At 50.8% G+C, this 269,832-nt stretch overlaps 28 protein-coding genes across 65 annotated transcripts in view; 20 read left to right on the top strand and 8 right to left on the bottom strand.

Annotated features, from left to right (window-relative positions):
• slc7a5 (solute carrier family 7 member 5) overlaps window positions 1-3,488 on the bottom strand; it is a 14,100-nt gene extending 10,612 nt beyond the window's left edge. The window contains exons 1-2 of the mRNA XM_053884932.1: window positions 2,864-3,488; window positions 1,082-1,207 (exon numbers count right to left, since the gene is read on the bottom strand). Of these exons, the coding sequence (XP_053740907.1) occupies window positions 1,082-1,207; window positions 2,864-3,386 (649 nt within the window). The 5' untranslated portion in view covers window positions 3,387-3,488. The remainder of the gene's footprint in view (window positions 1-1,081; window positions 1,208-2,863) is intronic.
• Window positions 3,489-5,594: 2,106 nt separating this feature from the next.
• On the bottom strand, window positions 5,595-19,370 carry ca5a (carbonic anhydrase Va). 3 transcript variants are annotated; one of them, XM_053885130.1, is made up of 9 exons: window positions 18,935-19,370; window positions 14,584-14,781; window positions 13,224-13,342; window positions 12,126-12,221; window positions 11,731-11,793; window positions 10,892-11,050; window positions 6,985-9,330; window positions 6,276-6,381; window positions 5,600-6,215 (listed from the first exon to the last, which is right to left on the bottom strand). In XM_053885130.1, the coding sequence occupies exons 1-7, from the start codon at window positions 19,074-19,076 to the stop codon at window positions 9,160-9,162; spliced, it is 948 nt and encodes a 315-aa protein (XP_053741105.1). In that variant the 5' UTR covers window positions 19,077-19,370; the 3' UTR covers window positions 5,600-6,215; window positions 6,276-6,381; window positions 6,985-9,159. The 3 variants fall into 3 exon arrangements, with proteins under 3 accessions (XP_053741106.1, XP_053741104.1, XP_053741105.1); XM_053885131.1 differs by lacking the exon at window positions 18,935-19,370 and adding an exon at window positions 14,855-15,006 and having other exon boundaries at window positions 5,595-6,215; window positions 6,276-9,330; XM_053885129.1 differs by having other exon boundaries at window positions 5,596-6,215; window positions 6,276-9,330.
• Window positions 19,371-19,790: 420 nt separating this feature from the next.
• Window positions 19,791-25,944, bottom strand: uba2 (ubiquitin-like modifier activating enzyme 2). Its single transcript, XM_053885126.1, has 17 exons — window positions 25,732-25,944; window positions 24,751-24,834; window positions 24,610-24,680; window positions 24,472-24,536; window positions 24,299-24,399; window positions 23,795-23,916; window positions 23,417-23,484; window positions 22,466-22,587; window positions 22,292-22,391; window positions 22,071-22,222; window positions 21,919-22,012; window positions 21,737-21,849; window positions 21,350-21,505; window positions 21,183-21,279; window positions 20,974-21,079; window positions 20,764-20,906; window positions 19,791-20,611 (listed from the first exon to the last, which is right to left on the bottom strand). The coding sequence occupies exons 1-17, from the start codon at window positions 25,867-25,869 to the stop codon at window positions 20,415-20,417; spliced, it is 1,929 nt and encodes a 642-aa protein (XP_053741101.1). The 5' UTR covers window positions 25,870-25,944; the 3' UTR covers window positions 19,791-20,414.
• Window positions 25,945-26,453: 509 nt separating this feature from the next.
• lcat (lecithin-cholesterol acyltransferase) lies at window positions 26,454-30,933 on the top strand. The gene is made up of 7 exons (XM_053885127.1): window positions 26,454-26,630; window positions 27,683-27,839; window positions 27,896-28,011; window positions 28,086-28,181; window positions 28,594-28,818; window positions 28,886-29,081; window positions 30,302-30,933. The coding sequence occupies exons 1-7, from the start codon at window positions 26,483-26,485 to the stop codon at window positions 30,660-30,662; spliced, it is 1,299 nt and encodes a 432-aa protein (XP_053741102.1). The 5' UTR covers window positions 26,454-26,482; the 3' UTR covers window positions 30,663-30,933.
• Window positions 30,934-32,410: 1,477 nt separating this feature from the next.
• pla2g15 (phospholipase A2, group XV) lies at window positions 32,411-37,836 on the top strand. Its single transcript, XM_053885019.1, has 7 exons — window positions 32,411-32,863; window positions 34,399-34,555; window positions 35,039-35,157; window positions 35,248-35,346; window positions 35,692-35,916; window positions 35,981-36,093; window positions 36,542-37,836. Exons 1-7 carry the CDS (start codon window positions 32,716-32,718, stop codon window positions 36,941-36,943), a joined length of 1,263 nt encoding a protein of 420 aa, XP_053740994.1. The 5' UTR covers window positions 32,411-32,715; the 3' UTR covers window positions 36,944-37,836.
• A 16-nt stretch (window positions 37,837-37,852) lies between these two features.
• Window positions 37,853-40,963, bottom strand: usb1 (U6 snRNA biogenesis 1). Its single transcript, XM_053885018.1, has 7 exons — window positions 39,547-40,963; window positions 39,205-39,344; window positions 38,957-39,140; window positions 38,696-38,749; window positions 38,521-38,626; window positions 38,220-38,300; window positions 37,853-38,131 (listed from the first exon to the last, which is right to left on the bottom strand). Exons 1-7 carry the CDS (start codon window positions 39,669-39,671, stop codon window positions 38,024-38,026), a joined length of 798 nt encoding a protein of 265 aa, XP_053740993.1. The 5' UTR covers window positions 39,672-40,963; the 3' UTR covers window positions 37,853-38,023.
• znf319b (zinc finger protein 319b) lies at window positions 40,620-47,064 on the top strand. The gene is made up of 3 exons (XM_053885014.1): window positions 40,620-40,646; window positions 41,688-41,807; window positions 42,546-47,064. Exons 2-3 carry the CDS (start codon window positions 41,803-41,805, stop codon window positions 44,392-44,394), a joined length of 1,854 nt encoding a protein of 617 aa, XP_053740989.1. The 5' UTR covers window positions 40,620-40,646; window positions 41,688-41,802; the 3' UTR covers window positions 44,395-47,064.
• A 38-nt stretch (window positions 47,065-47,102) lies between these two features.
• Window positions 47,103-56,183, top strand: csnk2a2b (casein kinase 2, alpha prime polypeptide b). Its single transcript, XM_053885015.1, has 13 exons — window positions 47,103-47,259; window positions 47,521-48,356; window positions 48,882-48,993; window positions 49,682-49,783; window positions 50,173-50,223; window positions 50,900-50,959; window positions 51,052-51,135; window positions 52,537-52,647; window positions 52,726-52,827; window positions 55,027-55,127; window positions 55,192-55,340; window positions 55,430-55,513; window positions 55,599-56,183. Exons 2-12 carry the CDS (start codon window positions 48,253-48,255, stop codon window positions 55,504-55,506), a joined length of 1,053 nt encoding a protein of 350 aa, XP_053740990.1. The 5' UTR covers window positions 47,103-47,259; window positions 47,521-48,252; the 3' UTR covers window positions 55,507-55,513; window positions 55,599-56,183.
• A 7,885-nt stretch (window positions 56,184-64,068) lies between these two features.
• On the top strand, window positions 64,069-85,283 carry fa2h (fatty acid 2-hydroxylase). The gene is made up of 7 exons (XM_053884618.1): window positions 64,069-64,452; window positions 81,327-81,446; window positions 83,152-83,294; window positions 83,373-83,473; window positions 83,536-83,708; window positions 84,808-85,060; window positions 85,138-85,283. The coding sequence occupies exons 1-7, from the start codon at window positions 64,171-64,173 to the stop codon at window positions 85,203-85,205; spliced, it is 1,140 nt and encodes a 379-aa protein (XP_053740593.1). The 5' UTR covers window positions 64,069-64,170; the 3' UTR covers window positions 85,206-85,283.
• A 1,415-nt stretch (window positions 85,284-86,698) lies between these two features.
• ano10b (anoctamin 10b) lies at window positions 86,699-101,661 on the top strand. 8 transcript variants are annotated; one of them, XM_053884609.1, is made up of 18 exons: window positions 86,699-86,845; window positions 86,992-87,204; window positions 93,309-93,345; window positions 93,447-93,498; window positions 94,348-94,562; window positions 94,621-94,794; window positions 94,870-95,007; window positions 95,886-96,002; window positions 96,215-96,331; window positions 96,393-97,217; window positions 97,274-97,329; window positions 97,396-97,470; window positions 97,863-98,027; window positions 98,114-98,305; window positions 98,368-98,379; window positions 98,443-98,505; window positions 98,718-98,834; window positions 98,899-101,661. In XM_053884609.1, exons 2-18 carry the CDS (start codon window positions 87,046-87,048, stop codon window positions 98,914-98,916), a joined length of 2,532 nt encoding a protein of 843 aa, XP_053740584.1. In that variant the 5' UTR covers window positions 86,699-86,845; window positions 86,992-87,045; the 3' UTR covers window positions 98,917-101,661. The 8 variants fall into 8 exon arrangements, with proteins under 8 accessions (XP_053740584.1, XP_053740591.1, XP_053740585.1 ...); XM_053884616.1 differs by having other exon boundaries at window positions 96,393-96,731; window positions 97,035-97,217; window positions 98,368-98,505; window positions 98,899-101,656; XM_053884610.1 differs by lacking the exon at window positions 98,368-98,379.
• Window positions 100,033-112,093, bottom strand: snrkb (SNF related kinase b). The gene is made up of 5 exons (XM_053884617.1): window positions 111,924-112,093; window positions 109,893-110,225; window positions 109,431-109,825; window positions 104,270-104,411; window positions 100,033-103,139 (listed from the first exon to the last, which is right to left on the bottom strand). Exons 2-5 carry the CDS (start codon window positions 110,126-110,128, stop codon window positions 102,317-102,319), a joined length of 1,596 nt encoding a protein of 531 aa, XP_053740592.1. The 5' UTR covers window positions 110,129-110,225; window positions 111,924-112,093; the 3' UTR covers window positions 100,033-102,316.
• A 1,712-nt stretch (window positions 112,094-113,805) lies between these two features.
• On the top strand, window positions 113,806-122,770 carry si:dkey-30c15.10 (uncharacterized protein LOC559353 homolog). Of its 4 annotated transcripts, none has more exons than XM_053885515.1 (24): window positions 113,806-113,929; window positions 114,320-114,412; window positions 114,487-114,654; window positions 114,941-115,024; window positions 115,346-115,524; window positions 115,606-115,698; window positions 116,210-116,288; window positions 116,417-117,418; window positions 117,829-118,160; window positions 118,226-118,320; window positions 118,503-118,632; window positions 118,703-118,838; window positions 118,931-119,110; window positions 119,207-119,333; window positions 119,411-119,459; window positions 119,704-119,757; window positions 119,833-119,865; window positions 119,939-119,960; window positions 120,038-120,144; window positions 120,550-120,603; window positions 120,868-120,954; window positions 121,130-121,237; window positions 121,399-121,532; window positions 121,891-122,756. In XM_053885515.1, the coding sequence occupies exons 2-24, from the start codon at window positions 114,325-114,327 to the stop codon at window positions 122,039-122,041; spliced, it is 3,492 nt and encodes a 1,163-aa protein (XP_053741490.1). In that variant the 5' UTR covers window positions 113,806-113,929; window positions 114,320-114,324; the 3' UTR covers window positions 122,042-122,756. The 4 variants fall into 4 exon arrangements, with proteins under 4 accessions (XP_053741490.1, XP_053741489.1, XP_053741493.1 ...); XM_053885514.1 differs by having other exon boundaries at window positions 116,207-116,288; XM_053885518.1 differs by lacking the exon at window positions 116,417-117,418 and having other exon boundaries at window positions 121,891-122,770.
• Window positions 122,771-123,250: 480 nt separating this feature from the next.
• Window positions 123,251-132,627, top strand: exoc3l1 (exocyst complex component 3-like 1). Of its 12 annotated transcripts, none has more exons than XM_053885434.1 (18): window positions 123,251-123,494; window positions 123,975-124,066; window positions 124,160-124,304; window positions 126,064-126,189; window positions 127,323-127,498; window positions 127,555-127,774; window positions 128,290-128,502; window positions 129,481-129,680; window positions 129,752-129,970; window positions 130,035-130,105; window positions 130,227-130,344; window positions 130,406-130,531; window positions 130,586-130,686; window positions 130,753-130,869; window positions 130,941-131,211; window positions 131,274-131,429; window positions 131,561-131,694; window positions 131,798-132,627. In XM_053885434.1, the coding sequence occupies exons 4-18, from the start codon at window positions 126,147-126,149 to the stop codon at window positions 131,982-131,984; spliced, it is 2,352 nt and encodes a 783-aa protein (XP_053741409.1). In that variant the 5' UTR covers window positions 123,251-123,494; window positions 123,975-124,066; window positions 124,160-124,304; window positions 126,064-126,146; the 3' UTR covers window positions 131,985-132,627. The 12 variants fall into 12 exon arrangements, 11 of the variants coding, with proteins under 11 accessions (XP_053741409.1, XP_053741408.1, XP_053741410.1 ...); XM_053885433.1 differs by having other exon boundaries at window positions 124,132-124,304; XM_053885435.1 differs by having other exon boundaries at window positions 123,251-123,861.
• Window positions 132,628-132,680: 53 nt separating this feature from the next.
• Window positions 132,681-136,878, top strand: prmt7 (protein arginine methyltransferase 7). 2 transcript variants are annotated; one of them, XM_053885436.1, is made up of 16 exons: window positions 132,681-132,890; window positions 133,072-133,108; window positions 133,765-133,914; window positions 134,010-134,118; window positions 134,462-134,574; window positions 134,662-134,891; window positions 134,957-135,137; window positions 135,215-135,342; window positions 135,434-135,563; window positions 135,638-135,721; window positions 135,783-135,830; window positions 135,887-135,976; window positions 136,030-136,191; window positions 136,252-136,326; window positions 136,391-136,648; window positions 136,720-136,878. In XM_053885436.1, the coding sequence occupies exons 1-16, from the start codon at window positions 132,796-132,798 to the stop codon at window positions 136,876-136,878; spliced, it is 2,049 nt and encodes a 682-aa protein (XP_053741411.1). In that variant the 5' UTR covers window positions 132,681-132,795. The 2 variants fall into 2 exon arrangements, with proteins under 2 accessions (XP_053741411.1, XP_053741412.1); XM_053885437.1 differs by lacking the exon at window positions 133,072-133,108 and having other exon boundaries at window positions 132,757-132,890.
• A 600-nt stretch (window positions 136,879-137,478) lies between these two features.
• Window positions 137,479-139,606, bottom strand: ciapin1 (cytokine induced apoptosis inhibitor 1). 3 transcript variants are annotated; one of them, XM_053885439.1, is made up of 9 exons: window positions 139,535-139,606; window positions 138,913-139,084; window positions 138,702-138,845; window positions 138,560-138,639; window positions 138,307-138,478; window positions 138,173-138,249; window positions 137,994-138,112; window positions 137,839-137,920; window positions 137,479-137,741 (listed from the first exon to the last, which is right to left on the bottom strand). In XM_053885439.1, exons 2-9 carry the CDS (start codon window positions 139,067-139,069, stop codon window positions 137,631-137,633), a joined length of 942 nt encoding a protein of 313 aa, XP_053741414.1. In that variant the 5' UTR covers window positions 139,070-139,084; window positions 139,535-139,606; the 3' UTR covers window positions 137,479-137,630. The 3 variants fall into 3 exon arrangements, with proteins under 3 accessions (XP_053741414.1, XP_053741416.1, XP_053741415.1); XM_053885441.1 differs by having other exon boundaries at window positions 138,173-138,246; XM_053885440.1 differs by having other exon boundaries at window positions 139,490-139,583.
• coq9 (coenzyme Q9 homolog (S. cerevisiae)) lies at window positions 138,961-143,935 on the top strand. Its single transcript, XM_053885438.1, has 10 exons — window positions 138,961-139,101; window positions 140,999-141,190; window positions 141,915-142,095; window positions 142,166-142,301; window positions 142,362-142,504; window positions 142,574-142,658; window positions 142,714-142,818; window positions 143,272-143,427; window positions 143,503-143,556; window positions 143,631-143,935. Exons 2-10 carry the CDS (start codon window positions 141,133-141,135, stop codon window positions 143,664-143,666), a joined length of 954 nt encoding a protein of 317 aa, XP_053741413.1. The 5' UTR covers window positions 138,961-139,101; window positions 140,999-141,132; the 3' UTR covers window positions 143,667-143,935.
• Window positions 143,936-144,329: 394 nt separating this feature from the next.
• polr2c (RNA polymerase II subunit C) lies at window positions 144,330-147,840 on the top strand. Its single transcript, XM_053885668.1, has 9 exons — window positions 144,330-144,500; window positions 144,778-144,827; window positions 144,890-144,958; window positions 145,026-145,078; window positions 145,144-145,272; window positions 146,229-146,277; window positions 146,342-146,510; window positions 147,468-147,542; window positions 147,605-147,840. The coding sequence occupies exons 1-9, from the start codon at window positions 144,415-144,417 to the stop codon at window positions 147,747-147,749; spliced, it is 825 nt and encodes a 274-aa protein (XP_053741643.1). The 5' UTR covers window positions 144,330-144,414; the 3' UTR covers window positions 147,750-147,840.
• A 1,173-nt stretch (window positions 147,841-149,013) lies between these two features.
• On the top strand, window positions 149,014-182,594 carry wwp2 (WW domain containing E3 ubiquitin protein ligase 2). Of its 3 annotated transcripts, none has more exons than XM_053884780.1 (24): window positions 149,014-149,077; window positions 151,567-151,648; window positions 152,940-153,096; window positions 153,185-153,306; window positions 153,942-154,082; window positions 159,542-159,620; window positions 160,727-160,890; window positions 161,320-161,551; window positions 164,383-164,472; window positions 169,105-169,279; window positions 174,831-174,885; window positions 175,689-175,770; window positions 176,594-176,722; window positions 178,041-178,119; window positions 178,198-178,269; window positions 178,367-178,455; window positions 179,352-179,511; window positions 180,531-180,664; window positions 180,737-180,877; window positions 180,938-181,058; window positions 181,129-181,233; window positions 181,464-181,560; window positions 181,625-181,697; window positions 182,029-182,594. In XM_053884780.1, the coding sequence occupies exons 2-24, from the start codon at window positions 151,579-151,581 to the stop codon at window positions 182,126-182,128; spliced, it is 2,667 nt and encodes an 888-aa protein (XP_053740755.1). In that variant the 5' UTR covers window positions 149,014-149,077; window positions 151,567-151,578; the 3' UTR covers window positions 182,129-182,594. The 3 variants fall into 3 exon arrangements, with proteins under 3 accessions (XP_053740755.1, XP_053740757.1, XP_053740756.1); XM_053884781.1 differs by lacking the exon at window positions 149,014-149,077 and adding an exon at window positions 149,190-149,864; XM_053884782.1 differs by lacking the exon at window positions 176,594-176,722.
• Window positions 182,595-187,166: 4,572 nt separating this feature from the next.
• adat1 (adenosine deaminase tRNA specific 1) lies at window positions 187,167-194,286 on the top strand. Of its 3 annotated transcripts, none has more exons than XM_053886044.1 (10): window positions 187,167-187,436; window positions 187,536-187,604; window positions 187,677-187,731; window positions 187,803-187,933; window positions 188,417-188,891; window positions 188,973-189,118; window positions 189,197-189,296; window positions 189,360-189,446; window positions 190,628-190,765; window positions 192,467-194,286. In XM_053886044.1, the coding sequence occupies exons 1-9, from the start codon at window positions 187,286-187,288 to the stop codon at window positions 190,758-190,760; spliced, it is 1,347 nt and encodes a 448-aa protein (XP_053742019.1). In that variant the 5' UTR covers window positions 187,167-187,285; the 3' UTR covers window positions 190,761-190,765; window positions 192,467-194,286. The 3 variants fall into 3 exon arrangements, with proteins under 3 accessions (XP_053742019.1, XP_053742018.1, XP_053742020.1); XM_053886043.1 differs by having other exon boundaries at window positions 191,311-194,286; XM_053886045.1 differs by having other exon boundaries at window positions 189,175-189,296; window positions 191,311-194,286.
• Window positions 191,946-195,130, bottom strand: gabarapl2 (GABA(A) receptor-associated protein like 2). Of its 2 annotated transcripts, none has more exons than XM_053886047.1 (4): window positions 194,931-195,130; window positions 194,383-194,438; window positions 193,599-193,771; window positions 191,946-192,394 (listed from the first exon to the last, which is right to left on the bottom strand). In XM_053886047.1, the coding sequence occupies exons 1-4, from the start codon at window positions 194,962-194,964 to the stop codon at window positions 192,298-192,300; spliced, it is 360 nt and encodes a 119-aa protein (XP_053742022.1). In that variant the 5' UTR covers window positions 194,965-195,130; the 3' UTR covers window positions 191,946-192,297. The 2 variants fall into 2 exon arrangements, with proteins under 2 accessions (XP_053742022.1, XP_053742024.1); XM_053886049.1 differs by lacking the exon at window positions 194,931-195,130 and adding an exon at window positions 194,568-194,669.
• Window positions 195,131-196,077: 947 nt separating this feature from the next.
• tmem231 (transmembrane protein 231) lies at window positions 196,078-200,214 on the top strand. Its single transcript, XM_053886046.1, has 7 exons — window positions 196,078-196,591; window positions 197,076-197,242; window positions 197,322-197,450; window positions 197,579-197,722; window positions 198,713-198,794; window positions 199,692-199,797; window positions 199,880-200,214. Exons 1-7 carry the CDS (start codon window positions 196,453-196,455, stop codon window positions 200,040-200,042), a joined length of 930 nt encoding a protein of 309 aa, XP_053742021.1. The 5' UTR covers window positions 196,078-196,452; the 3' UTR covers window positions 200,043-200,214.
• Window positions 200,215-201,915: 1,701 nt separating this feature from the next.
• On the top strand, window positions 201,916-206,817 carry chst6 (carbohydrate sulfotransferase 6). Its single transcript, XM_053885958.1, has 2 exons — window positions 201,916-202,133; window positions 203,885-206,817. Exon 2 carries the CDS (start codon window positions 203,904-203,906, stop codon window positions 205,098-205,100), a length of 1,197 nt encoding a protein of 398 aa, XP_053741933.1. The 5' UTR covers window positions 201,916-202,133; window positions 203,885-203,903; the 3' UTR covers window positions 205,101-206,817.
• A 605-nt stretch (window positions 206,818-207,422) lies between these two features.
• spire2 (spire-type actin nucleation factor 2) lies at window positions 207,423-224,855 on the top strand. Its single transcript, XM_053886300.1, has 16 exons — window positions 207,423-207,459; window positions 208,422-208,818; window positions 213,102-213,145; window positions 213,214-213,606; window positions 214,302-214,376; window positions 214,439-214,603; window positions 214,664-214,750; window positions 214,820-214,937; window positions 215,791-215,963; window positions 216,073-216,265; window positions 217,700-217,818; window positions 218,884-219,021; window positions 219,091-219,158; window positions 220,085-220,112; window positions 220,440-220,537; window positions 223,324-224,855. Exons 2-16 carry the CDS (start codon window positions 208,524-208,526, stop codon window positions 223,559-223,561), a joined length of 2,232 nt encoding a protein of 743 aa, XP_053742275.1. The 5' UTR covers window positions 207,423-207,459; window positions 208,422-208,523; the 3' UTR covers window positions 223,562-224,855.
• A 1,079-nt stretch (window positions 224,856-225,934) lies between these two features.
• On the top strand, window positions 225,935-240,641 carry sntb2 (syntrophin, beta 2). Its single transcript, XM_053886220.1, has 7 exons — window positions 225,935-226,835; window positions 234,311-234,524; window positions 235,337-235,541; window positions 235,837-235,979; window positions 236,172-236,368; window positions 237,604-237,794; window positions 238,063-240,641. The coding sequence occupies exons 1-7, from the start codon at window positions 226,145-226,147 to the stop codon at window positions 238,153-238,155; spliced, it is 1,734 nt and encodes a 577-aa protein (XP_053742195.1). The 5' UTR covers window positions 225,935-226,144; the 3' UTR covers window positions 238,156-240,641.
• A 1,177-nt stretch (window positions 240,642-241,818) lies between these two features.
• vps4a (vacuolar protein sorting 4 homolog A) lies at window positions 241,819-252,880 on the top strand. 3 transcript variants are annotated; one of them, XM_053885327.1, is made up of 12 exons: window positions 241,819-241,966; window positions 242,214-242,392; window positions 243,626-243,737; window positions 243,809-243,953; window positions 244,249-244,310; window positions 244,526-244,645; window positions 245,200-245,356; window positions 245,436-245,584; window positions 245,946-246,027; window positions 246,093-246,312; window positions 246,384-246,524; window positions 246,933-252,879. In XM_053885327.1, the coding sequence occupies exons 2-12, from the start codon at window positions 242,372-242,374 to the stop codon at window positions 247,032-247,034; spliced, it is 1,311 nt and encodes a 436-aa protein (XP_053741302.1). In that variant the 5' UTR covers window positions 241,819-241,966; window positions 242,214-242,371; the 3' UTR covers window positions 247,035-252,879. The 3 variants fall into 3 exon arrangements, with proteins under 3 accessions (XP_053741302.1, XP_053741304.1, XP_053741303.1); XM_053885329.1 differs by having other exon boundaries at window positions 241,863-241,966; window positions 242,309-242,392; window positions 246,933-252,880; XM_053885328.1 differs by having other exon boundaries at window positions 241,870-241,966; window positions 242,235-242,392.
• cdk10 (cyclin-dependent kinase 10) lies at window positions 248,729-253,938 on the bottom strand. Of its 5 annotated transcripts, none has more exons than XM_053885333.1 (15): window positions 253,779-253,938; window positions 252,935-253,205; window positions 252,157-252,251; window positions 251,821-251,893; window positions 251,687-251,758; window positions 251,515-251,617; window positions 251,375-251,456; window positions 251,232-251,299; window positions 251,089-251,141; window positions 250,204-250,273; window positions 249,959-250,018; window positions 249,776-249,899; window positions 249,550-249,689; window positions 249,368-249,420; window positions 248,729-249,274 (listed from the first exon to the last, which is right to left on the bottom strand). In XM_053885333.1, the coding sequence occupies exons 3-15, from the start codon at window positions 252,241-252,243 to the stop codon at window positions 249,180-249,182; spliced, it is 1,080 nt and encodes a 359-aa protein (XP_053741308.1). In that variant the 5' UTR covers window positions 252,244-252,251; window positions 252,935-253,205; window positions 253,779-253,938; the 3' UTR covers window positions 248,729-249,179. The 5 variants fall into 5 exon arrangements, with proteins under 5 accessions (XP_053741308.1, XP_053741306.1, XP_053741307.1 ...); XM_053885331.1 differs by having other exon boundaries at window positions 252,976-253,205; XM_053885332.1 differs by having other exon boundaries at window positions 252,976-253,199; window positions 253,779-253,900.
• A 1,012-nt stretch (window positions 253,939-254,950) lies between these two features.
• On the top strand, window positions 254,951-259,620 carry chmp1a (charged multivesicular body protein 1A). The gene is made up of 7 exons (XM_053886251.1): window positions 254,951-255,092; window positions 256,835-256,854; window positions 256,942-257,019; window positions 258,082-258,228; window positions 258,301-258,429; window positions 258,489-258,685; window positions 258,803-259,620. The coding sequence occupies exons 1-7, from the start codon at window positions 255,086-255,088 to the stop codon at window positions 258,822-258,824; spliced, it is 600 nt and encodes a 199-aa protein (XP_053742226.1). The 5' UTR covers window positions 254,951-255,085; the 3' UTR covers window positions 258,825-259,620.
• A 2,158-nt stretch (window positions 259,621-261,778) lies between these two features.
• Window positions 261,779-264,200, top strand: slc10a3 (solute carrier family 10 member 3). Its single transcript, XM_053886250.1, has one exon. It carries the CDS (start codon window positions 262,230-262,232, stop codon window positions 263,625-263,627), a length of 1,398 nt encoding a protein of 465 aa, XP_053742225.1. The 5' UTR covers window positions 261,779-262,229; the 3' UTR covers window positions 263,628-264,200.
• Window positions 264,201-269,832: the final 5,632 nt, after the last annotated feature.

Raw genomic sequence — 269,832 nt, 5'->3', positions numbered from 1 at the left:
CAGCAGCGCTTCCAAGCCGCCAGTGTCGCACTCACCGCAAGATGATGGCGGTAAACTAATATGGCGACCGCGATGGCCAAAATACGGTTGCGAAAGGTTTGAGAATCTGCGCATTTGGGTCATTTTCGGCAAAAGTATCAGATGGAAACACAATTGAATGTAAACCAGTGAGATGACGCTAGGAGTTGGGCATCATACAGGCACTGCTAATACATTTAGGGCGTCCTGCTGAGGCATCAGGGCGCCCTCTAGCTAACACAGCTGGGAGTGGAGGCTCCAGTCCTGCGGAGGGTAACCCGGTAAACACCCGAGGCGACGCGTCTCACACACACTCCAGCGAGTGAGGAGTGACTAAGCTGAGACCAAGCTGGTGAGTCAGACTTGGGTGGAGCTACAACACTCTCTGCTCCACTCAGCCAGGGAGGGAGGTCTGCGGGGGATCGTAACCACTTCCTGCTCCCAGGTCATGTGACCGTCTGTTGCATCACTCCAGTCCAGAGAACTGGCCACAGAGAGCTGCACGCTCCACTTCCGGCTGCACAAGCTGATGGGACGCTTGTCAGACCCATTCAAATGCCGCCTATTTAAAGTGCGCAGCCCCTCCATGAGGGCATGTCCAGCCCTGGTGGGAGCCGAGAGCTTCTCCAGGTAGGTCTGGTTCACATGTGAGGGAAGAATGGTGGAGAAAGAGCTGAGCCAGAGGGCACCTCTCACCTGTGGTCCCCAGCTTAGGAGTGACCCAGAGAAGCAGAGTCTCTCGGAGAGAGAGAAGCTCAGTCCTCCAGGAGAGACTCAGATGAGAGGAGGCCAGACCCGCAACACCTGGAGGAAGTTGGGTCTCTCTACCTCAGCAGCTGCCCCCGTGACCTCAGAGAGTTATGCACATTTATACAAGCCTCTTTTGATGTGGAACATCAATTCATGAGTGAAGAGCGCGGTCACATGGTGTGGAGGGTTAGGGAGGGAGGGAGGGGGGAGGTGCAGTAACATGACCAAATATAGCTTCAATCTTCCCGGCTGTTACAATAGATGGGCTCGGCAGGAAGGGTGGGGTGGGTTGTAGGGGGGGACACCACGGTACCTTGGCCGATCCTGACAAAGCCGATGACGATGATGAGCCCGAGCGCCAGCAGTTTGGCCGCAGCGAAGAAGTCCTGCACCCTGGTGGCGGCCTTCACGCTGTAGCAGTTGATGAAGGTCAGCAGCACTGGAAGCAGCAGAGGAGAGGTCAGTGAGCGGCGCTCAGCCCCGGGAGCACAGGAATGCTGGGGCCCGGTCCACAGCATTCACTGGAGCAGCAGGGGCCTTCAAAGCGCCTAAATCAGGTCGAGGCTCCGGGAGAGAGAGAGAGAGACGCGTCGGCACAATGGGGCTCTGTGTACAGGCAGCGACACAAAAGAGGCAGCGGCCGCACAGTGGAGGGTGTGAGAGCGTCCGCGCGCACACACACTCACGCTAAACACAACACACACACCCTTCCAGAGTCGGGAAACAGACGGAAACTTGCCGACGCATGTGAGCTGACACACCGTCCCACTGGAGGATGACTGTCACACACACCTGTTGGTATCACTATCTCTGTGGGGACCTCACCTGGCCATCACCCTTTCCCCCTAAACTCACCTGGACCAGGGCCATGGACCAAACTGGGACCCAGTTTTTCTGAAGTTTGAACCCTCAAAACCTAATGAGGACCGGACAAAATGTCCTCACGAGAATATTAATACCTGAAGACGCAGAACTGAGGCGGGAAGTCTTTGTCAGGCGCCTCCGGACTGGGCTCTAAAAAACTCCACTAATGTTGAGATGTTTCGTGGAACAAAGGACTGGGCTGCTTCATGACGTTTATAAGCAGATAACTGAACGGAGGTTTATTCTCTCTGGCTGTATTCAGGAAGAGTCTGTTCTTAGTAATTCACACCTTGAAGATAACAAGTTAAGAGGATAAGAAGCTTTGGTTCACCTGCAGGTGTGTTTCACACAAACTAACTGGAGATTCATCTGAACAAACATTTTACAGCACTACTCAGCGTTAGTAACGTGCGTTGCAGCAATAATGAGGAGCACTCGCGGGTCACCGACACACACCTCTGAAGCCACTGCTCCACACTCAACCTGTCCCAGGAATATAGAGGTGAGTCAGTCCTGCCGTTAAACCCGAGACGAAAGACGAGGTCACACTTGACATAATGCATCAGACACCATAATGCATTCATACGGTTTCAATGAAGATGTAATGACTGGTCATAATCATGTCCGGCAGACCAGGTTCCATGTCACTTGATCTTCACTCCAACGACACAGAAGAATATCATTAGAAATAAGACGAGCATTTCTGCACCTTATATCGCCTTGTAAATGCGATATAACGTCTCATGGATGGAGTAGCTGTGCGTTAAGTAACAAACAGATATAAGTTCCCCTTATAAAACATATCAATGATATAAAATATATAGAAACTAAACCCGTGTCGTGGGTGGAGGTCGGGCGGCAGAGCGCGACTTCGTGGGTCAGAGACGGACTTGTCTGGCTGCTTTAGACCTTAAATCGGGAGCATGGGTGAGAGCAGACCCGCTCCCTCTGCGGGGTGAGTGCAGGTGTCAGGTGCACACTAAACCACTAAGCGAACTGCCGGTCCGTGTGAGTGTTCACGGCATGTTGGCCGGGAATAAAGCGTATCGTTGAGAGTGACTCGGCGCGCAAACAAACAAGTCACGGCTCGTGTCTAAAGTGCCGGTGAGCTGGCGGAAAACTGGCTGAATAATTCACGCGCAACCCGCGCTGACCGTCGGCGGCGCGTGCAGCGAGTCCCGGGCGCCGTTCGCTCGCGGCGCCGCCAGCGATGCGGCTGAGGGATACTCACGGATGCAGAGGCAGGCCACCAGCTTGGTGGCGTCCGCCGGCACCGCGCACTCCGGGAAGACGGGCTTCAGCAGGTAGGTGGCGAAGACGTAGGCCACGATGTACTGCGAGGAGGGCCGGATGATGAGCAGCTCGATCCACAGCTTGAGGAAGGCGGGCAGCGAGCCGTACACCTCCAGGATGTAGGCGTAGTCGCCGCCGGACTTGGTGATGGTGGTGCCCAGCTCCGCGTAGCACAGCGCGCCCACCGTGGAGAAGACGCCGCACACCGCCCACACCACCAGCGACGCGCCCACCGAGCCCGCCTCCTTCACCACGCCGGTGGGCGCCACGAAGATGCCGGAGCCGATGATGGTGCCCACGATGATGGCCACGCCGTTGGTGAGCGTGATGGTGCGCTTGAGCGCCACCGACTCGCCGGCGCCCGCCTTGTCGTCCGGGGCGCGCGGGGACAGCATCACCTCCGTGACCTGCGGGTCTTCCTCCTTGTGGGAGTTGGAGTTTCTCTTGATGAGCCCCGACATGGCTGCGTGAGTCGCGCTCTCTCGGTTCCTCTGCCACGAGGAGTCTGAGAGCGGCGCCTCACAAAGACGCGGTGATGGTGGCGCGCGGTCCCTCCTCCTTCGTCGGGACTTCCCCGCCCCGCCGCGCCCCCTGGCGGCCGCACGGGGCGCTGCGGACACGTGACCGGTGACGACACAGATGATGAAACGTTCCGTCTGCGAGCAGAACTGGCGGCACTAACGCCACCGGCGCCCGGAAGCCGCTATATTAGGACCGTCTGTCCTTTTTTGTAAAAACATTTCATCAAAAGAGAAGAAATCCCAGAGTGTTAGCTCTCGCCCTACACACCTCTGTGGCGTCTCCAGCCCCATGTTCCACTTCACGACAGAGGACTGTGCTGTCTCTCAGTGACACAACTGAGACCAGCGATGTCACTGAGAGACAGCAAAGACGATCACGGTCACTTCTGATGAGCCACCCCCTCACCTCCCCCCTCCTCCTCTTTCTCTTGAGATCATGGAGCAGGACGTGCTCACTCAGTTCAGGAGGCTGAACCTTCGGAAGGCTGCGGGTCCAGACAGAGTTTCCCCTGCCATCCTGAAGCACTGTGCTGCTGAGCTGGCTCCAGTCTTCACGGACATCTTCAGTGCTTCCCTGGTGTCCTGTCATGTTCACTATCATTCCTGTTAGGACTGAGTGACTACAGACTGGTGGCATGAAGTCCTTCGAGCGCCTGCTTCTCTCTCACCTGAAATCTATCACTGCTTCTCACCTGGACTCATTGCAGTTTGCCTACAGAGCCAACAGATCTGTGGACCATGCAGTGAACCAGGCCCTTCATTTCGTTCTGGAGCGTCTGGACTGCCCGGGAACTTATGCCAGGATCCTGTTTGTAGACTTTGCTCTGCCTTTAACACGATTCTCCCAGCTCTGCTTGAAGACAAGCTTGGCCAGCTGGACGTGCCTGACTCCCTCTGCAGATGGATGACAGACTTCCTGACCAGCCGGAGTCAGCGTGTACGGCTGGGGACGACTGTCTCCGACACTCGGACCCTCGACATCGGGTCTCCTCAGGGCTGTGTTCTCTCTCCATGGCTCTTCTCCCTGTACACCAACTGCTGCACCTCCAGCCACGAGTCCGTGAAGCTGATCAAGTTTGTGGATGACACCACCATCATGGGGCTCATCTCAGATGGAGATGAGTCGGCTTACAGGAGGGAGGTGGAGCGGCTGGTGTCCTGGTGCAGCCACAGCAACCTGGAGCTCAACACCCAGAAGACAGTGGAGATGGTCATGGACTTCAGGAGAGAATCACAGTGTCCACAATCACATCTGTCCCCTCTCATGTTGGCTGGTTCACCCATTCCTACTGTAGACTCCTTCTGCTTCCTAGGAACCACCATCACTGAGGACCTCAGATGGGAGCCAACCATCAGGTCCCTCATCAGGAAGGCCCAGCAGAGAATGTTCTTTCTGAGGCAGCTACGAAAACTACGACTGCCGACGAAGTTGCTGGTGGAGTTCTACACCGCCATCATCCAGTCCATCCTCACCTCCTCCATCACTGTCTGGTACAACAGCGCCACCCTCAGGGACAAGAGCAGACTGCAGCGCATGCTGAGAAGGTGAACGTGAGCCTGCCGCCTCTTCAGGACCTGTATGTCTCCAGAACCCAGAGACGTGCAGGTGGGATCAGAGCCGACCCTTCTCACCCTGGACATGGACTGTTTCTCCCTCTTCCCTCTGGCAGCACTTTATTCCAAAACACTTTCCTAGTTGGTGGGATCCCCACAGACCATGGCAATACATTTGATTCTGATTCTGATTCAGAGTGTGCGAGGCCCATCGTCGCCCAACTCTGAGGTGAACACCTCACTCACACACACGTCTGACACAAGGGCCATGACTGAGAAGGAGCCCCGAAGCTGGTGGGTTTGACTGGAGCGATGGGGACCTGGAGCGGGACGCTGAGGGAGGCAGGATGACGGGTCACGGGTTCAGATCCAGATCCAGACGCAGAGCAGACTAATCCGGCCGGGATTATCCGGGATGGTCCAGGGGGACCTCGCAGACCCCCTGCAGACAACAGAGAGACTCCTCAGCTGCATAGCTGCCCCCGTGACCTTTGACCCAGAGCAGAGAGACTTAGACCATATCAATAATAAAATTGAGAGTTTTTAATGGAATTAACTGTATTATTAGGATCAATTTAAATATGTTAAGTCTGTTCGCACCTTTACTGAAATAATGACATAAATATTACACTTTTTTGTTTACTACACAATGTTTTTAAATAAAAAATATGGCGGTACAAAATGATCAAATCTGAGAGATGAAATTCATTCGTTCACGGTGCCTTTGTTTTGACCTGGCATTGCTCCACGCTATGTTTCAGTTGGGGGAGAAGCTCGGTGGTCTGTGCGGGTGAAGGAGCACTGGCAGCTGGGGATCATGTGCTTGAGAGGCGAGCGGCTGTGTTGATGGACACGTTGGTCACTGCCTCACTGGACCTGCTGTCTGTGCTGCTGGGATGTGTGGGTGTCAATGGGAGGAGCCACAGGTGGGACCAGGAAGTTCCCAGGTAACAGACAGGAGTCCGGCATGGACTCTGTGATCAGTAGCGGATCCTCAGTACCAGATCTGACCCTCATCATCCGGCAAACAGATCCACTGTGGATGCAGCCCACTGTTCACATGGCATGTGGCCTGGATCCGGAACAGATCCCGGAGTAGATCCAGCCCCCAACAGGGTCTGGTCGGTCGAGTGTTCCGGCTCAAACCCCAGGTGAATCCTGAGGGTCCCAGCACCTTCTTCTACTGCCCAGACTGGCTCATATCTGCAGCGGGAACTTGGAAGGACAAACGTCAGTTAGTTCTTCTTGAATCAGGAGGAGGTCTTGGTCTCTCACCTGTGTCAGGTCCGGGCCAGGACATGATCTAAACCGGGAGCCACTGGGGGCCCCGGTGATGGCCCATCTGCAGGGAGTTGAAGGCCCCGGGGTCGGCGTGGAGCCGCTGCAGAAGCACAGGTGAGAACACAGAGGGTTCAAAGCTCAGGGGCCCTGCCACACAATCGGGGGAAGCACGAGGACCCCGAACACAATCCTCGTCTCCGGTCTGATTTGGGCGGGGACCCGCGTCCCGCCCAGCTGTGGCAACAGGCAGAGTAAATAAGCGGGCCCCTGGGGCCCCCTGCCGTCTGGGCGGGGGCCACCAAACATCCCCTCAGAGTCGGGGGCTTCAAAGCAGGCCGAGGGTTCCTGTCTCCAGTTTAGAGGATCTTTCCACAACAATGGGCCTTCTCAGAAACCACTTCTATCAAACCCATGTTTCCTCGCCGCGTGCGCCCGCTCCTCCATCGTCCCCCCACCGCCCCCGCGGGCCCTCAGCTCAACACAACAGAGAGGAATGATCTGAATTTTCAGATGAGGCTAGATGGACTTCACATCTTCCACACCCTCGTGATGGAGTCGTCCTGTGACTCTCGTGAGTTTCCCTCATGAACAAGTGACTGGTTCACGAGTGAGGGGAGGATGGAGGTGTCAGACCTGAGCCAGGAGGCAGAGCTCTCCTCTGCCTGCTGGGTTCCGCCACCGTCAGTTCTCTGGATCGTCTGACCTCTGACAGGAGTGAGGACGGGACCACCATCATCATCATCTTCATGGCTTCGGTCTGTGATGGAACCCTGGGCCCACGTGAGAGCTCCAGCTCCAGCTCAAGCCCAGAGGAGGAAGCGCTTCCTGGACGCACAGCTGGAGGCGACAGAAGGAGCCAGCGAGGTGCATGCTGGGAGGAGCCTCAGTGGAGCCCCCGCAGGTCAGGAATGCCAGCGACTCTCTGAGCAAACAAACGGCTGCACTGAAGAGGCAGAAACACTTGCAACAGATGAAAATCACTTTCCACCAACAAAGATACTCAGAGTGAAGGACAGACGGGTGGAAACAGCCACAGCCCGTGACGTCACGTCCCAGGCAGGACCTTCTCATGCAACCGTCAGGTGGCGCCCCCTGCCGGCGGACCAGCGACGCCCAGTCTCACACACACACACACACACACACACACACACACACACACACACACACACACACACACACACACACACACACACACACACACACACATACACACACACACACACACACACACACACACACGGAATCAGATAAACACGAGAAAGAAACTTGGATCGCAGGAAACACCTCTCCGGACGCTCGACAGCATTTCTCTCATGTATGTACAGGAGAAGAATGTGTTTTAACTGTAATTCATTTTTAATGAAAGTATATGTCACAGTTAAAATAATTTGGATATATATAAAATAAAATAAAATAAAATAAAACTTGAAAAGTGAACAGGAAGTCAAAAACACTATGACACAGAAAAACAATATCATTTTATAGAGGAAAATATCAGGCGTTTTAAATCATACTAACTCAGAGGGGGGAAAAAAAAAAAAAAAAAAAAAAAAAAAAAAAAGTTATTTTTAGTTCCCACACAACCACTGTCCATGTGAACAAGAAGTCAAGTGATGCGATGGTCACACACATCTGCTGAACTGTCATGTGATCAGGACGTGTTGGTGGAGACTGAAACAAACGTTCATTCATTCAAAAAATATGAATCCATTTTTATTTTAATTCCATTTCGATGGAAGGGAATTGCACAAAATACATTTGATTTTTCAGTTTTATTTCTCAGAAAATTAAAAGGCGACTTTTGTTTTTCCCGACAAATAATCCATTTTTCAGCGATTTTTGCAGAAAAACTTGCAGAGACTAAAACTGCTTCGCTTCCTCTGAAGATTAAAAACATTGACATAGCTTTCAAAAACACCTGGCGAACAAACACGAAGGCAGACGACGAACATCAGCAGTCCCAGATGAAGGCAGAGATGAGTCACTACTTTTCTTTTGCAGCATTCATTCCGCTCTGAGCTGAATATTTTATCTGACTTCCAGAGACTCGCCAGTCACATGACACCCCAGATTCCAATTCCATTTGGTGTCTAAGAGTTGAAAGTGACTTGACTGATTCATCATTCATTTGTCTTTATATACTGTATATATATATATTATACTGTATATATTGTGGATATATTTCTTAATGGACCCATTATCTGTACATCATATTTAGTCACGAATTAAGATGCATATTTTCTCTTCCTATATTTCATGCTTTATAACATTCACCCCGTCACTCGCGGCGTGCACGAGCACTCCCAACACCCTTTCATCAGCACAACCCACTTTGTGTCATGTCACCTCACAGGGAAAAGGTCAAGCAGAGAAAATACTGTGTGTGTGAGAACTGTGGAATTTCCCATGATTCCATCCATATATCCGGTCTAAACTCTCTCCTCTTCTTGAACCTGCTCGTGTTGATTCTCTGGATTTTGCCTCGCAGAAGTGGAGCTGAGATCTTCCTAAGAAGCGGCGCGCTGTAACCCCAGGCGTCTCGTGGACAGACGCAAACAGCAGCAACAAAAAGGTCAGGAATGAAGAGCATCATGTGATAAGAGCCTAAATGAGCTTCCTCGCGCGTCTGAAGGCACCTGCTGGCAGGAGGATGGGACTTGCAGACAGAAGGCAGTTGTGCTAAGTTGGACGGTGAAGACAGTAACATTCTGCAGTAACAGTGGACGATGTAAACAATCTGATCAACGCTCAGCAGATTTCAAAGTGACGCGGTTGAATCTCTGGGCAACAGATCGGCAGTAGAATAGAAACTCGTAAAAAGGAGGATGAAAGTGAAGATGTTTGACAGAGGCGCCTCCTGAGGGTGTGTGTTACTGTCTCAGTGGGCGTGCTGGCCCTCCTCGGTGGACGGCGCCTCCTGCAGGAAGGGTGAGAAGGAGGAGCGGACGGTGCGGCCTCGCAGCGGCTGCTGGACTCTGAAGTTGTTGACCATGCTCTTCTGCACCTCCTCCTCCGCCGCCGTGAACAGGAGGCTCCGGAAGACGGCCAGCTGAGGAGGAAGATCAGAGACACGGCAGCTGAGCTCCGGTGCGACGCAGGATTAACCAGCCCCTCCAGCAGATGGCGATGTTGCCATCCCAACTGTGAACACAATTCCAGCCAAGCCCAACTCCACTGAGTCTCCTTTAGCCCCGCCCTCTCCGCGGTATGTGCAGCATCATATGCCCTCGCTCCTTGTTGAGATGACGTCATGTGCGACGGCAACCGCTCACATTTACCCAGGAATATTGCCACCGAGGGTCGTTATTCAGACGTGAAGGATCCTGAATCCTTAATGTCCAAATTCCCACGATGGAAATGCAGAACAGAGGAAGTCAAAAGCAGAACTGACTAGTCCCGAACACTATAACAAAGATGGCCGACCTCCAGATCCATCTCTCTCCCCCGTCCGTCAGGCTCCGCCCTCGTGAGGAGCTCTGGAACACGTACATGCTCCGCACTCACCAAACACCGTCATGAAAAAGATGGACTTATTATATCATCAGTTATTATTTAGCATCTAAATGTATTTATTTAGAATTCATTGCAGCCTGGAAAACTGCCCAAAACTGACACAATTTTTTGAAAACAAAACACTCCTGATTTCCTGTCATGTTGCTCCAGATTTTTTAAAGATCTGCAGCAAAATCCGGCCTTTTTGGCCACAACTATCAATAAAAGAGCGAAATCCTGGTTAATGGAAACTGCTTTATGATAGAATGAGATTTTTAAAGTAAAAACTAACCCAAATAAAGCAGTTGAGTAGAAGAAGATGAGATGAAAAGTTGGAGAAAGAAAGTCAAAGATCAAATATGAACCCTGAAAGAGGAAGTCTAAAGAAGGAAACGTGATCTCTAGAGTGGGAGACAAACCGTTCAAATATGAGATTAATAAAACAAAACAAAAAGGAGTTCGGTCGTGGAAAAAGCGGTCAAAAGGATGATTGACATTTCAAATGAGGAGCAGGAGAAACCAAAACCAGAGTGGACTTTAAAAAAAAAAAAAAAGGAAAGTCAGAGAGGAGAAATTGGGAGGTGAGAGGAAAGGAGAAATTCCAAAGCCAGATGAAAATGAAAAATGTAGTGGAGAGAGATCAGTGAGATGGACAGTCAAAGTGGGAGGAGACACTTGGAACAGTGAGGACGATGCTCCCAGAATGAGCCGCCAAGTTTAGAGCGGGAGATAAAAGCAGGAAGCAGAAGAGAAGAGTCAGACATTGAGACAAATGATGAAACAATGAGATGAAAAGCAAATGAAATATGAGACACCAAGTGCCAAAGGGGATACAAAAAGTGACAGATGAAAGTCAAAAGTTGTGTTTGAGCAAATGAAAGACCAAGCGAGGGAGAGTTCTAATGTGAAAGAGAGAGACTATTAAATGACAAGCCAAAGGTGGATGAGGAAAGTAGACAGAAATGTAAAAGTGGCACAACAAAATCAGTCAAACTTGTTTCGGAATGGAGTCACGAGTCAGAAGTCGACAAGAATCGTTGTGAGATCTGGGTCATAAATGAAGTCGAAAAACGAGAAGTTCGCTGCTCTCTCGCGACCCCTGCTGAACTGGGACCAACCTGGTCGTGGCTGACTTCGATGTGCTGCTTCATGACGATCCAGCTGACCGACTCGGTCAGAGGGGGGGTGGTCAGGGAGCCGTGGTAGGTCCAGTAGTCGTCGATGTTGCTGGGCAGCAGACAGGCCGGGTCGAACCTGGTGAACTCCACCAAGCTGCCCTGAGGGAGGAGCACCAGCCGCAGGGTCAGATTATCTCCAGCTGATAGGGTTTATCGTCCGTGGCTTTATGGCTCTAATGGACAAATAACGGACTCGTTGCTGATAAGCCTGAATCATTCTCTCACTGTTTCAAACAGACAACGCTAACTTCAACTTCAGTGTGTCTACAGTGAGGTGTCATCGTCCCATGATCCCTTGCAGTTTGCTTGAAAAAGTCGCCATTTTAAGTAGATGTTCAGACTTCACCTGCTCTGGACATAAGGAGAGTCTCCTGACAACAGAAGCATCACAACTTGCAGACTCATGTAGTAGCACCGCAGAGCCGGTAGAGGGAGGCAGAGCTTTAGGAGTTTCCACACACGAGTGTGACCCACTTAAACACGACATTCAACCCTAAAGGACCTCACGTGTGTGTGTGTGTGTGTGTGTGTGTGTGTGTGTGTGTGTGTGTGTGTGTGTGTGTGTGTGTGTGTGTGTGTGTGTGTGTGTGTACAAGGTTAAGCCTCAATTTGAGGGTTCAAACTTCAAAACAGCTGGGTTTCCGTTTGGTCCAAAGTCCCGGTTCAGGTGAGCCATGTGTTTTGGATGGTTAGGTTTAGGGGGAGAGGCTGGGGAAAGGGTGATGGCCAGGAGAGATCCTCACAGAGACAGAGTGACAAACACTTGTGTGTGTACGTACCTTGTGTCTGATGGCAGGCAGCGCGTCCACCAGCTTCTGCAGCCCCTCGTGTCGCTTCCCGACCTACAGAGATTAACAGTAATCTGGACTGTCAACACTCGTAACGTAAACAAAGCTAGAGTGTGAGAGTCTGTGTGTGTGTGTGTGAGAGGATCAACGTTGCTCTACACACAGTGTGCGTTCAGAGGTGTGCAGGGGAGCTTTTGGGTCCATTCATGTGATGCAACACGAACACTTCTTGTGTAGGCACTGCACTGGGTCTATGTGCAGCACTTTGTTACTGTCTACAATAGTTATGATGTCGAAGTGTTTAGATGAGTGCAGGTGTGTGTTTGCCTAAGGCACTGGTGAGCGACCGAGTTCCTCCTGGGGACAGTTATCGAGACGTGCGTTACCTTGAGGAAGACTCCGATCACAGCCAGGCCGTTCTCCTCCATCACTGCTTCCTCGAACAGATTGTATTTCTCAGAGTTCCAGTGAACCAGGTGAAGCTGTGAACACACACCACAACAGTGTCACACCTCGGTGTGTATCAGCCTCTCACTCCCCTGAGGTCTCCTGCACTTCAGTTCCTCCTGTCATGCAGCACAAGACACAGTAATGCAGATGCGATCAGTGAGGATGCTGCGTGACCAGCTGCAGTTCAGGCTCAAGTTGAGCTTGGTTGCAGCGTGTGACACTTTTGAAAACCAAATCTCTCTGCTCAGATTTCTTCATCACTTGTTCCCCCGAGAACAAAGTCAAACTGTAGGCCCCGCGGCCCCCCAGGTCAAACACATGTCAGATGTTCATTCTCCGTTCATCGCTTTCCCAGTGATGGCACTCAGATGCTATGAGTATTTATTTCTGGCTGATGGGCCACGTTTCCCTCACGTTCCTGTGTTTGAGTGACGTGGGGAAAGGAAGAGGACCGGCACCTGTTCCAGACGGCTGAACCACAGCGCGAGGCCGACTGATCCAACTTCCTGTTCTCCCTGTGCCACCGCGGAGGGCCCCAAGTTGCCTGCAGCAGGGTCAGCTTTTATCAGTTTTAATCTCACCCATAACTAGGTCCCCTACAGTCATGTTTAAATCATGACCTGTTCCATCATAAAAAGGAGACTCTTAAAGAGACAATAAGACACACAACTCGGACTGTATTTGGAAACTCAACCACCTGCGTGGCTGACTGTCTCAGAGCACCTGGGTTCAGGGGCCGAGCCCACCTGCTCGCACCAGATCTCCATGACTGGATTCATCTCATTGTTTCTTGACAGTTTGCGAGTTCAGGAAGTATAGTTTTTTAACTCTCCTGCTTCCTGATGAATGAACGCTGATTCACCCTGGCACCACGTCACGAGTGCATTCAAGGCTTCAGGCCTCTGATGCACCTGGGCTTAGGAGCCTTCTCACCTTTGACCTGACTGACACAAGAGCTAACAGTAAGGCTTGTTACACACCCGCAGGGGTCTTCTCATTATTATGGGATGGAAGGCTTCCACTCAGGCTCGTACCTCTGCAGGAAACAGCTGCCGGTCCACCGTGTGCTCTGACCCCCAGGCGTTGGTCTCGCCCCAGTGGAAGTGGAACTGGCACAGTCTGAACCGGTCCTGGAGCGGCCCACCTTTCAGCGCTGCGGCACACAGCAAGAGATGAGTTCAAAGCATGAGGCGTCCGCTCGGGGGACTGGGACAAAGGAGGATCTATGTGGAGGAACGGGTGGACCAGGAAGAACCTTTGGAAAAACCTGAGCATGAAGGGATTGTCAACTTTGATCCCGGTATTTGATGATTGAAGGGGGGAAGAAAAGACAAAGGTCAAGACTGGACATCTGACTTCAGCTGGACTGACACAGCTGAGGAGGAAGTGCTGTTCCAGTTCCAGTCCATTTACAGGGCCACATCAGCAACGCTCCATACTGTCAGGTCATGTGAGTCACATGACTGTCAGATGGAAGCTTGCCTCCAGCCGCCCTCAGTAGAGCATTGATGACTGACTCGGTGCCGCTGGCTCTTTAAGAGGAAGTTAATCCTCTTGTGTGGAGGCGAGCGCTCACTCCCCCACTGAGACTTGACTCCAGTCTGCTTGGTAGTGGAGCGTCACATGCTCGCTGGGGTGAGTGTACACACCGGACCATTATAAGATCCGGACCTACACACCGAAGGACACCCGTCACTGTCTCACACTCATCGGTCTGAGACTCAGTGTAGTGCAGCTCATTTTTAATGGAGGTTATCAACAAATGGTGCTACGGAGCAGTGAGACCGTTAATTCTTTCAGTCACAGCTGCGGCCGGGGAAAGGGTTGGCTAGCATGACTCCTACACACCTGCCTTGTTTCTTCAGACTTTCCAGTCTAAAATGCCCTGAACACAGCAACATGTAATGGTGTTTACAGTGATGTTCCCCAGGATATTCGGTGCAACTTTCTTACCTCTGAGACCTTGGCTCTCCTTTGACTTTGGGGAAAAAACTGACAACCAATGTTTTTCCGCAGCGGTTGTGGTGAACGAACACGGCACTTAATAACAGCATGTTTGCACCATGATCAGAGTTTTTCCCCCTCCCAGCGCCACTGTCGTTCAGTTGTTCAAATGTCACTCTGGTTAACAGTCATATTTGTTCTCCGTATTCAGCTACTAGCGTTGACATGGTAATGACTACACGCAAGAAACGCACCTGACATTGAACACATATCAGAAATGAGAAGAGAATGAGGTTGTAACTAGGATGAAGCGAGGGCGAGTCGTCATGGCAACAGTCACTGGGCGGATGCACAAGTGAGGACGCCGTGCGAGACGGTCCACTTCATTAGAACACGGCTTTCTTTTAAACCCCAAAGAGACTGAAACTGGAAGGAGGAGGTGAGACTCACTGGACTTGTCGCTGGTGTCGTCATACTCCACCAAGAAGGAGTAACCGTTGTTCCAGATCTGCTGGCAGGTGTTGGGGTCGTAGTCTGTGACCAGAGGCTTCAGCTGAGAGTCAAACACGCTTTTGCGGACCACGATGTCGATGGGAGACTGGCGTTCTCCTCCAGGCACGGCGAGCGGCTGCTGCCACATGGGATGTACTGCAGCAGGGAGGAGGAGAGAAGAGGCAGAGGTGAGGTCAGTCCGGGTCCAAGTCACGGCGCCACCACCTACGTTTCATGCTGAGCTCAGCGCTGTCCAGCGTCGGACACAAACAATCCATCTCAGACCACGGATGAAAAATGAAAGAGCAACTTCCTTCTGCTCCGCCAAGCGACTGACTTAAAGGAAATCACACCTAAAAGAGAAGTGGGCCGGCCCAGCAGAAAGTGACACGCGGAATGTCCTGGCACACCCCCAGCTCTCCTCCACAGGCGGGAATCAGACCAGAACCTCGGGGAGGTCAAGCCGCCGCCTCGCGCCAGCGTCGCTCCAGGAGCAAGACTTGCAATTACAGCAGCATCCTGCGCCAGACTGGCTCCGTCTCCAGGTCTCGCTCCAGGTAACTGACTTCAGAGGCCCGGTTGATCTCGTGCTCCTGAACTTTGATCCACAGACGGCGTGATGGCTGAAACGTGCTCGTCGGCGGAACAAAAGCGGCTTGTTTTCATCGGAGCTTTGGGTTTCCACTGAGCCAAGCAGAACAGGTCCGACTGGGAACTGACCTCCATCCACGCGGGACTCCAGCGACTCCTCCTGGGGGAGTTTTCCGCCTGACTCTCTCATTGCTCAGATACCAAACAACTGTGACAGAGCTTCCTCTACCCAACTCAGCCAACCCTCTGAGGCACGGGGCCGCTAGGAATCATTTAGATTAATATTCTGCTCTGTGCTCACACCCCATAATGACTATTGCTTCCTAAATCTGCAGATTTAACAAGTGTGTACTTTGCTTTCGCAGCGAGAGACTCAAACAATTCTGGGTCAATCCGAGTTAATGAGTCAGACCTTCCGATTTAATGCAACTTTTCCATCTGGCTAATTTTGATCTGCAGCGCATCGACAGTGGCAAAGTTTCCAACTACATTAAAGGCTTCCGAATCAGCACGTCACCCAAAAACACAATAGAACAATGATGGAATAAACAAATGTCTCTTCATGTCAACACCACCAAATCAAAGACCGAGTCAAGACCGAGACTTTCAGTCTAAGACTGGGATCAAACTGAACACAGAACACATTAGCCCATTTACTTTTGTAATCCAAACACACCGGCAGAACACCACCGAACCCTGAAGGTTTGATAGAAATGTGTTCGTCCATATAAGAGTGACTCTGTTGACCAAAGGACAGATGAAGACCCCTGATACATGGTTGGCGGTGGATTGTTACCGGCCTAGATCATGAACGGGTCCGAGCTGGGCCTAGATGACTGGATCGGGTGACCTAATATGCAGGCAACATATGTTGCAACATGGTACAGTGCATTGCAGAGGGCAGTACTGTTCAAAACAAAACAAAACAAAAATCGCTGCAGTTGTGATCCACATAAAAATCCAGAATGTGGCATGGCAGAGAGTGAGACAAGACCAAGTCTAAATGCAGTCAATCGCGAGACAAATGCTCAGAACAGATCTGTCTCGAGTACTGCGACACAGGGTCATGACCTCCGTCAGAACAGACTGAAGAATAGGGCTGTGTATTGGTAGGTATATCTTGCGATACGATACGTATCCTGACAGAAGAGTGGTGATATGATAGAATGCAATATGTCGCCATACTGTAAGTTTAGCAATATATTGTAATAAGAACCATCATTTTAAGGGGGAAAATCAGATATTGAAGTACAATATAATAATATATTCAAATCATAAATATAATTTGCATGAAAATGAGTTTATTGTTATGACGTCAATGGAGTTACACTTTCAGTTACACTTCACAGTCCATAATGGGAATGAATTACTCAAAAATCACTCAACAAAATATCCAAGAGTATACTTATTAAATATTGATATAAACAAATGAAAATAAAGACAATATCAAGTATTGTGATATTGCATCAAAAATATCGGTTCAGTATCGCAGGAATCGTGTCAATGTTTTCTTACACCCCTACTGACGAAACCAGTCGATGAACCCAAGGAGGAGGAGAACCACAAATACTGTAAGACTTGGTCATAATGTTTTGGCTAGTCACGTCGAAAATCACCGCTGAACGGCAATATCAAAATGTGACCTCACTTCGTCATCAACACAGACAGAACTTCCTGGAAAATTCCAGTGAGAACAGAGAAGCGTTTTCTGAGCCACAACACCTGAAGCGATGACTCAGCGATAGCTCAGGAGATGAGTGGTGTAACCAGACATCACCGCTGTGGAGATAAGACTATCCAGAGATAAGACTGAGTCAGCACAAGAGGGTCACTGTACAATTCCTCTGGTGGATCGGCATCAGGGCTGAGGGAGAGCATGGAGCCAGAGACTTGGAGAAATGATCGGATGGGGGGAAAAACTCATTGTTGCCACCTAGTGAACTAAACTGACTCAGCACTTTTCATCTTTCCAGAGCAGACTGTGTCAGGAGGACCGTGAGCAGCAGTGCAGAGGAGGTCTACGGAGAGACGCCACTCTGAGCAGACTCGAAGACTCCCTTCACGTGGCTGCTCCTCTGTCTCTCACTGATGATTATGAAGGAGTCAAAAACACTTGGATGCAGGCCGGAACAGAAGAAGACCAGTGAAAGGTCAGAGTGTCTGACCTTCAACAACCGATGTGGTTTAAGAAGAGCACGTGTGCGGCGGGTGACTGCGCAGGTGAACTGGACGAGCCTGTTGTTGCTGGGTGCGGCTGCTGAACCAACATTCCACAGTCTGAAGGCGGAGTGACACGGAGGACGCATCCACAGTCAGAGGTGGAGACGCCACACAGATTTAACAAGTCAGTGATCGATGAGACCAGATGACTCGGCTCATGACAAAGTGACCAGTAGACTGTTGAACAACGAGTTATCAGTTCATGATAAATCAAACAAGTAACAAGGAATTAATCAAGAGGTTTTCGGGTAAGTTTTTGAAACTACTTCATCTGTTACATTATGACCAGTCTGTTCAAGTCCACAACTATCCTTCAACACTGAGCTGACCACCACAGTTCTCAGTCAGGCTGAAGACCAGATCATTCCTCAGTATCATGGCTTCTTGTCCACAGACCTCAAAGGGACTGAGGAGGTGAAGAAAGAGCTGAGCCAGAAGGCAAAGTTCTCTACTGACCGCTGGGTTTCTCCTCTCACCTGCGATCACCAGCTTTGGAGTAACCAAAGGAACAAGAGTTTACCTGTCTGGACTCTCTGAGAGAGAGGAGCTCAGTCATCCAGGAGAGACTCAGAGTAGACGCCTTAGTTGGCTCTACTCTGAGTCTCTCCTGGATGACTGAGCTCCTTGTGAGCAACTTGTGAGGTGCACAACTCCAGATGCTGAGCGTCACCAAACTACGATTCCCTGTGTGTTTACCCTGCACATGCCTCAACGAAATTTGGACTCCTGGGACCATGCTGGCTCAGTGCAACACATACATCAGTCATATTTTCATGAAGCAGAAACACCATGAAGGTGCTCCCGCCAAGTCACTTGCTTTCAAGGCTCCCGACTTGAACTGTGACGTGGACCGTAGCCGAGAAGCGAGTCAGGAAATTTTGTTTCACTGATGCGAGTTTAAACATCAGCTTCGACCATGGGAAGGAAATAAGCATGACTCATCTACAGCCAGAAGGTCCGACCCTTCAGGTATCTGGGCTGTACACAGGACCTTCCGGTCGTTTTGTGATGATGGTGTTTCTCTCTGGACTTTCCATTTCAAAACATGAGATTCCATGATGCCTCTCGTGTTTGCCTTGTGATCACGCAGGATTACAGCTTGGTGAACCAACTCGATCGGAGGTGGGATAGAACAAGACTATCAGGGCGCTGTTTACTCCCGGGTCATGGCGATCAACGTTCCAGATCACGTGAACTCAAGTTTTATAATACAAACAAGTCGCACCTCACTATACGTCGCAAGACAAGTAAAGCTTTGGGGACAAAAAGTGACTTGAAGTCACGAAAATACGGCAGTTATTATGACTGTTGAGGAGGCTTCAAAGGAGAGGTGTCGGTGAGTGGCTCTCCTGCGACTGACCCGCAGGTGTGTGGGTGACCAGAGATGGACCGCACACCTGTCCAGCGGGTCTCTGGCTCCCGCTCCCAGTCACGGAGAAATGAATGAACTTCTGAATGAGGCCGGATTAGAGCCCGCTGACATGCACGCGCTACTTACTCCGGGACAGCACATATTTGCTGGAGCAGGCGGACAGGTTGCACCTCCGGACCGCGGTGACTCGGTGCGTCCCAGCGGGTTTGACGAGCTGCCGGTGGAGCTGGGCTGCCAGGGGTCTCAGCACGGACGCCAGGGTCACCATATCGATGGAGCCTACGGTAAACGAGATGAACTTCCACTCTGTTTAGCTCGCTAAGCTAAAGATACATGGGTTAGCTGAAGCTAAAGTTAGCTGGCAGCACTTGAAGGCACCGCTGGCGTGCCCGGGCTCTTCCTCCTCTGGCCACAGGAGGCGGAGAAACCCGGGGTATCTGGTTACACCACGTCACAAAAAGACGCCAGAAACCCGGTCTCACCGGGGAAAGGCCGCTGACGTGAGTGCACCTGAAGGCTCGAGGACACCTCTGCGACTGAGGTGTTTGTTTTGCAGATGGTCGGGGAGGGGCCACGCAGCCGACCAATCACGAAGCACTTCACGATCGGTTCTCGATGACGTCACGTACCCATTCTCTGGGTGTCGCCAAAATCCTGAAAAATATTGAGGTGACAGCAGAAGAAAACTGTTCAATCTACTTAATTGTAGCTTATGGCGGCATTTAATTTCTGTTTAAGTCTTTTTTACGTAAACAATAGTATGCAACTGCACGGCACAAGTGATATTGTAGACGTTTATAATCACAAAAATAAACTCCTACAGTAACTTTCAGTTCAATTTTTTTTGCCTCTAGATTTCAAAGAAACGCATCACCATCCGGCACTCTGCCGCAGCTCCGCTCCACTCGAGTCTCCTTCCTCAACCTGTTGATTGAAATGTTGAATACAAATGTGATTAGAAAAGGAGAAACAGGAACCCGCTTTATTTCCATTTATTATCTTCACTACATTGGTCCAAAGGTCTCAAATGTTAGATGCGTTTGAAATGACGTTACAGATGAGTGAGGTGTCGGTCTACATCTGAGGTTCTTTTCCCATCACTGCTTTTGGACCTAAATCAGCCTGTTTACATTCAAACACCACAGAGCCAGTCAGTAAATTGTGCTTCACTTCAGATCAGCCTGTAGAACAAAGCTTCACACAGCGATGAAGAGATGCAACCGTAACGGAGCGTGGCAGAACTGATCCTAACCACCTGAGGGCGCAGAAGTCTCGTAGTCCGTACCCCCGCAACAGCATTATGGACGACACCGGACCCCCACCCACCATTGGACCTGTGAACAGAACCCCTCCACTGACATAACTTGACAAATAGATTTATAAAAAATACAAAAGCACTAGATTTGACATCATGAAAAGCACTTTATAGAGACCAGAAATAATAATAAAAAAAGCTGAACAGGGTCTTTGTGTCAGATCTATTTACAGCAAAACGAGCAGAAGCGGAGGGTACCGAGAAAACTAGCCTGTGGGGGAAACAGTTCTTCATTCTAGAGGTTTTACTGAAGTCGACTGTCCGTTTTCAGGGGAACAGGGGTGAGGGGGGTTAGTCCAGCGCTATGATGTCATCATCATCGTTGTCAGCTGCTGCGTCTGATTGTTCTACACGAGGACGTTTGACGGTTTCCACACCATCTGCTTCCGAGTGCTTCCTCTTGGTGCCGCTGGTCGCCACCGCAGAGCTGGACGCTTCTCCGTTCTCCTCGTCAGAGTCCACAATCATGATGTCGTCGTCCGTCGGAGCTGAAGGATGGCGAGAGATCACGAATCACGGACGGCATGATGACCCACACACACCAAGCCAAGAGGGCACTGAGCCAGCACAGTAGCGACTGTGGCAGCCTGAGTGGGCGCTGCCCTAACACACACACATTCAGTAATGACAGCAGACAGACCTTTGGCAGAGGTAGATGGCTGGGCGGAGTCCTTGTTTCCATTGGTGATGTTGTTGGCTTCTTCCTGGTTGCTCTGAGGAGGCGGGGCTTTGTCTGGGGCTTCACCGACCACCTCAAACTCCACGTCCCTCTCCAGGTCCTCACTGTCCCCACAGAGCCGGGAAATCAGATCAGCCATCCTTCAACACCCTGAGAGAGGCGGTGACCTACGTGTGCAGGACGTTGATGAGGAGCGTGTAGTCCTGGAGGAAGTCATCCGCCTGCAGTTGGCTGCCGTTGCGGATGCCAAAGTCCGACAGGAATTTACTGTTGTTGGCTGTTGAGTAGACATGAAGGATAGTCGAGTCACACTCCAGGTTATGAGAATCACAAACACAGCCAACAGCACAGGTAGGATCCTGATTTGGACTTGATCTCACCTTCTGTCTCTCCTTCCTCTGAGGAGATGAGGATGGTTCCTTTCCCATCCTCTATCTGAACATCTGGAGCCACCATTCCGAACCTCTCTTTCAGGATCTGGACAGACAAAATATCAGCTGGAGTGGGCCCTAAAACGTGGCCGTTCAGCTGGAGGAAAAGGCCTCACCCGGTCCTGCAGACAGAGGACAGTGGTTTTGTCCACGTTGACCTTGACGGTAACTTCTGGCTTGCTGGCGCAGACAAAGCAGTTGGCGCTGGGCGGGTCCAGAACGCAAGGTATCAATAGCTTCTTCCTCAGATTTGGACATTTGTTGAGGAAAATCTAAACACAAGGAGACAAATCAGTCAAAAACAGCCAAGAGCACTTGAGGAGGCCACAGCTCTTCCAGGCAAAAGTTTTGGGTTCCTTTGAAGCTGGTGTTAACACACAGGAGGATCAGGACTCCTCCTCCATCTGACTTACTAAACTTTTCAAACTTCTATTTCACAAATCTGCAGGCTTTTCAGCGAGTACCATGACCCGTTTTTTTTTAGCAGGAGAAAGTGTACTCACAGTGCGGCACGACTCCACCTCCCCTGAGAGGATCTTCAGGCCCTCCAGCACGATGAGTCCGGCGATGACGGCGTTGGTCGTGGCGATAGCCGGGATGATGTTTCCAGCCATTGCTGAGAGCACACAGACCATGAACATCTGACATCTCACAGCCACTTTTCGCACCCAAATGAGGAACTCACACTTCACATCAAAGCGACTCTTCATATTCATGCTGAAGATGTGCATGCGCAGGTTTGCTGCCGCCGTGACAAAGTCCATGGCTGGAGGGTCGTCCTGGAAGTGTTGAGGGTCAGGTGCGCGCAGAGTTCAAAAGGAAACGTCTCAGACTCACCTTGTCCCACACCAGCTCAGCCCCGTCCCCCTTGGCCTGCAGCAGGGAGCGAAGGGTCTCCACGCTTCTCTGGAAGAGCTGGCAGAGTCCCCACACGCTGAGAACCTGCTGGTCCTTCAGACCAGACACTGGGGCCACTTCTTGGGGACATGCTGGGGGCGAACAAACATTCACACTCAACAGCTCAACGAAACCATGAAGGCGAGGGTGAAACACCCTACCAGCGCTCTCCAGCTGGTGCCAGTCCAGCGGCGTCGGAGCTTTCCTCTTCTTCCACAGCTTGTCCATCGTCAGCAGGTACATGATGTCGTCCTTGAAAAGCTGTGAAGCCAAAGCAAGGCTTCACTTAAGATCAACTCCTTTCCACAAAAGTTTTATCTTCTGAAGATGCAAACCTTGTTAAAAAGTTTGACCGGGTCGTACCCGGTGGACCGAGCCCACTCTTTGGTGGAGACACGCTTGATGTCGCCGTCCTTTTCTGAGGCAGTGGCCCGTGCTGCCGTGTCTTCTGGGTTCCCTATGGAAATGATTACAACTTCAACATGCTTCAAATAATCTACTGGAATACCTGCCCCTCTCTTTGGGCCCTCCCCAGCCAAGGCTGGCAGTTTAGCCGCCTATGACTTTCCCAGCATGGGCCGGTGTTCCACTGGTTTAGCTAACATATAGAGGAGTGCGACAAGTAGGGCTGTGACAGTATGAAAATTTCATGTCACGGTACTAGCAGTATGTTGAAGTACTTCAATAGGCTGAAAACATTTAACTGTTTTTTTTTTATTAAATCATTTAATATTCAAGTGTTTACACAGAGTCTTTTACCTGCTTCAATATACAGCACAGCTGGTTGAGCTGGAACGTAAACATGTCTGAGTGCAGGTGTCTGCATTTGAAATGGTTTGCATCACTGTTGAGGATGAGGAAGCAGCTCGGAGAATCAGTGGGTCTGATGCTCCCCGAGACGTCATGACATGACGCTGGTTCTGTCATCGTTTCAGCAGCCGTGCGTGATGTTTACACCCAAGTACAGACCGCTGTAGCACAGCTGAGTCCAGAACATCAGAGTAGTCTCTTTTGTGGTCTGTCAACATGTGCAATTTGGGGCTCCAACTGACTGCAAGACTGAAACATCTCAAAATCTATTAACTTATTGACATACTAGTTATGGCTTTATAAGGCAATGAGAAATATCTCAGAGATGAACACGGTTGTATAAAAAGGAAAGGGTGATCCATGTGTCAAGGGCTTCACCAAGGTTAGCCATTTTCACATCCCGCCACACCATCACCGAACGAGGTGCAGGAGGTTCTACAGAAGCTGTCCACACCAGTGACACTCGACGGACTTACATGCAGCTTCTGGATCAGCTGTGTCCGGTGATACTTCTTGATCTGCATCTTCTTCTCCGAAAAGCTGACTGACGGGAAAGGAAAAAGTCTGATTTATTATCTGTTACATGGTTGACTGACAAGGCCTCAGGGGCAGCAGGTGTGTTATGAGACAGTCCCAAGACTCACTCACACCTACAGACATGCAACAGCCATCATCAATGTCTGTTTCTGGCACACAGGGGGAACATACAGAGAACATGCAGCAAACATAGAGCAGCCAGGTTTGACCCAAACAAGCCTCAAGCAGGGAACAAACCCAGAACATCCTTGGTGGGAGGCAGAGACCAACAACTACCCCACATAAGGTTCCACCATCAACAACTCCCTGGGACTTACTTGAAGAGGTATTTGGCCCAGACAATGCAGTGGATGGGCTCTGACGGTGTGTTTCTAATGGTGCATCCTGGGAAGGTCTTCTGGGTGGGCTTTGGTTGGCACTCGTAGCATTCGGTCAATCCCTGGTCCGACACAACAACAGGCTGTGATTAAGGAGGCGAAACACTGACCACAGCGGCAGCCATCTTTGACTCTCCAGGGGGTTACGTTAGTGTGTTGTGAGACACTGATAACCTTGATGGAAATTCAATTCAAATAAGAGATAAATTCATATTGGCAGCAGTTTTGACGACTTTTTTTGAGTAGCTGTGTTATAAATAATCTATGGTGCATTTGGATTTTTCCACTTATTTTTAATACGTTTGATCACATGACATTATTCTGAAGGCATGGCAACTCTTTCTCCATCATTCAAAAAGAAAAAAGTGTCCTTTGAGGTGCAGAGTACATGCAGTGCAATAGAGATCCTTTATTACATGAGATGTCTTTGGGGAAAACACCTACCTTCTTGATGACAGTGACCTGCCCCAGGTACCCTGCCGTGCCGCTCTCTATCAGAGGAATGTCTGCCGCCAAACACATGCGGTTCACGTGATTCCGTGCAGCTGCAGAGACAAACAGAGTGAGGTTCAAATCAGATGAGTGTGTTGCTCTTTTCAGTTACAGTAGCAGAATACCTCTGTTGTCCAGGGCGTTCATTACCAGCATGAACTGCCTGAAAAACTCCACGTTGTAGTCAGGACTGGTGAAGAAGACAAAAGGAAGGTTAAAAATCCACTGACGAACAACAAAGATGAGAATGGAGAGGCACTGACTTCATGATGCTGTCGTGGTAGGCCGTGATGTTCGCAGTGGGGCAGAAGGTTAAGGCACTCTCCTTAGCCACCTGACCGGGGCGGAGAGGCAATTACATTTAGCCAAATGTTCAGTCGTGGTGGCGAATAAAACAAGCGTACCTGTGCTTTGGACTTCCCGACATGCTTCTTCTGAAAAAGGAACTGGCGGTTGAGGTTGCTGACGTCAATTGTGTCCAAGTCGATCTGCAAAATGGAACTGATTGAGCAGGTTGTCCTGTCAACTATTTAAAACTTAGTTGCAGAGCTTATTCTCTGAGATCTTAACAACGGATATGGATGAGTGTTTACACAAGCAGCAACAAACTGATCGTACTCTGAGTCTAAATCAGACAGATTTCCAGTTAGTGAAGATGATGCCTGTTTACACACTGCGGCTGACTCTCCGATGTGACGACACCCACAGAGTTGACTCACAAACACAACCCACATTCACTTTTCAAACATTTGTCACATCGTGTCCTCAGCCTTGAGAAATTCGCTGTGAAAATCATACGCTCAAAACCAGACCCGAGTAGGAAAGGAGTTTTCCCGCCTTGGTTTATAACAACTATCACCACGCTTTGTGCATAGAAAAGTCAAATATTTAACGCTACAATCATGTCTCCGTGTTCATCAACAGGTGCGTCTCATATTCCGACGTGTCGTTACCAAAGAGCGTGTCAAGTCGTCACAGTTTGCAGCCTGACAGACATTAACGTCACTCCGTCTCCATAAGGAATGACCTGCTCTGGTCACACTACTCCGTAAACAGTGAGCCTTCACCGGAGGTGTCACCATCCAGACCGGTCAGGTGGGGTTCCAGTGTACGTGACGCCGAACCGATCCAGTTATCACCGAGCTACGCTCGAGCGATTGGTTATCCGCAGCTGATGGCGCCAAAAGAACCTACACCGGACGCAGGCTTTAGCAGCGACTTTGGACCACAAGTGTGAAGCGGGCATGTAGTAGGGGTGGAAGTGTGTGTGGTGCGGTGGTTTGGAGCCCCGTGGAGCTCCCCCAGCAGCAGCTCTTGCTGGGTTTGCGTGCATGGCGCAGCACAAAGGCTTAGCATACTAGCCGGCTAGCACCCAGACCACTCACCACTTCGATGTTTTTGAAGCCGGTGAGAACCAGGTTCTTCAGCAGCTCGCAACCGATGCCACCGGCTCCCACCACCAGGACTTTGCATGTCGAAAGCGAGTCCGCTAGCTCTTTTCGTAGCGATCCAACGAGCACCATGTCGACCGGGGAGAGACACAACAAGCCTGCTGTAGCACCGGGGGCTAGCGGCTAGCTGCCAGCGTCTTCTTCCAGCACACTGCGCATGCCCGACCCCGCCCCACTGCGATTGCCGGCTTCTTCTTCTAATGATATTTGTCGGGCATCACAGCGCCCCCAGAATGCATCTAACGGGATCTCGTTGGGTGAATGTAACCAGGCTAACTTTTTATGAGAGTGCGTCAAAGTGTCAATGTATATGTGTTACTAATGTTATTTCTGTAATAATATCAAATAATTGTGAGTTTGAAAAATACACCTACACACAATAAATCTGTTAACGCTCGTCACTTCCTGAATCGCAAGGCTTGCGCTCTGCTGTGCGTGTTTTGGCCCAGCCTCCGACCTCCACCTCTCCTCACCTCCCGCTGACCCCTGGGGGCCACAACACAAGATCAGCCCCGTTCCCCCGTCGCCACCTCACTGGCGGGTGCAATAAGCAGAGTCTTTCAGCAGGGGGCGCTGTCTGCAGTCTGGAGCTCTGACCCCAGACTGGCCTCTCGGCACTCCTCCCCGGTCCACGGTCCCCCTGCAGAGCAGATCAACCCGTGGAACCCAGCTGGACGAACCAAACATGGGCTCCAAGGTGCACGCGTGTTCGGTCCTGCTGCTCCTGCTCGTGAGCTTCCATCACTCCGCGCCCTGGCTGCTCGATGTCATCTTCCCTCGTGACGCCAAGAGTCAAGTCTCGACCAACAGCAGCACTCCTCCGCTCATCATCGGTGCGTAACCAACACGGATCCGCGCGCGCGGTCAGAGATATGCGCCTGGTTAAACGGATAATACGTCTGTCGTTTATGATGATAAGAAATTCCTGAAGTGAGTCAGGAACAACTAGAAGTGTTCCAGCCCGTATTTCTGCTGAGACAGTTACAGAACATTTCACAAGTTTAAAACTCAACAATGATTTTAAATGAGAAGTGAATTGGTGAGCCATTCATTTATCGTGTTATTATTATTATTATTTAGCATTTGCCCATTCGCTTTTGAGACGCTTTCAGAGAGATTAAAAAAAATACTGACATCTCTAAATACACATTTTAACATTTGAAGTTATAATTTGTGGAAAAGGATATGATTTGAAGACTGAAATAAATGTAATATTTACCCACTGTATTTTGAAGTTTGTTTTGTTTGTGTTGTGGTCAGAAGAGCATTTTGTTGGAATGAGAATCAACTGAAGTCAATATAACATCCTGACTCATGTTCATCCAAACACTTAACTTAGGCCTGTTATTCACCAGCTGTGCTTCCTAACCTTCCTCTACAGTTTCCTTCGTCGCGCGGCAGTTGCGATGTGATGTCAGAGGAGGCTCGATTTGGGGTTCACTGGAAAAGTTGCCTCATGTTTTCCATCCTTTTTAGTGGCGAGCTCCATCTGAGCAGCGTTTCTGCGGGCGCAGGTCAACGAACTCTGCTCATCTGACCCTGGATGGTGTGTTTGCCTGCAGAGTGGTGTTGCGTGTTGAGCTGATAAGCTGTGAGTGAGTCAGTGATGAGTGAAGAAGAGCCACATCAGGCCGCGGAATCAATCCTGCTCTCATATTGACCCTCTCACATCACGTGCGCCGGGGCCAGCTCACACTTATATTATCCAGGCTGTCATCACATTGTTTAGGTCCATGTTAAAGTTTGAAATCCAGGCAGATCCGAAGGGCCTCAGCGATCTGTGCCGGGCCCGTGTGTAAGACATGTGCACTCTGGCTGAGGAGCATCTTGGGATTCAGTCAAGCCAAAAGATCTCGCTGCTGATCATTTCTCGGTGTGGGTTCAGTTCCAGGGAACTTGGGGAACCGTCTGGAAGCAAAGCTGGACAAACCCAAACTGGTCCACTGGATGTGCTACAAGAAGACCTCGCACTGGTTCCCCCTGTGGATCGACTTCAACATGCTGATGCCCATCGGGCTGGACTGCTGGATCGACAACATCAGGTAACCAAGGCTGCACGCTCTGCTCCTTCCAGCTCTGACCCCACTTTCATCGGCAGACTGGTCTACAACCGCACGACTCGGCGCTCCTCCAACTCACCCGGTGTGGAGGTGCGGGTCCCTGGGTTTGGACAGACGTACCCCATTGAGTTTCTGGACTTTAACAATCTGGCAGGTCAGATGAATGCGGTGCAAGTCCCTCAAGTTTGATCATCTGTTTCCACGCTAACGTGACTGAACGGTTGTCAGGTTATTTTCACACAATGGTGCAGCACCTGGTCAACATCGGATACGTCCGGAACGCCACGATTCGAGGAGCGCCGTACGACTGGAGGTACACGCCCAGTAAGTGGACAGTGTTGCACTCTGACCATAATGTACTGTACAATATCATGCCACACCACGCCTCGCCAAGCCACGACAAGCCAAGCTACACCATTCCATGCCATGCCATGACACGCCACGCTACATCATGCCACACCACGGCAAGCCACATCATGCCGCACCGCACCGTACATGCCATGCCACGGCAAGGCACATCATGCCACGCCACGCCACGCCACACCATGCCACACCACGGCAAGCCACATCATGCCGCACCGCACCGTACATGCCATGCCACATCATGCCATGCCATGCCACACCACGGCAAGGCACATCATGCCACGCCACACCATGCCACGCCACATCATGACATGCCACGCCAAGCCACATCATGCCGCACCATTGACAAAGACAAATGTCCTCCATCCAACAGATGAGAACCAGGAATATCTAGCGAAGCTCCGGGGTTTGGTGGAGGAGATGTACGACCAGTACCAGGAGCCAGTTTACCTGATGGGCCACAGCATGGGCTGCCACTACGTCCTCTACTTCCTCAATCACCAAACCAAGTCCTGGAAGGAGAAGTACATCCGGGGCTTTATCTCTCTGGGGGCGCCATGGGGTGGCGCTGTGAAGCCCCTGCGCGTCATGGCTTCAGGTATCAGCAGCGCGTTCGCTCTCAGGCTCCGGTCGAAAAGGTCACCTGCTGGACTCTGGTGTCGCAGGTGAAAACGACGGCATCCCCATGATCTCCAACATCAAGATCCGCGAGGAGCAGAGGATGACCACCACCAACCCCTGGATGCTGCCCTCTGAGGAGGCCTGGCCCAAAGACCACGCCTTCATCTCCACACCCAGCTTCAACTACACCAACCAGGACTACAAACGCTTCTTCACTGACATCAACTTTGAGGATGGATGGTAACAAGCATGCTTCTCTCCTCACCTCTTGATTCTGAATCTACCCCAACCATCACTACAAATCTTACTCGTATTAGTACTTCTACCCCCCGACGACTAATTACTGTTACTTTTGTTACTACTGTTCCTTCTTCTGTTGCTGCCATTATTTCCCCAACTGTTCATCAAGTTCTTAATGCTACTTCTTCAACTACTCTCTCGTAATACTTCACTGAGCAATACTTATTCTTCCACTGGTAACTACTACTTCTACCAATATTACATCAAGCACCACGACCTTTTCTACTTATAATGCTACTACAAAACCTGGCCACTGTCATTATTTTTTATCTCTGGCTGTAAAGCCTCCGCTTCCCTAAAAATAGGATCAGTAACATTACACCCCACTACTATTACGACTATGTGTACTTCACCTACTCCTGCTGCCGCACAACACCCCTCCCTTAAATATTTCTACCACTGCACTACTAATAGTCAAATCACTATTTTTTAAAATAAAAATACTACACCTACACTGACTTCAACTACTTCTACTTCCACCCGGCTACTACAAAAGTACTTTTACTGCTGCTTCCTCAGGTTGCAATTTGCAGCCACCCCCTTCTACTGTAGCTAGTACTACTCACTCTACGACTACGGTATTTGTATGTTACTTTTCCTCAAGGATGCGGTGGGTTATCCTTCAATCATAACTCACGGTTAGTGATTCCGCTCAGTTTCAGAAGTGACCCTGAATAGCTTTGTTTTGAAAGTGAAACAGGAAGTTAGCTGGGCGGCACACGTCATTGCAGTGGTGTTAGTACAATATCTTACCGGAAACGTTATGCAACAGTGCAAGGTAACTGTTGGTGAACCGACAATAGCAAGATGATGACTTTCTTGCTCAGCAACCGGTTCTGTGAAGTGAGAACCTCCCTAGGCCTGGAGTAGTCTTGAACAGAGAGCTCGAAGAAGTGAGTTGAGAGTTGTGTAGCCTCAACCCTGCTGAGAGTTGTGTAGTCCACCACTCCGTCATCAAATTCTGCCCGAGTGAAAACGTTTTCCTCTCGCAAGTGTCTCCCTCCTGGAGGGTTTCTGAGGAGCTCCTAGATGAACCAGAAGTTGTCCTCATGTTGGGACAACCCAACTAAAATGTTTGTGTTCCATGAATCGAAAAACAACTTGAAGCAGTGAAAACAATGGGGACCAACAGTGAGACGTGACTGCTCTTGTGGTTCCAGGCACATGTGGGAGGACACCAAGAACCTCACCAGTTACCTTCCCCCTCCCGGAGTTGAGACGTGGTGCATGTACGGCGTGGGACTACCAACCCCGGTGACCTACATTTACGATGAGAACTTTCCCAACTCCGACCCGACAGGCTACGTTTATGCCGACGGGGACGACACGGTGGACAGCCTGAGCATGAGTCTGTGCAAACGCTGGGTGAACAAGCAGACCCCGCCCGTCCACGTGACTGAGTTCAAGGGCTTGACCCACCTAGACATTGTGTTCCACGAGCAGGTGCTAGACCTGGTCCAGGCCATTCTGGAAGGCCGGAGCAACACCTCCGAGGTGGTGGAGGTCAGATCGCAGCAGTGAGGTGTCTGAGGCGGCTGCCGTGTTTATGTGCAGGCGCAGCAGGTAACCCTGACCCCTCACACTGGGAAAACAAGACCCCCTCATCTAGACTAAAGGTTGCTGGCAAGCAAGAGTCTGCTGGCTGTCACTTTGGACTTTATTTTATTTGATGGTATTTATAATCTCAAACATGGTGTTTTGAACCACTGTGATTTCTTTCAAAACCACTGAATCAAAAACGGAAGTGTAAACAAGAAGTGTGAATAAAATGTTAACCGCGAGCCGGTGCTTGTTCTCATGCCATTCTTCTGTGTCATGCATGATGTACACGGCACTAGTTACAGTTCACAACATGGTAATAAACTGTAGTGAGGTCCACCGTGCTGGACACGACTGCAGGGTGTACTGTTCACCAGCATACTATGCTACTCTACCAGATATTTGTGCTGCGCTAAGCAATACACATAAAAACAAAGTATATTGTATAACATGCTCAAGTATCTCTGCTGCTCCAGACATTACACTACACTGATGGACCTCTTTGATACGACAATAGACTACACAGTTCAGCACGATACTAGGCAAGAAAATACTACTTCATGACCTCTTAAATTGACATCATTAATTGCAGAAAGTTGCGAGTGGATTTTACATGGAGCCATGGTCCAGCATCTCCTCTGACCTACATCATCAGGCAAACAGCCACAGCATTGATTTAATGATTTGGTAAAAAAAAACAAAAACGCACAATCAGTGACCTCATTATTTAGGTAGAGATAATGTGGATGAGCTCACTGTAAAATGGAATAAAAAGGGCAGGCAAACCTGCAACCTCAGGTGCTTCAGGGGTGTGCTCTGTGTTCCACAGAGAAGTGGAACGACTTCACGACTTCACATGTTGTACTGCATAAATCAAATTTTGGCTGCCATTAGGATGAAAGGGATCTCAAAAGGTCGTGATAGCGCAATAACATTACTTGGCGAGTTTGAGTTTCACACAAATGTTTTAAAAGTCTTCTTGTGTGGCCGAGTTTGACTCCTCTGACACCTCTCTCTCTCTCTCTTTATAACATGCTCAAGTATCTATATCTATATACATATATATAGATATAGATATATAAAATGTACGTTACATCACAGCTGTTGTTGTCGATATATATGTATATATATATATATTAGTGCTGTAATTTTCGATTAATTAATTACGCCGCAATTTAACGCGTTAAAAAATGTCAACGGTTCTTCATTTTGCCTCATTTAAAAACATTTTTGGGAACAGCTTTATTTTATTTATCTCTCACTGTATTGCTGTATTTGTTCCACATTTTTGAGAACAGCTTTATTTTATTTATCTCTCACTGTATTGCTGTATTGGTTCCACATTTTTGAACCATGCACCTGGCCTCACTGGTTTGCAGAGGTGCTTGACCTTCACTTTTGGATTTCATTTATGAAGCACAGTCAGCAATATAAAAAATGGATTTCAAATCTTCTCTTCATACTGTATTCAATTGATTAGTCATGCACTACAATTTTTTAATATCCTAGAACTCAAATTCTTTATCAGGAGACCTTTAGCAGCTATGACATAAAAATGCACAAAATCCTGTAATTAATTTGATTATTTTTTTAATCGACTGACAGCACTAATATTATATAATATATAAAACTTTACGTTACATCACAGCTGTTGTTGTCGATCAAAGGAAACGCGCTGGATCAAGGTCGATTGGATATTATAAATGTGTGTAAAGACAGATAATGTTCGCAATCGAATCAAGATCGTAAACTCAGGCTCCCAAGACACTCTTCAATTTTAATTAATATTAGTTCAGGCCAATCGATTAGATCGGGGCTCGTTAGCCTATGTCTTGCTGTGTTTACCTCTTGAATCGATTGCTCTTTGATCCACACACCTACCTGTAATCGGCTGCTGACTCGTGATCTGGTTCTCATCTTCCTGTTCGTCGGTCAAACCTGTCAGGAGTGTTTGAGGAAGCTGGGGAAGTCCACGACACTTGGAGCCGAACCGACGAGCCAAAGATGCAGGAGAGGCGATGAGCCGGCAGTAGCCATGTCGAGCTCGACGAGGATCAGCAGCTTCTCTTCGCTGGTTCTGCTACAGCTGCTGCTGCTGCTGGGCGGCCAGAGTGCGGGGCTTCCCCTGGATCGATGCCCCGGACACAAGAGCTGCTCGCCCCCGAGACCCCCGGTCGTCCTCAGTGAGTGCACTGTTCTGCTCTTATCGGTTGCGAAGTTAAACTAACACAGAGCGGCTCTTACACAACGAGCCGCCGATGGCGCGTCACAGAACTCCGTTTAAAAATCCCACAAAACTTTCTTTTACTTTCTTGTCCTCGCAAAACCCGTCTTTCTTCCAAAAACGTTGTGTTCGAAAAGTAACTGGTGCTTTGTCGCATAATTCGGCTGTGATGTGTTGTTCTGATGTGTTTTCACTTTATAGTAAATTCAACTTTTGTGAGTGTTTTTTTGTTTTGCTGTGAGATCACGAGCTGGTTGTGTTTAATGTCAACGGAATCACGGTGTGTTGCTCTTCAGAAAGAGTTTTCAGTGAGTTTTTGTGCGAGTGTGTTGTGTTTTTTTCCTCAGAAACCTCCATCTGGGATTTGAGTTTCTGCCTCACACACTGGAGCTTTCTTTCCAGCTGTGTCACATGACAGTTTGGCAGCGAAGCCAACCACCATCTTCTGGTTCGTCTCTTCCTCATTGCGCTCTGTAGTCACATGACCTCACCTGTGTGGCGCCTTCAGCTGCCTGGCTTCGGAGGCTCATCACACCCCCGGGCGCGTTGGCTTCCCGCTCCTCTCCGCGCCGACATGAATTCTCAGACCTGATTCTTAATCTTCCTGGGGTTATCAGCTCAGATAGGTTTGTGTTTGGGAGTTGACACGCGCATTGATTGACATTTCCTCGTCTAAATTGTCAAGATGTTTGAGTCTCTTGTGTGTGTGTGTGGTTGCTTCAGACCTGACGAAGGTGAACTCACTTCCTCTACTGTAACGTGATTATTGCACCCAAACCCAGGGGAAGTTCCAAAAACAGGCTTCACCATTCCACTGCGGCACTTGAGGGAAGTGACCGGGGGAGATTGGAAACAAGTTGGTGCCATAGATGAGTGAGATTTTCATTCTGAAAAAGTTGAGGCAAGTCGATCTGTGTTGGTGGTTAGAGCTGAGCCAGAGGGCTTTTCAAACTTGCACGGAGTCAGGAAAAGGAGGTGACTTGGACCAGGTTTTGGTGAGTCGAGCATGATGACTCAAGAGCTGAGCTGGAGCACTGCCTCACCACGACAAGAGCGAGGCCGTTTGATGCGCCACAGCAGTGTTTTGAAAAAGAGCTGAGCCAGAGAGCAGCCCCAGACTGTTCTCGATGGTTGTTTTGAAGAAGAGCTGCTTAGAAATGGATCATTTTGACAAAAGCAGTGGCACCAGACGACGCTTTATTCTCTCCATATTTCCCATCGAAAGCTGTGTTTTGAAAAAGAGCTGAGTCAGAGGGCAGCTGGAGACTGTTCTCTGCGGTTTTGAAGAAGAGCTGCTTAGAAATGGATAATTTTGACAAAAGCAGTGGCGCCAGGCGACGCTTTATTCCTTCTATATTTCCCCCAAAATAGTTCAAACAGATCAGGGCCGAGTCCCCCGCGTGGCCAGGCTCCTCACGGTCTTGAATGACTGTGTGGCGTTTGAAGGTGATAAAGTGTCATGACCAAACTCAGACCTGCCTCCGCTCCCTGCAGTTCCGGGCGACCTGGGGAACCAGCTGGAGGCTAAGTTGGATAAGCCCAGCGTGGTCCACTACATCTGCTACAAGAAGACCGACTCCTTCTTCACGCTGTGGCTCAACCTGGAGCTCCTGGTTCCTGTGGCCATCGACTGCTGGATCGACAACATCCGGTGAGTCCAGCTCACGCAGTCATGACGGAGTTCGCGTGATGGGCCTCGGTTGGTATCGTTTCCCTAAACTTTGCTTTCAGTTTTGCTCGTTCGATTGAGAGTTCTCTTCCAAGAACTTCCCTGAAATCACGGAGTGGAATCTTGAGTCTGCTCAGAGGCTCGGTGTGACCTCTCCTGAGGGGTTACTAAAGGTCGGACTGTTCGATTGTTTTGGAGGGAAAGAGAGCGCGGTGCAAACTCCAAAAGATTTGTCCCTCAAGTCTGCAGAGAGACAGGTCGTCTTATCAGGCCAAACAGAACTTTGGCTGGTCCACTGATCAACACCTCCGTGACAGGAAGCAGAGTCAGCGCTTGAAAAACAAGTGACCTGGTGAACCAGTCCTGGTCGTCTTCTCGTCCGACCTCTTCAGAGTCATAGCAGTGTGAGATGGAGCGAGAGACAGAGAGAGAGAGACTGACTGCTGTGTGTGTGTGTGTGTGCAGGTTGATCTACAACAGAACCACACACACCACCTCCTCCCCTCCTGGTGTCAACATCAGGGTCCCGGGTTTCGGGGACACCAGTTCCATCGAGTATCTGGATCCCAGTGGCCGAAGTGTGGGTGAGTGTCCTCGCACGGAGACTCACACCGTCGTGTGACTTTAGTCCCGGCCCCTTTAAGAATGACTGACAGCTGGCTGTGGTCCCGCAGGTATGTATTTCTTCAGCATCGTCCAGGCGCTAGTGGAGTGGGGCTACACCAGAGGTGACGACGTCAGAGGAGCGCCGTACGACTGGAGGAAGGCTCCAAGTGAGGACACACACGTTTGTCTCTATCCTTGTGAGGACCTCTCCTGGCCATGCCCCCTCCCCCGGAACACATGACTCACCTGTTTGAACCCTCAAATTGAGACTTGAGACCAGCCAAATGGTCCTCACAAGGGTAGTGCTTTGTCAAGAATTGGTCCCCACAGACTAGTATAAACAATCCCACGCATACATGTTTCTGTTTCTGAACCAAACTTAGTTATTTTGTCTCCATCCTCAAGTTATGAGACTTGAGACCTGGTGGGGAGCAGCAAAAATGTATCAAACAATGTGAAATATAAGTATAACAAGTTTAGCAAAACAAGTTGACATGCACCTGTCTCCGCAGACGAGAACAAGGAGTACTTCCTGGCGCTGCAGCGGATGATCGAGGAGATGGCAGCGAAGGCGGGCGGGCCGGTGGTTCTGATCGCTCACAGCATGGGCAACATGTACACGCTCTACTTCCTCAACCACCAGCCGCAGGCCTGGAAGGACAAGTACATCAAGTCCTTCATCTCTCTGGGCCCCCCCTGGGCCGGCGTGGCCAAGACCCTGAGGGTCATCGCCTCCGGTAAGACGCTGGCCGGAGGCCGGGCAGCCAGGCAGACGCCTCTCACCTCCCTTCCTGTCCACAGGAGACAACAACCGCATCCCTGTCATCAGCCCGCTGAAGATCCGGGGACAGCAGCGCTCAGCTGTGTCCACGTCCTGGCTGTTCCCATACGCTCACACCTGGCCCCACGACAAGGTGTGTGAGTGTGTGTGAGTGTGTGTGAGTGTGTGTGAGTGTGTGTGTGAGTGTGTGTGAGTGTGTGTGTGTGTGTGTGCGTGCGTGCGTGCGTGCGTGCGTGCGTGCGTGTGAGTGAGAGTGTGAGTGTCTGTGTCTGTGTGTGTGTGTGAGTGAGAGCGTGAGTGAGAGTGTGTGTGTGTGTGTGTGTGTGTGTGTGTGTGTGTGTGTGTGTGTGTGTGTGTGTGTGTGTGTGTGTGTGTGTGTGTGTGTGTGTGTGTGTGTGTGTGTGTGTGTGTGTGTGTGAGAGCGTGTGTGAGAGCGTGTGTGAGAGCGTGTGTGAGAGCGTGTGTGAGAGTGTGTGTGTGTGTGTGAGTGAGAGTGTGTGTGTGTGTGTGTGTGTGAGTGAGAGTGTGAGTGTGTGTGTGAGTGATTAAAACCTCCAACTTGTCCGCCCCCCTCCCCCCAGGTTCTGGTGCAGACGCCCAAGGCCAACTACACGGTGCTGGATTACAAGCGCTTTTACTCGGACGTGGGCTTTGAGGACGGCTGGATGATGCGGCAGGACACGGAGCCGCTGGTGTCGGAGCTGACGGCGCCGGGCGTGCCGCTCCACTGCCTGTACGGCACCGGCATCCCCACCTCTGACTCCTTCCAGTACTCCGACAAGTTCCCGGACGTGGAGCCCACCGTCATCTGGGGCGACGGCGACGGCACGGTGAACCTGCGCAGCGCCATCCAGTGCAAGCGCTGGGTGTCGCAGCAGAAGCAGCCGGTGGTTCTGAAAGAGCTGCCGGGGAACGAGCACGTGAACATGCTGCTGAACTTCACCACCGTGGCCTACATCAAGACGGTGGTCTTCTCTCCGTGACGCTGCGGCTGAGACAGCGCTCGGTCACATGACCGCGCCTGTGGATCGCTGCGTCCGAGGCGTCCTCGCTGATCAAATCCACGTTTTAAAATGATTTTAACTGCAGTAGCGAAGTCATTCGTGCTGTGACTCCTTTTTATCCCCGTACTTCCACGCGTTTGTTTAAATTTTCCTACAAGTATTGAAAGCTGTTTTTGATTTGAGCTCTGCAGTTCAACACGAAGGCTACACACTGTGATGCCACAGGAAAAGGCGCTGGCTTTAGTGAGACAAACTCTGGTTTGGTTTCTTAGGAAAAGAACAACTGAGATGCTTTCAGACAAAGACAAAAAAAAGTTGTGTATTTAATTCCAGTTAATTGTGATTCCCTTTTTATTGGAGCCATTTTTCCTTCCATTGTGTCTTTCTTGGACTGAGAAGAGTACAGAGCAAAACCTTCCATTTTGGCTGAGAAGTCACACCTTCCTGATGCTGATCTGTGGTCTCCATGTTGATCTCGGTCACGTGATCGGGGCTGCTCAACTGCCAAAGCCAGTCGTCTGGATCGCCAGTGTTAGCGTGGACCTCTGGAGCTTTACCTGCCGCGTGTTTATTTTAATGATCTCAGGACGGTTTCCTTGTCACAAGTTCTGAACTTACGGGAGGCCAACTCATCATCTCCAGCACATCATCCACAAGTGTTCGATCCAGATGTTCTCGATGTGAAGAGTAACTTATTTTTTCATGTGTTTCTCTCATGCAAGTGCCTCGAGCTGCCTGTGCGTTTACACTTGCCGTCAGTCGATGTTTAGTCTCATGTGCCAACCGCACTGCCGGGACCACCTTGTGACTCCTCAGATGTTCTTGCTAATCTGTTGCCTTCTGTGAGTAAAATATTCACAAATTTCCAACAACTGTGTTTCTCTTCCCTCTGTTCCCTTCATTTTATTTTATTGACAGTTTGTCATGTACAGTTTTGTTGCTCTGCTGACGCCACCAGAGTGAAGATCTGCGTCTGCTCCCTTCGGTTCCCAGCAGCGACAGCCAGCAAGGCTCCAGTCACAAGCACAAGCTAAAAATACTCCACTGTATGAAGGTAACTCAGCGCTGGAGAGAGAACCGGAAGGTCTTGTTCCCGCTTCGACAGCGCAGCTCCCCACAGTCCAGCCTCATCAGATACGCTCCGTCCTCGTGCTGGTCGAACACGCTCTGAGCAGAAGAGTCACAGATGAAGAGCGTCTCGTTCGCACGAGCGTCTCGTTCGCACGAGCGTCTCGTTCGCTGCGTTTTGATTTACCTGCAAACGATGAAGACACTTCTTGAGCTGCAGCGTCTCGTCCCCCACGCACCAGGCCAGACTCACATGGAAGGATGGGTCCTGGAGGTGGAGAAGAGCAACCCATTGAGAGGATGTTCTACCCTTCAACATAAAGCAGGAATCACATCCATGACCCTTTCCCTGGTATCTGTCCAGAGCCAATCATCTGCCTGCCTGATCCCACCTCTGACACCCTCCTGGTCGTCTCATCGTCACCTTGCTCAGGATTTCAGAGCTTCAGTCCAGTTGATTCGTCAGACCTGAAACACTTCTCACTTACACTGTAGAACGTCTCCAGGTGAAACTCTGCCATGGTTGTGTCCACCACTTGAACCAGGTCCAACAGCTGAGCGTGCCCAGTCACCACCTCCATCCCCAAAAATGTCCTGTGGGAGTCATTGAAGAACCTAATGGTCAATACACTGAGCATCACAGAGGGCAGGCTTGGAGTCTACCTGGTCTTCTCAGCATTACAGTACACCTTCAGTCGTCCAGCTGAACATGCAAACCTGAAGGAGAACACAGGTTAACTAACCCTCTTAATGCTTGGAGGACATTGAAACTGCTACATGTAAGAGCAAACTGACACCTAGCTCTGCAGATGTTAGAGCAGAGCTGACCAGGAGGAAGAGCTTCAAAATGTTACTGAAGCCCAGAAGCCTTGGAAGATGTGACGTGTATTTCATGTGAAGAGGAACACTGGAGCGACAACTGACCTCCTGCAGCGAGCCAGCCGCACCTTCAGGCTCTGGGTGAAGGGTTGGATCCAGTGATGCTTCAGCACCACCGTCTGAGAGAGACTGAGGTGAAACTCCTCCTGCTGGGTCAAAGACACTCCAGCGGCTGACGCGGCAGACAGAAGCTCCTCCAGCAACTCATCAAAGTCTTCGTCGGGGAGGTCTGAGGGAGACAGACACGGAGTCAATATCATGGAGACCGTGAGGCACCCTGTGTGGGGACCTACATGGCAGGTAGATGTAGGTGGCCCAGTTCCCTCTTTCATGTTTGAAGGAGCGGATTCTCCCTCCGTGAAGGGAGCTGTCTTCAGTCTGAGGGTCCACTTCCTCTGGAAACATCGACAGAAGGCATCCAGGCAGAGGCAGCCTGCAGGGAACACGTTACGTGCAGTGTAACGTCTGCACATGTGATACTACAAAAACTGCACCAATTCTAGTTTGAGGACGAATGTCGTGTAATTGGAAATGATCCTACTGTCCTGAGTTTTCAGCAATTGTCAAGAATAAATCAAATATGTTCACTGTGTTAGCGACAACCCAACAAAACGTAACGTTTGCGATTCACCAACTTTGTTTCGGCGGTTTCCTTCAGTTTCATCTTCTTCGCCGGAGCTCCATTCTCACGCTCTTTTCTTGTCGCGTCACACTCCTCCTCAGAGCTGCTGCTGTATCCCACCAGCATTGTTGACAGCATGGGTTATATTTGACGAGACCACTCGATCATGTTTTTGTCAACGTTACCGCTGATTTCCGACGCATTACTGGCGGCAGGGAGCCAGTTGCCCAGCGCGTCCGGTGTAAACATCCGTCTGTAGCGGGCATTTATGTCCGACTGGAACACACTTCATCAAACAAAGGTTCCACCAAGATACATTTTACTAAGGTTGACTTAGAAATCGAAAATAATTCCTTTAAAATCACCACGAGCATTCGTAAAGACGTAATCATAATCTCGACCGTTTATATATCTTGAATGTTTATTGCACCAAAGATAACACCTAGTCTGAGGAACCCGGCAATAAAGCTCTTCTGATTCTGGTGGTTTTTCCTGAGATTCCATCTTGAAAGGAAATATCTAAGCACAAGAAATGTGATACCGGAGCATGGTGATGTAAACTACAACATAAGTTGGAGAATAATTACTCATTTATATGCTGAGACCATTTTTAGCAACATCATTAAAAAAATCGATTTTTATTGCCGTAATTGTTTTTGTCAATATTGAAATTATAACGGTTCGTTCTTTAATAGATGACCTGTTTTTGTTGAATGCAGAAAGAAAACTGAATGAGTGGAATCCTCCATGATCCAGGGCCATCCACCGGAGCGTGCGCTTGTTTTGGGAGCAGGCGAGCGAGTCCAAGCCCTATTCATGTTCCCGGGTGCAGGCAGCGGCTCACACGCTAGCTGTCAGCTAACCGTCAAAATCAAAACAAAATGCTCCGATCTCTTCCCGTCCACTGATCGGAACACAAACCAGCCGAACTCTGGGACATTTGCGCATCACTTCATGCTGCAAACTGCTGCTTCTGCCTCATGCAATGTCCAAGGACTCGCAGTTTTCCTGCCCGCGGAGCCTCCGCGCTGGAACAAGGGAGCAGCAGCGTCCAGCCTCGCGGCTGTGAGGCGGAGGAACGGCAGCCTGGCGCCCGCTCTCCTGCAGCCTGAGGTTCGTAACCGTGCTGTCGACACGCAGGGCGCATCTCGGGTCACATCTGTGGTGCTGAAAGCAGACCAGTGTGGGCCCCCGTTTCTCCGGGAGATGCTATGCTAGCTCGCTTGGATTTGAATGGTTTTACCGCCGAGAGCGCGATCGACTCCCGCTCTGGTCGAGTCGTGCGTCAAACAACTTAGCAAGTGTTTCATCGTTTAAATGCAGGATCGACGTGGTGACATCACAATAGAGTTGACGGCTGTCCGTTTAGAAAGGGCTCGTAGGGTTTCGATTTGTGAAGATGCTCGTTTGATTGGTCATGTCTGATCCACTGTCGCTCCGCGGGACTCGATGTGAATTCAGACTTTCAATCGTTGACTGACTTTACTGGGTCACGTGGCTGGAGTTTGTTGAGGAAACTCGGCTGATATGTGAGGGACACCCTGCACTAAGGGTTTTTTTTAATTCCCATAGAGTGTTTTTTTTTTAAATATCCATTTCAATTAAACAGGTATCTTCCAGTACACGAGTGGTTCCAGGATACATTGTAATATTTGTAAATAAAGTTTACTTCATTTATGAAGCATTATGATAAATGATAGTAAAGCATTGTCAGAAATCAGACAGTGCAGCGCAATAAAACAAGTTAATTACCAACTCAATCCAGTGACAGTTATATTTCACAAAAACAAAAGCTCCAGTGTTCAGAAAGAAAACGCTGTTAAACACAAAAGCAGCAAGTGTTAATGTAAAAAAAATGCGTAAATACAAAATTGCACGGTCAATATTATGATATTTGAGCGTATCACGCTCCTATCACATAGCAAAGTGCCTGCAGTTACTCTACTGTGGTCAGAGGTTTTTGCTTGGGACTGATGTGGTCAGGTGTTGAGAGACCAGCTGACATGAAGGATTTGATCCCAACTGTTGGTCCATACAAGGCTGTGTTCGTTTCTGCTGATAACTTCAATAGTTTCCAATGAGTTCATTGTCACAAATGTTTGGGGTTTTTGGGATCATGATGTAATCTAAAAGCGTTTGTGTTTTTATTTCAAGTCTTTTATCGGCCTGGAGTCACGCAGCAAGTGACAGCAGTGGATCCTCCAAGACTCGCCTCCTTCCTGTCCTCTCACTCTGCGTCATTCTCCTCCAGCAAGTCTCACCGTCCAGGATGGAGTGAGTATACCAATAACTATAAACAAGCCAGGTCTTTCACTTTTAAACAACGTTTAAATAAGAATACGAACGACAAAGTGTTTTCAACAACTTGAACTTGATCGTCGTAGTGTTCCTGGAGAAAAGTCACATTGAAACTCAACGCTTTTACATAAAAAGCTGACTGAGCAGATGGATTCTTCTGGTAGGAGTTGACTGTTAAGAAGAAGACTGGAGCATCATAGAACTGATAGGATCACGTGACTTCATCTGAGAGAACGCAGTCGATCGTATCCACACAAGTTCTGCGTCGGCGTCACTGTTCCTCTCGAGTGTGTTATTACTGTACGGTCGGCCATAGCTGTTCAGCTTATTGTCAATATAAACAGACTGTCTTCAGCTTCTCTGTCATTATGGTGAGAACACGAGAAACACGTGTCCACTCTCTCCTGCCTCTGGTGGCTCGGAGTTCAGTCAGTGAGCAGCGTCTCTCAGCCATTGATTGGTTTGCGCCCGTGCTAAGATGAGCGCGCCAGCTCCATGTGTGTGCGAGTGTGTGTGTCTTTCCGACTGCTGTTGGAGCGTCACAGTGCCTCCACAGTCCTGGCACGTGTTCTACTCTGTCTCTAAACAGCTTTGTTTTTTTTTTTAAACTGGCACAGAAAATGATGTGACACGAGAATGTGCGTGTCAGTGTGGCTGTCGCCTGAATGGCATCACTGTGTTCTGAATAGTGACGCTCTCTTCCACCTCTGACAGTTGGGCTTCTCCTCCTACCAAGCTGAACCCCTACGCCCGGGCCAGGATGTCGGAGGTGTGGCAGCAGCAGCACGTCCCTCAGTCCCAGGTGGTCCACACCCTCCCGCCTGGTGCCGAGAACTCGCTGAGCTGTGCCGTGTATGGGATCGTGCTGCCGCAGGAGGGGGCCTCTCTGCAGCAGCAGAACCAGAACCAGCAGCAGAACCAACACCCGGGACACAGCCAGCAGCACGGCGGGGGCCAGCACACGCAGCAGCACCCGGCCCAGGCCCAGCAGGCCACGCTGCAGGCCGACGGCGAGGCGGGCCACAAGTGCGACACCTGCGGCCACGACATCTCCCACCTGGCCAACCCGCACGAACACCGCTGCATGGCCAGCCACGAGCGCTCCTTCCAGTGCACCCAGTGCCTGAAGATCTTCCACCAGGCCACCGACCTGCTGGAGCACCAGTGTGTGCAGGTGGAGCAGAAGCCGTTCGTGTGCGGCGTCTGCAAGATGGGCTTCTCGCTGCTGACCTCTCTGGCTCAGCACCACTCCTCCCACAACAGCAGCAACCCCATGAAGTGCTCCATCTGCGAGAAGACCTACCGGCCCGGCTCCTCGGGCAACCTGACGCCCAACTCTTCGGCGGCGCAGCAGCCCGGTGGCGGTGACGCGGCGGTGGCCGGCAGCTCCTCCATCCTGCCCTTCCCCTCGGCCCGGGACCGGCCCTACAAGTGCTCCGTCTGCCAGAAGGGCTTCAAGCACCTCTCGGAGCTCACCCGGCACGAGCGGGTGCACACGGGCGAGAAGCCCTTCAAGTGCGACACGTGCGACAAGGCCTTCAGCCAGTCCTCGCACCTGCAGCACCACCAGCGGACGCACAGCAACGAGCGGCCCTTCAAGTGCGCCGTGTGCGAGAAGAGCTTCAAGCACCGCTCGCACCTGGTGCGCCACATGTACGTGCACTCGGGCGAGCACCTCTTCAAGTGCAACTTGTGCGAGCTCCACTTCAAGGAGTCGTCGGAGCTGCTGCACCACCCGTGCCACCCGCAGGGCTCCAGGCCCTTCCGCTGCGCCACCTGCGGCAAGGGCTTCAAGCGCCCGTCCGACCTGCGCCAGCACGAGCGCGCCCACTCGGAGGAGCGGCCCTTCCACTGCGACGAGTGCCAGATGAGCTTCCGCCAGCAGTTGGCGCTGATCCGTCACCGCCGCACGCACAAGGACGCGGCCGATCGGCCCTTCAAGTGCAACCTGTGCGACAAAGGCTTCATGCAGCCCTCGCACCTGCTCTACCACCAGCACGTCCACGGCATGGACAACCTCTTCAAGTGCGCCTCGTGCCAGAAGGAGTTCAGCCAGTCGGGCGAGCTGCTGCGGCACAAGTGCGGCGAGTCGCCCAACCCCTCCCCCGACAAGCCCTACAAGTGCGACGTGTGCGGGAAGGGCTACAAGAAGAGCTCCACGCTGCAGCGCCACCAGAACGCTCACTGCCAGGACAAGCCGCTCAAGTGCTCACTGTGCGACCGCCGCTTCCTGTCCTCCGCCGACTTCGTCCAGCACCGCTGCGACCCGTCGCGGGAGAAGCCGCTCAAGTGTCCGGACTGCGAGAAGCGCTTCAAGTACTCCTCGGACCTGAACCGGCACCGGCGCGTGCACACGGGCGAGAAGCCCTACGAGTGTCAGCACTGCAGCAAGGGCTTCAAGCAGCGCGAGCACCTGCTCAAGCACCAGAGCACGCACTCCCGCGAGGGCCAGTTCAAGTGCGTGTGGTGCGGCGAGCGCTTCAGTGACTTGGGCTCGCTGGAGGACCACACGCTCCAGCACACGGGCGAGGGGGCCGGATACTCGGTGTCGCAGTGCATCTAGAACCTCGAGGGTCCTCCAGTGTTGTTGTTTACCTCAGAGCGGCGGCCGGGTGGTCCGCGTGTCCAGAAAGGTCGCTCCGTTTGCACTGCAAAGATTGTGTTTAGAATCTTCATTCCTGTTCCTGACTCAAGTCCTTCACACACAAAACGAGGAACGTCTTGTCCGTAGCAAAACCAGGGGACCACGTGGCCCCCGCGGTCCGACATGACCCTCCAAGAGACCGTTTCATTTGACTATTGTAAGCGAGACACGAACCTCCCTCTTGGACCAGCATTTAAACTTGTCTCTAGATCGTTCCTCTGATCTCATCTGGAGGCTTCTGGAGGTCACCACGACCTAAACTAAAGCCCACCATTACCCCGGGTCCCCGAGCCAGGTGACTGTTGAGGTGGCGTGGACCTCCATTCATGGTCGACCCCTGGTGCTGCTGTTCTGGCCTTCACCAGGTGGTCAGTGTTTACAGTCCGGTTGTCCCGACATGGTCCACCTCCACCTCCTCAGTCGGTCCAAACCATCTAGTCCTGGTACCAGGGCCTTGCACACTCCAGTTGGAACCAGCGACCTCCCTCCGCCCGTGTGACCTTGTGAGTGTCTTTATCCTCCTCGCTCAACTTTCGTCACACCTCAGTTTTGCTTGTGTGTGAGTGTGACTTCAGTCAACCTGAGATGTTTTTCAAAACTGAGCCGAGGGCGACGGACGTCCTCACCGCTCCACCTGTCTGACTGTATCTGCCTTCTTGAAATGCCATGAGATTCCAGATGTGTTCCTGTCCGCTCTAGTCTTTTCATGTTTGCACTTGTTTGTGAAAGGATACTGTCCGTTTCTCGCTGCTGAGTCGGCAGAATCTCAGAGACCTGAGCTGGAAGCTGTTGGTTTAGAACGCGGCTGTAGAGCAATTGTTGTTGTTGTTGGGTTCTTTGGTCTTTGGTTCATCTGGGGACTTGGAGAGACGCACACGCTCCGTCACTGTTCTGTGACAAGGTTGGGGTCCAGTCAAACTAGATCCATCCATCGTTGAAGCTACGGCACCTGCTGTCCCTGTTGAAGCTCAAGTTAGGGCCCTTTCATACTACGGGTTCTGTCTGGAGACAAATCTCTTTCGGCTCAGAAGTCCGAGATGTGAACACAAGCAAGTCGGGTTTTGGTCACAGACCTGATCCAGGCAGTGAAGGCTCTGATGGCTGTCTGGGCGCACAACATGGTTCAAGAACAACTTCTCCCAGAACGCTGGGGAACAGGAGCGCAGCGCAGCGGTCCGGGACTGGAGATGTGTGCGGGGGTTTGATACCTCAGGTGTTTTCTCCTCTTTTAGGCTGATAAACACCTGATGTTATTGACAGACAGATTTGCTTCAGTGAATAACGCTGCGCTCTACAGTTGGTGTCACTACAGTCACTGCATGTGACAGTGAGGAGGAAAGACGCTGGTTATCCCCAAGTTACTGAAGATCACCAGACGTCTGGATCTGGACTTCTCTGACTGAAACCGTCTCCATCCACAGTCATCTCTCTCACTGTGGTCAAGGTGTTGTGAGAGCAGCGTGGATCAGTCGAGTCGCTCCGTATTACGCAGCTTGTTTCCACTATTTCCTTGTAATACAAACACGACAAGACTCTCCCACGTTTAGTTTTGGCTGTGAAACGCCACATTCTGTTCCAGCCGTGGCTCAACTCTGAGGAGAGGACAACTCATAATGTCAAGAGGTGACAGAGAAATAAGGAGGTCAAGCCGATGGTGGTAAACAGGTTGTTGCACGGCTGATGACGACTTCCTTGAGACCTGCTTCGTCGCGGGTCACGAACAAGGTATTTCGCGCAGAGCCCATCGGACCCGCCCGAGACAGAACCCGCAGTGTGAAAAGCCCCCAAGAGCCAGTCATTCTCCCCGACACCCATGGATGCAATAATTGTCTCCCGCTGAGGCTTCCAGTTTGAGTGCCGTGGTTTTTTCTCAAAGTCTCCAGAAAATCCCAACAGACCGACACGTCCTCTTCATGGGTCCTTGTGTGTCATGCCATGGATGAGAAGTCAAGTTGGAAGATTCTCGATGATGTGGTTGGTCTTCCCTGTTCTCTTGAAGCTTGGTCATCACAACTTTAGTGTCTCCCCCTTGTTGAAACCAAACACTGACTCGGCCAACGATGGTCCCCGTCTGACGTGAATTGATGATAAACCTGGACATGTTTTGAATTGACGGAGGCGGAGCAAGGCGTTCCTTTCTCCAGTCCAGTTCACCGTCTGCAGACGACACAAACGCCTCAGGAACTACGACATGCTTTTGTTCTCCAGCAGTCTGCCACCTGAGTTCATTCTCGAGTCCCTCCGGGTGTTTGGTGCCGACAGAGGTGTGAGAGCAACTCAAGCCAAAGAATCACCAAACTGATGTGGTCCAACCGCTGTGGTTGGGAGGGTGAGGAGTCTGCGCGACCTCTGCTCAGCCCTGCTGTCTCCGTGTGTGCATGCTCGCTGGGCTCTGTCCGAGGAAGCCGCCCTCCTCGCAGGCCCCACTCTGGTTTCAGTCGTACTGTGATTCATGTGCGTTTTGTAAAAAACAAAAAAAAGTTTGTGGCAAAGTGGAGATTGACGGTGAGGTTGTCTGTTTGGATGTAGCATTCAGATATACACTCCGCTCTAATAAAACTTTTTTCATTTAAAATATTCTGTTAATTCACTTTCTACCTTTGTTCCAGGCGTCTACATGTCTCACCCACAAACCAATGGCTCAGGATTCAAGACGCTTGCTTTTAATCATAGCAATATAGGCGCCTTTCACCGTACAAAACACACGTGAGAACAGCAGAACACGTTGAAACCGAAGTGGCAGTCAAGAGAAGAAAAGCAGCAGATGGGTTACCCTTGAAAAGGGTAAGTGTGTCAGCTAGGTTGATGAGTTCCAGAGACACAACTTTGATATTGTGGTTTTTATTCCTAGGAACATCTCAGAAATTGATCTTTTAAAATTAGTTTTGCAAATGTTCCTAAGAATTTTAACTCTTACTTTGCTCATTTATTTCTCTCCAAACGTGACTTACTTTTTTATATTCCTTAGTATAAACTATAAATACAGACATTCCAGCTGCTTACATTCTACGCGACCGTTTTTTTGTTGTTGTTGTTGTTGTCCAGAACATCGAGTAAAGGCGAAGGTTCTTGCAGAGGCGCTCAGACGTGCGGGTGCTTCTCAGGTCCTGGTCGGCAGATGGCGCTGTCTCGCCACCGCTTCACCCCGGCACTCGGCTTCTTTCACATCCGGGAGACTCGTGCGCCTCTTCAGTCCGATCCGCTCCCCTTCCCTGCCCTCTCGACCGGGGAGGTCCGTGGCTGCGGAAGAAAGCGCCCCCCCGAACTCGGCGTCAGGTACCGGTCCGCCGCCGCGCCGCTGTCCCGCTCCCCTCCCCGCACCGGCCGCTCATGACGCGGGCACCGCCGCTGGAGGTGCGGGCGCCGAGGGCTCCCAGTCAGTGCGACATCCCCGCTCTCCGGTAGCATCGCCGGCTAACGTTAGCTAACAACAGCCGGAGCCCCGCTGCGGTTGATGGATTGGTAGCTCGGCTCGGAACCACCGAGGGATTAAAGCCCCCCTTCCTGGAGTTCTGATCTGCCGCCCCCCGTGTGGCCTTCCGCGGGTCCTCCCTACCTCAACACCCCGATGCCTGCCCCGCCTGGACCCTGACCCGGACGCTGCTGCCTCTCGACACCCCCTCTCCTCGTCTCCAAGTGTGGGTGCAGGAGGAAGCGTCGCCGGCTTCTGGTCCACTTCTCACTCCCACACGTCCTGCTGCTTCCCTCGCCAGCTCGCTCCGGAACCTCGGTCCACCTCGGCGAGTCCCGCTCCGCTTCCGAGCCTCGGGTCTCGCCATGCCGGGTCCGGTGGCCGGCAGCAAGTCCCGTGTGTACGCAGACGTCAACACCCTGAAGAGCCGGGAGTACTGGGACTACGAGGCCCACGTGCCCAACTGGAAGTAGGTCCTTGTTCTGTTCCGGTCTTCCTGACTCTGGTGATGTGGTTGTTCATCCGTCTGGGACTCAGACGAGAGCTTCTTTGTCTCCAGTGTCAGGGTAAAGGTCACTTCTACTTCCTCCTGTGGAGGCTGGAGTTTGGGCGACTCCACAGGTTAGATCGGGATTTTCGGCACTCGAAAGGCTGTAGTCATCTCAGTTGTGGAGCTTCACACCCCAGTGGTCTCCCTGAGACGGAGGAGAAAGAGGAGTTGGCATGACCCAGATCTTTCCCGTCCAGTTTCGAAGCCAAACATCGGTGCATGTGGGATTCCAGTTTGGCTGAATGGGACTATGGGGGAGTCCTCAACATGTGGGCTTATGTTGAGGACTGTGAAGGTTCAGGTTTGAGTCTGGGCCAGTCACGCAGCAGGCAGAGCGTCACCTGTGTGTGTCGGGTCCAGTCCGGAGCCAAACCGTCCCGACTTACTTGATGACCGGTCTCCTTCTGTCAGTCCCACACACTCTGTCTCGATCTGTCTCCATAGCAACCAGGAGGACTACCAACTGGTCCGGAAGCTGGGCCGAGGGAAGTACAGCGAGGTGTTCGAGGCCATCAACATCACCAACAATGAGAAGGTGGTGGTGAAGATCCTGAAGGTGAGCTGCTCCATGTTCCTCCATCAGCTCGGCGTGACTGCGTGCGGCGTCATGTGACCTGCAGGTGTGATAGGGAGAGCTTGCTGTCCAGGTTAGATTGTCCCGGCCGGTGTGACCCGAGCGATGGGCGTCTCAGAAGAAAACATTTGGGCCACTCACGTGATCACTCAGTGGCCTAGAAAGTTTTTTCATCGCTGTGTGTTGTGTCTCATGTCGCACACAAAGTGCATTTTGTGATGCGTTTAGGTGCAACGAGATGGTTTCTGGGCACTTTGCCTGGTGACCAGTGACGTCTGGATCTCATGTGAGCCAAGAGGCTGTAGCCGTGTGAGGCTGAGGGATAGTGAGGTGAAGGAAGGCGTCAGCAGGATGAAGCCCCGCTGCTGCCACTGACATCACTGGTCAGACTCTCGACTCTTCAGTGGCGCTGAGCTGATCCAGAGGTGCTCTGAGGAGCTGTGGTGGAGCCGCGTCTGTAGCGCTCGCCGTGGTTTTCCTCGCTACAATAACCGGCGGCTGGCGGCGCTGCGGAATAGTGGCTGTCGGGTGATTGACGCGCGGCTGCTGAAGCAGGCAGAGCGAGTCGAGGCCCGCACAGCAGCATCAGCAGATCGGGACGGGAGCACGTGTGGAATTCCTGATGAGACCCTGTCTTGTGATCTCTCTCTCTCTCTCTCTTCCCCGACAGCCGGTCAAGAAGAAGAAGATCAAACGTGAGATCAAGATTCTGGAGAACCTGCGAGGCGGAACCAACATCATCCGCCTGGTGGACACGGTCAAGGATCCGGTGGTAGGTCCGGGAAGTACTGATGAGTCCGAACATTATGACCACCTGCCAGTCTTAAGTGGGAGGTTGCAGGTTCAAAACCTCTCCTGGAACCTTCAGCAAGTGCTCCAGTCTGATCCAGAGCTGAGTCAGAACCAATGGAGACCAGTCCATCCCTTCTGAAAAGCTTTGTTACAACATGTGAAACTGGTTTCAAACCATCGACAGAAAGGTCTGAATAATCAGAGCTGAGGGTCCAAACTACTGAGATTTGTGGGGGAGAGGAGGCGACGCGGGCTGGTCATAATGATTTGGATAATCAACCTGAGGGGTTTCATTGATTCTCCTGTCTGTGCGGCTGATGATTCCTAACACTCGCGCTGTCTCTCTGTCGCTCCCTGGTGGCGGGGCAGTCCAGAACCCCGGCGCTGGTCTTCGAGTGCATCAACAACACAGACTTCAAGGTAAAGATGGCCGCGCGTTCACGTGTTTGTTTGATTTGATTTTGTGAAACATGACCCCCAGATTCCTAAGCTGAACACACTGAAATATAGACATCAATGTAAAAAAAACAGGCAACCGACTACGTCAGATAAATAAAATGTACAATTAAAAAACACATGAATAAATGAACAAAATAATTGAAAAAATAGAACACATTTTTATCGTCACACGGTGCTCGAGCTTCATGGCAGAAACCTAGTGGTCGATGGTTGAAAACCTCAGGTCAGCCTTTGGAAAAGAGTAGGTGCAGAAGTTGGAATAATGGAGGGGAAAGCTATCAAGAATGAATACAGAAATGACCCAAAAATAAATGATGGGAGGCGGGAGGGAAAACGTCGGGTGGAAGAAACAAAAAATGTCTGCAGAAACAGTGCGGCAGAGCAGGGGAGCGAAACATGGACCTGTGATGAGAGAAAGAAAAAAGAAGGCAGCGGCAGGAGAATCAGACTTAAGGACCAGGAAAAGAGGATCATCGATGAGCCACAGGCTGATCCTCGGGGAGATACTGTTTCAGAAAACTGTGGACAGAATAAAAGGCTGGGGAGTAAAATCTGTGAAATGAGATTTTCGAGATGATGAAGCCGAGCGAGCGTGGTGGGACCCGCCTCTCTCCTCACCGCCGTCTGGTCTCTGCAGGAACTGTACCAGAAGTTGACCGACTACGACATCCGCTTCTACATGTACGAGCTGCTGAAGGTGAGGCTGGCGCCCCCGGCGCTGCTGCGTGGTGTGGGCTCTCTCTTCCCCAGACTCATGGCTCCTGTGTGTGTGTGTTGTGTGTGTGTCAGGCCCTGGACTACTGTCACAGCATGGGCATCATGCACCGTGACGTCAAGCCTCACAACGTGATGATCGACCACCAGTTGAGAAAGGTTGGTGAACTCGTCTTGTGGCGCTCGCTCGAGCGTCTGTGGGAGCGACGGCTTCCTCCGAGCATGTGTGAACCGCGTGGGAGGACCGCGCTAAAAATACCAGCCGTGGAGTTTGGTGTGTGAATGCGTGGGAGCCTCTCATCTGTCGGAGCTCTCTCTCTCTCTCTCTCTCTCTCTGGCTGATGCTGAACCGCACAGGTTCTGATCTGCAGAAGTCAGCCTTGAGAATCTGACCAATGAGATGGGATGAGTGGGTCACATGACTCAGTCTTCACCTGACTGTGACCCAGACATCGAGGCTCACCTCGACCTTCGTCTGTGCCGAACAGCCGCTGGCCAAACAGAGGGAAGAAAAGCACCAATCGTGGCGTTCATTTGATCCTTTCTTTGTTGACCATGCTGTCAAGTATTTACCACGGCCGGTTCCGACCGTCGTCGTCGTCGTGGTGACGCTGCAGCGCCGAGTGCGATCCGAAGTTGCATGCAGTGTTGAGGTTTTCAGTTCTTTTCAAGTGTTGGAGAGCGAGAATAGTACTGCAGTTTGCAATGAGTGTTCAACCAAACTATCTGTTTACATTAGCAGCCTGTGATATGATGGGAAGCTGAGTAATGTTTTTTCATTATTATTAGCTGAAAAGCAAAGTCAGGAACATGAAAAATGTCAATCATCTAAACATTGACTTTCTTAGGCAGACGTGAGTGTAAATATGTTCTTGACTATTTATGCTAAAAATCGGAATCACATTGGATAGTTGGTATTCATCGGCTAAGAATTTGATTTTTTTGAAAATGTATTCATTGTTGGCCTCAGATTTTCTATTTGGTGCATCTCTGCTCTTTATAATATTGTATTTTACCTCATGCTTTTGATTTAACTTCCTGTTCTGAGCATCATATTGAAATGTCTGGTTTTCAATAAATGGGATCAAGGTTATTTATTAATTTTACTCTTGTTAGAAACGATATTCGTTACATGTTATTTGGATGTAAATTTAGGTATGTTAAGTATTTCGTTGATTTTGTTGAAGTATCCATATGTTTTTACTAAAAAATTGCCATCAAAACAATCTAAAAACGTTTTAGATTGTTTTGATGGCAATTCAGGGTGTTTTGTTTTTGATACCCGCTGGTGATCTATAAGCTTTTCCGTTTAGTTTCCTCTGTAATGGTTATGGTGATTATTAAATAGACTAGTTTCCTCCTCTAACTACGCGCCCGGGCTTCAGGCCGTTCAAACAGGAGAAACACGTGACTTCGTGAATGATGTCGTTCTGATAGGCTCCAGAGGGGGGCGCCACACTCTCGCAAACACAGCCGCTGACTCCCGGTCGTGGTGCAGCCCGCTGCTGTTAGATCTGGGTCTCACGCCGCGGCTTCTGAGTGTGTTTGTGGTTCCTGCAGCTGCGCCTCATCGACTGGGGTCTGGCGGAGTTCTACCATCCCTCCCAGGAGTACAACGTCAGGGTGGCGTCGCGGTACTTCAAGGGCCCGGAACTCCTGGTAGACTATCAGGTGAGAAGCAGAGGAGGGAGGGAGGGAGGGGGGAGGCGCGGGTCCTGGAGGTGACCCAGCTAAAGCTGTGCTCCACAGATGTACGACTACAGTCTGGACATGTGGAGTCTGGGCTGCATGCTGGCCAGCATGATCTTCCAGAAGGAGCCCTTCTTCCACGGCCAGGACAACTACGACCAGGTCAGACCTCCTGCAGATCCAGAGCCAGGTCCCCCCTGGGGTTTGAATCGCGGGCTGTGCTGGGGCAGCCCGGAGGTCCTCTCTGGACCAGTGTGCTCAGAGGCACGCTGGTCGCATGTGCAGGACATGAGGGAAGACTGGACTCACCGCTCGGTCCTGGGGTCTGTAGCTGAGACTCGGTGTCACTTGACAGGTTACTGCTGTTGAGTCTGGTGTATCGCTGAGTCATGCAAAATGCACATGAGTGACAGTCACTGACGTCATTCAGATCAGATCGTGCAGTGAGATGACGCGACTCGGACTTGAGATGAAGCCACTGATTCAAGACGAGCGCTGTGACCAATCAGAGGCCAGATTTAAAGTGACGTGTGCAGAGAGGGAAAATGCATTGACCTGAGGCAGTGAAACGGAAGAGAAGCCGATCGTAGCAGTTGCTAACATCGCAACTCAGCCAGCCGGTCCGCCACACTGACTCCTATTAGCCCCGCCCCCAGCGCGCTGAGCTGCTTTTTTACCGTGACTTGAGAGACGGGAGGAGGGAGGAGCCTGTAGAGGCCGCAGTGTGCAGGCGCTGTTAGCACAGACGGCTAACATGCTAGCATGTAGCTTCTGTGGCGACCAACTGGCAGACGACACCAAGCCCAACCACGACGTGATGTTTTGAGGCTGCGTCCCATTTCTCCCCCTAACACTGGGCTCTGCGCCTCACGTGTCAGTGTAGCGTGTCCCACTCGCCGTTCACCACTTGAAATGATCCGATCAAACCCAGGGAGCTCCGGAGCTGACTTGAAACCAAGTGGGAATATGAAGTGTGGAGAGATGTCCAGGAGACCACAGGACTTGATTTCAAACAATGTTGGACAGGACAAGAGGGACCTGTTAGTAGCCAGGACCACTCTTCCCTGTGTTGACTTTCTCTGGTGTCACACGTCAGCGAGCCAAATGCTCCACCGTGTCCCACAACATGAACAATACAACGTGGATGTTCAACAGTAGGTTTGGATTTCTCCTGAACAAACAGTGGGCTAGCATCCAGGCTAACATTAGCATCCTCATACCTCTGACACGCCTGTCACCACAACATAGGCAACAAGTGAGATGATCAGCACTGATGCAAGAGGTTGCAGAAACGTTGTCTCCAACACTGGATATGCTGGAAACAAAACACAGCACGGCAGCCAATGACACGCTGTCGTTACGCATGACATCATCAAGTGTCATCTTCACAGTGGAGGCAGCTTCACAGTGGAGGCAGCTTCACAGTGGAGGGAGCTTCACAGTGGAGGGAGCTTCACAGTGGAGGGAGCTTCACAGTGGAGGGAGCTTCACAGTGGAGGGAGCTTCACAGTGGAGGGAGCTTCATAGTGGAGGGAGCTTCACAGTGGAGGCAGCTTCACAGTGGAGGGAGCTTCACAGTGGAGGGAGCTTCACAGTGGAGGGAGCTTCACAGTGGAGGGAGCTTCATAGTGGAGGGAGCTTCACAGTGGAGGAGCTTCATAGAGGAGGAGCTTCACAGTGGAGGGAGCTTCATAGTGGAGGAGCTTCATAGTGGAGAGAGCTTCATAGTGGAGGGAGCTTCACAGTGGAGGGAGCTTCACAGTGGAGGCAGCTTCACAGTGGAGGCAGCTTCACAGTGGAGGGAGCTTCACAGTGGAGGCAGCTTCACAGTGGAGGGAGCTTCACAGTGGAGGCAGCTTCACAGTGGAGGGAGCTTCACAGTGGAGGGAGCTTCATAGTGGAGGCAGCTTCACAGTGGAGGCAGCTTCACAGTGGAGGGAGCTTCACAGTGGAGGGAGCTTCATAGTGGAGGGAGCTTCACAGTGGAGGGAGCTTCACAGTGGAGGGAGCTTCATAGTGGAGGGAGCTTCACAGTGGAGGGAGCTTCACAGTGGAGGCAGCTTCACAGTGGAGGAGCTTTATAGAGGAGGGAGCTTCACAGTGGAGGGAGCTTCACAGTGGAGGGAGCTTCACAGTGGAGGCAGCTTCACAGTGGAGGCAGCTTCACAGTGGAGGCAGCTTCACAGTGGAGGGCGCTCAGAACCAAGTGCTCGTGTTACGTTGAGGAGTGGGACGCAGCCTTAGGTTGCTCACTCCCGTCGTGGCTCCTTCGGTGTTGGACCGGTCGAACAGTTCTGCTGCGTCCACAGCTCCAGACTCTGTGTCTGTGTTCCACCTTCTCACTTCCTCTTCCTCCTCCAGCTGGTACGAATCGCCAAAGTCCTGGGCACAGACGAGCTGTTCGGGTACCTGAGGAAATACCACATCGAGCTGGACCCGCGCTTCAAAGACCTGCTGGGCCAGTAAGTCCAGCAGAAGCTGCCGCCGCCATCTTGCCAGCCGCCTCTGATCCCTGCTGTGTCTCAGGCAGAGCAGGAAGCGCTGGGAACAGTTCGTGCAGACGGAGAACCAGCACCTGGTCAGTCCCGAGGCTCTGGACCTGCTGGACAAGCTGCTGCGCTACGACCACCAGCAGAGGCTGACGGCCACTGAGGCCATGGAGCACCCGTACTTCTGTGAGCCACCACGCACATCACACACACATCACTAACACGCACACGCGCTCTGGGCCTCTGACGCCTCACGGCCTCTGGTTCTGCTTCAGACCCGGTGGTGAAGGAGCAGTCGCAGCTCAACTCTGACAACAACCTGGTGTCCAGTGGAAACACGACGGCGCGGTGAAACTCAGGTGACACACACACACACACACACACACACACACTCTGGACACCAGGGGTGGAAACTGGCGTCTCACTCCAACTGTCTCTCCACAGAGGCGTCGGCCTGAAGGACGTTTGTTACCTCAACTTTGTACCCGGTTGTGACAGTAACTCTGACAAGTGTACAGTGACAATGGAACAAAGTGACCAGTTACACTCACACACTCCTCTGTATCGGTCTGTGATTGGCTCGCGGGTCCTCAGTCTGACCTCAGATGACCTCAGCCGTCCCTCCTGAAGACAGTAGTCCTGACCCCGCCCCCTTCATTGACATGACCTCTTTGTATGCATCAGCATGGAGAATGACCAGGAGCCTGTACAAGCCCCGCCCCACCCCTCCCTCCCAGACAGACGTCTTAGCACTACTCCAGTCGAGAGCGCGGCATGGTGGACTCTAGGTAGAATGAAGATGACCATTATAATATTAATGACAAATAAATGATTTTTATTTAGATGAGCTGCTCGTCTCTTCGCTGTGTCTGAGGCGCGTGTGTGTGTTCCTGAACCTCTGTCTTTGTGAGGACCTGGGTGAGTTTTTTACCAACACAGTGAGGTCCTCACTTTGTCAAGCCTCAGTTTGAAGGTTAAAACTACTAAACAGCTGGGTCACGATCACTGGGTTTTAGTTGGAGTCAAGGTTCAGTTTAGCCATGTGTTTTAAATGGTTAGGTTCAGGGGGAGAGGCTGGGGAAAGGGGGATGGCAATGTATGTCGATGACGGTCCTCACTAAGATAGAACAACTAATGTGTGTGTGTGTGTCCGGACCTTTTGCCGGTCCCCACAAGTCTGAATTTGAGGGTTCAAACTTCAACAGAACTGGGTCTCAGTCTGGTTCAGGTGAGTCATGTGTTCAGGGTGAGAGGCTGGGGAAAGGGTGGCAACCAGGGGTGGTCCACACAAGGACAGAGAGACAGGCATGAGAGTGCGAGGATGGAGGTTCCAAGGATAGATTTCACCTTGCTGCCCCAGCTTCCTGTTCTAAAACCCGACTCCTCGGTCACGTTCTGAGTCTCACACACACACACACACAGGACCGAATGCTCCGCAATTCTTTGTTTACCTTTGCACCGATCCGACCATGAAACATTCAGCAGCAGGCTCAGCTTTGAAGATGACATGATGTTCTTGCCCCCCTCCCTCTCTCCGGAAACACACACACACACACAGGTCTTGGTTTTCTGTGAGCTCCAGTGCAGGTGAGCTGAAGTTTCCACATCTACTCAGCAGGATGAGTCCAAGTGTCTGTCACTCAGTTTCCTCTCTGATCACCAGCAATAAGGTCTGCACGGCTGGGACTCTGTTGTTGTCTCACTTCCAGTTCCAACATGCTTTAGCTATTATCTCTGCTTAATATGCTACGTGCTCTTCAGCCTGTTATCTTTTTAGTCCCACAATATTTCCTTATTTCTCATTTCTGACTTTCTTCCTCAACCATATATATATATACACATCCAAACCACCATGGAAACGTTGACGTGAATACAGGAAAAATTCACTTCGACGTTTGCACTCGTGACTCTTCAGCAGGCAGAGATGAGTTCAGATTAGTGCTGAAGGCAATAACAAGCTATGAGATGAAACACATGTTATATCTGATGGATGCGCAGAAGAAATGGCAGCCCCGCTCATCCCAAACACACAGCTCCATGACTCCGCGGGGGCCGCTGTGCTCATGTTGGCCACAGGTCAGTGTCAATTCCTACACTTTATTATTAGGATTATTATGTTTATTGTTAGGATTATCAGCGGATTATCATTCAAATTTTCAAGAATTGTCAAATTTTAAAATAGCGTTGCATAATTTTCAAACTAAAGCTACATGATTTGACTCAAGAATAAGAGGCCGCTCAGACGCGCGACTTCCAGCTGTTGTTCAACCTGATGCTCCTCTAATGTGACACACACACACACCTTCACCACAGAACCATGGAGTGATCCTGGTCGGACCCACAGAGCTAACGTGACGTCTCACTTCCAAACTCTACTGACACTGCTCGACCGACACAGTTTGCTCCGTGGTTCAAGAGTTGGCTGAAAACCAAATGCAGAACCAAATAAATGCGCTGCAAAATGAGAAGAGACAAAGAGTCACTGTTGTTCTGAAGTGGAGGCAAAGACTGTTGGCCAAACTAGAATAAAAACATGCGAGATACAGTGTTAAAGTCGAAACTGTTATTTAAAATAAATCCATCACGGCTTGAGAAATATACGTCAGATACTGACCAATGATTTTCTTTGCTACATGGTTCCATAAATGTTGCTTCATACCTCTGACGGTACATTTGACCTATTATTTACATGACTATTTCTGTGTTCCGGCTCTTTTCTCTGAGCAGCTCATCATCCATGGGACGTTCAGGGTGAAACACGTGCGTGCTCTGACCTCCAGGTCAAACTGTCGCAATGAAACACAGCCACACCGTCTGGTATTTACATTTATTGGACGAGTGCAGCACGACAAACAGCAGGCTGAGGTCAGCAGAGGAAGCTCCTCCCATCCTTCGGCTCAGGTGAGAAGAAGTGGACCAGCGGGACTTGACTTTTTGGACTTGATTCTGAAGCGAATTGATGCGAAAGATTCTCGCACTGTGAGGAAGCGAGCGGCTGCTTCAGGATAAAGGCATCACTCTCACACCACACAAACACCTCAGAGAGAGGTCACAGGCTCAGGCGCTCCGCCGCCGCTGTGTCAGTCTCTGGTCGGTGAAGCTGCGGGGTCACTGGGGTCGCCGGGGTCAGCGGGCCCTCTTCAGGCTGCGCTTGCGCCGCAGGCAGCTCGGGACGCACCTCCTCTCCGGCGCCAGGCCCGGCGAGGCCGGCGTCTGCACGGCGCAGCCCTGTTTCCTGTGAGAAACCCGAAACACGGACTTGAGAGTGATGGAGCGCTGGTTCTCACACTGACTCTGAATTATTGACGGAGACTCCTCCGGCCTCAACTTGTTCTAGAAATGTGATCAAAGCCGACCAGTACCGACCCAAAGTCCTGTGAAGCACGTGACGGCACGCAGTTTTATACCTGGATGGTCACCCTGTGGGTTCCTGTGTGGTTCAGGAGGAAATCTCACTGTGGCACTGTGTTTACTGTGTAGTTTGATCCAGTTCCAGACTGCTGTTTGGCACAGGTTTGTGGTGTTTTTGTAAATAAATAAATGTAGACACTAGATGAAAGCTGATGCTAAAATAAGTCCATCTTCATGATGCTGATGTTCGGTGAGTAGTTTCTGGGCTGTTTTGTTCCGGAGCTCCTCACGAGGGCGGAGCCTGACGGAGGTCTGGATGGGGGCGGAGTCTGAGAGCTAAAGGTGTGTGTGAGCAGCTCAGTCAAACAGTAGCTGCTGATCTGTTCCACAGGCTCAGAAACAGGCTGGAGAGAGGTGGAGCTGGAGGTCGGCCATCTTTGTTTACGTCCGTGTTCGGGTGACGCTGCACTAGTCACTTCCGCTTTTTACATTTCAGTCGTGGGAATTTGGATATTTAGGATTCAGGATCTTTCACGTTTGAATCGCGACCCTTGGCTAATTTCCTGTTTTATGATTGGTCTAGTTTTGTTGACATCAGCCCGGCTTGACTCCTCCCACAGCTTGGTCTCATTCTTGTGCAGGTTTGAGTTGGTTTGCTGCAGTAACTTCAAGGTTCAGTGAGTTAAAGTTAAAGGTGCTTTTCCTTGATGTACTTGTTCTCTAAAGTCATATTTAGCAGAGTCTGTTCTTCACCTTCTTCTGCCCCTCTTTTGGTGCAGTTTGATTCTGCCGTTTTTATTCTTTATGAAGATCATTTTTGATGTGCTCCGGTTTGGTCCCCGGGGTGTTGGGCCTCACCTGGTGACGGCGGCGGCAGCGGCGGCAGCTTCCCTCTTCTGGACCTGCTTCATGAGCCGCAGCATCCGGCAGATCTGCCGCAGCGTCATCTTCTGAGGGTGGTAGGGCAGGCGGGGGCGGGGGGCGTAGTGAGGACCCCGGTAGGCGAACAGGGACATGTAGTCCCCTCCGCGGCTGGTGCTGCCAAACAGCTGCAGGTTGTGGACGCTGTTGCGACCGTAGACGGATGCACACTGTGGGGAGAGGAGGCAGAGGGTCAGGTCTGGACGGGCTCCGCCCCACAGCTGGTGCCAGACCAGGCAGAGACGCCCCCTTCTGAACGGGCACAAGGCTGCACAGAACCACAGAACCATGGAGTCATCCTGGTCGGACCGACGGGGCTAACAGATAACAGGGCTAGCAGAGCTAACAGAGCTAACAGGGCTAACAGAGATAACAGGGCTAACAGGGCTAACTGAGCTAACAGAGATAACAGGGCTAACTGAGCTAACAGAGCTAACAGGGCTAACAGGGCTAACAGAGATAACAGGGCTAACTGAGCTAACAGAGCTAACAGGGCTAGCAGAGCTAACAGAGCTAACAGGGCTAACAGAGCTAACAGGGCTAACAAGGCTAACTGAGCTAACAGAGATAACAGGGCTAACTGAGCTAACAGAGCTAACAGGGCTAACAGAGCAAACAAGGCTAACAGAGATAACAGAGCTAACAGGGCTAACAGAGATAACAGGGCTAACAGGGCTAGCAGAGCTAACAGAGATAACAGGGCTAACTGAGCTAACAGAGCTAACAGGGCTAACAGAGCAAACAAGGCTAACAGAGATAACAGAGCTAACAGGGCTAACAGAGATAACAGGGCTAACAGGGCTAGCAGAGCTAACAGAGATAACAGGGCTAACAGAGCAAACAAGGCTAACAGAGCTAACAGGGCTAACAGAGATAACAGGGCTAACAGACGCTCAGTTCTAATCCATGAGCCACGTATGGTGGCAGCAGCTGCAGAGCTGCGATAGTGACCAACTGTGGGGAACAGTGAAATCCGTTCATAAAAGCACCTGGTGAAGCCGTTCTGGAAATGAATTATGTTATGGTGATTCTTTTATTTACACTTCTACTACTTCTTTGGAGTTTAAATAAAATATATTCTTTTTGGTTTATGATATTTAGGTTTTATTATATGTATTTTATTGAAAAGTTTATTCAGTTTTTCCAATTTTCTCAACAGTTGGCATCAAGTGAAAATGAAATTAACCATGCACGTCACCTGCTTCTGCTGCTGGCTGGACTTTTCCATGACAAATATCTTTGCCATGATCCCATGGTTTCTTGCCATTTCACCAGGTTTTGGTTTGTGTACGTGTAAGGAGATCAATTGTCGCTTCTATTGAATGGGCCCTGAGATCAGAGAGGTTCAGAGCCCCTGCTCTACTTCATCCTACCTAGTTTTGTTGGAAGCAGCTCAGAGCTGTTTTGCTTCCTTCAGTCGGGTGCGTGAGTTGGATTGTTTGGCTCAGTTGAGCGCGGCACATTTTAGCTTCAGCGCCTCTCACGACTGAGTTTTGTCATGTTGTTTTGGGCAGTGACTCGGGGACTTGGAGTGACACCGTCGCCTCAATATTAGCCAGAATGACAGCTGCATTGTGGAAATGACGACTCTTCAATTAGAGATGAGGAGGTGACGGCGTCTTCCGTTCACACCCTTTTAATTAGTGTTGGAGTCGCTGTCTTGTTCTGGTGCCGTGATCACGCTCCCCGAAACTTTAGACACACACACACACAGAGCGTGTGAGACTCAATCTGGGGAGCAGATTCATTTACAGAGCTGACACTTGATCGTGCAGCGCTGCACAGTTGGCTGTGGACTGATCATGGCGCAGCGGGCCGCAGCTCGCGCGGCCACCAGCTGACCTGCTTCCTGTCTCACGCCTCGGGAGGAAGCTGGGTGTCAACATGTGCCAGCATCTCACATCAGGAGAGCTACTTTGCCTGGTAACCCCCAGCTGTTTTGCAAAACTGCTCCTGCAGCATAACAAAGATGGCCCCCAAACTCGAATGACTCAAACCTTCATAAACCAAGTCCTGATGAAATCAAAATGAGTGGATGCTGGTATCCACCGTGGTCCAGAAAACCCCAGGGTTTTGGGGGTCCACTGGGCGGGTCCTGCCTGGTTGGCTCAAAGATGAAGCTGTGCTTGTGCCTGGTGTGGTGAAACCGACTCTTCCTCAGGAGCTGCACTGAGCGCATCTCCTTCCTTCACTGACCTCTGTTTTACTTGAACCTACTGTACCAACGCTATCACATTTTTCTTCCTAAAAACCTTAACTGAGGACATGGAAGGTGAACGGTGACAGGGAGAAAGTATTTCTAACCAAAATACATCTTTAGGAATATTAGAATTATTACTTTATGACTTAATATTTCCTCATCTGACTGACTCGCTCGGACGTCTGCGAGAAGAGATGCTCCACTTTGCAACAGTTTTCCATCACTTTTTTGGGGAAATGATTCCTGAATCGAATTCATTAATTTTCATATTTTACAATAGTCTCTTAGAACAATTGCGCTTCAGGTATCCGTCCAAGTTGGGTTGTACTCGCCTGCTGTTGAGCTCACTCATTCCAAATGTAATGAAATCTATGGAAATATATTAAAAACCAGGACGACGACTCAAATGAAATGGCAGAAAGAACTTTGCAAAGCAAATCTGTAATTACATTGTAATTATCACTGACATGAATCAGAGCGTGTTATTCAACACTATTATTATAAAGCAATACACTGTACTTACCTGAACAAACGTTGCCATGGTGACGACTCCCTTCTGTCTTGCAGCGATTATGACCAGTGAGGACACCAGGAGGAGACCTTATAGATGTGTGGGGGGAGTGGCCCCTCCCACCTGTGACACCGGTCACCGGTGAGTCCTCTCACACACGTCAGTTTCAGGTTACACAGCAGCGACACGCAGGACCCCACCATTGTGCGCTCTATTTTTGGAAGTGGGGGGAGGAGGGAAGGCCCAAACAAGAGGGCCGTGGGTCAGAGTGATGGGAAGAGGTGCGGTGGTTCACCACGCTGTGATGCGGAACACACGCGTGTCCCAGCGAGTCACGCGCGCACGTCAGGCCGAGCCGCTCTTTTGTCCCCCGGACAATCACACTTGGCTCCAGTGGTGACACACGGAGGCTGCTGACGGAGTTGGGCGGTTCTTCAGGGGCCGGAGGGGTGAGACAGACCCAGGTGCGAGGAGGCCTCTCTCCGATGGTCTGATGATGGTCTGGTGGCTGCTGACCTTCCAGTTGAAGGTCACGAGCGACTCTGATTGACACCTGTGGAGCCAGTCTCTGCCCAACAGGCTGGCGATTCTCTGGTGACCCTGCTTCAAGCATCTGTTTGCAGAGTCAGCACTCAAACTGTGTTCGACCTGAGGAACTGAGCTTTATTGCCTTCAGACTTCACTGAAGCGCCATCTCCATGGCAACATGTAGCTGCAGAGCGACCTCGTGTGGCTGAAGAAAGCAGCGCTCTCGTCGGAGCTGATTCACAAACGTCGCCCTGAAAAGCGAGATCGGTCCGTTTGCTGCATTAATAACGGGAAGCGACGATCATCTCCAGAGAGATCAGCGTGTCGTCACGTGACCCTGACAGGCTCGCGCTCGCGACCAGGACTTCACTGACAACTGCGCCGTCGGCCCCTTATTAAAGCGGATGTTGGATCAAACATGCTTCACAATAATGTTCTACCCTCCTTCAGCTGCGGACTTTCAGCACTAGGTGGCGCCGTGGAACCGCCTCAACTAAAAATCGATGTGGTAGAACTTTTCCTTCTGAAGTCTAACGACACAAGCGAACACACTGGAATGTGTGCACGGTACCTTTGAAACATGTTTTCCTCGATGTAGGCTTGGTCACGTGTCCAACTGAGAACCACATGATGTCAAGAATGAATGTCAAAACTACATTTCATGTCGGACCCTTTTCCTGCCTGACACTCTTCATAAAACATCACCTCAAAGTCCGCTCGGACATTGTTGGCGGCGTGCTCGTGAATATGTAGCAACAATGAATGGGAATTATTAACTTCAACAGCGAGAGCGAAATATTTCCGTATGACTTGAAAGAAATCTTTCATGCTCGTTTGTCGTGTCGAAATGAACCGGGTCGTAGCTGCAGTACAGGAAATGCAAAGATGTTCTTCTGAGATTAAAATAAAACAAAACAGGAAGTAATTCGACTTTTCCCCGTATTTCCGACGTCACGTGAACGTGACAGAGCTGTTACAGGATCTCGGCATCAGAACACTGTCACTCCGTGAGGTGTTTCACTATTGCAAGAAGGACGTGTTTCGGTTCGCGTGCTCGTGAGGAGACGCGGTCACCGCGGTGTTGACCAGATCGCTCAAGTTTGGTTTGGTTTGAGTGAATTACCGGTCGATTATCGACCTGACGATCTGATCACAACAGGTGCGCCTCGACGTGGTGCTGCGTTCAATGAACGCCGGTGAACTTTACTCGACCCCCACAAAGATAATAATAATAATAAAAAAGAAAGAAAGCAGGTGTTTGAATGCTGAATGGCACACTTTCCCTCCTGAAAGGGTGATGGATATAATGTGTGAGTGTTCCATGTGATTTCAAATGATCGGCCGTTGCTCGGGGACCCTGAACGCCTCAGTAGCCCCGCCCCTCCCCGCCGTCCTCTGATGAGTTCGCTGCTTCGTCCAAACTCTCCAGATCGTCGTTCAGCCGCTCGGGAGGTTCCCGCCAGTCTCGTGCTCTCACGCCAGCTGTGTTCGCTCCGTCAGTCGGGATGTCTCCGTCCCCGTCCCCGCGGCTCTTCACGGAGCGGGAGGTGGCCCGCCACGGCACCAAGGACTCCTGCTGGGTCCGTCTGGGCACCAGGGTCTATGACGTGACCGCCTTCCTGCGGATGCACCCGGGCGGCGAGGCGCTGATCCTGCGCCGCTCGGGCAGGGACTTGACCCCGGAGATGGAGGGACCCCCGCACCGGCACTCGGAGAACGCGCGGCGGTGGATGGAGCAGTACTACATCGGAGAGCTGGAGCGCGAGCGCGACTCCGCGGAGACGCAGGTACGACCGCCCCACCTGACACACCTGACGCCGCCAGCGGCTGGAAGAGTCAACACTTCTCAGGCTCTTTGCTGCTCAAATATTTATTTACCTGTAGAAGTTTCTGACAGGTGTGAAACCGACGGAGTGCCGCGAACCCACGCGCCTTCCAATTTCGTGTGACGTCATCAAGTCAGAGCGGGGGTGGGGGGGGTGTTTAGCCCAGGGAGGTGTTCTCACGTCCGCGACCTTCCTCTGGCCTCTCAGGACAGACCGGCGGCGGCGGCGGCCGGGGAGGAACAATTCATACGGGAAGCCCCAAAGTACTTATTCCTCCGTCATCAAACCCTCTTTTAACGAGTGTCAGCAGCTGTACACTCTCCAGCTACAAAAGAATATTCAATGTGACGTGTTGAAATGAGCTCGCATTCAAATGGCGGCCAGACACAGGGAAAATAGAAGTTATGAAGATACTACTCTTCAGTTCCCGGAAACCTGCTCAGGTGCGAGGGTTCGCAGGAGGGTACGCCACACATGACTCGGCGTTCCGGCAAACCCTGTGAGGAACATTGTATTTGCTTTTGATTGGGTCTCCAACTCCTGCGACTCGACCTGTCAGGAGGCTCGGCCTCAGTCCCACTCAGTTCTGGGCGCAGGTCGTGTGCGCCCCAACATCCTGTTCACCACACTGAGGAGTCGCCCCTGCGCAGGCGCAGCTCGGACCAGAGAGATTTCTGCGGCCTGGAATGCCTCGCGACTCACTGATGATCTGACCGTCTATATAGTGTCCGTCTTGCACCTCCATAAGCACAAACACATTGTTCCGAACAGTCTTTTCTCTTGGCTCGTGTCCTGAACATATGGAGGAGTGGCGCCCTGCCGCCTGACTGACCCGATGCTTTCCTCGGTGGACAGCACCAAAGCGGATCTAGTGCCTGTACTGGACTCCGCTACATGTCCATGAACCTCCCTCAGTTCCAGCTGCGCTCAGCACCCAAAATCTCCTGGTTACAAACCTGGAAAAATCGCGTTTTGTTTTCTAGAAGATAAAGAAAGTCCCTGGCATCGGCTAATGCACAGGATCATCTATTCTGCCAGAGAAATGGAAGGGAAAAAGAAGAAGAAATAAGGGGTATGCATGAGTTGCACATGATGCTAGCTCCTCTGTTCTCTGGAAAGTGTGCTTGAGAGGAGTGTCTCTGACTCTGGGGCGGATCAGTCAGGTGCATGGGACGTGGTTGAGGGCGGTGGATGAAGGTCGGGTGGGTTAAAACTTGCCTTCCTGATGGAGCTAAACTACCGTGACCGTGGGGATCATGGCCAGCGTGTGGCTGCTGGGGCTCAGTGCTGCAGTGGTCAGTGAGACGTGTAGGTCTGGATCAGCTGGTCGTGCTGCTCACTGTTCTTCAGCTGTAGTTCTCTGGAGTTGTACAGGAGGTAAAACTCTTATGGACTCTGCGCTGTGGGTATGAACTGTCATGGTGACGAAGATGTTCCAGAGGAGCCAACTTCCTCAATCGTTTGTTTTTCGTAACCTGTGTCCGCTGTCAGTGTGGATATCTGCTGAGAAGTAACGTCTGACTTGGTCGCTCCTTCATGTCCTCAAGAACCTTCCTGTTGACTTCCTCCCCTTTATCTCCAACATCCCTGCGTGTAGCTCCTGTGGTTCTCATTCTGTCTGCCATGTTCTTGCCTTCGTGTGAGTCGTGTCTTGTCTTGTCTGAAGTTGCTCTTCATGGAGCACAACAGCAGGGATAAAGATTGGACTGGGAAGGATGGGTTTGGTGAGGACAAGGATTGAGGGTGGGCGAGGACCTTCTGAGGAGTGAATAATTCTATTTACTTCAGCGTGCAGGGCAGTGGACAGTGGAGCAAATGGAGCCGAATGTTGCATTAAAAAAGGTTGTCGTATAGCTGGTGTTGCTGTGCACCTACAGGAAGTGGCTGTGGCTGTGAACTCTGCTGTCAGAGTGTTGCTGATCAGCCTCTCCAGCAGTTCACTTCTTATCCACCGTTGCGGCCAAAAATGCCTGATTCTGTGGCAGATTTTTAAATAACTTCTGGTGAAAGTTGCGATCATTTATGGTTCTGGGGCAACATGACAGAAATAAGGAGATTTGCCAATGAGCTTAGACAAAACTAGTGTCCGTTTTTAGCCTAAAAAGCTGCAATGATTTTTAAACAGATGAAATAATAAGTCCATCTTTTTCATGATGATGTTTGGTGAGTGCGGAGCATGCACATGTTCCGGAGCACCTCACGAGGGCGGAGCCTGATGGAGGTTTGGATGGCTAGTAGCTGCTGATGTGTTCCACAGGGTCGGGATGTAGAGGCTCAGAAACAATCTGGAGAGAGAGAGAGATGGATCTGGAGGTCGGCCATCTTTGTTCGGGTGACGCTGCACTAGTCAGTGCTTACTTCCCTCTGTTCTACATTTCAACCATGGGAATTTGGACATTTAGGATTCAGGATCCTTCAAGTCTGGCAATATTTTTGGACAAATGTGAGCGTTAGCCATCAACAAGGAGTAATATGATGCCCAGATTCCTTTTATTTGTTCACAAGCAATGAAAAGAACATGATACAGGAGCAAAGACACACTTAAAAAACTTTTAAAAACACCAACTACAGGTCACCTGCGGCCTCGGCGTGGTTATGAAAGCAGCTAGCTTGATGCTATTTCCACCGTGTTAGCACGCCACTCTTGAATCGATGTTTTCTTAGCAAGATAGGTTTGCATGAAGAACAACACGCCGGCGGAGCCCAATCCTCCGCAGACTTCTGGGCCTCCAGACCGGTCGGTCCCGTTGAATTCGATATAATCACATTGTGACTCTGTCAAACATTTCCCCAGAGTCAGGGTGTGGGCCGTAGATACCTGCTCCCCGGTGACTCACCGGTGGATGCCTGAGTGGTGCGCTTCACCTGGTCAGCACGTAGTTACACAACTGCAGGTGACCTCTGGAGGTCGAGGACGGGGGGAAGGGTGAGCTGCTTCCTGTCGTCCCGCCGGACCACAGCAGAGCCCAACAAGTCGAGGGTTTATGACATGAAACTAAAATGTTTCTTCAGGAATGACAAACGAACAACATGGTCTGCCAGAATATAAGGCAGACAAACTCCTTTCTTCAGCCTCCTTCACCTGTTCCTCCTCTGTGGTCTTCCTCCTACCCTCTTCCTCCCCCCCAACCTCATCTCCTCCTCCTCCTGTCCTCCTCATCTGCCTCCTTCTCCCCCTCCTCGTGTCTGTCCCTCTCATGCGCTCATTTCTCACCTCGTCCTTTCCAGGTTTATGAGGCATAATTAAATGAATTATTAACGCTGTGGGTCATAAAGATGATTTGGAAAGATGCTGATCAGATCATCATCTCTGGAGGGTTTACTCAGGACTGCTCCTCTGATATTTCACTGAGCAGGGATGGACGTGTCTGGAGTGTGAGGACCGGCCCAGGTTAGGATTGGAGTCTCTGTGAGTGCACACGGCGCTCACACCTGTGGGGCACGACTCGTCCCCGAGTCACGGCGCTTCTGCGGCTGCTCTCGACTGGCTTTGCATATTTGTCCTGATTTCCATAGTGACCCACTTGTCTGAGGTTTTGTTGTCCAGCGTTCGGACAGTTGAGGATGGAAACTTGGTTGGCTCCTTCCTCCTTCCCTTTATGGCGGGTGTCACATGCCACTGATAAGACTCGGCCATAAACCTGGACTTTGGACGTGGGAGAGCACAGTCGGAGTCCGAGGTCGCCTCTCGTCGTCACCATGTTCCATGGCCGGAACCGCCGAGCCATCCATCATCCTCGTTCTCAACTCTGACATGGTGCGGGGGGGGGCGGGGCTGGTGGGCGGAGCCCCAACTCTTACACAACATCCGGCGTATTAAAACCAAACCAAGAGGAAGTGGCAGCCAGTTAGGCAGCTCTTTGATGTAAACACAGTGCAACGGTTGTTGAATGGTGACAGCAGGGGGTCACTTCTGCACACAAGCAATCTCGGACATGTCATGCGCAATGTTTGAGGATTCTAACAGATGGTATAAGCCCGGCTCCGCCCCCAGCTGGACCTGGTCCACTCATGTTCACTGCTGTGGTACCAAAGTGAGGACGATCTTTTAGTTTAGTTCGACTTTTTCCGTCCAAAATCTCTTCATGGTCTCGTTTAAAACACCTCACTGGAGCTACAGTTCTTCTTAACTCTTTTAAAACGAAGACTTTCACACTATGGTCAGGTCTACTTTCACTTTCCGATGCTGCTGCCCTGCTTCCCTTCTGTCGAGCCGTGATCATGAGCTCATGAGTCCCACGCTTGGTCTGTGAAATGTTGACTTCCCTCTTCACACCCACAGCGTCTTGGACTGGCCACAGTGGCGGCGTGGAATGAACTCTCTCGCCAACAGGAAGAGACATGTGACATCTGGGTCTGATGAGAGGCGCGTGCGTGGAGCTGCCGAGTTCCTCTGTGCTCAGCAGCCTGATGCCGGAGGTCTGCTGGGTGCTGACACTCACACAGACACACGTCCCCCGGACTCCTTATCTTCTGCTTATATGAGGTCTTTTACTGACCAGACAAAGGTCACGGTGCCGACCTTCCTGAGTTACACAAGTTTGACGTGGATGTGGAAAAAGCTTGAGAAGCTCCTGTCAAGAAGCTGATGTTGTCCAACTGAGATGATCTTCTCCAAGTCAAGATATCATTTGAGCATCTGGGGTGAGGAAAGAGCTGAGCCAAAAGACAAAGCTCTCCAGTCCCCCGGTGACCACAGACCTCACGTTTGCTGCAGACATGCAGGGCCTTGTTTTCTGAAGCCAAGAACTAGCTCTCTTGCTAACTGACCCCAAATGTGGAACGTCAGTTTCAAACATATTTTGGGTTTCAAATTTCTGAACCTGAGAAGTTTGTCGTCACATTTCTGCCATTTAGTTCTTGCATCATCTGAGCAGTAGCAGAGTGGGGTTGTCGCCTGCTCTTCCAAGGTTTTTGTCGTCAGGCGATTCATTGTTCCTGAGGAACCTCTCACAGAATGAAGTTGTTGTTGTTGTGCAGATGCTGAGTCGGAGCTTTAACTGGACAATTGCAGACGAAGCTAATGAGACGTGTGCGACTCATTCCAGCCTCAGCTCAGCTCCCACCATTGACACCTCGCAGTAATGGTTAACCCTCCAGCCCTGCCGCACTGCTCCTTCACCCATTTGCCTGGCGGCTTCATGTTCCCTGTCGCTGGACTGCAGCTCCACTTTCAGTCGATTTGAATGGTGTTTGTTTAACTCGGCGCAGCGCGGCCTTGTGGTCATGCGCTGCGCGTCGCCAGTCAAATGCTCCTGAGTGAACCTCGTCCTGCAGCTCGCAGGCCGCAGTGGAGCCACTGGTCTCTTACGGTGGCAGGCTCGGGGCCACTCTCCTGATTATAGTGAGTCAAAAGTAACAAAGAAATGAAAACCTGAAGTGTAAATCATATTGTAAAACAAAAGATTTTCATAAAGCAATAACTAACTGAAGCTGCATCGTCTGTTCACAAAACAAATTCTAGCTAAACTCTCTGTCGTTTTCTCCTCTGTTTCAGTCATAAAGAATCATTTGATTCAGACTCGATTGATCTGGTCTGGTTTCACCACAGCTGTCGAGTACGTGACTCGGCACTTGTGTTGACGACCTGGCGAGTGCGACGGTGGTGGTTGGGCAAAAGCCTCATCTTCCCAAACTGTTGTTGAGTTTTTATTGCTGGCTGTTTTTGTGACCTATTTCACTCTTCAGTCTTGCTCCAACACCCCGTATTGAATCACTGAAACTGACACTAACACTAGTGAAAACTAAACTGAAACGAATTAAAGCCAACTGAATTTGAAAGACAAACATTCAGAAGTAAACAAAAATAAAAACAAAAAGGAATGAAGCCTTGGGTGCGGTCAGCGAGCTTCTCTAGGAGAGCGCAGTGTCCAAAGTCCGGCCCGGGGCCAGTGTGCGCTCCGACTGGATGACACTCTGGTGACTCAGCTGCTCCCCTTCCACCCAGCTGAAGAGCCGTGACATCACAGTACAGTCACTTCAGCTGGCCCAGGTGTGGCTCTCCCCACCTCATCTGCTTCTACTTGGAGCTCCAGGAAGCTTCTGTGGTACCTGGTTTGTTGGCAAAGTATCAGACAAGCCAAACAAAAGAATCTGGTCGATTATGTTTCATTTCTCTTTTTGTTTTCTGGTTGTGTCTCCACACAATCCCGACTCCGGGCTGCCTCCCCAACATGGCCGCCCCGGGCAGCATGTAGAATCTGCCGGTCATCACTCTGGTCCATTCTTCCATGAGCCACACTGCCTCTTTCTATATGGCCAGTAAAGAATGCAAACTCATGACGCGCGGAGCAGAAGAGTCCCAGTCACGGAGCCCCAGGAGGATAGAGGCCGTATTGTGGGGCGAGCGGCTGAGTCAACAACAGGCACGTTATGGCGTGAGGACGTATGGACGGCAGGAACCGGCCTGATGAAGCCCGAACCCGAGGAGATGAGCTGGCTGTCTCGGGTCAGAGGTCGCAGGAAGTCGTGGGAAGGCGCGTGAACTTGAGTTTGGCCGGCATCAAATGTTTGAATTAGTGTGGCAGTGAATCCCTGGGTTATCAGGATGCCGCAGCGCTGCGATGGCGGTTCCCCCGCACCAAAGCTTCATGAAGGCATGCAGGGAGAATTCATGAGATGTGTTTGGATCGATGTCGAATTTGAAAGTGTTCCTCAGAAAAATGGTCAAAAGTGCCGTCGATTTCTGAACATCGTTGTCCTTATAATACGGTGGAATACTCCCTGTGGTTTAAAACGTGTCAGAGCGAGAGCCGACGAAGTGGTTGGAGATGTAAACACGATGAGACTGAGAGGAAACTGTTGAAATGGCTGGTGCAGCGTGCAGGGAACCTGCCGCTCCTCTGAGGCCAGCGCTGGTTGGTGTCCATAGCGATGGACCATGGTTACCTGACGTGTTGTTTACCTCCACTGCCATGGAGACGGCGGCGAGGCCTCAGGTGGCTCGGCCCTCGGCGCCGTCTCCAGCTGGAGGACGCAGCCTTGCCTGACTTGGGCCCGGCTTCTCGCTGGCGGAACAGGTCCGAGTGTCTGCCCGATGACTGGGCTCTGACCCGGGCTCCCTGCAGCCTCCTGTGGGCCTCCAGAGGGGGCGCTCTTCCCTGCCTGGTGGAAGCTTTATGGCCTGTGAGATGTTGCTCATGGAGCAAGAGATGCTAACACCTCACTGTTGAACATGAGAGCAAATGTTTTCATGGAGCTGAGCGGGCGGCTGAACATGACACCTGGGACACACCATGGAGTGATACACAAGACCACACACACACACAGGCACGGAACCTGGAATCCTCAGTTCATATTCAGGTTTGACTGGTTTTTTTTAGGTGAACGCAGTGGAGTGATCTGGTTATACACACACACACTCACTCTTTCATCCCCCTCCCCGCTGTCGGCTGGAAAACTGGAAGATATCTTTCCTGCCAACCTGGGCAGAGCAGTTGCTCATCGACCTGCGCGGTTCAGGAACGATGAAGTGCTTTCAGCGAGCTCCTGTGGGACACTTGAAGTTGGTCTGAACTGGGCCTGGGCGAGCTTCTGTTGCCCTTCGGTGCTTCTCCAGACTCCCCCGCCGCTCCTGTGTTAGCATGGCTAATGCTAGCTGTGAGACAGACCGAGCTCCTGCTAAAAACACGAGGTGGAACAGCAGCTCTGCTTCTGTCACCGAGTGAGTTTGACCTGCTGTTTACACGGACTGGAGCGGCGCTGGTATCCACCGCCGCTGAGTCAAAGCTGCTCTCTGTATGGAGCGCTCCAACATGGTCTCCAGCATCAGAACCTCACAGGAGCAGACGCTCATCTGCCTCACGACAGCAGTGGTGGTTTGTTGGATGTGGATCAGAGCATCACAACACTCACTCACACGCGAGTCTAGATGTGGTGAATAAACCAAACGCTGGTGTGGTGACCATTCGTCTGCTGCGGTGTGTGTTTGTGGGTCTCTAACGGTGCTTCCCCAGGAGCAGCTGCCGTGCGTTAGCACGCTAACCCGGCCTGTGGTGGCCCATGTGTGAGCTGCCTCCACAGGTGCTCAGGAAATCCGTGGCTTTGGTCAGTCAACTCTCTCAAGAGTCGCGTCTGTTGTCCCCAAGTGTCACCGCGTCACGATTTTAGCGGGGAAAACATTGAGGGAATCCACCCTGAGCCACATGCTGCGCGAGGCTCATGTGTGGTGGATGGAGGCTGTTGTGTAATGTGATGACAAATAAGGTCCTGTTACCTCCAGAGCGTTGAACTCTCGCTGTCGGCTGATGTCATACGGACGCGCTGCAGAGCGCAGGGTCGCTTGGACGCCGACCTTTGACCCGTGGCATCCCGACCTGCACTTCTGTGGTCCACTGACGGTGGTCCAGGCCATTCAACACCTGTTGGACTGCGCCACATGTGATGAGGGGAATTAGAAGAACTCCCTGGTCAGATGGCAACTCGTGATGTCCAGGTGTCGCTACACACCACCACACCTCCGCGTCCATGACACTGGTGTGTGGGTATATAGCTATCCTTGTGGGAGCTAACTCGTGGAAACACACTGCCACATGTCCAGCCTCAGTCTGAGGGTGAAAACGTCAAAATAACTGGGGTGATGGCCAGTGAGAGGTCCCCAGTAAGAGAGAGACAGGCGTGTGCACACGCGCTCAGCTCTGCCACCTCAGATTACACAGACCACAGATGTGTAACTGGTCGCCGCGGTTGTTTCGCTCATTGACCATAAATAGAAAGCGTCGTCCAGCTAATGTGGTGAATGTTCACAGGCTCTTTTCTAAACGTTCTGACCTGGAGGTATCATTAACTCTCAAATGAAAGATCAAAGTCAATCTGTAATCTGGACTGAGTTCATGCTGCAGCAGCGTTCACAGCGGCGGATTGAGGTACGGGGAAGTGTTATGTTTTGGGTGGGGGGGGGCACATGAGCCACGTCAAAATAAATGTAAATAACTCAAATGGCAGCAGGTGGAACACACGACGGTCATGGTGGCTCTGGGGAACAGACCCAAACGCTGAAATCACCGCTGGTGTACAGAGGACTGGACACAGCAAGGATACGTTTAACAAGGTTTAATACAGAGGAAACGGGGCGCGAACAGGAAGCCAGGAAACTGAGGACGTCGCCATCAAAACGTGGAGCGAGGGAAACGCACAGGGACGGGGAAAAAACCTGTGACAGAAAATAGGAGAATCAAAGTCAAGCCTACAGATAACAGGGACAACAAAAACACACTCGGACAAACTCACGAGGCCCAAGCAACGAAAAGCGCTCGGTGGTGGAATAAACACACACACGAGGAAGAAAGGCAACATGAGGAAATAAAGTGAGCTACAGGAACACTCACACGAAGCATGCGGCTAATGGTTAAAGGCAGGAAACAAAACGAGGAAGAAACGAAGGAGGCGGCAGAAAAAAACAGGTGCGCACGATCGAACACGCAAGAGAACAGAGTCGTGAGACTCACATAACACTGTCTGGCTCTGACACTGAGGGCAGGACTGGAGCATGAACTCGCCAATGGAGATCAGGATCTTTCCCAACATGCGTGTCGCTGCCATCCCGTCCTCCCAGACCCCGCGATGAGGTCACACCTGGCGTTATTAGCATCATTTTGTTTTGCTGAGCTAATGAAGAAAAAGTGAAAAGGAAGCAGCCGTGAACGTTGGATCCATTTTCCATCCAGAGGTGGTGGGTCCAATGTTGCCCAGCGGTGGAGGGAGGAGGTGCTAAACTGGTATTGAGAGAAATTCATACGTTTCTTTAAGATCTTCTAGGTTGATAGTGACACTTACACTGACACTGTCGCCTAGAAAAGGCCAGTGTAATCTCACCAGAAGGGTGGGAGGCGCCGACGAGGCAGGTTGGCCCGGGGAGTCATTCAGTGGAGGACGAGCGCCGGAGCGTCGACCGGCATGGCAGCACTTCCTGTGTGCGTTTCAGCCTCTGTTCTCCTCCCCATCACTCACCTGTCAGCGCTCCCTCTCAGACACACGAGGTCACGTCGCGCCGCACATTGTTGGTCACGCTAGCTTCCGTCGGGTGTCACGGCTGATATGTATCGAGTCCTTCAGAAATCTCTTGATCTTTCACTGTTATTCACCCTCACTGTTGTCGAATACCTCGCAAACTATTCAGCATTGATTTGATCAGCCGGCCTGTTGTCTCTCACTGAGGACGGGTTCTGTGCCGGCCTGGACGCTGCTCTGCTCTGCTGCCGGTCTCTCTTGGGAGGCCGAGCCGCCTGCTGCCAGAGAGCGTCGGCCTGGTCGCTGTGTGTGCCTGTCAGTGGAGGTGAGCAGCGGCACCGCGGTTTGCAAATCATTACCCAGATCACGTTGGAGTTTTGAATGTCGTTTGTCGTGCGAGTCCCAGCGCTTTCACGTCTGTGGTTCGTTGCAGTTTACAGCTTCATTCATGGAGGTTAAAATGTGTTTTGCTTCGTCAGCGATTCGTCATCTTGGCGTTCAGTCCAAATGACTTTATTGACTCGGCTTCACTTGAGGCCTCAGATGATCATAGGTTGGTATTTACACTTGAGCTTATCTTCGAGGTGCCACTTCCTTCATTTCTGCTGGCGATACTTGCAAATGATCGGGTCACATGATCAACTGAGGCAACCGTGGAGGGAAGAGAGTTTGACTTTCTTCTCTCCGATGTTACTGTCCATGGATCCATTCTCTTCCCGGTAGCTGAGGTCAGAGAGGTCCACTACAGAGACCAACTGAAGTCAGGGTGAAACTATAAAGGCTCATTCATGCTGATGGCTCCAACAGGATCCAGATCCAGCTCCAGATCCAGTGCTCTGCCTTCATTTCCACTGTATTTCTTTCCACAAAGCTGATGGGCCAAACAGAGCAGTACCACTGGAAACCATGGGGGGCAGTATTGCTGTTCTGACCCGATACGTAGCTCTAATGAGACATGAAGAAGACATGACAATGGTGGAAACTGTCCTTCCTCCAGTGGCGACATATTTAAAGGCCCCACAGACCACCGCCTCCTACAACACTTCTTCCTCAGCCGCCCCCTGGTGGATATATTGGTGAGCAGCAACATGAAAGCGCATGTTGAATAGTTTCCACTCTGAGATGATTATGTCCAAGTCTTGCTCAGGGCCTCCTCCCAGTTGAGCACCGGGAGGAGCAGAGGCTCTCCTCTGAGTCTCTCCTGGATGCCTGAGCTCCTCTCTCTCTGAGAGTCCAGACCCAGAAGTTCTCTGGGTCACTCCAAAGCTGGTGACCTCAGGTGAGAGGAGAAACCCAGCGCTTGGTGGAGAGCTTTGTCCGCCGCCAACCATGGTCTCAGAACTTCTCTGGGTGTGGAAGAGCAGCAGCTCTGCGTGTGGGATCCATCGGTTTGGATGATGTTTGTCTGGGCAGTGAACCAGAGGAGAGCATGTCTCATTTGTGTCAGAGTTTCTAAGGTGAAACCTTCTGGGTTGCTGGTCCAGAGAGGCCTTCGTCCCTGGTGTGTGACGGTGGAACACCAGAGTCCAGGAGGCCCATAATTGATGAGGTGTTTCAGCGTGATTTACTGCCCTCCCCTCTGGAGGGTGGAGATACATATCCTTGTGTTCCGGGCTCAGCTGTGTGTGTGTGTGTGTGTGGTGTTGTCGTCGCTCTTATCTTTGTCCACTTCCCTTAATGGCTCTGCACTGACTTGCTGCTCTGTTTGCTCTGGACATTAGCTCTGCTGCTCTGAACCCTGCGCGTGTGCCTCCGCCACCACCAGTCCACTGCTGAACATAGCGTCTGCTCGGGACGGGCGCTAACTTATGGTACACCATATCCCACCAAACCCATTCTCCACAATGACAATTCTGCATCTCAGGATAAACTGGATAAACACGTGACACACTGGCTGCATTGGACCTGCACACGTGGACATGAGGAGACGTAACGGCATCGCACTCTCCAGCTCTGTGGTGTTTGACAGCCGACACCGGTGTGTGACAGTTGTGGAGAGTGTGGTGGACCTTGGTTCACCATGGTAGTGTGAAAGTGATCTGTAATCCAGGGAACCTTTGGTCATGACACTGGTCGACTCTGACTCTCTGGATCCCTGTTTCTTTGATGAGATGGAGTGGTCCTCATAGGTTCTCTGACGCGCTCGTCTGCCTTGGTTCACATCAACACATGCAGCTCTCCAGCTGCCAAGGTGACAACACTTGGATATTGGATATTGGCGGCGGCGTCCTCTTCCACGTCCCCATGAGGCTCACTGATGGAGGACACACTCTCACAGGCAGCGCTAATGCTACGAGCCCTCATCAGTTAGGGACCATCAACAAATTCTAAAGCCTCAAAGTCTGAGTGACATCTTCAATAAGGCCATGGAAAACAAGCATTTTAGGAGAGAGAATTGTGAGAAGGTTTTTCATCACACAAGACAAAGGACTGACAGTTTGGATCATGATCTGGAGAATAGACTCTGACTCCATGATCATTTCTTCACCTGATTTCTCATGTTTCTTCAGCAGCATCTAGGAACTGTGTCCAGACTGCTCCATAGTTCAAGTCAACTGTTCAGAGACATGAGACACAGCAGACAGACAGCTGGCAGAGCAGCCTGTCAGACACCAGCAGCTTCTACCAGAGACCTGGAACATTGAGTTTCTCATCTCTGCACTGAGTTCACTGGTCTATTGAGACGTCAACAGACCATGATGCTGGAGACAAACTCCACTCCTGAGTTCCATCATCAAACAGAGAGACTGTCGTGTCCAACTCATGGAGGAGAAGGAACATGGGTTTGTCCTGATAACTTTCTAACTTTGTCCATATCACCCGGCCTGAGCGGCTGCTATCAAACCCTCTGTATTGGTCATCGATTCACCTGATGATTGATGAGCGTCTCCATCATTGACCCTAGCGGGAAACACTGCTAATCACTGCGGACACACCCGCAGGCTCACTCAACTTCCTCTTGCTCCACTTCAGCTGGTTGTTGCACGTGTTTCGGATCACGTGTCTGCTGACCTGAGCAGGCGTGTCCCTGTTTAAACACTCTGTCATCCCCTCTCAGCAGTGGAGTCCAGGGGTCACCAACACTGGTCACCATCTCCCGCTCCACCGGCTCCTCCGGCATCTCAGGGCCGCCCACAGTGGCCCCCCTGTCCTCACCCTGCCGTCTCAGCTTTGCCTTCCTGACTTGTGTTTCCGTGATCGTCATGAGAGGGCGCTGCTGCTGAGAGCTCTGACTCAGAGACAGTTGAGGGTCAGTCTGATTCACGAGGAGCAACTCAGTCAGGGGCTTGAACGTGACGCTGTTCCACCGTGCTCAGCAGTCGTGCTTTTCTCTTTCATTATGTTCATGAGTGAGGGGAGGGCGCCGCTGGACTGAGCTGAGCTTGAAGCTGGAGTTTACTTGCTGTTCTCAAGGTCATCATGGCTGTTGCTGCCAGTTTCAGGTCCAACCTTTGTGGCTCTCGTGGTTATCGTGGTGACGGCACATATGGCGGCGGCACGTGTGACTTGCCAGTGAGGACCCCCACGCTGGACAGGCGGCCGGTCAGGTCTGATGTGAGGTCACCAAGCCTGCCTGGACCTTCACTGCCGCAGTGAAACAGCCCTCCCTTCCTTCTCCGGCGCTGCTGTGTGTAGCGGTGCCGGCTCTGGCGACTTCTCCTTTGTTGTTTGTCTCCAGCTCAATTCAGAGCTGTGTGTGTTTGCTGTCGAGTTTAATCCTCTTCCTGCTCCTCATCCCATCATTGTAGTGTCGGATGTGTGTGAGTGGTGCGAAGTCCTGTCCAGGGGGTCCTCCTGAGAGGGGAAGATGGACAGCTGTGTCTCCAGTCATGAGGACTGGAGGTGAAGACAGAGCTAGAAGGTGACACTTTGCCTCTGAATCAGTGGAGTGTGTGGCTGTGGTCACGAGCACCAGCGCCATCTCTGACTCATGGTGTTGGAAGTGGGATGGGGTCCCTTCACTTCCCGTCCTGACGGTTGACTCCACAGCGGGCGCTGAGCGCGCTCGTGACGCCCACAGATTCCTCCTGCAGTTAAAAGATAACCGTCACTATCTCTGTGAGATCTAGACAGTGTTGATGTTCCTGTTGGGCCGGAGGAGTCAATACCTGTCAGTCCTGACGTCAGGCGTCAGAGTCAACAGAACCGGCGAAGCGAAGCCTTCCATACACCTCTGATCGCCCTGATAAACGCTGGCTCCACCGAGGTCGGAGATGTTTGCTGATAAACGTGCGGGAACGTAGCGCTCACTGGTGTCTGAGAGGAAGCGCCTGCGTGAGCTGGACGCTCAGCGGCGTCAGCTCGGTTTCACTCCAGACTCTAAGCTCCAGGAAGGTCTTGGTCCATCCTGCTTCACATGCGACAGTGATGTGAGGACTTCAAGTTTATAACCGCAGAGTTTGGTCCCTTAAAGCAGCGTTTTTCAAGACACTCACAGACAAGAAGCTGCTCACATGTGCAACTTCCTGCTGTTTTTAAAGCTGATGCGCTTCTAACTGGACCACACGCTTTCACCACAGAACCATGGAGGGAGAGAGGGATCCTTGTCGGAAAAAGGTCGAAAAACTCTGCGTGAAAGAAATAAGATCATCAACCGAAGAAGATGATGTTCTGTAGCAGAGAGCCCTGCTCTCCGCTCAGCTCCACTCTTTTACAGCAGAGGATCTTTAAGCTCTCGCTGGAGTCTTGATGCTTGAAGTGACTTGAAATAACAAGCTGCTGCTCAGCTGAACTCTAGTAACCGTCCTCAGGTTTTAAGAGTTTTATCAGGACCACGTCTTATCGTGTTCCAACCACCGTCCAAAGTTCCTCCTCAAGTCGCCTGCCATGCCAAGAAGTGGAGAGCGGCGCGGAGGGAAGGTGAGTGACTTCATCAGCTGTGTGGCACATGGGCGAGTCCTCGTCTGAGGTGAGCGGCTCCCTGGAGGCCTGCAGGGGTGGAGCGCTGTCACCCACCCTGCCTGGCTGCGGTGTGCAGGCTGGCCATCCCAGTCTGTTGACTGGGCTCAGCTCGTAACGTCTCATGGCTGCTCTCTCACGTGGCTGCGATTGCTCCTCAGACTGACCATGATCTCAGCAACAACCTGCGCACGTGCTTTTCTTCTGACTCGGCCATTCTGAGTCCAACAGCAGCAGAGGGCTGGCGAGCAGGTTTGACTCCCTGCAGTCAGGACGACTCGCAATAAAAGGGGAAACTTTTCCAACCAAACCAACAGCAGGAAGAGGAAGTCTGATGTCATCTCACGGGGTCAAGTTTCTGACTCGTGATGCTCGAGACCTCTGACGCCATAACTGTGGTTCATGTTGTTGACCTCTTGAGTGGAAAGGAAAGAGCTGAGCCAGAAGGCAACACTCTCCACTGACCGTTGAGACTCGGAGGGGACAGTTGTTGTGGGGGGGTTGCAGCTGGGAGGAGGCCCTGGGGCAAGCCCAGGACTCGCTGGAGAGAAAACTGACACCATGGAGTGCAACTGAGGTCACCTCATCCGCGGCTCCTGAGCATTTTCATGGTGCATTTCCCGACGTCACCAGAGTGGCAGTGTTGAGTCGAGTCTGGAGCGGTTCAGGACCTTTAATCTAGTGTTTTGTGATGAATTAAGCACTTCCTCTGAAGCAGAGAAGCACGTGGCTCTCCTTCAGTGTTGACACTGCAGTCACACCTGTGGACACGCCTGTGGAATCCACTCTTTCATCCCGTCTCTTTGGAGACCTGCCGAGTTAAATAAGGCCTGGGTTAGGCTTGGATGTTTGCTGTGCGTGCGAGCGTGTGTGTGTGTGTGTGTGTGTGCGTTCAGAAAACATGCTGATGTAATGGGTGAGTGCGAGGAGCTCGGTGTCAGCCAGGTGGTCATAATGTTACGGCTGATGCCAGCTCCACCGTGACGGTGAGTGTCGACTGCTGGACTTGCCTCAGGAGAGTCTGGAAAACAAAGCTTGCTCGACGGCGCTGTGGTGAAGGGTGATCACGTGCTTGTGCAGGAGGACGCTGTAACGTTGCTTGGACCAGTGGTGACTCTTCAGCTCGATCACCACAGGTTCCGCTCCGGTGTGGTGAGTCGGAGTCCGTCTTCTCCCTCATTGATCCAGTGGTTCTCAGGTCTCCAGGTCCTGATGGACCGAAGGTTCTGGGTCACTTGAAGCTTTACAGGTGAGTGTTTGGAGTGAGTCCTGAAGGAGCGAGTCAGGGTCCAGATGAAAGACGTCTGGGTTTCCATGCCTTGGAAGGTCTGGGTTTAGAGTCCAAGTCCAGGTGCAGAGAGTCTGATGGAGGAGCTTCAGACCTGTCACCTTTGCAGCTGACCTCCAGTCTGAGCTCGCAGGAGCTTCAGACGGGCTTCACGGGTTCGAGGGTCCTCACCGGTCCCCCGGTTTAACGCGTGTCGATGCTTTCAACCGTCGACTGAGTTACGACTGTGGCTCTTCAGCTGCTGAAGGCAGCTGCTGAAGGCAGCTGCTTCCTCGTGTGACCTGCGTGTGACCCGCCTGTGGGGTTCAGTGGTGCTGCTGTGGCCCGGTTCCCAGGTCGTCTTCTGAGAACCGAGGCTTGATCACTCAGACCACAGGGTCTCGGTGGTGTGAGGGCTGCTTGCTTTACTGAGGTTTTCCAGGGTCCTTCAGCTTCACCTCTGACTCATCTGATCCACAACTTCTCCACAAACACTTGCTCATCTTTTTGAGCTGAAACAAGGAGGAGCACAAGTCAGCGATGTCATTACGTTTGGAGCGAAACTGAACTCTGGGTGAATATTGACGTTGGGATGAGCGAGAGGTCATGGAGGTCCGTTTGGGTCTGAGCTCTGAAAGTGTTTCTGCTTTGTGCTGTCGATGCCGTAGTAGCTTGTCTGACTTGATTCTTCCATTCACCATCTTCATTGGTTGTTTTTCAGACTCTGAGGGAGAGAAAGTCAAGCGTTCATCAGACGGACGGGAAGGTGTCAGGGCCCTCGGGGAAGGACCAGGACCACGACTCTGCCTACGACCGCTGCAGCCCCGTGGACCTGGACAACGTAGGTCACCAGTGTGTGTCTGTGGGGGCTTGTTTATGCTACTTTGTGGGCGCCCATTCTTCACAAAACACTGTCCTTGTGAGGACTTTGTGGGGACAGTCGGCTGAACCCCAGTTTAACCTTCAGTTTAAGGGTTAAACCTTCAAAATAATGGGTTCCAGTTAGGTCCATGGTCCTGGTTCAGGTGAGCCATGTTTTTAGGGGGAGAGGCTGGGGAAAGGGTGAAACACAATCACAATGTCCCCACAGAGATAGCATTACAAACAGGCGCGTGCGTGCGTGTGAAGGTTGAACAGCCGCCTGGTCGTTGACCTCCTGCTCACCGAGAGCTTCCTGGTTCCCTGCTGAAACAACTGTGTTTCTCTGTTCTGAACTGAAGTGGTGGTCAGTCCTCCACAGAAATGATGTCATCAGGGCAACACAGTTCATCTTCCAGTCTGTCAAATACTGATGAGCGGCGGTAGCAACTGTAGTACGACTGCGTTCATTCAGTAGCATGTACGTCCTTCTCTCACCACCTGCACGACTCCTGCCTCTACTGTTGTCGTACTTCCTGCACTCGAAGGAGAACTATCACGGATACTTCTGCTCAGGCTTTTAGCTAAGAGGGCGTCTGCAAAACATGTAAAAAATGGACGCCCGATTCCTGATCGCGGCTTGGCCACCAGATTACGGTCGCGAATTGGGCGTCCATTTTTTACATGTTTGTTGGCCTTGAAAAGAAACATTTTATTGAAGCCTCTGAAGCGAGAGCGCCACCCCGAGGCGTCATGAAGCTTCATCAACGTGGTGCAATTCTCTCCATCACCTGAGTGGCAGTAGTGAGCCCCAGTAGAGTGTGGTGGGACGAAGTTTGAATTAGCCTGTTGATTCACAATAAACAAACAAGATACGTTGCAATTGATACTTTTTCTACGAAATAATACACATACAGTTATATTTACATTTAATTAAATTTGAATTGTGTTACGTTTGTGTTTGATATTGTGGAAGTAACTAAAGATAAAATATCCTTAAAACAAAAAGATTCAGGAAAAAAAGTTGCAATGACAGATTTTTTGGGGGGAGATTTAAATGGAAAGTTTGATAGATATATATAGACATGCTTGTGTAAATAAGCATTTATAAGTGTGTTAACAGAAACTTATGTGACATTGAGCATGCAAATAAATATAGCACAGGAAAAACAAACAAAAAATCCCTCACTGATTCACTATTCTTCTGGTTCCGGGTCCAAATTCCGTGAACGAAAACGTAAACGAATCGTGGACGCGTTTGAGTCAAATCGACACGGAAGACCGCGGGGATTCCAGCTGCTGACGCGTCCGACCCGGAGAAATGTTTCGCACCACGTCTCGCTCGTAAAAACCACCAGCAGGTGAATGATTGTTGTGTGTCCTTTGAGCTGAATAAAAGCATACTCGGTGACTCGCGTCGCCCCAGAAACGAGGCGTCTGCTGCCCCCTGCTGGTGCTGCCACTCTCGCTCGCTCAATTTGACATGCTGCTCTGCGCTCACCGTGAAGTGAATTATTCCTGAAACAAAAGGGCGAACACTGAAGTGGCTCCTGGCGCAAGTTTGCAGTCGGTCCGTTTTGGAGGATCCAAGCAGGATTCTGGCTCTCAGGAGCGACGCAGGCTCACAGAAGGGGGACGGGTCTCATCTGTGTGTGTGTGTGTGTGCGTGTGCGTGTGCGTCCCCTCAGGACCTGGTGGACTGGAGGAAGCCTCTGGCCTGGCAGGTGGGCCACCTCGGGGAGAAGTACGACGCCTGGGTGCACCAGCCCGTGGACAGACCCATCAGGCTCTTCGGGAACCCTCTGCTGGAGGCCGGGACCAAAACCTCCTGGTAAACCTGCTGGTGGTGGCGAGGGCGAGGGCGAGGGCGAGGGCGGGGCCGGCGGCAGTGACGCCTGTCTGTCTCCAGGTACTGGGTCCCGGTGGTGTGGCTGCCCGTGGTGGTCTACCTCAGCTGGTACTGCTTCACCTCTCTGGCTCGGGGCGACACCAGGATGGACATCACCGCAGGTCAGGCTCCACGTCCCCTCCTGAGCCTCTGGCGCCAGCCTCATCGCCCGCATGTCTTCCAGACTTCTCCGTCACATTCCACAAGTTCACCTTCATCCCACTCTTTCTGCTGGGCTGGTTCTTGTGGTCCTTCATCGAGTACTGCATCCATCGCTTCGTCTTTCACATGAAACCACCTGCTCACAACTACTACCTGATCATGCTGCACTTCCTGCTGCACGGGCAACACCACAAGGTACACACACACACACACACACACGCACGCACGCACGCACACACACACACTAGTCTGTCCTTTTGGGGACCTCTCCTGGCCATCACCCTTTCCCCAGCCTCTCCCCCTGAACCAGGACTCTGGACCAGACTGAGACCCGGTGATAGTCAGTTTGAACTCCCCAAAATGTCCTCGTAAGATCAGTGTCTTGTCAAAGACTGACCCACACAAGAATATTAATACATGTACACACACACACACACACACACACACACACATTACTGCAGACACCCAATACTACTGTAGTAAAACTGCTATAATGGCAGTGACTGCTAGTTGTATACAGCCACTGTTTCATCAATTTAGGATACAAATAGTACAATAAAAACGTCTACTGCAACATATGCTACTTACTACTACCTGTTAAACAACAATACCACAGCTCAGCAGTAGTACCTGTTGCACCATAAACTCATATGACTGCCACTCTCTCACTACCTCCACAATAATTACTCATACCTCGACTACTTGCACTTCTACTATTGCTGCCGTACGTCCTCCACTACAGCAAGTTCTCGTATAAGAACTATCGCAAATACTTCCACTGATGCAAATACTTTTACTGTTGCTACAGCTGCAATACACCAACAATTGCTACTGTTACTACTACTATGCTACTTCTGCTGATACTTAGGCTACTACTGCATTTATACTTCATGACTCCAACTCTGTTATCTAGTACTACAGTAACCACTACTACTGTTGCACTGCCACTACTTTGAGGTTTTGTACAAGAACAATCACCGCCGCTACTTCTACTAATACTATGACTGTAAAACTCTAACATCAGTTCCTAGTACTGGTATCACTACGACTGCTCTGGCTGATGCGTGAACAATAATGACTGCTACAATGAGAACAAAGCTGTTGTACTTCCTCAGTTTGAAGTCTTGTAACGGCTTGTACTAATACTACAACAGCTGTACTGCCACTCCTGCGCGCTTCCTTGCCTCGACTGCCAGTAGCAGTGACAGTACTGCTCCTGTGCTGGTGGTGGTTGTGGGCAGAAGGCTGGATCAGAAGCAGACAGTAACCCCTGCTGCGCTCCTCCTCTCCCCAGTCTCCGTTCGACGGCTCGCGGCTGGTCTTCCCCCCGGGCCTGGCCTCTCTGGTGGTGGGCTCCTTCTACAGGCTGCTGTCCGTGGTGCTGCCGGAGGTCATCGGGAAGTCGGTGTTTGTGGGCGGCCTGTGCGGCTACGTGGTGTACGACATGATCCACTACTACCTGCACTACGGCTCCCCCAAAAGGGGCTCCTACATGTACGGCCTGAAGGCCTACCACGTCAAGCACCATTTCGAGCACCAGAGGGCAGGTGAGACAGCTGGCTCTGCGGGGACACCCCCCCCCCCACGCCCACACACACTCGCTCACGCCCACTTCTGTCTGCAGGTTTCGGCATCACCACCACGTTCTGGGACCATCCTTTCAACACGGTCATCCCTGAGGAGAGCTTCTGACCCGCACCAGTCGGTCACATGACCCGACCTGAGGACTCCATGTTTGCCGCCGCCCTATCCCTCCACGTCCTCCATCTTGTTTCTATCCTCAAGCTGGCTCCGGTCCGCTCCGTTTCCACTCCAGCCCTCTGGACTCAAGATCACCCGCTCCATCAGCATTTCTGTCACGCGTCCCGCCCCGTTGGCTCCGCCTCTTAGCGTCGCCGCAAGGTGGCTCCGCCCATATTTCATTCCCTTCAGTGACACCGCAGTTCTGACACGCTGGCGCTAAGAGCTAGCAGGGAGGCCAACGCACAAACTCAAGTTAGCCTAGCGTGCTCAACGTTGTGCGGTGGGACTCGAACCACCGACCCGTCCTGCAGGAGCCTTGGCTCCCGCTGGCCTCACCACCGTCCCACCTCTTGCCAGAACTCAGGCCGAGCCTCCGCTATAGCTGTTTTGTCAGGATCCCCTCAGATTTGTCTCGCTGACGCCCCCTTGTGTTCTTGTTGTGTCCTCCACCGCCCCGCTTGTCCTCCACTCACACCTCATGACCTCTCCTCATCCTCGTTGCCTTCCTCCTCCTCCTCCTTCAACAAGCTCGGGCCAAAACTACGTCACAGTTTGGAGCAAAAAGTTCAGTGAGGTGGAGGGTGAGTGGAGGTGAAGGACGGGCTCCAGGAGAAAGTGTCTGTCGCCATGGCAACGTGGACCGACTCACAGCAAGGCCACAGCAAATGCAACATTTATGTCACTGTATGTTAATGATTTTCACAACTATCAAATATCAACCAATATTAATCAGAACAAAAGTTATTTATTGAACTTAAAATCAGAAGGAATGTTTTGGAAGGTTGAATTAGAGGACAATTTATCTTTTAACTATTTTTTACTCACATTTCTTTTTTTTAATATGTATATAATAAAAACAATTTTCCGTTTTTAAATATGGTTTTAATTCTATTTATATTCATTTTTAATTTTGTAATGATAAACAATGATAAAAGAAGGAAAAAATAGTAATTAAAAATTTAAATAAAAATCAAATGCTATTTAATTACAAGAATGAAAAAGTGAAATTAGAGTAAACATGCTGACGAGGTGAAAAAAAAAAACTAAATAAAAGCATGAAATAGAAGATATAAAAAAATGTAAATAACCAGAAGAAAATGTGGCGAAGCTTTTCCGAATCTGGAAAGAATGTTTAACAGGAAAAATGCAAATGGGAAAAATGTCATTTCATGATGTGTTCAGGGACACTGACAAGTGGGACGTGGCCCGGGACGGAGGAAGTCCGGATCCTCTCTTTAGTTTTTTTTAGTTTTCTCACCTTGTGGCTCGGCATCCTGATCTTGGCCACGCGGCGCTCAGGAGGCGGCAGCAGGGGGCGCTGGAGGGCATGAGGTCGGCGCCACCGCTCCCGCGGGGATGACGGTGCCTCACCTGACCGGTCCGGTCCAGATGGCGCCTGACGGAGACTCACCTGCTCCTCTGCTCCCTCCTGAGCCGCGTGGGTCAGCGAGCCCCGAGTTCTGACTGGCAGGTGTGATCACCTGACCTGACGATGATGATGATGAGGATGAACGTTTAATGGATCGCTCAGCTGAAGAACTTATTTATGTTCGTTGATTGATTCTAACGACGTGTCGGATCTGTTTACGGTAGGAAATAGCTTTGTCAGATTTCTATGCAAACGAACCATCTTTGTAAATAAATGTGGATATTTCCCGCTCCTTGTTTCTGGCTGCTGTCGCTTGGTTTGTTTGTTTTTTGTGTGCGTGTGTGTGTGTGTGAGAGAGAGAGAGAGACAGGTCCATGTTCCGATGTGAGGGGATTCACAAGTCGCAGTTTGAGCGTCAGAATGTCGGCAGTCATCATCCGCACGAGTGACTTCACGCGCTCATGTTGGTCTCTCTGTCCTTGTGGGGACCTCTCCTGGCCATCACCCTTTCCCCAGCCTCTCCCCCGAAAACACATGGCTCAGATGAACCAGGATTTTGAACCCTGTTTGAATCACCTGGTTAGTTTGAAGTTTGAACCCTCAAACTGAGGCCTAACCTTGAGCGGACCAGCAAAAATGGCCTCACAGCAAAGCGTTTCCTCTTCTGTTTTCTCTCTCCCCCCTCCATCTAATCTCTCTGTCTGTCTGCCTGTCTCTCTCTCTCCCTCTCTCTCTCTCTCTCTCTCTCTCTCTCTCACTCTCTCTCTCGGAGTGCATGCTGGGAGCGAGGTGCATGAGTGGGTGTCGTGAGCGAGTGGATTTCTCGTACTTTATTTCATTTTGTATTCATCAATAAATAGTAAATTCACGGGTGTATTGTTTATAGATCACATTAGCGTTTCACTTTGGTGTCTTTCTGTGGGCTGTTTGGTGGGTTACGGGTTTGAACTCCTGGTGTGGGCGTCTCGCCGGCCGCGTGGCTCACGCCATGGCTAGCCCGGAGTTCAGATCTCTAACCCGCAAACACGGGATAAAAGTCACTGCCACTTTCCCCTGCAGCGTGGAGGACATTAGTCTGGCTGTGGGGGAGAAGGTCGGGCACAGCAGCATAAGATCGGCTGCTCGGATGAACAGTGGCGTGGTTATATTCCTGGACCGGGTGGATAAGGTGAACCGTGTGGTGGAGTCGGGAGTCGCCGTCAACGGCTGCTTCGTGACCGTGCAGCCGCTTGCGCTGCCGGCCACGAAGATAGTTCTTTCCAACGTCCCTCCCTTCATCACTGATGAGTTTCTGACCAAGGAGCTGTCCAGACATGGGAAAGTGGTGTCACCGATCCGTAAGATCCTGTCTGGATGTAAGTCTCCGCTGCTGAAACACGTCGTGTCTCACCGCCGACAGCTCTACATGATACTCAATAACCGGGGAGAGGAGCTCAACCTCCGATTCCTGGTGAGAGTAGATGATTACGACTACACGATCTATGCCAGTTCGGCGGTGATGAAGTGTTTTGGTTGCGGAGAGGAGGGACACACGGTGGGCTCCTGTCCGAACCGCGGTGAGCCACACACACCTGGTCCAACACGCGCGGCCCGCTCGGCCGGCGCTCCGGCCGCCGCCGGGAGAGCCGCGTCATCCGGGCAGCCGGTTGCGGCTCCCCGGACACTCCGGGGAACGTCAGCGGCTGTGTCCGACCGGGACCGGGATAAGGGGGTGAGTAAGTGTGACACAGAGGGTGAATGGGTGAACGTTGTGAATGGGAAGGGGACTAAAACGGGGGGATTGATTCGGGAGGGGAATGAAAGTGGAGTGAATGATATTGTAAACACTGATGAGGTGAACGAAGGAGGAAGTGAAATAACAGCGCAAGTGGGGGCACCAGAAGGGGGGGAGCAGGTAGAAACAGGGGGGTTACTGGGGGTTGAACAGGTGGTGGGAGGAAGGAAAGAGGGTCATCATGAAAAAATAAATAAAAAAAATGAAGGGGAGCAGGGCGCACTAGAGGGTGTTTTGGTGGAGGTGGGAGGGGAAGAAAATCAAGAGGCAGAAAAGACAGACAGATACAGTGAAAGTAACCAAACAGAAATGACAGTAACCGAACAGATGGAGGAAGATGGGGGAGAATTCATCAAACCCAGAGTGAGGGCAAAACGTAGAAAGAAAAGCAGAAACACAACTGAAACAAAAAACAGCAGAACTGAACCTAAAATGAGAACAAACACGGATGAAAGCAGCGATGAATGTGTATCAGATAACAGTGACATCCCCAATTTTAACAGCCAAACCAAATTATACAGTGCAGAAAAAATCAAAACTTTTTTACAACAGACAAAAAATCAACACGGGGTAAAAATTGTTGAGCACTTCCCAGACCTCGGTCTGTTTTATACTTCAGCCAAAGCCCACATGAGCCAAAGAGCAGAGTCCGGCCTCACTGACCAGGAAATCTTTAGATTGAAGAAACTGGTTTTAAAAGCAAAGAAAGAACTGTGTGAAGAAGAGAAAAATAACTATGGACTTTTTACATAAATTATTTGCTTTTACTCTCGTTTTTAACATCTCACACCACATCATGAATGGTTTCAAAGTGGGAGTTTTAAACATAAATGGAGCGAGAGAAATTAAAAAAAGAGCAAACATTTATGAGACTATGAAACTGAAAAAAATAGACGTCCTTTTACTTCAAGAAACGCACAGTGATTTTAGCAACGAAGCAGACTGGAGGAGGGAGTGGGAAGGGGAAGCCATTTTAAGTCACAACACTTCTCTTAGTGGAGGAGTAGGCTTCCTCTTCTCCAGGGCTTTTAAACCCAACTCGCTGGAGGTCCAAAATGTCATCCAGGGGAGGTTGCTCCTTATCAAAGCTCAGTTCGACCATTTTAAGGCTGTTTTTATCAACGTCTACGCTCCAGCAACCGGTGCAGAGAGGAGGCAGTTTTTTATGAATGTTAATGATGTTTTAAAAAACTGCAGTACGGAGGATTTTTTATTCTTGGGTGGGGATTTTAACTGCACAGAAAATGCGATCTTAGATCGAAATCATGCAGAACCTCACCCAGCCTCACAGCACGCCTTCAAGCAGCTGGTCCGCTCCCACGGCCTGGTGGACGTGTGGCGAAGGATGCACCCAGACTGCCGACAGTATACCTGGTCCCACCTCAGAGAGAGCCGGATCTCCTCAGCCAGACTCGATCGTATTTATTGTTTTAAACACCATTTTAATGTGTTTAACTCGTCCCGCATCTTACCTGCTGTTTTTACTGACCATTGCTTGCTTTTATGTGACGTTTTTATCAGAAATGTTTTACCAAGAAGCGCGTACTGGCATTTTAACTCTGCTTTAACCCATGATAAGAGTTTTAAAGAAGCATTTATTTATTTCTGGGACATTTTTAGACAACAAAAGAGTGATTTTAGTCATCTTAGGCAGTGGTGGGACCATGGTAAGACATTAATAAAGTTGTTATGCCAGCAGCACACCCTAAATGTCACAGGTGACATCACCAGATCTATTCAAGATCTGGAGACCGATATAGTGGAGCTACAAAAGCAAGTTGAGGAATCCACAGGAAATCGAGGATACATTGAAAGCCTCAAAATCAAAAAGATGGCCTTAGCCAGCCTGTTAGACAGGAAAGTACAGGGTGCACTTGTCAGGTCCCGGTTCCAAACCATCAAGGAGATGGATGCTCCGACGAGCTTCTTCTTCGGCCTGGAGAGGAGGAACGGGCAGGGGAAAGTGATCCACGCACTCTTATCCGACACGGGCCAGGAACTCACGGAACCACGCCAGATTCGGGAGCGGGCGGTGAGTTTCTTCTCGTCACTGTACACCAGCGAGCATGCTCAGGGGCCCACACCACTGGAGGGGTTCTGTCAAGAACTGCCTCAGGTGTCGGCGGAGCAGAACTCCCACCTCGAGCGACCCCTCCGGATGGAGGAACTGGAAGCCGCCCTGCAGAACATGCAGGGCGGGCGGGCTCCTGGCATAGATGGACTCACCGCCGAATTTTACAGGGCCTTCTGGGATGTCTTGGCACCAGACGTCCTGGAGGTCCTGAACGAGAGTCTGGCCTCTGGTTCCTTGCCAGTGTCCTGCAGGAGGGCAGTGCTCGCCCTTCTCCCGAAGAGGGGCAACCTGCAGGACATCAGGAACTGGCGGCCTGTGTCGGTGCTGTGTGTGGATTACAGACTCCTGTCCAAGGTCCTGGCCTCCAGGCTGGGGGGACTCATGGAGCATCTCGTCCACCGGGATCAGACATACAGTGTGCCCGGCAGGTCAATGGTGGACAATGTCCACCTCATTCGGGATGTTTTGGACGTCTCCAGTTCACTGGGATTAGATACTGGTCTGATTTCCCTGGACCAGGAAAAAGCTTTTGACCGCGTTGAACACCAATTCCTCTGGAAAGTTCTGGAGAGTTTTGGGTTCAGCGCTGGTTTCATAGCTAAGATCAAGGTGTTGTATAGTGACATTGAGAGCGTCCTGAAGGTCAACGGCAGTCTGTGTGCTCCTTTTAGAGTGTGCAGAGGGGTCCGCCAGGGCTGCGCTCTGTCGGGGATGCTCTACGCACTCTCCCTCGAACCCCTCCTCCACAAGATACGCTCCAGCCTCCAAGGTGTGGTTTTACCGGGTTTTAATGAAGACATGGTTTTATCTGCGTACGCGGACGACCTCGTGGTTTTTATTAGAACTCAGAGGGATGCAGACCTTTTAGAAAAAATAGTCAAAGATTTTAACATAGCGTCGGCAGCGAGGGTCAACTGGAGCAAAAGCGAAGCCCTCGCTGTCGGCGAATGGCGTGGCGGTCTCCCGGTTCTCCCCCAAAATCTGCAGTGGGGCAGAGATGGTTTTAAATATTTAGGCATATTTTTAGGGAAGGAAAATATAGTCAAGAAGAACTGGGAGAACGTCACGGAAAAACTTGAAGACAAAATGCAGAAATGGAAATGGCTGCTCCCTCAGATGTCTTTTAGAGGCAGAGCGCTGGTTTTAAACAACTTGGTAGCATCCCAACTGTGGCACAAACTAGCGTGTGTAGACCCTCCCCCAGGGCTGCTGGCAGTCATACAGCGTAAAATGTTAAATTTCTTTTGGGACGGTCTACACTGGGTGTCACAGGGGGTGCTGTTTTTAGCCAGAGAGGAGGGGGGACAGGGCCTTGTCCACCTGGCCAGTCGGGCTGCTACTTTTAGAATCCAATTTTTACAGAGGTACCTGAGCGGCCCGGCAGATCTGGTGTGGAGAGGTGTGACCAGCTGCATCCTGAGGCGTGCCAATCACCTGGGGTTGGATGATGTTCTGTTTTTAACTGATTCTAAATTGCTAAATTTAACTGGGCTACCTCCTTTTTATAGAAGTGTTTTTAAATCATGGAATCTGTTTTATCAAAAAAGGTGTTCCTCAGCCGACTCTCTGCACTGGTTGCTCAAAGAACCGCTCATCCACGGGGCCAGACTGGACATCACCAACGACACCACTCCTGGCCTGACGGCAGCGCTGGTCCAGTCTGGAACCCTCACCCTGAAAGATCTGGTGGAGGCGGTGGGGCCGGAGCTGAAGGATGTCCAGGCCCTGGGCTCCCTGCTGAGGCTAAAGTCTGCCCGGGTGGCCCAGAGAATCCTGGAGCTCTGGGCCAGGAGGATCACAGATAAAGAAAAACGCCTCCTCAAAGAATACAAAGAACAAACAAAAGCCCCGGACCCAGCAGACCCCTTCCCAGACATCGTCCTCAGCCCAGGGCTTGGAGAACACACCGGCCCCCTTTTAAAAGTCACGGAGCGAGACAAGCTGACATTACACAAAGCAAAGAAGAAGACCATATACAGCAACTGTGTGAAGATCATCCACAGGGTCGGACTGAGCAGCAGAGCCTCCACTGTGTGGTCCAAGAAACTAGGAGATGGATGTAGCCCACAGTGGAGGGTACTATATAAACCCCCCATAAGGAAACAGACAGGTGACCTCCAGTGGAGAATTTTACATGGTGCAATTGCTTCCAATGCTTTTATCTCTGTTATTAATCCTACTGCTCTTAATGATTGCCCTTTTTGCCACCAACGGGAGACTATTTATCATGTTTTTATAGAGTGCGAGAGACTCAGGGTTTTCTTCTCTCTTTTAAAGCATGTTTTTAGTCTCTTTAATGTAAATTTTACTGAGGGAATTTTTATCATGGGAGCGGGGTACAATGTGAAAGACAAAGAAAAATTCCAACTGTTAAATTTTATCTCAGGAGAAGCAAAAATGGCAATTTATAAAAGCAGGAAAAACAAGCTGGAGAACAGGGAAGGTCAGGAGGCCGAGGCAATCTGGCTCATTAACATCAGGGCAAGGCTTTGGCTGGAGTACAGGTTTTATAAACATGTGAATGGTCTTAATGGTTTTAAATCCATATGGTGTTTTAAAAATATACTGTGCAATATTGAGAATGAAAAACTGCATTTTGCACACTTTTTGAATTAATCTGGTTTTAATGTGAACTGATTTTAACTTGTACTTCGCACTTTATGAAATTTGTTATATAACTAAAATGTAAATAAAGTGCGTTTGAAAAATCAAAAAATCTCTCTCACTCTCTCTCTCTCCCCCCCTCTCTCTGTCTCTGTCTCTCTCTCTCTCTCTCTCTCTCCCCCTCTCTCAACCCCTTCCCCCCCCCTCTGTCTCTCTCTGCACTCGCAGTAGGACCCAGCAGTGACAGGCATCAGGGAGGAGTCAGCTGGTAAAGCGTCCACACCCTGCAGTTCCTGAACTTCTCGTGCATTCTTTTCTCTCTCTCGCTCTCCCTCCCTCCCACTCTCTCTCTCACACACACACACTCAGTGGTGCGCACAAACACACCCGCAGGAGGCAGCGAGGATCCAGACTCTGGCTGGTGAGTGTTTGTTCTGAGTGTTGTCTGTGTTGTTGTTCTGAATCCCAGTCAGGAGACTCTGTCTGTGAGTGTGTGTGTGTGTGTGTGTGTGTGCGTGCGCGAGCGAGCGAGCGAGCTGCTGCAGTCCTCAGCTGACTGGTTGGTCTCCTTCATGTTCACTCTCTGTTTCACTCTCTCTTCCTGTTTGAAGGAGGCGAGCCACAGTTGTAAACACTCTGATGCCGCCCTCCGCTGCTGACCTTTGACCTTGTCAATACGCACCAGACTGTACATGCCCACGCGGTTGTCGTGACACCGAAGCTGTGTACTGCTACTGCACTACATGTACTATGAGCACGACCCGCCTCTTGTAGCTTGTACCACTGATAGTACTGCTGCCAACACTTTACTGTCTCTACCACTACTCCTCAATTTCAACAACTACAAGTAGTGCTATGACTTTCAGTGAAACTACTGGTACTAGCCGCAGCAGAGTTCTGATGCTCCAACTGACCTATGAAAACTACAATAACCACGCTGGAACTACTACTCCTAATAGTACTACTAGTGGTGCCATTACATGTTGTAGTACCTCAGTACTGTTAGTACCAGTCCTGTGTACTGTAGTTACTACAGCTGGTGCTGCAACATGTACTTTTGCCAGTACTTATACCACTGCTAACATGACTGCTACTACAGTGTAATTACTGCTCGTACTACAGCTAACAGTACTGCGAGTTCCTCCATCATGTTTAGATTTGACAGATGTCCTTTATTTGCCCCGCGCTTCTTTGTACTGCAGTACCTCAGCAGAGATCAGGTCCCGACTGTGCTTTGACTCTGTCCTCCATGTTGGTTCTGACCCGACAGCACCATGAGCCAGGCCGCTGGAGACGCAGAGAAGTTCAGCGGGGAGGCGGAGTCTCTCGGGAGTCTGGGTGGGCCGGGCTGGACCAAAGTCAGCTGCCCCTGCTGCATGTCGGAGCGGGTGGAGCCGCTGGTGCTGCTGAGGCTCGGGGAGAAGGTCCGACCCGAAACCAAGCGCTGGATCATGCGACTGATTGGGACGCCGCAGAAGGACGGAGGTAAAAGGTGCGAGCGCTCGGTGCAGGCAGTGGCTGCAGTGACACGTGTGGGCCACAGGGGCGGCGCTGCTGGCCCACCCCGGGGAGGACGCAGGCGGCGACATCATCGTGGTGGCCGCCCCGCGCTGCACGCTGCTGCGCGCCGCGGAGGAGCTGGGGCTGTGCCGGACGACCCGCAGTGGAGACATGGAGGCCTTCTCTTACCATGACAGAGAGCGATTCAGAGACTCGGGTAGGTGCAGGGGGCAGCGCCTGGGCTGGAGACACCCGGCTCTCACGCTCTCTCTCTCTCTCCCCCCGCCCTCAGACAACATGGCCTCCTTCCTCACGCTGGCGGAGAGGCAGCACGTGGTCAGGTATGAGCTGGAGGGCCTCCGCGCTCAGAGGGACCTGAGGGTCCCGGGTCTGCCCGAGAACTGCACGCTGCAGAACAGAGACAACATCTGTGAGTGAGGCTCAGCTCAGTCCCATGTTCAACTACTACCACAGTAGTGTGTAGGCTACTACTGCAGTTCCTCCTACTGTTGTAACACTGCTGCTACTACTCACTGTATATCACTACGACGAAGACTAGTTCCACTAACACTGCTCTTCCTCTTGGTCCAACTGCTACCAATAGTACGCATGTTCCTTCATGTACTATAGTTGTTGCGCCTACTACTATTACTACTGCGACCGTTACTTCCACTATCACTCTTGTTCCTATTTCTACTGCCACTTCTGCTGCAATTACTCCTGGTGTTACTGTGTCTTTTAACTGTAATTACTGCTGCTATTAGCAGCTGGCACTGCCACTAATACTTCTAAACCCAGTACTGCTTTTACTCATGCAGGCGCTCCGAGTATTACTAGATGTACTAGTGAATATATTATTCTTGATGTGACTGCAGCTAGCTTCACTGAAATACTCCACATATTGCTACTTTTACTGAGACTGCCGTCGCTTATGGTACTAGTACTGCAGTGTCTGTGCTGTGTGTATTACTGCTGTGATTACTGAGGGGTTTATTCACCCTAGTACTGCAGCTACTGGTGAATACCAGGACAACTGCAGCTCTTGTTATGACTACTTCTTCGGCTGCTGCTGCTGTCAGAGCGACGCGTGTAGAAGTACTGCAGTGGCGCTGCCTCACTTCACGTGTCGTCGCAGAGTACTCGCACCGCTCCTCATCAGTTAGAGTGTCGGCGGGTGTGTGACTTGAGTGTGTGTTGCTGGAGACCAAGTCGCGTCCTTCTTCCCGGGGCTGGACGGATGAAAGGCTGAGCTCAGGGTCGCCCCCTGCAGGCTCCTCTCAGCACTGCTGTGTGTGTCTCCTGCTGCAGGGCAGAAGCTGCAGTCAGCTGGAGTCGTCCTGGACACCTTTCCTCTGCACGACCAGAAGAAGCTCCGCGAGCTGAGAGAGGCCTGGTACAGTGGCAACCAGCTGGTGCAGCCGCTGGGTGGGTGGAGGCACACACACACACACACACACACACATGCTCGTACCACTGTCCTCGTGGGGACCCCTCCCCCTTTCCCCAGCCTCTCCCCCTGAACACATGACTCACCTGAACCAGACTGAGACCCAGTCATTTTGAAGTTTGAACCCTCAAAACTCTTGTCCACAGCAGAATATGAAGACATGAGCGCTGTGACTCTGTTTGTCCCGCAGACTCGGTGAACGAGTACTTTGGCAGCACGGTGGCCTTCTACTTCAGCTTCCTGGACTTCTACACACTGTCTCTGCTGCCGCCTGCCCTGCTGGGTCTGACCATCACCTACTTCTCAGGTCCGGTCTGGTCCGCTGTGAGCGTGTGTGTCGGTGATGAATAGGGGTTTCCTGCTCACAGGTGAAGTCCAGAAGGAGATGACCGAGTCCATGTCCGGCTCTCCGGCCGACAGCCACGAGGACGACTCCGGGCTGGCGGTCAGCGGTCACATGGTCCAGGCGGCCTTCAGCATGCTCTGGTCTACGGTGGTCATGGAGCTATGGAAGCGGCGCAGCGCCTCCCTGTCCTACCGCTGGGGAACCTTCCACCTGGCCGAGCGCTTCGCTGAACCCCGGCCCTCCTTCCACGGCGACCTCGGGGTGAACCCGGTCACTGGGCGTGTGGAGCCGCTGTTTTCTGAGTGGCAGCGAGACCTAAGAATGGCACTGGTGTCTGTCCCGGTCGTGGGCCTGTTCCTAGGTATGGAGCATGGAATCTTGCTCTGTCAGTGGGTGTCACCGGCCTGGAGTGCCAATCTGACTTTGGCTCGAGAGGCTCTCACAGTGGCATGTGCTACGACGGTGTCATCCACTGTAACCTCTGAGAATGGCACGCATAACTTTGAGAACGACACATGCCACAGTGAGAGTGGCACATGCCACAGTGAAAGTGGCACATGCCACAGTGAGAGTGGCACATGCCACAGTGAAAGTGGCACATGCCACAGTGAGAACGACACATGCCACAGTCCTTCCTTTAAGCCCCTCCCTCCTCTACTCTCAGGTCTGGTGGTCTTCGGGATGATGTGTTTCTACTGGGGGGAGGCCCAGGTGCAGCAGCTGCACCAGGACTGGGACTCCATGTTGTCCCAGACGCTCCTTTACATGCCGTCAGTCCTTCACATCGTGTACACCAACATGCTGGCCACCGTCTACAAGATAGTGGCTCAGTCTCTGACTGAGTTCGGTGAGCGAGGACGGACCGGGCGTGTTGGGCGCCTTCTAAACTGACTGTCTTCACAGAGAACCACAGAGAGGAGTCGGCTTTCCAGAACCACCTGACGGGAAAAGTCCTGGTGGTGGGTTCGGCCGCTCGTCCTTCCCCGCTCCCTCGCTCACCCTCTGCTCTCTCTCTCTCTCCTCAGTTCACCTTCTTCAACTACTTCGCCGTTCTCTTCCACATCGCTTTCTTCAAACAGGACGTGCCTCTGCTGAGAAAGGTACCTCCACCAGACCCCTTTGATTTTTATTTTTATATGATGGAAAATATTTTTAACATGAAAAACGTAAATAAATCCTGGTGCAGAAGTTAAAGGTTGAAATTACACATTGTTATTGCTCCTTTAATTCCTATTTTCCTCATGTTTATTTTTCATTATTGTCTTTTTACTCTCAAGTCCAAATAGTAAAAATTTCAATCTAGCGCTTCACTTTTACATTTTTGTTTTTTTTTTTTAGAAAAAATATACGTTAGTCTTGTTCTATGGAATATGATGGGTGCCATAGTAATGTGGTGTTGTCTGTGAATACTCCACACGTGTTTCCATGTCACGGCTCTCCTAACATCCCGTCTGCTTTGGTCTGCCCCTGGACCTCCTCTTCACGTCTCCAGCGTCTGGCCTCCCTGCTGGTCATCACCCAGCTGGTGAACCAGGTGACGGAGGTGGTCATTCCCTTCCTGGTGGATCGCTTCCTCAGCGCCCCCCACAGGACGGAGAGGGAAGACGACCCGGAGGAGGACAAGTTCAGGAATCAGATCTCTCTCCCGGTCTTCCCCGTGAGTGGCTCGGCCTCTTGACCTCCGCTGCTGCCCCCTCGACTCGCGAGGAGGCGGAGCAGGAACCCACCACTGCTTCTGTCCAGGGTCTGTTCGCCGAGTACATCGAGCTCCTGGTCCAGTTCGGGTACCTGAGTCTCTTCTCCTGCGTCTACCCACTGACCGCCGTCCTGCTGCTCATCAACAACCTGACCGAAATCCGCTCCGACGCCTACAAGATCTGCAACCTCTTCAGGAAACCCTTCTCTCCTCCGGCGGCCAACATGGGCGTGTGGCAGGTGGGTGGCAGCTGGCGGCACTCCGACCTGCTCCCTGACTCATGACCTGCCACCGTCTTCAGGTGGCCTTTGAGGTGCTGAGCTTCGTGTCGGTGGTGTCCAACTGCTGGCTGCTGATCCTGTCTCCGCCACTGCAGGCGGCCTGTCGGGACAGCGGCCTGAGCGGCGCGCAGGTGCTGCTGCTGGCAGTCGGTGTGGAGGTGAGTTGTTCGTCTGCTCCAAGTCAAAGACATGCTTGGTGTCATCATCTCTACCTCTCCTGAGTCTCTGAGCACCCGCCATCCTGTGGCAGTGGTCTCCACCCGCTGCACTCTTCTCCTCGCCTCCCTCACTTTGTCCATCCCAGCCTCCACGCAGCCTCTCTGAGTCTGAGAAGCTGTGTGGAATCTGAGACCCTGGTTTCTCCGCGCAGCACCTTCTCATCATCGTCAAGGGGATCCTGGCGGTACTGATCCCGGACGAGCCGGGCTGGATGAAGAAGAAGCAGGACCAACTCGAGTTCAAGTCCATGGAGGCTCTGAGGCAGCAGGTCGGGCTCACGCCCCTCTGTCCAGTTGTCCCCGTCCGGCTGATGTTTTCGTCTCCCTCCGCAGAAACTGACGGAAACCTGACGTCGCCAGTGGAGACACCGCCCCCCGCTCCCGTCTGCAGCGTCCGCACGTCCACTGCGAGGGCTTCTGTGTTTCTGCATCGCCGCGCTGCGCATCTCTGCACGTGCAGGTGCGGGTTTGTCGCTGACTGACCTGCACGGTTTCCAGTGTTTCCATCGCACTGACAAGGACTTCACCTGAAGGACGCACACGCTGTTCACGCTATTTCATGAAGATTATCCGAGTGGGTGGGAGGGGGTGGGGGGAGCAGATGGGGGTTCACTGTGGAGACAGGTGCTACAGAGTTTCAGTCCAAAGCCAGAGGTTCCAGCAGGAACACAGTCAGAGAAGAAGGTCTCAGTGAGGGTCAACAACAAGCCCAGATGGAGACAGGCTGAGGCCACCTGCTGGACCTGATGGAGCCAGCGGTTTCAGACAGTGGGGGAAGATCAGGAGAAGGAGGAGTCAAATCTGCTGGCAATGATGATGAAGAGGACCAAGACGAAGTTGTTGTACACAGTCGAGACTCTGGCAGAGGTGAGAGGAAGAATCTGGAACGACCAAAGACTCTGGTGGCGAGGACGAGGAGGAGGAGCTTAAGGCCAGGTTGGACGAGGCGCGGCGAGTCTGAGGAGCAGTCTGAAGGAAGCTTCACACCAAACTAACTTCCACTGGGTCTTGGTTTCTCCAGTGACCGCCTCGTCCTCACCCGCTCCCACATCGTAGCGCAACAGTCACGCACCGCCACTTTAGCTGCCAGTCAGCTGCTTCCATCGCTTAAATCCCGTTTGGTGTCAACGTTGCGTTACCAGGAGCCGAGTGTCACAAACGCTCGTCCGAGTCAACCTCAGTCCTGGTGACATTTGTGTTGAAGACGTATTTATTTGGAAAATGACGTTCATGACAATGAAGGGCTCATGTTCTGGCGAAGTCATGTGACCCCCTGTTCCTGTGTGGCTGGTGTGAGCTTGGTGTGATATATATATATATATGTATATAAACTGATCTCAGCAAAGAATCATGACGATACGACTCATGACACATCTGTCGACAGCAGAGGCTACGACTTCGGTTCCTGACTAGACAATAATTCGACAGTCGCTTGTCTCCCAGTTGAAGTTTGACTATGATGTGTGAATACTTGAACATCCACTTAAAAAATACATTTATTTCAATAAATTCACACAAGTATTCACACATAGTGTTGGAAGATCAGGAATGCATGAAAACGAAAGGAATATTCGATTGTTAAAGTGCAATGAATTTTATATTTCATGAAAGAAAATAGATATTTCTGAAGTTTAAGATTTTATGTTTTATAAATAGGTCATCGAAAGTGATTCTAGAGAACGAGAGAAGGCGAAAACATTCCATTATGAAATGAAATCATAATGGAAAACAACGTCACGTTAAAAAAAATCGAAATGAAAAGAAAATACGACGCCATTTTATTTTCCGAACGCAGCAAATCTGAAGTTTTAAATAAATAAAAGCAGTTGAAGCGAATTGGTCCCCATCAGGGGGCGCTGTTTCCTCACCAGTAAATGGAAGTTTGACGGTTAAGTCGTAAACATCACCTTGATGTGGTTCAGTCCCGCCTCAGAGGAATCACACACTGAACACGATATTCACGGTCGTTTCCGTTTAATAAATAAATAGAGAATCAAGGCAACAGGAAGTGGCGAGCGGGTCAGTAGATCAGCAACAGACTGCAGCGAATTCCGGCCTCGCTTGTCCACCGGGTCCAAACAGGAAGCAGGTTAAACACGTTTCTGCACTCCCGGCTGTCTTCACCCAGCCAGCGAGGAGACTGGTCGACTTTTATTTTGAAACCGGAGGTCTAGAGTTTTCCTCTGAAAAGAGGCAAACCAAATTGTGTAAGGCGACAGTGACCGACCTTTAAGGACGTGCTTTAACACGTGTGTTGTCTTAAGTGAAAGCTAACCCACATTTTTGGCTTCATTTAAATGGCGATGAAGCGGAAGTAACTTAAGCTAACTTCACGATGAAGTGTGTGGCAGAAAAAGGAACAAATTCTACTTGAGTCGAGAATTAAGGAACAGCTTCTACAAAAGTAGCGCTGAGTGGATCAAATAAACTGCCTTCGGCAAAGAATATTATATAATATATCATCCCATTTAAAGAAACGTTTTAGGTCGGTTTCAAAATAAAGGTCGTGGACTACAGCAAAGACATGAGGTTGAGTGAAAATAAAAGCTGTGAATGAACCGATCTGAGGAGCTTTGTGAGCAAGGTTGACAACACATCAGGAATGGACATGCAGCTAGGTCCTTCATGAGAACATCAGTCATGTGATCAACAGCTTCGCGGATGTGACATGAGGCAGATGGTTCTAAAAAAAACAAAACAAAAAAACAATGGAAGACCAGCATCCCACGGTCCAGTTCACATCGTGACACGTGAACTTGTGCATCAGTCGCTCATCACAGAGTCACAGTCTCCTGGTGTCGGAGAGAAGTCGTGAAGCAGAAGCTGGTTGAGAGGCGGTGAAGAGAAGACGAGGCCCCCGAGTGAGTCCCTCAGAACCATGTGTAGCTTATGTTGGTCAGATCGAGCATCTGCACGAGACGACATGCTCCATGTCGTCTGGTCAGTGCTCCCTAGAGCCCCCCAGTGGCCACTACATTTACAACTTGTTTTCCCGGGACCTTTTTTTTTACAGAGAGCTCGTCTTCAGCGGTGCTAACCAGTGAAACTAGTCAACATCTATTCCACTAGTCCAGTTTAACTAGTCGGTAAATCTGACTGACCTGACTTATACAGAACCCCACTTCATTCTTCCTGGAGAACTAGTTTACTACACTGTTAGCACCAGTTAACTCGTAAACATAGGTACGGTTAGCTAGTCAAGGACAGGCTTAACATGCTAGAGCACCGGTTACCAGAAACCAGGAAACACACTACTAGTTTGGAGAAGCAGCTCTTAACTTGTACAGATAAATGAATATATGTACAGCTGACTACTTCACTGGTTAGTCCATTCACCGGCTGAGAAGCACATGGTTCAACTAGTTAAGGTTAACAGTCAAATGAACCAGTTCAATGAGGAAGCTAGTCCTCTTCACAGGTCCAGTGCATTCTAGTTAGCAGTGAACTATTACTTTACAAAGTGGAGCACCACTTAGTCAGCCACAGAGCAAGGATCACTGGTTAAAAGACCAGTTCACCAGACCAGTTAGTCAGATCACTGGTTAACCAGTACGTGATCAACAAAGGACTGGTTCAGTTAAAGGCTTCACTAGTCCAGACCTGTTTTCCTACAACACCGAAGATGACCAAAACTAGTCCTCCTGCAGACACAGAGAGGTAACTAGTTCATAGAAGCACTTGGTCATTGAAGTCCAGATTTGTTGGGGTCCGAACAGCTAGTCCTAGTGGAGCAGGTTGGGAGTCACTGGTCCTACAGCACGTGGCAGCAGTTGTACTGAGCCAGTGGCAGGATCTTGGGCTTGTTGTGGGTCGGGATGTTGAGGGCCAGAGCTTTCTCACACAGAGGGAACTGAAAGATCCGGTCTCGCAGCTTGATACTGTGTCGCTTCCCGCACTCGATCCGCGCAGGGACGTCCTCTCGACCCACGACCCCAGTGAGAGGTCGCTGTCGCTCGCTGTTCAGGTCGTCTCGAGTCGCTCTCCTCTCTGTAGGGTCGAGGTCCGGCCCGGCAGCTGCAGCAGGGAGCTGAGCGGATTTGTCTGTGTTGTTGTTGGGTTCTGGTTGGGCCCCCTCTGGTGGGTCCAGAGCATGTGACTGGGCACAGGCCAGACTGGTGTCGTAGCTGATGGGCTGCTCAGAAATCACACAGTCGTCCGTTGAGGATACACGTTCTTCCTTGTGGCTGCACTCCACAGCGGCCTCCTCTTCCTCTACCTTCTCCCCTTCCTCCTCCTCTTCCTCTTCCTCCTCCTCCTCACAGATCTGCTGCAGCGCCGCTACGCTCTTGGCCACGGGAGGTTCCTCAGCCGGAGGCGGCCGCAGCGAGAGGCTGAGGTTCGGCTGCCACGACCCTGGAAAGCCAGACTGGGTTGTGGGCCTCACGGCCAGCAGATCGCCACACTCTGGTGCTCCTGAGCGAGGGGAGCTGGGGGAGAGGGCGCCGGTGAGCCACTCTGGCAGGGGCTCGGGGCTCAGCAGGGCGTCGTCCAGACCCTGCAGCCAGCGATGGGCCTCGATCTCCTTCAGCGAGGCTCGCTGGCACGGATCCTTCTGGAGCATCCTGGAGATCAGGCTGGAACACAGAGGAGAGCTCCGTCAGAGGCTTCTGCACCTGAGACCGCCCTCCCTCAGACGCTGCCTCTCCCATGATGGTCCTGCTGTCACTGCAGCGGTTCACACGTGGGCGGCTGAGCCCTAAATCTTGGATGAGCAGAACCGAAGCTCATGTTTCTCGCATCGACACGTCATCAATGGGAGCAAACGCAGCTCAGATTTCAGTCTTGACCTGATTTGGGTGGAAGCCCGTCCCTGCCCGCCGACCACGCGACCAAGTCTTATGACCACTTCGGGGTCAGATGCTCCTGATCTTGGTGATATTTCACTAGTTTGTCCTGCAGCGGAGCCAAAAGAGCCCCCCGACTCTTCTTCCTCTTCATCTGCCCCCGGAGGCGAAGGCTGGCCCCAGTTTCATAATTCTCATTACAAGCACATTATATTTCATGAGGAAACGCTCTGACTCATGTGAGCGTGCCGCTAAAAATAACCCATGAAACATGAAAGCTCGCCTGAGACGAGCAATATTTTATGATTACGCTGTTGAGAGGATGAAACATTTATCGGCTCGTCGAATGGAGAGAGGCTGAGAAAATGATGTTGCTAGACGCTAAAGTGCTGACTCAGCGCAGCCGAAGTGCGGGACAGGCGAACGCTCCAGACGCATGACGACCTCAGCGAGTCACGGAGCAGCAGCGGCAGGCCTGGACCTGTGAGGGGCTCTGTCCTGGCTCCACCAGGGAGCATCTTCAGACGTCCTCTGACCTGATGTTCCTCTCAGGGGGATCAGTGGTCTGTTCTCTTATGGTATCTAGTGTAGAGTCCTTCACTTCTCAAGGCTTCACAGTCATATTTGAACATTGAACATTTCTTCACGACACCCGGAATCTTCATCAGCTGAAACGCTTTCTAGGCTTCCGAGAAGTCCCCAGATCAGAGCTCGCGTCCGTGTCCCCAGCTCGCAGCTGAGCGTTTGCGACGCCGCAGATCTCACGGGCTGATTCCAGGCCAGCAGCTCTGAGTAGCCGCAGCGGACCGGGTCCTGTGATTTATTCACTGAGTCAAACTAATGAGATGAGTTCACGGTCAGCAGCCACTACAAACCAGGTCACGCGTCTGCGTCGATCGGACCTCGGTGACGCCACTTACTCTCGGCACTCCGCTGACACGTGGTCCGGAACCGAGTACCGGCAGTCCAGGATCATCACCAGGGTCTCGCTGTCGTTGGTCTCCTGGAAGGGAGGGACTCCACACACCAGCATGTAGAGGATCACGCCCAGGGACCAGATATCTGCAACACACACACATGTCGCTGACATCACAGCTAACACAGTTCAAAACACTTCCTTCATTTCCAAAGAGTTGGTTCCACATTAGATCATCACTCCGTCTTCATTCTCTTCTCCCCTAGTTCCTGTATTCCTTCACTCATCCTCTTCTCGTCTACTCTCCTTCCTTTCCACTCCCCTCCTAAGCGCTTCCTCACTGAACGCCTCTTCTCCAAACCCTACATCTGCTTCCTCGATGTGTTCTTCCCAGGAACTATTGAACTTGAACTTGCTCTCCTTGCTCTTCTTCTCCTCCAAGGACACACTTCTACTTCTGATCCTCATTTGCTCTTCTTGCTCTAACTTCACACTGTTCTTCCCCAGTGGTTTACTGCCTCTGCTCCTTCACACATCTTCCTCAGGTTCTCTTGTTTGTGCCCTTCTTCTCCTTTACACAGTTCTTCTCTGGAGTATACAGTTCATCTGAACTCAGCCAAACTCTTCCTCTTCAACTCCTATTCTTCTTCTACACTTTCTGCTCCTCTGGCCTTGTTGACATCCAGCTGATCAACGTAAGGAGCAGGGAAGTGAGCTCCAGCCTGAGCAGACGCTGCTCCACCAGAGGTCAGAGGTCACTGTTCTAAACAAACTTGTGAGGAATTAAACCACCAAAGTCAAGTGTGGTTGTGTTTGAGGATGACTGTGCCAGACTGTTCAGTGGCTGACCTCACACAGACATTCACACACACACGCTCATCCTGTATCCTCCCTTTCCTTACGTTCCATACGTCCTGTTGCAGCAGCCAGTGATACACTAACACACATTCCAGCACTGACTCTCTCCCACACACACATATACATGGCCCCTAGTCACTCGGAAACACAGCAAACAAAGGCGTCGCAGCCTCCAGTCGGGTGTCGCGCCACAGAACAGCAGCAGAGCGTTGAGGTCGGGCTGCAAACCAGTGACACCTCATCTGGTGTCATCCAGCCACGATTCAACATCCTTCCATCCACAATAAATCAACACTTTTTCCTACGTTTTCCTGTCATGGACCTGCATTTTGATTTTAATTTCAATAAACAGTTTTATCATATTTTAGATTTTGCATGTTATCTATTACGTATTTAATTAATTTGCTGTTTATTTATTGATAGTGTTTAAAAAGTTAATTATAATTTAAATAATTTATTAATCATTTATTTGTACTTTTTTATCATGTTTTCAGACTATTATTTGAATGTGAAGTTTAAAAAAATCTGAAACAAAAATAAAAATGAAAGATAAAAGAAATCCCATCCTGAAAAAAAAACCCAAATAAAAAAGTTCAGCTTCAGATTTGTTTAGTTTTCATATATAAGTGAATGATTTATCAATATATTTATCATTTAAAAAAAATTAAAAAACATGTTTTACTGATACACACTGAACTAAGTGTGAACAGGGATTTACATTTCTTTCTGGTCAGTTCATAGTTTGACCTTTGACCCATCAAACTTCCCCTCCGACAGCAACTTTTATAAATAAACCTTGTCTCCCTCCTGGCGTCTGCTGGGGTGTGTCAGGATGTTTTAGGAAGTGCACGTGCGTCGAGTTAAAGGAAGTCAAAGCGCTGACGCAGCACTACAGACGCGGTGCCGTCCACCCATGCAGAAGTCCCGCATGTGACCGAGCTCTGGACCACAGTCCCACATGCCCGACCCCATGAGGGTCCCACAACAGGCCGCAGTCATGAGAGCATAATGTGCACTGTGTGTCCGCTGAACACTTACGCAACAGGGTGTGAGGCTTCCTCTGCTGCTGGGGAGGAAGGACACACATGAGTGACCTGCTGACTCCTCACACTCACTTCACAATCACAGCAGTGGATGAACTCAGAGACTCTGAGCTGCAGAGGTGGCTGGGCTCACAGCTCCTCACTCAGACTAGGTTCAGGACCATCACGAGGACGTTGACTCAAATTGGTCTCTGGACAGAGTCAGACTTGTTTCAAGTCGCAAGTCAGACTTGTTATCAGTAGCAAGTTCGACGTGTTGGTTTGAGCCCACATCAGTGGCTCTCTGTACCTGGATGGACTTGATCGCCACAGTAAGTCTGACTTGGTCTCAGTGCCTCATCAGACTTGGTCTCACAACTAAGTCATATTTGCTCTCAGTACTACAGTAAGTCGTACTTGCTTTCAGTACCTAAGTCGGACTTGGATTCACAACCAAGTCGGACTTGTTCTCCGCACAAAGTCGAAGTTGCTGTCATGAATAAAAGCCAACCTGGAGAACCGGGCCACGTCATGTCCAGCACGTGTCCGGACCTCCATCAGTGGACCACCAACGACAGCTTCCTCCTGGCGGACCTTGGACCGGGCGGAGACATTGCACCTCCACTCTGGCTGGGGAAGCTCCGAGCTTCAGAGAGCTGGTCATTAGAAACCTTCAGATGAGACTCCAGGATCTATGAAGCCGCCCGGTCGACCCAGATGACGGCAGTTTTTCCAAAACAGCGACAGTGTTTTGCGTCCTGGAACCTCCAGGAAGAGGTTGACATTCTAAACATCCCGCAGCTTCCTGGGTGGGATGAAAACATGCCGCTGGACTTTACATAACGGAGGCTGGATTTATCTTGTGCCCTCTCACGCTGCTCGACCGCCAAGAAGTGACACCCGGGAGCCGGCCCGAACCAGGTCTCAGTTCACATGAAGTTGTCGGCTTCAATTTGAACTCTGATTTGGTCCCTGCTCAGAAGAGGAGCTGCTAAGGAGCTGAAGTTACATAAGACGGTTCATTGTGGTGGTGGTTTGTTTCTGCACCAACAGCCCAAACACTAACACATGACCACATGAGAGCGCCAGCGTGAAGACGCTCCGCGGGTCACCTGAGTGACCGCAGCCCTCCGCAGGACAGCCCAGCTCCAAACCCAGTCACAAAGTGAGTCGTTAAAGTCGGCACCTCTAACGAAGCCCTATTTACAAACAGGAGGTCACATGGCACGAAGCGAGAGAAGGTCTCGGTGCGAGTGACTCAGCGCTTCCTTTTTTAGAAACCACCGTTTACATCCAATTCTCGGCTCAATCCTTTTATAACAAACTTTACTGACCAGATTGCATAAGGCTCGTCGTGGAATGATGGAATCTGGAGTTATTTCCTGAACCTGGAGTGAAATAATGAAATGTTACATCACCACTGACACACACACGAACGTATGTCCGTCCTTGTGGGGACCTCTCTTTGCCAAGAAGCGTGAGCATTAAAGGTGAAACTTTAAGACTCAAAAACGTATTGTAGAATTTGAGTTGTCATCGTACATCAAGTGTTTGCGTTGCATATGCCACTCACAGCTGTTTCTTGAATTCTGTTTTATTTATGATTATTTATTGAATTTGTCTGACTACTTTGAGAAAAGCCATAAATTATTCTGACTGAACAAAAACGCTTAGCTCATAGTTCTCAATTTAGTAAAATACCTTTTTGTTTTTCATCCATTATTTTCAGAATGAACTCCATCCAAAACATTGATGAGAAAAACATTTGTTCTGAAATCATTTCAGTGTCTTACGTTTCAAAATGGCTACATTGTCTAATTCTAATTCATTTTGATTGACAGTATTAATTAAAAAGCAATGTTAGGCTCGGCAAGAGATAATAGGTTTACTCCATATTTCCATTGTGCACCCATAATTGAATTGTTTTTATTTTTTATTTAAAAAATAAATGAGGTATATATAAGTTATTTTAAGCAGGTAAATAAAAATGAAGGATTTCATCTGAACCGCTCGAAAGAAACAAATATATCTTGAGAGTAAATATTTGTCAGAGATATGTGATATTACAGGTAAAATTATATTGAATGAATGAATAAATCATGAAAATACTAGGTAGCTTTTTTATTGACTGTAACAAAGGAGTAAAAGTGAAAGCTTAAAGACCTTGATGTGAGAATCTGAAGGGTGGGAAAATGCTGACTCGAGCGTTAACAAGGGTGGCCATAACACGTCTCCTTGTTGCTGTTCTGCTTCACTTTTTCAGAAGTTCTGTGTCATTTTCGTTGCTCAGAAACGCATCGGAGAGACAAACCACACACTCATCTGTGGAAGTGTTGCACCACATCCGGCCCGAGTGTTGCGCGATGAAGAAGACATCGCCCATTTCCCGGTCGCCGAACAGCGCTGACGAGTCAAAGATCAAACTGCTTCTGGAACAGCAGCACGGCTTTCGCTTTCTGGTATCGATCCCCCCATATTGATGCCTCACTCACTCACACACACACACACACACGCACACACACACACTGCTGGCAGACCAGAGTGGTGTCGTGTTCCACTGCAGAACGTGCCCACTTGGCTCAGGTCTGGCTGGCCCGACCGAGACTGACCCAGATACACAAAATAATCCCCATCACACACACACACACACACACAGAGCTCACCACGACACAAGCACATTCATGAATGGAAAATGCCGACATGACGAAGCTCATCTTCAAACATTTGAAGAGGAGCAACAGACTCGTAAGTTCACATCTACAGACCCGGGTGACGAAGGCCCACAACTGAACAGTGACTGGACCAGTTCAGGACTGTCCTCTGGCTCAGGTCCGAGGAGAGGAAGGATCTGGACTGAGTCCCAGTCGGCACTAAAGAGCCATTAGAGTTGAGCGCAGTTTCAGCAGAGTAAAGGCCCATTGATGCTCAACGTTCCTCACGGATCCGGATCCGGACGGAGCCTTCTCTCCCTGCTCTGCCTTCATGTCTCTATATTTCTGCACGTTTCCACAATGTTTATGGATACAAGCGGTAGCAGTGGAAACAAAGGCGGGCAGTGTTGCTGTTACTACCGTAATACGTAGCTCTAATGAAACACAAAGAAGACATAACACCGGTGGAAATTCTCTGTCCTCCAGTGGCCACATATCTCACGGCTCTGTTTCCTCTTTAGTGCCAGAGTTACATGAGCTATACTGACTCCACAGTCGCCATCTTGGTTTTGGAGTTTGTCGTCATCGACTTCAACCCCCTCGACCCCCCAGCAGAGAGTTTCGGGCGACTCACCTACAGCCGGCGCGTCGTACTCCTCTCCCAGAAGGATCTCCGGAGCCGAGTAGGCCAGCGACCCGCAGCTGGTGGCCAACATGGTGCCGGGCTGGAAGAGGTTGCTGAACCCAAAGTCCGTCAGCTTCACGGCTCCCTGCTGGGGGAAGAAGACCACGTTCTCCGGCTTCAGGTCGCGGTGCACCACATGGAGCTCGTGGCAGTACGAGACCGCGCGCACGATCTGGGCAAAGTGGCGCTTGGCCGTCCCCTCGGCCACGCCCCTCTCATGACGAAGGATGTAGTCGTACAAGTCGCCGCCTTCCGCCAGCTCCATGATCAAGTAGAGGGTGGTGGGCGTGTCGATGACCTCGTACAGACACACCACGTTGGGGTGTTGCACCAACTTCATGCACCTACAGACGAGACCACGTTACTGGCTAGTTTCCCAGCCCTCACTCCCAAGCAGCACTTCTTAGTCACCTGACTTCCTGCAGGAGGTGACTGGTCGCCATGATGTCCAGTTTGGTTTTGTCGATCATCTTGATGGCGACCAACTGCCCGGTGCTGACGTGTCGGGCCAGTTTGACCACGGCGTAGTGACCTCTGCCCAGAGTACGACCCAGATGGTAGAGTCCGGTGAGATCGGAGCGGCCGTGATGGACCCCCGCGGTGACCTGTCCATCACCCGAGAAGCTGGATCCTTCGGGGGACTCCATGACTCCAGAACAGGAGAGAGGGAGAGTGGATCTGTTTGTGTATTCAGGACAGCGAATGATGACAGGTGAAGTCCTCTCTTCAGTCCTGGAGGGTTTCCTGGAGGCACAAAGAGAATAAGAGCCCATATTCAGCCTTCAGCCTCCAGGAACTGGCAGCCGGTCTTCACCTCAGGTGCACGTAACAAGCCAGAGTGCACGGCCGTCTGCTGTTTACCTTCACTGATAGCAAAGCAGATGAATTTCTAACACAACAGAAAGCCACGTCCTCCTTCATGCTCCTCACAGCCTGAATGAGTTCCTTCAAGGTTCATGTGATTTTTCACTTCTTCTCAGCACAGTAGTCCCACATTTGGAAAAATTGACCAACCTCATTAACAGTGAATTATTTAGATGGTTAAATCATTTTGAATAACTGTGAATTGACAATATGTTTGTGTTGCCATAAATGATCCAATAACAAACGAAACTTCTATATACAAAAGCCTCTTTAAAAACTGGTGTCTATTTGTAAAAAAGATATATAGATAGATAATACAGACAGAGAACAGATAAACTCAGAAAAAAATGTCAAATTGAACTTAAAAAAATGAATCAAAAATATTTTCTAAAAAAACATTATGGTTTCAATTTTTTTCAACATACCATACAAAACATCCAACCAAAGAGTGGTGGTGACCCATTCATGCACAGCAGCCACTCAGTTATTACAGAGTCACAATCTGGCGAGTTATTATGGGACCTCCATTCTACTCCCTCACCACTGTCTCCTAACACAAGAAACACAGCCACGACCCCATCCACCATCAAGTCTCCTTCCAAGTTTCCAGATTCATGACTGACTCGCAACAGAACAGCCGGCAGCAGGGCAACACTTGAACACTGGGATCTTTGTGTGTCATGGTAGATAACATCATGCTAGTGTCTGCTGCGCTTTAAATAAGTGTTGAATAATCAGAAAGCAACGGTGCATTTAAGGCCCTCGTGGCTGCTAATGTTGCAGTGGACACCGCAGAGACAGAGACCAAGCTGAATGGCATTTCAGTTCTTGATTTATTTAAAAAAAAAAAAAAAACGACGGTGTCTTTCGCAGTAAGAAATAAATGTGTGCGTCTGACTAAGGTCTCATTGGTCTGGGACTGGAGTCCGGCTAGGAGGTCTATGGCAGGCCAAAACTGGCCCCCAGGCCTGGGGTTTGACATGTGATTCGGAGCCACAAAACACCTTGGTCTGGTAAACAATTCTACTGTAACAATTCCGACGGGCTGTCGACAACAACACCGTTTTTTTTTTCAGGCAAAGAAGCTGCAGTGAGACCTGCATCCAAGTTGGGGCCCCGAATGATGATGATGAGGGAGCAATGTTGTGCTCAGTCTCAAATATCACTCATCCAGCATAAATGGGATTCAGGATCAATGCTGTAAGAGGAAACCATAATGTATACGTGAGTGTGTGTGTGTGTGTGCGTGCGTGCAGAAGTGTGTCATTAGTTGGTTAAAAGGGTCCGAATGTGGTGTCAGATGTGATGATGTCATCACCACATCTCCCACAGGGGAACAAGTTCTCGCCCCATCGCATTCGTCCCGACTGCGCCTCCGTCTCGCGCTCCGCAGCACCGGTGCCGGTGTCCCGGTCCAGCACCGCGGCAGAGGCGAGGACGCCGCCAGCCAGAGTTGGGAGAAGTGCTCGGCCCAGGCCAGCACTTCTCCACTTGGCCTCAGCTGCAGTCGATAGTTGGCACACACACACACTCACGCAGCAGCAGCAGCAGCAGCAGCACAACAAACGTGTCGCTCACCATCGTCCGGGAGTCGTCGCCGTCGTCGTCGTCGTCCGCCGCAGCTCCTCACACGGCGTCGCCGCGGCTGCTTCCGTCGCTCCTGTCCATGTTGTCGGCGAGTGTGTGAGTGCGAGCTCGCTCTCTCCTCATGACTGCTGCCTCCATTCACGCGGCGGGCGCGCGCTCGCTCTGCACCGAGCGCGGTTGGGGCGCGCGAGCCGCTTCCTTCTGACGTCAATGCATTCCATCTGGCGCGCGCAGGAGCGGAGAGGAGTTCGGACCGTTATGTAACGCTGTTTATTCTCCAAATAGCTGAGGGGAGCGGACAGCCGAGGCCTCATGCGGCCGCGTTAGGCTGCGCGCTTCCTCGACAGACCCCAAACTACCTTTTGTCCAGCAGAAAAGCAACTTGGCCTCGCTCCTACAACTGTTTACGCCCGGGGTAAGATTAGATAATGAGGCCCAGAACAGAACATTCGCCCTGTAATCGGCTTACATTTGCCCGCAACATATCACTCTTCAAAACTTCAATTAACTCCAGTGTCGTCCTCTTATCCAAGCTTGGGTCCCGGAGGCAGCAGTCAAAGCCAAGAGACCCAGACTTTCCTCTTGAGCCAAGATGTTGCAGGTCAACTGAGAGACTGATCTGTCTGGCTTGTCATGGCTCTGCCCCCTGGCCTCCTCCCAGTCGGTCACCAGAACATCGGGAGTAAAGAAAATAAGAATAAAAGTGGATCATGACAGAAGGCATGAGACGTTTTGGAGGCAGTGCTAGTGATGGACTAAACAAAATTTCTTCTGAAACAGCAAGAGTCTGAGTACGAAGGCATCAAGCATCGCTAGGATTAGTATCAAAATGAGTAACTTTTCCTCTAGTTTGCTTCTGAGAAACAACTGCCTGTCGAAGAGTAGAGACTGAGTTGTGGTGATCCGGTTTTCGGGACACTAGTGTGTGGCAGACTTCACAGAGGCTACTTCAGATCAAACAGATTAGAGTTTTCCATGAGCGCATGCTGTTCCCCACCTCCATTTCTATAAACTATAACAATGGAATCATTTACATAATTCCACGAATGGATCACAAGCTAGTTGAAATCGCCTGCTTTAAAATGTGTGTGGACATTCAGGAGGCTGGTCTTTGTCGACCTGTCGACCGACCTGTCAAATAGTTTGTGCAGACTCGTTTGATTTATTATCAGGTCTCAGTCAAACATCTGAGGAATTTGCCCAGTGGAAAACTGAAACAATCTGCTGCTATGTGGACGTATTTATTAGATGACGCTGACATGCAATTATTTATAGTACTAGTTATTTATGGAACTTGTGGCTCACATTGGTTTGGATTTCCATTCCCATGCTAATAATAAACCCCTTCAATCAAAACCCTGCTGAATGATCTGCGATGGCACGAGTGAATTGCATATATGACTCCATTTATTGAGCAATTTATGATGTTCACATGCATCCATCTTTCTTTTTCTGTCTGAATTTGATTATTTTAATGAGGAATACTAAACAAAATACTTTGACAAAAATACTTTGTTATAAAGAGCCTTTTTAAATCATTACACATCATCACTAAAATTAGCAAACACAAACAAATTGACATTACATCAACATATAGAGCGCTGTTTCGGAAACGGTGGAGAAACTATAACTGCTCTTCCAGCTGTTCCTAATCTATATCACTAAAATGCATGATGAATTCATTGTTATTGGAATTTGTAATGTACCAGGTCGACCATCCGAAGCCATGTAATGAACGTAAATGGAAATTCTGGCTGCCCATATATATATATATAAAGAGACGGGATCTGTGACTGTGACAATATTCTGCGCTTCTATAATGGCCTTTACGACTCGCTATTATAGTAACTACGGCCCTCCAGTCGCGTGCCTCGTTTGACGTCATTTAACCCGCTGAAAATTCAAAGTTTGAGGCGGAGACTGAGACTCGAACAGAACAACAAGTGTGTCAGCTTTCTGTCAGTTAGCACTGAACTCTGCACTGGCCTCGTTTTCAGGTAAGAAAAGGCGACGAATTACACGAAGCTATCAAACTTTGAACCGTTTTATCACAGAGAATGGACCGCCGTGAGCCTGTTGTTGCTGCTGCTAGCAGCTAGCAAATGTAGCTTGACACACATCCGCGGTTTGCATCAACGCAACAACTCGGGACTTTTTTTTACCGGATGGCAACCAGTTCGTTTGATTTGCATTTCGATTATTCATTAGTCACCGTAAGTCCAATGTATTTGTGACTTATGCACATTTTCTCTGGGCGTTGTCGTTAAGTTACCTTTGACTTCTAGCAGCGCATTCAAAACGGGTTGAAACCAGTTATTTTGTCCTCAGAGTAGCCGTATTAGGAAACTGTCGGTGATTTTTCTGTTATATGTCGATTTGTTTGCAAGTCAAAATGGAGGTCGGAGAGGCGAATTCCAGCAGTCTGAAGAGAGCGAGGACACCCTTGTCCGACACAGAAGGCAACATTGTCCCACCAACAGGTGCATAGATGTTTGTTGGCCGTGTTGGTGAAAGTGCTCGGATGCTTTTATCACCATCTTTCCACCTGTCTCAGAGGTGAATGATGGACAGAAGCGCCGGCGCCTGGATGTTGCCGGACAGGAAAACTGCAGTCCCAAGGTGTCCTCCTCTGGACGTCTTGCAGAGCTGAAGAAAAGACAAGACACGCCCATAGTTCCCTCTGTGCGGTCTCGTTTGGAGCAACTGACTCAGAAACATACTGGTATGAAGCCCCACATTTAGATATTCTCTCATTTAAGTCGTGTTGCAATTGTTCATCCCAAAAGTGCTGACGGAAGAAGAATTCGCTGATCAGGTATGGGACATTCCATGTTGTCCTTGTTGCTGTTTGAGATATCGGTGTCACAGATGGCAGTCAGTGTCCAAAGTCAACTGTCACACTGGATGTAAAGACGAGGCAGTATGGTGTCAGTGTCAATCAGGAGTGGCAGCCATTGTTGCTGTTTAAATCAACACTGCGGTCTCACTGAAAATGGTTTTGATTTAAGGAGGCGCCCCTCTGGCTCAGCGATGCCTGTCTGATCCTGGAGCTGACAACAAGCAAGATAAAGTCTTCAGGGAATGTCTTCTTGGTGAGGATGTATACTTACTGGCATTTTTAAAATGTCCATCATTAAATATGACACTGTCTATGAATAAATAAGAAATTATTTTTTTACTAAATTAATAATTAATCCAGGCCAAACATGGATTTGTCCCTTAATATTTTTTTGCAGCTAGACTACAGTGCCGTGCATCTGCTCTTCTGGAGTTAACATTTTTATAGTCTCCATTACCTGCCATGAACTGTCCAGTCACAGTCAGTTGTTTCGCCATAGTCAAAGACCACTTTGCGTGCCAGGTTGTAGTTGGCATGATGACTCACTGCTTCTCCGTTGCACTATTTGATAAAGGTGAGGACCAATTTCACCAGCGAGTTGAGTGCTTTGAGGCTCTAATTTCCAAGACTGAAGCCTCTCCGACTCCAAGTCCCGTGAGTTCACAGAACCGCTCAGATTTTGTATCTGGGATTCAGCAAAAGCTCCAGGACACGGCCACGCCCAGCTCCAAACAGGCCTCTCGCATCCGCCAGGTGCGTCGCTTCGTGTCTCACAACAATATCCAAATGTCTTTTTCAAAAAAGTGAAACACACAAACTGTTTTGACATGTTAGGAACGGGAGCAGGAACTGAACCAGCTACAGTTCCAGCCCATCAGTGAGAACGCCTGGTTAAAGAGGAGTAGCTCTGACCCTTCCCTGTCTCAGGTAGGTTCTTGCTTGTGTGTGGAGGGTGATTTGACAAAAGTCAATGGTTTTGTAGAGCTTCAAAAAACTTGAAACTGCCGTGACATGGAAGACCACTTTCCATGCATATTTTTAAGTCACCTGTCCTGAATTGGAGTCTAATCTAATGGATAAGTTATGTTCAAGAGTCTGAATGAGTTGTGCTGAATACCAGCAGGCGTGGAATGCTCCTGGTGCCACGTCTTTCTCTTGGATTCCCAGGTCCAGCCGGTCTAAAAGGGTAGCGCAGTGGCCTCCCACACAGCCCTTTGATGTGAGACTTTTGACCGCTCTGTGGGATTTCTTAGTTCACTTTTTTTTTTCCTTTTTTCACACCCATTTGTTTGGATGCCAACCTTAAGAATTAGATTTCTTTTTGCACTGGGGTTGTTCACTTTTCACACCGGAAATGGTCAGAACATTTGGGAAGTGGGAAGAAAACTGAATGTGGATATAAAATCATATTGAATAGAATCAATGTTGTCTTCAGCAGGCTGATGATGATACAAAACTGAATGATGGCAGCTTCACCGAGGCATCAGCTGCATATAAACCTGCCGTTGACACCACAGGTAGGACTGATAACTCTTTTCTAACGGAAGATGTGCTATAGTTCATCAGATCTTAGCAGTACACTGCCATGTGGCTCCTGCTAACAGTCCAGAAGATTTTATGTTGATGATGCTGTTTACAATTTCAGACAAATTGACAGGTGGAATAAAACAATGTGTTGAGGAAGATGCATCCACACCTGTAGAGTCCTCCCACAAAGTACAGCTCCTGCTAGAATGGAATGAAACTAACAAGGACAGGAAGGACGAGGAAGTATTCCTTCAACCAGAGGCTCGCACCGTTCTGCAGTTGTCCTTCAGCGAGGAAGTGAATGAATCACTTCAGTCAGTTGCAGAAGACCAGAGATGTGTAGAATCCCCTCATCCTGAAGAAGAAGTTTCAGACATGGAGACGGATGAGAAATCGTTTAGAACAGATGAAAATGACAAGATGGCTGATTCTTCTCACGGGGAAGATATCTTTGAGCCCTCAACTGATGATGAGTTGAGGTCATGGAGATACCCTCATGGGAGGGATGCAACAGGGGAGGACCTTCTCTCAAATGAGCAGGATGATTGTGTTGTGGAGCAGCAAAGAGAGTCTGAGCCCTCAAGAGAGGACATGACATGTAATGAAGATCTACCTGAACAATGTCAGACACAGGGTGATCAGACTGTAACTGAGGATCCACTCCCTAAAGGGGAAGAGTTGGACTCAGAACTACAGGTCCCGCTTGAATTCAAAAATAGTCAAGACGGCAATACTAGCCCAAGAGATGATGATGTCCCACGGGACGGATCTCATGTCATGAAACTAGATGAGAGAGCTGGTGATGGGAAGCATGTCGAGAGTCAGAGCACAGATCCTGAGATGGAGAGTTTGATCTGCATGGAACACATCAGAGAAGATGCATGTGAGTCAGAAGCACTGTCCGTTGATGCCAAACATGAGGAGGAAGATGAAGCGAACACAGAAAGTGGTGTGCTAGACGATGAAGGGAAGGATGAGTACCAGACAGAGGAGACTCACAAGACGGTGGAAGGAGAGACCTGTAAGAGAGTGACTCTTGTTCTGGAGCCAGAATTAATCAAGTATTCAGTCTTGTCTGACACCACTTCCTTGGAGTCTGTGGGAGAGACCAGCATGTCAGGTGAGAAGGGAGTCAGGTGCTTCACTGGTGGGTTACTCACATGTGGTCATGCGGTATCTCCGGGTAAAAATATATTAGAAGTCAGGGGCTGTTTCACTCACCGTAGGGGTGTTAAAGATCTGTTGCACCACCTGAGCACAGCAATTGGTTTACAATCGTTTTGGAACCTGAGGAACAGCTCATGTACTGAGATGAACAGAGGTGCCTTTGAGCATGTATGCTCATGGGTTGACTGCAGTTGAGGGAGCTCGGTCTTAAGTTTGTACGCAGTCAAGTAAAATAAGTTTATGGTTGTCCCAACCCACAGTCACCTCCTGAGTTAGCGGGTACCTCGCGTGTCTCTAGCACTGGTGGCAGCAAGTGTTAAGTCAATACTCTGATTACTGTCATCTGAAACAATTCCATAACAGATGTGGAGCTGAGCTTCCATGATGAGACCAACACAGCTGAAATCATTGACCAGATGTTTGATGAGGTGCTGGAGTATGCTGGTAAGATGCAGGAGAGCCGAGCAGATGAGGAGGACACCGAAGACCATGACAGTGGCATCAGAACTTGCATGACGGAGAAGGAAAAAATGGAAACCAAAGAGAGGAAAGATCCAGGAGAGGTGGGAGATGGTGATGAGGAGCAGGAGGAGAGCGAGTTGCTGGAGAGCAACGCCGATGAGCTTTTGACCTTCCCTCCGAGTTGCATCCTTTCTCCGCTCAGCAAGTCAGTGGAAGCAGCTGTCACCCCACTGGTAGGACTTGACAAAGCCTTCCAAATGCTTCCACTAAGTGAAATAACCTTGTACAAAACTACTAGCGCCTCGCGGCCGGCTTGGATTCCAATCCCCCATCTCTGCTGTTGACCCCTGGGGACACATCCACCCCCATGGCAGAGTCTGCTCCCCTCTACAGGTGACTGCAGTATTTTCCCTCAATATCATGGGATTTGCAGGTATTTCCTGATCTGAGTTTCTATCACAACTCTCCTGACAATGTTAGGTTTATCAGTCAGTTTTCACTCAGAAAAAAAGTTCTGGGAAATGGGTCTGATTCAAGGGCCGACCTTTAGTCCTGAATATGAATTTGCTTGACAGTGTTGATGCCTATCGTACACTACATCAGAGCAAACCTCCCACCATCCAGAGCGCTACACCCAGCGCACCAAGGCGAGCTGTCGAGAAGCCCAGCGCTCCACCGTCTGTCAACAGCAAAGAGAAAATAGCAGTAAGTGACTTGAGGACTGTCGCCAATTCATCTTACACATGAGCGTGTTAAGGTGGTGTGCTCTGTCGAGGCTCTGAACGGCGAGGCAGCGAAGCTGCAGAATGTGATCAACCAGACTCTTCAGGCTCTGAGCTGCTGCACTGATGAGGAGCATGGCCGAGGCTCCCTGGAGGAGGCGGAGGCTGAAAAACTGCTGCTGGTCTCCTGTAAATGTCTTTCCTCACCAGTTAAATTGATCTTTACTTTTCTCCATAAGAGATTTGATGTTGTTTCCTTTGGACATTTTGCTTTTATTCAGGTGAGAAACGCGCAGCACTGCTGGCTGAAGTGGCCAGGCTGAGGGATGAGAGGAACTCTGAGTCAGTAGCTGGGAGCAAAGCTGTTATCCAGCAGCAACCATGCAGGGGCACAGTCACCATCACAAACATCCAACTGCCCCTCAAAGTGGAGTTTGTTTGCTCTTCACACAGCCGCCCTGGTACAGACCTTCCTCCAGTGACCTTCACAGATGAAGGCTGCTGCAGTTTTGAATGTCAAATGACGGAAGGAAACATTCCCGTTTTTCTCTTCGCAGGCCGACCCAGTCACTACTTCTTCATCCTGATCCGCTATGGCCCATGCAACATTGTGGCCACGCCCCTGGCCACTGCCGCCGACGCTCAGAACGGAGACACGATCTCCTTCCCAACATCTGTCACTCTGTAAGCTGCAGGTTTGATCACTGTCATTAACACTGAGCCGCAGGTGAGTTCAATCCAGCTGGTCCGTCTCTTTCCAGGAAGGATATCCGCTCCACATTTGAGATCGATGTTGAAGTCTACAGCCTGGTGAGAAGGGCTCTAACTCTGCTTTTATAAGTTCCCATCTGGTGTTGCCTGAGCAAGTCCACCCCATCCCCACACCCTCCTATGTCCTCAGTCACCACACCCATGAACCCCATTGGTTGCCTTCCTCTTCTCCTTGTATCTTTATCTCTGGCATTCTGTATTAACATGGCCCCTGCCCTCACTGTTTATCTCAGCCTCTAGTCGGAGTTCACTCTCTTTATTGTTTGTATTTCTGCCGTTTCAGTCACACACCTCTGCAAGTAGCTGCACCACCGACCGCGCCAGCATCAGGTCTCGGGTACGTTGGGATCCTACTGCACTGTTGTGATGTTCTTGATCTTGACTGATGAAGTGTGTCTGCACACTCTGGCAGGTGACACCAAGAAAGCTCCTCAACACCTTAACTGTAAGTTTTTCGTCTCATCACTAGCATCGAGTGGAGACTTGTTCATTTCATATTCCTCTTCATCCTTCAACAGCAGTCCAACAACAGCATGGGTTGTAAGTTGAATTCCACTTACGTTCACACACAAAATGCTTGCTTTATTAAGTGCTATGTTTGAATATTTGCGGTTCAGCAACTGGCCTGTCCAGACTCACCCGTCGCTCCAGTGACTTTTCTCTGGTGGGCTCTCACAAGATCACGCTGGCCTCTCTGGGACACTCCAAGTTCCCCCTGGATAAGGTGAAGGTCACCCCCAAATCCCCTTCAGTCTGTAGAAGAGCACAACTTTCTATTGTATAAAGCCTTCAGTCCGTAATTACACATGCCTACGTTCTTATTGTTGCATGTCGCTCGCAAAGCACCACGTTCGTCTCTTCTTTCTGATCGTGGTCTGTGTTTCATGTGAGTTACGGGGTAATTAATTAGCTTCATTACTGGCCTAAAATCGCGTCACATTCAGCGTTCCTTCTCCGGCTTGTTCGTTCTGTGCACATAGAGGGTCAACAAAATGGCTTATTTAGCACAAACATCAAGTGAAAGGAGACCTCACTGTTCACACATCATTTTCACTGAGAAAGTTCTGCTCATGGGTGGTGTCACTGGTGTTGTAATGCTTCTGTCACTTCCTGTCTGTCTTCTGCTCAGATGAAGCTTGAAGGAAAGATCAGGAGGCTCCTGGGAGATGAGTTTCAGGAAAAGGTTTCTGTCGTCTCACATCACTGCTCCCTCCACTTTCCCCCTGAGACTTGTAGTCATGTGAACTAACTGCTCTTTGGTAGATTTCCTCTCTTTTATTTAAACTCTTTTGAATGAGAGTAACACTTGAGTTTTGACTCCTGGGAAGTGGATCTTCAGATGCTCGTTTGAAGTCAAGTCTATTCTATTCTGTTTGACTTAATTTTGTCATTTTATGTATTTTTTTTAAGTCTCCTGTGTCGTGTTTTGACCCGGTGTCCTCTGCAGGTGCCCTTTCTTTCCCCTCTAGAGGGCAGCATCTACTTGAAGCTGGACAGCCAGGGTCACTCTCACGTGCAGCACCAAGGTTTCCTGGTCAGTAGATGGGAAGAATGTTGACTTCGATTCTCATTCATTTTGAGTTGTGGAGCGTGTGTGACTCATCAAGTGTTCCAGATGAGGATAAACAACAGAAGCGCACCAGCGATGGGACTTGTTTGTTAGACTAACATTTCAGTTAAGTTAAACCAAAATGTTTGCTGACCCCTAGACGATGTTTGAGATGATCAGTGGCTTCGGCATGTGGCACCGCCGATACTTTGCTTTGGACGGCTGCAGCCTGCTCTACTGGAACCACCCAAACGACCAGGAAGATAAGGTACGTCTTGGACGTGGATGGACTTGAAAACCACTCCAACCTTCATGTCTATGATTGTGATTTCCAAAACAGGAAGTTGCTCCTCCCTCGTTGCCCTGATAGTTCACAATGTGCATTGTTCCGTGTTTTTTATGTCGGATGCTTCTTGATTCTCCTCGCAGGAACCGGTGGGACGCGTCTCTCTTTCCAGCTCCTCCACCGAGTGTGTGCGGCCGGTCAACAGGGATTTGTGCGCTCGACCTTTCACCTTTGAGCTGGTGAGGAGTCAGCAGCAGGAGCAGGCAGCCATGACCAAGTGAGTCTCGTGCCTGTGCACCCGGCGCTCTCACCAACGCCTCTGTGTTGTGTGTTAGTGATGCTGTATGTTTTAAAGGACGTCACTCTCTGATATTGTTTGCTCTCAAAACTATTCCTCATCAACTCCCATCATGAAACGTGTGGAGGACAGTTGGGAAGCAGCTTGTTGGTTGGTGGTGTGATGCCCCCTCCTGTTGTCATCTTTTGACCCAGTCAATGCTTATTCAAGTCCATCTCCCTGATCCAGACACAGGAAGCTGCAACACAAACGTGGCCATTCTGAAGCCACCGCTCATTCTCATGGTTCGGTTGTCGAGTGGCTGGTGTGAACCGCCTTGATCCTCTCGCTCCTCCAGGTGCTGGTTTTCTGCAGACACCAAAGAAGAGCGGCTGGACTGGATAGAGAAACTCAATCAAGCTCTGTTGGACTTCCGCACCTGGAGCCGCGTGTCTGCCTGCCAGACGGAGACCCAGCAGACGGCCAAGTCGCGGGAGAGCTTACTGTAGCCGTCGCTGACATTTTCTCTTCAGCTGAATCCAGTCTGTTTTATTTTGTCTGAGGCAATCAGCTGCTTGTTTCGTTACGTTCAGTAACCTGGGTTCAATGAAACTGGAAGGAGAGCAATATTTATAGAGGAATACTAATAATTCTGAAGGAACATTGATCATTCTGAAACCGTTTCTGTTTCGCTTTGTTGTTCAGTGGCGGTGCATCTACTGCGGACGTCTTTGGGTGAACTGATGAGACACTAGAGAATATTCTTCATAGTACTATTGTTCTGCTGCCGTTATAGTTTTAAATCTATAAACAAGTGTGTGATGACACTGAAGAGTTGGGTGAAGATGCTGCTGCTTTAACCACCGTCACTTTGTTCTTCTGTCTCAATGTCTGACGTTGTTTCCATGTCGACCCGTCCTCGGCAATAAATGTTCTTCTGTGGAAATAACTTGGTTTTTACTTTAGAAATCTCATGCAGCCCTTGAATTCATGAACAATGTGTTCATCAATGTCTCTAAATATTGTGAGTACAGAGGCAGTAAAGTTCCTTTTTCAACGCCTCGAACGATGCTGACTGCTGGATGGAACTGACCTGCTGGATGTCTTTTTGTCTCTGATCAAAGTGTTTGGGTACTCGTGAGGTGGGTGTATTAACAGAGACGGTGCAGTGGGAGCTCCAGTGATGGGTCCTTTTAGATCAGTCTAATGATCATTACTGACTGGGTGAAAAACAATTCACCGTTAGAAGGAAGGTGTCGGTAAGGCCAGTACAGCCCAGCCACCGAGCCAAGAGGAGCCTTCAGATGGCTGAGCAGTCTAACAGATATGGGACGAGTGAGTTGGTCTCAGTGTAATGATGGTCCTGTTCCCAGTTGTGCAACAACATATACCTGTTTTTTTTGTGGCAGTTCCGGGCCTTCACTGACTGCTTCTCTCCACACTCTTCTGCAGCCGAGTGGCACCAGCAAGGTCCGGAAGGAAAGCGGCTCAGGTCAGGAATGTCATCCAGGAAGTGGTCTAGAATTAGACTTCCTGTTCCTTCCATAGCTGCTCTGGGTGGAGGCACCTAACTCTGCTCTGGAGCTCAAGGTGATGACAGCAGAGAGAGAATAGAAATATTATATATATATATATATATATATATATATATATATATATATATATATGTTAGATTTATGTGCCGGTTATTTAAAATCTTTGTCTTCTTTGATCAAAATTCTCATGCTCTCATAAAGTCGTCCCAAACCGTTTTCAGATTTGTGAATTAATTCGAAGAGAGAAAATATTTTTGAAGGAAGTAACCACAGACATGTTAGTCATTCATTTTATTTTGTAGACGTACTTCCGGTTAATAGTCCTGCAATTTCCTGTTCATATAAAACTATAATTAGGCGATAATTTCCAGTGTTTACGTGAATACTTGATCAGTAGTATGATAATCGACTCACTCAATCAAATAAGGTTTGTACATATTGAACTTGTGTTAAGTAAGCTACTTTTGGAGCTACATGTCAGTAGTTTGATAGTTATGACGCTGTACAAAGGTCGGAAGAGACAAGTTTTAGCTACATGCTAAACTTAGCTAAGGCAGCTAATGTTGTTAAAGTGTCATGTTGTGTTGTTATACTGGTAAAATAAAGAACTATTTTCATTATTTAAGCCCCTTTCACTATTTAGATAGATAGAAGTAGATATCAATGTCAAATCGCTTTGGTTTGTAACAGTTACTCTTGAGGTAAACCCCACCAAATGTTGTATTGTGTTTACCATGTCTTTTTTTTTTTACAGTTAAAAAGTCTTCTGTATGGTGTTTTTATCCAATTAGCTGGTTAGTGTTAATCTAAAAGGTACATTTTTAGTGTAATCTTGTTGGCGGTGTTATTGTGTCACAGTCGTAGATTTGAGTGATGTGTGTGAGTGGTGTTCCCATCCCTCCTCTAGGAGGCTGTGGTTGTTTGTAAACCTGCAGGAGAGGAAGTGACTGAGCAGCCTGAGGTGGACGGAGAGACGTCTGAGAGACTGCAGAACAGCAGGTCAGTGGCCGTGTTGTCCGTCCTGATGGCCCGCTCTGATACACCACGACATCCTGGTGGCTCAGCTCTCCGCCTCTCCTTATTTGGGTGAAGAGGAAACAAGAGTGAACCGGGGGTGATCAGCAGCGTGGCTTGGGTTTTGATGGTTCTTTGCCTCCAATCGCTGCTCATCTGTGCGTATGGACAGACGCATGAAATGAACCAGGATCTGGACATGAATCTTCGTGTCACCAACTTGGTGAGTGTCAGATGAATTATGATTGACTGGGATACAGAGGCTTGTGGACCGTTCCAAAACTTGACTCCACAGAAAAGTGGCTCCCCAGTCCGTCCTGGAAACCAATGAGACACATGCAACTGCAGCGGTCAAACTGTCAGAAATGTAGCGCCTCTTTTGCTGTGATGGAACAGTCCGTGTGTGAGTCTGTGAGACAGGGATAAAGGAATAATCCGACAGCGCTACAAAGCAGGCCCATTGGGTTTAGCTCCCCGCATGAAAAGTCTGCAGCGTTTCAGAAAAGAGAAGTGAAAGTGCCTTTTGGGAAACATGAAATTAGCTTGGGAAATATTGCCAAAATAAATGATAAAACATTCATGAAGAGTATTTTATATAGGTGCTGATGAGTCATTCTTTACTCTTTGAATTGTGAGCGTTTCCCCCTGCAGCTCAGCACAGCACTGGGCTGCTGCCCGCCTTACAGCTGGAGGGAAACCGCCCCTCCCTCCTCGCTGGACGCCGGTCGTGCTCCACCAGCTGTGGAGGATCAGCATTGTTTTCATTGCGCCGCAAAAATGCGACATGATTGGTGGAGTTTGGGGAATCTGCTGACTCTTGCAGTCTCGAAAACATGATGTAGGGTCAGTGTAGCTGCCGCCGTGACTCCATTAGGCGCACCGAGTGACTGATGCATTATACATGTTTGCTTCCTGTAAATCTCCCTTATTGGTTTCCGCCTCCCCGACGCGCCGACTCCCAAGAGGCTGGATGTAACGGCAGATCCACTTACCTCCCCATTACCTCGCTGACCTTTCACACCTTCTGTACCTCCAGCTTCCTCTCCAGCTCCTGTACAGCTAACACATATTCACGACTCAAACTCAAGATCAATATTTTATTCCCATCAATTTTTATTTTCATTCATTCACTTCCCAGCCTTCTGAAATGCTGATGCCAATTCAAGAATCTGCTCACTCAAACGGACAATTTAAGGACAACAGTTAGCCGCATATGTATTAGTGGGAGGCAACCAGAGTGCTTAGACGAACCCATTCAAACAAGTGCCACTCACTTCACTGATATAGATACAACAACGCTTCAACGCGTCATCATAATAACAAGAGCCAAATAGTCTTTGAAACCAGGGTCCGAGCAGGTCCTTGTTCTGAGAAATCCCTTCGACAGTTGTGGAGCTGATTTAAGAGAAGCTGACATTAGTGACAGCATTACCGTGTTCATGGCTACGTTAAAAACGTAAAGTATGTGTAGTGGCTGTGATTGGTGGGGGAGGAGCTTTTCAATTGGGACTATTCGTGAATTGCAGAGGGGGTGATGATGTTTGCGGAGGAGTAGGGAGGACATCATCAAAGTGAGGAACCGAGGGGTGAGTGAGGCGAAGAAGAGAGTGCAGCGGAGTTGTCAGAGCAGCAGTAGAGGTCACCACCATGATGGATGTTTGGACAGGTCCAAAGTGTCTTCAGACTGATGAATCAATGTGAGTTTAGTCACCGAGGATGATATCACTGCCAGAAGCCACATTCAGGACGGTGAAGTGGAGCTTCTACAGGACTTTACTCTTCTGTCCTTTCTGCATAGCTGCTATCCCCCGCTGACCCCGCCCCCCTCCATCCTCCGCTGGCCTCCTCCCTCCCGCCTCTTCCTGCCAGTCTCTCAGCAGAGGATGTGTCTGTGAGAGCCCAGCTCAGCGAGGGGAGCTGTCAGGCGCACAGATATGTGCCCTCACTCCCTCACCCTGTCTTCATCTGTGTTGCTCCACCAGCCTCCGACGCCCCCCGCTCACGCCTGCTCCCGGGAGGAAGGGGAGTCTCGTCGGCTCACCAGACTGCTGAGAAGTGAACTTCAATGTCAGGAGGGAAGCAGAAGAATGGTGGCGACCAACCAGGAGGTAATGTGACACGCACAGCTGACAGCAGTGACCAACACCCGTTTTTCTTCTGCTGCTCTCCAAAGTGTTGCATCTCAGACTGAATGTGTGATGAGAAGGGATGTGCAGAGTGAGAGTGGTGGGTGGCTCACGGCTCCGGCTGCAGGAAGTTCATCCTTCATGTTTTGTGAGTTGTTACTGGAAAAGAAGTTGAAGTTGGGCAGTAACTGAGAGGTGGGCAGAGTTCAGGTCGGTCGGCTGGAGAAACGGCCTGTGACCCTTTGTTTCAGTTAAGGACACACTCAATCCTACTTTAATTTGTCACCTGTTCTAGCACCGCAACATGCACGGGCTCTCTGCCAACTGTTGAGTCTGTTGAGAACCTCGACAGGGTCTCAGGGTCCTGGAGGAGCCATGGGGTCAGTTGTGGGTTTGATTCCAGCATGAAGGCAACTCTTGTGGTGGTCCTCCCTGTGTGGGTTTTCCTCCCAGCACTCTGGGTTCCTCCCACCATGCCAAAGCATGCAGATGTGAAGTGATGCTTCGAAATTCTCTGTGCAAAATTGTGTGTATTGTACAGAAGGTGTCCCCCGCCTCTCACCCTGAGGAGCTGGGATAGAGACTGATAGTTGAGGACTTGAGACTGAAGCTCAGGAGGGGTCAGACCAGATGATGATCCCCGCGCGGCTGCACCTCACGGGTCTTCAGCCTCCAGCTCCAGAACATCCATGTTTGCTGGCAGCCAGAAGAGCAGCTCATCGCTGACTCACTCACATAATTCAATTAAGAGCCGTGAGGAAGCCTGGTTCTGGCAGCAGCGCCGTCATGTGACGGTGATGGCATCTCTGCTGAAAGACTGCATGACTCATGGTCCAATAATGTGCTTACCTGGCTGATCCAGAGTGAGGGAGGCAGAACATTGGGGCATCGCTGTCAGGTCTAATCCGGCCATTTATTCTCTTCAATTGACTGGTGTTCTGCTGATAATGGCACGTGGCATGTGTTTCCGTAGAGTTGTCGTCTCCACAATTTCACAGGTTTTTTTTTTTTGGTTCAATTCATCCTTGCATTTTGTTGAACTTGTCTGAGGTCAGGTCGAAGGCCCAGACTTCCCTCTCACCTGAAGCGTGTGATGCTTGTGTTTCCTCCTCCAGACAAGATGACGGTGTCGCAGGTCTGGCCGGAGGTGGAGCGGGCCGAGTGCTTGGCCCGAGGGGCGGCACTGAAGTGGGCCTCTGTTGTCTTCTGTCGACCGGAACATCTGGAGCGCCTGGGCCAGTACCGGAAGAGAGAGAGCCAGAGGACGGCGTCTGTACACACCAGACTCAAGGTGCCAACACACCCACACGTCTTCGACTCGGTTCTAACGACCCGTCTCTGCTCCAGTCCATGGTCCAGTCGTACCTGGAGGGTGTGGGCTGGGGTCTGGAACAGCTGCGCGAGGCCAGGTCAGAGCTGCGGGCCGTGTCGCAGACCTTGATCAAAGCAGAGGACGAAGCCGATCGGAATGAGGACGGGGTGAAGGCTCTGGAGAGGCTGAGGGAAGTGTCGGCCAATCACAGCCAGCTGCTGGCTGCCGTCAGCAACCTGCCCAGACTCTACTCTGGTGAGGTTCAGTCGCACTCGATCGATGACTCACGTGTCAACAACAGCATCATGAAAGTCTTTAGCAGCTTCAGTGCCAAATTGCTGCTTTGTTTATAACTTGCCTGACGACCTTTTGACTCGTGTTCTGACGGAGACGCAGCGTCAGTCAGGACACTGAACCTGCTTTAGTTGGGAAGGATTTAAACTCCAGTAACACAGTGTTTGGTAGAGGGCCATGTTCTCTGTCTCCGTCTGGGATGAAGCTTCTCATTGGCCTGTGCATGCACCAACAATGGTCACATGATGTCAAGAAGACCATGAGGAAACTGACCGAACGAGGTGGGAGGTCTGCGTGTGACCAAGCATCTGGCGCCTCAGTTTGATGGTGACTGGTGCAGACGTGAGGCGGACGACTGGAGCCGACTGGTGACGTGTGCGGGCGTGAAGCTGCTCGGGTGTGATCCAATACGTCACCGCTGCTGTAAATGCCAATGATCGCTTCCAATGATTCCAGTCACCAGTTCTCTGTTCCAGTTCACAGCACGGTGCTGGAGACGGAGCGTCTGGTGGAGTCGCGGCGCCTCCTGGAGGCTCACGCTCGGCTGATGGAGCTGGAGCGCTGGCAGGATGACATCCTCTGGCAGCTGCACGCTCCTGCTGGGAAGTCCAGGCACGCGCTGAGCGCTGAGGACGAGGAGCTGGTCACCAAGTACTTCTCTGGTGTCGGGCAGCTGGTGGAGGCTCTGGGTGAGGAGGAACTCACGAGTGGTTCTTTTCTGGTCGCAGTTTGATCCATCTGTTAAGATGATCTCAAATCATTTCAGAAACAGATTTATTGCCATGGTCTGTGGGGATCCCACCAACTAGGAAAGAGCTTTGGACAACGTGCAGTCAAAAACATAATAAAATAAAATAAAATAAGTAACCCGCAAACAACAAGGGCTGCTCATGAATTCAACAGTCTGACAGCCGAGGGGAGGAAGCTGTTCCTGTGACGGGAGGTTCTGGTCTGGATGGACCGTAGCCTCCTGCCAGAGGGAAGAGGGAGAAACAGTCCATGTCCAGGGTGAGAAGGGTCGGCTCTGATCCCACCTGCACGTCTCTGGGTCCTGGAGACATACAGGGCATGTAGAAGCGGCAGGCTCTGTGTGATGGAGGAGGTGAGGATGGACTGGATGATGGCGGTGTAGAACTCCACCAGCAACTTCGTCGGCAGTCGTAGTTTTCGTAGCTGTCACATTTACTTGGAAATGAGCTTTTGTCTATTTTGGGATCATGGGGGCAGCAGCACTGTTGAAGAGGCGCAGCCCTACCTCTCCAGTGTTTCCTGGTCATTGTCTTCCCAGCATGACCTGGGTCTGCCCTGTGGCCCCCTTCCAGCTGAGCACCTCACTAGTTCAGGAGGCTTCCCCACTAGAGCCAACTGTCTCCTCCTGCAGGAGCAGAGGTTCTCCTCCGAGTCTCTCCTGGATGACTGAGCTTCTCTCTCTCAGTGAGTCCAGACAGAGAAACTCTTGTTCTTGGGGTCACTCCGAAGCTGGTGACCCCAGGTGATAGGAGTAACCCAGAGGCCAGCGGAGAGCTTGTCTTCTGGCTCAGCTCTTCCTTGACCTGAACCCTCATGACTGAAGATCTGTCCGACTTCTTGTCCTGCTCCACCTGGGGAAGAGCTCTTCTCCACTCCAGACACGACTGACGTGTGAAAGCCCCTTGTTTCTCTCCTAGGTAAGGAGCTGTGGGCTGTGGTGAGCAGCGCTCTGGCTCTGGCTCGACAAAACCCGACTCCGTTTGTGTCCGCCGTGAGGATCGTGGAGCGGGAGGAGGCCCTGGACCGAGCTCTGCAGGAGGAGCGAGGGGAGGGCGGCTGCTCCTCCAGACCTTTACCGGTCGGACGCCCTCGCGGCTGGAGAGCTCGCTTCTTCGAGGTTGAGATCAGCCGCCACTCTCCCTGGTGGTTCCGAGTCGCTGCCTCTCATGTTGACGTCCTCTCCGTCAGGTCCTGGAGGAGGCAGTGTCGGCCAGGTTCCGGAGCGTGTCCTACATGCACACGCGAGGTCCGGGCCTGGCGGGTCACCTCTCGGCTCTGCAGCATGGCATCATGGCTGACCTGGCAACTGTGCGCCACCTGCTGGAGCACTGTGTCCCTCCGCACTACAGGCTGACGGCTGCCTACCTGAGGGCCAGCCATCTTTGTTTACGTGCTCACCTGGCACAGGTCAGTCCGCACTGCTGGGTGGTCCCTGGTCTGAAGGTTGAGAGAGTGGCACGCGTCTCATCAGGTCAGCAGCTGGGACCTGGAGAGTGGGGAGATCTTTGCTGTGCTCAACTGGGTCCTCCACATCTACAGCAGGTGAGACGGTTGGGGAAGACGAATTTCACTCTTGGTTCTCATGGATGAGAACCTGCTGTCTCATGCTGAGACAGCAGGAATGCTAACCCTGTGACAGCTTCTGACAGTCCTGTTTCGGCAGTCCAGAAATGATGGGTGACCCGGAACTGGCGGCGCAGCTGGACAAGGAGGAGCTGGAGCCTCTGATCTCAGTGGAGGGGCTGGAGCAGCTGCAGAGCAAATATGTGCAGCGTGTTCGGGTGAGGAGCCCAGCCTTGCTTCCCTGAAGGGCCTCGGGGTGACCCGCAGCTTGTTCTGCAGAAGAGCGTGTCCGGGTGGATGCTGAAAGCCCTGCAGGTGGAGCTGCAGGACTGGCACCGGGACCAGGAGCCGGACACGGATCACGAAGGCTTCTACCAGACCAGCCTGCCCACCATCATCACTCAGGTGAGTTTCTGAGCAGCTCAGAGTGGCTCAGCCTGACTCCCAGTTTTGTGACAGATGCTGGAGGAGAACGCCCGAGTGGCCCTGATGATCAGCGACTCGCTCCGAGACCAAACCGTTCAGATGGGACTGTATGAGATGGAGAACCTCCTGAACAGGTGTGTGTGTGTGTGTGTGTGTGGTTCCGTGGCTGTGCTTCATCTCCGGTTTGATTTCTCCTCCAGGTTTCGGGAGGCTCTGGTAGAATTTGGGAATGAGCACCGCAGAGATCCTGCCGGCAGCACCAGCAAGTTCTACCTGCACTACCTGCTGGCCTCCATCAGCAACTGCATCATGCTCAAGTAAGACATGGCCAGCGGGGAGGAAGTGACCAGTAGAACTCTGAGCTCCTGCTTTGGTTTCCTGGCTGCAGGAAGTCCACCGAGAGCCTCCAGCGGCAGCAGTCGTCCCGCTCCTCCTGTCGCTTCTCTCGGATCCCTCCCAACCCTCTGGCTGCTCTGGATCGGGCGGTCAGGCGGGCGTGTCGCCTGGTGATGGATCAGCTGCTGCTGGACCTGCAGCCTCACCTCCCGGTCCTGCTGACCCGACCTTGGCTGGCCCAGGGAGACCCCACGCCAAAACTGTGCCGCGTCCTGGAGCGCCACCTGGAGCTGTACGGCCGTGTTCAGCCGCCCTGTCGCCAGGTAACGCAGCAGGAGGTGGAGACCACAGCGTGGTGATGTTTTATAGCGCCTCCTCTCCTCAGCGTCTCCAGGAGGAGGCGCAGTGGTCCATGGTGGTGGAGTACGTCCGAGCGCTGATGCAGAAGAAGCTGGTGTGTCGTAACGCGGAGGAGAGGAGGCAGCTTGCACAGCAGATGGTGCAGGACGACCAGCGCTTCAGGGAGGTCTTCAGTGCTCTGGTGAGCTGCCGCCTGGTTCAGGACTGGTGTTGCATCCAGGGGATCAGGAAGTCGTGTTGGAGTGCGTCCTCCTCTGACACATTTTGATGATTGCCTCGTGATGTCTTTCATTTGGGCTCACTTCTCAAAAGGAGGGTGACACTTCGGTGCCTGAGGTCAACCCCCTGGCCCTGCTGCCCGTCCTGGCAGACTTCATCCGGCTGAAAGATCCCGGCATGCTCTCGCTGGAAGTGTCCGGACTGGCCGCCAAATATCCAGACGTCAGGTGAGGCTCAGACTCCGCCTCACTCTGAGGGTCCGAACCGGGCTGCGTGGTGGATTCCCTGAGGGAGGAAACCAGAGTTCAGGATGTTCGTGTGTGTCCGCAGCGAGGAGCACGTGTTGGTGCTGCTGGACATCCGCGGGGACATCTCCAGGGACATCAGGGGAGCGGTGCTGGACGCGCTGGAGCAGAGCGCCCCCCCGCTGCCGACAGGCTACCGGCCCATCTTCACCGACATCCGGGTGCCTCCTCCAACCATGGCTTTCTGTCTGCCCACCGCCAAGTGTGCGTGACTGATGCTCCCTGCGGCGTCGAATCCTCCAACATGAACTCGCCAAGTCTTCACCAACACACAATATCTGGTCTGTGGGAGGAAACCAGAGTTCCCTTTAGCTCAGCGATAACTTAATAGAGCGATAACGCTCTCTTCAGTATTTTAAACCTCTTAGTTGAGCTCATCCTGGAAACTTCCACCATTTGTCTCAACACATGGAGCCCAGCATTGTTGCCGTCCCACATCATCTGTCAGTTACACAAACCTGTTTCCTTTTTTAGGTATTTATTATATTTAACGTGTATTTATGGTTTGAGGTGGATTTGGCATTTTCCTACTCTGATTTAATCTTTGGCTCTTTTTTTAAAACCGCCATTCATGGTGAATAAAGCTGCTGTTGATGCTGATCGCTGTTGTTTCTGGAAACACAAAGAGGCAGATCGTCACTACGTTTCTCTCCTGTTTATTCAGTTAAAGAATAGTCAAGGATTGCTGGTTCGTTTGTGAAATTCAACTCGTATAAAGGTTGGACTAAATAAAGATTTCATACTCCAGAAACGTGAGAAAGTATAGAATAAAAAAAGCGAGGTTATTTTTTTAATTCCTTTAAGTATTTTTTCACGCAATTCACACCCCTACTTGTGTTTTCTGTTATTTTTTCTTTCTATTAAAAAAATTAAATGAACGCACACGTGACGCACATCTGTGACGTCACTAAACATGTCTGCCTCCTCCTCGGCAATGCTGCTTCATCTGTGAGGCATTAAAGTAGTTTCAAGCGTATTTCTGGAGTGAAAAGTTGGCATTTGGGCAGCGAGGTGTTGGCAGCTATGAAGACCTTCTGTGGACGAGCCAACCCGACCACCGGAGCTCTGGAGTGGGTGGAGGAGAGCGAGGAGTACGACTACCACCAGGAGATAGCCAGGTTAGCCTTTAGCAAGGAGCTAGCAGCTGACACCGAACCTTCACCCACCATAGAAAGTGAAATAAATCATTCTGGGACAGTAGCAGGAGCAGTCACTCGAGTCCAATGACACGAAGCGTGTGTTTGTCTTGATATTGATCTATTTTTTAAAACGTCTTCTTCCTGTTTATCGACCTTCCAGGTCCTGCTATGCTGACATGCTGCACGATCACGACAGAGTGAGTGTTGACAACATGGGGCGACGAGCCAGTCGCCTTTTATGTCCGGAAAATGACAATGACCAAATACACTTTGCTGAACAAAACATTCTATTTTGCCCTTCTATAGTCGATGATGAATTAAACAACTATTAATATACAATACATATAGATGCCATGACTCTATTACAATCACAGCTCTTTTGCAGTAAAAAAAAATTTAAATTGTAAGTGAACTTTGAGATGAAGTGGAAAGAAAATACAGAATATGTTTATTCATTTCTGATGAATTCCTAGTTATATTGTTTAATATTTTTTTTAAATAGTTCAAAGTACAGCGGTAACTCACAATCCGTTCCAGACGGCCCTTCGAGAAGCAAATTGTTCGAAATCTGAGTCGATTTTTCCCATTACAATGAATGGAAAAAGAAATAATGTGTTCCAAGCCTTAAAACAGTCTTTTGTAGGAGTGAATGTAGAGTGTCTGCTGCAGGTGCGCTGTTCCTCTATGTGTGTGGCGTTCGAAAACCGAGGCACCACTGTAAATTGGATATTGAGTTTTAAAAGTCATTTTGAAAATCAAAAATAAGCAAGCTTTAAGTTTTTATGACAGGAATGTGTGCAAATAAAATTTGTTTGACGCAACTGAAATTTGTGTCTCTTTGACCTCGCCACAGAATGAGAAGTACTACCAGGGTATCCGGGCAGCTGTGTCCCGGGTCAAGGCTCGCGGCCAAAAGGTAGTGGTCCTGGACATCGGGACGGGAACAGGTCTGCTGTCCATGATGGCCGTCACCGCGGGAGCCGACTTCTGCTACGCTGTGGAGGTACGAGCTCACGGACCGACCCAAACACCAACGTGGGGTGTGTGAGGAAGTGAGTCCAGATGTTGAGAGGTTCCCTGAGTGGTGTCCATGTTCAGGTGTTCAGACCGATGGCAGAAGCTGCTCGCTGCATCGTGAAGAAGAACGGCTTCGCTGACAAGATCAAGGTCATCAACAAGCACTCCACGGACGTGACGGTGGGACCAGGTCAGGACCCCCCCACACTTAGACCCACCAGCTGGGTCACTGAAGAAGTCAATCTAATGTTTACTTCCATGATGTCTCGTGTCCTGAATGAATGTTTTTTAATCTATTTACACATAACTGCTTCTATTTTATTTATTTAGTTGTTTTGTCATGATATTTGATTATATATGATGGGGTTTTTAATGCTGATGCGTTGTGGACGTCTTTGATGTTTGTTGTGTATCTTTAATGTCTTTGACATGTGTCTGTGTCTTTGTTGTCATCGGCTGCTGTGACATGTTGAATTTCCCCACTGTGGGACTAACACAGGTATAATCTAATGTAATCTAATTTAATCCACCAGGGGGAGACATGCAGACCAAGGCCAACATCCTCATCACTGAGCTGTTCGACACCGAACTGATTGGAGAAGGAGCTCTGCCCAGTTACGAACACGCTCACCAGAACCTGGTCCAGGTTGGTCCTGGTTCTCCAGTCACATGATCAGAAGTCCTCCTGGAGGCCCGGGTGTGGGCCGCCTGTAATGCCACGTCTGTCCTCTAGGAGGGCTGCGAGGCCGTCCCTCACCGCGCCACCGTCTATGCCCAGCTGGTGGAGTCGGAGCTGCTGTGGAGTTGGGCCCAGCTGCAGCCCATGCAGGTGGACGGGGCGAGGCTGGTACCGGCGCCCGCCGTGGACCGCTGCAGCGGCGCTCACGCCGTGTGTGACGTCCAGCTGAGTCAAGTCCCGCCACAGAGCTTCACCCCGCTGAGTCCTCTCTGCACCATGTTCAGGTACCACCTCCCTTCATGTGGTCATAATGTTTGGGCTGAGCGTGTCCCTGCCTGTCACCTGTCAGTGTGGACTTCAGCAAGCCCGTCAGCAGTGCTCCTCAGACCCATTCCTCCCAGTTCGTGGTCCAGTCCGGGGGTCAGGCTCAAGTCGTCTTGTCCTGGTGGGACCTGGACATGGACCCGGAGGGGACCATCGTGTGCAGCATGGCCCCGTCCTGGACCTACCCGAAGCCCAGCATGGCTCCGGTGAGTGTCCGCCAGTGGTCACCAGGTCGCTGTGTTCTGCTGTCTGACCCGTGTGTGTGTGTCTGTGTGTGCGTCAGTGGAGGGATCACTGGATGCAGAGCGTCTACTTCCTGCCCGAGGCCACCCGGGTCTCAGAGGGAGACTGTCTGAGTCTCACCGTCTGCCACGACGACTACAGTCTGTGGTTCGGCCTCCGCTCCGACAGGTACGACTCTGGCGAGAGAGATGATGATAGAAAAGTGAAGTGGAAACGAGCTCAGTTCAAGGATTGAAAGGTCCATCCTGTGTGTCGCCAGCTCGCCGGGCCACGCCCCTCTGTGTCGCCCCGGCTGCACCTGCCAGGCTCACCTGGTCTGGACTCGGCCGCGCTTCGGAGAACTCAACGACAAGCGGCGAACAGAGAGCTACGTCAGCGCCCTGAGGAGTGTGAGTGGGAGGAGCTTCACTCTGCGCTTGCTCACAAACGTTGCAAACATTGCTCACTCACTCATTCTCTGCAGGTCGTGGGGGAGGACAGCGTGTGTGTCAGCGTCAGCGACGGGAGCCTCCTCCCCGTGTTTGCTCGCGTGCTGGGAGCCAAGAAGGTCCGACTGTCTCCTTCACCTGCCTTGACTGGTCCGTCACCGTCGCTCTTTCTCTCCTCAGGTGTTCAGCCTGGAGAGCTCCAGAATGTCCAAGCAGGTGGTGGAGCAGGTGAGAGACTGGTCCGTGACCTGACCCGAGTCCCGGCTGACCTGGATCCTCCGCAGGTGCTGGAGGCCAACGCCCTGAAGGGCGGAGTGGAGCTGTTGGAGGTCCGACCGGAGAGCCTGACTGCGGGCGACCTGGGAGGGGAGCAGGTGAGTGTGGTGGTCAGGAGTGGAAGGTCAGCCGTTCACCTGTCCCGTCTCAGATCTCCGTCCTGATGGGGGAGCCCTACTTCAGCACCAGCCTGCTCCCCTGGCACTCGCTCTTCTTCTGGTACTGCCGGACGGCGCTGGGCGGGCTGCTGCGGCCCGACGCCACCGTCCTGCCTCGCTCCGCCTCCCTGCACCTTCTGGCCGTGGAGTTCCAGGTCAGCTGAGGCTCATGCCGTCTCCAGCAGGACACCTTCCGACCTGTGCTGATGTTTCAGGACCTGTGGCGGATCAGGGCTCCGTGTGGAACCTGCGAGGGCTTCGACGTCAGCCCCATGGACCAGATGGTCCAGGTAGGACGTGACCACCCGAGTCTTGGGCCGCTCAGATCTCACCACAAGTCTCTTCGCTCCTCAGACGTCGCTGGACTTCCGTGAGGCCCGGGAGGCGGAGCCTCATCCCCTCTGGGAGTATCCATGCCGAGCCCTGACCCGGGCCGCCGAGGTCATGACCTTTGACTTCACTCAGTGTGTACCCCAGCAGCCAATCAGCTGTCAGGGATCGCTGCCCTTCACCAGGGGCGGGGTCTGTCACGGCACTGCTCTGTGGTTGGAGTTCCAGCTGACCCCCGACATCACGGTCAGCGGCGGCCTCACTGGACCCCCCACTGACGAGGTGAGTCCAGACTCTCGGTCCCTGAACCGCTCGCTTCCCGCTGCTCCTGACCTCTGGTTCCGACCCGACAGGGTGGGTGCTCTTGGACCCGACACAGGAAACAGGGCGTCTACTTCTTCAGGTCTGGGTGGGAGGTGTCAGGCGACGGCCGGACCTCCATGTCCTACAGCTTCACCTTTGACCCCACCTCAGGGGACATCAGGATGGACTTCAGTCAGGAGGGTCAGTGAGTCGCAGACCCGGTTCCTCTGCAGGTTCTGGACTCGTGCAGTGTGATGAAAGGTAGGGGGAGAGAGATGGAAGGGATCGAGCGAGCAGATGAGTGGAGTTCTGCAGAAGTGGAACGCTGCATCAGAACCTTCTTCACTGGACTGTGACTCATGGTGTGGACGGGTCAGAACCATGAAAGGCGCCATCACCATGGCAACATGCTCCTCAGAATTAGCTCTGGATTCTGAACCCAAGTCGACTTGTCGTGGCATCCCACCTTCATTTCCTGGTCGGGCACGAGTGGAATGCACCCGAGAGGACGCTGGACCATCACGCTTCAGAGGTGGCGCCTTCTAATGTGAGGACACTTGTTTTACTGAAGCTTCCAGGATTCAGATGGAGGAGCAGAAACTTTGGTGTGGAAGAAAAAAAAAAATCACACTTTATTGAAGCTGCTTTGGCAGGAGCAGAACAAACTGCTGACACTTTTATTTTGAAAGAGGAAGTTGGTGTGCACGACAGCAGAAATGCTGATCACCCTGCTGCAGTTTGTCTTCACATCCATGTTGTTTTTCTGCTTCGACGGTTCCGGTTTCAAAATAAAAGTGGACTCCTGAACTGCGACAGAAGGATGGTAGAGTTTGCATGATCGGGAACAGAAAGGCAGAACCAAGAGATCGCACGTTGCTTCCCGTTTGCATATTGCATGGAACACGCTTGTCATCGCGACACTGGAGCAGGAATATCAGACGTCTCAGGTCCGTCGTCGCTGTCACACGTCCGACAGAGTTTTGTCCGCCAGCAGGATCTTCTCTCCAGGCTTGAACGCCGGCATCCCCATGTACGGGCAGCTGGCGCACCTGAAGGCGTCGCCCAGGTAGCACTGCAGAAACACCGTCAAATCATCACCCCTCCTCCTCCCACAATTCTTCCCATCCCACTGTTTGCGAGCTACGACACGTGAGAGCCACGGTACTCACGCTTCCACAGGCAGACTTGGGCAGACTGGACTTCTGGCTTCCTTTACTCTCCTGCTCCAGTTCCTCGGTGAGACCACACGTGCTGCAGCGACCGGTCAGTCAGAGGAGCAGGGTCCAGAGCATGAAGCGCGAGCGTGGCCGGACGCGGCTCTCACCAGTTCTTGCAGGCTTTCTTCTTGGCGGCTCCAGACCCGCAGCTGGGCGCCTTCAGCGACGCCGGGTCGGGCTTCTTCAGGTCCTCCTCGTCTAGCAGGGCGTCAGAGTCCAGCAGGTCCTGCAGAGGCCGCACAGTGAGGACCCGACATCCAGCGGCACGTCCACGCTCCCGACTCACCACGTCCTCGTCGTTCATGTCCGTCGCCGACAGCATCCACATCTTAACTGCGTTCGGGTCCGGAGCTGGTTTCTCTGCTAGACATGGTGTGGAACATCAGCGTCGCCAATTGAGTCAAAGACCTGCAGCCCGACCTGTCGGAGGAGTCTTCTTCTTCCCGAAGGACAGCTTGAGCTGACTGGATGATCCCACCTCGAAGTTGGGTTTGGACGCCGACACTCGGACCCGGGACAGCGTGTTGCCCTGGTATCCGGTGGCCGAGCACAGGACGCTCAGAGCCTCTGGACTCAGCTGGGTTCTGCTGACCTGCAGGTGACATGGTGGTCTGTGGTGCTGCAAGGAGGTTGTGATGTTGAAGCCAGGGATGAGACGGAAAAAAACGCTCACCTCTGCCACCGACATGAAGCCGGAGAGCTTCAGCACCGACATGAGTCTGTCGATGGTCCGCACACTCTGGCCGTCTGCTCCTGGATTGGAACACAGAACTTGTTTTCACTCGATCCAACCAGGGTCCGAGTCCGACTCTCACCTGTGACCGCCTCGTCCAGAACCAGCTGGCCTCCAGGCTTCAGGACTCGGGCCAGCTCTTCCAGAGTGTCCGAGCTGTGGACGATGGAGCTGTCGGTCAGCAGGCCGGACAGCACGCAGTGGAAGGAGGACGCGGGTCGGGAGGCTGCGAGGAGGAACTCCGTCACTGAGGGTTTGAGAGCGACCCCAACGCGGCAGACAGACGCACTCACACAGCTGCAGCCGCTCCAGATTCTCCACCGAAAACTGCCCCTCAGGACCCACCGCCGAGCTCAGCTCCTCAGCAAACTGCTTCAGAGCTGCAGGGGACGATGGCTGAGACCAGACCAGCAGAACCTGGTCCCCGGGCCGGACGCCGAGACTCTCCATGGTCCTCACTGACGGCTGGAGGACACGCACAGGTGAGCTCACCAAGTCTGCACTGTTTATTCACAGAAGGAACAAGTGCGGTAGTGACGGTTACGTCATGAGTTCAACGTCTCGACTCAGCACGCGCTTCAATTTCACCGTTGAAACCACGTTGCTATCAAAATAAACGGCTAGTTGTTTATGGCCGGCAAAAATCGCAATAAACGAACACCCGTGTTAAACAATGTTTTGTTACAAAGTGGGAAATTATTAAAATTAGACATTTTTTCCCAAGAAACTCTGTATTTTGGATGCGAGCTGCGCAGGTCCAGTTAGCGAAACATCATGACGCAGGTGTGACGACCAAACTGCGCCGCTACGAGCCCCCACGCGCGTTCACACGGCAACTTACACACAGCACCGTGTCGGTGAATGAAATACCTAGGTCTGAAATGGATGAAACAAGGAGCTGTGGGGCAAACTCACAGATCTGCTGTCCGGGTGACCGTTTCGATTGTACGTGACGTATTTCCGGATTGCAAAACAAGAGCGTGCGCTTTTCTTCGGACAACCATAACAGAGAGATCAGCAGGCAAATTGCGCTTGTATGCCCCCTACTGGGGATTTTGTGGAACTCACAATGGTGGAACAGAAACGAGAACTCCAGCACCAGATTGTGCTTCATAAAGAGAAGCAAGATGGAAAATGAATATCTTTAAAATAGATATCTGTAAATACAATAAACACCTCGATAAAGGGAGATACATTTTAAAAACCAAATAAAAAAATGGTGAAATAAATTACAAACTAGTCATTTGTCTTTGGAGAAAGTTGAAGTCATGAAATAAGAGGTCTGAATGAAAGAGAAAGAATACATCAGGGCTTAAAATTCAAGTCAACAACTGCCTTCTTTTATTTGAAAGAGGGCGAAGGAAAGAGGTGTTTTGCTTTTGTTCAAAAAAGTTTTCGGAAACTGCAAAAAACGTTTGGAATTCTCAAAGGTTCGTGTATGTAGTTCATCTGGGAACCACCTCTTGTAGCTGTGTGTGAGTGTGGGCTTATTTATACTGCCTTGTCGGAGCCAATTCTTGACAAAGCACTATCCCTGTGGGGACCTTGTGCCCATCCCCGCAACCTAAATTGGAGGATTAAGACTTGAAAATATTGTGGTGATTATAACTGGGTTCCAGTCTGGTTCAGAGTCCTGGTTCAGGTGAGTCATGTGTTTGGGAGGGTTAGGTTTAGGGGGAGAGGCTGGGGAAAGGGTCATCCATCCATCCATCCATCCATCGTCGCCCGCTTATCCGTTGCTGGGTCGCGGGGGCAGCAGCTTCAGGAGGTCACGCCACATGCCATTCTACCGAGCGACATCCACCAGCTCTGACCGGGGGGATCCCGAGACGCTCCCAGGCCAGCGTAGAGATATAATCTCTTCACCTGGTCCTGGGACAACCCCTCGGTCTCCTCCCAGCTGGACGTGTCTGGAACACCTCCAGAGGGAGGCGTCCAGAGGGCATCCTGATGAGATGTCCGAACCACCTCAGCTGACTCCTCTCAATGAGGAGGAACAGTGGCTCTACTCCGAGCCTCTCCCGAGTGACAGAACTTCTCACCCCATCTCTAAGGGAGACGCCTGCCACCCATTTCAGCCACTTGTATCCGGGACCTTGCTCTCTCGGTCATGACCCAAAGCTCATGGCCGTAGGTGAGGGTCGGGACGAAGATTGATCGGTAGATAGAGAGCTTTGCCTTCTGGCTCAGCTCTCTCTCATGGACAACAGTCTTTATGGGAAGGTGTGATGTCGATGAGAAACCTCACAATGTCCTCAGAGGGACAACAATACACACGATGGGTGACGGGACGAAGGGTTTGTGTTTTATTCATGTGTATCTTTGTTCAGTTTTTCATTGAAAATAATACTTAAATTATTTTTCTTTCCTGATGCGCAGTGAGGCGTTTTGTCAGTTAGAAACATCACTTCATGAAGCAACCCTTGAGCTGAAATCCTGCCTCCGCCCACTTCCGGCTCCGCGACGCTGCCCTCTGGCGGCGCGGAGCCGCAGCTGCAGGAGCGTCAGCGGAGATGGCGGCGCTGCTGAGAGCTGTGCGGACTGGAAGGGCACTGCGGGGCCTGACCTCAGGTAACGGCGAGCCGCCGCTCGCTGACACTCCCGCAGTCTCCCCGGACTGTGGGAATCTCGCGTGCGTGGTCTGGGTCTGTTGTTTCGAAAAGGAAGTCGATGCTAGCTCTAGTTAGCTTCCAGGCTCTTCAGAGGTGATCATGAAGGACAGGTTGTTGACTCGATTTCCGGATTAAATCACGAAATATTTAGCAAATATAATTTGATTTAAAGCAGATATGAGTCGAGTTCAGCCCTGGAAGTTTGCTCCATACAGAGTAATAACGTGCTGGTTATATAAGGTGCGCAGTACAGCTAAATATAGCTTTGTTTTGGTTTTGCTTCAGCGTGTTTCGGGATTTGTTTTGATAGTGATTCTAAGTAATATTCTGAAAACTCAACCGGACAATCGTAGACCGTCCCGTTCCCCATCTGAGGGCTGTTTTCACGCACAGCTTATTTAAATACCTGTGTGTGGTAGTGAGGCATGCGATTCTGGGATGCTAAGTTGTTTCCGGCTGAACTGACCAGGAAACCAGCCGTCACCTGAAGACGGCCAGCTGTCCTGCAGCACCAGCGCTATTTCAGTGTTCCACCAGCTGCCTTCCTCCTTGTGACCCGGGGATCAAGGTTTTAGGAATGCGAGACCGCCAGAGACAACCAAACTCTGCCTTCTGGCTCAGCTCATTTTCCAGTTAAAGGTTCTCTGATCGATTACATTGTGATGGGTTGTGTGCCACTCCAGCGGCGGCCCAGCCGGCGTCACCCCACAGCGGCCGCCAGACACGAGCGTTCCAGCGTGCGGCTCTGAGGCTCCAGGACGACTCCAAACAGGACAAATCCTCTTCCTCCAGCACGTACCACCAGCACTACCGCGCTGACGGCGCCTCGCAGGCGGGCGAGCAGGCATCCCGGCCCAACACCAGGTCGGCCCTCCCCAACCGTCTGCGCCCTTGTTGACGTCACCTCGGCTGATTCCATGCTTGAATGTGGCAGCTACCAGGACCAGAGCGGCGAGCAGGGGGAGGAGTACGAGAGCGAGGAGCAGCTGCAGGAGCGTATCCTGACGGCAGCGCTGGAGTTTGTGCCACAGCACGGCTGGACCATGGAGGCCATCGCGGCCGGAGCAGAGGTGAGCGCCGGTCTTATTTCCATGCGGCAACTGGTCCTCACGATGCCTGTGGCGTGCCAGACCCTGGGACTCTCCTCCGCCTCCACCGGCATGTTTGACCACGGAGCAGGAGACCTGGTCCTGCACTTTGTGGCGCAGTGTAATGCACATCTCTCAGAGATCCTGGCGGAGCAACACAAGCAGGTCCAGCTGGGACAGACAGAGTGAGTCTCTTCACACGGGGCCGCTGTGCAGCACCGCCTGGTCACAGCTGATGGTTCTTGTTGCTACAGAAAGAAGAAAACGGCTGAGTTCCTCAGAGACGCCGTGGAGACTCGACTGAGGATGTACGCGCCGTATATAGACACCTGGCCGCAGGTACAGAGGTCGCTGACCTGGTCCTCGCTGGCACTTGACTGATGTGTGTGTCCAGGCTATGAGCATCCTGCTGCTGCCTCACAACATCCCCGACAGCCTCAAGCACCTCAGCACCCTGGTGGACGACATGTGGTACTACGCCGGAGACCGGTCCACAGACGTGAGTGGATCCTACCGTCCTCGAACCCCCTTGTCCTGCACCCACACCTTCCTGTCTCCTCTCCACCACCACCCTCACAACCCCCGGCCCGCCTCCTCCCAGGTTACTCCCTCACCCCGACACCTCTGCACCTGCTGTGGCTGAAGGGAGACTTTCACCTCTGATTTTCAAGACTAATTTAAGGCTTTTTTTTCTGAATCTAAATGACATAAAAACCAGTGACAGCCACCCAGGTTCAATGTGTTAAAGTCAGGAGTGAAAGTCCAGCTGAAGCTCCAAGACTCAAACTAGTCCATATGTCACTTTTTGTGTCATGTTTCATAAGTGAAAATGTACTTAGTCACTGAGTGAAAATGTCAAGGAATATTTCCCCTTTAATTCAGCAGCCACAGACTGGGCTGGACGAAGCTTCACTGTGTCTGTAAGAAGCCCTCTTCTGTGTGTGCTCCCCAGATGAACTGGTACACCAAGCGAGCGGCGCTGACCGGCATCTACAACACCACAGAGCTGGTCATGGTCCAGGATTCTTCTCCAGACTTTCAGGACACTTGGAACTTCCTGGAAAACCGAATCCAGGACGTGGTCAACATGGCCTCCACGGCCAAACAGGTCAGTAGAGAGGAAGAGAAGTGTTCAGACGGCAGTGGACCGTGATGGATTCAAGCCACGCTGTGGTGTCTGCAGGTTCAGTCGACCGGTGAAGCTGTAGTGCAGGGGCTGGTGGGAGCTGCTGTCACGGTGAGTGTTGTGGACTTGAGCTTCTCCACCGAAGCTGTAGGTGAACAACTGTGCTGTGATGTTCCTGTCTGCAGCTGAAGAACCTCACAGGACTGAACCAGAGGCGATGATGATGGCTGAGCCTGGGACGTTTGTCTCTAGCTGGACATCAGCGTTGGGGACTGCAGGAGAATCGCATCAATATTATCTCACAACACCAGTCACGGCAGACGTGATGTTTTGTTTCACCTGATCTCATCGATTAAGCAGGAACGGTCATCAACATGTGGGTCGACAATCTTTGGTTTTTAAGGCGCTGTGGAAACAGAGCGACACAATTGTTGCAAACAAATGTCCTGAAAGTATGTCACTTTGTCCATTAAATCTGTTTAGCAATTCACTCTGTTGTGTTTATTTCATATCAACATGAAAGACTGAAGTATTCACTTCATGCTCCTCTGGTCCAGGGATTCTTACCCTGGATTCTTGGGATCTTTTAGATTAGTTTAGATTCGCTTGCCTTATTTTGTTTTTTTATTCAGTAAATAAATCAGATCATGGTAGTTCAAACTGCGTAACGACTAATAAGATTACTACGAGATGTAGTCAAACAAACAGACGTTTATTGCTAAACTAAAAACTATAGCGACTGTAAAAATGTAAACAAAATTATTTTGAAATCATTCCGCGCCACGCGTTGACCCGGATGTGGAGATGGTGACCCGGATGTTTTCTGCGACCGTCGCCGCTCGTTAATCACATGACTGTTTCTGGCCAATCAGCGGCGAGTAAATAGAACTTACGGGTCTTTGAAGCAGCGGTGCTAACAGTCGGTGAAGCGCTAGCATCGGGAGGATTTGGGTTTACTTCACTGCAGACATGCCGTATGCGAACCAGCCCACGGTCAAGATCACCGAACTAACAGACGAGAATGTCAAGTTTGTGATTGAGAACACCGACCTGGCGTGAGTGTTGACGGTTCGTGGCGGAGCTGAAGCTAAACAGCTAACCCGCTGTACAATGACTGGTCTGGATGTTGCAGTGTTTACGCCGGATGAAAGACACAGAATGTATTTCACGACTTCAGTCATCGTTCACATAGGCTCATACAACCGGGTTAATATGTTTGACTGAAGTCTAAGTTTGTCAATCTTTGAGAAACTCTGATTTAAATACGCTGTTAGCCAGTGACGTCACTGATGGTCCCCGAGTGTGACACTGTCGGCTGTGTTTGTGTTTCAGAGTTGCGAACTCCATCCGTCGAGTCTTCATGTCAGAGGTTCCAACTATAGGTACCGTGAAGTGACCATGACCCCGAGTTCCTGTTTTCATGGCGAGGCTCTGTGTTTTCTAGCGATCGACTGGATCCAGATCGACGCCAACTCCTCCGTCCTGCACGATGAGTTTGTTGCTCACAGAGTGGGTGAGTGTCGACAGTTGTTTGGTCGCGGTGAATCCGAGCCGGGCTCACTCAAGCTTGCTGTTGTCAGGCCTCATCCCTCTCACCAGCGACGACATCGTGGAGAAGCTGCAGTACTCCAGGGTGAGTTCAGTTGCTCGGCGACACTTGAGAGCGTCGCGCCTCTCATCCGCAACTCCGTCCTGCAGGACTGCACCTGCGATGACTTCTGCTCCGAGTGTTCCGTGGAGCTGACGCTGGACGTGCGATGCACGGAGGACCAGACGCGGCACGTGACGTCACGTGACCTGCTGTCCAACAATCCCAGAGTCATCCCGGTACACTGTCTCCTCTTCACCCGTGAACACAAGCATGAGACCGGTTGCTCCCACACGTGCCTCATGCAGTCAGGTCGCTGGTGATGGTCGTCATGGTAACAGACAAGTTAAGTGGTTCTAACCCAGGGGTGTCAAACGGTTCCACGAAAGGGCAGCAACCAACCCTGCAGGCACAGATGGGTGAGCCAATCAGTTGTCAGCTGAAACTAACAGCAGCAGGCTGACAATCACTTCTGACGGCTGATTGGTTGGAACAAAAGCCTGCGCCCACTGTGGCCCTGTGAGGACCGGTTTGAGACTCGTGTTCTAGCAGGTTGTGAAATGAACAGAATATAAGTCCTGGGTTTGGGCTTTTTCTGGCTTTTTGATATTAGCTGAACTGGTGACAATTCTTCATGTCCAGTCCTCGGATCAGAGCCGACCCTTCTCACCCTGGACATGGACTGTTTGTTCCTCTTCCCTCTGGCAGGAGGCTGCGGTCCATCCAGACCAGAACCTCCCGTCACAGGAACAGCTTCCTCCCCTCGGCTGTCAGACTGTTGAATTCATGAGCAGCCCTTGTTTGTTTCTTTATTAGTTACTTCTATTATTATTGTTTATTTTTATTCATTTACTATTTTATTTTTTAATTATTACCATGTTTGTTTTGTTCATTATTTCATGATGTACCCAAGCGCTTTCCTAGTTGGTGGGATGCTCTCTGACAATGGCAGTAAAGCGTTCTGATTCTGATAGAAACGCGAGTGTTTCTCCAGTCAGCAGCGGCGCGTCTCTGCATATCTCCAGCTCGATTGGGTCACTTGAGTTTCGCAAGCAACAGACTTCAGTTGTTATGGCGTTTCTGTGAAAAACACGTTTGATCACGTGAGAATTAATCATTGGAAAGATCATTTTTCTGATGCGCTGTTCAGGACGCTGCTGACGCCAGAACTGACCGTGTCTTGTTGCACTCACAGGTGACCTCCAGGAGTCGAGACAACTCCAACGAGTACGCAGAGCAGGATGGTGAGCAGCGGCACACCCGCACCTCTCTGTGCAGCTTGATCTTCTCATGCTTCCCTTTGACCAGACATCCTGCTGGTGAAGCTCCGCAAAGGACAGGAGCTGCGGCTCAGAGCCTACGCCAAGAAAGGCTTCGGCAAAGAGCACGCCAAGTGGAACCCGACGGCCGGGGTGTCGTTTGAATACGACCCGGACAACGCCCTGAGGCACACCGTCTATCCACGACCCGAGGAATGGTTGGTTCACGCCTCATTTTACTGACACAGAGATGCTCAGTCAGTCACTGGAGATGTGCTTTGGATTCTGACTGGATCACAACCTTGCAAGTTGAGGGCTTAAATCAGAGGTGGGCAATTCAGTTTCCTGAAGGGCCACATGAGAAACAGTAACTGTTGTGAGGGGCCTTCATCAGAAGAAAGATAGCCATGACTATGGAACATGACAGCAAAATATATACTTAAGTAACAAGGACAAAATGAACCTAAAAAGATGAAATGTAAGTAAGGACATTAAGAAACCTATTGAAATATTTCATTTTATACAGTTTTAATTTGAATATAAATTGACATGTGGACCAGACGTTCAAGATAAAAAGGCAATTTATTTGAAAATATCTTTTCAATATTTCTTCAATGTGTTTTGAGGAACAAGAAAAACACACACAAATGTCCAATGTAAAAAAAAGATATGTTTATATTGATATATTTACTGCTGAAGTGCCGGTGGTGGTGACTAAATGAGAGAACAAAAAGAAAACTTTAAAAATTACAACATATCAGCTATAGTTTTAGTCTGACGTCAAAAGGGCCCTGAAAATACAGGCATCGGACCGCACTTTGCCCAACTCTGTCTTAAATATTTCATGCAGTTTCATCAATAATTTGTTCTTCTGACGGCTCACAATCATTTTTGGCCATAGTAATAAAATTTTGTAATAAAAAAAAAAAGGCCTATATACTCGCCAGACAAAGATCTGGTTTGTGTTCTTTGTGTTGGACACTCCGTGTCTCTGTGGGTTGGACTTGAATGCTTTAACCTTTTGAACTGATCAGTCGAACTCAACAAGAACGGAGTGTTTGCTGCAGCCCAACTGAGCTGTAGGGAACAGTGACGTCTAATGCAGTGCAGGAGCTGTGTCGTCCTGGCAGCTCTGGTCACAAACCCTCATCCTGTTGCTGCTCTCCCGTCTCCAGGCCCAAGAGCGAGTACTCTGAGATCGAGGAGGACGAGGTCCAGGCGCCGTACGACCCCAACGGGAAGCCGGAGAGGTGACGCACGTCCCAGCAGCCAGGCTGCAGCGCCTCACTCACCACGCCTGTCTGTGCTGCAGGTTCTACTACAACGTGGAGTCCTGCGGCTCCCTGCGACCTGAGACCATCGTCATGACGGCACTGGCCGTCCTCAAGAAGAAGCTGAGCGACCTGCAGACGCAGCTGAGCCACGAGATCCAGAGCGACGTCCTCACCATCAACTGAGGACTCGCTGCCGTCTCACCCCGATGCTCGTTCACTTTGGTTGTGTCCTTTTAAAATAAACGTTTTTGTATCTTCTCCAGCAGTGATGCGGTCGCTGTATCGGACCGTCGTGGTGAAGAGGGAGCTGAGTCACAAGACGAAGCTCTCGATTTACCGATCGATCTACGTTCCCACCCTCACCTATGGTCACGAGCTTTGGGTAGTGACCGACAGGATGAGATCGCGGATACAAGCGGCTGAGATGAGTTTCCTCCGCAGGGTGGCTGGACACACCCTTAGAGATAGGGTGAGGAGTTCGGTCATCCGGGAGGAGCTCGGGGTGGAGCCGCTGCTCCTCCACATCCAGAGGAACCAGTTGAGGTGGCTTGGGCATCTGATCCGGATGCCCCCTGGACGCCTCCCCGGGGAGGTGTTCCGGGCATGTCCTACCGGGAGGAGACCCTGGGGAAGACCCAGGACTCACTGGAGAGATGATGTCTCCACTCTGGCCTGGGAACGCCTCGGGATCCCCCGGGAGGAGCTGGAGGAGGTTTGTGCGGACCGGGAAGTTTGGGCTTCCCTGCTCCGAATGCTGCCTCCGCGACACGACCCCGGATAAGCGGCAGAAGAAGGTGAAGGTGTATCTTCTCCTTATGTGTGTGAGAAAACAAGATTCTTCAGTTCGTTGGATGAAAAATGTGGAAGTCCCGAAAACACTTGAGAGGAGCAGGCTTTACTTGGAGCTCCTGACGGATGGATGTCGGCTCCAGACATGTTCTGCATCCAGGAGAAACGCCCTGGAACAGAGTTGGCTCTCTGCTCAGAGCCACAGCCTCAGACCTGGACACCCTGCAGGTGGTGAGTGAGGCGCTGCAGCGGCCGGCTGGAGGCTGCAAATCTCTGTCCGGTCCAACAAAGACCAGAATACAAGAGACTTCACTTGTCACTGTAGCAGCAGGTTCAGCGGAACTGAGGGTGAACACAAGAGCCACTTCGACGGAGGAAAAAAACGCAAGTAAGTGGTGCGGATAAAATATCTATCTAAAATATAAAGGTATTTAAAAGCAGACAGTGATTTAAATGACTATTTAAAACCTGACAAATGAGTGGAGCCGGTCAGAACAGCGCAGTCATAAAGAGCAGAAAGAAGAACACCGTTTCCACTTATAATTTAGTTTATTACGTTATTGACTTATTTTCATGGATGAAAATAGAAAAAAAAAGCGGAGAACGCTAATTAAACCTAATTGCCATCGCGCATTAGACTCAGGACCGCGGGTCACGTGGTGTTGTGACTGAGGCGGAAATGAAAGTTCTCTCGCGGAGGCAGCGAAGCGCAGCCGACAAAGGTGGGAAAAACACAGCGAGTCGAGTCCGTTTCCAGGGTGTCACCACGCGTGTGCTGTTTTGTGAATTACCGCGCGTGTTTTGGTGCTCCTTGGCTCATCACACGGTGCTCAGGACGCGTCTTGTGGACTTGTCCTTTCACAAATCCTCCCTGCGAAGCTCGGTGGCTAACGGTTAGCTTTTGTTGAGCAAGCTATCAGTGGTTAGCAGTGCTGCGCCGGAAACGCATTCGTTTGTCCTTCAGAGTAATCGTGTTAAGTGGCGACCGTAGCAAAACACCACCCGAGCCTTCAGCCCTGTATTTGATGTATTACTAAGACCGTATCGCATTTTTGTCTGGGTGGCGTTTCATCACCTGTTTATGTGGCGTTTGTGCCGCTGAGCGTTGCTTTAGGTTTAACAATAGGACCGGAAGTGTGGATGATTTCCGTGCGCTTGGCGATGATGCGTTCAAAACCTCGCTCATCTTCCGTGTTTGTGTTTGCGTGGAGCGGCCGATGGTATTAAGACCCTGGAACAATGAGACGTGTGTAGCAGGACGCGCTTGACGAACGCCGCCGGTGAAGTGGATCCTCGCCCGAGGCTTTTATTGTCGTCTCTGCCTGCGTGTCGGGCATCAGCTGGTTGTTGGACTCGGAACATCTGCATCCGGACTGGGTCTGCGGGTTCTGGTTCTGGCAGCGTCAGTCACCTCGGCGTGGGGCCGGTAGCCGCCCAGGATAGTGCTGGATTAAGAGATTGAGTTGGGGTGTCATTGTTGACATCCCAGCGTCACTGACTTTGTCCAAGGTGATAATCCATCTCCTCCTGTTGTCACGATGAAAAGCTGCCAACACCAGTGTCGCTGCTGGAATGTGAAGTGTCGGAGAACCGGCCGCTCTCTTCACTGCAACTCGCCACTCTTTTGATCAGTCGTATCTCTTTTATTATCGGTCGACTCTGCTCCATGTCTGCTTGTTGTGTTGTATGTAGTCATTTCAAAGCGTGTGTTTGGACACTTCATATTTACCTCCAGTGTTTGGGGTCGCGATGGTCCCAGAGGCTCAGCTGGTCCTCCTCTTGCTGTGGATGGTGCGAAGCCATGGAGACGAGGAGTCCACTCTCGAAACGGTTCAGTAGTGGATTATAGTCGTTACAGCTCTGTTCAGGATGATGGGGACGCTGGTCGTGTTCTGACCAAAATATCGGCCGAACAAAGTGGTATATTGAGGTGAAAAGAACCAGACGATGCCAGATTATCAGTCAGGGCTCATCTTAGTGTCACTTCGCTGAGGATCCAGGGAGTGATTCATGTTCTCAGAGGTGTTGAAAGTCATCCGTGAAGGTTGTTGGAGTTGAGTTCTGATCCAGGAGGGCTTGGCCTTGCTCCTCTCCATCACCTCCTCCACACAGTTCATGACCGAGTTGGTCTTCTTCCCGAGCATTCCTCCGTGATGAAGACGGCTGAAGCTGTGGTGTTGGCACCAGCTGTGGTGCTGAGGAGCAGCACATGGTCCGGCACCACGGTGGCGTGCAGCTGCTCACTTCACAGGAGCTGCAGACGATTGCTGGAGTGCACCTTGCTCCCCAACACACTCATGACGGAGCGTGCTTTCACTTCCTCATTGTTGGAGCCTGAGTCACCGGAGCAGCGCTGCGGGAGGTTGATGGGCCTGTGTGGACTTTGATGTGTAAATGGTGCCAGAATCTGTGATGCATCTGCAGCTGCAACGTTGGCGCTTGAGAAGTGGGAAGGCAGTGCAGCGCTGAAGCAAGTCCTCATGGTGACTCACCCGTGATAACGCTGTTGTGTGAGTCAACAGACACTGCTGATGACTGACAGTCAGCTGATGGACCTCACACTCGGAGGCTCGCTGCTGAGACTGTGTGGTGTTGGTTTTGTGAAGCTAAAATACAAATGCCAATTTTGAGTGGTGTGTTCGCGGGGCAGGCCAAGGAAGGTGGGGAGATCCATACTGACCATGAAGACAGTCTCAACTAGGGCTGTGCATCCCGATACAGGAGTGGTGACACAATACTCTGTGACATGTGGCCATACTGTACTGTACTGTCAGCAATATATTGAAATAGGAGCCAGCATAATGGGGGAAAACCAGACCGTGCAGTGCAATACTGAGCGTATGAACTCAGGTTTATTATTACGATGTCAGTGCAGTCAGACTTTCAGTTGGATTCCACACTCCAGCAGAGGAATGACCTGCTAACCGACAAAATAACTTACATTTATCAGGAGAGTATCACAGAATCAAATGTCGTGATATTTCAGCAAAAATATCGATCGCACAATCAAGAATGGCGATGTTTGAGCGTGTCGATATTTTCTCGCTCCCCTGGTCTCCACCCCAGAGCCTTGTGGGCAGGAGAGCAGACTTGGTGCAGGACGGAGACGAGTCAAGGCTCATGGAGGTGCAGGAGCTGGAGTGGCAGCCAGCGCCGCAGCAATCGTCCATCGCCTCGACTCAAACCCTGTTTGACCCCTGCTGTCTTTCAGAGCTGTGATGTCATGGCAGCCGCCAGCGTGACCAGACCCGGTGGTGGCCAGCCGGCCGAGAAGTCCCAGCTCGTCCTGAAAGGTGAGCGGAGTGTGTTTTCAGGGGACGACTTTGGGCGACTCGTGTTGGAGTCTTCCATGCTCAGACTTGCTGCCTCATCGTCCTAATCCAAAATCCATGGTTTTACATAACTCACCACTTCCTCCTTCACCCAGCTCTCATCCCATCTTACACGCTGAGCTCAGTCTGTATCCAAGAGTTTAATCCTCCTCACCGTCTGACGTGATGATGATGATGATGATGATGACGACGAAGACGACGACGACAGAGATGGAGGCTTCACTTCACTAGTTGTGCGCTTGACTTGTGTGAGCTCGACTCGCCAAGGCAGGTCACAGCTGGAGATCTGAATCCCTGATTCCTTGTCTGACACACACAGAGGAATGCATTTATCATGTCCTGCTCCGTGGCAACCAAAAACACCATCTGAACTCGCCCTTGCTCCTGAGTCTTCTTTCTCTTTGGGCTTCTCCCTTCAGTGGTGGCCACAGTGGATCATCCTCCTCCATCTCCCCCTGTCCTCTGCTTCCTCTCCTCTCAAACCTCCAAACCTCATGTCCTCCTTGACCACCTCCATCAATCTCCTCTTTGGCCTTCCTCTCCACCTTCCAACATCTCAACATCTTCATCTACCAATGTACTCTCTCTCTCTCCTCTGTACACGTCCAAACCATCTCCATCCAGCCTCTCTGACTTGGTCTCCTAAACACCTGAGCACATGTGCTGTCCCTCTGATCCTATCATCATCCTGCTCTCACTCCCAGAGAGAAGCTCAGCATCTTCATCTCTGCTACCTCCAGCTCTGCCTCTTGTCTTCTCCTCAGTGCCACTGTTTCCAAACCATGCAACGTTGCTGGCCTCACCACCTCTTTGGACACCTTCCCTTTCATCCTTGCCGACACTCTTCTGTCGCTCATCACACTTTTCTCCAATGATTCCACCCTGCCTGCACCCGCTTCTTCACCTCTTCCTCACACTCTCCATGGCCCTGGACAGTTGAGCCTCAGTACTTCACCTCCTCCAACTTCTTGATTAGATTTTTATATTTCAAACGTCTTTAACCCTTTAAAGGCCTCATACCTGTGTTCTTTCATTTCATAATCATTTAGATGTTGATATAAATTACGGATCATCCCTCCCTGAATCTTAAAAAATATTGTTTTCATTTATTGTCTTCAGTGTTTTGGAATACTGTGGTGCTCCGCTAGAGGGCGGCAAATACTCGCGTGATGATGGTTGAAACCCTACTGAAGACCGTTTTGTCCTTCACTCTGCTGCTCTCTTGTTGAGCTTGAATTGTGTTTGTGTCCAGTGGTGTCAGCGAAGCCACAGTCTCCGAAGCTGCCGAACCGCCACTCTCGCCTCAATTCCTTTGTGGAGGTGACGGCGGACGGCCTGACCAGCGAAACCAAGAAAACAGGCAAACGCAGTGGGCACCTGGAGCTGCAGTGGAACGAGGACCTCACGCTGTAAGGGGTTCTCTGAGGCCACTCCTGTGCTCTCAGCATCACACCTTCACTGGTGGTTCCAGTCGAGTGACGAGTCTCTGTCTGACAGCAACGTGACGCCGCAAAGTCGCCTGGATCTGAAGCTGTGGAGCTGCCACACCCTGAGGAAGGAGCTCCTGGGCAGCGCCACCATCGACCTGCTGGACACGCTGCGCACACACCATGGCAAAGGTGAGGCGGCCTGAACATGCAAGGCTTCCTACCAGACCGGAGACACCTTCCTGGCTCCATGTCACTTCCTCCGGGCCCCTCCCTCCTCGCAGTAGCCGACACACACATTTATTAACAGGCTGTGTCTTGTCAGGAGTGAAACTGGCTGAATAAAACAAGTCAACTAATCCTCCCCTGAAATCAATCCTAAAGTCTTTGATTTTGTTTAACACGATTTCCTGTTTCTTATTCATCATGAAGGGCATTATGGATCTCACCACTTTACTAGACAGAATAACAGAACAGGACTCTCCTCTGTCCCCTACTCTGCTTCCCTCTATTGTTAGGCTTCGCTGCTGTATCATTCACCAGTTGAAAAAAAATCTTTAGCACATGACCTTAAATTGGATTTTTATTATTATAATATTTATTTTTTGGCATTTTTTTTTTTTGCTTATGATTGTAAAATAGAGGACATGAAGCAGAGGGACATGTGTTTCTCATATGCATATGATTTGTGCTGAGTAAGCAGAATAAATAGATGTGTACCAATCGTCACAAAGCTGGCCTCCATGGCGTGTTAACATGGAGGTAGTTCTGATGAAGCTCAGCATCTCGTCCACAAGTCTGATTTGTCTCCTCTCTGCGCCCTCTAGTGGAGAACGTGCAGCTGAGTCTGGTGCTGCAGACGGAGAACAAAGGTTCAGTTGTAGCGGGCGGCGAGCTCAACGTCTGTCTGGACGGCATGGTTGTTGATCTGGGCTCCTTGCCCAATGGCAGCGCGGCTGCGGCAGACAGTAAGTCCCGCCTTAACCGCGCGCTCACACACAGTCACACATGAAGACACGAGGACGGTGACAGTCACCTACCCAACACATCACGAAGGGTTTTGTGCAGATGAACACTCCAACCAGGAGTTGAGGCAAGGCTTGGTCTTGCTGACACGGTCCATAACTCTGAAGCCGCGACTGTACGGGCTCTCCTCTCACACTTCTTCACTCCAAGTCCTGACGGCCGTGCCGGGCTTCCTGCTGGATCCTGCGTCTGCAGCTCTGTAATCCTTTAAATTCCCTCCTCCTGCGCTACTTCACGGCCCCCGGAGGCACGAGCACGAAAACCTCCATCGTGCCTCACTCAACAGTATTTTCCACTCAGGCGCTAAGCTAACATCATGTAGGAGCGGCCTCCATGTGTTTTAAACAAATATACAGCCACGAGTGGAGGCCCTCTCTGAACGCTGACACACACACACACACACACACGCCAGCACAGAGTCGGTAGTGTCCACCGCTGAATTGGCTCAGTGATGGTCGAGGCCTGCGCACTCATGTAAACGTGTGTGTTTGTGAGGGTGCAGATGTGATGAGGGGTGAAGAGGTGAGGTGTGAGGCGTGTCAGCGCGCGCACGCGCGCGCGCGTGCGTGTGTGTGTGTGTGCGCGCGCGCCTGCTGTTGCACCACCTCCCCACTGTGTGCCAGGCCCGTGGGGAGAACTTCCTGGAACCCTCCTGTTTTTCATGCGATAGCTGGATTGATGTTATAAAACTCTGTGGGACACTGAGACTGAAGACTCGGGAGGATGCGTTGGTTGGTGCCAACAACCCATTTAGATTGGACAGAAGGCCTCTTCCTGGACCAGGAACCAGCACTTGGGACCATGTTTGGTCAGTCGGGGGGCCCAAAGCAAATGTAGTCGTGGGCAATAACAAGGACGCCTCTCCCTGAGTTGGCCCTCAATTAGAAGAACTAAGTGCATCTTAAGGCACCACACAGCTGAACTCTCAGTCACAGGTTTTTAAACAAACAAGGTGCCAGAACTTGCTGTGATAAGATCTTATTCACTTTTGAGCCAGGGACAAGCGGAGTCAGAGTTTCGGGGCTCCTGACAAACATGGAGCTCATCGTGTCCCCATGTGGATCAACAACGTGGCATGTGTGGGTCGACTGTGTCCCAAGGTCGCGACCCCAGGCCCTGCACATGTGTGCGCTATACTGACGGTTCCACCCTTTGGTTTGTGCCTTCCAGTGCAGTGGTCCTGCAGATTCATGACCGCATTCTCTTAATCTGTGTTCATGAGACGTTTGAGGCTCAAACAGCGTATGGTTGATCTCCGGGTGTGGGTGACTCGGAGGAGTCCTTGTGGTGCAGGGCTGGACCTGTGTCTCTGCTCTTCATCTGTGACTCCAGAGTGTCGTGTCAACATCAGGAGTTGCAGCACAAACGTCCATCCACAGATGACTCCAGACCAGAAGCCCTGCTCTGGATCAGCCACACCTCGGCCCAGGGTAATGAGCTGGAGCAGGACCTCTGGTGTTTTGTGGAGCTTGTTATGTCTTTGACCTTTCGAGAGAAGTTCACTTGTACTCGTTAGCTAAATTCTTCCCTGATTCGTCGAAGCCCTCAAGTGCGTGAAACTGAAACCGAGGCTGCTGAAGATCGAGACTTCCGGTTAGCTTGACTTCCGGACTGACCTCTGACCTGTTGCAAGCATGAAAGCCAGCGGAGATGTTCTGCGCTACTTTGCACTGAGCGTCACCCTGTTCCTGACTGACTCCTGCCGCGTCCCTGACTCAGACCTGGAAAGATCCAGGAGGTGTCAGTTCCCTCCGTGGAGCTGCTGGAGCCTCCTCCTCTGAGGAGGAGGATGACAATCCAGAGCTTCTGCCTGAGTCCAGAGCAGATTCGGTCTGTGACGATTCAGGCCGGTGCTGGAACATCTGGCTCACGACTGAGGTCTTGGCTGGAGAGGATGCAGGATCCGACCTCCTCCCTCTCACTGTCCCTCTCAGATGTTTCTCTGAGAGCACACTCCTAATCACAAACATCAGGAGGGGCCTTCGTCTAATTTGTTCCAGAAAATTACATAATTGTGTGTCATTGCTTGCAGCCTGGCAGGACAATCGCCTCTGTTGTCCTCAAGCTGAGTGTGCGCAGCTGAGATGAGTGTGTGTTCCCTTCCTGTCAACACGTGTGTTTCCTGACTTGTGCGTCCCAGCGTGTGCTTTACATTCCCGGGCCGCTGTATGGCTGCGGGCTGGATAAAGGTGGAGTGTGTTGCCTTCAGGTGGCGTCAAGGCGCTCTGTGTTCTCGCCGTCAACGCACCTCTGTGAGCGGGCGAGGGCCGGGCGAGCTCGTTTCTCCTGGCAGGCCTCATAAACAAGCCCTTGTGTCGACAAGCGTTGGAACATTGACGCGCTTGTAAGTGTTGGAGGCAGGGGCCGCTGGGGCGGAGCTTGGCTCACATCAGAGACGCGGTAGCTGGACCTGTGCTGGCATCACTGGTGGGTGTCACGGTTGTGAGTCACTTGCTGTCCAGGTGTGTAACTCGCCGACGAACGCTGAGGCCCCACCTGCGCCGGGGTCGGACGGCCATCGTCGAGACAGACTCGTTTGAGGTCCCTGTCCACTGCCAGACTCGTTTCTCTTCAGAAACCTCCTCCTGCTCTCGGGACCTGGTCTCTACAGCGTGTTCTGCGTAGTTGTTTGCTTCTGAATTTGACACTTTGGTGACTATAACTTTCTCAGTAGCTGTTGACTCGACCTGCAGAGGAACCCTTGTTCTGTGAGTCACTCCAGAGCTTTGTCTTCTGGCTCAGCTCTTTCTCCGCCACCGTCCAGCTTCCTTCACTCGTGAAACGAGACCTTGCGCTCCGTCGGTGATGGGTTGCGTTTGACCTGTCGTGACAGAACTTCACACAGCGGCTGGCGGCAAACTCTTGGCTCAAAGGTCTTTTGTGTCCGTGAGGAGGCTTATGTTGCTTGAGAGGAAGTGACACATTTCAAACTTTTAAAAAGACGTCAGGTGCCTGGGTGGACGCGGCCGCTCCAGAAAACTCTGCCGATGGCGCCCGTCCACTTTTTCCACGTAGTAAATCCCTGTCAGGCTCATTTGTGATGTGTGGTTTGGGGCAGGCCGACTGGTGTGTTGCACCAGGATACAGTTGCATACGTGAAGGTTCACTTTGTGTTGTGGGAGCATAAATTTGTTCACGCACTGTGGAGACTGTCAGGAGGTTTAGAAAGTCAAGGTCTCTCAGGTCACTGTTTTAATTGAGTTTCAGGTGGGCAACCTTGGCAGCGCGACACCCTGGGCTGCTGTACAGAAAGACAAAGTCTCTGTTACCTGTTGCCACAAATGTCCTCAAGCTCTTCTCCTGGAGGAGCAGAGGGTCTCATCCCAGTCTCTCCTGGATGCCTGAGCTTCTCTCTCTGAGAGTCCAGACTCTCTCCAGGTTCTCAGGGTCAATCCAAAGCTGGTGGCCACGGGTGAGAGGAGAAACCCAGCGGCCAGCTCTTCTGAGAGCTGAGTCACTCATGAAGTCGAAGACCCTGAGATACTTGAGAGATACTACCTGATGAAAGCCTATTTCATTTGTTATTATTATTTTTCATTTTTAAAAAACCCACCCCAGGCTCAGAAACCAGTCGGCGTTGTGTTGGTCTTCTGACCTCAGTCCCAAAACACAGAGCTCCTAAACGTTCCTTTCCACTCGCAGCAGCTGTGTTTTGAATGTAAAATAGTTTTTCATATGTCAGTGTCATGAAAATCAAGCGCAGGTGTCACACGCGCACCGGTCCGATAATTGGCCCAGTGTTGTTCAGCGGGGAGGGAGGGAAGGGGAGGGGGTTGAACTCTGGCTATGACACAATTGTTTCTCACCCTGTTTATTTTCCTCCACGTCCTCCGCGTCCACTCATAAGAAGCTCTTTCATACTGGCTAAAGAGAACCGTGTGTGTGTGTCTGCCTTACCTTTCTGTTGCGTAAACATGTTGCACACCATCGCGATCGCGTGTGTATGTGGAGCAGAAGAGTGAGCTTGTGGGTTTCACGTCGCACCCGGGGCAGCGAGACCTCATGCAGACGCAGAGCAGCCGGCCCGGGTTGGATCAGCAGCTCCCTCTCACTGGTGCGGCCTCAGTCATGTCTCAACAAACACGTTCCCCAAACCTGCAGACGCTTGCTCCCGCCGGCTGTTTGGAGCCGTCTCTCTTCACCCTGTCAAACACCGCCGACAGGAAGCGCCGGTGGGAGCTTGATATTTATCATCTGGATTTACAGAAGTGGGGTCTTCTGTGGATCAACGGAAATGTAGCTGCTGAAAACACGCGTCACTTCAGAGAATCATTTCTCTCATTACTCATGAAGTCAGGAACAGATTGCTCTGTTTAGCTGCTGTAAGCCCACCAGCCTTCTGCTGCCACTTGGACGGGGTGGGGGGGTCGGAACCAGCTGTCAGCGGTCCATGTCTTTGCATGGAAGCTGTGGTCGTACTCAGAGTCCCAGATGGATGACTGAACTGTTGACTCAGGATCTGGGACTCAGGACTCAGATTCAAAAGGAAGGAGCTTCAGGTGAATCATTTGTCCATGAATCGATGAGGCCAGCAGGACAGATGCTGTTTTTTAACCTTGTCTATTCAGTTTACTTGATAAAATGGAGGAATTCGAAAAATACATGCGCAAGAGACACACGCCGGACGTGAACCAGCAACCTTGTGACACACAGGGATGTGCTTTAACCGCTACACGAGGTCACGTGACCAGCTGCTCAGGTGAAGCCTCACAGCCTGACGTGTTTGTTTTGTGTTTGTTCTGACTATTTTGCATAGACTTCCAGAGTGTGTCTGGATATCCATCGGTCCAAGGCTTCACATGGCTCCAGGGTGATGAGGTACACAGGAAAATGACAGCTCATGGCTGTGCTACGTTAGCATCCGGACTTGGAAACAGAGACGCGACTGAGGAGCCGCGATGAGATTGCGAGTCACACTCTACTACAAATCACGACCCACAGGTCTGTGACCCTTGCGACACAATGTCTCTTTGGCCATCCGAAGGAAGCGCAGGACACCATCTGAGACTTACGGAAGACTTTGAGGGAAGTGGTGGAAGAGAGGGGGCGGGGCCAACCACCGGTAATGGAAAGAAACAAAAACGCTGCTCTAAGGGGTGGAGTCACGGACAGAAACAAAGGAGGACAGCGTCTCAGTGAAGCTCTTTTCTTAAGTTGTCGGTACAGTGTCGACATCGTGGTTTGAAAGCCCCAATTACAGTTTAAAGAAGTCCATTTTTATTTCTCTGTGGTTCCTGAGCTTTGGGAGTCTCCTGTGTTCCTGCTTATTGTCATGAACATTCATGTTGGAAGTCCATGACGGTTTTGCACAGAGTGTGAGCTCTGTACAAAACTCTTTCATCACGGTTGGCAGAATGTTGATCAGTTCAGAAACATCGCCACCATCTGTCTGTCGTTGCAGAAGCGCTGCAGTCGGAGCGGCCCAACCTGAGGAGGACGCAGAGCGAGGAGAGCTCCAGCGCGGCCGCAGCCAACAGCAGGTCCGACCACAAACACACACACACACTCGCACTCCGCTCCGTCTGACGCTCCGTCAGCTTCTCCTTCCAGACATGGCGATGTGATTGCAATAATTGCGCATATTTCTCTGAGTCATACTGGAGTGAAGCGGCAGACGCAGGAGAATGGGGTCAGCTGGTGCCAGCGTGGTTAGCTGAAACACTCTTGCTGCGTGAAAGCCTGTTATTTCCCCCCGGACTGTGGTTCCAGACGCCGCTGCCCGGCTGCTGCGGGAGTAAGATAATAAATACTGCCACACTATGTATTTATTCAATCCCTCGCTCTGCGAGTGCCGGGGGTCACAAGGGCCCGGGGGCCCCAAAACCACCGTGTAAACTCAGCCTCCAGTCATGTGACACACGCGCGCCAGTGTCAAGCGTGACGCAGCGTGAGCGAGTGAATAATACGAGTCCAGTGCGACCACTTCTGTCAACAAGTCTGTCAAAACTACACAAGATAGTGACTTTCAGAAAAACAAAAACAGGTTGCTCACCACTGTTGTGTGCCCCTGAGGCCAAGTTAGGGAGAACAGTCGTGTCATGCTCGGACAGCATACCAGTGCAAGTCCATGGATCTGGAACATGTGGCTGCATTAGGAGCTGAAATCCGATGTTTGCTGATGATGAGTGAGGAAGAGGAGAGCTGGAGGGGAAGGACAGGCTGAAGAGTGATCAAAGTGATGGACAGCAGCGAAGAAGAGTGCAGCGGGTGCTACACTGGTCTGCCATGATGTTCAGGAGTCAGATGAAGATACTGAGGTCCGCAGTGGCAAGACAGGACAAGCTCAGACACCTGTCTGTCAGAGGGACACGTGGAGAGGTTAGGGAGGTCAGGTGGGTTGGGCATGAGGAGAGACGGAGTTGGACCAGGGATGGTGGAGATGAAGGTGGGCGGAGGAGGACAACAGTGACGTCCATGATGAAGGAGGCATCATATGACGAGGGGGTGATGGAGACAGGTGAAGGTGGAGGACCTGCTGTGGAGACCCCTGATGAGGGAATGAAGATGATCTGTGCTCACATCTCGGTGTATCGATTTGCTAAGTTGAAACTTGTTTGCTTCCCTTCTCTGCTCCTCTTCTCTTCAGGAGTAACAGACACTCAGTGGGGGGCTCACAGAGCGGCTCTCCAGGTTCTGCTCCGGTGGTCTCGCTCACCAACGGGGACGTGAGTGAGCAGCAGGCTTCCGTCTCTGGACCTTCTGCACGCCGGCGCTCCTCCAAAATTCACGACAGTCCAGGAAACGGTGGAGGTAACCAGTTTTGGTCCCAACTTGATGGAAGGATGTTTTCGTCTTGATCGTCCTCTTCATGTCCTCCTCTATCTTGGACTTCATCTCGTCCAAGTTCATGCACTTCCTCATCTGGGCTTGGGTTTTAGAAGACCAGGCTTCCCTCCATGAGCCTCCTCCAACTGAGTTGTTCCAGGTCAGCTGAGAGACGTCATCTCTCCTGCCTGGCCTGGGCCTGCTCCCTGGCCTCCTCCTGGTCGAGCAGCTCACCAGTCCAGGACACATCCTGACGGTGCCGTAACGCTGACTCTGTCCTGTTTCAATTCTGCCGTCACTAGTTGGCAATGGAATTTCCCCTGAAGCTGTAGTGCACAGTGTGGTGCCCGGTGGTCCAGCTTCGCCACCGTGACTGTACGGAGCGTGATGAGTTTCCCTCTGTTTCTCCTCCAGACAAAGTGGAGCTGACCACCAACGGGCTGGACTCGAGCCGAGGAAGCGCGGCCCGCCACACTCCTGCGCCCGCCTCTCCTTCAGGTCGACCCGCCGTGCCCAGCAGCTCCAGTAGTCCCAGTCCACAGGCGGCCGGATCGGGCCCCCCGCTGGAGCCGGCGCCCCCTCCCTCCTCCAACAGCGAGCCGGCCGGCGGCACCCCAGAACCCCCGACAGAGTCCCTCCCCACCGGGTGAGCCTCCCTTCCTCTCTGCTCCTTTGAACAATGTTTAGCTTATTTCGCTGATTGCAAATCCGTGAAGCGCATCGCGGAAAGAGGAACTAGTCTTTTGTTCGGGCAGGAAGTTAAAACACAAGACGAATGTCACGCAATTATTAGGGGGCAGATGTGCAATTTAGCCGACTTGGGGTCTGCTGCGTGGCTCAAGGGCACACTGGGGATTACCACTCAGAGGAACATTCCCACTCCGCTACTGTCCCGCTGGAGAGTCACCGTCCAGAAAGATCTGTGCACCACGTAAAATGCAGCTTGAGATATTGGAACGAAAGGAAGTTCTTGTCGCCGATTGACTAAATCTCAACACCAGCTGATGACTGGACCAATGCTCCCGCTAAGCTGCGCACATGCGTGACTGCGCACAGCTGATACAGTCTTGGCACACAAAAATATCTCTGCTGCGCACCAGAAATCCATACTGCCTCGACACATCACTGCGCTGTTCGACTGTGTGTTTACTGTGTGTTCACTCCTCCGGTGCAGCGGTGACAACACACACACAATACAGAGTATTTCTAACACTCAAGATCACCGTCCGCTGAGTGTCACCGCTACATACACAATGGACAGCACAGCAAGTGGAATACCCAGCTATTTGCGGTCCTGGCTGACTGGCTTTCAGTGGCACGTGGTTGGTCGAAGCGTGCACATGCACTGAGCCAATTTAAGCTGCAGTGGAGTGGTGCTGAGTCAGTCTATTGTGACACTTAATATTTTAATCCTGTTTTAAGATCCACATCTCTGTAGGCTCCACATGAGCAGACGTGTACGTTGATTCTTTATGCTGAAAATATGGACCTGCTTCCACCGCTGTGTTTAAGAAGTCAGCCTTTGAGTTTCCGCTCGTAAATGTAACGCAGCGACTGTAAACGCAGCTATTAATGACTGCACTTGTTTTTTTCTCTGTGAACGTCATATTTCCAAAATTACTCAGTAATTACAGTAAGTGTGAGGAAAAACGTACGACTTTATGATGTTGTATATTATTGCATCTTGACGTCTGACTCCGGGTCGACGCTGCTGTGACTCGCTTTCAGACACAAAAGCTGTTTGTGTTCGCGTGGTCACCAAGTGGCTTCATAAGTGGCTTCACAAGGAAGCGATGCAGGTGATTTTCCATCCCTCGTGATGAAGTACGACTGAAGCTGTGTGAGAAATCCAACACAGTGCAAACAGAAAACACCACAGGAGTAGAGGAAACACCAGGACAGGGACTCACACACACAAAATGTTGGAACGGGACAACATGACTCCCCCAAGCGAATGAACGCCTCATCAAGTGGGGTTTGGCCTCGTCCGCTTGAAGACGCTAGCTTCCCTCAATCTGTCCCGGTAGTAGTTGGAGTACACCATGTAGTACTCTCGCCAGGCCTGTTGGTGGCGCTGTATTGCTCTCACAAGGAAGAAAAACAGAGAAGAAGGCGTGGCCTGGGAGTAAAAGCTTTTTTGTGCTGTACATGAACCACAACAAGGACGCAGAGAGCTGAGAAGACTCCTGGAGATGTTGGGGTGCATTTCAGTTGTGTTTTCTGTGTGTGTGGACGGAATGCAACACCCCCAACGTGACTCCCCGTAACTCAGAGGAACTTGTTGGTGGTGAAAGACCTCACCGCAGAAATGAAACGCACACACACGCAGGACGACTGAAACAGGAAACGGAACACTGAACCAGGGAACACATCAGTCCGGAGCAACGGGGACGTGACGCTCCAAAGATCAGCCCCAGGCCATGGAACGGCTGAGAGAGAAGGGAACACGCGACACCTCATGACATGAGTCGAAACCTCACTCAGTGTGAAAGACAGAATTGAAGATCAGAAATGTTAGTCGTCTTCACAGTGTCAGTAACAGGATCTGCAGTTGAGTTCCTGTCTGAGAGCAGTGATGTCGACGGATGGAGCTTGTTGGGTTTTAACCCAGTGATTGCTGGTGAATAGAATATTGACCGCTGCAGCGTTCCGGTCAGAGAACTGGAGTCTTCAGATGGATTCCAAACTTTTATATTCCCAGATGGGTGTAATGATCATCAGGAAGTTTCTATAACAGCATAATCATAGTGAGATCAGAACCATATAAAACTGTAGTGCAGTGCGCAAACTGCGTCATTCAGATCACACAAACACGCGAGTGGAGATATCCTCTTTGACACGTAAACAATCCCAAACACACGGCTGTTTCACCCGGCTCCCCGGACACATAGGTAAACAGCAAAGCGCGACACGGCAATGGAGACTGCCCTGCTCCGTAACTTTAACTAACCATCCGAACCGCAGTAGTGAAAGTAAACATCGCCAGCTCGCACTCATTATCACACACGCAGCAACAATGACCGTTTGCAATGACTATTTACAATATATATATAAGAGAACTGAAACTTGCATCGTCAGTGACTTCCAGAACGTGCGATGAGTGGAAAATGAACATACGGAAAAGTATGCGTAAAGTATTGCTCTTCTCAACTGAACTTGCGTAACCACCGTAAATCCTCGGGATGCTTTGGAAGCAGCGCTGCAGCGAGAGGAATTCTCAACAGAGCTGGAGAACCAGCACTGTAGACACACAAGTCTGAGCTCATCATGTTTCTACTCATAAGAGTGAAGACAAGAAGGCCTTCATCCCAGCGGCAGACAGACGCTCCCGCTCCCTGTAAAGGGCCCAATAAAGCCGAGCGGCCGAGGCCCATGTGTTTGTTATAACTGCACAATTACGTCGCCGTGTTTGAAAGAAAGTCTGGGAGCGTGTGTGACGTCGCCTCCTCTAATTGTGTGTTTTGTCTGTGTGTCTAGCTGGGAGCAGAGGGTGTTGCCTCATGGCAGAGTCTACTATGTCGACCACAACACCAAAACCACCACATGGGAGAGACCACTGCCTCCAGGGTGAGTCGAGTGTGACTATTATTAGCGCCCAGTCCAAGTGGAAATCAAGCTTCACTGCAATTGTTCTGTTCAAACCTGCAAATCCGTGTTTATTGGTCACAAAACTGCAGCCGGCAGTTTACAAGGCACTTTGAATCATCAAAACGGAGGAATCAAAGTCAGTCAATGCAGCGTGAACTGTGGCGTGAATGTGCAGCCCCGGGACGCGATGTCTTAGCATGTGGCTAGCACTTGTTTAAGGTTGAACTTTGACCCCTTAGGTGCCAAAGTTGTGATGGACAGCAATCTAAACTAGCCCAGCTGCGACTCTGAAGCCTGTTACTGTAAACTCAGGACTATAAACTGCTGCTTTTTGTCGCAGTCTGAACTTACACAACAGCGCGGCTAATATATGGATTTCTACCCACAAACAAGCTTCATGGCGGCAAAATACTGAGCCTCATCACATCAAACCAGCATTTTATTCACCTTGAAGCGGTTCAAATACACTGCTTTTGCTCCGGCAACATGGCCGAATATGTCGACCCGTAGTTGCGGCCCCACTTTGCATCTGACTGGCTAGCATCCCCTCTGGGGGCGCCCCCCTCAGGCCTGTGACCCACAGTGGCAGCGTCTGACAGTGCTGTGGCGCCGTGGACCTGCACTTTTCTGCTGTCCCAGGTGGGCCGGCCCCTAGTAATGAGTAAGGTATAAAAATCTCAGTCATGAAGTGGTAAAAACATCCACAAGTTATGTGATGTTTGAGTCCGTGAATGTATCGAGTTTATATGAAAGTGACTGGTTAGCGACAGGTTAAAAGCCTTAATTACAAATCCAAACATCTCTCTATGTTTTTGTTCTCAAACCCAGCAGCAACCAAGAGATTTTGAGAAGAGATTTTAACTTCTTTTGACTTCACACCTCCGTCCTCATTGGCCTGCGACTGATTTAGAAATGTTGTAACCCAAGCGAGCAGGTGGTGTCAAAACTGGCTGTGTGACTAAGGCAGAAATATGCTGATATTCTCACTATTGTACATCATGAAATATCTGCATTTTTATTTTTTTACCTTTTTAAAAGAGTAATGTGTGACCAGCGTCAGTATGAAAGGGAACTTTAAATCTCGATGGAAGATAATATATTAGAAAAATACTCAGTTACACAGCATTTAAGGTGGACTAAAACTCAAAGAATAAAGGCATACATATTCTATTAAAGAGTGCTAGAATGAGGATACTGCAGTAATGTATTTGTTAAGGTATTTCTTCTGACGTTAGCATGACCGTTTAGACTGCAGATGTACTGACACAGTGTAGCTACACCAGGACTGTCATTAGCCAGGGTGCATATTGATTCTGTCCCAGCCGCAGCTCAGACAGGGACGGGGCACAGGTCAATGATTGACAGGTCCGAGTCAGTCGCCTCCACATTGTTTTCTTTTGTTTAGTGTGAGACCTCAGCGACGTGTTGGGCCCAACAGATCGACCAGCGTTCGATCACAGTCTGGACCCTGTGACTGCAGATGTGGATCGGTCTAGTGCCGTCGCGCAGCCCAGCTCAGGATCATGGTTCAAGTTCGATGAACAGTGCTGCGCTGGTCTCTCTCAATTGGCTGATTCAGGTGCCGAACACAAGCTTCTGAATTTCTTCAGAGAGTGTTTCTGACTGGGTGACAGAAAAATGAGGTTGATTTTTGGAAAAGGTCCCCCCCCCTCCTCCTCCAACTTCACTTTTTCCGTTCGAGGAAGGAGAGCAAGAGGCCCCCCGAGAACAAAAGTCCTTTCTTAGCAGGCGCTCCCGGCTGCGTGGATCAGTGCGCGGGCTGCTGCTGGCCGCGTGGACCTTCGGAGGATCAATTAGCCGACGGCTGCCGGGCGGCCGGTCCGGCCCGAGACACCGGGATCTGTTTAGAGGCTCCGCAGCAGTGAGGAGGAGCTGTGCTAATGAAAGCCACCCCAGCATCGGAGACGCGCTGCTGATTAAAAACACTCCAAACAAATCATAAATCACAGCCGCTGCTTTTTAGCGTACAGACGGCGTAACACGCTGCATCTTTGCAGCTGTTTTCAGCTTGTGAAATTCATGTCGTGGGTTAAAAAAGTCATTCACTTAACTACTGCCAGTATGTGTGTGGAGAGTGTTGGGAGGCGAAATAAAAATACAGCCGTCGTGTAGAATGCACTATAAGAACAAAACTGTGACAGACAATATGAAATATAAAATATGCAAGATTGAGTGCTGAAACTATGAGTGAATATACATGTGTTAACTTCATTCAAACTAAAAGCAAGGTTGCATCAGTACAGGGACATTCATCATAAAATGTTGTCAATATCATATATATATAATGTAATCACTTTTAGCGCCACTCGGTTCAAAGAGATTCTGCAAAGCTCCAACTAAACTGAGATCTTTAAGAGAACTCGGTAAAGCCAGTGGTATCTTCAGTTAATGGAAAAATTCACTGCTGATTTTGATAAAACAGAAATAGAAGAGTAATAAAAAGTTGCCTAAAAGTACAGAATAATGTAGAGATTACATTAAATTATTTAAGGTTTGTGAGATTGTTTAAGAAAAAACTAAAATATTGATAAAATATTGAGCACTTAATGGTTTATAGTTATATCATCCATGTTGATCATGAGAATCTTGCTCTTATAACACATTTTTGAGAATTTGTAATATGCACATTGTCAAATACAATTTAAAGAAACATTTTGAGGGAGTAATTGAAAATGCAAATATCAGTTGGAATATAATATAAGGTTAAATATAAGAATGTATCGTTTTTTCTCACGGCTTTTAGGAGGAAACGTGTTGTGATGTGGACAGCGAGGTTCTTTTCTAAATGACCAAGGACTCTGGCGCTGCTAACTGGAGCTGGTGGTGAACCCGACAACCCTGTGCTCATGTTCTGTTGTCAGACTTTCCAGCGCCTCTTCCTCGGTACACCAAATGTGCCTTCGCGTTAACAACTCCGATGTCTCAACAGTGGACCTATTTAGAGGGACTTGGACCCGTGCGAGGGCTAAACGCACAAAGATGTGGCTTCTTCAGGGGTTCAAGTGTATGTGTGTGTGGGACGGAGAACACTCACTGTGTGTGTGTATTCATTCTCCTGTGGACGTTTGGGTTTGTGGACGTTGCAAACAAGCTGACGCTGAGACTGGAAGTGAATCAGCTCATTGTGAGTGTAGAGCAGAGGGGTTCCGCGTCAGCCCCGGGCCTCCTCCCAGTTGGTCACCTCAGCTGCAGGTTCTCCTCCGAGCCTCTCCTGGATGACTGCGCTTCTCTCACTAGCAGAGTCAGGAGAGACTCTGAGCTGGTGACCACAGGGGAGAGGAGAGACCCAGCAGTCAGTGGAGAGCTTTGCCTTCTGGCTCAGCTCTTTCTCCACCGCATGACTGGAGACATCTGTCCTGTTCTTCAGATCACCACATAGCTGTCTCGGCAAGTATTTGGGAAACAAAGTTGTCAGAGATAACTGCACTGTTTTCTACTTGGATCCATCCTCTAAACTCAAATACAGTTAACGCTCCAATATCTTGAGCCCAGTTCCTCAACTGAAACTGCAGCTTGTGTTGCAGGCAAACTGTTTTCTGCACTGTGTTAAGCATTAATTGTCAAATTGATGCATTATAAAATACTGATATTGTTCAAGCGGCGTCTGGATCAGAGTTCCTCTCAATGTACTGTGTTTTTTTTTGTTATCTTTAATGGCCCAGGGTCCTGTCACGACCCGCCCCCTCCTGGTCAGAACTCACTTCTGAACTCACTCAACACACTTTCATTTGTACTGTGTTTGAGAAAACTCAGTGAGGAGGTGAAAACATCACCCAAACTGTTCACTCGTCTTTACCTTTTGGTCATATCCGATGTCAGACATATCGAAGATTAAATGAATGTCAAATGTATTTGAAAAGAGAAAAACTAGAAAGTATAATTCTGTTTCTAAACGGTCTAAAGGGATTCAGGGTTGGTTCCGCTCTGCAGAACTCTAGGTCTCCATGTGCCGTCTCCATCACAGCATCCTCCCCCACACAGATCCATATCTCAGCTCCATATAATCGACTTCCTGTGCGTCGTCTTCATCGACCCGCTGTTGTTGCAGCGGACTGAATCCTCATCTGTGTTTGTGAAGCGGCTAAGTCTGTGGCTCCGGTCCACCCGGCGATACTCATAGAGCTGATGCAGGCACATGGTTGTCATCAGGCTGTGGGATCTGCCGCTGTACCTCCCTCAGACTCTGCCATTGTCTGTCTGTGTGTGCGCGCGTGTGTCGACGTTTGATCACCAGAAGCTCAACCAGAGCGACGTGCTCGCGCTTCACTGCAATCTGAGCTCTACATCTTGATCTGCTGCAGACAAGTTCAGTTGTGGTGAGGAGGGAAGAAACGTTAGGATGAAAGTCGTTTGGTTTTTCTCTCCGCGGCTTCCCTCAGTCGAAACAGTCAATGATTCACCGATGCCTTCAAGTTCTGCCCGGGTCCCAGGAGCCCTGGTTTAAATGTGGTGCGCCGCTTGTTCCCGCCTCCTTCCCAGGACGCTCACGTCTTTATCTCCCTCTATTTCCTGCGTCTCTCCAGGAATAGTTCCTTAAATCCACCGCCTCCTCCTCTGACTCAAGTCAACAACTCTCCCCCTGTCTTGCAGCTGGGAGAAGCGCGTGGACCAGCGGGGCAGGTTCTACTACGTGGACCACAACACCAGAACCACCACATGGCAGCGGCCCACCGCCGAGTCGGTGCGCAACTACCAGCAGTGGCAGAGCCAGCGCAGCCAGCTGCAGGGCGCCATGCACCAGTTCAGCCAGCGCTTCCTCTACCAGGTACCTGCCGGCCACGCCCCACCTGTGGCAGGGGGCGCTCATGAGCAGCTCACTGCCACCAGTTGATGTTTGTCAGCTGTCAGAGATCAGGTCTGAAGAGATAATGGAGGAAACATGACGAAAACCTGGTGAAGATACTAGTGTTATTCATGCTGTCTTTGTTTGGTAAAAATGTAAAGTGAGGAAGCAAGATTTTTGAACAAATCCTTAAAAATGCTTAAAGTTATATTTTTAAAAAAATCAAATTTATTTGAGTTTTTTACGTCAAAAATATCAAAGGAAATTAGGTGAAACACATGGTCAAATGAGTCGGGGACAAATAATATTTTTGTTGAGAAGTTATTATATAGAATAGTTGAAAAATCTGAAAATATGATTAAAATAATTTATTTACAGATTGAATTGGACATAAACATTTAATAATAATAAGTTCCTCCAGCCATCTTCCTTTAGGCTGCGATTAATGGAACTCAGTGAAGATTTCTGGCCGATGTTGGGATTATCGGCCGTCACGACCTGGTGTTCTCCCGTTACTGACATTACTTCACTGTAATTACCTTGCTGATAAAAGTGCAGCTGTTTTTCTACATTTGCTGAGTGGAGATCGTTCACTTGTTCAACCATTGTAGTTTCTACAGCTGTCATTACCGTAATAGTGAGAGGTCTGCTCCAGCACTAGCCCACTGACCAGGCTTGCAGAAGGTGTCCTCTGAGTGGTCAAGGTCAGACGGCAGTGCCATTGGTCAAAGCAGCTTTAAAACTCTTACAGGCTCCATAAACCTCCTGTCCTGTCCCCGGGGTGTGTGTGTTGCTCCTCCGTGTGGGGCATCAGGAGAGTGGTGCTTGGGGATGAGCTGTGGCTGCAGGAGAGCAAGGTGCACCAGACTCCCCTGAGCAGCTGTGTGGCCCCTGTCATGGCACCCGAGAGTCGTCTGAAGAGTGAGAATAAGAAAGTTAGGACAGGAGTCTGAGGTAGCATCGAGTGCAAGTATAAGAAAGCTTCACTCCGGTGGAGGAACCTCATGTTGGTCTACAGCTGGGTTCCTCTCGCTGCTTCTCTGCTTGTGAAAAAGTCCAGCTGGCTGATCTGCCTCGGTGTTTTTGTCTTGGAATGTTCGTGGAGCTGATAGCAGGAGCTATTTTGGTCTGTGTGTGTGAACAACCGTGCCACACACACACTCTTTCTCTTCACAATAACTTGGAGTACACAAACACAAGGAAACAAGCTCTGGTTCCCTCACGTCAAGGTCAGAAGCCACATTTCGTCTTTAACAGTGGCAGCTTCTGAATAGACCTCAGTGCAGTAACTGACGTACACACACACACACACAGATGTGTTTGCCGCTCACACGTGTGTGTCGAGTGTTTGTGCGGAGCTCCAGTCAAAGCAGACTCAGAGTCATTAACTCCGTTTCCGGCCCCTCACCCTCCACCGCCTTCCATGTGCTGGAGAAAGTGGGTTCAGGAAAGAATAATGAGGCTCTCTCAGCCTTGAAACCTGTCGTCCGTCCACCTCCCGTGCCTTCCTCTTTCTTCACTCGCGACACGACTGGTTTATTTTGACCTGGTCCGGCTGTGGTGTCCGGCCGGGGCAGAACAAGTCCCCCAACAGTTCCACCAGCCCTGCCTTTTATCATGGGAAGAACAGGATCTCAGTCAGAACCACGCGGCGACAGGTCGGGCTCGTGTTTACGCTCAGGTTCAGGTTTCTGAGGGGCTCCCTTCATGAATGAACCATGTATGGACCTGGTGAAAGAGCCAAGTGTGTGAAGACTTCTTCATTGTAGTTTCACTCAGATCCGAACTGTGAGGTGGGCCTTGTCTTCCATGATGTGAAGTCATCACCAGCAGCAGTGATCTCTCTTCACCATGAGCTCCACCTGATGTCCTCCTGGAGTCCGTGTCCTGCTCCCCAGACTTCCATCATGCCTGCAGTATTCATCACTGCACCAATGTATGAACCCCTGAACTAAATATATTTTTTGGCTCTGGCTCCTCGACTCTTCCCAGCCACTTGGTTCCGACCACCTTCTTGCTCACCCTTACAAGTCAGCGATCCTCTCAGTCCATCCATGGGCAGTCATCAGAGTGATGGACACAGGTGAGGGAGGTGAAGAAGAGAGTGCAGCAGGGGGGAGACATCTGAGCAGCAGCTTACAGGACCGTTGTAGGCAGACTCAGGAGTCAGAGGTGAATATACTGAGGTTTCATTAGATCGTACAAGAGATGATCAGAGAGACATGTGGAGAAGCTGAGAGACAAAGTTCGGTAAGACAGGTGGTTTGTGTAGGAGAGACAATTGGACCAAGAACGTAGCTAAGAAGGAGAGGACGACAACAGTGAAGTTCTTGATTGAGGAGAACATGAAGACTGGAGGACAGTTAACACTGATGGTGACCAAAACGATTTAGCGGTTAGATGTTCTCCTGACTTCAGACGCTGGAGGTCCATGAAAAACCCATACTTTGACACAGCCTGTCCTTTGATTCACTGGTCTTCACACACAGATGTCTCCAACTCGTGAGAACCATCTCAGAGTCCAGCTGATGGTCAGATGATTAGGGACAGGATCTGCACTCACTGAGTGGTCCATCTCTCCTGTGAACCGACAAATCATGGCCTTTTTATTCAGGCTGCTGCCTCTGCGACCCCGTACCAAAGGCCATTTCATGCTCCCTCTACGCACGGAAAAGTTCTTTTCAAACCATTTCAAACTATTGATCATGGAGCTCTTGCACAAAAGAGGAAACAGAGGCAGTGTTGTGGGAGGCGGAGGTCGGTGAGGCCACTGGAGGACTGAGCGTTTCCGCCATTGTCGTGCCTTCTTCCTGTCTCATTAGAGCTGCGCATTGGGTAGCAACAGTAACACTGCCCCATTGGTTTCCAGTGGTACTGCTTTGTATCAGTAAGCTCAGTGCAAATGAGCAGAAATGCAGAGGAAATGAAGGCAGAATGAAGACGGAAGGCTCAGTTGGCTCTGGATCCGTCTAGAACGTCGGCCTTTACCCCTGAACCCAGGATTGTCACCAGAGTGACGCGAGAGAGGTCGTGACCCCAGTGTGCCCATATCAGCCGTTTTTTGCGGCTCAAACATTGCTAATCGCCGACAGACTTGGCGCAGCTTTCCCTCCAGATGTGTCATGGCCAACCTTTCTTTCACACATCTGTGCCAGCCTGCCACCGCTCCCACTCTTTCTCTGCCTCCCTTGTTTTGTCAGCCACTCGCTCTCTCGCTCGCTTGTCTGGAAGCTGCCGAGAAGGCCGACAGCTCCAGCCAGGATGAAGTCATCGTGTCTTCATATCATTATATTCTCCTTTTACCTTTTTTAGGCACAGAGAGCCCAGAAGGGTGGGGCGCGGGGTACAGATTGGCTGTGGATGCCGGCGACACTCGCACACTCACACACACACCCTTTAACCCCGCTGACGCTCCTCCTGCAGCCCTTCCCAGCGCAGCTCCTCACAGTTTCCATGACAGCGCCACTTCAGACACTCGCACTTCTTCATGGGAAACGCGGGTTGGGAAGTGGCGCTGACATTTGCAGGGTAGCATTGTGCTTCTTTCAGGAAATAATGGTGGTCACTTCATGGTGCCAACGTGAAAGAAAGCGCTCGGCGGAGGTCGACGGAGAGCAGGATTTCTGAGGGTCTTCCTCATTTTGCCCCTGAATTCATACGTGACAGCGCCTCATGTACCCGGGTCCCTCTCCAGAGCACCTGGGCCACACGTCTGAACTGAACTTTAAATGGCCACTAGTTGCAAAGCTAAAGTTCTTTGCTGCGGTAGAGCTGGAGATGAAACTGACGAGGGTGAAGATGTGTGGCTCGACGCCCCTGGGGTTAGTGAGCGGATGGATCATCTCCTCTGAAACAAATCGTATGCGAGCTGACCTTCATCCCCAGGTTTGATGACTTATTTAGACACTTCAGGTCAAACCTGCTCGACTGTCTGAGCGACTCACATCTGCTGGATATTTTTCAGCGCTGTGCTCCCGCTTCAGGCGCCGATAACCTCGGTCAGATGTATACGACAGTGATTTGCTGGAGGAAACTGGAAAGCCTGTATAATAATTCAAATTAAAGCAATAATGTGCTTTTATATTATTTTTAAACATGAAGCCAATTATTTCAAAAATCTCATGTCGATTCAGGAGTTCCTCCAAGTGCCCCTTGTGGTGCCCCCATGTGAGAATGGACAACAAACTCCTCTCTAGTCCAGGAGACGTCCTGGCAAGAGTCACCTCAGCTGTCTCCTCCTGGAGGGGGTTCTCCTCTGAGTCTCTTCTGGACGACTGAGCTTCTCTCTCTCCAGACAGAGAAACTCTTGTTCTGGGGCTCACCTGGTGACAGGTGAGAGGAGAAACCCTCTGCTCAGTGGAGAGCTTTGTCCTCTGGCTCAGCTCACCTCCCCCTCATGACTCCATTCAACTTTGCCTGATAGAAAGTTTGAAATTGTTGCTTGGGCCTTCAGAGATGCCCCCTGGTGGTGACCCCTGACAACACAAATATAAAAGTCAACAGCCTTGTTTGTCCGGTGTCTGTGAGATAGGATGGTTGACAGTTCAGCTGGAGCTATGCACAGGTGGGCCAGCGTGAGGCGCTGATCCTCACATCTGCATCCTGGAGCAGAAACTTTGGACAGATTCCAACCACAAACACCTGTGAGTTAAAGCAGGTAACGCTAAGCAGCCAATGGGAGCTGAGTGGTAGAGCTGCTCTCTGATTGGCCGGACTCACGTTTACTACAAGTTGAGTTCAGTCGGTGAGTGAGCTGGTGCACAGAGGTCCATTGTCGGAAGTGGTGATTTCACGTGTGTATCTTTCCGCGAGACAAGTGACTGGCGCTGTTGAATTTACTCACCTGACAAACAAGTCGAGGTTTTAAATCGCGGTCCGCTGACAAGCATCACTTCAGCCTCTTCCTCTCCAATGTGTGTGTGTGTGTGTGTTTGAACATGCGAACACACTCATCGAATCGGCTGTGTGCTGCAGACAAACTTTCCACTCTGGAGTTTTTCCCCCCTCCTGGCGTGTGTGTGTGCGTGCGTGTGTGTGCAGGCTGAGCAAACCTCTCCGTGGTTTCCAGGCGCTGCGTGAATAAAGGTGCCTTTTGTCCGGTAGGTTTGAGGAGGTGGGACAGGGTGGGGCGGGGGTGTGGGGGTGTCCAGTCTGGAACAAGCATGAATGTTCCCTTCAGTCAACTCAGACATCGCACCTCCCTGCCTACTTTCACAGCAGCGCTCGAAGAGGGAGCTCAGGGTGGGGTAGGGAGGAGCAGCGGGGTGGGGAGGGGGTGCGTCAGGGAGGTGAGCGGGAAGCGGTGGGAGGGGTCTCTGTCCAGCCAGTGAGCTCATTGGAACAGCGTTGTTGTTTTATCCTCCTCCCGAGCGTGTAGGTTTTGGAAGGGATACAAGCGGCTGGCCAGCCTGCTGCCTCAGTCGACCCGTGCCACCGGAGCAGAGCGGACCTCCCTGCCCTCTCAGCGAGCCAGAGGTTTTTTTTTTCCTCCAAGAAGGTGTCCTGACGGGGATCTGTCTCTTCTCTCCCTCAGCCGTCCGGCGCTCCGGTGGAAAATGACCCGCTGGGCCAGCTGCCTCCAGGATGGGGTGAGTCTGCCATGCCATTCATTTCACCGCAGAAACTTTCAGACTTGACCTGCTGGCTGGTTTAGAACCTTCACCACGGTCCGTCGCCAGTTCGTAGTGTAAGTTTCCTGAGCTGCAGGACCTGAAAACTTGAGATCGCTCCTGACTCAGTTTGGACCGGCGGCATCAAAGTGATCAGAAATGAGGTTCACGGGAAGAGTTTTGGGCGCCAGTCGCACCGCCATCGTCGCTGTGACAGCTCTGAACATGCACTCAGGTTCTGACTCAGATCAGGCGTGGGTTCTGGAGAAGAAGTCCACGGGCTTCAGTCACTGGCTCGACCCCAAAACCCAGCCAGTTTGGGCCCAAACTGTGATGTGGATCACCGCGGCTGCTTCATCGATGACTTTAGTCTCACTCACACATTCATTCCGCGTCCAGCGCCGCCGGCAGGTCCCCCCCGAAATGTTCTGCTCCCGTTGCCCATGATGCCTTTTCAGCATGTTGCGGTGCCTCCGAACCCAAACCTCAATTACGACGCTGGCTCTGCTCTCTGGCGCGCTCTTCTGCGGTCGAGGATGGAGGGAGGGAGGGCAGGGGGAGGGGCCGGGGCGGTGTCGAGCGGGAGGATGTGAGCCACTACTGTTTCTGACTAATGAGAAAAAGATGTGAGGAAGAGGAGGAGTGCGAACTCCCCCGAGGCCCCACTCGTCCCTCTGGCCTTCGTCGTCCTCCTCGTCGCGGAGAAATGCCACACTTGCGCGTGGCTTCTTGAGCCGCGCCGTGAAATACCTCGACTGATGGGCCCCACTTTGTGTTGGCAGAGAAGCGGCAGGACAATGGCAGGGTCTACTTCGTCAACCACAACACCCGGACCACGCAGTGGGACGACCCGCGGACCCAAGGGTGAGCCCGCCACGCGCTGCTGTGCCGTGTGCCGTGTGCCGTGTGCGTGCGTGCGTGCGTGTGTGTGTGTGTGTGTGTGTGCGCATGTTTGTGAGAACGCACGGCGCTTTGGACGTTTGCTTGAGACATCAGACACGGTTGCCATGACGACACAGCCTAGCGCCCAGAAGGTCCTCTGCTGTGACTCTCAGAACTGGAGACTTTTCCTTTCTCACTTCTCAAACGCTTTCATGGCGTCTGTGATAATAAGTGTTGTCAACATCAGATAAGAGTCCTTCACGTCTTCACTCCCAACTGCTCATAGAACTGAAGTCACATCCAGTACTTGGGAGGCGACAGGCTGCTGAATTATCCAACATTGTTTTTGCTTCCTTCAAATTGGTATTTAAAGTGTTCCATCCAAAAATCCATCTGAATGTGAAAGCTTCTGTGTCGTAAATAATACTTTCATAAAATGATTTCAGTGAGTAAGTCAAGAAAGACATTTTATGAAAAATGTCTTTTTGACTCAGTGATTTTGTGAAAACTGCCTTTGGCTAAAATTCTGCATGTGTATTTGATTTAATATTTGAATATTACTCTGTTATTATCAGATGATGGTGATGTCGCTCTAGACATCAGACCAGAGGCGATAGCACAGTGGAAGGCAGGTGACGTGTAGTGGGACGAGGGTCGAGAGACTTCCGTCTGAGGAGAATAGAAAATGTTCAAATCAGCTTCAGGTGACCGGCTCCCGTGAGGGTCCCCCTGAGTCTCCCGCCCCCCCAACCGTCGCCGCCGCCGCCGCCCGAGACTGGTCTCACTGCCCCTCTCCCTGTTGCAGGATGATCAAGGAGCACCCTTTGCCCCCGGGCTGGGAGATGAAGTACACCGCCGAGGGAGTCCGATATTTTGTGGACCACAACTCGCGCACTACCACCTTTAAAGACCCGAGACCCGGGTTTGAGTCGGGGTAAATATCCTCTCAGTCCAGATCCACGTCAGACCGTGACCAGACTAGCTCCACACACACACACACACACACACACACTTGAGTCCCAGGCCGAGCAGAAACGCTGCGTGTTTGTTGTGTGTCAGTCGTGGCTCTGTGTTCACGTGTGGCATGTTGGTGTGTTGTCCTGAGCAACTGACATCAGCTGTAAACATGCCCGTGTTCTTCGTGCTCCTGATCATCCTGCAGTTCTTCTCCTTCTCTTGTTCCTCCTCTTGTCATTTTGTCATTCTTCCTGTTGTCTATCTGTTTTTTCTCATTCATTTTCATCTTGTCTCTACTTTCTCCTCCATCCTTTTCTCATTCATGTTCATTTTCCCTTTCTTCCTCTTCTGTTTCATCTGCCTGCTCTTCCTCTTTCTCCTATTTTTCTTCATCTTCTCCGTCTTCATTATCATCTTCTACATCCTCTTCCCGTCCTCATTCTTTTCCCACTTCATTTTCAACTTCATCTTCCTCCCTCTTACGCCTCATCTTCACTTCCCTCCTCTTATTCTGGCTCATCTTCCTCTTCGTCCTCCTCTCCTCCTCCTGACACAGCGGTTAACTTCAGACGTGTTTCTCGGGCGTTGGTCCGACAGAAGTTTCATTTTCACTCCTCCCCCCCGAATCCCGCCGCGGTCAACCTTTCCTGGCCCACAGATGCGCCTGCTGCCTCCTCCGTCCACCTCTCCCTGCCTCTGTCCGTCCCCGGCTGTCTCGACCGCTCCGGTGCTGACCCAGCACATTTCCTGTCCTTGTGTGCTGCTGCCTGTGTGCGCGGCATGTGCAGCGTGTTGGCGCGGCTTATGCTAACACAGCTGCAGCGCCAGACCTGCAGAACTCAAGGGGGAGTTTAGATTTCAGCAGGTTTTCACTGCTGCTTTCACCAGCTGGATCTAATAGATTCTGACACACATTAGCTGCTCATCGCTAATGTGGCTAGCTGGGCTACTGCAGCGCAGCCATTCATGGTGAAAGGTTCGCTTCACGTTTGCTCTGAGACAGCTGGAAAAATAAACATCAAAGTTTCAGTTTTTGGTTTCGGTTGGTTAATTTGATTTAGAAACTCCTAACTGTTATGATTATTTTGATACAGTAAGATGACATTTTCTTGACATGTTTTGTAATGTTTCATTTTTATGGTCATGAGATTGAGTGCAGTGGTCAAGCCTGAGATGTGGATTAGCTCCTGGAGGTCCGAGTCCATGGGGAGCGGAGGTCCTCTCCAAGAGTGTCTCGCGGTCTTGATCACGGGTGCAGGATGTTCACGTGGTCGCGTGTGTGTGTGTGTGCGTAGGTCACGGCAGGGGGGGTCGCCCGGCGCCTACGACCGCAGCTTCAGATGGAAGTACCATCAGTTCCGCTTCCTGTGCCACGTGAGTTAGCGTCCTGAGCCGTGCCGACGTGCCCTTGAGCCTCTGCATCACTGCTCTGTTTGTGTGGTTCCTCTGCAGTCGAACGCGTTGCCAAGTCACGTGAAGATCTCGGTGTCCAGGCAGACGCTGTTCGAGGACTCCTTCCAGCAGGTCCGTCCATGTCTTCATGTCTGTGATGGCGACCTCTTCTGGGCCGCCGTTGCACCTGCAGAACAAGAGCTGACTCTGCAACTTCTGTGCCGATCAGATCATGAACGTGAAGCCGTACGACCTCCGCCGGAGACTCTACATCATCATGAGAGGAGAAGAAGGTCTGGACTATGGCGGCATCGCCAGGTGAGCGTCCCCCGTCGGCGCACCCCCTCTTCCCCCCCTCCCATGTCTCTGTGCTCATCAGTCCTCTCCTCCTGCGTTGGTGCTGGTCATTCCCTCTGTTTTTTTGTTTCTGTCTCCGGTGTCACGTCAGTGGTTTTACCCTATGGTAGGTGACATCATGCTGTTCTACCACAGGGTAGAACCACGGACGGGATGTTGGGAGGTGTCTGCGTCCGTCCGTCAGTACATCCATCCATCCATCCATCCAATCCTCTCATGTGTCCCTGGGTGTCGCGGGATGCGGGTCTGCTTGGTTCTGCTGCCGGTGGCTGGCTCCTGCTCTAACACACAGCCATCCGTGTTTGTGTCCTGTCAACGTTGCCTTGTTTCTCAGCTCGGTCACATGACCCCAGTGCAGGTTTCAAGCTTTAAACAGAGAACAGATGGAGGTGAAATTGAAGCCTAAAAATCTCCGTCACAATCTCAGCACAAAGCTGTGTTTCCTCTGAATTAAATGTGGAAAAGAAAAAAAATGCATCAAGACCCACCACTGAAAAGGCTACATGTTTAACTTGTTTTAAAAAATGCTTGAAGAAAACCTGTCGTCATAAAGCATTTAGAACTTTAGAAGAAGGGGTTTCACCAAAAAGTGATCAGAGAGGAGCGAAAATCCGGCTCGGCCCGAAGTTAAACAGGATCTAGTGAAGAAGTGGGCTCAGTGTGAAAGGCCAAACCAGCCCACTGTTTTCAGAGAAGGGCGCTCTCCGTCCGGTCTGAAGTTGAGAGTCTGGGTCCATCGTCTGTGCTGCTGTTCTCGTCACTGTTGGACCACTGATCTGCCCATCCAACCTCCATCCTGCCTCAGAGCCGTCAGCCATGTTGAGGCGGTGGCCTGATGCTTGTCGGTTCTCATGCAGGGAGTGGTTCTTCCTGCTGTCCCACGAGGTCCTCAACCCCATGTACTGCCTGTTCGAGTACGCCGGCAAGAACAACTACTGCCTGCAGATCAACCCCGCCTCCTCCATCAACCCTGACCACCTCACCTACTTCCGCTTCATCGGACGCTTCATCGCCATGGTGAGTCGCGGCAAGCGTCAGTGTGGAGACGGGAGAAGCAACTTCAGGTTCAGAAGCTCCATAGCTCAACAGTCTGTGGGATCTTCTCTCCTGGTAGGAGATCTTCTCATGTTCAAGTGTCTCAGGGTCTTGTTCATGAGTGGGGGGGTGAATGCAGATGGACATACCATCAGGAGGTCTCTGTATCTGTGGTGAAGAAAGAGCTGAGCCAGAAGGCAAAGCTCTTCTCTGGGTTTCTCCTCTCACCGGAGGTCTCCAGCTTTGGAGTGACCCAGAGAACTTTCTCTGTCTGAGAGAGAGAGAGAAGCTCTGTTATCCGGGAGAGACTCTGTGGAGACAGCTGAGGTGGCTCTTGTCTCATCTGGATATGCTGGAGAGCTGAAAGTGCTGTGGAGACAGAAGCTACAGTGAAGGTTCTCCTGGAAGTGAGAGGTGGTTAAATGAAATCCTCCTGCGTTGAGTTGTCTCTGTGGAGCCTTGCTCCCTGTGAGATCATCCGTGGCTCCACCCGTCTGTCTCTCCTACTCCATGAGCTCAGCGCCTCACCCATCCTCACTCGCCAACACCTTCCAAATATAGAAGCTGGCTCTGGAGCTGTCTGCCCTCCTGCTCTGTGAGACCTCAGGAGAGTGAGATGGTCTGTGGATGACAGACTCAACTCTGAGGAGGAAGAACACAGCAGTCCGATGATGACTGACCGAGTCTTCGATGAGTCAGATGTACTAGCTCACACGCCTGATCCAGAACTGGGTCAGAACCTTGGGTGAGACGGCACCTCCACGCAGACGGGAGTGGAAGGAGATGGAAGGTTTGTGGTTGCCACTTGAGTGGCCCAGGACTTCTGAACATGCTAACTCCTCTGGTGGAGCTGACCGCAGTCCATCCTGACTGAGGAGGGGAGCTGCAGAGGAAAGCAGCAGTGAAAAGCGAAAGTGCCCCTCGGGCTGTGAGCCTCGATTCTGTGTTTGCCACCGTGGCCTCCGTGACGTCATCATGACGAACATCTGCTGACGTTTCAGGCGCTGTACCACGGGAAGTTCATCGACACCGGCTTCACGCTGCCGTTCTACAAGCGCATGCTAGACAAGAAGCCCACACTCAAGGACCTGGAGTCCATCGACCCGGAGTTCTACAACTCCATCATGTGGGTCAAGTAAGTACTGTAGCGACGGCGGGGGTGGCGGGGTCAGAGGGGTCAGCAGAGCTCTAACAACACTGACCTCAGGGAGAACAACCTGGAGGAGTGCGGGCTGGAGCTCTACTTTGCTCAGGACATGGAGATCCTGGGGAAGGTGACCACGCACCAGCTGAAGGAGGACGGCGAGGACGTGCTGGTGACCGAGGAGAACAAGGAGGAGTACATCAGGTGGGTGGAGCAGCATCCCCGCTGAGTGCGCTCAGGGTGTAACCCGTCGTCCCACTGCAGCCTGCTGACCGACTGGAGGTTCACACGCGGCGTGGAGGAGCAGACCAAAGCCTTCCTGGACGGCTTCAACGAGGTGGTTCCTCTGGAGTGGCTGAGGTACTTCGACGAGAAGGAGCTGGAGGTGAGCACCAGGAAGCAGGAGGAGTCCTGCTGGTCTGGGGTTCTGACCCGAGTCTGGTTCCGTTCTGCAGCTGATGCTCTGCGGCATGCAGGAGATCGATTTGGCCGACTGGCAGAAGAACACCATCTACAGACACTATACCAAGAACACCAAGCAGATCCAGTGGTTCTGGCAGGTAGGAGACACACACACACTTGTGAGGACCTCCTCACCTGGCCATCACCCTTTCCCCAGCCTCCCCCCCGAACACACGGCTCACCTGAACCAGACTGGAACCCACTTGAAGTTTTAACCCTCCAGTCGAGGCTTAACCTTGTGGGGTCCAGCCAAATGTCCTCACAAGGATAGTGTTTTGTCAAGTGTCGGTCCCCACAACAAGCCTGCTGACTCCACCTGGTCCTGCAGGTGGTGAAGGAGATGGACAACGAGAAGAGAATCCGGCTCCTGCAGTTTGTGACGGGGACGTGTCGCCTGCCGGTGGGAGGCTTCGCCGAGCTCATAGGTGCGGCACACGGTGAAGGAGTGACTCCAGAGGTGTGAAGTGCTGACCCCAGTCTGTCCCGCAGGGAGTAACGGGCCCCAGAAGTTCTGCATCGACAAGGTGGGGAAGGAGACTTGGCTTCCAAGAAGTCACACTTGGTAAGTCGTACTTGACTCGGTGCTCCCATCAGTCTGAGCTCGCCACAAGAGGGTGCTCTGTGCTCCTCTCGCCCGCTGAAGAGTCAGTTCAGAACCGTGTCCACGGTGTGACTCGCTCTTACAATAAAAGTGTCCTCTGATTCTGGAGATCGTGATGGATGCTTGCTGCCGGCCTGACACTCAGGAAGTGATGTCAGCGTTGAGTAGTTGAGCTAGTTGAGATTTGTGACTCATTAACCCCAGTCAGTGAGTCACTCTGCTGTGGCTCCGCCTCCATGCATGTCCACGAGTCTGTCGGAGAGAAGCGAGCTGACGTTGACCTTCTCCACAGCTTCAACCGGCTGGACCTGCCGCCGTACCGAAGCCAGGAGCAGCTGCGGGAGAAGCTGCTGTTCGCCATCGAGGAGACGGAAGGCTTCGGCCAGGAGTGAGACCCACGCCTCCAGATCACAGTCTGAGCTGCCGGTGGACACACGCCTCCCTCCCCCCACACACACATGCCTCTCTATCCTTGTGGGGACCTCTCCCCCTAAACCTAACCATCCAAAACACATGGCTCACCTGAACCAGGACTCTGAACCAAACCCAGTCATTTTGAAGTTTGCATCCTCAAAACCTCATGAGGACCAGCTAAAATCTCCTTACAAGCTCTGTGTCCTGTCAGAGATGAGTCCTCACAAGAATATAAATACAGGTTCACACACACACCATTTAGAGGTAACCGCTCATATGGCTCAAACAAACATGGCTGGTGAGAGGAGGGTGTGTGTGTGTGTGTCGCAGAGAGATTATTCTTGTCATGAAGACGAGCTGTGATGGAGTTTCATGATTTTCTGTTGATTGTATGATTCTGCGTTTCTTCCTGTATATAGATGAAATAAAAATGTCGATCTTCAATGGGCTCCTGACTCTCTGTGGCTCACAGTGGCGGAGACAGGAGCCCAGGCTGAGGCTGACTGAAGCCCTGTCAGTCGGGCCCCTGCCCTCTTGGGTGCGTGAGGTGCGAGGACCGGGCCGGACCTTCTTTGCTCTTCGTCCTCAGTCTTTCAATCGTGTGATCGGATCTGACGTTTCCCTGCTCTCCAGCCGCTCAGTTTGACGTTCTGCCCCATTGTTTTGGGGTTTTTTTTAACCCACGAGAGTTTCCTTTTCCATCTGGTGGAAGTGGTTATTTTCTCTGTGGTTCTTCCGAAGAATGAGCTGCACAGCCACATGTAGAAGTTTGTCACTTCTTCTTTCTCTTTGGGCTTCTCCCTTCAGGGGTGGCCACAGCGGATCATCCTCCTCCACCTCACCCTGTCCTCTTCTTCCTCTCCTCTCAAACCTCCAACCCTCATGTCCTCCTTCACCACCTCCATCAATCTCCTCTTTGGCCTTCCTCTCCACCTTCCAACATCTCAACATCTTCATCTACCAATGTACTGTCTCTCTCTCTCTCTCTCTCCTCTGTACATGTCCAAACCATCTCCATCCAGCCTCTCTGACTTGGTCTCCTACACACCTGAGCATGTGTGCTGTCCCACTGATCCACTCACAGCCTCATGTAGAAGTTTGTCACTTTATTTCTCATCATTCTTGGGTTTCAACTTTAGTATGTAGATCGCCACCGAGAGGCGGAAGTGGATGACAGGTTTAAAAGTTGACACCATGTGGTTAAAAACAGGGGGCCTGGAGCTGCGGCGCAGGCCTGCAGAGCTCTCCCGCCTCTCACAAATATGGCCGACGTCGGTTAAGATTAGTGGGGACTGGTGGTGGAGGCGCGGTGCTAAGCGTGAGGTCGGCGTCCGGAGGGCACGGAACAAGTGCGCGGCGCGTTGGGAGCCACTCTCAGGCTCGGGAAGTTCTTGACCGTAAAGACCAGCAGGCAGTGGGGGTCGCTGTCGCTGCTCTCCGAGTCGTCGTAACTGTCGCTGTAGGAGTCGCTGCAGTAGCTTCCGCTGGCGCTCTCCGTGTAGCCGCTGCTGTAGGAAGTGTCGCTGTCGCTGTAGCTGCTGTCGCAGCTGCTGCTCAGGATGGAGCCCACGCCGCCCGCCGTCTGTTCCCGCTTGGGGCCGACGAGGGTGCTGTGGTGGCCTGGGCCGGTCTGTCTGCTGCCGGCGAAGGGCGCGTTGCTCGGCGTGGCGCTGGCGTCCTGGTAGCTCTCCGTGTCGCTCTTGCTGTCGACGATGCTGTCGATCTCGCTGCTGCTGCCGCCCTCGTGGATGCTGTCCGTGTCGCTGATGGCGTTGCTGCTCCCCGACTCCACCTCGCTGCCGCTGAAGCTGGCGTCCTCGCCGTTGCTGCTGGTTTGGCTGGCTTCGGCGTTGGCAGCGCTCTCCACGTCGTGCACCGCGTTATACACGTTCCTTTGCTCCATTAAGTTCCACACAAAGATGACGTCCAGCTGTCCGTCTCCTTGTCCGATCTGGGGAAGCGAAGGCCCCACTTGCCGTCCGAAGTGCGCGTCCCCGCTGTCTCCTCGAGCTTGTGCGTACATGGCGAGACGCTGACGGTGGCGTGGAAGATGAGGTTCTTCTGAAGAAAGAGATGGTCGCGATCTCCGAGGACTGAGTAGCTTCCAGAGTGGCCAGCGTCTGTCCGGCCTCTTATATCTCTTAAGGAAGGTGGCCTGGGCTTTGGTCTCCCTCGGCCTGAGGCAATGAAGACGCCGCGGGTCTGTAGTTGGATCAGGACCTGTGTTGTCCGGCTTTTGAGATGACGTCATAAAGGTGAGGCTGCGTGCTCTGAAGCAGGTGGCACCAGGTGGTGTCCCAGTCCCGGCACCAGTTGAGGAGAACAGTGGGGCGCATGGTTGAGTGACGGAAGAGTCCGGACCTTTGGGTTCAAACCAACGTCAGCCTGGGCTGTTGACCCCAGTGTGGGAATAGTCCTGGTCCTGGCTGAGTCTGGGACCACCTTCTCAGACCCCCACAGATGCAGGTGTTGGTCTGCAGAGCCCGGGAGGTCCGGTCCTGCTCCAGAAGGTTTGAGCCACCCGTCCCAAACACCGGATCACTGCCACCTCTTCTGCCGGGCGCTGTGGGGACCCTGGCTGGGGTCTGTCTGGGTTCAAGACCCAATGGTTTTCCATGTTGGCTCTCAGCGTTAGGTGGCGCTCTCTGTGTGACATTGTGTCATTTGACAAGGTTTTGGTTTGTTTACATGAATATGGTTATTGAACACAAACGAAATCACAGTAATGAATCAGTTCTCTTCCTTGAATGGGCCCCGGAGCCACTCGCTCAGGGAAAGGTGGCGTCACGAATAAGATTCTGAATAAAATCAAACAATGTCTAAATATAACCTTTATATTTCTTCAAAAATAAACTCCAAAGAAGATATGAGTAAAGTGTGAATGACAGTATCAGCATAAAATTCATTTTCAAAACAGCTCCAACAGGTGCTTTCAGTGTTTACCGTTGGAGGCGCCGTCACTTTCTTCATCACTGTTTCTTTCCAAGAACTTCTCCACAGTTGGTCACTGTCACAGATGTGCAGCTGTCAAGTCAGTTCACTGACTCACCACTGCCACCATACGTGGCTCGTGTATTAAAACGTCTCACGGCCCAGAGGTGGAAAACAAGGAACTTCTAGCGGCCCTCTAGGGGGCGCTCGCGGCCCTGTGGTTAAGAATCACTGTTTTAGTCTAATTGTGGACAATATAACTTAATCTATCCATTATTCTATATTCAACTGAACAACAACAGTAAATTGTATCAAAGGTGGGCTGCGGTTATTTAAAGGTCTGACGCTGATGTGGCATATAGTCTCAGTCGTCTCTTGGACATCATCTAAAAAACGTTCACTTTTAGACCTGTGGTGAATCGATGTTAGCCTAGACGTCCAAAGGACTTTTCGACTTCTTTTAGACCGAAAAAGGGAAAATCTGATGTTGGTGTCGTGAGTGGGGGCGGGGCTAGGATTTTTCCAGAGGACGAGTGGAAGGCAGCGCCGTCGTTTGAAATGTTAGGTGACTGTGATGTGGCCACCTGCTCAGCAGCCTCTCAGCACCCTTCCATCCTTGTGCTTATCGAGTGAAAGAAGCCACAACGTAGACAGGTGTCATCAGGCCGTGGCACTTCATACATAAAACATGCCCTTTGATCAAATATGGTCCTTGATTTTTTTGCACCTTTAAATTCTCAACGTAAATCTGATATCTTGGAAGTTTAAGTGGTGAATGTGGTGGAAATTGTGGTATAAAAACATCTGTTTTTAAAGGTATTTTCTGAAAAATATTTTTATTATTTCTGATTAAAAATACAGTTAAAATGAGTCCATTTTAAAAAGGGAACTAAAGGCCTCAAAAGCAAGTGAAAGGTTTGTGTTCAGATGAGACCGCTGCAATGTGTGACTGAGAGGAAGTTGCTCTGCTGGGTCCAGTCTTGGCCCCTGCCAGAATCACCGCCGTCAACAGGGACTGCGCTTCACCCCTCGTGCTCGACCTCCTCACCCTTGTCTCTGACACAGCAGTGAAACACACGGCAGATGGACGCCAGCTCGCTTTCACACACTCTTTATTGTGCTCACGCTCCATCAGCCCGGATGGTGAGGCTCCCTCAGTCCGACTCTGGCTGGCGGTTGCTGTCGGCCAAGTTGCCCTCTGCGTTGCTGTTGCCCTCCTCCGCGGCACTTTCCGTTTCGCTGTCATAGACGTTGCGCTCCGTGCTGCTGGTGGCGCTGTTGGCATCGACACCGTGGATGGCTCCGTTCCGATTTTCCCGGAAGCTTCCGCTGTCGGCGATGTTGTCGTTGCTCCAGTCGCTCTCGGCCCGACTGCGTTCTGGGTGAGCGATGAAGAAGACGTCCAGCTGACCGTCGCCCTGTCCCATCTGGCGCAGGGGCGTCCCGGGGGGCCAGGCGTTCCACCCCAGCGGGATGTCCACGTTGTCTCCCTTGGCGTAGGCGTACATTCTCAGTCAAGATGCTCTCACTTCTGTGTCACCTCCCCGCACTCGTCTCCCCCTTAAATCTCCTCTGTCCAAACACACCTGTCTTTCACGCCAAACCCATGTGACATCACAAAGGTTGGGTTTTCAAGTTCCTTTCATTTTATCGTCGGCAACAGACCTGCGGATTGAAACAACTCTTCTTCAGTCACCGCGCACTGAACCCCGATTCAATGGCTCAAGAGGCAGGGTCACTTCCTGTCAGTTGAAGTCTCAATTCAAACAACTCAAGTCAAGCCTAAATAATGCTATCAATGTATTTGTTCATTACCTTTATTAACATGAACATTTCAGAATAAACTTAACATTGTTTTCCTTTTTGTTTTGTAAATTCCCTTTTTATTATGAACTCTCCCAAAGAAAATCCCTTGTATCACAAATTGTTTGTGCCGATAAAAACCTACTTATCTTAACCACGCGTAAGTTAAGCTGTTGAAATTTAAAAACTAAACTATTATTGTGAACTGTTGTTGCGCTTTTATTTTTGAAATAACCGCCTTGCCCTTCTGCACCGGAAGTGGCTTCTTCTTCTGCAGATTTCTCCGTGCTAACGAACGGCTAATGCTAATTCCAAGTCGTTAAATGTATGAAATAGTCCTACATTAAAGTCATAAAAAAATACAGTTATAACGGCTACAAAGCTCGGGAGTATACTTTGATATGGGGGACGCAGAGTTTGCGGACGAAATCGCTCGGTTGTGCTACGAGAGTTTCAGCCAACTTCCCCCGAGAGGGAAGCCGGAGCCCGGCAGAGAGTGGACTCTGCTGGCCGCTGTGGTCCGACTCTCCCGGGGCTCGCACTCCCGAGCAGGTGGGTCCCCCTCCAGTCCGTCATTGGAGTATTGGATCCTGAAGTGCACTCATATGGAGAGCGTTTGTTGTGAGATTATTTCTAAATTCCATCTTGCAGTTGAAAAGCAAGTCGTGTCTCTGGGAACTGGAACTAAATGTATCGGCAAGTCGTCCATGAGTCCGAACGGTTCGTGACCTCCCGCTTCTTCTCCGTGTCTCCCTCCTCCTGTGTGACGTCACGTGCCACCTGTGTGTCCAGGTGATGTGCTGAATGACAGCCATGCTGAGGTCATCGCCCGCAGAGGCTGCATCAGGTCTGACTCGTTGACGGGTCGTGGAGGTCATTCGGGGCCGTGGGTTGCGTCTCTGATGGTTGGGTTTGCAGGTACCTGACGTCGGAGCTGCTGCGAGCCGTGCGAGGAGCCGACAGCTCGGTGTTCCAGCCGGCAGAGGAGCCGGGGAAGTGGAGGCTGCAGCCCGACGTCTCCTTCCTCTTCTTCACCAGTCATACTCCTTGTGAGTCCGAGTTTGTGAGTGTGCGCCACCAGAGAGGTCCTTCTTTTGGGACTTGAGCTGGGTTTGAGAGCAGTGGGATGAAACGTGACCTCAGGTGGAAGCAAAGAGGACATGGAGCTCCAGCTCACTGGGTCACAGGGGTCAGATAGTGAGGCGGAGTTGAGCTGAGAATGAGCCAAAATCTCATTTCCCACGAGTGGAAAAGTCGATCGCTGCTTGTTCAGTCCATTATACAAGAGCAGATCAGATTTATTGAATCGATCGAGTTATTGTTGTATTGATAGCTGGTGGTTGTAGCCGGATCCAGTCACAATGTCATCAAGTTTTATTAGTTGAAAATGGGAATTGAAATTGATGAAGTTGAAAATTGAAAACATATTGTCGCCCACTGGGGGGCGCTCGCGTAGCGCGCCTTGAGGCAGTACACTGGAAACAGGACTCAACACTCTGTTGGAAGACTCACCAAAGGTCGTGTCCCACCAGGCGGCGATGCCTCCATCATCCCCATGGCGGAGAGTCAGTGTCAGCCGTGTGCGTCTGTGCAGTCCCACCCCCGGAAGAGGAAAGCTGAAGAAACCGTCAAGAGAGCGAAGCAGCCACGGCTGGTGGAGCCGACGGTGGTCGACGCGGACCCGTCACAGAATCACACCTCAGACTCTCAACTGGACCCGACGCAGGACATCCACCGCACAGGAGCCAAGTGCGTCCCGGGCGGCCCCGCTGACCCCCTGAGCCCAGGCCTGGGGTACCACAGCACCGGGCTGCTGCGGGTGAAGCCGGGACGAGGAGAGCCCACGGTGTCTCTGTCCTGCAGCGATAAGCTGGCGCGATGGTGCGTCCTGGGCTTCCAGGGGGCGCTGCTCTCCCACTACCTGCAGGGGGCGCTGTACTTCAGCACCGTGGTGGTGGGCAAGTGTCCGTACAGCCAGGAGGCCTTGCACAGAGCTCTGGTCACGCGGTGAGGACTGAGGAACCTTGTCCAGTAACAGTGCCCCCTGTCTGTGACTCTTCCCTGATCAGCGACTCTGTCTGTCTCCAGCTGTGCTCGCACGTCAGGACTTCCTGTCGGCTTCTGCGTCACCCCTCCTCGTCTCCTGCAGTCCAGTCTGGAGTTCCCCTTCAGTCTGAGCCCGACGGTGGCTCGGCACCGGCCCGGCCAGGGTCGCGTGTCGCCCTGCGGGGCAGGTGAGCCTCCTCTCCTCTCAGTCATGACTCGTGAATCATGACTCGGTCCTGACCAGGGTCCTGGGTCTGTCCCCGCAGCCATCAGCTGGTGTCGCGTCCCCGAGCTGCCTCTAGATGTCACCGCCAACGGCTACAAACAAGGAGTCACCAAGAAGGACCTGGGCTCGGCCAAGTCCAGGTGCTGGACCCTCGACCTTCTGACTGGTGTTTGAGAGTCTGAGTGACGCTGGTGTGTCTGCAGGTCTCTGCTCTGCAAACTGGAGCTCTTCCATTCGTTCCTGTCCCTGGTCTCGGCCACCGAGCCGGCTCAGCTCCCAGAGACCCTCAGGTAAGTTGGGCGCTGGGTCACCACGAGGGGGCGCCATAGCTCGCCGGTGTGCACTCATGAAAGGCTCTTTGTGGTGGGGAGGAAGAGACGCAGGAAACACAAAACCGCCGGTGTCAGAGCTGATGTCCCTTTTGTTCCCGACACAAGGAGGTCATCTGTTCCTCTCCTGCCTCTCCGAACGTCCTGAAAATCCACACTTCATTCAGTCAGACCCACAATCCGCCTCTCACAGCAGCAAAACACAGACTGAACACTGTAGCTTCACCCCATAACACTGAGCCGCTTCGATTCGCTCCTTCTCGTCGCCACTAGCTCTCCATGAAGCTGAACTGCTGTAACCATGGTGACCAGCGTGGCGATTACCTCCATATATTTTTGGAGTGCAGCCATTAGCAGCTCCATAGCGCCACACCTGGCTCTTGCTAACACGAGGTAGCACACTAGCTCGTCTTCTGCTCTTAGCGTTTAGCTGGATGCTACAGTGCTCTGAACTCACAACTCACCTCCACCCCTGCTCCGCCCCTCAGTCACCTCACACACTGCTGTGCTGCTCGAATTAATGAAGGAGGTGTGTGTGTGTGTGTGCATAGCCACACTTGTAGGGACCAATTCTTGGATAGACACCTCCTTGTGAGGACATTTTGGCCGGTCCCCATGAGGTGACGCCTCAATTCCAGGGTTAAAAAGCTTCAAAATAACAGTTTTGGATGGTTAGGTTTTGGGGCAGAGGCTGGGGAAAGGTAATGAGAGGTCCCCACGAGGATGGCGTGACAAACCCCTGTGTGTGTGTGTGTGTCTTCTGCGCAAGAGAACAGGGATCCATCTATTCTTCACTGCTCTGCTTGATAACCTGATCTCAGCTCAGTGACACACACTCTTGTTTGTATCTCTGTACTTGTGGGGACCTCTCCTGGCCATCACCCTTTCCCCAGCCTCTCCCCTTAAGCACATGGCTCACCTGAACCAGGACTCTGAACCAAACTTAGACCCAGTTAGAATCACCCAGAAAATCCCAAAAAAGTATACGGTTTTCACAAGGATAGTGTTTTGTCAACCGCCTCCACACACACACACACACACAGCAAGGTTGTTAGAGAGCCTGTTGTGTGGCCCAGATCCTTGGGTCCGGACGGGCCACTCTGAGTCTCCCTCTGCTGTTCACGGCGTGTGTGTCGCTGCAGGTCAACCCACCTGAAGACCTACCTGGACTACAAGATGGCTGCCTGCAGCTACCAGGACGCCTGGCTGCGGCTGCGCTCTCAGGTCTTCCCTCTGTGGCCGCGCTGTGACCCAGGCCTGCTCCACTTCTGTTGACCCAGGTCAGTGTTGGGCTCCCCTGCTCCGTATTGGTGGGCGTCCCGGGACGATCCCTCCACCGTGGTTCCGTCCCCGCTCTGCTGTGGCTCTGGCAGGATCCAACACGTCTGACCAGCCAGTTCCTGTGAGATTCACTACTGTCTACTGTAGCAGCACAACCTGAAGTGCTGCTGGTCTCTGTGAGGACCAGGCGAGTCTGACATCTGAGGTCTGACATGAAGACCCTGAGAGGGTCCTCTCACAAGCGCCAGTCACCTACCACACAGTAGTTCAGTCCAGAGAGTGGATGCTTTTATTGTGAAAACCACACCACAGCGTCTTCAGGAAGTGAACTCAGTGTCCCTGATGTCATCAGGTCGCTCCACAAATATAAAAAAAAAACAATAAAAAAAAAATAAACAAAAGAGACAATCTAATCTGAGCGTCGGTTGTTTTGCTTTCTGCCTTATTTTGACTGAAAACTGTTTTGAATTCAAATGCTTTGAGAGAAGTGAAATTAAAGAGGTATTTTACTGATTCTTTTTCTCCTGCTTTGTCCCTGCTGCAGGGGGCGGAGCCTATCTCAGACTGTCTCAAAGAAAGAGAACTGAACTGAAACAATAACCTGCAGTCCAAAAATAGTGAGATGAAGAAATCATCTTTTAATAAAGCCAATGTTTTCTATGATGGAAAACGTAAATAGTAGAAGTGAAGATAATATAAGATAGTTGAAGAGAAAAGGTGTGTGGGGTGGTGTTGAATAAAAAAAGAGCTCCATGGCAACCGTCTATTTTGCTATCTAGATGGGGTGGAGGGGCACAGATCAAATGATCAGACCTTCTTCCTTTTAGGTTCATAATTCGGCCTCCCTCAAATATTTCAGTGGAGATTCAGCGAGTGAAGCTGACAGGAGGAGCGTCCAGGGGGGAGGAGGAGCGCGAGGTGTCGCAGGTACAGCCGCCCGAGAACTGGTTCCACAGTGGCATCTACGACTCCCACCAGTCTGGCTTTTCAGAGCAAGCTTGCCTCTCTGACAGAAATCCTTCAGGGCAAACTGAGCCGCACATTCAGGACCCCAGACTTCTGAACCAGGGATGTTAGTTGAAACAAACCCAATTATTTCCAACCCTACATTATAGGAAATTCTGAACCATAAATCAAGAAGTATTATTAATGAGAGGTGATGTTTCCAAGACACACGTGTGGTTTCATAGATTTTATTAAATATTCAGCTTTTATTCACATGATTTGGCTGTCAATTGGAGCAGTTGTGTGGTGGTCACCTGGAGAAGCGCAGCTCCGAGTGACGTGTGAGCGCGGTGTTGCTGGGTCTGGAGCTCTGTGTGCTGCCCCTTGTTTGGTAGGAAGTGTTGATAAAAACAATGCTTTGATAGAAAGTACTGCCGCGTGGGAAGTACTCCTCAAATATTCGGCTAAAAGGTCATAGCTTGTACTGCGAGTCGTGTTGATGCTCTTGTTCCCAAAGTCCCGTCGGACAGTGTCTGCGTGTGTGTGTGTGTGTGTGTGTTGGGAAGAGACGAGCTCCGCCAGGCAGTCAGTGGTGTTCACCGAAGGTGTTCTCCCCGCTGTAGGCCACGTACAGGAAGCCGTCCTCGTCCTTCTCCTTGTCGTACAGTTGCCCCATCGTCAGACTGGAACAGGCAAGAGTTTCAATCATTATTTCCTCCACTCAACTTTCACCGCCTGCTTCTCTTCCCCTGCAGATGGCCACTTCCTGCCGTCTCCAGGAAGTTTTGACTCTGTTGATCGTCTACTGGCCTCTACCTACGTAACAGATCACTTCCTGTTTTTGTTTTTCACATTAAGAGCCTGTCAGGAGTCTGAGAGACTCACTCTGGGCTCCAACGCGCACCTCAAGTTACAAGTCAGACCCTGTTCTTTCCTGCCAGCACAGCCAGCTCCACTCAAGGGACTCGCTAAGAACTCAGTGAGTCCAGCCCACTTCCTGTCAAGCAAAGTGACTACCTTGGACACGTCGGACTTCGCTATATTGTGGGTTTGACTCGTCCCGATTTCAATCTGAAGAATCGGTGGCAGCTCAAGTCAGTGCGACTCACTCGGGTTTGTTTCACTTGTGGACTCGTCGTCAACGTGATTCCTGTCGAGCAACTCAAGTCACAGGAGCTGTTGAAGTCAGGACTTGGCAGACTTCTCGACTGAGTCTCGGTCGCATGACAACTTGGTGAGAGTGACTCACACTCTGCTCCGTGTCTCACGTTGCCAGGACTCTCGAATGTAATGAAGAGTGCAAGACGTTTTGTAGCAGCTCGACACAAACAGACGACTCGCTCCGCGGCAACTGAGCATTCCCGACCTCTGACTCGAGTGTAACATGGACACACTTGGACTAAACAATGGCACACTTGTCCACAAGTATCCAGCTCCTGCGCGAGAGAGATGCTCCAGTCAGATAGACCTGTTCACTCCTGTGGGACTCAGGGATTTCGTCTTATCACTTCCTGTCAACATAGTCAGGTTATAGGGACTCGCTCGGACGTGGAGTATTTTCACAAGTCTCCGATGTTCTCCACCGCCACAGACTGGGATGAAGAAAGTTCATCTCTTACAGCTTCCAGTCAAGCAGCTTCAGTCACAGGGACTCACTTGGATATGTGTGACTCGTGCGGGTGTGTAGGATTAAATGACCCTTAGATTCGCTCTACTTCCCGACCAAATTCTGGGAACCAGGTCAGAGCATGGTCCGGTGAAACCCGGGTCAGGGTGCGGCGGGTCACATGATCTGACGTTCGCAGATGGGCCGATACGCGAGTCATTTGAAACCCAAACACAGGCAATCAAGTCTTAGTCGTGATGCGCTCGAGTCGACCCGCTGACCTGGACTGGGGCACGGTTTTGTCGATGAAGAGGAAGATGGCTTTCTCTGAAGGCAGCTGGATGCGTTTCCTGATGATCCACATGAACTGGGCCACCGTGATGTCAGACGGCACCAGGTACTTCCTCTTGTCGATGTCCACGATCTGAGAGCCCGACACCTTCTCCACGATCACCTGCAGCACACACACACACACCTGAGGGTTGGCAACATCTTTTGAAGGGAAAACAAACAACAAAAACATTTGAAACACTGGACAGGTGGAGACATGAAATCAGGATTTTCATGGAAAATGAAGGGAAGCGAGTGCCAGCCACGACCTCAGGCCTCCACAGAGCAGTGTTGCGTCACAGTTTGCTTCACCGGCAGCTTCTCTGAGGTCCTCTGGTTTCAGTCGGACTGTAACTGAACTCTCGGGCGGCACAAAGGTCCGAGGACTTGTGGGTGCAGCAGGAACAAAACCAGGATCAGATGTACCAGCTTTTGTGGTCCACATAAAAGCAACAAACCCGTCGGACCTGTCGGTTCCGTCCCGCGACACTGGGTCAGAGGTCAGCCAGCCGCGTGTCCCGTCCTCCTCTGGTGGACACTTTTTTAAATAAACTTTATTCATCTTAATAGGTGACTTAATTGATTCCAGGAGTGGATTTAGTCAGGAGCCGGGGCAGAGCTGTTCCTCTCGCCACCTGACAGAGCGCCGAGCCTTGTCTCAGATGTAGGCGAGGCCCCTGGTGGACGGGTCACCGGATCTGTCCCATTAACCCGCCCCCCTCCCCCGCCACTCACCGGCACTCTGTCGGGGTATTTGTTGCGTATCTTGGCTGACTCCACACACCGGTGCTCTGCAACAGAGAGGGTCACAACATGAGGCCCAGGCCGTGCTGTCCACAGGTCCCGCAACATCCAGCGCAGCCGCCTCCCGGGGGGCCGGCAAAGATCAGACAGGCTGCCGATACCGAAGCGATAAGCACCTTTCTCCGCATCCATCAGGGTCAAGGGTCAGGTGAAGCTCGCAGGCCTGTCAGTCACCTCGCCTCCTTCTATCGGGTTTAATCATCTCCCCCGCCTTTGTTTTGCGCCGCTACCTTTCATTCTGCTGACGTCACGCTCCTCTGAAGTGCTATGACGTCAGCACTTTATTGCGTTCTAAATGGCGTCTGGCTAGGTTCGGGTAAACACCGGGCGGAACCAGGAGCGTCACATCACCGGACACCGACGGCAGCGCCTGCTTCTCCCAGCGAGTAGCTCCCGCTTGCACGAGCGCGAGCACGACGCCATCGGCGGCGGCGGCCGAGGGTGTTGCGGGACATGACGAGGCGCCTCTCCGTCATTACCGAGCGAGTGGTCCTCCTTGAACATCCACTTCATGGTAGCTGCTTCCCCCGCGCGAAGGCGTGACGCTTGCAGGTGTGGCGGGCTCCGGAGGCGTCAAAAACATGCACTTAAACAGCGACGAAAACAAAACAAAATATCTGATGGAGCGTCCGAGATGGCTCGCTGGGGGTGACGTCACCGTCTGACAGACAGACGGATGGATGCTGCGTTCAGGGGCTCTCAGAAATTACGAGTGACGCGCCTCCATGTTTGTAAATATTATTCTTTTCTTACATTCTATCAGGTAGGGATACTTGTAAAAAATATATATATAATAGATAGATTAGAAATAGATTACATTTGCCCCACAGTGGGGCAGCAACAGTTACAGACAATAAAGAGTACTTCGAACAAATAAACAAATTAAATAAATGTTTGACGATGAACAATAAAGACACCAATGATCAAACAACGCGTGACAAATAAATAAAAAAACATCATGACAAAATAAAAAAAAAAATAACAGCGAGTGAAAAACAATAATCAGGAAATTGCAGCTGAAGAATGTAAAAATAACAGTCCTTAAGAAATCAAACCTATTTTCCAAGCTGATTGAGTTTTAGATTATTGAGCAATGTTACACGTCTAACTGCACTGTTCTGGTGACCTGAATGAGTCACATGATAGGGGATTTATTTTTGTCATTCAGTGCCTCCACCTTCGCCTCTCTTCGTCCTCCTCCAGTCTCACCTTCCGTGCACCTCACTGCTGTCTTCATCTCCAACATCCCCGGTCCAACTCCGTCTCTCCTCTGCACAAACCATCTGCCCTGACTAACTCTGGCTCCCAACTTCTCCACGTCCCACGGATAGGCACCAGTCTGAGCTTGTCACTCCCAATGACGACCTCAGCATCAAGGAGAGACAAGGAGGCTAAACTTTATATGCAATCTGAGTCATGGGCTGAACAATAAGCAACATATTGTTGAATATAAATTGAAACATCATCATCACATCATATTTTTAATTGAATCAAATCAAACTTAAATTGATGGGTCATAATCAACTTTAGTTATGAAAAGATGGAAAATAATTCCAATAACAAACATAGATATTTTAATCGTTACTATAAATAAAACTATCGCTTCCCGGTAAGTGACAGGCTCTTACAGCAACACAATATTTATGTCTTTTTGTTTGTGAAATAATAGCAAAACAAAACGTGTGTTAAGGCGAACACAAACTCGAAGCGTGTAGGGTCATGTGACCCCACCACGTGATCCGTGGCAGTCATGGTAACGGAGGGAAGCTCACTTGAAAGATGGCGGGCGCTATGCTACTAGCTCGCTCTTGAAATCGAATTAATGCGCCGCAATAATAGATTTTAATTCAACCAAACGCACCTGACGTGTGTTGTGTGCTTTGATGTAAGGTCGCTGTCGCGGTGTTGCCAGTTTAGGCTCAAAAATAAGGACTCGTGTCGGCGTTAGCCTGGTAGCTGACGGCGGTTTCTTGGTTAGCTGGCGTCGCTTCATCTCCACGGATGGCTTTTTACGAGGTGTACGCTCACCCTGCGCTAATTCGCTACAGGACCAGTGTTTGCACGAAAGCCACGCTGTTTGCTCTGGTGGTTCTGTGTCTCACCTACATCTCTCCGCTGCTGGTCGCCTACAGAAGTCAAGGTAACGTCACGGAAACTGCGGTAAACGATTGACATAAAACCGCGAAGCCGAGATACGGTGGGACATCTGGACTGGTCACGTCATAAATGGGATATAAAATAACATAACGGAAGGGTTACTATAATCAGCTTCATTTATGTTTATGTGTTTTACTTTTATGGACGTTGTTACTTTCATATTATCCATTATTATCCTGTGGTCACCAACATACTGTGATACTGTGTATGGACTGCTTTGTGCATTTGGAAATGGAAATACCATAATAAACATCGGCGCTAAAGATATTCAATTCTGCAGACTTTGATACGTTTTTGAATAAATCCAGATTGATCTGCAGTCAAACGTGGCGAGGGCTCAAACTTCTCTAAATGAAGACAAAGAGCTTCTCCTTGTCTTGAGCTGCCGCACGACTGATGCTGTTTTCTGTCCTTGGAACACCTTCGCCCTTCACCTGCCGAGCTCAGTTGTTGTTGCTGTGTTGCAGGATTCTGGCTGAAGAGAAGCTCGTATGAGGAGCAGCCCGTGGTGAGGTTCCAGTATGAGGTGCTGCTTGTGGCCGCCACCTCCACTCAGGGACACTACGTGGCCTGGAGCACCTTCCCGCACCTCAACAACATGCTGGGGGCCAATCTGCGCATGTGCTCAGTGTCGGTGAGAAGACGCGCCGCGTGCGGACCACCGCGCCGCAGCAGGGTTCCCTGAGGCCTGTGATGTCTGTGTTGGTGAGCAGGTGCATGAAGACGACGAGAACCAGGATGGGAAGTTGGACAAGCTCTTCTTTGAGCTGAAGTTACCGCTGAGAACAGACGAGCAGGTCTTCAGCGTCCAGCTGCTTCTGACCTTCAGCTACCAGCTTTTCGTATGTAATGTTTGAGCCACTTCCTCTTCAGTAGTTCAACAGCTCCCAGCTGGGCATCATGAGCGAGAGCAAACCTGTCTGGAGAAGTCCAGTCTGCTCAGTCAGACCCTGTGACCTGCTCTCCTCAGCGCATGTCCACGGTGGTGATGCAGAGCCTGGCCTTCCTGCAGCACTCGTCCTCCGTGCCCGGAGCCAAGCTCTTCGTCAGCGGGGACCTGAGGCTGCAGCAGAGGGCTCCGCTGCCGCACCGCGGACTCCACAACCTTTACAACGTGAGGCTCTCAGGGTTCTAACAGCGCTGCTGGGTTTGATCAACAATACAGTTCCAGACGGCCGTTCCAGAAGCGAATTGTTTGAAATCTGAATCGATTTTTCCCATTACAATGAATGGAAAAAGAACTAATGCGTTCCAAGCCTTAAAATAGTCTTTTGTAGGAGTGAATGTAGAGTGTCTGCTGCAGGTGGCTGTGACCAAGTCATAAACCAAGTCACGCTCTGTCCCAGACTGGCCTCATCCCTGTCCCAGCTCCAGCCCACAACAGGACATCAAACCCTGGAGTGAGCGCTCCAGCACCTCCCCTGTGACACTCTACCACGGTCCAGTGTGGAGACAGGAAAGGTTTTACACCTCAGTATGAAGGAAAAACAGTCAGTAAATGGAGCTAACGGGACACGTCTGCATACAGAGGCTGCGTTATACACAATAACAAAGCGCGTCGTGGGTCGGCTGATCGGTCCGTGCTCGTGATGTTTTTTCTGGCTTTTTTCGGGGGCGTTCCAGTTCTGGATTTTCGTTCGAAATCCAAAGCAAATTTTTGTTCGAACTCCGATTTGTTTGAATTCCGAGACGTTCGAAAACTGAGGTGCCGGCTGCCCGTGTGCTCATGAGAAAACATGAAGCTTTTGCCCCAAAATGTCCCTTTCAGAATCTGATGTTCGTGAAGAGCTATGAAGCGAACAACAAACCAAAACAAAAAAAAACAGAATTACAGAATTTGAATGTCAAACTGAAGGAAGAGACTCAATGGAGGTAAAGAATGACAAACTACTTCTCTAGAGCCAGTGTCTGCTTCCAAACCGTCTCCAAATGTTGTCTGGGAGGAACACGTGATGCCTCCAGGGACTGCAGGTGCTTCCTCACCAGCCAGGAAAAGGAAACCTTTTTTCATCTTCTGAAGCTTCACGATTCTCCTCCGTCTCCTCCTGCACCAAACATGATCTGGCATCTTCACAGCTCATCCATGTGTCTGCTCCCCTCCCAGGTGTCGGTCATCGACGGGTCCAGTCCGTTCGCCGGCGCCTACGACCTGGAGGCCATCATGAGGAGCTACGGCCAGAGGAACCGTGAGTCACTTCACTGACGGGGGAACTCGCTCCCTGTTTTACGCTCTGAAAAATGATTTATGAAATGTTTGTTTCATAGAAAATAGATTTGGAGTAGGTCACCAGTGTAGAGCTGCAAGAAACCCTGTACATAATAATCATCATCATCATCATCATCTAACAATGATAATGTGACGTCTCATGTAATATAATAGGAGTGTTGGGAAATATAAAGGGTGATCAAGTGGTTTAATATGATGCTGAACTGAAAAGTCAATGTGGGCTCCAGATGTGGCCTCAGGCTGTTGGAGCTCATGACTCATTCACTGAGTCATGGGTGTGGGTGAGTGGCTGACGGCCTCCATCCCTGCATCAGCAGCCGCTCGGGACTTGGTCAGAGGAACAAGTCTGCTGTCCCCTGCCAAAGACTTGGGAAGGACTTGGTCCACCCCGCTGGACTGCAGCAGCTGGTGGAGAAGGTTGAGTGTCAAACCTGGGACCAAACCATGTTTCAGTCAAATGACTCCAGCTGCTGCTTTTCCCTCCGCCTGCAGATAGAGAGCCAACTTCAGTGTGGAAGACTGTGTTCGCCGAGACTTGTCCTGTCTTTGGAGAGCACTGTTGAAACATGGGGCACCCAAATGATGCAAAAACATGGACGTTTAACTCTGTTTTTCTCTGTCTGTCTTGGCTGGAGTTCTCAAAAAGCTCTGCTTTTCCTGAGGAAACGGTGTGTTTGTGTTAGCAAGAGGCCGAAACACAGAAAGGTTTGGGCGTCTCTGAACACCCAGCTGCCTGTAAACAGCTTTCTCTGCCGAGGTGTTTGTGAGAAGTGATTTGCCAGCGCGCCATTATCTTCTGTGTAGGACTGGATAGTTCTGCCGCGCCGCTCGCTTGCTAATGTTCTGTCTTCCTCAGTGTCCACGCTGCTGTGGGCGCCGGCTCCCGTCTGGACGGTGGGTCGAGCTGCCGGAGCTCCTTTCCAGCTGACGGCAGAGATCCGCTACCCCGTGGAGGTCATCAGATATCCTTCAGCTGCTGGTCATGTGATGGCGGTGGACCGAGGGGAACCTTGGTGTTTATCTTCCTTGACCTTTGCCCTCCACCTACCGCCCGGGATTCTGGGAGACCATCAAGTTTGCCTGGGTCCAGTACGTCAGCATCCTCCTGGTCTTCCTCTGGGTGTTCGAACGCATCCAGAGGTTTGTGTTCCAGAACCAGGTCCTCACCAGCATCCCGGTCCCGGCAGGGAAACCTCACCAGTCCTGACCCGACGGAACCCTGAAAATGGTGGTCAGATCGGACTTCAGATGTGAACTCCGGTGAAGCAGTCTTCACTTCCTGTTAGTCATCAGCTCGGTGGTTTCCACTTCCTGTATCCAGTCCCGTTTCCTCTGGCACCCGGAGACGCACGTCTCTCATTGGAGAATAAATTTTGTACTTTGGAGTCGTTTTGTTTGTGAGTGGTGTGACCTTGTGACCCACCGTCGCGGGTCGCTCTCACCTGATCACGCAGTCACCTCTGAGACACGGCGTTTGGTGGAGATGCTTCAGCACACCTTCAGGAACATGGACGCATCAAGCGATGACAGTAGGGGGCGCTGTGATGAAACGGCCCTCCACACGCTCGACTCTCATCTTGACCTTCAGTCTTTTTCGCTCCAGAGATTAAGAGGCTCTGATCCTCCTCTCGACGATGATCCTCAGCAAACATCAGAAGCCACTCCACTGGGGAGCAGCTCCCGGATCTTGGAACAGTACAATAACTTCCTGAAGTCTGAGAATCAATAGGATAAACTTGAGATGTATGTGTGTGTTTGTGTATCAGGGTGTGCATACTTATGAAGCATAATCCCTGGATTAGATCATGTCCTCTGGCTCCGGTTCGAGAGGGACCAGTCGCCACACCCTCCTGCTGGTGAGTCACCACCTCAGCACCACTGTCACCAAGCAGCCTGGAGTGAGTATGCACTCCGGTTTCCTCCTGCACTTTAGAAACATGAATCGTGCGTAGGTGTTTGTGCGTGTGACAGACAGTTGAGTGGACGGTGACCCGTTCCGAGGGTCCCCTGCCTCTGCCCCCAGCTAGCGGGGATTGGCTCCAGCTCCTCAAACCTGTTCTTAAATGTAAATTAAAGTAGCACTCGCTCTAACTTTGGATGGTGACGGCGGGAGTTTTGGCTGTGCATCTGTTGACCAACCTCCCAGAACAGCGCCCCCTTCTGGACTCCCGCCAGCCCCGTCCTGTCACCACAGCCACATCAGTCCTTCACATGCTTCCGTGTGTTGTCATTTCCAGTGCCAGCGGTGAGCGCTGACTCCGGCTCACCGGGGCAGGATATGAGTCTGGCTCACACAGGAACCAGCTGCATCCTCTCTGCTGCCGCATCCTTCTCCTCTGGATGATCCGGCTCTGCTTTTCCTCTGTGACCTCCGTCTGTGGGGAGAAGAGTCAGGTGATGGAAGTGCAGCGTCCCTCCCACCTCCTCAGATGTTTGGAGGCAAATGTCTCCAGGGAGCATGACCCACATCAAAGCTCGGAGGTGCGACGGAAGCACGGTGGTGTCGGGGGCCACGTGCTGGTGGCGGCTTCTGAGGTGCGACGCTACTGTCCGTCCTGTTGCTGAGCAGAGGTGCGACGTTGCTGGGACAGAGGAAGTGTGAGTTTCAGCACTGCTTCAGGGTGTAACGTGACAAGGACCGTCGAGGTGTCGCCGGCGTAACTCGAGCTGCTGGGGGCGAAGGGGGGGTTGGGAAATCACCACCAGCGGTGTCAGTGTCACTGGGTCGATGGACTCTACAAGGACCATCTCCAGAGCAGGCCACTGCCAGGACTCCTCACCTTCCTCATGGTTCCACACTCATCCTCCACCTTCAGTCTCCATGGCGACAGTAGAGCTGGACTCCTTCTACTGTTGGTGCCGACCCGTTCAGGTCAAAGGTCATCCCTACTTCTTACACTCACTCGACTCCTGGACAACGAGATGTGTTGTGATCAACCACCTGAAGGACTTTCGTGAGACGCTGGTCTCCAGAATGATGTCCTACCACTGAGACCACTGGTGACCTCAGGTGAAACCCAGCTTTGTCATGTTCGATGGGAATAAAACTCACTGTGGTGTGTGTGTGTGAGAGACAGAGAGAGAGGCGGGGCAGGTAGGGAGAGGGGTGACATACCCGCCCCCCGCCCTCCCTCCTGCCGCCTCTGGCCACGTCTCAAACTCGGCGACTGTGGCCGCACTGCAGGAGCGCGCAGCCGGGCAGCAGCGGAGCGAGGACCGGCGGGAAGCAGAGCGGAAAACACGCGCTGCGACCGGGAAACCGAGAACCGGCGCCACTCCCCACGCAGCGCAAGTGACGGTGAGAATTCTCGTGAAGGTGCTCAACTCACAACAGACGCGGCGAGTCGCTCACCTTGGAAACCCCAAGTGTCGAGTCCGTTTCCGGGGACTCTTCACCCCGTGACCCGCCTCACTTCTCCCGCCTGGTTTTCCTTCATGCTCGTCTTTATCACCGTGCGAGACACTTGCTTGTTGAACGCGCGGAACTCTCCGGGTCGTTATTGGATGGTGGAGACGCTTTAAACCTCCGAGTCTCAGGAGTTTCCCGGCGGCTCGCTGTTGTCTTAACTGCCGTTTGATGGTATCGCGCGAAAAGAAGTGAAACTTCGATCAGAGAACGAATATTGTCACTACGGCAGGACGTGTTATTATGGACCCACAGTTGAACTATTTCAGTTCACCATGACAAATGCATGAGCTGAGTTGTACACTACATTTAAGCCCCTTTTTTCAGTCTCAAAACGACATTATATCCTTCCAGTTTGTCTTTTATTGTGTGGAATTGTTCAGCGCTTCTGAAGCAAAGATGAGACTTTAAATGAGGAGAGGGTTTTTTGGCAGCAGCGGAGGACCCTGGGTGTGAACGACCCGCCGGGACCAGCGCTGCAAATGTGTTCTTATCTGGACCAGTATTTGTTCTCATAGCTGGAGTGGTGGGGCTGAACGGGCCGTGAGCAGATGTCGGCGGTTGTTTAGAAGACCACTCAGCTGGGAGCTTGATCTGCCTCCTCCGCTGGGTTCAGGCTCTGCGAGGGATCCTCCTGTGACCCTGGCCGCCTGGAGCTGGAGCTCTCGAGGGGTCAGACTCCGGGTGGGAGGTCAGATCTTCTCCAGGTGCTGGAGTTCAAGCGTCTCACAGCCTTGTTCTCCAGTGAGGGGAGGATGAAGATGGACAGAAGAGAAAGAGCTGAGCCAGAAGATCACTGGGTTTCTCCTGTGGTCACCAGCTGTCGAGCAACTGGAGAACAAGAGCTTCCCACTCTGGAGTCGTCCAGGAGAGACTCTGCTCCTCCAGGAGAGGACCGTCAGCACTGGGACTAGTGAGGTGTTGCCCTGGGAGGAGGCCCAGGGGCAGACCCACTGAAGAGCTCCAACAACTCTTCCTGTAGATCCATAAATCTTTTCTCTGCACCAGTGTGAACAATGGCCTGTGTTTAGCATGATGCCAAATATTTTGAGCTTCATGTTTGAGGGGCAGCAACATCCTGCTTTGACTCTGAGTCACAGTGGGGTTTAGTCAGACAATATCTTGCCAGAGTCTGCCAGAGAGCACGCACTGAAGTCACTTGGGCTTCAAAATAAAAGCATGTGCTTGAGTACGAACAAGACTTGTGGAGGTTTTGAGTCTTGCTCCTCAGCTAGTGTTGGACTGAGCGAGCGGAGGAGAAGAGGCTGCTGCGGTGTTGTTTGGCTTCCTATCCTGAGGGTCTGGAGGTGTGGGGGGGGGGTCGTGTCGGGGCTTGTCCAGGAAGCAGATAGTGTTGGCTCTCCCGGATCTGCTCGGATGGCACCGTAATGTGGGGTTTGTTTTGGGCTTCTGGATCCAAGCGAGCCGTGAAGGTGGATCACAGCCTTAACCCTGGTGTGGCTGAGACCTGGTTAGGCCCCTTCAGCCGCTGCCTCGCGTGTCACGCTAGCGCTAGAACCCATCATCACTTTTCAGCATTCCACCTCTTTAAATGAGTTTTCAGCTGGTGTCAAATAACCACGGCCGTCGGCCCCCGCTGCTGCCAGGTGGCCCCACTCATCCTTCCTCTCTGCATCTTCCAGGGCGCACCGGAGAAACGCCATGCCTCGCTGCAGGGCCAACCTGAGCTCCATGATTTTCCTGGTGATCCTGCAGGGGGCGGCAGTGGTGCTCTTCTGCGGCTGGTACGTCCAGCTGAGCCCCTGCGGCTCGGCTCCCGGCAACGGCAAGGTCCACGTGCTGCTGCTGTCCTCGTGGCGCTCCGGCTCCTCCTTCGTGGGCCAGGTGTTCAGCCAGCATCCGTCCGTCTTCTACCTGATGGAGCCGGCCTGGCACCTGTGGACCAAGTTCCCCAAGCCCAGCGCGCAGACCCTCAGGATGGCGGTGCGGGACCTGGTGCGCAGCGTCTTCCAGTGCGACTTCTCGGTGATGGAGCCCTACCTACCGGAGCGCCACAACACCTCCTCCCTCTTCATGTGGAGTCACAGCCGGGCGCTGTGCTCGCCGCCGGCGTGCTCGCTCACGCCGCGGGACAAGATCAGCAACCAGAGCGTCTGCGCCAGGACCTGCGATGCCCGCGGCCTGGGGAAGGTGCAGGAGGCCTGCGGCACCTACAGCCACGTGGTGCTGAAGGAGGTGCGCTTCTTCGAGCTGGAGTCCCTCTACCCGCTGCTGCAGGATCCCAGCCTGGACCTGCGCATCATCCACCTGGTCCGGGACCCGCGGGCCGTCATGCGCTCCCGAGAGGAGTCGGCCCGAGCGTTCGTCAGCGACAACGCGGTGGTGCTGGAGCAGAGGGCCATTCCCCAGACGGACGTGCAGTACCAGGTGATGCAGGAGATCTGCCGCAGCCACGTGCGCATCAACGAGCGCGCCGTCCTGAAGCCGCCGCCCTTCCTCAAGGGCCGCTACAAGATGGTCCGCTACGAGGACGTGGCTCAAAGTCCGCTGGAGGAAATCAGCGCCATGTATGACTTCGTGGGCCTGGAAATGACGGCGCAGCTGGAGGAGTGGATCTACGAGGTCACGCACGGGAAGGGCAAAGGCTCGCGGAAGGACGCCTTCAAAATCACCTCGCGAAACGCCGCCGACGTGTCCCAGGCCTGGCGCACCACGCTGTCGCACCGGAAGGTGAAGCGCGTGCAGCAGGTGTGTGGCTCGGCCATGTCGCTGCTGGGCTACCGGACGGTCAACAGCGAGAAGGAGCAGAAGAAGTTGGACGTGGACCTGCTGGTGCCGCGAGAGCCGTACAAGTTCAGCTGGTTGCCGCAGAAGACGGAGCAGCATCGCCGGAGATGAGGCGACTGAGACCAGGACCCGTCGCCGGTGAGGTGCTGTAGCGTCTGCAGTCGACACCCGGGACAAAGACTACCTTCTCATCCATCCTCCTTCAGAGGAGTTCTCAGCTTGAACACCAGGGTTCGCTGTTGTCAGCTCTTGTCTGGGACTCACTGCTGGAGGATTTAATGTTATTGCCTCTCGGGTTTTGGATCTGTGAGGACTTGATCCTCGGCCACTGATTTCACTCAAAATGGCTGACTTCTGCCAGGGTCTGGTCCTGAACCCCGGAGTTGCGACGGCTGCGTCCCCCCCATACATCATACCAGGAACCATGTGCTGCTGCTGTGAGATTCGGACGCCTCACAGACCTCTGCATGCCAAGCCATCCTCGCTCCCATGGCGTCCTTCAGCGTTGCATGTTGACCCATGTAGCGTCCCAGGCGGAGGGGGGATGGCGAGAGGCAGGGAGACGTTCGGAAGCTCTCCTCCTTGCTGACTACTGTCAGGAAGTCACCGCGACTGAAACACACCGCTGTTTAAGGGGCTTAAATATATGTGGAACGAAATGAGCGCCACCCTATGGCTTCCCTCACCACAACCTCCATCTTTCTTTCTGTTCAGTTGAAAACCTAATGCAACGCTGAAGGCTGCCTTCGGCGTCAGTGTCGGACGCTAAAGTCCACTTTCCCAACGTTGGTATATTTCACCATGGGAGTGAGGAGGTACAGTATTGTGCCTTGTTGGCGCCACGACACTCACTCAGATGGTACCAAAACAGTGCCAACACACCTTCAGCACCTGGCAGCCTGCGGTCTGTGCATGTGCATCCTGCCGTGGTCCACTCCAGACCGTGAAGCCCTCTGGTGATGTCAGCCCTCCTCGGACCTTCAGGACCACGACAGTGACGCCCAGCGAAAAGCTCCAGTCTCTTATGTGACAAGTGGGATGCACCAGATTATTTCCCAACACACAGCTTCCACGACTGTTGTTGATTTGAAATGAATGACTCAGCAGTCCTTTGTTTTTCATATGAACAAGCTTTGGGTGGTGAACAGACTCTTGAATGATGTTTTGGCAAAAGCCTGCTCCTCTGAGAACAGCTGGGCGACGATACAGAGCTCCAGCACTGGAAGAGAAGGGAGAGGAACGCTCCCTCGGCTGTGACGTCTCACTGCTGTCAGCTGCGCCTGATGGAGGCTGGAGTGCCAGCCAGGTCGGATGTTCCCTGAAGCCTCCAAACGAGCCGCGGCTGCCTCCCGGGACGTTCATCTGCAGGTACCAAAGTGACCCCGTGGCATCGGCTGGGTTTGGTCTCGACTCTCGCGTGTTTCGGAGCCAGTTGTCTTCAGGCTTCACTGAGTGTGAGGCATTTCTCTGAGGAGGTCAGAACTCGTAAAGTCTCCAGTTAAAGTTCGATCACACCTTTCAAAGCTCCAGGCGCCGAAAGTTGAAAAGGGGGGAAACAGCGCCTCCTGCTGTCCAAACGATATTAAGTTATTGACGTTCTACGTTGAGGTTTCCGTAACTACTGAAGTTAGGTCACCAGTCGGCCATAACATTATGACCACCTCTCCAATACGTTGAGCTGCAGTTCAGCTGCCACACCCGCAGATCCCCCCCGCCCCCCATCTCCCCATGTGACGTCACTTTGGCCTAGAAAACACGCCAGGAAAGTTTGATGTCACAGAAAGAAAGCCTTGTATTTATTCTGATTTATTGTGGTGAAACTAGTACGAATGGTGAATAAAAACATGGAGAGTCCCTCCCACCTCACCTGGGTTTTGTCTGTTGATCGGTTATCGCGCCCTCTGCTGGCCATGGGGTTTTTCAGTCAGGAACAGGGATAACTCAAACCGAGCTTTGACTCTCTGGAGTCTGAGACTCTTCAGTTCAGCCTGGAGGAGATGAAGGACTGAGCGTCTCTGCATCTGATTGGACGGAGGGATGAGACTTTGCAGAGGAGGATGACAGGTGCTGGGTGTTAGGGTCACGCTTGACCCCCAATTTCTGGATGTGAGTGAAGACAGGACCTCCTGGGAGGGAAAGTGGCTGGAAAAGAGTTGGCTTAATTTCAGATGCAGCACTGTAATTGTTTGTCCAGGCGACCTATTTCAAGGTCGTGTGGTCCTGTAAAAGTCTCCACTGCTGAAGGAAGAGAGGTGCTCGACAGACGGGGTCAGGTCTGCCTCGACCCCGAGCGCAGCCGCTGTTTGTTGCCTTTGATGTCTGCTTTTGTCTTTCTTGGCTTGTGCTGCGTCCTGCTGACAAGAGCAGAGAAGATCAAAGCTCCTCGCCATCATGAGGGTAAAAGGCCAGCCTCCATGTCTCCGCCTCACTCTCCTCGAGGACAATCTCTTCTGTGACACAACCAACAAGGGTGAGTCACCGCCTCGCCGGACAGTTTGGTGCCGGAACATGTCAAATTTAGAAAGAATAATCAGCGCAGATTTCTTATTAACTGGCGCCAGATTTTCTGCCCAAGAACAATGAGACTATTTAAAAATATTGTTTTAAAAGGAGGAGGGCATAAATGTTCCGTTAATATGATACAATAATTTATTCACCTTTTAGCTATAATAATTATCATCTGTTTGAAAGGAGAAAAGGTTCAATGAATGATTTCTCTGCCATGAATGCAGAACCAGGCAGGTGGCTGATTCACCAACACGTGGATAATAAATAAACTGGCTGCAGTCGAGCGGAACCTTGACCCTGCTGCGACCACTTGGCCACATGAGGCCTGCGAGCCGCACATTAGCTGCCAGCTCCAGCAAATTTTCTGACCTTTGACCTCATCGTCAACCACCTCTGCCTTTCAGTGTCAAGTGTGTGACATAAGAAAACATATTTAAATACCGATATCCAAATGAATTTTGAGAACGTGCTAGTAACTAATCGACTGATCTAAATATAAATCAGAAAAGATGAAAAAATGGATGGTTTCAACACGAAAGGCTTAAATGGAAATGGCGCGATCTTGGGTGAAGAAATGAAATGGTACTTTATGGCCGAACTGCGGTTGAATCATGTTATGTTGATTTCAGTTTATCGATACAAACGTCATGCTGCAACACGACTGTGATTGTGAAGTTTAATCCGCGGTCTACGCTGAAAGGAAGTGGCGACGTCTATTTTCACAATAAGGGCATCAATCATCCGGATTGAAGTGTTTTCAACGAGGGTTTCCTGTTTAGAGCAAGTTCTTATGCAGTGGTGAAAATTTATCCGAAATAATCTGATTCGATTGTGGGTGTATGTTTGCGCGGCCTTGATTTTACGCGCCAGTAAACCGGAAGTCACCTGTTGCGGATGCTGACTTGACGTCATTGTGGCAACAAGGTGCAGCTGCGGCAGTTGAGCTCCAGATCGACCGACGCGCAGAAGGAGGGCACGCGGATGGCGTTTCCGGGCTGAGGAAATGCTCGCCACCGCCGCGCAGTCATGGCCAGATCCAGCTGCGGGAGCACCGAGGGCGGCGACTCGCGGGTGAGCGGCCCGGCCGGCGGCGGCGAGCCGCGCGAGCTGGAGCCCCGGGAACTGTCTCTGGAGGAGGTGCTGAAGTCCTACGAGCAGCCCATCAACGAGGAGCAGGCGTGGGCGGTGTGTTACCAGTGCTGCAGCGGGCTCCGGGCGCCGCGCCTGCAGGCCGCCGGGCTCCCCCGGGTGCAGGAGCCGGCCTCCATCCTGCTGCTCCGGGACGGAACCGTGGCCATACAAGCGGAACCGCCGCTCAAAGGTGGGTGCAACTTGTTTTTAAAGACGCCTTGCAACTTTTGCGAGGAGCCGCTTGAGCCACTTGTTCACATGTAAATCTCGCGAGTCACCCTCGAATTCGGGGACATTATTTTTGTTGGTTTGAAGTCCGTTACTTACTTTTTATGGACTCGTCTCTGAGGGAGATCGGTCCTCGTGTGATTATTTTTAAAGGCCGACGTGCGTATTGATCTTTACTGTTGATTTATAGTGTCCGATTAAACTCAAAATACGTGGCTATTTACACGCATTGTGAAATACAGCAGTTTTCCCAATGGAGTCTGGTGCAGGGCCGCACAGGTGAGACTACCTGGCCTCTGAACATGAAGTTATTTCTTTGACAAAGGCATCCGAAAACTTGTTGGGTGATTGGATTTGATTTGAGGGCCTTTATTCTACCAACATTGGGGGGATTTCCATTGTTATTGCAGAACATTAAAAGCTTTAGAGACCTGACAACACTGTAGAAACAGAAGAATTAGCATAATAACCAAAAATGAATGAAATAATAAAATCTGAAACTTTCATACAAAAGAAACAATAAATTGATTAAATTAAAATGGAAAAAATACAACAAAAAAAAGCCCAATATAATGTGCCCAAACGTCCCAGAGGTCCAACAGTGAGTTCACCACTGTGCAGCAGTGAAGGAGCGATGGACGTCCGTCTCCCGAGCTGCTGCCCTGCGCCGCCATGATCCTGATCCCCGGCCCACTTGAGTCCAACTGAGACACGCTGTCATCGCCGCGCAACATTTCCCATCCGTTTTGTCGCAGCCAGGACGAGTGTGGCCCGGTGAGGCTGAATAATTGATGCAGGTTTGGAAGTGGACGGAGGCCTGGAGGGTTTTATCTGCAGTCTGCTCTTGCTCCGGCCTCTGAAGTATTTACGTCCTGGCTGCAGCTCAGTGAGGCCCGGCTTCCTGGCTCTGCTCAGCCGCAGCCAGATCTGCTCACCAGATCAATCCGGCTTGTTGTTGTTGTTGAATCGCTGTGTTGGATCCGTCCGAGGTTGGAGCTAGTCTCTCAGTGAATTGGGGTTTTGGCGCCACCGAGCTTGATCGACACCTGTGACCTGTGCTCACTGACTGGAGGACGAGGCTGCGCACGGACGCAGGAGAACACAACAGCACTAAATGACTCCAACACAAACACAGTGAAGAACACACAATAACACCGCACAATGGCAGATGAGAATTCAAGCGAGCACAAGAAATTACAGGGGGCTAAAGACAAAGACAAAGTGGAGTTACTAAACACTTCTGTAATAATCACAAAATGAATGACAAAACAAACAAACTATGACTGTGAGTCACTGTGGATTAAATTATTGACATGAACACAGCAACTAATGAAGACAGGAAGCATCAGTGGTGCAGGCAAATACACAGCAGAGCCTGAAAACAAACAATGAATGGGTAAAAACGAGTCATAACTGATGAAGAGACGAAAATGAGGAGCCTGAGTGACGCGACAGATCAGATGACTCCAGTCTGACAGTGGAAACCAGCAACAAACAAAGCAAAAAACTAACCATGAGACGCAACACCACACTCTGACAGACGAACTCGGTGGTCATAATGTTCTGTCAGATCACTGAGGAAGAGGAGGAGGAGGATGAAGCTGCTGTGAACCCGACTGTGTCTGTGTCTGTGTTGTTCAGATCAGATCAGGTGATGTTCAGCAGGTAACTCTGATGATGTCGTGTTTGTGTGGCTCTACCTTGTCTGGCTGTGCTTGCGGGGACCAATTCTTCAAACTAACTGGCATCCAGTTTGGTTCAGAGTCCTGGTTCAGGTGAGCCATGTGTTTTGGATGGTTAGGTGCTAGAGAAGACCACCTGGTTTCTCGCTCTCCTCCGAGTCTCTCCTGGGTGACTCAGCTCTCTTGTTCTCTGGGTCAGTCCTAAGCTGTGACCACAGGTTAGATATGAAACCCAACAGTCAGTGGAGAGCTTTGTCTCCTGGCTCAGCTCTTTCTTCACCTCTTGACCTGAGCCGAGTCTTGTCTCACCCACACCTTCACCTCTCTGACACGAGAGACACCTGCTCCAGGGAGTGAACAAATGTGGCTACAGTCACTGAATATATCCCCCTTTTACTTGATGTGTTTTCACCTCGGACAATATTCACTGAGCTAACATTATTCAAGTGAGCAGATTTAATATTCTTTTCTCTCATTTCTCTCATTTAAGTTAAACACATTATTCATGTTACATTCACTTTCCCTGGCTACATTTACAAAGTGAGAAAGAAGAAAATGATAACAATTATGATCATAAATAATAATAATTCAATTGTGCAAAAGAAATGTTGAAAGTCAGAGTTTTTGTGAGTTTGAAGAGCAGATTAATAAGAAAAAGTTTCCAATTGTAATAATTCTGAGCAAAAACAAGTGTTTCATAAAGAAAATGATTAATGTATTAATTTCCTCTGTAAAGGGACAATTCTCCAGAAGGTATTTCTTCACTAAACAATATGACTTCATCCAAGGTTTCTTCAGTTGTTCATCTGCGTGAACCTTGATCTGAGTGATGCATCACAGTCCCGGGCAAAGGTCGCTCTCCAGCTGTCGCTGTGTACCTAAGGCTGAGCTCCTGACTTGTCTGTGGACAGGCCACTTCTCTCCATCTCCCGCTGTCTGGTTGTGACTTCATCGCCATGGCGACAGACGCTGTTAACTGAGTTACCTGCACTGGAAATGATTGCATGCAGCACAATCGTCTGGAGACGAGTCGTCCTTGGGATTTATTCCTCTCAATATCTGGATTCTAAAAGAGAAAAACTGGAGAGGAACTGGAAACAAACTCCCTCGTTCTTTGGAACATCTTCCACTGAGCTCCAACGTTGTGGTCCTGGACTTTCAGTCACGGAAACCCGCCCACTGCCTGGTCGTAGCTGAGGTCTGGTCGAGCTAGAGAGGCTCTCGTCCGAGTCTCTCCTGGATGTCGGAGCTTCTCTCTCTCAGAGAGTCCAGACTGAGCCTCTCTGCTTGGATGAGGATCAGCTCCTCTGAGTCTCTCAGCCCGGGTGGAGATGAGATCCTGCCGTGAGCGAGGGCAGGATGGAGCTCAGGTTTACTCCTGCCTCCTCGGGTGGTCGTAATGTTTGGGTGTTTCCTTACCACTTCATGAACTGAAGCAAGTGGCTGAACAGGCTGTTGTGCCTGCAGGATCCAGGCGTGGCCTCGGTCTCGTGTGACCGCTGACCCGCAACTGTGGGAACCGCCGGTCTGGACCGAGCCAGAACCGGCCCGGCGGGTTCAGGCTGGTGTCTGGGATTGTGTGGCTGCTATTGTTGTCGGGCCGGGCCGGGCAGGGTGGACCGGGTCTCGGGGCGGAACTGTTGACGTCCCGACCGCAGCTCCTCCTGACTCTCGTCCTCTCTTGGTGTCTCTTCTTTCCCTGGAGAGTCTGCAGCCTTTCATTGGCCGCTCTTTGTGCCGTCTCTGGTTTCTCTGCAGTGAGAGCTGCTGAGCCCAGACTTTCAGGCCTCTAGGGTGTCGTGGCGGACATCTGAGCCGGTGCTTTTAGCCTCCCTCTCACACACAGGAACCTCTTGTTCCCGCTCGGCCGCTTCCTCCATCGGCAGGTTTGCATCGATCACTGCTGCTCCTCTGATCAGCAGCTCTGCTGACTCCACACTCCCCTCTGTCTCCTCACGTTTCCATGAAGCTGCTCGGGACCAGGTTCTTCTGAGGAAGTGTTCAGGAGGGAAGGTCTCAGCAGTGATGCTGGACTCAGGAGGGTGGAGTCAGATGGACCTGGCCTCACTGGGAAGACAGACCTTCTCATCCAACTGGTTCCTCAAGAGCAGGAGAAACAGATTCAGATGGATGGAGCTGAGGAAGGAGGAGGAGGAGGAGACAGGAGTGACAGAGGTTGGCAGGGGCCTGGTGGACAGATCAGGAGGGACACAGCAGTCTCCATCCAAGGACGATGGGAAGGACTGAAAGGTGGATGGAGTTGGAGAGATGTTTGTAGAGAAGGAGTGGAAGGGATGGAGGGACCAAGAGGAAGAAGCAGGAGATGTGAAATAGGTGATGAAGGTGAACAATGGAGGCCAGACATGGACAACAAACGGATGAGAACAATCCTGGGAGACAGACCAGAGGAGACACAGACCAGAGACAGCTACTCTGCTCTGAGTCTCTGGGGGATGACTGAGCTCCTCAAACCCCTGTCGGTGTAGGTCAGAGGTCAGGTGATGCTCAGCCGTGAGACATGCAGACAGCGAGCTGGACTCACGCTGGTGTTTCTCCTCCTCAGATGACTCTGAAGCTCCTCCTCTTCCTCGAGCAGCGGAGCGACAGGTGAGTCCCACAAACGCATGCGTGCAGTGGCAGACGACCCGGGACCTTGCAACCTCCTCTCTCCACAGCTGGTCCAGTCCTTGGGTGTGGCCATCTACCGGGCCCTGGACTGGGGTCTGGACGACAGCGAGGAGCGCGAGCTGAGTCCCCAGCTGGAGCGTCTGATCGAGCGGATGGTCCGAGGGAACGGCGCCGCCGAGGGAGACGCCTGCGGCAGCAACGGCACATGTGACGAAGGCTACAGCGAGGAGGAGGAGGAGGAGCAGCTGCTGGAGGACGAGGAGGAGCCGGACGCCTCCTGCCGGCCGGTCTGCACCTTCCACCAGGTGATGGCGCTGTGTGCCTCCCGGCTGGCCGACAGGAGCCTGGCGCCGGACCACTACCAGGCGGTCTGCAGGGCTCTGTTCGTGGAGACGCTGGAGCTGCAGACGTTCCTCATCAGGATCAAAGACGCCAAGGAGGTGAGCTGGTTACCATGGTGACCGTGTGAGAGGTCAGCTGACGACACCGCTGATGTTATTTGGATTAGATTTTAAACATTTAAAAACCATGTGACTTCATTTAATAAGGCTATTTCATTAAATGTTTATTTATTGCATTTCATCTCAGTTATTCTGATATATATATATATATATATATATATATATGTATATGCATATATATGTATGTATATATATGATATCATTTTTTATGCCAGTTGACAGTCTCCCTAGCATTATCTTTAAAAAATGTTTTTCAATCTTTCAGTTATATTTTTAAATACATTTAAAAATAGTTTTCCTATTTTTAATTCCTTTTTTCCTTTCCTTAAATTGTTATTTAAATATGATTTTCACATTTTCACACAATTATAAATTTTGATTTTCACTGTTACTTTCATTTATTATTCTAGATTTTTTTGTCTTAAAGTGACATACTTTTGAGATATAATATTTTGTTAACACCAACTAAAACACGTTTTTTTCTCACGTAATACAATAGAAAAGAAGGCCGTTTTTATTTATTGTACTATTGATCCCAGACAAATGATGTCACAGAGCAATGGTTTGTTTTGGCGGCCATCTTGGCGCCTCTCCTCTCCACCCTGGTGACAATAGTTTCAGTTGAGCCTCAGATGTGTCTGTGCTTCTGAGTCATGCAGAGACTGGTCTTCCAGATGCTGAGGAAGATCTCGCGCGAGGAAACCACGCTCGCCACCGCCGAACTGGACGAACTCAAACACCGAGACTGGGTGAGGCTGGCGTGGTCGCCGTGGTGACGGGTCCAGACGTGTGACTCTGGCTCCTCCTCCAGGCTCGTCTGTGGGTGGGGCTGATGAAGGAGCTGCGTCAGGGCGTGAAGCTGAAGAAGGTCCAGGAGCAGCCGTTCAACCCGCTGCCCATCGAGTTCAGCCTCACGCCCTTCGAGATGCTGATGCAGGACATTCGCTCGCGCAAGTACCAGCTGCGCAAAGTCATGGTGAGAGCAGGTCGGACCGCCGCCCCTGCCGCCTCTGACCTCTGACCCTCGGTCCCGCAGATCAACGGAGAGATCCCCACCAGGGTGAAGAGGAACGCCCACGAGCTGATGCTGGACTTCATCAGGTCCAGGCCGCCCCTCAAACCGGTGAGTCCTGATCTGCGCACGGACCCTGTTCTGGAACCATCCGGAGCTGATGTGCTGGTCCTTCCTCAGGCAGCCGAGCGGTGCCTCCCCCCTCCTCCCCCCCAGCAGCCGTCTCTCCACGACCGAGTCCTGGCTGAGATCAAGATGGAGAGGAAGCTTCGGCCCGTGGACCCACCCAGCTCCAGACGTAAGACATCCAAGCTCCACACTCGTGATGGGGAGGAGCTGCCTTTCAGAGAAACCTGAAATGATTTTCGTGATCATAAATGCTGCTGTTCTCTCTGGTTCTGTGGGTCACTCCAGGGCTGGTGACCACAGGAGAGAGAGGAGAAACCCAGCAGGAGAGCTTTGCCTTCTGGCTCAGCTCATTTCTCATGACTAGAGAGCGGCCTGACTGGGAACTGTGGTCTCTTAGAGAGAGCAGCTCAGTCATCCAGGAGAGACTCGGAGAAGAGCCTGTGCTCTTCAAAGATGCTGAGCACCTCAATAACCCTGCAGAGAGCTGGAGTTGGCTTCTGTTTGTGAGGGCCTCTTCACTTCAGCCGCTGCCCCTGCGACCTGACCTCAGTTGAGAGACAGAGAACGATAGAGAAAAGTCTCTGGAGCATAGCTGCGTCTCCGCTCTCGGCTTTGGCGTGAAGCAGGTTATTTAAGTGGACTGAGTGCTCCATTGATCCTCCTCTCAGAGCTGCGTCTAAAAATAAAGTTCATTAGCGGGTGTAAACAGTCCGGCAGCTGAGGGGAAATGAGCGGGAACAGAGCAAACGTTTCAGCAAAGCAGGCGCTGAGGCCAGCTCCTGAAGGTCACTGGTGCGTTCCAGTGCAAGAGTGAAGCTCTTCAGCTGCCTCTGTATCAGCTGGGACCTGCGTCCATGGCTCCAAAGTCCAGGTGGTTCCTGAAGTTGGTGAGTTGATAGTGATCGAACCTGAACACGCCTTGTGAGGGACAGATAAGAGGGACGCGTCACCGTGAAGCTCCTTGTGAGATGAGCTGCTGCACGGGTCCCGTCTGAAGTTCCGTCCACTTTCTCCTCCGCCAGCGTTCGGCTCGCTGCCCTGTCTGGCTCAGACCTGCCCTTGTAACGTCAAATCCACGTCCTGCATCGACCTGTCTCTGTCGGGCCAGGGGTGCCGACCCAAAGCGCCGGCTCGGCCTCGAGTGCTGCTCAAAGCCCCGACTCTGGCCGAGATGGAGGAGATGAACCTGTCTGAGGTGAGCGACTGCCCACGGCGGCATCTGAAGAACACACACTAGAGGTTCTGAGGCTGCCATCAGCGGCTGGTCCTCCGCATCAGTCAGTCAGCCCTCCGAACCCCTGCAGGACGAAGACTCTCCAGACAGTGAGGAGCTCCGGGCGGCTGTGGCCGGACCCATCAAGAGAGACCGCTCCTTCTCCGAGCACGACCTGGCTCTGCTGAGGGGCCAGATGGCCCCGTCTGTCTCCGACTCCACCCAGCTGGAAGGAGGCGTCAGGCTCAGAGGAGAGCGATGCAGACCCCTGACCACGCACCGAGGTCAGTACGCTGCTGTCGAGCACGAGCTCTGGATCAATACAGTCGCTCCATCTTCTGCTGAGGATCCCAAGATGAGACTGACTCGATCAACTTCATTTAAAAAAACGAGCTCCTACAAGCTAGTAACATGGCACCTTAACAAAAAACAAGCATGGATGAAGGGGTATTAAGCAAAAAAAGTTACAGTCACAAAATAAAAAAAGTAAATTAGGAAAACCTTATGGTTAAAATAAAGGTAGAAAAAAGTATGTAAAAATAAACAGAAGATTCATGAAAGAACAACAAATGAAGATTTAATTCATTAAGTTAAGTAGTCCATAAAATCTGTATCTATAAAGCGCAAAAATAATTGTGTGTATATAAACCTTTTTAAATAGTAACCTGTAAAAGTATATGATCATTTAGGAATATTATGCATAAAAAATGGAAGAATAAATTTTGTTTTTTGTTTGTTCTGGGATTGGCACTCGTTGCACCGCCATCACTCTTCCTGCAGGGGGAAACGTAATATAACTTCCAGTCGGACTTGGTTGGGTTTTTATTTTCCCTACCCATGATGCCATAACATTATGACCACCAGTGTGTGTCATTATCATTTCAGATTGAAACATCAGAGGAGCAGCGCCCCCTACCTGCAAATGTGTGCTGGTGGTCATAATGTTTGGTGTTCAAAATAAATACAAAAGTAAAATAGTTCTAATTCAATGCGTTGAGATAAATGGCCATAAAAAGTGTTTTTGATGCCCGAGAAATAAAAAGTATAAAAGATGTACTGTGTTACATATAACAGAAAACACGTCCTAACTGAACATGACAAAAATGGTGGGGATAAAAATGCTAAAAAGACGAGTGACCATGAAATTATTATTATCATTATTATTTTAAGATTTCAACTTTTTCTGCTGGAGGAGAATGCACGACTGTTTTTTTCAAGAACCTGGTGAAATAAGGCAGAAATTAAGGGTGAGTTGATGATCGATGCATAAGACACAAATACAGAGAAAAGCTGGATTTAAACGTCGATGCTCTGTTTGCTTTTACACCTTCCTTAATGTTGAACGCAGACAGACAGAAACTTCAAGCCGGATTTGATGCGGAAATGTCTTGGCCTCTTTGCTCCAGCAGTCGTACCACAGTCAGCCACCGGGGGCGCTCACAGTCGCGCGTCAGTGTGATGTTTGCCGGTGCCAAATGATGTTTACCCGCCTGCTGGCGCTTCCTCTCCACCTGTTTACTTTCCATTAGAGCTGAATCGACACCTTGCCAGCGAGTGTGTGCCCGTGCGTGCGCCTCTACGTCCGCTCTGTCAAGCCTCTCACTGAGCTCCATCCATCAGCTCCAGATGTATAGAGCATGACCTTCTGAGTTGATGTCTAAGTCATGTCCCGGGCCTCCCCGTCTGCGCCCCCTGACCTCTGCTCCTGTGCCCCCCAGCTTCTCTCCCGGTGCAGGGCTGGGTGCCGCCAGCTTCCCCGGCGCGCTGGTCCCTGAACTCAGTGGACGAGACCACGGATGAGCCCAAGTCCAGGACTGGCCAGGAGCACCAGTGGATGGTGAGTCCAGAAATCCCACCCACCTTTCACCACACTCCCATCGTGCACTGATGAAACATGGCTGTTCATGATCCGAAACCTCTCGAGGGTCCAGGAGACCAGCCGAAGCTGACTGGACCACGGTCCAAACAGAGAATCAGGGTTTGTAAAGCAGTGTGAACAACCAGGCTTCGCTAGGTCGATGCTCATAAGAGAGCCTGACTATAACAGCTGGACTCGACGGCCGACATGGACAAGAACCGGCACTAGAGAGTCTGAATCAGGGGTGGGCAAGGTGCGGCCTAGGGGCCACATGTGGCCTTTATTGATGTGGCCCTCATGAGGTCAGAGAGAATCCAAGGAAATGCTACATACTTTTTTCCTTAAATTGGATGCTCATTTTAACATGAGTTGTTCCCTCACATCCCTTAGAATACACACGTCATTGGGCACAGAACAGACTTTAATGGCAATATTACACTTTTAAAATATATTTTAGGAGCAGAATTCAAGTTCTTTCCATCTGTTATTTTGGCCCCTCACATGGGTCACAGTGCACAGTGGGCCCCTGAAGCTGTGTAACTGCCCTCCATGTCTGATACTTCAGTGTCGCAGTATAAAGTTGGACAAACGTAGGTCACTTCTTTTTAGAGTCCAAGCAGGTTAAAAAATCATAAATATCTGGCATCTTTAGTTTTTCTGTCTGACTTGCTTATTTTAAGACAAATTCCAAGCTTTTTAGATTCTTCCAGCTGGTTCTGAGGCGAGCAGTGACTCGCAGGAAGTCTTATTTTGGCGGCTGATCTCGATGACTGACAGGAAGCCCTGTCCTGCTACATGCCAGTGTTGCAGTGGGACGAGCTTTCAGTCCCCCAGGGATCAGTCTTGATGAGACGTTGGATGGGGCAGACTAATATCACTCTGTCTAAAGCTTGAACTCCTTGGACCATAAAATTCAGACTCTAACTGGACCGAGACTGACAGCTGACCCCAAGTGTCCACCAGACTTGAGCAGGTCGACTGGCTCAGAGGTGGGATTCACTGGTTTGGGGGGTCAGCACTGACGCCTGGTTCTCCTGTGTCCAGGACGAGTTCAGCCACCCCGTGGAGAGTTTGGCCTTGACCGTCGATGAGGTCATCAACGTGCGCCGAGTGCTGGTCAAGGCAGAGATGGAGAAGTTCCTACAGAACAAGGAGCTGTACAGTAACCTGAGGAAGGGGAGGGTGAGACGCTGCAGCTGGATCTGTGGTCGCTGTGATGAGGTCTTCACCATGTGTGTGTGTGTGTGTCAGATCTGCTGCTGCTGCAGAACCAGGTTCCCGCTCTTCTCCTGGCCGTCAACCTGCTTGCTGTGCAAAAGGTACGGACGCGTTCGGACACGCTTGGAATTCCATCATTTATTCCAGAAACTGTTGGAGCGGCTGCAGCGCAGGGATTGAGGGGCGCCACTGTCAAGAGACGAGCGCCGTGAGTTCGCTTCATGGCGAAACAGGAGCCACGACTCCTGCGTTTGGAAGTTGAGCGGAGAGTTGAACCTGTCATGACATGTTTCTGTGGAGACTGGAGATGATGGAGGCGAAGAAGAGGGCATCCCAGGGTGGAGGCCACGGTGAAGCTTCTCATGCCGTAGAGGTCACTGCCACCAAGAGTCAAAGGGTGAATTCCAATTCCTTCCTCCATCCATGTTTGAGGGTTGAGGTTGAGGATTCAGGGAGGAATTGGATGCACCACGAGTCAGGAGAGTCAGAGATGAAGATACTGAGATCAAAAACGAGACTCTCAGAGGGACATGAAAAGTTTGGAGACACAGTCAGGCAGGACAAATGATTGGACACGCGGTGCTTGAATGTCTCCATGTGAAGAGTGTTGAGGCTGATGCTGGGATTGTGAGCCCCTTTACTGGGAGTTGTTTTTGTCAACGTAGTTGTAGTGAAGTGTGACCTGTGATGTCAGTGCTTCCTCACCTTTAGTTGAGAAGGACTCTGCCTTTTAAGGTAGTCCCTTAAGGAGGACGGTGAAGGATGCACCAGCCGCCCTGCTCTCGTGTTCCACACCCCAATCGAGAACCCTGATGTGAAGTTTCCATCTTCATGAAGTCATCCCTACAGACCTTTCATTTTGCTCTCGAGCACCATTCTTTTGCGGTGTTTTCACGGTCTTCACTGGTAGGACTGGGCGGGAACAGCGGTGCACCTCAGGGCTCGGTTATTGGGCTGCTGCTCTTCAGTCATATATGCATGAGCTGATGTGGTCTCTCGTCATTAACCCCTCTCATGTTCCCCTCAGGTCGGTGTGCGGCTCATGCAGTGTGAAGGTAAAAACCTCAGTCATGAGACAGTCTTCTGTCGCTCAGATCACTTGATGACATCGTCATGCTCTCTGCTCGAGCGGCACCGTGTTAACTGTTTCTGTCGACCTCTGTTGCCTCAGGCCATGTTGGATGTGTGCTTCTGTGCTCTGTAGGTTTGACATCGGGCTTTTTTAACTTTGCCGTGCCGTGCGTGTGCGTGCTTGTGTGGTGTGGCGTGGCGTGCTTCGTCAGCATTTTTGATTTGTGTTTGGTGGCTTCGGTGGAGTGTCTCGGTGTGTGAGCAGCCTCCGCTCGTGCGGGTCAGCTGATCCGCTCTGCTCCTCTCTGCAGATGAAGATCCCCTCTAAGAAGATGGCTCACATTCCTGTCTACACCGTCGGCTTCCAGAGTCCCGCCAGGAACCAGGAACACAAAAGTCACATTTACAAGTGAGTCTGGCCTCTTCAGTCGTCCAGGGAGACCCTGGGTCCCCGACCTGTCATGTTGGAGGACCACATACACAACACACCGTGAACACACCTCATGAATCGTTCACCTGTGTCTGGTTGGGCTGGTTTTAAATAAGCTGAAAATGATGCAGTACACATGCCAGTCCTGTGAGTGGCGCTGTATCTCTCCATGCCTGAACATGAAGCCAGTGTAGACAGAACCTTAAGTTTGTGAAGTCGCAGACTGTGTTCTGACAGATCTATTTTGAGGTTCATTTTGGGCTCATGAGAAGGAGCTAGCCCTCAGAACCGCTGCGTCATTGTTAGCCAAAAGGGCTGCCAGCGTGAGCAGCTTCAAGGAGGAGTCGAGACCTTGTGAGCTAATGGTGTACCATTTAATTCAACTTCTGTTATGGGTTTTTTTTTTAGGGGGACCTGTGGCGTCCTGGTGATGTCATCAACAGCTGACATTACTGGATTCTGGTTCATTCATGTGCGAGACAATTCCATGTTTCAGAGAACACTAGGCGACGTTACTCCGCCAGGGTTAGCCTGCTACGCTAGTTCCCCTTGATATTTTGATATTTTCCTCAACATGTCTCGTTGTTGTGATGGTGTCGGTGTCTCCGGTCCATGTGCTTCATGGTCTTGATGCTGGAGGTGTGGTTCAGGGTCTCTGGTCTTCGTTTGTTGTCTTTACAGCTAAATTGTGGGACAGTGCAATCTCACAGTGACGCTGGGCTCTGATTGGTGGAAATGTTCTGTGCCTGCAAGTCCCCAGTAACCAGTCCCTAGTGTCAGTTTACAGGCTAAAACAAAGCTCCAGGCTGCAATGAGTTGAACCAAATAAGAGTTTTTCAAGGGCAAGAACAAACACGCACATAATAAATAATTGTTGATGCTAAATAATAAATACTGCTAAAATTAGTCCATCTTTTTTATGATGCAGTTCCGTGAGTATTTTCCGGGCTGACAGCATTGTTTTGTTCCGGAGCTCCTCACGAGGGCGGAGCCTGATGGAGGTTTGGATGGGGGCGGAGTCGGGAAGGTAAAGGTGTGTGTGAGTGGCTCAGTCAAACAGTAGCTGCTGATCTGTTCCACAGGCTCAGAAACACCCTGGAGACAGATGGATCTGGAGGTCGGCCATCTTTGTTATACAGTGTTCGGGTGATGCTGCACTAGTCAGTTCCGCATTTGATTTCCCGCTATTCTATATGTCCAACATGGGAATTTGGACATGTAGGATTGAGGATCCTTCACGTCTGAATCGCAACCCTTGCTGACAAGATTTGTGGGAAGATGTGAGCATTTCATCTCGACAAGGACGGAGGGGAAATGTTGCCGCACATGCCATAGAGAGGGCGGGGCTAAAGGAGACCCAAGTGATGGGTGGAGTTGGCGGGAAGGTCGCAGCGATTGGACAAAATTGCAGGGATTGGTTGAAAATGCATTGATAGTTGCGATTGCAAGATCGCCATCTGCTGGAGGGAATGGATATCCTTGACCTTGATGATGATGGCAAGAGGGTGTTGGATCCAGAGGGTCAGGATTCAATGAGTTATTTAGCTGATGTGAAACACGAAGACAAACTTTGGTTTTCAATGTTTAACATCACGTTTATGCATAATCCAAGATGGCGGCACGTGGGCGTTAAGCATTGAAGACCAGCTGCTGTGTTGTATTATTCATGTGGTCGAGAACTTTCTTGCTCCTCAGTTGTGGGAGCCTGAGTGGAGATGTTTTCTCTCCATGCTCACCATACATCAGACAACCTGACTCTGCAAGTCGCCCTGGTGACCTGAGACACGCAATTCTGCTGCGAGTCACTGGCAGCTCGTTCAGAAGAAGCTCACTTCTGCTGCTGGCACAGCCCGAAGATCATGTTCAACGGTCCGAGCCCTGCTTCCTCTGCTCCAATTCTACAGCAAGATGGAGGAGCAGCTCCGCTTGAGATGAGCTCCCTCTTGAGAACCTCCTCACCCCGTCACAAAGCTGCCGACTCATGAGAGCGACGCGCTGTCAGCACACCTTCAGATGAACTTCTCTGAGAGAGAAGTTGTTTAGCAGAGCAGGATTGATAATCCCCTCGCTTCCCCGTCACCTCCGCACGGATTATAAATCTGCCTTCACACGTCGGCGAGGTCTCACTCGGTGGCCCAAACCCACTTCAATCTGACGGGACCCGACCTCGTTTCACTCCGGCAGAGGAGCACCTCAGTCATCCAATCATGTCGGGCCTGCTCAATCCAATCAGACCCCCCCCCCCAATCCCCCCGCCCACCTATCAGCCCGTCTGCTTATGCAACTGCCACTGCCAGTGAGCAAACGTTACATAATAATTATCCAGCTGTCGCTACTTTTCTGGCTGCTCATGTGACCAGGAAGTGGAGATGATAATCTGCCGCTGCTGTTCCAGACGGCTGGTGTGACACTTCTCAATGGACGGAGGGGAGAGAAAGGGACGTGAATCCAACACCACCCAGCCTGGGTTCAGGAGCATCATTGCTTCTCCCAACCCTTCGACACAACGCGAGGCCCTGGGGCCCAGTCTGGCCGTCAGTGTGTGTTTAAGAAGAAGGATAATTCTTTTTACGACAGAATTTGATTATGACCTACAACCTCCACCTCCCTCGTAGCCCAACACACTTCACCAGGCATCACTCAGGCCTTTTCCATCTGAGGTCCAATGGATATAGGCCCTCAACGGCCAGCTGGTGGACCTCTCTCTCAGATGCCTCACTGAGGCGGTCCTAATGTTCTGGCTGACCCGTGTCTCGTGTCCGCAGGCCTCTCCGGAGCCTGTGCCGGCGCTCGGTGGAGGAGGAGTTCCCTCACCTCTACGCTCACGGCTGCTCGCTGCGGGACATCTGTGCCGAGTGCACCAAGTTCGTGGCCGACGTCATCTCCTCCAGCCGCCGCAGCCTGGACTTCCTGAACAACACGCCCACCCGGGCAGCTCCAAGGCCGGCGCTGCAGCGGCAGGGTCGCCTGGAGCCGCAGCCCCAGCAAAGCTCCACGGCGTGACAGGCACGGAGCATCGTAGACCAGTCCATCGTAGCGGATTCAACGTGCCTCTTCTGAGCGCCTCATGATTTTAGCTTGAAGAACCAATAAATGTTTAAGCAACAGCTTCAGTCCGTCAGACCACTCGCAGCGATCCTCCCACACCGGACCACTCCCGTCCTCTTCAGGACAACATTTGGTAGCTGAGACCAGCTTGACTGGTCTGGACAAAGACCACTCACTTTCAGCTCGCTGGGTTTTGAGAAATAAGTTGGTGTGTTCTTCAGACTTTTATTTTGAAACCTGGAAAGTGTGAGCTCTGCCTGTTCATGCCTTTCATGTGACAAAAAACATTCATCCCTCCAAGATCTTGTTCAATCCTCCTGTTCCTAGCTACATGTGGGAGGTGGGGGACACCCTGGACATCTCTCCTGCTTGTCACAGACAACCACTCCCACATGAGAACTGAGTTTCTGGGCTGTGAGAGGAGACGTCCCAGCGCTGACCTCAGAACCTTCTACACAGCTGCAACGCCAACTATGGCGTCTGCTCCAGAAAATGCTCGGATGCTAGTTTTTAAGAGCTGAAACAATGTGCTACACCCGTGCAGGCGTGACCAACCTACGGCCCGCGGGCCACATGGGGCCTGCTTTTGATGTGGCCTCCCAACATCATTGATGGGGTTTAAAATCTGTAGCACAGCACTGAAAACATCTTTCACCCTGTCTGTCCACCACCAGGCCCCAACTGAGCAGTTGCTATAGCGACAAATGGATGCATTTCTCATTATGATTGCTAAACTTCAGTTTGCCTTTTTCGTGCAATGTCCTCTCCCCCCAGAAGATGGCGGACTCTGGACACCTTGAGTGTCGCAAGGTTTTGCCGTTCTGATCTGCGTGGTTTTATCGTGAAAGCATGAATGGGCAACGCTTTTATAGGTTCAAAATAAAAGTCTGAAGACAGAAGATTTGCTTCACACTTTTGTCACCTCCAGGAGCGATAGCCACGCCTCCACTTTTCCAGGTGGCTCTACTCCGAGTCTCCTGAGTCAGCATGGTCACAGGAGCACTGAAGCTGAACACTGTGAGCGCGATTTGAAGCGGCGGACTAGTGCGACGAATGTTTGTTTTGTTGCCTTGTTTTTTAGACTGACAGAGCGGAGCGACTGCAGGTGAATGTGTTTGGGAGCGGCGACACTGAATGTAGCAACCGAAGCTGCAGATTGCACCTTTAAACTGACGCAGCATGCCGACGAGGACTCGTGAGTCCGGACGCTTGAATTCTGCTCTGGTTTTGAAAACTGCAATAAAACTGAGAGGAAACACGGACGTGTGTTTTCATCATTCAGTGTGAGTGAGGGGCTGTCAGTGACCTTTTAATGGAAGGTCACTGACAGCACCAAGTTTGAAGAAAAGAAAATGACTCCATTTTAAAATAAGAACACCGTTAACGTGTGGTGTGAAGCATGAATAATTTGGAATCTTTGGTCAAATTGAATTTTTAAGTGAAACATTTGATAAAATGATCAAGATGTTTTGTAAAAAAAAATAATGTTGAAAATGGTAGATATAAAGAAAAAAATTGGCAATACTTATAAACAAGTTGGTTTTTTTTTTTTTTTAAACGGCTAACCTGAAAAAATTTGTTTCTATTTTTTTCTATTTTTAAATTCTAATTTTGCAATATTGTAATATTAAATTATTTTATAATGCAGAAACAAGAATCAGACTGGAGAAAAAAAGTTGAAAAATAAATTGCAAAATAAAAATGAGAAAGTATCTTGTGGTATAAGAAGAATTGCTGCGGTTCAGAGGAAGGGCGATATGTAAAGATTTATAAGCAAAAGTAGGGTGACGTGGCAGCAGCGTTTGTTTCCGCTCGAGCAGAAGTTCAAAGGTCAGCGTGTGTCGTCCATTAGAGGAACGTCTGTTGAGAGAAAAGTCCAGCTGCTTCTTTCAGCGAAGATCTGCTGCATCAATAACTCCATCATCATGAATAAACCATGAACAAGTCTGCAAGTCCGAAGCTGTGAGAACTGTCAAAATAAGAGCATGTTAGTCCTCCTCCCGCCAGAGCCGCACGATTACGAGGATAAAACAGAAATGGTTTTCATCGTAGACTTATGTACACAGGTATGACATGAAGCTGAGGGAATTATCATGCTATTTAACTATAAATATTTGTCTAAATATCCTGGTGATCAGTGACTTGTTGAAGAGAAAATAGCGGGAAGTATCAGTAAATTATGAAGTCAATATACAAGTGTAATCATGAAAAACCGCTGTGAATAAGAGGAGAGTGTTGATTTCGATAAACGGGAAGTACCCCGGTAGTTCGCGCACTCATGCTTTTACTTTGAAAAGTTACGCCGGTTACGGTATAGTTCGGCTCCCACACTTGACAGCGTCAGTCGGACAGATTTCGAGTTGAAGTCCACAGCAAGCTGCGAACTGTCCGCTTCTCTTCCGTCCGAACTTGGTGCGCTGGTCCACGCTGCCTCGGCGGGTCGGGTGGGTGTGTGGATCCGGCCCACAGCTCGCGGCTTGAGCGCTGAAAAAGAGGGAAAAGTTGAAGATGAGTTCTGCGTGAAGCGGCGGGGCAGGAATGGCAGTCTGGACCAGAGCGGATAAAAACGGCCAGCTGGACCTTCTGCTGCGGGACCGCTGGATCCGAGTGGCCGCCGAACTCACGCGGGAGACGCTGACTCTGACGGCGGAGGCGGAGGCGGCGGGGCCGGGGGGCAGCCACTGGGACTACAGCGGCTCCGCGGGCCTGCGCAATGGCATGTCGAACGGAAACGAGCCGAGTTTGGGGAACTCGGGTCGCGCGCAGGACCACTTTCAGAACCAGAACCACGGCGTCCGGGGGCGCAGCAGCAGCCCGGGGCGCGGGGGAGTGAGCTTCGGGCTCAACAGCCCCGGGAAGTACCCAAATAACGGCTCCAACTCGGACTTCGGAAGCCCGGGCTCCAGCTACGGCAGCCCCGGCTCCAGTTTCGGCTCCAGGCAGGGAGACGTTCCCGTCCTCCGCTCGGAGGGGTCCTCGGAGGCGGTGCGGAAGGTTCGAGTGGTGAAGCAGGAGTCTGGCGGGCTCGGGATCAGTATCAAGGGCGGCCGAGAGAACCGGATGCCCATCCTCATCTCCAAGATCTTCCCGGGACTGGCGGCGGACCAGAGTCGCGCGCTCCGAGTGGGAGACGCCATCCTGTCGGTGAACGGCAACGACCTCCGGGAGGCGACGCACGACCTGGCGGTTCAGGCGCTTAAGAAGGCGGGGAAGGAGGTGACGCTGGAGGGTAAGTCTCCACGCCACCACGGGGATTTGACCGAGGCCGAGATTAGATCCGAGGAGGTGGGCGGCGGTTCCCCAAACTTGTCCCAACTTTCCTGCCGCCACTTCTTGTACTTGTAAATGCACGACTGTTGGCATATTACAACTAGGTTGGAAAGTACTAACTGAGCACAGTACAAACAAAACACAGTACTGACTGAGCACAATACTGACTCAACAGAGTAGTAACTGAGCACAGTACTGACTCAAAAGAGTACTGACTGAGCACAATACTGACTCAACGGAGTGGTAACTGACCACAGTACTGACTGACCACAGTACTGACTCAACACAGTACTGACTAAGCACAATACTGACTCAACGGAGTACTAACTGACCACAGTACTGACTCAACACAGTACAAACTAAACACAGTACTGACTCAACAGAGTAGTAACTGACCACAGTACTGACTGAGCACAGTACTGACTCAACGGAGTACTAACTGACCACAGTACTAACTGACCACAGTACTGACTGAGCACAGTGCTGACTCAACGGAGTAGTGACTGACCACAGTACTGACTCAACACAGTACAAACTAAACACAGTACTGACTGAGCACAATACTGACTCAACTGAGTAGTAACTGAGCACAGTACTGACTCAACAGAGTAGTAACTGACCACAGTACTGACTGAGCACAGTACTGACCTGCGCACTGACTGAGTAGTGTACTAACAAAGTATTGGCTGAAGAAAAGTGAATTCTGAATATGGTTAGACTATTGTACCAAGTATTGACTGGACTGAACGTCAAAAGTATCTGCTAAGCATCAGGTCACTCACTGATAATAGTGCTGACTACTCCCAGTGCTAACTTTTCCTTGTTAAACGTCACAGTACAGACTGGATTTCAAGTCACTGCTTAGTAGTTTTTATGGAATGTTTTCAGTCCAGGTTCAAACCAAGTATGATGTTGAATACACACTCCACCTCTGACCTCTAGTAGTATTCGGGACAAACATTCAGTGTGATCATGTTTACTGCATCTAGCACTTTTATCTGAAGATGTTAGCGTGCATGCTAGCTAACTGCTCGAGGCTAAATGACCTACATGCTAACTCCAAAATACCCTGATTGTGACGAAGTACACAAAGGCAGAGCCTCTGTGTACTTCACAAACTTTGCGGTGTTTACCTGACGACTCGGTGATCAATTAGCGGAGCACACGAGTCGCCGAGTATTTGCTGTGAAGTATGACATCATGATGGCGGCTCAGACACGAGGCCTTGATTAAACAGGGGAGAAACCAAGTCCGGGGGTCAGAGATGACAAACACAGGTGGGTGTGTCCTGGACGGACAGGAAGAGGAGGCTGTTGTGAGGAAGCTTCTGTGATCACATTTGCTGTGTCTGATGAGCAACAAGCTAGTGACAGGATTAATGCGTGGTCAAAAATCCTACGTTCAATACGCCTGCAGCCGTGGGTCTATGGCTGCTCCACTAACGTTTAAACGTGCCTCAGAAAATCCTGCGGATATTGAATCCGCCGGGGGCCACTGTATTGGAATGTGTGATGTATCGTATCGTCACTCCTGAGTCAGGCTACGTATCGTATCGCCAGACTCCAGTCCGTACACAGCCCTAGTCAAAACCATGTTTATTTTATGTTTTTACTTTATACAAAAGGATGTAGAAAGTCAAGATGTCTAGCTAGCGGTAAGTGAGCATTAGCTACTGCTGTAGCTTTACATGCCGGAACAGGAGAAGCACAATAGTAACGACTTGAAAGTCCATATCACTTGTCGAACGTCACAGTACTGACTGAACTTCAAGTCATTATACACATGAGAGCTATAGATCTATCAGCCCCAATGTGTTGTTTTAGCTTTCTAGAAAGTCATGTTGTCGAGTTTGTCATGTAGCATCTTGCTAAAGCTTGTCTGTGATTATTGCGCTTATGCTGGATGAACAGATAATTACTGCAACACAACTTTTCTATAGATGTGTTTTTAGTTTGTGTGAATATTTTTACAGAAACGGTGGAAGAGCAGATTTACGACTCTATATTTGTCAGCCCGCTCTGTAGTGATGGTCAAATGTGGAGGCGAGTCTTTCAAACTAAAGACACATGGAGTCACTGAGCTCACAACGTGTCCACTCTGGCTTGGGAACATCTCGGGATTTTCATATGTCCTCTGCTACCTGGCAGCAAGAGGAAGACTGCAGTTCAAAGTGGAAGCTCATGTTGCTGCTGTGTGGAGTTCGTCTTAGTCTGGGGCAGGTTTGTCGTCTTCAGCTTGAGAGTGTCATTTGTGTTAACAAGAGAAAGTCTTCCTGTGAAGAATGAGTGTGGCAAGGGAGAGGAAGTTCAGAGGAGGAGTTCAAGCTCGAGCTCGTAAAAGACGTGACCCGAACTTGAACCGGAGCTCGGTATTTATGAGGAATATTCAGCAGCTCGGTCGTCGTGCTGTGGTTTCTCACTTGTTTTTGTCAACAAGAGCGAGTGCGGCTGTAAACCAGCAGTTATAGGCCGAGAGAATATGATGCACGACTCTGGAGAGGATGGCATTGTTTGAGGAACACCTCAGCTCTGCGCCTCCCTGCAGAATCTGCTGCCTCCTCGACCCCGCAGGGGGCTGCGCAGGGATGTAAATGGTGGAGAGACGCCAAGCTCCGAGGAAGAAAACGCCGTGTTCCTTCATAACTCAACTGGTTTACCGCGTGTCTGGAGCTGTTGTCGGGCCGAGCCGTCATGCGGATTCCTCTCTAATGTGGAATAAAAGAGTTTGGAAAAATGGAAAGAAGCAGTGAGTTGGAGGAAGAGAAAGCCCCGGAGGTTTGGAAACTTGAGTTAAATGTGGTGTTTAATGGTTTGGAGCGAAGGCAGGAGGAATACTGATGAGCTCGCATTGTCGGAACTAATCAATATGTGACTCACTTCCACTCACAAGTCGAGATGTTGTCGGGCACCAAAGCGTAGCAGGCCTCACTGCTCAGTGGCGGCCCTTCCTACCTGCCCTGGACATGGGACCGCTGAGGTCTTCAGCCGTGCGCTTGTGCTGGGAGGAATGTGTCGGCCAACTGTCACTGTTGACAGGCTGCAGGCCCGACTTGTGTGCGGAGCGGCTCCTCCTGCCAGCGCTCTGCGGCTCCCGCCGGCCCGAGAGAGCTGCATCATTGAGCCGCAACGTGGCCGCACTTTCCAGACCACTTTGCCGCGTACACAACACCCCCCACCCTCCTGACGCTCGCACAATTAGCCGCGGTGGCCTACATTCCTGACTTCCACTAGCATCTGCGGATTTAGGGCAAAGGTCAGCACCGGGGACTCTGATCCTTTCTGCTGCTTCACACTTGGAGAGCTGCACATCATCGTTGTGAGCGGCGCCGCAGACCCCGGGCTGGCGGTGAAAGGCCTGGACAGGCAACAGGGCAGGGAGACATTTCTAATCTCTGCAGCGCGGATGATGAACGTGATTATTTTGGTCCCTAATCTGCTTATCCTTTGTATAAAGTTGACATATTCTGAGGCAGTACCACACAACAGCGGACACACGGACGGGTCGAGCAGCCGACCGTGTTGCCCATCTCACCTGGACTCGGATTGGACCGGGGTTCTTCATGTGTTTGCTGATAGTTATTGACCATCAAACCTGGAACAGTGCAGCAGTCGTACCCCTGTAATTCACCTCACTCAAAGTCGTGACAGCAGGAGTCCAGCCTCCACCTGAGGTTTTTATTGAACTATCTCTGTATGAGTACACGATTATATCACTTCAAATTGTCATCATGATGTAATAGAAAGCAAGGTGAACAAAACCTGGCAACCCGCTCCAACAGGTTGCGATGCTAATGTAGCACAGCACTTCTTCCTTGAGCAACCAGGTGCTTCAGCAGCTTCTTGTTTGTTGCAAGAGCATTACACTGCCCCCCGCAGGCTTGGCATGTGCATTGCATTGTTTTACACCGACCTGCACCACGCACAAATAACTGCGTTTACAGGCTACATGTAAACGATGATGCATCAAGGAGGTGGACGTGATCATGGTGGTTTTCAGCATGTTTTTAATAGAAAAATGTTTGTGGAACTCAAGTTGTGCATTCCGTCCAGACATTTGAAGAGACGGGCCGCTGCCGATTGAAGAGAAATTTACTTTTCACGATTAAAAACTAGCATTTCTCAACCAACTCGGTACAAGTGAAAACTTTCCCATTGCTTATTTATTGGCTGCATCTCTATCATTATTTTTTGGGGGGTGGGGAACATCTTCAAAAAATTATGGCGGAAACCCTGGTTCAATATGACTCGAATCAAATAAAAAAAATAACTTCTTACCTTAAGGCAAGTCTGACACAAAGATAAAAAAACCCCTCTGGCTTCACTTCACTAAATTCAGTCTTCAAAGTGCAGGAAATTGTGCTTATGAAATTGAAACACATTGAAAAAACAAGCACCATTCAAGAACAGAGGTCCTGCATATTTGGATAAATTTCTTTGGTGTCATGTTTGTTTTCTCAGTCGCCGTTAGTGTTGCATGTATTTTAGAGGTGGGCCACCTCACCTTTTCTACCCAAAAACCTCTTCCCACAGGTTTGTGTTCCACTCTTGTGTTATTGGCTTGGTGATTATGAGGAAGTGGTTTTGAACACGGCCCGTGGGCTGGATGTAGAATATGACTGAAGTGAAGAGAAATACTGGGTTCTTTTCAGGGCTCATATTTCAATGGCGTCTGGTGTGACGCTCGTCTGTCATTCTCCAACCAGGAGTGTGACGCTTGTCTGTCATTCTCCAACCAGGAGGGAGTCATAACTTTGTCGCTGCTCAGTGGGAGAGATTGTGAAACCACGTCTAATCATTAGTTTTTCAGAAACTACGCTTTTAAGATTGAGGTCGTAAAGTCCTGAGAGGAGGAGAGCGAGTGGTTAGAGAGAGGAGGAGGGAGGCAGGAGAGATGTGTGGGGAGCCTGAGCCAGACCACGGGGGGATTTTTCTGGACACGTTTGGAGGGAAAAGCGGAGCTGAGGTTGGACTTGGCGCTCGGTGAGCTGTTATTCTGGCAGTGCCATGAGATGATGACCTTGTGGCTGTGGCACTCGTAACCGGTGTCTCTGGCACGACCGGACCCCGGTGGAGAATGTGATGAGTCCGACTTCCAACCGAGTCAAGGACAAGAACCAAACCGTCGCACCACTATCTCCGTCCCATGTGGAGGGATGGGTATGAGAGGATGAGAAGCCGGGTTTGGCAAGAGCAGCTGTGGAAATATGTAACATGGAAACACGAGTCCCTGGCACCGAAGCTGCGTCGGATTAACGTTTCAAGTTCAGGAGAAAATCTTCTGCAGATTTGTTTTTAGGCTCCGTGACGTCTGAGATCTTCACCAGAGTGTCCAGTGGAGGGGCCACACTGTACTGGGTGTGTCTCCAGCCAAACCACCACGTTCAGGAGGAAAACATTCCCGTCTGAATCAACCATAATTAAGATGAAAAAATGAAGCAAACATTAAACTCTGGTAAAAAGACATAAATTAAAGTTAGAAGTTCAAAAATAAAACACTCATTTAGAGTTTAAAGATGGGAACAAAGCATATGCAATATGCAACGTCTACAAAAAATTGCAAAATAAATAAATCCCGCACAAAATTAGTTAAAAATAATGATAAATATTTTTTAAAATGTGATTTTCGTAACCAAAAATATATCAATAAACTAAAATAAAGTGAAACAAAATAATAATAAAAGAATACTTTCATGAATGTCTAAATAAAATTCAGTTTGCAGTTAAAAAGTAATTTATCGATACGCGGAAGTCTCAGGTGAAATAAGTCGAGATAAAGAGCAGGTTGGAGTCTGAAATATGTTTCATCTCTATCAGTGGTGTCAGAATGTCAACAGCCTTGTGCAGAAATGAGTCACTTCCTCGCGCCGATTTCATGTGAACCAGGCGGCGTTTTTACTTTCTCTTCTCAGCAAACACGTGTCCGAGCGTTCGGGAAGGTTCACCCTCGCTTCCTCTTTTGGACTCGAGTGTTGCGCTGATGTGATCTGGACGCTGATGGCGGTCCAGTTCGTCCGCCGTGATGTCGAAATGGTGTCTGACGCCTGCAGATAAAACTGTTCAGTTCCATACTTGGCTTTGAGCATTTGTTTGAGAACTTGGTTGACTCTCAATCGTCCTCAGGTGCGAGCGGTTGTCTGCGCGAGGTGATCTGTCCAGAGTGGCCGAAGCCTGCCTATAATGTGATGGGAAATTGTGTTGTTTTCTTTATTACTATTATTGTTTGAAAAGCAAAGTCTGAAATATAAAAAAATGTCAAACAAACATAAATGTAAATGTTATCGACTATTTATGCAATTTTCTTTTTTTAAATAACCACATTGTATATTTGGTATTATTCGGCATCACGCCAAGCATTTTACATTTTATTCGGCTTCAGCCTCCAATTTTCAATTTAGTGCACTCCTCATTGTTTATGTCACATTTTCAATGAGCAGTTTCTTTTATCAAATGAAAACTACTCAACGTTCCACGTGACCTTTGTGTTAAAAAATATGAATATTATATAAAATATGGAAGGATAAACACAGATGTCAGCTTCAAGTGTGAAGTCACATGACCTTTGAACTCTCGGTTGGTCATGTTTTTGCTCACGTTTCAGTCATTCAGGAAGCCAGGTTTGTGAGTCCCGTCCTGAGAAATGCTTGAGTGAATCCTGCTTCTCTGGAACTGCTGCCATGCTTCCAGGAGAAGGCTCACCCAGACTTGTTCAGAGAGGACTCAGGTCTTGTCGGAACAAACGTGAGTCGAGCGTCTTGGCTGGTCGCCGTGCGAGCTGAAGTTCCACCCTTCTCTCGCGCACATGCCGTCTTCGTGTACACACAAGCTCCAGGTCCGAGAACATTGAGGAGTAATCTGCAGAGCTTTGGTTTATGTTGGAGTAACACACACACACACGCACAGTGGCGCATGACCTCACCTCGCTGAGAGCTTGGTCTCAGGTTTCAGCCCACTGAAGCAGTACAGTAGTTTGAGGATCCTGCAGGATGGAAGACACAAAGGCTCTGGATCGTGTTGTGAACAGAACCAGAGTGAAGCTGTCACCCCACTGCTCAAGCCATTTCTCATGCTATATTCGGACACATTCCTGGACTGGAGTCTGTGACCAGCAATGCTGTAGGTGGTTTGGAGAAAGTTCTGACCCAGACTGGGCCCACAAGCGCAGTTCAGAGAGGAAAATCTCCCGAGTGGTTCCTCATGGTTTCATCGCTGATGATCATTTGAAAGCACAAATACGACTGTAATTCAGATGATATAGAATCTATTCAGAAGGAAATGGCTCTAAAAAGTTTATAAAAAACTGTGTTTTTGGAAAAAAATCTGACTTGAATAAAAAATCCGAAAGACATGGACTGATAATAAAATGAGTGCGCTATTTGAAATGGAGAATGCAGGAAGTGAAGTCTCACCTCGGTGTGTCCCTTGTGTCCCTCGACAGTGAAGTACATCCGCGAGGTCTCCCCGCTCTTCAAGAAGCCGTCCCTGGTGGCCGACCTGCCGTGGGACGGCGTCCGCCCGCAGTCGCCCAGCTACAGTGGCAGCGACGACTCGGGCTCTCCCAATCACGGCGGCTCATCCAAGGACAGGAAGGTCATCGGTCTGAAGATGTGCTTCATCAGCAGGAACCTCACCATGCCGGACCTGGAGAACAGGTGATGACCAAGCCTCCTTCTGGATCACAGGTCTTGATGATAAGAGTCCACTACTTCTTAGAAAATGCTTTTCTTTCCCCGGGTGTACAATGTGCACGAGGCCTGGCCGATTAGCTGAGAAGCTAGCGCTTCCAACCACCAGTGTTTCTGTTACCCCCCTCTCTCTGCCAGAGTTCCACTGAGCACTTTATCGCTGGTCCACCTCGATCCTGTCTCTTGAAGGTATCACAGAGGGGTTCAAACATGAATCAAACAAGAACGTGAGACAAATGTAGACCAAACACTTGTTGCTGGATCCATGAAGCTCATGCCAATTGCGGTTTACCGCGCTATGTTACGTAAGATGGCGCTGCTCAGTGTCGCTCCTCTGAGGTTACAGATGCCGGATTAGCACCAGCGGTGTGACGGAGGAGCATTGTGGGAGTTGACCTGCTGTGGATTCTGTTGGGAGTTTCAGGATCCAGCAGTTTTCATCTGCTGCGTCTGAGCAGAGCTCTCTATGTGATGCTGGCTCTCAGTCACTCAAGCAGTTTAGGCCCAAAATCTTGCACCTGGTTATTTCACATGAACTTCTTTGTGTATTCAACGTAACATAAATCCTCTGTGTCACGTTAGCAGTACGCACATGCTAACGTCATGCTAGTGGCTGTGCTAGTTTGTTCAAATGCTTGTAAACAGCGGCTACACAGGCTGTTATTTCAACAGATGCATCTGTGAAGCTACACTTGCGCCGTGATATCTGCCTGTGCTGTGTCTATCGAGGTCGCTCGCCCTCTCTCAACCGTAATCAACACCGCCACGACTCGTTCCAGGCTGCTGGAGCTTCACTCGCCAGACGGCCAGCACACGGTGGTGCTGCGTTGCAAAGACGGTCCCAGCGCCAACTCGTGGTTCACCGCCATCCACACCAACATCGCCGCCCTGCTGCCACAGACGCTGGCTCACATCAACGCCTACCTGGGGGCCTCGGCGTCGGCGCAGCCGCACCTCAAGCACATCGGCTGGATGGCGGAACAGGTGACCTTGCCGTGACACCTCCTCAGGTTTGGGTGGAAGCGAACCATCAAGTCACTCACTGTTTTGTACTGACGGTGAGATTGAGCTGTAGCGGTTTCATTTCCGCACTGGCGCCGCCTCAAACATCCCGACGCAGTGTGGGAAACACTTCGCTCATTCTCAGCTGCAAGTGTTCATTCAGCCTCAGCTGCTGTTTATTCTTAAAACAGGAAGCAGTGCGGAGGTTTCCTCTGCATGACATCATTTCCTGTGCAGCGACATGTCTGTGAGGGTCTTCTCCTGTCCGTCCCTTCAGGTCCAGCTGGAAGGAGGCCGGCAGCAGCACAGGCCCGTCGTCATGGCGCTGACGGAGAAGGACATTCTACTGTTCGAGTCGGTGCCGTGGAGCCGGGAGACCTGGTCCGTGCCACTGCTCACACACCCGCTGCTCGCGACCAGGTTGGTGAGGCGCCGCCGGGCAGAAATGCTGCCAGACGGGCTCAGTAATGTGGTTGTGTCAGATATCAACTGGTCCTCCTTCCACTGTTCAATCCTGGTTTCAAATTAAAAGCCCCCTTCAAGCCCCGGGCGACTGGTGTTTTCAGTGTGTCCCGCCGTGACGTGACAGAGCCCTCTCCCGCCTCTCCTCAGACTGGTCCACTCGGGCAGCGCTCGCGGCTCCCCGGCGCAGGGATCCGACCTGATGTTTGCCACTCGGACCGGGACGGGGCGAGGAATCGAGTCGCACATCTTCAGGGTGGAGACTCACTGGGACTTGTCCTCGTGGACGCGAGCTCTGGTGCAGGGAGCTCACGCCGCCGCAGAGCTGATCAAGGAGGTCTCCATCGGTGAGTCGCACCTCAAGTGTTACTCCACATGAGGCTGATGCTGAGGGGGACCTGCAGAGAAGAAGTAAATGTGATCATCTTTTCAAATCCCAGTAGTTGGACCTTCTGGTTTTACTTTTGTGAACTCACTCGTCTGTCCTCCTCTGACCTGTGAGAGGAGGGTGTGTTGCGTCTTACTCGTGGGAGGCGTGGCCCGGTGGAGGTGTGTGAAAGCAAATAGTGATTCAACTGACCAACAAGATGGCGGTGTCTGCCAGGGCTTTTTAAACCCTAGTTTTGTCTGTATTCAGAAATGAGCGTTCTGGTCAACTCTGGTGACAAACATGGGTCTTGGGAAGAGATTTGAAGCCAGTAAAACCCATGAAGGTTTCTGCTTAATCTGAGTGTTTCAACTCGGCTCAAGTAAAAGCGTGCAGGCAGTCAGTGTTGAGGGAGAGACAGCAGAACAGGGGAGGCGTTCACCCGGGAGGAGGCCCCGGGACAGACCCAGGACACTCAGGAGAGGTGGTGACTCTTGAGTGAACACCTTAGTGGAGAGCTGCAGGGGGGGTCTGGATGGTGGAAAATGGATCGATGTGAGGACTCGGCGGTGTGTGGAGCCTCTTATAGTGAAGAAGAGAACAAATGGATTTCATCTCCAAGAGATGACTTCCAGATGCTGCTGCCATATTTAGGGAGCGTGATGACTTGACCATTTCCTGACGTCACGTTTGAGTCCCCTGGAGTGAAACTTTGTTTTTAACTTTGGGAGGGGAAAGAAAGTGCAGCTGTGGAGGAGCAGAGGAACAAAGGCGTCGCTGGAGAGGAGAAAGTTTCTCTTTCCTGCTGCACACAGAAGCACACACACACACACACACACACACACACACACACACACACACACACACACACATTCTTGGCCCCTGAAGTTACAGTAATACACATGGAAATCATTTCAGATCGGATGACCTCATGGTGAAAAGGCGCGGCAGGATTTCAGCAAGCGGCAGCAGCAGAGGAGAAACGTGTTGCTTTCCTCTCTTGAAAAATACATTTCTGTCCGGTCACGAGTTGTTTTGACGTTGGAAACACGCGGCACAAACATCCATGCGAGGCCAGTGCAGAGTTGATCTGCCCCGTCGGGTGGTGAGGGAGCTGTGGACTCAGTCACAAATCCTCGCCCTCAGTGGTGCGATGCCGCCGACGTCTGGATGCACCCAGCGTGACCTCAAGTTCACTGCCCTCGTCTCCTGCAGGCTGCACGCTGAACCGACAGGACGTCCGGCTGACGCTGCACTACGAGAAAGGCTTCACCGTGAGCCGCGAGCCGGCGGAGCCACCCGGGGGCGCAGTTCTCTTCAGATACCCGTACGAGAAGCTGAAAATGTCAGCGGATGACGGGATACGCAACCTTTATTTGGACTTTGGGGGTCCGGAGGGAGAGATGGTACGTACACACACACACTGTCACACACAGGCCTCTGAGTCATGTGACCTGGGAGTCATGAACGCAAGGCGTGACTCTCACCACACGGTTCAGACTCCTCTCTGGCCTCTTCCAAGTGAATCCCAAAATGAGTCACTGTGTTCAGGAAGTCGAGTGTTTGACTCATTTCATGGTTCGCTCTGGTCGAGACTCACTAGGACTCCTCCCCCACGTCTACAGCAAATTCCGTGTTCGTCTCTGGACTGATTCTCGGCTTCTGCCCACCCAGGTGTTCGACCTGCACTCGGGTCCCAAGCCCGTGGTCTTCGTCCTGCACTCCTTCCTGTCGGCCAAGCTCACGCGGATGGGTCTGCTGACGTGAGCTCGGGGGGGAGGGGCTACACTCCTGCCGGAACAAGGGCTGGATGTTTGCTTTCGTTCCTGCTTGTCTGTTTTCACAAGCACGGGTCGAGGTGGCGCCCCCCGCTGACTGTCGGGACCACGTGCCTTTTATTCTTCACCTTCATTGTATTTTTTGTTTTTACATCTGGGCCAAAATAGACTTAAAGAGATGCATAAGATTCACAACATGGCATTGTGTGACTGCATGAAAACAGGTAACAACACTGCATTATGTCATGACCTGACAGGGCTGGTTGGATGCTCAGATGAGACGGTGATGCCACATACAAGCACGCAGCTGCTGAATCATGAAATACATGCAACTGTAGGAGGAACCAAATGTGTTATTACATAAATGCACGACTTGTGTTGAAACAAAACACAACATGTTGTACATGATGAATGATTCAAGCAGTGCCATGACCGCTGACGTGTTATTACACAGTAATAATCGTGGCGTTGAGCCTGGAGTCATTACTTAATGCAGTGTTTTTACTTTATAAGATGTTAAGTGTGAGTTATTACATGTCGTCACGTGTGTTATTACACAATGCCAGTGTGTTATTACATGTCGTTACAGTAGATTGCTGTGTAAGTGCAACTCTTCTTTTGTGATAACAAAACACTGCCATATTGCAAAGTGTTTTTGACAAAGTCCTTCCCGGTGAGATCCAGGACCCCCCACGACGGTTTGGTTCACGTGTGAGCGCCGGCTTCGTGGGTGTGTTGTGTCCACGATTCTCCTTATGGTGACGCTCTGTTGCCGCCAGGACGCCGACTGTGCCTTCTGACTGAATCTAAAGCTTCCGCGTGCCCACAACCCATATTGTTGTTACTGATGTTGCGAGGATCTGTCCAAGCCTGCTGCCCTGCGACCTTTGCAGGCTCTTGTTGTGATCCTCTAGCTTGATACGTTCCGAGTTACATGAGTTCAGCGTGACTGTGATTCAGTTCACGGACCCGTCAGTCGAGTGTGTGTGTGTGAGTGTGTGTAAAATGACCCCTGAGTGGAGCCTCTGTGTCCGTTTGGACTGCAGACAATGAAGCGCTGTGTCCACTCCACTCACAACAGCAGGTCTCACTCTTTGTCCTCCGATAAGAAACGCAGCTCCTGCTGATGTCGCCACCGCCGCCGAGGCTTTAACTCCCCTGTTGTTCGTGCGACTGTAAATACCCATCGCGTCCTTCTCATGCAGTATATTCTCAGACTAGAGCCTGTGTTGATGATGCCTTTATACTGCTCTACAAACCCCAGCTACAGCTGCGCACCGCGAGACACTTGCAGAGTGAAGTTCTGAAGCTGATCTGCAATACATTTCAACACGTGTCCTAACCAATCAGATCCCTGGGACCAAATACCACACACACCTTTGATTCCTGCTCTATTCCTCCACACATTCCTCTTTATAACCTTTGTATCACGTTCCCCATTAAACCAGAAGAAATTTATTCCATGTTGCCTTCAGGGCTTATAGCACCAAATGAATGTGTTGCTTCATGCGGAGAGTCAAACAGATCTAACTGGTTATTATTGTTTATGAGGTAATAACATTACATTTATCACATGGCATCACATTTTGCCATGTGTTTTTTACTTGGTATTATTTTAAAGCAACAAGATAGGAGACAAAAAACAAAAAATTGGGTTAAAAATATATTGTTTTTTTATATTTAAATTTGAATGACACAGAATTTAACACCAGCTTAATGTTGAATCTTGAAAATGTATAATTTCTTTCAGTGCCACACTACTGGCAGGAAAATAAAGTATATATATATATATATATATATATATATATATATATATATAGTTTTAAGTAACGATTTTAATATTTAAATTACACTATACATTGAACAATAGAAAGTCTTTCTAAAGATTGATTTGTAAGATTCAGGAATATTTCATGTGAAGTTCAAAGCTTTGTTCAGTGACCTCTGGGATTCAGTCGAAGGGCCACATGTGGCCCCCGGGCCGCACTGTTCCGGCTGTCCTGTCTGTCAGAGATTCAGCCAGTGAACACAGATTGTCTCTCCCGCGGGCCGATCGCGTTCGCTCCCCTGTGTGTTCAGGTGACCGTCCGAGAGTGAGGCAGGTCTGTCAGCTTTATAAAGGCGTCATCGCTTCTCTGACTCCCACCACAGACACCAACTGCCTAATCAACCGTGTCTGACTTGATGCACTAACGAACGAACCTCTTTCTACTTGTGAATGTACAACACCTCCTTTTTTTAAGCTTGTGTTTATTTTTCTATGCAAATCGAGGCTTTAATATCGTGGGGTTTCAAACCAAAGGAATTTCCGTGGCAGCTTGCGTCCCACACAATCGTTAAACTGAAACCTTAGAGTTGCAGAGCTGCTGAGATCAACTGTCATATGCAAAGTATTTTAGACCTTCAGTTACAGTCCATGCACCACAGCGATGGTAGACATGTAAATACCTTATAATAAAATCAGTTACCAACGAAGAGTGTGTGGCTTGTGCTTCTGAGATGAAAAAGTCGTGTGTCGTCTGTTTAGCATTTTGAGAAGTCCACATGATCAGAAAACAAAGTATTCCAGAGGATCCTTAACCAAAAATCGAGTTTTCCACTTTGAATTGTTGCACATTCAAGTGGTTTTCTGACTGTGTTTGGACAGAACCAAAGACCGTGTTGAAGGACCAGGGTCTGAGAGCAACAGAGCCAGGCTCAAACCAACCCTCCTTCCCGTGGATGATGCAGGGAATGGAGCTCGAGTTTGTCAGGGAAATGGTGGGTGAAGAAGGAGCATGTGTGAGGATGAGGCCAAGATCTTGAGTTCACTGTCTTCGTGAGAAATGGGTCATGACCAGTAGAGGACGATGTCAGGGCTCTCACCGAATCAGGCGAGATCCAGAGTAGATCCGTCATGGTGACTCGTGCATTGTGTCTGGATGTGAAGGAGCCTCCCATCTCAACATGCTGGAGAGGTCGTGTCTCTTGCCCTGGTAACATCTTCCTCGACAGGCATGGGCAGAGGTTTGCCTTGACCTCACAGCTGACTCTACAACCTGACCTCAGGGAGACGAGAGGGACCAGTAGAGGGTCACCACGGTGGTGTCTGGACCGCGCAGAGAAGGGTGGGTTGGAAGGCAATGGTCTTGGTATTGGCCTTGGAGACCTGGTTGGGACCTTGATCACCAACTGAAGACTCCATATGCACGGCTCACCAGTGAGATGTTCGAGGCACAGCCATGCTGGACTGGCGCCATCTTGGCGTTTCCTCTGAGAAGATGATCTCAGTGAAGAGAAGCAACACCTGCGATGCGGATAGAACCTGAGCACTCAAACGTTGTGACTGACTGGGAAACACACCTGTTCTCAATCCTGAATACAGTTTCAAGAGACGTTTGGAAGCGTTAAAAAGCAGAGCGGATCAACGTTTGCAACAGAAAATGAACATTGTTGTTATTGCGTCTTTAGCTGGATTGTGAAACGTTAACCATTTGCAGAATTTATACTTGGTGATTATAGTTTCACTAGCTTTTGTAATAAATCACTTAATCGGCCGAGAGACTTTGTGCTGTATCCCGTGCTAAACGTTGCACATTAAACGACTGTGTGACGTCATCGCACCGGCTCGACCAAACCAAGTCGCCACCTTTGACACGGGACAAAGTAAAGACATCACTGCAGTGAACACCAACGACTTCCTCCTTTCAGTGCTATATTAGCTTCAGGAGGCGGGATTGTTTTCTTTCCGGTGAATTCAAGTTAAACAGGGAGACCTGCAACAATTGACCCGCGCTTTAAAATAAGCATAAGGACCAGAGGTATCAGTATAAATAAGAGATTTCCCAAATTTAAAAACACCGTCTTTGTATTTTAAATGTGAAATGGATAATCTGCCAGGCTAGTTAAACAATACTTTGTTTATTATACACGCTTACCGTGACTTGGTATGGCAAAATGATATCTGGCTTACAAACACATAAATTGCGATAATTCCTGTTTTATTTTGAAGCGGCAAATCGGAAGTTGTGACCAGTCCTTGCGCAGTGTGATGTGTTGTTGTTCCAGAGCTGTCATCTGTGCTAGCAGTAGTGTTGTCATGGCCTGCGCCTTCAACTAGTTGCAAACCCGCCGTCATAATACCGTGTTGAACTTCTGAGGAGCGGGCTGAACCGGGCCGAGAGGAGGATCCGAACCTGGACGGAGCGCGGGAAGAGTGAGATGAAATGACAACGTCAACATTGCAGGTACCTGTTAGCTTAGCATGCTAGCCAAAGGCAGGTGAAATTACAGCTGCTTTTCTGCGTCCTTCACGCCTCTGTCACTTTCCTTACCGTCTTATAAACTGAATAAAGTAAATACATTCTATACATCACTATACAATTTAATGTATATAGAATAATATAGAGCTACATGGCTGCGTGATGCACTTCACAGCATCTAACGGGACAAGTGGCTACTTAGCATGTAGCTGGGCTGTGTCCCAGCGAGCTCACACACAGGTTTACTGACCCTGAAACGGACTTATAGGTTTTTGCTATTCATGTATGTTGTTTAGGTCTACAGAGTCAAGTGGAAATCATTTCTGTCGTGGTAATTTACCGTGATATATAAGCAATATTTGTTAGCGACATGACAAAGCTAATGTTATGGATGGTAGCTCCAGACTTACTTCTGTAACGTATCCCATTTTGTAATTATAGTTAGGCTTTTCTGACCTAATGCATGAATCACAGTTGGTTTAAACATCACAGCAGTAATGGCGATGGCTTCCATGAAAGCTTGGGCTCTCAGCAAATCCATGGGAGGAACAGAAACAGTTTTCACCAGTGAGAGGAGCTGCTGTGTATCTGAGCTTCTGGTTGTCCAGACCTCACATGACCGTTCTCCAAGTAGGCGTTGGACACTCCTCTGTTAGTGGGTCTGCCTCCTCCAGACATCTGTGGTCCTCTCAGCTTATATATCTTCTGTCACCGATGCGCTCCGCAATTGACACGTAAGGAGCTCATAATATGATGGAAGACAACCTCAATAGATACAACTGAAATGGGATCGATTGATGATTTGTAAACAATATTACAGAAAGAAATTTGATGTGTGCTTCAATGAGTGCTTCAATTTGTATTTTGAATGTTTATTTTCCATGGTTCATACTAGACTGGCCCTCAGTGTGTTTTAGGTGGCGTTTTGGAAGAAAAAGGTGTGTGGAAGTATTTTCTGTGATTCATCAAGGTCTAGTGCATTTTTGACATCACAACTTTAAGATATCTGCAGAGTGGCCGGTTCACTGCTCAGTGGGATCCAGTTTCAGTCAAGCCCTTGAAATGAGAAAGAAAAAAAACCCTTTCAGGACTTCTTTTATGAGTTTGGTTCCACAAAGTAATCCATAATTCAATCAAGAGAATTCTCCACTACTTTCCTTTTTTCTTGAAGACTAGGGTCTGTCCTCATGACTTTGCTCTCTTGTCACATTCTTGCAGAAAGCGATTGATCTTGTGACCAAAGCCACAGAAGAAGACAAGGCCAAGAACTATGAAGAGGCTCTGCGCCTTTACCAGCACGCTGTGGAATACTTCCTCCACGCCATCAAATGTGAGCACACAGCAGGAAATATGTGACTGTTCAGCTGGTGTTTCAGCGCGGTGGCTGTGCTTGTCATGCAGATGAGGCTCACAGCGACAAAGCGAAGGAAAGCATACGAGCCAAGTGCATGCAGTATCTGGACAGAGCCGAGAAGCTGAAGGACTACTTGAAGAACAAAGATAAACCGGGAAAGAAGCCAGTGAAGGAGGCTCAGAGCAATGACAAGTACGAGAAGAGTCAGCTATCTTTCAGTAGTTCAAAATAGCAATAATAAATTGGTTTAAAAAGCTCTTACTTCAAATAAATCTGAGCAGCACATGATAGAAACAAAAACAGTAATTCTCTTACCACTCGGGCTGCTTCCGTTTATGTTGCCACTACAGATACAAGTGGTTTTTCTAACCTCTCCACTGACCTTTGTGTCTGCCCTGTGGTCTCTCCAGGAGTGAATTCATAAATATGATGTCAAGCGATAGTGATTTTCGAGTCTGTGTCACACTTCTCTAACCTTTGCATCCAGGAGTGACAGTGACAGTGAAGGTGAAAACCCAGAGAAGAAGAAGCTGCAGGAGCAGCTAATGGGTGAGTTCAGGTTGCGACATGAATGATGTCACAGTCTGCATGTTGTTTCGTTTGTTCAAAACAATACAATGCAATACAAGTCATTCCTACTGTCAAGCATGAAGGAATTTATTTAACTACCAAGATTGTAACTGATGGATGCCGGAATGTCAAAGCCTCGGAATGAACTGCAAACAAAGTTGGATGTGAGGCTCATTACACCCTCTCCTGTCCAGGTGCCATTGTGATGGAGAAGCCCAACGTGAGGTGGAACGACGTGGCAGGACTGGAGGGAGCCAAGGAGGCTCTGAAGGAAGCTGTCATCCTGCCCATCAAATTCCCGCACCTCTTCACAGGTCCTCTGACCAACACTGGGAATTCAAATGTGTTTTTTGTCTTCTCTACCACTCTGGTGGTGTGTTTCACAATTAAAACCTCAGATCTGCCGCGATAATATTTTAAGATGATGATGTAATCGCCCTTTTTGTTGCTCGCTGATTGTTTCTCATCTAATCACGTGTTACGCAAGACGCTCTGGGGTTTACGCGATCAAATAATAGAACCCACAGCTCTCAGCTGTTCAAACCACCCGAGCCTGTTTGTCACACACATCAGGCTGAAAATGTGTCAGGCCCACAGACACACGAGCACACACACACACACACACACACACACACACACACACACACACTCACACACTCAGTCAAGAGCCCTGACTTATTTGCAATTATCGAAAACACTTGATACCAGCTGACTTTATTGCTAAGAATTTCCTGAATATTAAACGTTTATGGAATGTTTGTCTATAGAGCCGCTACACTGTTTTGGTCCAGCTTCTCCTCAGGAGAGCGGTGGACAGTCCAGTTACTTTGGTGAAGCCCTGACCCTGCTCGTGTCTCTCTCGTGTCAGGCAAGAGGACTCCCTGGCGAGGAATCCTTCTGTTTGGGCCTCCTGGTACTGGGAAGTCCTACCTGGCCAAGGCTGTGGCCACCGAGGCAAACAACTCCACCTTCTTCTCCGTGTCATCCTCGGATCTCATGTCCAAGTGGCTGGGCGAGAGTGAGAAGTATGTCTGATGCGCTGCTGTTTGCGCTTCCTCTTCCTCACCTCCTCATCTTCCTCATCCTCCTCCCTCTGATCGACAGGCTGGTGAAGAACCTGTTCGACCTGGCCCGCACACACAAGCCCTCCATCATCTTCATCGATGAGGTCGACTCCCTGTGCGGCTCGAGGAACGAAAACGAGAGCGAGGCGGCACGGCGCATCAAGACAGAGTTTCTGGTTCAGATGCAGGGTAGGCTGGACTCACACCGAGACGTGTCCCACACTGACCGCCGCGCCACAATACCACCCAGCTATGGCCTCTTAAACTGCTTACAGTGTGGCTCACTGTACGGTGCATTAGTCCTCGGGTCTTTGGCGCCATCTGTGGTGAACGTACAAACCTGCTATCAGTGGTGCTGTGATAGCAGGTCAGGATGACGTCTTCAACTGCCATCACTCAAGCCTAGCTGTTAGCACTGGGACTCACAGCGCCACCTCTTGTCAAGGAGGCTGCATTACTCAATAGTTTGCTTCAGTGTCTGCCGCACGTAACTCAGGACAGACTGCAGCGGCTTTTTCAAGCCACAGTCTCTGACTCGTCTCCTGCACAGGTGTGGGGAACAACAACAACGGGATCCTGGTGCTGGGAGCCACCAACATCCCCTGGGTACTGGACGCAGCTATCCGCAGAAGGTCAGCGCATGCAGCCCCCTCCGTTTTGCTTCTTCACCGTCCAGCTCATGTGATGTTTTCGCCAGGTTTGAGAAGCGGATCTACATCCCTCTGCCGGAGGAACCGGCCCGCGCCCAGATGTTCCGACTGCATCTGGGAAACACGCCACACAGCCTGAGCGACGGCGACCTGCGACAGCTGGCCCACAAGACGGACGGCTACTCCGGCGCCGACATCAGCATCATCGTCCGGGACGCCCTGATGCAGCCAGTCCGGAAGGTCCAGTCGGCGACGCACTTCAAAAGGGTCTGAGCTTTCAAACACTGGAGTTTAAAATCCTTCTTCAACATCTGACCGTGTCCCGGTGCCTGCCGTAGGTTCGAGGTCCGTCCCGCGACAACAACCAGGTCATGGTGGATGACCTCTTGACCCCGTGTTCACCTGGTGACCCAGCAGCTGTGGAGATGACCTGGATGGACGTGCCGAGTGACAAACTACTGGAGCCTATCGTCTGTATGGTGAGTGGAGTCAGTCGGTCGTATGATAAAGTAGTGTAACAGCTTTAAAAATGAGAGATTATTGAATTGTTTCCAAAGTTGCACCCCGATAGTTAGGAATATATTTAGTGTTTTTCTGACTGAAGTGTGAGAAAATAGTGACACCAATGTGTCACTCATACTGGAGTCACTCTGAGCTTCTAATCGTGTGCGTTTAATTGTGAAAATCTTAGGTAGCACTGTGTCACATTTACTTCCTGTTGAAGGATGACACAGCTGAAACCTCAGTCTTGGGATCTGCATGAGTCCCAGTCATCTGTCGTGGGTCGGGTCAGAGGTTCAGCTGCCAGCACTTGGCGGCGCTGTTGTTCGGTCAGGCGTGTGTGTGAGACTAAAGTTGCGTGCTGTGCCGCCTTGTCTCCCCTGCAGTCGGACATGCTGCGCTCGCTCTCCACCACTCGCCCCACCGTCAACACCGAAGACTTGCTCAAAGTCAAGAAGTTCACAGAGGACTTTGGGATGGAGGGCTGAGACTCGGAGCCCTCCCTCCACGACATGCCCCCCTGCCCTCCTCCCCCCTCCACTGCACCTACTGTAGGCTTCCATCTCCGCTGCGCTTGGGTCATCGTGGAATTCAAAATACAAAGCTGGAGCGCTGGAACATTATCGAAGAGGAAGGCGGCCGCTCCGTGGATACTGTAGAATCATGCTCTGGTAGAACCTCCGCCGTGACGTGCTAGAACAGACTCGTCATCTCCGCTGCTGGCCACCAGGTCGCCTGAGGAGGAAGCGGGGCTCCTCATGCATGTCCCACTATGACTGTGCTCCTTGTTGCCATGCGTTCCAGAAGCGCGTGTGAGGACGAGTCTCCTGCCTGTGAGTGTGCGACGGTGTTTTTATTACGTGTGTGTCTGTCCTTCATGTGTGTCGATTTACATGGATGGCCGCTGCCGTGTGCGTCGGAGCGCTCGCGTGTCAACGCTGTGGCTCAGACGTGCTCGACTGATCTGCCTTTGAATGTGACCATCAGCCGTTGCTGGTCTGTGACACTAAACTGACGCCCAAACTCCTCTCCAAGTCCAGGAAGCAGAGTCTGCTCCTCTTGACTTTGGTTCATTCACATGTTTTACGTCTGCTGCACTGACTGGAAAGGTCACATAACTGACTTCAAAATGCTCCTTTGAACTGATATTCTTCAATATTTAGTTGGTGTCACTCAAAAGGGACAGTGCTCCCTCTGTTGGCCCGACTGAGCCCTTCATCCAGTTCCAGTATTAGAACCAGGACTGACCGCTTGAGAAACATTTCTGAGGAAACCAGAATCTGGGACCGTGATGTTTTGTGAAGTGTTCTATGACTGCGATTGTATTTAAGTCTAGAAGTTGCATCGATGTTGCTGCTTAAGCTGAGACTTTATTTTGTATTATTCTGGCACCTAAGTTGTATTTTCATCTGGTCCGGGTCCAACTGGCCGGACACGCGGTCCACCTGTTGCTTGGCTGCCTCCTCAGAATTTCCAACACAAGTGAAAGGCAGAAATATGAAGCGACAAATTCGTGGCACGTTAACTTTAACCCAGTATTTGGCCGAAACTGAATCAGTCGGGCGACGGGTGCTGGGGTCAGTCGAGCACACCTGACCCACTCGTGCATGTTCTTCCCCAGCAGCTAGTCTAACGTCACGCAGGAGCAGGTTTAGCGTCGCACGACTGAACACTACAACTGTAGCGACCCGCGAGTCAGAGTGTCGTCCAGTGACGTCTCTCCTGGCCACAGCTCTGAGAGTGTGTGTGTGTGTGTGTGTGTGTGTGTGTGTGAGTGTGTGTGACATGCTGGCTCAGAGGGTGGGCAGGGGTTCTAATCCGCTGCTGGTCATGTTCATCATTACTAATTTAAACTGAATTAAAAAAAAGTCAACACAACATGATGGTTCTGAGGAAGTTTGAGTGTTAGGTGCGTGTTTGTGTGTCAGAAACCAAGTGGGAGGGGTCGGAGTCTCGTGTGAATGCAATAGAGATGGTGTATTGTCCTGTGACTGTGTAGAACCAGTGAGCCCAGTGACTATGTCAGTGTCATTCGTGTGCTCGTACGATACCGTAACAAGTGAGTGAGTCTGTTGGGTGGACTGTAATGCTGCTCCTGTGTGGGTCCAGCTGGTGTTGGTGAGGAAGTGAGCAGGTGTGTGTTGAGGTGTGCCGTAATGTCAGACTGAGAGGGACACAGGTGCAAATCTGAGAGCGTGTTTTAACTCGACACATTTTCTCACACACGTGTACAGTCAGGCGTGTTGATTTTCAGTTTCAGAATCTCTGACTCTTGTTGACTCCTCATCAGAACCGGATTGATTTAACTGCGAGTGGGTCCCTGCTTCAACCCTGTAACAGTCTGCCAACTAGAGGTGTGTTGGTTCCAACACATGCAGTCAGTTGAGGGCCAGGTGACACCGGTAGAGCGCCCCCAAGTGGTCAGGATTGCAGTACTCACTCTGCCAGTACTGTCCTTAAAATTGGAGCCAGGAAAAACGGCTGTTGGCTCTCGCAGTAGCGTCTATGATGTGAAAGTTCAGGGAATGGGTCCGTCACAGGAGGAACTGCTCTCTCAACCTCAAGGGGCTGCTGGGTCAAATCCTGGTGTAGACAATGGCGTCCAAACATCTGTGGATCCGCTCGCAGCCGCGTCACACTTTGCTTCGTTTGGAGCGACTCTCGGACACGTGAGCAGCTCGCTTGTTACGATGGTGCGGGAACGTCGGCATCAGCTCCGGCTCACAAGCTGCGCACGCACGCACACACACACACACACACCATGGATCAGCAGGTGTGGTGGAGAAACAGCAACACCTGTGAGCTTCAGTATTTGACTCACGCAGTGGTTTCTCTTTGAAGTAAGAACTCTCCAAGCAATCTTTGGCCGACGCTCTGAAACACACACACACACAGTCATGAGTGTGTTGTCAGTGAGGAGCTTTGTAGGATTCAGAAGAATACGTTTATAGTATGAGCTGAAGGGAAGCTGTGTGGAGCCTGTGTGTCCACCACTGCGGGTACCTGCGCTGGGGATTGTACATGAAGAGCAGGTTGAGCAGTCTGTGCCCAGCATCAGAGAGCCAGATGAACTTATTCTTCAGGTTGTTGTACGGCTGTTTCCTCAGACTGTACTGGCCGATGAGAGGCAGCTGGGAGAAGCCCTGACACACACACACACACACACACACACACACACACAGGATCACTCTCCTGGTGAGGAGCAGAGAACAGACTCGGCAGCTCTCACCGGCCAGATGTTTTCGTTGGGCGTCCCCAGCAGCTGGACGATCAGGTCCACCTGCTGGATCTCGGAGGTTCCGGGCAGAAGAGGTTTGTGGGCCAGCAGCTCCGCCAGGATGCAGCCCACCGCCCTGTCGGCACAGACGTTAGACAGACTGACCTCTGAGTGACCCGGGGAGTGCGCTCTCACCACATGTCCAGCGCTGTCGTCTGAGTCTTGGACCCCAGAAGCAGCTCAGGAGCTCTGTACCTGAGGAGACACTCAGTTGAAGCCCTCTAAATTCGAACGTGGCAGTGCCACCTGTCGGGCGTCACACATGCAGCTGGTAGGAGATTTAACCAGCAGGTCATGCAGGAGATTAGGAAGAAGATTACGTGCACTTTTCCACTGAGGCAGCAGCTTCACTGAGAGACGGAGGGAGACACGGCACTCACCACAGCGTCACCACTCTGGGCGTCATGGGCTGCTGCGGGATCCCGTACGTCCGAGCCAAACCAAAGTCAGCTGCCAGTGAGGAGAGGGCAGCAGGACATTGACTGGTGACTTGTCAAGTCTTAAACAGTTTCTTGTTGAACAGTGAAAAAGAACTTGACTTAAATCTTGAGGGACAGATCTGTTTCTCTTCTGGTGAGGACAGAACAAGGAAAGAAATTGTACTTTTTTTCCCTCATCTTTACTAATTCTAACAGTTTCTTTAGCCATCTATTTTCTTTTCGCCTTGTCTTTTGAGTAATACTCATTTCAACAGTGTGTCCCCGAAATAAATAAACTATAACGGCAGAATTATCCATTGTTGCCCTAGATACAAGATCTTTGAATATTTATAGTTTAATATTGATAATATTTAGCTAAAGAAACGAAATTCAATTAAAGTAGCAGTAAACTAGGAATGTCACTGATGTCCATGTCACCACTTTTGTCACAGTACACAACTCGGCCCCATGGGACATTAATGTCCTAATGAACAGTCAAGGCCCACTTGGTCTTCAGACTCTGTGGAGGAACCTCTTTCTCATGCCTGAGATGTTCTGTTCTTTAGGTCCATGTCCTCTGGATTTCCCTGCACCCAAATCCGGGACATGCAACTCCATACTGTGGTCACCTAGGGGGCACCTTGTGGACCCTTCCACCCCGAGAGCCAAATCAGTTGTTGGGCCACACACCTTCCTGAGTGAATCTTAAGTCTCTGGAGTGTTGCTCACAGCTCAAGCTAAAGTCAGGTCTGCCTCCTCCTCCTCCTCAGTTTGCCAAATCCTAAGTCAAGTTCTCGATATTGCTATAAAGTTTCCACAGGGAAGAGGCCATTCAAAAGCACTTACCGATCTTGACACAACCTTTGTCTGTCATGAGAAGATTTGACACCTTCAGGTCTCTGAGGAGACAAATTTAACACACCAGTTTGGTTCCATTCTCATAAGCAGTAGGTCCAACCTTCATCACTGGTGAAGGTGCGACTCCTCACCTGTGAACGATGAAGTTGTGATGCAGATACTGAAGACCTCGCAGCAGCTGGATGATGATACACTTGACCTGGAAGCAAGACACGGTGACCACCGGTCCAAGAACGTGGCGTGACGATCGTCAGCCAGGTGAGTCGTGATGTACCTGGGCTTCAGAGAAGGGCGTCTGCATGTTCTCCAGCAGACTGGCCAGGTCTTGCTCACAGTAGCTCATCACCAGGAACAGACTGAACAAGAGGTGGGTGAGTGAAGGGCCTGCAGGACTGGACCGTGCAGGCAGGATACCTCTCCAGTTGGGTGCCCACCACCACCTCCTTCAGCTCCACGATGTTGGGGTGTCTGAGCTTCAGCAGTAAGGTGATTTCTCTCAGGCTGCTGATGGGGATCCCTGAAACACACGAGAGGAGGGGGCTTCACCTGGGACTCTTGGTGCAGCGGTCGTGCTAAGCTCATGTACCATCTTTCTCTTTGTCCATGCGGACCTTCTTCAGCGCAACTATCTCGTCGCTCTTGGTGTCTCGAGCTCGATCTGCGGAGAGAGAGACTGATGTGAAAGTGTTCGGTTCCAAACTGAAGCAGCGAAACACTCACACACGATGCCGTAGGTTCCTTCTCCGATGCGGTTGAGCTTCTCAAACTCTCGGACACTTCGACAGCTTCCAAACTGAGGACACGTTTTTAATAGAGACGGATGAATACCGCAGCATTTACTGAAAACGATTGTCTTGTCATCGCGCTAGTGCTGACTGTCGTCAACACAACAACAAAGCTGCATCGCTACAGTTATCGACATTAATGCCGAATGAAAGTTCGCTGACTCGCCAGTGGTAACACATGATAGCAACTCCCTCCTTCGTAAACAGCGTGTGTTCTCAGCAGAAGACGTTTCACTGTCGTTTTTCTTAACGGAGTTCTGCAGCCGCTTACTCTGTCGCTCGGAGGCACCGTGAACGTTATGTTCTTGATGGATTTGAGCTTGATGGGCTCAGGTTCGTCCTCGACAGGCGCCTCCATGGTGAAACCTAGAAGTGATTCACAAAGCCAGAAAATATTTACGCAGAAACGCAGGACAGAAACGTCCGGGAGGTCGCCATGTTTTGATGACGTCAGTGCGGTGGCTGTACACGACTATACCGGAGAAGAGTCATCCCTTCCGCTTAGTAATTCTTCATAAATATTATTATTGTGGGGTTAAATACAGTTAATAATTAATTTCAGGTTCAGCAAACCCTTGTATGTTTTTAATCAGTGAACTGATTGTTTTTAAAGGGATTCGCTCAGTAATGATTGATGTTTATTTTTATGCTTCTATATTTTACAGTTAATATTTTAATTGTTGCATTTCTTCTTTTTGCCTGGTATAATTTACGTTAAAAGTCATTTCAGTTGCAAAAGTTGCTTTCGTAGATGTATGAAAATGTATTTAAATCTATTTCAAAGTAACAAATGACAGCAAAAATAACAAAGAATAAATCATAATTTCAGTCCTGATAAAGGAGCATATTTCGTGTTAAAATCTAGTCCGTATCATTTCATCCACTAATCTACGGTCTGGTCGGGGGGGCAGCAGCCCTGTGAAGAGGCCCAGACCACCGAAGCTACTCCATCTCCTCCCAGTTGGACCTATCAGCACCATCATGCCAGGAAAACCATCTTATCAGGCAGGTTCTACTTCCAGCCTCTCCTGGATGACAAAGCTCCTTACCCTGTCTCTCCGGTGCAAGAGCAAAGTGAGGGATCTCTTGCCTGTTGTGAGCGGCAGCATCACTCCCTGGTCAGGAATTTCCGACCCACAACAAACGGTGCAGAAGAAGGCCTCCTCTCTTTGACGGCGTCGGCGATGGTCATGTTGGACCGTGAGGCGAAGATGTCTTCTCTGGACGGGGCGGTGATGAGGATGACAGGAATGCTGGACGGAGAGTCATTGGAGTCCGACGACCCGGTGGGTGATGGAACTGCAGCCGGCACATCTGTAACTGAGCGTTCGATTTGTGGACTTAAAAAATAATTGAGCAAAATTTGGATAGTAGTGGTGGAAGACCAGGTCAACCAGAGAAGGTTTGATTTCTGTATCGACATTTGAAAATCACGCCACACTATCAATGTGGCACATGTTTTCTGGATTCCTCCGCCTGCTGATGCGCTCAAAGTCGACCAGTAAGGTCCAACCCTGGCCATCGGATTAGAAGTCACTGATTGAACTCAAAGGAAAGGGTTGATGGGATTATACAGACAGGGAACAGATAAACACCTTCATATTTTTGTAAAGGAAATCACCACATGGCTGGGCGCATAATAGACATGTGAACTGTTGTGTGAAAAGTGTCGACCCCTCATATGTTCAAAGATCGAAGGGATTTGAATTGTCAATTCATTTCAGTAGATTTTACCGGGGCCCAGTGAAGACCGCGAGAGATGCTGAACCTAAACCAACAACTGATCCTTGGTACCGTCATGCGGCTGCAGATCCAGGTCAACCACCCAGCAGGGAAAAAGAGCACCACACATGGCATCTGAGATCGATAGATAGACAGAGAAGAAGCTCTCACCTGTTTCACCTGTCTGGCTCGCCCCGGAACCCATCGGGCTTCATCTGCTCCGGCACAGACGACACTCGCCCTCAGAGTGGCTGCAGCCCTGTGTACGCTGAGTTGTGGACGTCATTGTCTGGATAAGTATCAATAATCCCGTGCACCCTACAGCATCAGAGGCAGATGCTGGCTTTAACAAGATAACTGGGCTGCGCAAAGGAAGCGGATACAAAGGCAGGCGAGGGCTCTATCAAAGAACCTGAAGTGAACCACCAATCTGATGAATCCGACATCAGGAACCTATCTGTGTCGGTGATATAGTTCTGGATCAGTGGCGACACTGAATAACTTTCCCTCTTCTGTATTTCTAAAGTAAAGATTATGAAGTGTATATTGGTAATGTTGGTGTATTTCAAGATTTAAACACGTTAAATGCAAACACTTTTGCATGGCACAATGGAAGACATTGGTTGGTTCAGTGTCCTGTTATTCCACATTAGCCAGTATCATGCAGTGTGTTCGTGATTCATAAGGCTGTGATTTTATATTGGTTCGTTAATAAAATGACAGATGTTACTGAAAATAAATGTAATTTATGTTGTAACAAGTAGTTATAATTTGGACTGTAGCATTTAAATTGAGTTCATTTATTCGTTTTGTTATATAGAACGGATATTGACCAATGCCACGGAGAAGAGGTTAAAATCTTACCATACCATACCAATTTTGATTATAAAGCACTTTAAAAGCAATGCAAGATTGTCACTAAGTGCTGTACAGCAGTAAAATCAGGATAAAACAGACATTAAAGACAACACATACATAAAGTTAAAACAGGGCGGATAGACGAAAAGAAAAAAATGACTAAAAAGAAGATCAGCTGTGTGGTTATATAAAAGCCAAGGAGTAAAAGTGTGTTTTAAGAAGTGTTTTAAAAGTGGACAGTGATGGTGCCTGCCTCACATGGGGAGGGAGGGCATTCCATAGGCGGGGGCCCTCTCATCTTCCGCCTGGTTTTAGGTACCTGAAGGAGGAGCTGGTCAGCTGACCTCAAGGACCGCGGAGGAACGCAGGGGGTTAGAAGCTCCGCTAGATACGGAGGCGCAAGACCATTTAAAGCTTCGTGCGGTTTCCGCTCTCTGTCCTGTAGGTGGCAGTGTCACGCGCAGGCGTTTCTCGCCTTACCTCGAGAAGAAAATGTCTGTCACGTGACCCCTGATGCGGCAAACCCGGAAATCACCTCAACCAAAACAATTCGGGGCGAGTCAGCTCAGGCGCCAAACACGCACTAAATCGCGCTCGCAGCGGCTCGAAAACACTACAAAATGGAAGGTAGGTGTCTTGTCATCGCCTGAGAAACGTGCTAAAGCGCGAGGCTCCGCTGTATCTGTCGGGGCGCTAGTGTTAGCCTGTTAGCTTTGGTGAGTGGTTTTTCCGGTTTGCCTAGTGAATTCTAATCTGCTCATTTGTCCTCGTATCGGTCGGATGTTTATTGTCACGTTTTGCTTTTACGTCCGATATTCGCCGCCGAGCTTCGTCTAGTCTAACGATGGTCATGTCGGAAATGTTCCTGTCAACATGCAGTCGAGCTGTCTTCAAACGAACTCATGGCTCACATCTTAGCAGTGAAGTAAGTTGTTGTGCTCGTGACCGTTCATGCGGTTAGCTGATAAAACAACGCGTCAGCATCGTGTCAGGTGCGAAACATTCTGAGTTCTGTTCTGTGGCTGTCCCTGTCGTACTCTCGTGACGTCATCGTCAAACCCACTCTGTCTTCAGTTCATAGAAAGGCCCGCAGAAGCTTTAAGCCGGTGGCTTTTCCGGTGCGTTTTGAGGCTGGGATTCACCCGCAAAGTTATTGTATGTGTGTTTGATGTCCGTCTGTTATGTAAAGTAGACGAGACGCGCCTATTCCAAGCGTGTCCTCCGTCCATAAATCGGGGTTGTGACTTATTTCCTCCCGTCCACGCCGCGCTCGCCATCCAGTGTATAAAAACAAGTGGAGGCCTGAGAATAAAAGGTCGGATTCTTGCGTGATTTGTGAGAAAACGACCAGTAATAGATTCTAGCAAGACTGAAATGCCAGCACAGGTTTGTGTTTATTCATGACAGGAGGTTGCTAGGACACCAGGGATGTGATGAGTCAGGAGTCATGGTGTTGAACATGTTCTTTTTGTTAGACTTAGACTTTCTTTATTGTCATTGCACAAAAACATATCACTGTATTATGGCAACGAAATTTCGGTCTGAGGCCTCCAGGTTTCCAAAAACAAAAACTATATGTCCAAAATAAATAAATATCAGATAAATACCAAAAAAACAAAACAATAACAATAATATATATATATATATATATATATATATATATATATATATATGTATGTATGTACTGCAGCTATTGTCCAACGTTCAGCAACCTGACAGCACCAGGAACAAAACTGTTCCTGAATCTGTTCCTGGATGCTACGGAACCGTCTGCTGGATGGCAGGAGGGAGAACAGTGCATAGTTGGGATGAGTAGAGTCCGAGATGATCCTTTGCACCCTGGATAAGCAGCGACTATCTGCTATATCCTGGATGGCAGGCAGCGGGGTCCCGATGATTTCGTGTAATTTAAAATTGAACTGTTCGTGTTGCCTGGCCGTTTTGCTGCAGAAGCAAAACCTATTTCCTAACTCTCCTTGTGTTCTATCCAAGAAAGTTGTTAGCGACAACTGCTTTTGGGGAAAGTGTGACTTAACCATCACACTGGAGTTAGTCTTTGACAGCGAGTTTTACTTTCTAATAATGTCATCGCCACACACCATGATGTGTAGTGCAGCTGAGACTGTCCAGCTGATACGTGTTCTCTCACAATTTACACTTCATTTTCGATATAGTTTTACACACATCACCTCCATCCTCAAACTCAAATCTCTAGTTAATGTAAAGTGTGCGGCGTGTACTCAAGAGTATACATACTCATTTCTATCCACCTCTTCCCTGTTATTATTTATTACAAGGTTTTTAAATAATACTCTTCTTCAGTCGCCATCGCTTGTAACCTGTATTTCTCTCTCTGTGTCTCTGAACAGACACACTTTTCCAGCTCAAGGTATGTTTCTGCTTTCATCAAACTATCATTTAATGTGCATATTAAACTGCTGTGATTGGTCGACCAAATGTTGTTCTCTGGTGCCAGTTCACGTCCAAGCAGCTGGAGCGACTGGCCAAGAAGGCGGAGAAGGAGTCAGAAAAGGAGTCGGCTAAAGTGAAGAAGGTGAGTTTGGGGAGAAGTTCGTCGTCCTGCAGAGAGTTTGTGGTTCCATATCACCAGTTAGTTAGACGTTATCCTCAACAACTTGAAGGTTATTGAACCGATCTAACGCGTCATTCTCGTGGCGTTTGCAAATCTTAGATTCTTACAGAGTTATCAGAGTTGAAAGACTCCATATGCCGACACACCATTCCATAACATCTTTATACCAGACACAGGCAATGCTGCCCATCAGCCAGCAGGGGGCAGCATAGGCCACCACACATTCCTGGTGGCGTCCTATCTTTCATCTGCAGATGGCGACAGTGAGCCAGACCAACCAGAGCAGCGATGGTGTCGTGATAAAAACCAAACGTCTGAGGCTTATCTCCTCGCGCTCTTAAGTTCAACGAAGTGGTCTTCATCTTCCGTTGTCTAGCTTCCTTTTTTGTTCTTTTGACTTCCTCTCCTCTTATCGCTCCTTTGTTGCATGTCATGTACTGTATTTATGCAGCTGAAAATAAGGAAGCAGCACTCACAGTTCAGTGGTTATAGAGAGGCTTAATGCTTAGGCAAAACATTATTTGGTCTCAAGCTTCAGCATTTAATGCTAGATATTTCTTAGAATGCTGACAGAATAAACACATTGCTCCGATGAGAATTCAATATTACAAAAAAATCCTACCATGTTATTGTAAAATCGATGAAGAAAGTTTCCTTTTTTTCCTGAGGATCCTAAGTATCGACACTTCTTTCTCTGTGTTTGTGGGAGATGAAGGTTTATGTACGGAATAAGAAGTTGATCTGGTGCTATGAAGTAGATACGTATGTACAGTATATATATATTTGTTGAGTAAGCACAGGAAAGGTGTTTGTTCATGTGACCTGGTGCCCAGCTGACCGCTCCTCTCTGGCTGGGGAACACCTTGGTGTTCCTCATTAGAGGATGGAAAAAGCTTGGAATGCCAGCATCAGTAGTTTTCCATTTGGTGTTAGATTGACTTTAGAGAGAAGGATCCCCCTGTATTCTCAGTCAGCTCTTCCTGATGGGCCTGATGGTCACCCAGTGTTTGAACTCTCCTTCAGGCTCTGCAGCAGAAGAATGTGGAGTGCGCTCGAGTCTACGCCGAGAACGCCATTCGGAAAAAGAACGAAGGCCTGAACTGGCTGCGCATGGCCTCCAGGGTGGACGCAGTGGCTTCCAAAGTGCAGACGGCCGTCACCATGAAGGGCGTGAGTCGCGCCTCCTCACCCTCATGCACTTTTGGACTTCCCAGACTGAGATGTTTCGACCCTCCCTGCTAGGTCACCAAGAGCATGGGTCAGGTGACCAAAGCCCTGGACAAGGCCCTCGGCTCCATGGACCTGCAGAAGGTTTCAGCCGTCATGGACAAGTTTGAAAGTCAAGTGCAGAACCTGGACGTCCACACCTCCGTAAGTTTGACACCACCTGGGTGACCTGTGGGACCTCACTAACTGTCCACGCCCCTCAGGTGATGGAGGACTCCATGGGCTCGGCCATGGCCATGACCACACCGATGGAGCAGGTGGACAACTTGATCCAGCAGATAGCTGAGGAGAACGGCCTGGAGGTGATCGACCAGCTCAACCAGCTGCCTGCCAGGTCCACAACGGTGGAGGAGGGAGAGAGCTCCCGGGCTCAGGACAAGGAGGATCAGCTGTCCAGAAGGTGGGCGGGACTCCGCGCACGCACACACACACACACACACCAGCGTCCTCCTGCTGACACCACACGAGCTGAACATCTCGTCCAGAGAAGTGCCACTGACTGAAGCGTGTCTTGCAGGTTGGCGATGCTGCGGAACTGAGGCGGAGCGGCGGCTCTTCAGCTGAGTGTGAGTGAGTGTGTGTGTGTGTGTGCGCTCTAGTATTGGACTGTTGTACAGGGAGGACTTAATGAGCCTATTGATTACCAGGCCCTGCTCTATAAATACACACACACTCCGGGGCCAGAAGCATCACCCGATCCCTCCTCCATCGATCTGACCCCTCACTGACTCCACACCTCTTCTTTCTCTCCTTCTCTCCTGCTTTTTCAGTTCCCGTCCTCCAAACACACCAGACCTGTGTACTCTGTACAAAAACACATTTTACAATCCTTATTCTGAACTTCACTGTCGCAGGTGTGTTTGTGCTTCACAAGGTGGCAGAGCTTTTTCAGCTCTTCCTCCCGAGGTGTTTGTTATTGAGAAGATTCTCTTTGTTGTTTAAACCATCAAAGGCTGTTGACCAGTGGACGCCGCGCGGCGTGTTGTACAGTGACGCGTCTGAAGGCGTCACACGGTCAGGACATCGCCGTTGGTCACACTGGTCACATGAAGCAGCAGCACGTCCTAGTTGTTTTCGTTGTATCGCCTTATTTGAGGGGGGCCCCTCCCTCACCAGTGCCTGGAGAGCAGTCAGGACCTACAGGGTCACAGGCTCAGTCCCTGTCCTCCAAGATCACCTCATCCTGGAGGAGAACCGTGGTGCGGTGAATAGGTTCGAAGCATGTGAGAAGCAGCCAGGTCTGCGGTCCCCTCTGCCAGCCCTCGGCTCTGGAATCATGGCTGGGCTCTTCCTTTTGTATGTTTAACTTATGAGAATAAAGACTGCCTGCTGCGCCTCCCATCTCCAGTCCTTCACGCCACACAGTTGGGTTAGAAAATGAAAATGTCATCGGGAGCTACGGTTACAACAGAATGATTTCTGGCTCAGCTCTTTTCACTCTCCACTTGCCCCACCCCACCCCTCCTCAGACCGCTTCCTGTTTCAGTGTCTCACATTTGTACAGAGGATATTCGGATCATGGAAGCCTCTGCCGTGGTGAGCCAGAAGGCCAAGCTCTGCACTTTCTCCTCACCTGAGGTCACCAGCTTCAGAGTGACACAGTTCCTCTCTGGACTCTCTGAGAGAGGAGCTCAGGCATCCAGGAGAGACTCAGAGGAGAGTTGAGGAGACCCAGGGGCAGACCCATGACATGCTGGAGAGGTGTTTCTCAGTCGACCTGGAACACCTGACTGAGGCCCTCAGATGGCTGCATGCAAGTGTTTAGAAACATTCCACATCCGTAGGTTAAAGCTTCAGGAACCTTCCATTCCCTCCATGTGGGCGGACCGCTGCGTGGACCAGGAGGTGGTTGTCAGTCAGGTGACCCCAGATGACCTTCCTGCCTCGTCTCTGCGCGATGTTCTGGACTGAGTTGCAGCGACAGAAGGAGGACACGCCACTCACGCACGGTGACATCACCTTGATGACCGCGCGTACGTGACGGCGTTCTCTCCAGCCGCCGCGGTGGTCCCACCGACGACCCCGCTGACCCCCACAACACACACGCGGAAGACACAGTCCTTAAATAAATCAGTGACCTGCAGCAGCGCGCTTCTAAAAATAGACCGCGTCTCCCTTCAATGGTGCGTTCAGGTGCTCCGTGTTAACCTGGCTGATGCTGGAACGGAAACCCGGCGGGTGTGGACCGGGGTGACGTCTGGGTGTGATGAACGGTGAAAATCCCCATTGTTCCCGTATGAAACCAAAGGAGTTATTTTTAACTGGGATTAGAGTCGATAATCTCATCACGCCGCCGTGTCTTCCGGAAGGCAGACATGAGAATGGGACGTCAATAATCCACCGCTGACACGTCACACGCAGGAAATAATCTCGGGGAGATGATTGAATTAAATCCAGCCCCGTGGACGAGAGCGTGATGGGTAATCCCTCAGCCCCCCTCCCCTCCTCACCCCTCCACTGAGGCGAATACAAATCACGGTGTTTCCTCCGCCGACGGTTCTGCGCACCGATTGGCTGCGAAGACGAGGCCGCGCTGGATTAGCGGCGCGGTGTCAAGACAGGTGACACTAGCGACGACGCACGGCGGGATGCTGAGGGTGTCGGCTTTCAAAATAAAAGCAGGTTATGAAACGTAGTTTTGAAACGTGGGTGGTGTTGACAGTGGAAGTATCTGAGCGTTGTTTCACGATGGATTATGTTATGACGAGGTTGGTGGACCTCTTTATTTTGTTCGCTGCCCCCACGACTTTGAAGCAGAAGATGGAAGGATGAGTTACGTCCATCCAGCTTTTAGCTGAGGCGTCTGAGAGACATCTCCTCTTGGTCGGTCGTCCAGCAGACACTCTGACCAGAGCCAGGAGCGGAGGTTCAGTCACCGCGAAGCTGGTGGCCACAGGTGAGAGAAGCGCACCTTCACTGCTGAGAGAGAGTCCTCATGACTGAGCTTCAGCCACCGGTGCAAGTCACACTAGCCGTTGAAGATGAAAGTAGAACTTCGTCTTCTAATTTTGTTTGGTTGAAAGCGTACATCCCTGAAGTGGTACCTTGATGATTTGGGGGTTTTCAGAAACCATTTTCAAATGGCTCCGCAACAAGGAGTCGTGGAACTAAGACTCCTTCCATCTTGTTTACACAATACATCTGTAAAGACTCAGGGACCACTCTATAACAAAGCTCTATTGGGGCTTTAAGACTGACTAGTTTCTTCCACCAAAAAGAAGTGGATCCTCTGACCAGAATAAATAGTAAAAACACATGATGTGACAGCAAATGTTTTTCTTGAACGCAGGCATTTTAAGAAAAAAAAAAAGACTAAAATAATGCATGTTTTGTCTTTAAAATTGGGTACAGAGCCTAGTCAAGTTTTCCAAACATTAAACACAATGATGTAATGATGATGAAATAAATGAAACAAAAAGTGGTGATAATGACAGACCTAATGAATAATAATTGTCTATTTAGACAATTTAATGCGTGAGTTTGCAGGCTCTTAATAAAATAATATTTTCCCCATTTGATATTTCCAACGTTGGTTAATGAAAATATAATACATATTTTTAAGTAGACCACCAACTCGCCGACAACATTTTACTTTGAAACGCCTAGAACGGAAGCGAGCGCCGCGTCACCGTCGAATCGACAGAAACTGGACCGCGGATCAGACGATGTTTTCACTGTTCGTGATCCGGAGGAACAATAAAGACCGAGGACCTGGACGTTTTACAGCCGAGTGAAGAGGCGCGAGACCGGCTGGGCTGCGTGAGCGCGCCGGGCCGCTGCTAGACGGAACAGGGCGGGGTAATGTTCGGGTTCCGGTATAAAGCCGCGGCGGAGAAAATGAGAAGCAGACGAGTGGAGGCGGCGGCGGAGGTTCGACACCGGGGCTCGCAATGAGGCGCGCGGTGTGAGAGGAGCGCGGAGGCTGCTGCTCCTCCTCCGCCACCATGAGGACCGTCCTCAGCTTGTGTCTCTTCCTGCTCGCCGGCGGAGCGGAGCGGGCGTGGACCACCGGAAATGAGACAGTCGACGGCGGCAACCGAACCAGCGGCAGCTTCATCACGATCGGAGACGGAACCTCGCGGGAGTTCGAGTTCCCGGAGAACACCAACGGCGTGATCGTCATCTCCAGCCGGTACCGGAGCTCCGGGAGCCGGCGGGGCCGCCAGAGCTGGAAGCAGACGGTGAACGTGCGCTCGCTGGACCCGGAGGTTCTCTCCATCCTCAACGTGACGGACAGCGGCGGCCACGCCGGAGCGGCCCGCAGCTACGTCATCAGCATCCGCTCGGGCTTCCCGGGTCGGGCTCCGTTGGAGATCCAGCTGCTGGACCTGGACCGGGACTCTTCGCCGGTTCTGATCGAGGAGAGCAGAGACTACTCCATCAAGGTGGCGCCGCACGTCGATGACCCGGCCACCCGGCTCGTGCAGTCGGGCGGCCTGTCGCACTTCTCAGAGAACCCGCTGCTGTTCGCCCTGCTGCCGCTCATCTTTGTCAACAAGTGTGCCTTCGGGTGCAAGGTGGAGGTGGAGGTTCTGCGGGGGCTGGTGAGGAGCCCGGTGCCCCTGCTGCTGGGGGTGTTGGCCCAGTTCGTGGTGATGCCCCTGTACGCCTTCCTGGTGGCCCGCCTGGCCGGGCTGCCCAAAGCTCTGGCGCTGGGCCTGGTCATCACCTGCTCGGCGCCGGGCGGCGGCGGCGGCTACCTGTACAGCCTGCTGCTGGGCGGGGACGTGACCCTGGCCATCTCCATGACCCTGGTCTCCACCGTGGTGGCGGCGGCGGCCATGCCTCTGTCGTCGGCGCTGTACGGCCGGCTCCTGGGCGTCCACGCCGCCCTGCACGTGCCCTTCGTCAAGATCCTGGGCACCCTGCTCTTCATCGCCATCCCCATCTCCCTGGGCATGCTGGTCAAGATCCGGCTTCCCGCCCTGACCCGGGTCCTGCTGGCCCTCATCCGGCCCTTCAGCTTCGTGCTGATCGTGGGCGGCATCTTCATGGCCTACCAGATGGGGGCGTCCATCCTGGCCCACGTGCAGCCGCAGATCGTGGCGGCCGGGCTCACGGTGCCTTTGCTGGGCCTCCTGGTGGGGGCGCTGCTGGCCCGGCTGGCGGGGCTGGCCGCGCCGCAGAGCAAGACGGTCAGCATCGAGGTGGGCGTCCAGAACAGCCTGCTGGCCCTGGCCGTCATGCAGCTGTCGTTCCGCCGGGCCGAGGCCGACTTCGCGTCTCAGGCTCCTTTCCTGGTGGCGCTCAGCAGCACCTCGGAGATGCTGCTCATCGTGCTGGCCTACTTCGCCCACAGGAGGTTCTGCGGGTCGGCGGCCGGCCCCAGGAGCGACGCCTGATTGTAGCCGCCGGTTTTCTAATTTTCTAACCATCGGCAGCGACCAGCTTTTTCGCCGACTTTTCATAGTTTTTCATGTAAACCAAAGGCCTTTAACGGCGGCGGGGTAGAGACGTCGACGCTAGTCCCAGTGCAGGAGGGTCAGACTGGCAGTTCGGAGTCACAAAACGCCTTGAACCACGTGCTAACTGCTACGCTCCGTCGCCTCTCCAATCCCGTATCATGCTAGGCGTTAGCTAGCGCAGGCTAGCTCAGGGAGCTTTTCCTTATCTCAAGTCGATTCACTCGTAGACGTCATGACCAAAACACCTAGAATCGACGGGCAACAGATTGTTTTTCCTCTTTTTCCTGTCAGTTCTTTCAAGCTGCACATTTTGAACTAAAATGTATTTTTTTATATATTTTTTTTTGTTTTTGCCCTTCATTTCTCATTTGAAGCAACATTTTCTTCAAGCTAAAACCTCGTACAACAACCTTACAACAATCCTTTCATGTGTTTTCTGTTGATTGAAATTTTAACAACAACAAACAATATAGCTTCTTTTTAAATGAATAAAAATGTTTTTTGTATTACCACATCATCTACAAATTTTAAAACTGCCAAGTGATTCTCAATTATGATTTATTTTTAATTTATTTTTACATTTTTGCTTTTATATTTTTTTCCCCAAATGAAAAATTCTATTTTTTTTATTTTTGCTTCACGTTAAATTACAGCACTTTGTGACTGTACATTTTTTTGTGTTTGAAAAAGCCCACTTGATTTCGTGGCCCGTCTGACTGGTCTGGACGTGGTTTTCTCGTGCGCTGAGTCGGACCCTCAGATCCCTCGGTTTAAAGGTGTCGACGTCTGTAGCGCGCCGCCGTAGCTTTTCCTGTCTGAGACCTTTTTCTGTGTTGTCTTTTTCTAACGTCGACTGTGAGTTGCCGACTGTAAATATCCTGCAGCAGAGAAAAGACCTATAAAAAGTTATTTTTCTACCAGATTACTTTTTGTAATCCCAAATCAAAGATTGACTCGTGCCATGTTTACAAACTGGTCCATGTGTCTTAGCCGGAGGGGGGTCTGGTTCCGAGGGCAACTTGTTGAAAGTACTTGCTACTGATTGTGATTCCTGGATCCGTGTACTTGAATATAACTGGCCAGAAATGATGAAAAAAATAATAAAAACAGTTGATCACGATCATCTCGGCGGTCTGAGCGTTTGTTTACATCTCACAAACTCCGGATTTAGTTTGGAACTGAAGAGAACAAACACGACACTTGTCTTTGTTGGGCCTCTGCATGTCATGGGAGGAAAACAGAGTGAACATTCCCCTGTTTATCTGCTCTAACTTGCTACATTTGTGAGCTTCAAAAGCACAATTATACTCAAGTCATTACTCAGCGTTTGTCACACTGGATCATCAGGAATAGATGATGCATTCAGGGACCTTCCCAGCAGATGAATGCAGCGTGTTCCTGTGGCTCAGTGACGTCGTCTGCCGATGAACAACACAGACTTTCAGGCAGATGACAGAGACCTAGTTTTCCCTCCTTGTGGTGTGTCTGGTGAAGCCAAGAGGCGCTGCTTCTGACGGGTCATGTGATCAGTGTCCCATGGTGAACTGGTTCCACCACAGAGAAGCGATGTGTTCAGGAACTGGTCCGTCCGGACTGATTTTACTACGACACACAAACGATCAAATCTAAGAGCAGTAAAATAAAGTTTCGGTTGAATATATGTATTTTAACGGACGCAAATCATGTAAAAGTTTGAATGTATATTTAGGCTCAGAATAAATTCTATTTTGAATGGATTAAGTGCAACTGAAATGAACATGTTTGACACCCAATTCCAAATCTGACAACTGATTCTGATTTTTAAAAAGTGTTTTTTTCCAAAAAAGTAGATATAAGTCAATAGTTGTGGAAGCATCCTGACCTCTGTGACTCTTCATGAACTCAGGAGCTGAACTGGCTCACCTCCTTCATAAAGCTACAAATACACAGCAAAGGTTTATTTTTATTCAAAAAACGTTTTCATGATTCGAAATGGAGAAAGATGGAGTTGCATTGGGTTGAAACTCGTGTTGATGCCTTCAGGGGACACAGTTGGGTTCGAGTGTTTCGCTTGGACACACGGATGTTGCTGAAGTGTTTAGGATACAAAACATCAAAACATTTTGGAGAACATGCTGGAGTTACTGGAAGGTTGAGGGTTTGTGTCTCTCCTTTGGACTCTGGAGCTTCATGTCGTGTTGATTCTGACTGTTGGGTTTCACTTCACACCCAGACGATGGAGAAGAAGAATGTCGGCGTCACTGACGTGTTGAAGTCGCTCACTCAAACAAGTCTGTTACACAGGACTGACCTCTCTTCAGGGTCTCCTCGTGCTGACGTGTATCTGCTGAGCTTTCTAGTCTGTATGCACTCTGATTTCCTCCTGAAGGACTGAACCTTCAGGTTCACAGGTGGAGGGAAATATTCGACGGTGAAGAAGAGAAGTGAGTCTGTCAGAGGGACGTTTGGCGAGAGTCTCAACCAAAACCCGATGGATCTCCGTTTGTTTGTAGGAAGAAAGTCCAGCACTGGCTGGTAAAACATTCCACCCAGGGACAAAGTCCTGCTTTATCAAGCTCTGAACCTTTTCACTGGAACAAAGGTCGTCACCCGTTTCCAAAACATGCCGAGACTTTTCCGGAAACATTGTGCTAATGGCTGCGGTGGCGAAACATGTTTACTGCTCATATCTCCAGGTTCACAGAGAAAGATCAGAGTTGGACCTTTGACCCCAGTCGAAAAGTGAAAGTGCGGCGGCAGGACACGCTTCATCAAGTTCATCTCAATAAGAAACGACTTTCGTCAGTCTAAGGGATCTGGGTGGGTTCACGGGGCTCGCGGAGGTGTCGTGACCCTGGAGAAACAGTGTGAACCACACAGCTCTTCCAGGTCTTCTGCATGTCTCTCGTGTGGGCTCAACCCTGCCTTGTTACGAGCGGCCAGCAGAACCGCCTGTTTCCTGTCGGCGCCGCGGCTCGTGTGAAGCCCTGGTGTTGCTCTCAGCAGGGAGAGTCCAGACCTGCTGCGTAGGACCGGCACCGCTCAGGAATGTGGCGCAGCTGTGGAGCCTCCGGGCCCCGGGCGCTGCCCCGCGTGAGCTGCTGCTCTGGGCTGCTGACGTCTGCACACAACCCTGGTCTGCTCGTGATTAAAACCCGCTGCTGCTGCTGGTGAGTCATGGCCGCCATCCTGCACCATCCTGAGCCTGAGAGTGGACCCGCCTGCAGAGCCACAGCCCTGTTGTTCAGACCTCCGTCCGCACATCAGCAGCACAATGGGAAGAAAGCTGCCTCTTAAAAATGCATGAGGACACATCACATTAAGTTTTCATGAGTTCCTTTCACCCGTGCCTGAGAGATGCTTTTCCACTTCTGGCCACCGGGAAAGATGGAGCCGAGGGAGTCAGTGGAGCGCCATCTTGTTAGAAAGAGCTTCTGCTCAGCCAGCTCAGGTTGCAGACGGGGATGTGCCGCCTCACGCTTCCCGCTGCAGAACCCTCCTCCTGCTCTTCACTGAGGGGCTCAGCTGAGCGAGACCTTCTCTCCAGACCCGGTTCTGCCCCGGGGCCTCCTCCCAGTCCCCTCACGCAGAGCTGCCGGTCATCCTCAGTTTGGCTGCGACCAGTGATGGTCGTTCTCTTCTCACGTGAGTAGCTTCACGTCAGAATTAAAACTTCAGATGTTCACATGAGATAAAGTTGTATGAGAAAAGGACTACAAAGATGGCTGACGCCCCATGCCTCTGATCAAAAATGTCTCAGGGCAGAAGGAGGCGGCAGCACATGAAACTGGTCTCTGAAGAGCAGCAGGGTCTGAAGACTGTGGTGGAAATGAAACAGAACATGGAGCAGATGCCACTCTGCACCAAGAAAAGACACCACTTCCTGAGACACCCCCCTCCCTCACCTCCCCTCCCCAAGGGAAACGTTTGGGTTCCAGCTCGCTCCGGTCCGACTCATCTTCCCGCCTGGACAAAGCACGTGACCCAGACTCCAGGATCACAGCAGCAGCTCAGGCTCTGTGGTGCGACCTTCAGCAGCTCTGCTGCAGCTCAGACATGACTAGTTGACCTGATCACTTCCAGCGGTGGAGAGGGTCACCTGAGCCAAGGGGCGGAGCTTCAGGGTCATCCTGAGAGTGGAAATGTCGTGGAGCCAGGGAGACACGGTGGTTCCAGTGCCTCAAAAGCAAGACAGGCCTGGAAACCATGTGACCTCAGGGTGTGCTGTGATGTAGGGCAGAGGTTGAAATGTTAAGTGACGGGTTCGTGCAGTCGTGATTTGGGTCGACCCGTCCACCGTGGGGCTCTCGGCCAGTGAGTCATGCGCCTCCCTCACCCCCCTGCTACATGCAACATCAAGGAATCTTCCAGAAAACCAGCCAGAAACCCGAGCGAGTTTCAAGACTGACACAACCAGATGAACCTGAAAATCAAGGCCATGATCTGCGAGATAAAGTGGCGCCGCTTGAACACGTCCGCCCTCATGCGTTGGTGACGCTCTCCTCCACCTCACTCAGACTCGGGTTCTTGCTCCCGACATCGTCACGTCTCTGGGGTTTGGTTCCGCTCCCCGTCGACCTGGTTACACTCACCAACCAACCACTTGTGACGTGCTCTTCCTGTTTTCACTGACAACAGCTTGTTCCCGCCGCGGTGCATCACTCTGACCTCCACCCCAAACAAAACAAGATCATGAGCCGTAACTGGATATTTCTGCCTCCCAGCCATGTTCTCCTGTGTCACCACTCAAACCCAAATCTCTCGGCTGCTATTCCAGATTTCTCTCTGTCAAGTGCCCTTCCCTCGGAAATCCCCCTTGTGCTGCTCACTCTTTGGCTCAATGCTGCCTCCTGCAGGTAGAGTTGCCTCATTGACAACAGAAGCAAGTCCCCAGCCAGGAGCACAGACTCGATCCTGGAAGATTCCACAAGTCCACCAGTTCCAGACCTGCAACACCTCCACAGGAGACGACCCGGATGGTGTCCCGGCTCGATGGTTGTTTTCTCTTCTTCTCTTTCTCTTCTTTCCCCAGATCCTGAACCAGATGACCAAGCTTGTCCAAGTGACACCGATGTCTTGGTCACTGTCTAGTGCAGGGGTCCACTTGGTCCTCAGAGGGCTGGAATGGGGCAGGCTCTTGTCCTGACTGCCTGACTACTGACGGGTCCACTGAAGTGAGCCTGTGACCCCCGATTGTTTGAAGTACGTGTCCCTGAAACGCGAAGCTCCCCGGCCCCTGGAGGACGGAGTTGAAGAGCCCTGACCCGTCAGGAGCAGAAGGGCTCGGCGTCTCTCATCAGCCGCAGCTGTGTTGCGTCACAGGGTTTCACACCAAAGGCGAGCGCGTCGCAGTACGTATAAAGGCGTTGGACCCACCTGGACTCCGGAGCAGCCGAGCTCACCTCCGGCCATGGTGTCGCTGGAGAAAGGAGACCATGAGGACATCCCGCACGAAGAGCACTGGCCCCAGTTTCCCTCCTTCCCTCAGATGGGTCAAGGCGACGGGCCCATGCAGCAGTTCCTCGCCGCAGGCGGCGGCCACCTGGACGACAACCTGACCTTCTGCCTGCAGATCTACGTCATCCTCTACGTGTACATCTACGTCTGCGTCTTCACCTACCTCTACCTGTCCAGCAAGCCCAATGAGTTCTACCTGAACCTGACGCGCTGCTACAGGCTGAAAGATTATGACCAGTCCTGCTTCAAGTTTGACTTTTGAGGGGCCTCCTGCAGCTGTCCAGGTCCGGGTCATCCGAACAGAGTCCTTCACCAACGTGTCCTGGATGGACAGATGGATCAGTGGTGAGGAAAGAGCTGAGCCAGAAGACACAGCTCTCCACTGACCAGTAGATTCCTCCTCTCACCTGAGGAGAAACGATAAGAACACAGGTTCGCCAGGGTTACTGAGAAAGAAGAAGAACAATTGAACCCGGGAGGAGGACCCAGAACCGGAAGGGCCGGTACCATTCATGCTGTCCATGTGAACTCTTCCCGCTCAGAACACTCTGCTGCTTCCGACCTCAAGTTTTCAGTGCAGTCCCAAGTCTCCCTCATCCCCCTTTGTACTGGAAATGTACAAAGCCAAAGAGTCAACACAAGAGGCTGTCTTCTATCGCATGACAGTAACATCACGGCGACACACGAGGCCCTGCACACACACACA

Source organism: Synchiropus splendidus, chromosome 14, assembly GCF_027744825.2.
Source record: "Synchiropus splendidus isolate RoL2022-P1 chromosome 14, RoL_Sspl_1.0, whole genome shotgun sequence".
NCBI lineage: Eukaryota > Metazoa > Chordata > Actinopteri > Syngnathiformes > Callionymidae > Synchiropus > Synchiropus splendidus.
Note: the sequence above shows the minus strand (reverse complement) of the source record. Positions and strands in the feature narration are given on the sequence as shown.

Coding starts and splice junctions, on each gene's coding strand:
- ca5a (XM_053885129.1), bottom strand. CDS start 19,076: ATGGTGACCCTGGCGTCCGTGCTGAGACCCCTGGCAGCCCAGCTCCAC. Junction 14,782..18,934: donor CAAATATGTGCTGTCCCGGA/GTAAGTAGCGCG, acceptor TCCCTGCTGCAG/TACATCCCATGTGGCAGCAG. Junction 9,331..10,891: donor TCGAAGTCAGCCACGACCAG/GTTGGTCCCAGT, acceptor CTTCCTCCTCAG/CTGGCCGTCTTCCGGAGCCT.
- uba2 (XM_053885126.1), bottom strand. CDS start 25,869: ATGGTGCTCGTTGGATCGCTACGAAAAGAGCTAGCGGACTCGCTTTCG. Junction 22,223..22,291: donor GCACCAGCTGGAGAGCGCTG/GTAGGGTGTTTC, acceptor GTTCGCCCCCAG/CATGTCCCCAAGAAGTGGCC. Junction 22,013..22,070: donor CTGAGCTGGTGTGGGACAAG/GTGAGTCTGAGA, acceptor CAACACTTCCAG/GACGACCCTCCAGCCATGGA.
- lcat (XM_053885127.1), top strand. CDS start 26,483: ATGGGCTCCAAGGTGCACGCGTGTTCGGTCCTGCTGCTCCTGCTCGTG. Junction 28,012..28,085: donor GGACTTTAACAATCTGGCAG/GTCAGATGAATG, acceptor AACGGTTGTCAG/GTTATTTTCACACAATGGTG. Junction 28,182..28,593: donor CGACTGGAGGTACACGCCCA/GTAAGTGGACAG, acceptor TCCATCCAACAG/ATGAGAACCAGGAATATCTA.
- pla2g15 (XM_053885019.1), top strand. CDS start 32,716: ATGTCGAGCTCGACGAGGATCAGCAGCTTCTCTTCGCTGGTTCTGCTA. Junction 35,347..35,691: donor CGACTGGAGGAAGGCTCCAA/GTGAGGACACAC, acceptor CTGTCTCCGCAG/ACGAGAACAAGGAGTACTTC. Junction 36,094..36,541: donor ACACCTGGCCCCACGACAAG/GTGTGTGAGTGT, acceptor CCCTCCCCCCAG/GTTCTGGTGCAGACGCCCAA.
- usb1 (XM_053885018.1), bottom strand. CDS start 39,671: ATGCTGTCAACAATGCTGGTGGGATACAGCAGCAGCTCTGAGGAGGAG. Junction 39,345..39,546: donor AAGGAAACCGCCGAAACAAA/GTTGGTGAATCG, acceptor TGTTCCCTGCAG/GCTGCCTCTGCCTGGATGCC. Junction 38,301..38,520: donor ACCTGGAGACGTTCTACAGT/GTAAGTGAGAAG, acceptor CTCCACCTCCAG/GACCCATCCTTCCATGTGAG.
- csnk2a2b (XM_053885015.1), top strand. CDS start 48,253: ATGCCGGGTCCGGTGGCCGGCAGCAAGTCCCGTGTGTACGCAGACGTC. Junction 49,784..50,172: donor ACACGGTCAAGGATCCGGTG/GTAGGTCCGGGA, acceptor GTGGCGGGGCAG/TCCAGAACCCCGGCGCTGGT. Junction 52,828..55,026: donor GCCAGGACAACTACGACCAG/GTCAGACCTCCT, acceptor TTCCTCCTCCAG/CTGGTACGAATCGCCAAAGT.
- fa2h (XM_053884618.1), top strand. CDS start 64,171: ATGTCTCCGTCCCCGTCCCCGCGGCTCTTCACGGAGCGGGAGGTGGCC. Junction 81,447..83,151: donor GCCCCGTGGACCTGGACAAC/GTAGGTCACCAG, acceptor GCGTCCCCTCAG/GACCTGGTGGACTGGAGGAA. Junction 83,295..83,372: donor GCCGGGACCAAAACCTCCTG/GTAAACCTGCTG, acceptor GTCTGTCTCCAG/GTACTGGGTCCCGGTGGTGT.
- ano10b (XM_053884608.1), top strand. CDS start 87,046: ATGTCGGCAGTCATCATCCGCACGAGTGACTTCACGCGCTCATGTTGG. Junction 94,563..94,620: donor GACGCCGCAGAAGGACGGAG/GTAAAAGGTGCG, acceptor TGTGGGCCACAG/GGGCGGCGCTGCTGGCCCAC. Junction 98,028..98,113: donor TCTCTCTCCCGGTCTTCCCC/GTGAGTGGCTCG, acceptor GCTTCTGTCCAG/GGTCTGTTCGCCGAGTACAT.
- snrkb (XM_053884617.1), bottom strand. CDS start 110,128: ATGGAGTCCCCCGAAGGATCCAGCTTCTCGGGTGATGGACAGGTCACC. Junction 109,826..109,892: donor CACCTCCTGCAGGAAGTCAG/GTGACTAAGAAG, acceptor TCTCGTCTGTAG/GTGCATGAAGTTGGTGCAAC. Junction 103,140..104,269: donor GTGTCAGCGGAGTGCCGAGA/GTAAGTGGCGTC, acceptor TCTGTGTTCCAG/CCTGATCTCCAGGATGCTCC.
- si:dkey-30c15.10 (XM_053885514.1), top strand. CDS start 114,325: ATGGAGGTCGGAGAGGCGAATTCCAGCAGTCTGAAGAGAGCGAGGACA. Junction 116,289..116,416: donor ACCTGCCGTTGACACCACAG/GTAGGACTGATA, acceptor TTACAATTTCAG/ACAAATTGACAGGTGGAATA. Junction 119,758..119,832: donor GCGCCAGCATCAGGTCTCGG/GTACGTTGGGAT, acceptor ACACTCTGGCAG/GTGACACCAAGAAAGCTCCT.
- exoc3l1 (XM_053885425.1), top strand. CDS start 126,147: ATGTCAGGAGGGAAGCAGAAGAATGGTGGCGACCAACCAGGAG. Junction 131,430..131,560: donor GGGAGGTCTTCAGTGCTCTG/GTGAGCTGCCGC, acceptor ACTTCTCAAAAG/GAGGGTGACACTTCGGTGCC. Junction 131,695..131,797: donor GCCAAATATCCAGACGTCAG/GTGAGGCTCAGA, acceptor GTGTGTCCGCAG/CGAGGAGCACGTGTTGGTGC.
- prmt7 (XM_053885436.1), top strand. CDS start 132,796: ATGAAGACCTTCTGTGGACGAGCCAACCCGACCACCGGAGCTCTGGAG. Junction 134,119..134,461: donor GGACGTGACGGTGGGACCAG/GTCAGGACCCCC, acceptor TTAATCCACCAG/GGGGAGACATGCAGACCAAG. Junction 135,343..135,433: donor TTCGGCCTCCGCTCCGACAG/GTACGACTCTGG, acceptor GTGTGTCGCCAG/CTCGCCGGGCCACGCCCCTC.
- ciapin1 (XM_053885439.1), bottom strand. CDS start 139,069: ATGGAGAGTCTCGGCGTCCGGCCCGGGGACCAGGTTCTGCTGGTCTGG. Junction 138,846..138,912: donor TCTGGAGCGGCTGCAGCTGT/GTGAGTGCGTCT, acceptor TCCTCCTCGCAG/CCTCCCGACCCGCGTCCTCC. Junction 138,479..138,559: donor GCTTCATGTCGGTGGCAGAG/GTGAGCGTTTTT, acceptor TGTCACCTGCAG/GTCAGCAGAACCCAGCTGAG.
- coq9 (XM_053885438.1), top strand. CDS start 141,133: ATGGCGGCGCTGCTGAGAGCTGTGCGGACTGGAAGGGCACTGCGGGGC. Junction 143,428..143,502: donor TGGCCTCCACGGCCAAACAG/GTCAGTAGAGAG, acceptor TGGTGTCTGCAG/GTTCAGTCGACCGGTGAAGC. Junction 143,557..143,630: donor TGGTGGGAGCTGCTGTCACG/GTGAGTGTTGTG, acceptor TCCTGTCTGCAG/CTGAAGAACCTCACAGGACT.
- polr2c (XM_053885668.1), top strand. CDS start 144,415: ATGCCGTATGCGAACCAGCCCACGGTCAAGATCACCGAACTAACAGAC. Junction 145,273..146,228: donor ACAATCCCAGAGTCATCCCG/GTACACTGTCTC, acceptor TTGCACTCACAG/GTGACCTCCAGGAGTCGAGA. Junction 146,511..147,467: donor TATCCACGACCCGAGGAATG/GTTGGTTCACGC, acceptor TCCCGTCTCCAG/GCCCAAGAGCGAGTACTCTG.
- wwp2 (XM_053884780.1), top strand. CDS start 151,579: ATGGCAGCCGCCAGCGTGACCAGACCCGGTGGTGGCCAGCCGGCCGAG. Junction 160,891..161,319: donor CAGTCCAGGAAACGGTGGAG/GTAACCAGTTTT, acceptor TTTCTCCTCCAG/ACAAAGTGGAGCTGACCACC. Junction 178,456..179,351: donor GACTATGGCGGCATCGCCAG/GTGAGCGTCCCC, acceptor GTTCTCATGCAG/GGAGTGGTTCTTCCTGCTGT.
- adat1 (XM_053886044.1), top strand. CDS start 187,286: ATGGGGGACGCAGAGTTTGCGGACGAAATCGCTCGGTTGTGCTACGAG. Junction 188,892..188,972: donor CACAGAGCTCTGGTCACGCG/GTGAGGACTGAG, acceptor GTCTGTCTCCAG/CTGTGCTCGCACGTCAGGAC. Junction 189,297..189,359: donor CTGGGCTCGGCCAAGTCCAG/GTGCTGGACCCT, acceptor GTGTGTCTGCAG/GTCTCTGCTCTGCAAACTGG.
- gabarapl2 (XM_053886047.1), bottom strand. CDS start 194,964: ATGAAGTGGATGTTCAAGGAGGACCACTCGCTCG. Junction 193,772..194,382: donor AATACCCCGACAGAGTGCCG/GTGAGTGGCGGG, acceptor TGTGTGCTGCAG/GTGATCGTGGAGAAGGTGTC. Junction 192,395..193,598: donor AAAACCGTGCCCCAGTCCAG/GTCAGCGGGTCG, acceptor TGCCTGTTCCAG/TCTGACGATGGGGCAACTGT.
- tmem231 (XM_053886046.1), top strand. CDS start 196,453: ATGGCTTTTTACGAGGTGTACGCTCACCCTGCGCTAATTCGCTACAGG. Junction 196,592..197,075: donor GGTCGCCTACAGAAGTCAAG/GTAACGTCACGG, acceptor GCTGTGTTGCAG/GATTCTGGCTGAAGAGAAGC. Junction 197,451..197,578: donor CCTTCAGCTACCAGCTTTTC/GTATGTAATGTT, acceptor TGCTCTCCTCAG/CGCATGTCCACGGTGGTGAT.
- chst6 (XM_053885958.1), top strand. CDS start 203,904: ATGCCTCGCTGCAGGGCCAACCTGAGCTCCATGATTTTCCTGGTGATC.
- spire2 (XM_053886300.1), top strand. CDS start 208,524: ATGGCCAGATCCAGCTGCGGGAGCACCGAGGGCGGCGACTCGCGGGTG. Junction 214,377..214,438: donor AACTCAAACACCGAGACTGG/GTGAGGCTGGCG, acceptor CTCCTCCTCCAG/GCTCGTCTGTGGGTGGGGCT. Junction 220,538..223,323: donor CACAAAAGTCACATTTACAA/GTGAGTCTGGCC, acceptor TCGTGTCCGCAG/GCCTCTCCGGAGCCTGTGCC.
- sntb2 (XM_053886220.1), top strand. CDS start 226,145: ATGGCAGTCTGGACCAGAGCGGATAAAAACGGCCAGCTGGACCTTCTG. Junction 226,836..234,310: donor GAAGGAGGTGACGCTGGAGG/GTAAGTCTCCAC, acceptor GTCCCTCGACAG/TGAAGTACATCCGCGAGGTC. Junction 235,980..236,171: donor CACCCGCTGCTCGCGACCAG/GTTGGTGAGGCG, acceptor GCCTCTCCTCAG/ACTGGTCCACTCGGGCAGCG.
- vps4a (XM_053885329.1), top strand. CDS start 242,372: ATGACAACGTCAACATTGCAG. Junction 243,738..243,808: donor CTTCCTCCACGCCATCAAAT/GTGAGCACACAG, acceptor CTTGTCATGCAG/ATGAGGCTCACAGCGACAAA. Junction 244,311..244,525: donor GCTGCAGGAGCAGCTAATGG/GTGAGTTCAGGT, acceptor TCTCCTGTCCAG/GTGCCATTGTGATGGAGAAG.
- cdk10 (XM_053885331.1), bottom strand. Junction 251,759..251,820: donor AGGAACCTACGGCATCGTGT/GTGAGTGTTTCG, acceptor CTCTCTCCGCAG/ATCGAGCTCGAGACACCAAG. Junction 251,300..251,374: donor CGCCCTTCTCTGAAGCCCAG/GTACATCACGAC, acceptor TCTTGCTTCCAG/GTCAAGTGTATCATCATCCA.
- chmp1a (XM_053886251.1), top strand. Junction 257,020..258,081: donor AGTCGGCTAAAGTGAAGAAG/GTGAGTTTGGGG, acceptor ACTCTCCTTCAG/GCTCTGCAGCAGAAGAATGT. Junction 258,229..258,300: donor CGGCCGTCACCATGAAGGGC/GTGAGTCGCGCC, acceptor CCTCCCTGCTAG/GTCACCAAGAGCATGGGTCA.
- slc10a3 (XM_053886250.1), top strand. CDS start 262,230: ATGAGGACCGTCCTCAGCTTGTGTCTCTTCCTGCTCGCCGGCGGAGCG.